The sequence below is a fragment of the Rattus norvegicus genome, assembly GCF_036323735.1.
Source record: "Rattus norvegicus strain BN/NHsdMcwi chromosome Y unlocalized genomic scaffold, GRCr8 chrY_unlocalized_5, whole genome shotgun sequence".
Taxonomy (NCBI): domain Eukaryota; kingdom Metazoa; phylum Chordata; class Mammalia; order Rodentia; family Muridae; genus Rattus; species Rattus norvegicus.
In genome coordinates this window covers 883685-1172042 of record NW_026947408.1, presented here as the reverse complement: position 1 = coordinate 1172042, position 288358 = coordinate 883685, and the positions used below count along the sequence as shown (strand labels likewise).

Genomic DNA, 288358 nt, shown 5'->3' with positions numbered 1-288358 from the left:
TGTCTTTATCCAAGCAAGTAAAAGATATGAGCATATGAGCAGAACCTCAAATCTCTGAACCAACTGAAGCATATTTCAGAAGATGGAAAGATGTCCCATGTCCATGGACTGGCAGGACTAATACAGTAAAAATGACCATTATACCAAAAGCAACCTACATATTCTTTCCAATCCCCATCAAAATTGCAATCCAATTCTTCATAGAATTAGACAGAAAAATTCATAAATTCATCTGGAATAACAAAAAACACAGAATAGCTAAAACTGTCCTCAAAAATAAAATTACTTCCCTGGGAATCACTATCCCTGAACTCAAGCAGTATTACAGAGCAACACTTATAAAAACTGTATCTCTTTGAGACAGGCACGCAAATAAACGAGTGGAATAAAATTGAAGACCCAAAAATCAACCCATACACCCATGGTCACTTAATTTGTGAGAAAGGAGCCAAACGATCAATAGAAAAAAAAAAGATAGCATGTAGAAGAATGCAGATCGATCCAGTGTTACTGCACTGTAGAAAGCTTAAGTCCACCTGGATCAAGGACATCCAGTTCATCACAGATACACTCAAACTAATAGAAGAAAAAGAGGGGAAGCGTCTCGAACACATGGGCACTGGAGAAAATTTCCTTAACAATTTCCTTAACACCAATGACTCATGCTCTAAGATCAAGAGCCAACAAATGTGATCTCATAAAACTGCAAAGCTTCTGTAAGGCAGAGGACACTGCTGTTAGGACAAAATGGCAACGAATAGATTGGAAAAAGATCTTTACCAATCCTAACAGATAGACTACTTACATCCAAAATATAAAAAGAAAGCATGAAGTTAGACTGTATGAGACAAATAACCCTATTGAAAAATGGGGTTCAGAGCAAAACAAAGAATAGACAGCTGAAGAATATCGAATGGCAGAGAAATACCTAGAGAAATGTTCAACATCTTTAGTCAAATCAAGGGAAATGCAAATCTAAACAACCCTGAGATTTCACCTCACACAGTCAGAATGGCTAAGATCAAAAATTCAGGTGACAGCAAATGCTGGCGAGGATGTGTAAAAAGATGAACACCCCTCCACTGTTGGTGGGATTGGAGACTGGAACAACAATTCTGGAAGTTTCCTCTGAAAATTGGACATTGAGTTATCTGAAGACCCAGCTACACCTCTCTTGGGCATATACCCAAAAGATGCCCCGACATATAACAAAGACACATGCTCTACTATGTTCATAGCAGCCTTATTTATAATAGCCAGAAGCTGGAAAGAACCCAAATGCTCTTCAACAGAGGAATGGATACAGGATATACGGTACATCTACACAATGGAATGTCATTCAAAGATAACAAGTTAATAAAAATGGAGAAAATAAAACTTTACTGGATCTTTATCTGACATATGGATCATATCTGTAAGACACAAATACCTTATTCTTCAGAAATAAAATAATGCAATTAAATATGCTATATATTTGAATAAATGCTTAAAATAGTGGCACAGTAATCATCAAAAATACATAAAGAATACTAAACCCACAAATTGTTGGTGATGTACAAATACCAATGGCAGTGTTTGTATAGTGTTGCTGGAACAAAGAATCCTGGGTCTAAAATTTAAAATAGCTACTAAAGAAATTAATGTAAAACTGAAAACATAGATTACTTGTGATCCAATAGTACCACTGATGGAATATCTTCCTGAAGGAACCTGTCTACTCCATTGATAACTCCACGAATGTCTTTACCTTCTCACTGTTCAAAACACCATGTTACAAAATTGGAAAAATAAAGTATATTGGCACTACACCTTTATTTAACCAACAAAAGAGCAAAATTACATCATTGGCATAGATATTGATGAAACTAGTTATCATTGTGCCAGGTGAAAATTCAGAAGTATGAAGACAATTATCTAAATCTTATGAAAATGGCCAACTGCTCTTTGTTTGACTTTGAAGCCTCTTCTATAGAAGGAAAGTCAGATGTCATGTTTTAAACATGGTCACATTTTTTCCCACGGTTCACATGGCCAGAGAGACGATCCTACTGTTCCTGTTTTGCTAAATAGCCATGTTGTCAAACTGCCTTCAAATTCTTATTGTTTTTTCCATACATTACTTCTTTTATGAGCTGTGGTCAGAGAAATGTACAGGTTTACAGTGCAGCAATTACTGTAGATCTGTGTAACTGGTATAAGTCCTAAGAAAGTGAGAAGAAGAAAGCTGAGCATAAGTCTGGGGAAACATTGCAGAAAAGGAGAAGGCAGAATTTGAGGAGCGATACGATGAAATTGTGACATCTAGACATGATACAATTATTGGACCTATGGACTCACTGCATCTATAGTCATATGAAAAAGTTCAGTACATAATTAAGACAAAGGGTTAGGGAAGATCCAAGCAGGCAGTACTCAGTGAACCAATGGATTATAAAGAAAATAAAACAGGAAAACATAAAGAACATGAAGCTGGAAAGGGAATATATCCAGAGAGAGTAGAACCAAGTTAAGGATCGGGGTGATCAAGATACATTGTATACATGTGTGAAGAATAAATAGAAATCCTAAAATAAGAGAAAAAGTTCTGAAAATAAAATAAGGATTTTTATAGCCTATGGAAGTCATTTTTTTCCCAAAAATATAATAGAGTATCCTAACTTTTTGTAAGTTGCAGAATATTCAGTGAAAAAATGTAGTTACATTAGTTCAGTGCATGCTGTCTGCATTATGGAAATATCAAACTGAGACTCATTAATCTGTACAGTTAACTTATATCACCTGTTCAAATAAAATAAAATGAAACACTGTGTAATGATCCACCAAAACCAAACTTCACACTAGAGATTGAAATGCAAACCGAAAAATGCCCTGTTCTTAACCTCAACCATTTTACTCTTTGAAACTCCAAATACTTATGAATATAAAAGTTCTAACCTGATACTCAGCATATATTATGGTGTCTCTGTGACTTGTACAGTAAGACTTTTAGGTTGCACATTGCCATCAATTATATCATTCATTTTTAAAATCCTAGGACAACAAGATCTAAAATCCATGGGCTTTGGTCCTGACAGCCAGGGATTGCACTCAGTACATGATCACTTTATATCAATTAGCTAAACTCTGAAAGACAATTTGCTGCCTCACAAAATTATATTGATTCATTGCAATGGTTATGATAAGGGTTTCTTTTGAGAATAGAAATAAATTTCTCATGACAAAATTTGCTTTCTCTTTTGGTGTTTATGGACTTTTGATGAGCTTAAACCTCTCCTTCCCAACATAGCACTGAAAATAGATTATTTCTCCCTGTCGATCCTAGACACACTAAAGAAAGGAAAAACACTGAAAATGGTATGGGCTTTGTTCTCTGTCCTAAAAGATCATTTTTGACCTCTTCTTCATCATCTTCACCAGCGCCACCACCACCACCACCACCACCACCACCACCACCACCACCACCATCATCATCAACATCATCATCACCTTCATCATTTAATTTACATGAAATTGAATTTGGAATTTTGATACACCAAAGAATGAAATGAGAAGTATTGTGCTTGAAGAAGAGATATTAATGAATACTAAGTCCTGTACAGTCATTTTCATGTTTTAAAGATATTGCAAAAGTTACTTCAGATGATTGATTGAAATGCTAGTGCCCTACACAAAAGGGTTTGGGAGTCCCTTAGTGAGAGAATGGTCTTTTACAGAAAGCCTTCATTATCAGACTTTGATTTAACCCATCTACCAACGAAGTGAAATTGTCCAAGAAACAGAATAGTGCCTCTCCAGAAACAGCTTTTATCCACTAATACGCATTTACTTCTATTTCATAAATGTCATGTTGATATGCGCTTAGGATACAATATGTTCTGATTTATAATGATATATTAGTATTACTTGGTTTAATTTTGAAAATTTCAAAGGAACATACCTATGCCATGATTGTATTCCATACAATTTTTAATTTGATCTTCAAGAGTTTCATGAAAACTGAAGTACCGAAAATGTATATCTTCCCATTCAAAACTTGTAACATCCATCATGTGAAACTCCCACTGAACCTCAGTGGATTGATGTCTTTGAAATCATTTAAAGACTCTCCTACTGGATTATTGCAACTCTACAGAAGCTTCAATCCCATAGTGGCAGTTCCAGTTTGGCTGTAAACAAATCATTTTCTGTGCTTTTCAAAGGGTTTAAAATATTTTCATTAACTTTTAATATGAAGCTAGTTAGGACTTTGAGAAAAGGGGCAGACAGGCCCTAGAAATTATGTTTTTAAAATTCTTTTCTTAAAATTAGACTTTCTCATGCAATATATTTGAATTATGATTTCCCTTCCCTCTATTAACCCATTCTTCTATCCCTCTCTAGTCTTCTGTATCTACATTCTTCTGACTCTCATTAGAAAACAGTCATCTAAGAGTTAAAAGTAAAATGAAAGTTAATGAACTGGAGTAGAACAAAACAAGCAGATAGAAAAGAGCCAATGCATGCTACAAAAATCAGATACAGATACAGAGACCCAGACTTCAATTCACACACTCAGGAATTCCATGGAAACATAAAACCAGGAAAAAATATACACACAAAACATACAGAGCAAAAATTAATAGATAAATAAATAACAAAAGGAAAAATATATTCTGAAGAAATAGTCCTAACAAGGATCTTCCAAAGATAATATTGCGTTCCCTTAGTGCTTTATATGCAGTCTACCCTTAAAACTACTTTGGTTACACAGTGAGATTGCCTTGGAGAAAACTCAGTTTTCATTTTCAAATGATAACCCATGGGAGATAACTTCCAGTTTAGAGGTAAGGTGAGATGTAGGGCTTGGCTTCTTTCAAGTGCTAATTAATACGTAAGGAGATCTGTGAGATGCTGTCCTCTGAGCATGATACATTTGTGTCACTCAGGAACTCACAATAGTTACATCTATCTGAACAGACTCTATACAAAATTGATCCTGACTATACAAAGGAACTAAGCGCAGTGCTGGAGAATAGAAAATGATGTAGCTACGGGTGTCTTCCCAGTTGTTATATGTATAGCTTCAAGCACATGTTCACAGAAGAGGCTCAGGTTATATCCAGGGGGTCATGAAGCAAAAATGATAAAAGACATGCACGTGCTATTGGGATTTGGTATTAAGAGGGTATGTTTTTTGGGAAAGATATTAGACTTAGAGTGTAGAGGGCTTCCAAAAATATGTTATGCATGTATGGAATTGTCAAAGAATAACTTGCTTTCTTAAAACTTCCAAATGTAACCACTAAGAACGGTTTGGCAGACATTCTTTCAAATCTGCTCTATTTGTTTTTAAAATTGGGTCTCAGTGTGTAGCTCAAATTGACCTAGAACTGCCAGTGTTCTGTCTACTGCCTCCCATGCTCTTGTAGCAGGTTTACTCTACATTGACAAAATTATAGAATATGTGTAAATCTTCTGTTTATGAAGTTTGATTACATAATGCTATATTCTGTCATGTGTTTTTCATTTAACAATATATCTTGATACATGTACATGGGAAATTTCTTCATGGAACATCATGCATTTAATAAATGGCAGTATACTCATTTGTTTAAATAATAACCTCATGATGGCTTCCATATTAATTTCATTTTCATTAACTAAAGTTAGCTACAGAAAATCAGCATGGACACTGACTCAGGCACTGTACTCAGTGGTGATTTTTTACATTATATTTTGTATAAATTACAAAACACGTTGTTGGAATGATGTCAAGGCTGTTAAGTAATGTAATATTTGTATAAATACTGCCAATTTCCATCTCAGAGATTATAATAAATACATATAGTCATCAATTTTATGTGAAAGAACCCATATTATACCATTCAAAATTAAATGAGACATATATTTTAAAATGGTATCAGTCTCTGACTTCTGTCATTTATTGAATAGGGGAAGGATTGGCGAAGTTGTAGCAGAGGGCAACCTCTATAGGAAGACCAGCAGTCTCAAATAAGCCAGACCTCTGAGATCTCCCAGACACTGAGCCACCAACCAGGCAGCATACACTAGTTGGTCTGATGCCCTGACACATGTATAGCAGAGGACTGATTGGTCTGGCCTAATCCTTGAGAGACTTGAGTCCACAGGGATTATGGTGTCTGGCATGATATGGGGATCATCCTCTTGGAGTCAGGGAAGGAAGAGGTGGAATGGGATAAGGAATTGTGGGAGGGGACCAGGAGAGTGTACAATGGAAAGAATGTAAATAAGTAAAATAATATATAAATAGGTTCACTTATAGATTCAAATGCTAGATTCTTTTTATCATTTACATTGGAATTCAATCATGAAGTTTAGCGATTTATGCTTACTGAACTGTGTAAGCATTAATCCTTAATTTAGTCTTCATACTATGTGCGAATTTTCTCCTTTCTTATTACATTGCATCAATTGTGATTGCATATGTAGAAGGCTTACTCTTTATAATTTTTGCAGAAAATATATTTATGAATCATTTTATTTTAATGATCTGTTATGTGTGAATGTCTATGTATAGATTTGTGCACACGAACACAGGTACCTGGGGAGACCAGGAGCTGCTTATACAGATGGTTGCAAGTGGCTTCATGGGTGTTGGAAACTGAACCTGTTTGCTCTTAAGAACAGTAAGTGCTCTTAACCACTAAGCTAATACTACAGTACTTACTCCATAATAAAATCAATCTATTTATAGTTTTCTGATGTATTTCAGGGTATCATTGAACTTGAGACAGCTTGCCACATTTTAAGTGCTATGACTATATTCAGGCATTATTTTTTCCAGCTTTCTTTTCTTTATCATCGTAAGATGTGTTCAATTAAATATGTTAAAATTATGCACTAAATCCTTCAAATGTTTACTTACATAACCTTGGGTTAGTGTCTGTTTCTTTCCTCTGCAATGACTATATTAATTTTACAGTTTGCAGTTCTCTCTTTCTTTACATAATCCATCTGATGTGTTTTTGCTTTCATATAGAATGAAGTAAGAGACTTATACTTTTTTTTGAGTAGTTAAAGTACTAAGAAAATGTGTTGAATTTTCTATTTTAAGGCCAATACATTATTTCTTTAAAATATTCCTAGAGTTTTTTTTTCTTTTTCTTAGTATTATTGTTCTCATTAGTCTCATTATTAATATTCTGTGTAAGCTTTTATGTGTTCTGGTCATGTAGTGAATATAGAAGTCTTCCAAACATATATGAGTAGGTATCAAATTTACGTTCTTGGTTACTCATGCCATGATATTTTATCTGCTAAACCACCTCACTGGTACACACTCTAACACTTTAAGGTGACATAGAGCTCCAGGCTGCTTTTATATATACAATGTTTTCATCATTTGGCTTTTAATAAATATTTTTGATTATTCTAAAGGAATTTATTTTCCATGTCCACTTGGTAACTCTAGTATGTTTATTTTGATATCTCATTACTATTTTAATCATAATTATTATGCATTTGATACCTAGATAATATGAAATTATCTTAGATACAATTGAATACATGCAATTAGTTACCTAAGCATGAAGCTTGGTACATAATTTTCTTCATTATTATTATGCATTTGCATAAAACAATATTTCATCATCACAATCCTGATGCCAATTTTACACAGTATGACAGCTAATAAATATCTGTGACTAAAAATCACTTAAAAGGATTAAGGATTATATTGTTAAATGATATTTCCCCAACATCAAGTAAATAGATTTTATTTTGCTTCAATTAATTAAACATGCTAGAGCAGGAAAATTTTAATTTCCTTATTTAGTTAAGACTAAATTTAACTTTTACATTCTCCTGCCTATCAGAAACTCAATGTTCTAATACAGGAAGATATGGCAGGCACAGGTCGAATTTCTAGTATAACCTGTAATTACAATCATCACTCTTGTCAGTTTTTACTGATTGTTCACATCATGCCTGGAAAACACAATGATAACATGGCAGAATATCCACGATGGCAGGGCAGTGGCATAAATAGCTTGGTGATAGCCAACAACTCTCTAATTTTGCTTAAGTTCTCTTCAATGAACATGGATGGACTGGTAAGTTACCCATGTGTAGAAGGCTTTTGAAGGTGTGGTTATTTGGGAGAATGTAAAGCCCCTTAGTTACTTAAGCAAGTATCTTACCTAACAACAATCAAAGCCATGTATCCTTATATACAGAATTAATTACAGTCTCTGCAACAAAGATCACAGTAAAAATCCCAGCCATTCAAACTGCAGGATAGCAATTTCAAATCCAGTCTCAATGGCTCTATCTACAAAATGTCACTTGATTCAAGGCTGAGATACATTACAGAAGAGGGTGCGAGAAGATTTTAAAAGACTAAAGTTTACAATGAGATGGTTTCTCAAAATAACACCAGAAATTACACTCATAATGTCTCACTAACATGACTACCTACACAACAGCTAAGGAAGACAGGGAATGGGGAAGAATTAAAGTTTAGTTTTTGCCCATAAGGAAGGGGAGGGGGGAGGGGGATGTTTGCCCGGAAACCGGGAAAGGGAATAACACTCGAAATGTATATAAGAAATACTCAAGTTAATAAAAAAAAAAGTTTAGTTTTCGTTCTGTTTCAATCTCTTCTTCTTCTTCTTCTTCTTCTTCTTCTTCTTCTTCTTCTTCTTCTTCTTCTTCTTCTTCTTCTTCTTCTTCTTCTTCTTCTTCTTCTTCTTCTTCTTCTCTGCCTCCTCCACCTCCTCCTCCTCCTTCTCTCTCTCTCTCAATCTCTCTCTCCTTCTCTCTCTCTCCTTCTCTCTCTCTCTCTCTCTCTCTCTCTCTCTCTCCCCCCTTCTCTCCCCCCTCTCTCTCTCCCCCCTCTCTCTCTTGTTGGACTTAAACTTTGTACATGGTCATAAGAATGGGATATTTTCACTTCTTCTACATGCTGGCTTCCAGTAGACCAAGCCCTATTTTTGAAAAATGATGTGTTTCTTCCTTTGGATGATTTTATCTCCTTTACCAAAGATCAACTGATAGGTGTTTAGGTTCATTTCTGAGTCTTCAGTTCTATTCCACTTCTTGATCTGTCTGTCTCTGTACCAACACTATGCAGTTTTTTTTCACTGTTGCTCTGTAATACTGATTGAATTCTGGGTTGATGATTCCCCCAGAAGTTCTTTTATTGCTGAAGATAGTTTCACTATCCTGGCTTTTTCTTAATCCAAATGAATTTTCACATCACTCTTTCTATCTCTATTAAAGAATTGAGTTGGATTTTTGATGGAGATTGCATTGAATGTGTAGTTTGGTTTTGGCAAAATGGTCACCTTTACTATATTACTACTGTCAATCCATGAGCATGGAAGCTCTTTCTATCTTCTGAGACCGTCTTCAAATTCTTTCTTCAGATACTTGAACTTCTTGCATACAGATCATTCACTTTTTTGGTTAAACTCACACCAAGATACTTTATATTATTTGGGACTATTGTGAAGTGTGTGAAATCACTATTTTATTTCTCAGTCTGTCTATGGATACATTGAGGAGAGGAAGGCTCCTGGTGTTTTGAGTTCATTTTATACCCTGACATTTTTCTGAAGTTGTTTATCAGGTAAAAAAGTTATCTGTTGGAACTTTTGGGATCACTTAATTACACAATCATATCATGTGCAAATAGTGATATTTTGATTTCTTCCCTTCCAATTTGCATCCCTTTGTCTTCCATTTGCTTTCTGATTGCTCTGGCTATGACATGAAGAACTGTTGAATAAGTAGGGACAGAGTGGGCAGCCTTGTATAGTCCTTGATTTTAGTGAGATTGCTTCAAGTTTCTCTCCATTTAGATTGATCTTAGCTAGAGGTTTTCTGTATATTACTTTCACTATGTTTAGACATGGACCTTCAATTCCTGATCTTTCCACGACTTTTATCCTGAATTGCTGTTGAATTTTGTCAAATGCTTTCTTAGCATCTAATGAAATGACCATATGTCCTTATCTTTGAGTTTGTTTACATGTTGGATCACATTGATGGTTTTCTGTATATTAAAACGTTGCTCCATCCCTGATCATGACGGATGAATATTTTGATGTTTTTTTTTTAGATTTGGTTTACAAGTATTTTATTGAGTATTTTTGCATAAATATTCATAATGGAAGTTGATCTGAAGTTCTCTTTCTTTGTTTGGTCTTTGTGTGGTTTAGGTATAAGACTAATTGTGGCTACATAGAAGCTATATGATAGTGCACTGTTTTAATTTTGTGGATTAGTTTGGATAGTATTTTTATGAGGTCTTCTATGAAGGCTTAATAAAATGCTGTACGGAACCCAACTGGAACTGGGATCTTTTTGTTTGGGAGACCTTTAATAACTGCTTTTATTACTTTAGGATTAATGGGGTTGTTTAGATGGTTTATTTTTTCCTGTTTTAACATTGGTACCTGGTATCTGTTTACCAAATTGTCCATTGCCTCCATATTTTCCAATTTTCTCGAATATAGGCTTTTATACTGGAGTCTCATGATTTTTGCAATTTCTTCAAATTCTGTTATTATGTCTCCCTTTCATTTCTCATTTTGTTACTGTGGATACAGTCTCTGTGACCACGGGTTAGTCTGGCTAAGGGTTTATATATCTTGTTGTTTTTCTCATAGAAACAGCTTCTGGTGTTGTTGATTATTTGTAAAGTTTTTTGTTTCTACTTGGTTCATTTCAGCTCTGAGTTTGATTATTTCCTGCCTTCTACACCTCTTGGGTTTACTTATTTCTTTTTGTTCTAGAGCTTTAAGTGTGCTGTCAAGCTGCTGATATATGCTCTCTACTGTTTCTTCTACCAAGCATTCCGAGCTATAAGTTTTCCTCTAATACTGCTTTCATTGTGTCACATATGTTTGGGAATGTTGTATCTTCATTTTCATTAAGTTCTAAGAACTCTTTAATTTCTGTCTTTTTTCTTCCTTGACCAAGTTGTCATAGAGTAGAGCATGGTTCAATTTCCATGTATACATGAGCTTTCTGTCATTATTGTTTTTGTCCAAGACCAGTCTTAGTGTGTGGTGATCTTATAGAATGCATGGGATAATTTCTATCTTCCTGTATATATTGAGACCTGTTTAGTGACCAATTACATGGTTAATTTTGGAGAAGGTTCATTGAGGTTCTGAAAATAATGTATATCCTTTTATTTTTAGGATGGAATGTTCTATAAATATCTGTTAAATAAATTTGGTTCATAACTTCTGTTACTTTCTCTACATCTCTGTCCAAATTCTGTTTCCATGATCTCTCCAGTGATGAGAGTGGGGTGTTGAAATCTCCTACTGTTATCTATTATGTGAAGTGCAATGTATGCTTTGTACTTTAGTAACGTTTTTATGAATGCAGGTGCCCTTTCATTTGGAGTATAGATACATAGGTTTGAGAGTTCATCTTGGTGGATATATCCTATGATGGCTATGAAGTCATCATCCTCCTTATCCTCCTTAGAAAGCCATTTCCTTCCTTATCTTTTGTTAAAGACTTTTATTTGAAATTCAATTTTATTTGATATTATATCCAACTTCAGCTTGCTTCTTCAGGCAATTTTCTTGGAATTTGTTTTCCAGCCATGTACTCTGAGGTAGTGTCCGTCTTCGTCTCTGAGGTGTGTTTCCTGCTACAGCAAAATGCTCGATACTCTTTATGTATCCATTCTGTGAGTCTGTGCCTTTTCATTGGGGAATTGAGTCCATTGATGTAAAGAGATATTCATTTTTCTAATTAGAGGTAGAATTATGTTTCTTTGTCTCTCTTTTCATTTCATTGCAAGGACATTATATTCTTGTTTTCGGTATGATGTATTTTCTCTCCTTGTGTTGGAGTTTTCCATGTATTTTCTTTTGTAGGCCTGGATTTGCTGTAAGAGATTTCATAAATTTGGTTTTGTCATGGAATATCTTGGTTTCTCTGTGTATGTTACTTGAACGTTTTACTGGATACAATTACCTGGTCTGGCAATTTTGCTCTCTTAGGGTCTTTTTGACATCTGTCCAGGATATTCTCACTTTCATAGTCTCTGGTGAGAAATCTGGTGTAATTCTTATAGGTCTGACTATATATGTCACTTGTACCTTTTTCCCTTACTACTTTTAATATTCTTTCTTTGTTTTGCACATTTGGTGTTTTGACGATTATGTGATGGGAGGAATTTCTTTCTCCTCAAATCTATTTGGAATTCTGTGTGCTTCTTGTTTGTTTATGGGCATCACTTTCTATAAGTCAGGGAAGTTTTCTTTTTTAATTTTGTTGAAGATATTTACCGGCCTATTAAGTTGGGAGTCATCTTTTTCTTCTATACCTATTAACCTCAGGTTTAAACTTTTCATTTTTTTCCTGGATTTCCTTTATGTTTTGGGCCAAGAACTTTTTGTTTTTACATTATCTTCATCAGTTGAATCAATGATTTCTATGGAAGGTCCTGCCTTGAGATTCCTCTTCTATCTCTTACATTCTGTTGGAGATTCTTGTATCTCCGGATCCTTGTTTCTTCCTTTGTTTTTCTATTTCCATCTTTGTAAACTTTTGCTTTCTTTATTATTTCTATTTCTATTTTCAAGTCGTCCACCTATTTGGTCATGTTTCCTGTAATTCTTTCATGGATGTTTGTGTTTCCTCTCAAAGGGCTTCTACTTTTTCACTTTTGTTTTCCTACCTTTTTCTAATAGATTTCTTTTGGTATCTCTCCATCACTATCAATAAATGTGATTTGAAATCTAAATCTTGCTTTTCTGGTGAGTTTAAATATCCAGTGTTTTCTTTGGTGGGATAACTGGGCTCTGCTGATGCCAAGTAGTATTGGTTTTGTTTCTTAGGTTTCTACGCTTGCCCCTAGGCATTGGGTTTTCTTTGGTGGTCTGTTCTCATGTGTGTAGGCAGCTCTCTCACCTATGGGATTTGGGTACAGGGAACAGTTTTGCCATTCAGCGAAGTCCTCATTGCAGACCAGAATTGTGTGTACCGGTGGCTGACTGTTCCTATATCCCAGTGTCCAGAAGCACTGTTCAATATCTCCTTGCATCAGGGATCTGGGCTGAGGTGCGCAGATGTGTCAATCTGTCCTGCAGCCTCCGGATTTCTCGCGAATCATTTTTATTGCACAAATTTAAATGTAAATATAACATTCTGGTTCTTGAGTTGATTTTCTGGAAATTTAACTGTAAGTGGAAAGGCCACACTCTCTACCTAAAGAGCTTCCTTTACAAATACAGAAAATACTAATGAAAAGGAAGTTTCTTTATAAATATTTCAAATTTAAAAAAGTATTCATTTTCTGTGTTAGCTGTAGGAAGTTTGTTTACTTGTTTTTGTTTGTTTTAATTTAATATTGAGAAATATTTACAGTACATCAAAATAAGTGTGAAATGCATCCCAATAGAATCCTCTGCATTCCAGCAATTTTTCTAAAGAGCAGAGTCCACTGAAATGTCAAGTATGTACAACAGACCTCCTGCTACATAATTGTCAGAGCTTTAAGTCTGTCTCATGTTCTCTACACTTAGATTTTTATAAATTTTGCATGAATGGATGCAGATCTAATCTAATAGATCTAATAAGCTAGTATAACTGATTGTGTCTCCTGCCCCCATGGAAAACTATGTATTGCTTTGATTTTGTTGTTGTTGTTGTTGGGGAGCTGTGTTTTTTTATTATCCCCATAAAAATTAATCTTGTGATGAATTAGTGAATAGAAATGAAAATTATGTACGATGATGAGAAATTCCCCAAAACAGAGTGTACACAAAGTTAAATCTGATATGTGTGTGAGTAGACATGCACACATTCTCATGACCCATGTAGCTGAGAAACATTCAACACCAGATCAACATAAGTGATTTGGGAAATTTACTTATTTCAAACACAATCAAACTCATTGGGAATACATTGTTTTCTCAGCCTTGTCTTTAAGTGACCAAATGGTAAAATGGATGTAAACAAATACTGTTACCCTGCATTGTTGTTTATACTAACATTTTAATTCATGTACAATCTCCATGTGCTCTTTTTGTATTCTGTTTCTCTGTGTCTGTGTTTCTGCATGAATATATAGGAACATATTTGTATGTGGCATACATGTGAGTGTGTGTGCATGTGTGTGTGTACGTGTGTGTGTGTGTGTGTGTGTGTCTTATATGGTATTTGTAAACATAGGTAACATGTGTATTTGTAATTTGGAAATACTGAAACTCACATTTGATTTGTGGATCAACCATGCAACCGATCTACTCACATATCTCTGAAATTCCATTATATCCAGTGAATAGAGAGAAAACCTAATAGGCTTGTGGTATCTCCTATTCTACCTTTATCAGGAAAAAGTATTTTTTGGCAAGAAAACCCAAACTTCAGCAAAGACATATACACCCTACAAAACAGGAAAGGTTATGTCATTTGAAGGGAAAAGATTTCAGACTGGGAGAAAAATGAGTTTGCCACATCTCCAATACTTGAGAGACATGAGATTGAACTTCAGAAGACATAATGGGAAGGGACAGGCAGAATCCCAAAGGAGCCAAAATAAGCTAAACACTGGAGCTTCTCATTACATGAGAACTCATGGATTGGTATGGTGGTAAACATAATGATAAGAATGTTGCAGTACATACTCAGTCTCCATATAAGGCTACAATGTGAACGAGATGAAAATAGTCGCCACCACAGTGCTAACAGCTACATTAAAAGATACACTGTTAAAAACAGAATGTAACTGTAGAAAGAAGAAAGATGTAACTGTAGAAAGAAGAAAGAGTGGTATCTGAAAACAGACAAGGCTGTGCTGGAATTGAACATGTTTCCATGTAAGTTACCAAGCAAGCACACAGCAGCTGCCATATGCAAAAGTGAACAAAGAGGAATGAACTGTATAGATACTATGTGTACGGAAATACAGGCAATTTGGTGGAATTCTAAGATGTTGAGATAAAAGGATAGGAAGAAATTTCTATCAAGTCGGGCACCATGTCTTGCTTTTTGAATACTCATATTCAAGAGACTGAGGGAGAGAAATAAGGAATTTCAGGTTACCCAGGAATACATATCAAGACAACACCTCTTTTTTCTCTTTTTTTTTAAATTTAAATCAATAGTCTGATTGATAGAATATCATGAACAATATTAAGAAAACAGAAATTTAATGCCTACGCAGTGATACTTTCATTAAGAAAACATGTTCTATGAAGAGACAAACTATTAAGTTACAGATAACAACTGCCATATTGAAGGCAGTTCAGAATGAAGGGTTATGGTCCTGTTTGGTTGATCCTTCTTCTCTTTCATGGCTCAGATGTGTCTCTGACCATGTCATTATTGTGCAGACATCTAGATGTTCCTTGGCTTTAAATTTATGTATGTAAACCAATAAACATTTTTTTAATCAAATGATTATTTGATTTTACATTACTTTCAAAAATAATGGGTCTTGAGGAAATTATACCTTTATCGTGTGGGTTTGAATATTCATAATAGCAACAGAGAATAATTGGGGTCCAACACACACACACAGTGGGTGGTTGGAGACTATACCTGTGGCAACACGAAAGCATAGAAATAAGTAGGCTGATCTATTTTTCTGCCTAACATTTTTAACTAATTAATGATTAGAATGGGTAAAAAATTGAGATACAGTCAACTTTTTCTTTTCCTTAATTTGAATGATTGTTTACACAGCATGTGAATCTGAACTCAGACCCATGGTAAACCTTCAGCCTGAACTTCATTAGTGCCAAGACTACAAGTATGCACCATCTATGTAAATATTTGGACACTTTGCTCAATGCTTAGCACACTTTGGAAAACACCCTGGTGTTAAGAAAGAAAGTATGAGATATGAAAATCTGTGAGAATAAATCACATCTAAGCTTTGATTTTTGTGAGTACAGAGAAAGACTTTGACTCCAATGTAAGTGAGTGTCTAAAAGTATTAAAAAATCAATATTTCTTTTCTGCAAGTATTCTTCTAATTGCTTACTGCTCTGTCTTCCAGGAGATGAGTGTCAATTGTGTCAATTGCTCTTTGTGGCAGGAAAAGGGCTTGTCTTTCGAATGGTTTGCAATTGCCAAGAACTTTGAGGTTCCTGGAGAATGCTTCATCCTGTTAACCCTCATTCTGCTCTCATAGCATTTGCTATCTACACAAATCCAACTCGACACACCCCCATGTACTTCTTTCTGGCAAACTTATGTATCCTGGAAATTGGTTACACTGGCTCTGTCATACCCAAGATATGGAGAGCCTTGTAAGTGAGATCTGAGGAATCGCTCAGGAGGGATGTGCCAAACAAATGTTTTTCTTCACACTTTTAGGTATAACTGAGTGCTGCCTTGGCAGCCATGGCCTTTGACCACTGTATGGCCCTACTTCACTATTCAACAGAAATGAGCAGTGAGGTATGTTCCCGTTTGGCAATTTTTTCCTGGGGAATAGGTAGCCTTGTAGGGTTGGGACAAAACTACTTGAGACCCAAATGTAACCACCCACAAGTAGTTGATAAATTCTTGGTCATCTTCCATACTACTGTGATATTCATGCTGAACCCCATCTTCTATAGCTTAATGAACCAAGAAGTCAAGGCAGCACAGAGAAGAACTCTGGGTCAGAAGAAAGGTCTGATAATAAATAGGTAATTAAGAGTCCTAAAGTGCTCTTTCAAAAAGGTGCAAATTCTGTGAAAGAAAGAAAACAAATCCACTATGCTCTTTCTTGCTGTCTTCAAATTTTAAGTAACATAACTTTGTTTTTTTTTTTTTATTAACTTGAGTATTTCTTATATACATTTCGAGTGTTATTCCCTTTCCCGGTTTCCGGGCAAACATCCCGCTCCCCCCCCCCTCCTTACGGTGTTCCCTTTATTCACCACCATGCTTAATTGCAAACAATTGTAAAGCATGCTTGCTACTAAATTACTTTAGTAGATTAGTCCAGTACTTAAACGTTTTCATCTGGTCAGAGTTTAAACCACATACTAATCTCTCAGGGGCCTTGAAAATTCCCTATATCCATTCTTAGCTTTTTGGAAATCTTCCAGAAATTGTTTGTAAATGATCTCAGCTCATTATGCTACAATTCCATATTCCTCAGTACATGTAAATTCATTGCATTGGACTGGAACTGGTAAGTAGTTTTCAGGACAGTGAATTGTTATCCTCTGCTTTGTGTACTATTTGGTCAGTCCATACTTCAGTTCTGGGCACCCAGGTCCTATGATTTTGGAACATGAGTCGTCTTTCCTCCCCTTTTTGATTTCTAATAAGGCAGTGGAAAAGAATTTCAGCTGGTTGATTCTCAACTTCAATATCATAGTTTCAGATAAACAAACACAGACACGCATACACACACACATGTACACACACACATGTACAAACACACATGTACAAACACACAGACACACACACATACACACACAGACACACACACACTCACAAACACAGACACATGCAAAACTGCTCTTTACTTAGTTTACTTACTTACTTACACACACACACACACACACACACACACACACACACACACACCTGCTTCTTACCTCAAGGTTACCTAGTTATTTTCATAGTTATTTGTTTATTTATTCACTTTACCTACTGCACACTCCCCCCCCCTCCAGTTCACCCTTCTCACAGTTTTTCTCCTAGCCCTTTCTCCTCTGATCAGGAGTGGACCCCACGGGTATCTCCTCACCTTGCATATCTAGTCTCTGTGTACACATCATCTGCTACAGAAGCCAGATGCAGCAGCCTAGATGGATATAGGTGTGGAGGTAGAGGTCATATCCAGAAAGAGGCAGAGAGCTGGGGTAAGAGATGCCCATGAATCAATGAGTGTTTCCTTAGCTGAGACTCACAGCCTCACTGATATGGACCTGAAGAAGCCATCTCCTGTAGCCAGAGAGCAAACCAAATGGAATGATAGAGACACCAACTTTTGACACAAAATTTATTGTGACCACAAGAAATGAATTTCCGTGAATAGAGCAGAGAGTGTGGAATGATTGACCAATGATTAGTGCAGATTAAGACTCACCCCATTGATGAGCACCGATCCCTGACACTATTAATGAAACTCTGTTATGCTTGGAGAAAGGAATCTAGGTTGACTTCCCTCTGAGATACTCCACTAAACTGCTGACTCAGACAGAAGCAGACATCAACTAGCCAAACTCTAGATAGAGCTTGGGACTCTGATGGAAGAATAGAATGAAAAGGATTATGACATCTAAGGACATAGGCACTCCAGAGTCTTCACGTGGGTACCAAAAAAATAGAATTGGGCTTTCACAAAATATGTTGTCCATAGATGGGACATCTGTGTCTTTAAAATACATTTATTTATTTATTCACATTACATCCCAATATCACAGATGTGCATTCTGATCTTTTAAAGCAGATATGACATATTTATACAGATGTTTAGATTTCTGTTTTTTTAAAGATTCTTATAAGAGTAATTATAAAGATAAATAATACAATACTTAACCATTTATTTCTCTGTAAATTCAAATTGCTTGCTTATGAAGTTGCGTTGGCCTTGGGAGTAATTTGTTTTCTTTATGTGTACTTTGTAATATTTGTTCTAATACAGTATTGGGTATCACTTTTTTCATCACTAAGCAAGAGAAGAAAACTAGAACATAATCACAATTGTGTAATACAATATTCAATAAATTAGTGGTCTATATGGAAAATACTGCCTGTTGGGAAAAAGAGAAAACATAGAATATTAAACTGTAAGTCACATGAATGAACCTGGGAATAAAAATATTATCTAGAAGAATCTCTTAAACTTTTGTTTCTAAATCATTTCTACCCATGCCAAGCCCCAGACTAACTTTCTCCATTCAGAACATGTAACCATTGATGAGGACAAAAGAAGTCTCTAGACTTAGAGAGATGGAGTACATAAAGGTTTACCCTGTGTCACAAGAGAGTCTCCTGGAAAAGGCACTCTAAACTGGTCAGAGTAAGGAAAGCTGTTCAGCAGGTAGGCCATGGCAGTTCTCAGTGACATTATCATTAGGCCCTCCCTGAAAAATCTCTTTTATCCTGGAGAGCCCTAGCTCCTTCTGTAATGTCACAAGTGTTGCTGTGACAGCAAATGCCTCTCAGATATTCTTTCAGTACCTCTAGGGCTTACTAATTGGCCTTTAATTAAGAGTAAACAGCCATTTGGGAGGGAGAACAAAGAGGATGAGGAGATCAGAGATGGGGAGAAAGAAGCTGCCCCTCTCTATTGGTATAAAAAAGGAAGAAATATGTGGTCCATTGCAGAGATCAGTTAGCACTGGGTAGGGGTTTAGTGGGTTCCCTGAAGAGACAGCCTTGATATGAGCCTTCCACATATGGGAATCCGGAGATGGAAGCATCTTAGAAGCATCTGGACTTCCCTGATCTTATGGTTCCTGAAAGTCAGAGAGTTTATATCATTCATTTCTTTATTCCAAAAGCCATGTTTTGGGAATGGCACAGTTGTTTCCTGAGAGCCCATGGCCATTATTCTTTTTGTCAAGAAGAAAAACATACTAAGGAAGAAGGGATGGACAAGTATTTTGTCCTAAGCTCAGAGTAAACTCCTCCAGGATTATGATCCCTGTAGTGCAGTTTGTGTATGACACTGATATCTGGGAGAGAGAAGTGCTTCTAGTTCAGTCTTCATCATCTCTGTCTTTCACTAGTATTACTCTGACTACCATTCCCTGACAGTGACTCTCTAGACTTCAGAGTCAATAGGTGTGATTAGCTGGCAGTTTCTTTTTTTCCTTTTTTTTTTTTGCTTTTTACCAAATATTATTACTTTTGTGATTGGATATTTCTATAATAACATTTCAAATATTTTTCCTTTCTCAATTTCCTGTACAAAAGTTCCCTAACAGGTCCCCCTCCCCTTCTTCTATAAACCCCTTGCATACCTTTGACATTCCCTTGAACAGGGTGTCAAAAAAGGAAAAACCAAGGAATTCTCTTTCCATTCGTGCCCACCAAAGCCATCCTCTGCTACATATCCTGTTTGAGCCACAGTTCTCTCCTTGCACATTCTTTGAATATGAGTTTAGTACCAGAAATCTCTGGTTCATTGGCTTTGTTTTTCTTATGGGGTTGAAAGTCCCTCCAGCACTTGTAACCCTATCTCAAAATCTACCAACAAGAGACCCTTTTCAAGTTTACTGGTTTGACAGTAGCTTTCATTTCTGTATTTGATATACTCTAGCTGTTTCTCTCAGGAAAGATCTATATCCAGTTCCTGGCATCAGGGACTTCTTAGCTTCATCAATCTTATCTAGTTTTGGTGGCTGAATATATATATATATAGTATATAATATATATATATATATATATATATATATATATATATATATATATATATATATATATATATATACTATATACTTTTGGTGGCTCCAACAGGTATGAGGCTAGGTGGAATTGTAACATGGATTCTGTGCAACTAGGCCAAGAATTTAAAATCCAGAAATGACAAAGCCAAATAGACTCCATCCTGTACTTATTAAACTATTGAAGTTGAGGTTTCCCTTGACTTCAAGACATTCCTCTCCCTGCCCATCTTCCTGACTCTTATGTTTGGCCAGAAGAAAGAATCATGGTAAAACATCCAAAACCCTCAACTCTGGCCCTAGGAACATAGGAAGGTAGATATTATAGAACTAATATCAAATGGGAATATAGAACTGCATTCTATAGTCCATGTTGTCTCTTGCTTTACAGATGTCTCGTAATTTTTGGATGAAATATGCATTTCAGAGTTCATCATTTGAAGTAAGCACACAATATTTTCACTGTTCTGTTCACTACATAGCTGTGCCCCCTTTGTTACCAAAATCATTGCAAAAATTGAAATGGAAAACAGAATTTTTGAATGCACATTCAGGAATATATATATATATATATATATATATATATATATATATTCCCCTATCAAGTAACGTACAATTAGAAAATGTAATACAATAGTCATTCAAGTAAAGGTCTGAAGGAAAATCCTGGCTTTTGGGAAACATAGGAAAGGTAGGAAATTGAACTGTAAGTCACAGGAACAGACCTGGTAATAGGATAATGATCCAGAAGAATCTCCTCGACTTCACGTTCTGAGATCATTTCGACACATGTCAAGCCCCTGAATAATTTTCTCAATTCAGAGCATGTAACCAATAATGAAGCAAAGAGAAGTCCCTAGCTTTAGAGAGATGTAGCACGTAAAGGTTTCCACTGTGTCACAGGAGACATCCTGGAAAGGGCACCCTCAATACTCTTCAATGTAAGGAAAGCTGTTTAGCAGGTAAGCCATTGCAGTACTCAGTGACATCATAAATAGGCCCTTCCTAAAAAAAAAATCTCTATCTTGCAGAGCCCTTGCTTCTTCTGTGATGTCACAATTGTTGCTGTGACATCATCTGTTTCTCAGATATTACTTCAGTCCCTCTAGAGTATACTAATTGATGTGTAATTCAGAGTAAACAGTCATTTGGGAGGGAGAAAAATGAAGATGAAGAGATAAGAAATGGGGACAAGTAACCTGGACTTCTGTCTTGGTATAAAAAAAGGAAGAAATACGTTGTCCATGGGAAACCTTTGTGAGACCTTTGAAAGGGTTGAGTTGGTTCGCTGAAGAGATAGCCTTGAACTGAGCCTTCCACATATGGGAATCAGGAGCTGGGAACCTCTCAGAAGCATCTGGACTTCCCTCCTTGTTATGGTTCCTGGAAGTCAGAGAGTTTCTATCATCAATATCTTTATCCCAAAATCCAAGTGATGGGAAGGGCACAATTTTCTTCCTGAGAGCTCATGGGTTATGTTATTTTTGACCAAAAGTAAAAGGACCTAAGGAAGAAGGGAAGGACAAATATTGTATCCCTAGCTCAGAGTAAACTCCTCCATGATTTCTATATCTATAGTGAAGTTTGAGTCTGACACTGATATCTGGGAGAGAGAAGTGCTTCTAATTGAGACTTCACCATCTCAGTCTTTCCAATATTATATCTGTGACTACCAATCCCTGACAGTGACCCATTAGATTCTGTGTCAATAGCTGTGATTAGCTGGCTGTTTTCATTTCTTATATTTCTTTTTTTTTTAATTTTCTACAAATTTTATTTGTTTTTCTAAATATGTATTTCTCTATTTAAAATTATAATATTTTTTCCTTTAAGAGTTTCCTCCCATAAGATCCCTAACCGGTCCCTATCCACTTCTTCTATAACCCTCTTATTGTCCCTTCAAATTTTCAATAACTCTGAATCAAACCAAGGGAGGACCAAGGGTTTCTTCTTCCATTGGTGCCCAACAAGGCCATTCTCTGCTACATATGCAGTTGGAGACATAGGTCTGTTCACGTTCAGTCTTTCAATATTAGTCTCATACCAGAAAATTTTGGTTCATTAACATTGCTGTTCTTATGGGGTTGAAAGTACCTTCAGCTCTTGTTAGCCTTTCTCAAAATCTACCAACATGAGGTCCATTTTCAGTTCACTGGTTTGCCACTAGCATACACTTTTGTATTTGACATGCTCTAGCTGTGTCTCTCAAATCATATCTATATCCATTTTCTGGCAGAATGCACTTCTTAGCTTCATCAATCTTACCTATTATTGGCAGCTGTATGTATATATATATATATATATATATATATATATATATATATATATATATATAAATATATATATATACACACTTTTGGTGCCTACAGGTGTTTGTTTAGGTGGAATGTTAACGTGGATTCTGTGCAACTAGTTCAAGAATGTAGAATTTACAAAGGACAATGTTAAATAGACTCCCTCCTGTACTTGAAGTTGAGGTTTCACTGTTCCTCAAGCTTTCCTAACCCTGCCCATCCTCCTGTTCCTTATATTTAGCTTTAAGAAAGAATCATGGTAAAATATTTAAAACCTTCAAGGCTGGCCATGGGAACACAGGAAGGTAGATAGTGTATTACAGATATCAAATATGAATAGAGAACTGAATTTATAGTCCATGAGGTCCTTTGTTTTATTGATGTCTGGTAATTTTTCGATAAAATAAGGATTTGGGAGTTGATCACTTGACTTATGTACACAATATCTCCACTGTTGTATTGACTCAATAGAGCCAAGTTTTTTTCCGAATTCATTGCAAAAAAAAAGAAATTGGAAATATGAAATTTTGAGTACACATGCAGGAATGTATATAATGTCCACTGTCAATGAATGTACAATCAAAAAATGTAAAAAATATTCACTCATTTTAAGGTCTGTAGGTAAAATACTGGCACATGGAAAACTGAGGAAACCTAGGGAATAGAATTGAATGTCACAGGATTGGACCTGGGAATAAAATTAATCTCCAGAAGAATCTCCTTCACTCCTTGCTCCTATATCTTTTCTACCCTTGCGATGCCCCTGAGGAACTTTCTCCATTCAGAGCCGTAATCACTAATGAAGCAGAGAGAATTCCCTAGAATAGAGAGATGTAAAATGTAAAGGTTTCCACTGTGTCACAGGAGATTCTCCAGGAAAGTGCACCTCCAAATCTGGTCAATGTAAGGAAATCTGTTCAGCAGGTAGGCTATGGCAGTTCTCAGTGACGTCATCATTAGGCCCTCCCTGAAAAATCTCTTGTATCCTGGAGAGCCCTTGCTTCTTCTGTGATGTCACAAGTGTTCTTGTGACTGCAAATGCCTCTCAGATATCCCTTCAGTACCTCTAGGGTTTACTAATTCGCCTGTAATTCAGAGTAAACAGCCAGTTGAGAGGGAGAAAAAAAGAGCATGAAGAGATCAGAGATGGGCGAAGGAAGCTGGCCTACTGTCTTGTATGAAGAAATGAAGGAAGATGTGGTATATGTGAAAGCTCAGTGAAACATGGGTAGGCATTGAGTGGCATCATTGAAGTGATAGCCTTGATCTGAGCCTTCCACATAGGGAATAAAGAGATTGGAGCCTCTCAGTAGAATCTGGACTTCCCTGCTTGTTATGGTTCCTGAAAGTCAGAGAGTTTATATCATTACTTTCTTTATTCCAAAGGACAGATTTTCATCTTGGCACATTTGTTTTCCTGACAGCTCATGGCTTTTACTCTTTTTGTCCAGAAAAAAACCCTCCTAAGGAAGAAAAGAAAGACAAGTATTGTGTCCTCAGTTCAGAGTAAACTCCTCCATTATTTGGATACATATAGTGAAGTTTGTGTCTGACACTGATATCTGGGAGAGAGAAGTGCTTCTAGTTGAGACCTCATCATCTCAATCTTTTGACTAGTATTACTCTGACTACTATTCCCTGACAGTGAATCTTTACATTTCTTAGACCATAGATGTGATTTGCTAGAAGTTCTCTTTTCTTTTATTTCTTTTATTTTTTTATTATTTTAAAAACTTAATTGTATTTTTAATTGCTTATTTCTATATTTACATTTCAAATGTTATTTCCTTTCCCACTTTTCTGTCCAAAAGATCTCTAACTAGTCCCACTCCCCTTCTCCTCTAATACCCCTTACTGTCCCTTGACATTTCCTTGAACTATCAGTCAAACCTAGGGAGGACTAAGGGCTTCTCCTTCCATTTGTGCAAGACCATCCTATGCTACATATGCATTTGGAGCCAGAGGTCTGTCCACAAACAGTTTTTGATTATTGTTTTAGTTCCAGAACGCTCTGGTTCATTGACTTTGTTGTTCTTATGTGATTGAAAGCACAATTAGCTCTTGTAATCCTTTCTCAAAATCTACCAACAAAAGGTCCATTTTCAGTTCACTGGTTTGGCACTAGCATTCACTTCGCTATTTGACATGCTCTAGTTTTGCCTGCCAGGAAAAAATCTATATCTGGTTCCTGGCAGCATGCACTACTTCTTAACTTCTTCAATCTTATCTTGTTTTGCGCTGCACATATATACTCTTGTGCTGCTCTGACTATTATTCACCTGACTATTACCCTTTAGATTTCTGAGTCAATAGATATGATTAAGTGGCAGTTCTCTATTCAGGTATATTATCATAGGCTAGATATGGAAGATGCTTTGATGAGGGACAAGCTCACCTACACATCTCCTCCCACCCCAGGTAAGAATATTTTTGTCCTTCAGTCAAATGAGGCCAACATTCTTTTCTGCCTACTGTCCTGATGCCTTTGCTGAAAAATCAAGAAATTGTCACTCCTGTGTGCTAAGCTGGACAGTCAATGACTGGTAAGAGAGTGATATATTCATGAATAAAGGGCCAAAGACATGTGACTGGTGGGCGCCATTACTTGCTGCCTTATCCCATGACGGACCCTGGCTAAAAGAGTCTCTTGGCCATGTGACAAATATCACTCCAACCTAAGACCGACAAAGTTCTGGAGGGGTTCATTCCAGGATAAGCATGGCCATTTGACACATATTCTCTTGACTATAGGAAGGGGGAGATGTTGGGAGTGATGTCATTGAAGACCTACGTTGTTGATGTTATTATTATGGTTAGAATTAAGTATGACTGGGTTCATGCAAAATCCCCAGCCAGGTGCAGGAGCCTATTACAAATCTGGTGGTTAAGAAAAATAATAATATGATAAAGTTGTCCTGATGACTAATAATATGACAATTCTGTGAACTTTCTGACATCCTGTCAACATTGCCCGATTTTCTGACAACATGAATATTTTGTCCTTGTCCTACATAAGTGTTTCTTATTTCCCCCTCCCTCTGTTACCCCTGTTACAGTATAAATTCAGCTATGGTGAAAAATAAAATTGACGTGTGGTTCAGACTCTTGTCTTGGTGTCCTTCTTCACGTTGCTTGTCCCCATTTCTCTACCAGGTACCCTCAGACCCCTAACTTACACAGCTCCTGTAATCCTTTCTCAAAATTTACTAACAAAAGGTGCATTTAAAGGTCACTGGTTTGCCACTATCACTCACTGCTGTATTTGACATGCTCTAGCTGTGTCTCTCAGGGAAGATCTGTATAAAGTTCCGGGCAGGATGCACTTCTTACCTTCATCAATCATACCTAGTTTTGGTAGCATACACACACATATTGGTGGAATATATACACATTTGGTGTCTCCTAAAGCTTGGAGGTAATGAGGAATTTTAACATGCATTCTGAGCAACTAGGTCAAGAATGTAGAATCCACAAATGACAGTGCCAAATAGACTTCCTCCTTTTCTGATGAAACTATTGATGTTGAGGTATCCCTGGACCTCAAGCCATTCCTCTCCCTGACCCTCCTCCTATATTTTATGTTTTTCCTGAAGAAAGAGTTATGGTAAAACATCTAAAACCCTCAAGTGTGGCCATGTGAACACATGAAGGTAGATATTAGAGAACTGATATCTAATGGAATTACACAACCACACTATGTAATCCATGTTGTTCTTTGCTTTACTGATGTCTGGTAATTGTTGGATAAAATAAGGATTAGGGAGTTTTTAATTTGGAGGAGGTCCACAATATTTACACTGTCATATTCACTCTATAGCTGAGCCCTCTTTGTTGCCAAAATCATTGCAAAAACTTGAATTGGAAAACAGAAATTTTTGAATACACATTCAGGAATACAAAGTCCCATATAAAGGAATGTACAATAAGAAAATGTAAAAAAAAATATTCACTCAATTAAAGGTCTGTAGTGAAAACACTAGACTTTGGGAAAAAGAGAAAACCTAAGAAATTGAATCATATGTTACAGGAATGGTTCACTGAATAAAATTATTATCCAGAAGAATTTCCTCCACACCACATTCCTAGAACATTTCTACCCATGCCAAGCCCCTGACTAAATTTCTCCATTCAGAACATGTAACCACTAATGAAGCAAATGAGGTCTCTAGCTGTAGAAAGATGTAGTACATAAAGGTTTCCTCTGTGTCACAGGAGACACTCCTGTAAAAGGCACCCTTGAATCTGGTCAATGTAAGGAAACCTTTTCAGCAGGTAGGCCATGGCAGTTCTCAATGACATCATCATTAGGCCCTCCCTGAAAAATCTCTTGCGTCCTAGAGAGCCCTAGCTTCTTCTGTGATGTCACAAGTGTTGTCATGTCTTCAACTGCACCTCGTATATTCCTTCAGTACCTCTAGGGTTTACAATTACCCTTCTATTCAAGGTAAACAGCTATTTGGGAGGGAGAACAAAGAGGATGAAGATATCAGAGATGGGGAACAGGAAGCTGGCCTTCTATCTTCATATAAAAAAGGAAGAAATACATGGTCCTTGGTAATACTCAGTTATTCCTGGGTAGAGGTTGAGTGGTTCCACTGAGGTGACAGCCTTTATCTGAGCCTTCCACATACGGGAATTGGGAGGTGTCATACTTTTCGAAGCATCTGCACTTTCCTCATTTTAATGGTTCCTGAAATTCAGAGACTTTAAATCATTAATTTCTTCATTCCAAAAAGCACGGTTTGGAATGGGCACAGTTGTTTACCTGAGAGCTCTTGGCTTTTATTATTTTTGCCCTGAAGAAAAAGTTGCTAAGGAAGAAGCCAAAGGCAAGTATTGTGTCCTCATCTCAGTGTAAAACACCTCCACGCTTTGGATATCTATTGTGCAATTTGTGTCTGACACTGACATCTGGGAGAGAGAAGTGCTTCTAGTTGAGACTTCATCATCTTAGTCTTTCCACTAGTATTACTCTGATTACCATTCCCTGACAGTGAGCCTTTGGATTTCTGAGTCAATATGTGTAATTAGCTGACAGATTTCTTTTCTTAATTTTCTTTCTTTTTTTAAATTTTTAGCAAATTTTATTATTTTTTTAATTGGATATTTCTATATTTGCATTTCAACTTTTATTTTTTTCCCAGGTCCCTGTCCATAAGAGACCTAACTAGTGCCCCTTCCCTTCTTCTATTACATCGCTTAGTGCACCTTGATATTCCCTTGAACTGAGAGTTAAACCTAGGTTGGACCAGGAAATTCTCCTTCCATTGGTTCCCAACAAGGCCATCCTCTGCTATATATGCAGTTGGAGCCATAGGTCTGTCCATGTACAGTCTTTGAATATTGGTCTAGTGTCAGAAAGCTCTTGTTCAATTTCATTGTTGTTCTTATAGGGTTGAAATCTCCTTCAGCTCTTGTAATCCTTTCTCAAACTATACCAAGAATATGTCCGTTTTCAGTTCACTTCTGTGCCACAAGCATTCACTTCTGTATTTGACAGATTCCAACTGTGTCTCTCAAGAAAGATCTATATCTGGTTACTTGCAGCATGCACTTCTTAGCTTCTTCAATCTTATCTGGTTTTCGTGATATGTATATATATATATATATATATAATATTTATTATAATATATATACATATATATATACATATATATATACATATATATATGCATATATATATATATATATATATATATATATATATATATATATATATATATATATATATATATATAAATGTATATTTTCCATGAGGATGTAATGCTCAGAATGGGATCCTTCAGTTTCTCCTCTAATTTCATAGATATTTTTGTTCCCCCTTTTAAAAAAGAGTGAAGCAAGCACATTTTGGGAGTCCTTCTTGGGCTTCCAGTGGTCTGTAGTCTGCATCTTCGGTAATTTGAGCTTTTGCGGCAATATCTATTTTTGGTGATTTCATACCATGTGTGTGTTTCTGTGGTTGTTACCTCAGTTAGTATTACATTTTCTATTTCAATCCATTTGTCTATGAATTTCTTGAAATCTTTGCTTTTAATAGCTGAATAGTACACCATTGTGTAGAAATACTATATTTTCTGTATCCATTCCTATGATTTGTGCAGTTAGGGTTCCTTCTAGCTCCTGGTATCATGAATAAGGCTGCTATGAACATAGTTGAACGTGTCTTTTTTGTTTGTTGGAGCATCCTTTGGTTATATGCCCAGCATAGGTATATCTGGGTCCTCAGGTAGTGAAATTTCCAATTTTTTGAGGAATCTCCAGACTCATTTCCAGAATGGTTGAATCAATTTGTAATCCCACCAATGAAGAAAGATCATTCCTCCTCTTGACAACTTTATCAATATCTGCTGTCTCCTGAGTTTTTTACTTCAGACATTCTTACATGTGTGAGATGGAATCTCAGGGTTGTTTTCATTTACATTTCCTTGATGACTAAGTACTTTGAACATTTCTTTAGATGCTTCTCAGTTATTTGATTTTCCTCGGTTGAGAAATCTTGGTTTAATTCTGGAACATAATTTTAATAGGGTTATTTGTCTCTCAGAAGTCTAACTTATGAGTTCTTTGTATATATTGGTAATAGCCCTCCATCAGATGGAGGATTGGTATAGACCTTTTCCAAATCTGTTCCTTGCTGTTTTGTCCTAACAGTGTCCTTTGGAAGGCAGTTTCCTACTACAGTGAAGAACTGTCAGTTAGTAAACTAGAACACGGAGTGGCTCCTTCCTGACTTCCTGACAGTAATTGGGAAAACTAAACAACCATGTTATACTCCCTACAAGCATCCCTATCTATAGTAGTGCGTCTAGAGAGACTTATCTGTGATTGTGGGCATCAGTCAAAGAAATGTAGGCTGGGGGAGATTGCAGTTTTCATCCTGACTTCTTTAACTACAGGCTATGGTGTTGTGAAGCCAAGATATACCATGTGCAGCTGTGAATAGGCCTGAGAAGGCTAACCTCTTGGATTTCTGAAGCATTGCTAAGGGATCCAGAGGAAATCAGCACCCCCTGCACAACAGAACTCTGGGAATGCTGACACCCTTGCTTCATCTCTATATGAAGCTAATTAAAAACATCACCTCTCAGGAATGTTCTTGAATATCCTTCAGTGTGCTAGCATTGGACTGCAATGAAATACTATGCAGGAGAGGTGTGGGAAACACCTGAAGTCTTCCATTCAGGATCAGAGAGATGAGCTGTATTCACATTCAATTGACTGTGTACGTTCCTGATCTTTTGCTTTGATCATGGAGATCTATTGTATCATACTTCATTGTTCATGTGGCCAAGTTGTGGGGGAAGCATGACACACAATTATTTCCCATTTTCTAACTCTTCATTTTAGGGTAATAGATTTTAGTGAAACCCTTCACATTTTATATTGTAAACCAACTGACCAACCTTTTCTTCAATAAACTCTTCTCTAATATCCGTACACCGTGTGTGTGTGTGTGTGTGTGTGTGTGTGTGTGTGTGTGTGTGTGTTTGTCTACTTATATTGTTAATTTTTATGCAAGTTTACAGAAATCTTGTCACTGAAAGGAGTCTATGTAAGAAATTTAGAAACTGTGGATGAGGAAGCATCCAAATATTCTCCCAAACATGACTTTCTAGAAATAGTAGCATAATCTACAATAAAATAATACACTTGAAAGTAAAACTTGGAGGAAATGCCCTGGCATGGCTACATTATCACTGTTAACTGTTACATATTTCTCTTGGCTTCTTTGGCCAGACATGAAGGCTCTGAAGCAAAGGTGCATCCTGTTGATCTGTGAATAACCTGTAGCAGACTATCAATTGGTCACATGAATCATATGAAAGGAGTGACAAGAGAGTATCAGGCCATTGTGACACTGCTCTACCAATGGAAACATCGAAGGGTTGACAATCACAGAATGAGGTCTCATGTTTGAACTTTGACACCCAGCTTGGCAAAGTGTAATCTGTCAGTTCACTTCCTGAGTACCATCCACAAGCCAAGGGTAGGCTCAGATGATGGACCGTTGAAAATCCTGCTATTCATTTTGAGCTACTTTTCAGGATAAGTGGAAGACCATTCATCCTCTTGTGATATGGGAGATCAGAGTAATGAGAGGGGACGGAGGGGACAAATCTGTGTTTTTTTTTTGGACCACCATAACTACATTTTCCAAGCTAAGGATTTGCTCAAGGAAGTCTAGTGTCTCACATTGGTATAGACCAATTTTGTATGATCTCAATAGCAGAACTGGCTCCAGGTATCTTTCTTAGTTACTGGGATTTACAGGCAGTCATTTATACTTTGTTTTCTAGATTGACAAATTATTTTCTGGCTTCTTATACAAAAGGCATAGTATTATCTCTCTCTCTCTCTCTCTCTCTCTCTCTCTCTCTTTCTCTCTCTCTCTCTGTATGTATGTGTCTTTGTCTCTTTGTCTCATCTCTCTTTCTCTGTCTGCCTCTCTGTCCTATTTTTCAGCTTTCCTACAACAGTCTTTACTAATGATAACATATTTCATGTCATTTTATGCACTTGCTTCTCTCATAAACCCCAGTGTGTTCTGTACTTGCTGTCCACTGGAGAACAACAATTGAAAATAGAATTTATGTCCAAATCTACTAGACTAGAACATTAACAACTGAGAAGAAGTAGAATATTCAACAACTCACAACAAGCCTAGGGGCCAAGGATCATGTATGGAAGGAATATTGTCAGAGATCCAAGAAATGCATGCCAGGCTGACCATGGACTGTCTTCTCTTTACAGGAACGGCCAGCATCAGGAGAAAGGTAACATGGGGTTTTAATAAACATGCATCCTGTAATAATACCTAGTCTCCTCCCTTACTTTACCCTTCCCTGTCTGTGTTTTCCTAATGGATGTTGTACATAAATGTAGTAGTGACTGCCTTTCAGGAGTACAGAAGTTGTCACATGTGGCACCCAAATGAAGAATTTGACTTTTCTTCCCTGGCTGAAACTCCATACCAATGATCTACATACAACATCTTTTTCCCAATGATTCCTGCTTTGTTTTGTGTGTGTGAGTGTGTGTGTGTTTTTTTTTGCGTGTGTCTTTCTGTCTTTCTTTCTGTCTTTCTGCCTTTATCTCTGTCTGTTTCTTCCCCATGATACCTCTCTGTACTTCAGTTTGACAACTTAATTGCTCATTCCAAGATTGACCCATCATGTTTTCTCTGAGTGTTTGCTTTTGATGACTCAAATTACACCTGTCTTAATCAATGCACCTGTAGCCAAAACTGTGTACCACTGATGTCATCAAAACCAGCCTCATGGCTAAAATAAGTAGTTTTCGAGGCTCTGAAGGAAGTTTTAACAGAATGTATGTTTTCTGTATTTTTTACCCCCTATCCAATCTGTTGTAGTCTGTGGATCTTCCCCAAGTCTTTGCTTAATTGTATTTATCTATGTACATGGCCTACTGGGAAGCCATCAACACAAACTACCAATATTACTTAGCAGGAGGAGTAGATGAAGAATTTGGATAAATTACTCATTGAGCTACAGAAGATGTCCCCTGAGTTGGATTAACTGTGTTGAATCATCGAATCACTGACAAACAGTCTGAACTATGTTTTCAGTTTACTTTCTTCTTTGTCATTTTGAGTGTGCTACCGAAGGTGAGGGCAAAAATTTGTCGGCTATGTTTGAAAATTGAGTCTTCTCTCTTCATGCATGAATGTGGTAAAAAATACAATAGATCAGTGATATCTCTGGGTAAGAAGGGACAGTGATAGAAAGTCTTCCCTTGTGTCTCAGGCAAAAATCTTTGAAAGGGCAACTTGGCTTGTTTATTTCGATAAGATCTAGTTAATGGGTAGTTTTGTGCTGTTGAAGGGGACTCTCATCTGGATACTCTAATGTATGCTGGAAATTCCACGATAGTCTCTGTGATGTCTCTAGTGTAATGGAAACAGAAACTGCCCTTCTGGCATTTAGTAAGTACTTATTGGTTTACCCACAAAAATGTTTTTCAGTATGATCAAGCTATTTACAGAGAAAACAGAGAGCATGGAGAGGCAAAAGAGAGAGGAAGAATAAATTAAGATACTTTCTTGTTATAGAACTGAACACATAAATTATCTGGTGGGAAAGGGAGAGGGAGAGCAGTGGACTGGTTCTTAGGAGCTTCCTAGAGGAGGTTTTCTTGCCTCAGGCCTTCTAGGAGTAGGACTTATGACCTGAAGTCTCTGGATTCCTAAAGAAGAGACACAGAGTCAGGAATACTTGATGATTTTTTGGCAGAGAGCCAGGAATTGTCAATCATGCAGCTGGTCTACTATGACTTCCTTAATTTCATTCTAAATGAGGAAGAATACCAATAAGATCTACAGGGATAAAAGCTTTGACTCTCAGGGTACAGTATTGAATTTTATCTTCAGAGGATTTCTGGACATGCCTTTGGAATATTATGGCAAGGGCTACTTCTCTGGACATGCATCAAGGTCTCTGACTCTTTTTCTTTAACATGCATGATTAAGTCTTGGTGGTTCTAATCACTATGGACTCCAGGACTTACCTGCATCCCATCAGATAAGAACTTAAAATGTCCTCAATTTCTTCATGTCTTGGACTGATTTTGTTGTTAGGTGCCAGGGGGACTACAGAAAGGAGTGAGTCATATGTCTATCGATCATGGTTGGGAGAAAGAAAATAGCTAGTAGGCCAGCTTGAAGAGAGCTTTCCTCCTCATTCAGCGCTTCAAGTGTCTGTAGATTTCCTCTTTCATCAGGCTTCATTGGGGGATTCAGCATATTCTATCCTTTGTGTGGGCCTTTGCTGTGCATGTTCCCTGTATTTATCTACACGATCTGCAGGAAAGCTATCATTCCAAACTTCCACCATCAATGAGCAAGTACAACATATTAAGAAGATGGAGAAACTGACTATTGAGATCCAAAAGATGAACTGTGAGTTGGAAAACTCCCATGTATACTGAACAATTGCACGAACAGCATTTGGATTTAAGTTAGTCATTATGCCCACTTCTTTGTATACAGTCCTGACACCTCCGTGTTAACCTCAGTTTTCTCACACAACAGGAAAATTCAACTGTAATGTCCTCATGTACAAACTAATTTTATTATGTGGCTCTCAGAGCCAGGACATGAAGAAAGGATAGGAGTGTGATAAGAAGCTATTTAATTTCTCATAAAAGCAGAAGCTGTGTTTTGAATAACAGCCTAGGAATATGGCAAGTAATGTGTGAGCTCTCATCATGGATTTTAATAGACATGGAACACATTTTCTGTCCTCAGTGGAATACAAAAAGCTGGTCAGCTAAAGAAGCACAGTACTTAAACTTAGATAAGTAAACTTTTATTTATTTCTTTTTAAAGATTTTTATTATTTGATTTTTGATTATTCTGTAACTTTCAGACACAACAGAAGTGGGCATCAGATGCCATTATACATTGTTGTATGCCATGATGTTTTTGCTGGAAATTAAACTCTGACCTATGGAAAAGCAGTCAGTTCTCTTAAATGCTGAATCATCTTACCAGTCTAAATTACTTTTGATGGTGATGGTGATTTTATTGATGATGCTGATGTTATTGATGATGATGATGGTGATGGTGATGATGATGATGATGATGATGATGATTAATATTATTATTATACTGCAACTCTAAATAGATCAAAACTTACCCTCCTCCCATGCTCTTCCCCCTATCCTGTCTCAAGAAGAACCTACAATAAGGAAGACACCATCAGAGCTGCCCATCCCCCCCAGCACTAAAGAAAGAAAAGATTTTCTTTGACTTGGTTATGGAGATTTTCTTGTTGACTGGGCTCATAACTTCAGACCTCAAGTCAGGTAACCTATGGAAATGGGAGCTCTTTTGGAGGAATCTGTTTATCTTGGAGTAACTGCAAAATAATGAGTAAGCATAAGATGTTGGTCCACCACCTTATCCCTTCCTGAGAATAAAGTCTCCTGAGAACTGGGTAAGTAGGGTAAGTACGCATGGTTAACAAGTCAATCCAGGTGGGTAAACGTTTGTCCAATAGGTATACAGGGGGAGCATTTCATTGACTAAACTCAATGTATCTCCTGTCCACTATGTCTAATCCCAAGAAAGGAAAGTATTGTTGATTTTGTCTATCCTGTGGCCCAGCAAGTGTTTTTCACATTCTGTGTGCAGTTTCTTCACTGATATGAACCTTGTGAGAATGGAGGGAGTCAAGGAAAGACACAGAAAACAACATTCTACATTCTAGAATGTCTAGGACTTCTCATACTTTCTTGTAGCTGTGAATTCACCAGGGAGGAAAATTACAACCACCCTCTGATCATGCTGCGTAAAAATTAGCATGAGATAGAAAAACGACTTAAAAATGAGTCAGATCTCTGATACATAGCAAGAAGTGGTCCCGGACAGTGTCACAAATAACATGAAGGTTATTTTGTTGATCAAGAGTTACTCTCCTGGAGTCCTCAAATGTTCATATGTGCTTGGAAATCTGTCATGGAAGATTGTATTGATATCATACTCTAATCCAGAGAGACCATACCCAAAATTATATTATTTGTTCTGCAGTACTGAGTTAAAATTAATTCACTTCACACATTTGTATGTGAGGCTGAAATTAATGTTCTACATAGATAAAAGCATTATCTCAATACTTGTCTTAGTAATTTGTTTTGTTTTGTTTTGGTTTGGTTTGGTTTGTTTTATTTTTTTTTTAATTTGGAAAACGACTGAGTATTCTTCAGTTCCACAACTGAACTGTAGTGACTGTCATAACCTTAGACGGTATACATAGAGGACATCTGAGTAGTAGCTGACATTTTTAGTCGGCACGTCTCCCCATGGATATATTTGGGCCTGAATAAGCATGCATAGACTTATTTCAGTTACGGGATTCATGTAGTATCCAAAACATTACAGAATCCGTCTGCTGTAAATATTTTCTTTTACACAGGTGAAGGAAGGTGTATCAAAGGCTGTGTATCAAGGGTTGTAGATATGACACCATCAATAGAAGATAATATATCAAGAAGAATTCTGTAGGGCTACACAGATTGATCTAAGTATCCCCACCCAATTCTAAGCCAGGATGGAGAGAAAACACTGCATGGAGAAACTTAAAATAATCTGATGCTATGGTATGTGGACTGTTAATAGACAAAGAAAAATTTAAATATTATCCGGAGGAATGCAAACTTCTAAAGCAACTTTAGAAATCAGTATGATGTTTCTTCATGAATGTAGAAATGGATACACCTAAAGATATACCTCGAGGACATATATCTAAATGTTGATTTATTCTAGTATAGAGACACTTGATAATTTGGAAATATTCAAGTTGTTCTTTAACTTATGAATGCATAAGGAAAATATAGTGCATTGACAGACTGGAAGAGGAAAGCATGTAATTTTCCGGACAGTGACTGGATCTTGTGAAAGTCATCATTGATGACTTAACCCAGATCAAAAAGGGAAAATGGGATACTTATTCACTTGAACCATAATGTTAATTCAGAAGACTCTGTATCTGTGTGATCAGTTTAGTGCCCGCTGTCCTCATTTTGGGAAGTACCAGTGTACTTATGTATTGCTGAGGGACACTGTAAGGAACACGAATATCAAATGTGAAGAGAGAGAAGAGGACGACAATGGAGGGAATATAGAGATGTACAACTAAAAGTGCGAGAAATTTGAGTCAGAGAATGGAAACCAAATTGAGTAGAAATACTTTTTTTTTACATTTTTATCAAGGTTAATAACAATTTATTATAGGTACAGGGACAGAGAATAAAATATTGATTGGTTTTATTTATGTAAATTTTCAATAATAAGTACATCTCAAAAATTATGGATTTCAGCTTTCAGTAAACCTGTAGTACAGATAATGACTGTACAGTCCTTAAGGAGTGAGATGTGAATGTCTCTGTTGGAAACATATATGTATTATATTATAAACACTATATGTGTACAATAAACTATTCATTTGTTTACATTTCAAATGTCATTTCCCCAATTTGTCTTTCTTTATTGAATCACCCAAGCCATTCTGATCCTCTCTGTTTTTAAGATGCTACTCCCCCATCTAATTGCCCACTTCCAATTTAGTCTTCTACCATCCCCCTTCTCTGGGATATGACGTCACCACAGGACCAATTGACTCCCTTCCCAGATATGGGAGATGAGGCAGTTGTCTTCTCCATACACTCTATGATCTATGTAGTAGAAGCCATGGACTGACCCAAGTATGCACTTGTCTGTGGTAAATTTCCTGAACCTCTGAATGGTAAACATAATTGATAGTGTTGTTCCTCATATTGGGCTCCAATCCCCTTCAGATCCTTCAGACAATCCCCTAACCATTCTTTTCTGGCTCTCAGTTTCTGTCAAATGGTTATCTGTATGTGAATCTGTCATTGTCAGTTGATGGCAGAGCCCCTCAGAGGACAGACATATTAGAGTCTTATCTGCAAGCACATCTTGATATCAGGAATAGTCTGAGGATTTGGAGTCTGTGGATGAAATTGTTTTTCTGGTTGGTTGGTCTCTGGATTGCCTTTCCTTCAGTCTCTGCCTCTTTTTTTTTGTCTTTGCAATTTTTTTTGGACTTTGAACATTTATAGGTTAAAGATTTTGAACTGTGTGGGCATCACCTGGTCTTCACAGGTGGGCATGTCTAGCGACCGGAGGCAGACTCTTGTGGTTCTATCTCTTTGCTGCTTATTATTTCAACTACCATCATCCCAATACATTTATGGGACCCTCTTGCATCCCTGGCATCTGTGACTTTCCTGGCAATACCCAAGTTCACCACCCACCACTGAAGCTTATTGTTATTTATTCCAATTTTCCTCCAGACTTCTCTCTTTTCTCTTTATATTGTTTCTACTCCCCCTATTTTGTCCATCCTTCTCTACTTCTAGCAAGGTCCCTCCATCCCTCTGTCTTCCATTACCATTTTGTTCTCACTTCTTAGTGGGTTGCAAGAATCCACAGTTTGGCCTTCTAACATTTTGCCCTCCATGTGATAAATGATTTGTGTATTGGGTATACTGATCTTTGGGGCTAACGTCTACTTCTTACTAAGTACATCCCATGTTATGTCCTTTTCGATCTCTGTTACTTCACTAATTTCCAGGTCCATCCCTTTGCTTAAAATTTCTTGATTTCCTCATTTTTAATACCCAAGTAGTATTTCATTCTTTAAATATAGCACACCTTCTGTATTTATTCCTCAATTGATTTGACATATATCACGATTTTTTCCAGTATTTGACTAAAAAAAGTAAGGCTGTCCTGAACATGTTCAACCCCATGTCACTGTTATATGTGGATCATGTTTGAGTATTTGCATTGAAGTGAGTGGTAAGGCCGGGTTTTCATGCAATGCTATTTGCAATATTCTCAGAACCTTCACACTGACATCCAAAGTGGCTGTATAGATACCAATCCCACCAGAAGTGGAGGAGTGTTCCACTTTCTCTACATCCTAGCCTACTCTGCTACTGCATTAGTTTTTGTCTTAGTCACACTGGTGTAATGTAGACTCTCAAGTTCATTTCTCTTTGCATTTTTCTGATAACTAAGGATGTTGAACATTTTATGATGTGTTTCTCAGCTACTGAGATACCTCAGTTGAGAATTCTAGGTTATCTCTCTAACCCATTTTAAGAGTTGGGTTACTTGGTTGTGTGGGAGTTTACCTTTCTGAATTATTTCTACATTTTTATTATGCCACACTACCAGATATAGGGTTGTTTAAAGTCTTTTCCAAATATGTAGATTTCTGTTTTGTCCTATTGGCAGTGTACTTTGCTTTAAAGAAAATGCTCAGATTGATGAGATTTCATATATTGACTGCTGATCTTAGAGCTTGAACCATTGGTATTTTTTCTGAATTTTTTCTCCTGTGCAAATGTGTTTTAGGCACTTTCTGACACTTTGCCTTCTGTTGGTTTCTGCATATATGGTTTTATATAGATTTCTTTGATGCACTTGGACTTAAACTTTTAAGAAAGAGATAGAAATGGATCAATTGGAACTCAGCTATATACAGAACAACAGCTAGGATAGCATCATTTCTTAAAATGCTTTCTGTTATGTTCAACATACTTAGTCATCAGGTAAATGCAAATCAAAACAACGCTGAGATTCCACCTTACATTAGTTAGAATGGCTAAGATAAAAACTCAGATGATAGCAGATGCAGGAGAGGATGTGGAGAAAGAGGAACATTCCTCCATTGTTGTTGGGATTGCAAACTGGTACAACCTCTCTGTAAATCTGTCCTGAGTTTCCTCAACAATTGGACATTGCACTGCCTGAGGACCAAGCTATAACTCCCCTGGGCATATACCCAAAAATGCTCCAACATATAACAAACAATCATGTTACACTATGTTCATATCAGTCTTATTCATAATATTCAGAAGGTGGAAAGAACCCAGATGACCTTCACCAGAGGAATAGATACAGAAAATGACATATATTTTCAGAAAGCACTACTACTCAGCTATTAAAAACAATGAGTGCATGTAATTCATTGTCAAATGGATGGACCTAGAAAATATCATCCTGAGTGAGGTTTCCCAATCACAGAAAAACACACAAGGCATGAACTCATTGATAGGTCGATATTACTCCCAATCCTCAAATTACCTGGCATACAATGCACAGACCAAATGAAACTCAAAGAGGTCCAAAATGGAGATGATTCACTCCTTCCTTAAAAGGGTAACTAAAATATCCATAATAGGTGTAGGGCGGCATTGTTTTAGGAGATTGAAGGAATGGCCACTCAGAGTCTGCTGGACATGTGCTGGATATATATATATATATGTATATATATATATATATATATATGTCAAAACTTGATAAGGTTGATGAAGCTAAGAAGTGCATGCTGGCAGGTAATGTTTATAGATCTCTCCTTAGAGACACAAGCAGAGCATTTGAAACACAGAAATGAATGTCAGCAGCAAATCACTGAACTAAGCATAAGACCCCCTTTGGAGGAATTAAAGGAAGGACTGAAGGAGCTAAGGGACTTGCAACCTCAAAGAAAAAAAAACTGCCAGCTAACCAGATATTCCAGGTACTAAACCACAACCCAAAGACTATACATGATCTGATCCGGGGCTCCAACTGCATATGTAGTCCTTTTGGGGCACCATTGTGAAGCCCTTGGTCCTATTAAGGTTGGACCCTTCATGTAGGGGAAAGTACAGATGGGTGATTTAAAGAAGGGAATGGATGTGGAGAGTACAACCACATTATAGAAGGGGAGGGGGAGAGGATAAGGCTGATGGCCTGGAACCACAGAAAAGGAATAAAATTTGAAATGTATATAGTAAATACCCAATTTAATAAAAATGGGAAAAAAAGGTGTAATCTTAAACGTCAAAAATCTTACTCTTAAATAAATATAGCTTTTGTGATTTTAACACATTTATTTCCTATGGAGATTAGTATTGTGTATGCACATGGAATACAAGTGTTTAGCACTATATTAGCTAGTTATATGGAGCCTGAGAGTTGAACTCGGATATTCTAGAAATAAATTTCAGAATAATTTTAAAAAGTTTTTTAATTATTTCTACATTTATCTGACACTTCTTTATTGACTGTATCCAATTGCTATTTAAAAGATACAGAAAAGTACTTATTCTTATTACAAACATTATTACACATATTCCAGCACTGACTCAATGTTAATTAGGGTCGATATTATAAGGTATTATTTACCTACTGTCTTCCTATAAAAGTAAATTCTGTAACTATTTATTCATTGGATCTTTGATTTTTTTATTGTATGAAATATCAAAATCTACATTTGCATGCCATTGTCATTTACAAAGAATATTAAATTAATTGATTGTAATATGGCCCACATGTAGTGGACTATGGGAGAAATGTAAGGATTGCTGAAGAGCATACAGTCTGTTCTTTGTTATGCTTGGTATGTATCAAAATCAGAAAAGTAAAGTGATTGATATTGATATGTAAAAACGAAGTAATTACATATGGTGTTTTATGCTGTTAAAATGATAAGCAAGCACAATATTCAAGATTTTTAATATTTAAAGGAAACAAAGTTGTGTTAGATTGCTTTTAATGGATATCCTTCTGAGGAGATAATGGGCATTAATAAGAAAGGCCCACAAATATGATACACTGCTATGTTATTATTTTAAATTAATAATACCTGGAGGAGGCAAATGCTATATGAAGTTTCATCCACTATAGCCCCGTTTAGAGGTTGGATATGTCAGAGATGAAAAGGGTTATCTTCGGTTCCTTATTGAATTTTATTTAATTAAATAAATGTACTTAAAAAGAAATATTAAATAATATAGTTTTCTCCCTTCGTGAATTTCACTATAGAGTCAAGAAATTTTGGGGGTTGGGGATTTAGCTCAGTGGTAGAGCGCTTGCCTAGGAAGCGCAAGGTCCTGGGTTCGGTCCCCAGCTCCGAAAAAAAAAAGAACCATAAAAAAAAAGAAATTTTGTTAGTATATATGAGTCATTCATCAAATTATTCATCCACTAACCTTCAGCATGTTGAAATTAACAACATCAATATTGAAACCTGTACCAACTTTAACTTTATTTCCTTTTCTGCCCTATTACTATTTGTTGCCATTTTTCTAGTATTTACCATGGATTTGTAAATAAACATATTTATGTAGTCCACTCAGAATCACTTGTAAATATTTTTCAACAACTTTCACTCTATATAAAAGTTCAGGTCTTTTACATTTTTTGTTTACAATTGCATGACGCACTTCCCTGCATGAGGTCTTCTACAAGCTCTGCTTTCCCTTCCGGAAGTGTTCTTCCTATTCTTCCTTTCACATGAAGCTATCTTCCACTCCACCCCCATTCTACCAGACCTCTCCACTCCCTGGGGTCTCAAGTCTCTTGACAGTTAAGTGCATGTTCTCTTGTTGTGTCCAGAACCAGCACCCCAGTTTTAGGGGCTTCATATTAGCTGGTGCATGATGCCGCATTGGTGTCTCAGTGTCTGAAAAATCACTGAGGTCCAGGTTAGTTAACACTGCTGGTCCTTCTACAGGGCTGCTCCCCTACTCAGCTTCGTCCAGTTTTTCCCTAGTTTGACCACAGGGCTTAGCAGCTTCTGTTCAATGGCTGAGTGCAATTGTCTGCATGTGACTCTTTCAGCTGCTTGTTGGGTCTTTCAGAAGGCAGTCATGACAGGTATGTTGTAGGAATATTGCAAAGCATGAGTAATAGTGTCAGGCCTTAGGGGCCTCTACTTAATCTGCTTCTCAGATATGGCCGGTCACTGGAATTTCTTTTATTCATGCTCTTCTCTGGTTTTGTCCCTGAAGTTCTTTCAGAGAGGAAGAAATATGGGTCAGAGTTTTGATTTGTGGATGGCAATCTTATCCCTCACTTGATGCTCTCTCTTCCTCATGGAGTTAGTCTCTACAAGTTCCCTCTCACCACTCCTGGACATTTCACTGAGTCCTGATAGTCTGTTACGTCTCAGGTCTCTGGAATATTCTAGAGATACCACCCACCCCCAACCTTTTAGTTCCTGAAGTTGCCTTTTTCCATTCATTCTGCTGGCACTCAAGGCTTCAGTCCTACTCCCCATCCATACCTGACCATGTTCTCCTCTTTCCCTTACTGTCTCCTTTCTCACCCAGGTCCCTCACTCTTCTCTCCTGGGGTTTATTTCTTCTCCCTCTCATGTGGGATTGAGATTCGTCACTTTGGCTCTTCAGCTTGTTAAACTATTATTTTTTCCTGTTATAAAAATTGGATATTTTTGTTTAATTTCAAATATTATTCACTTTCCCAGTTTTCCAGTCATAAGACTCCTATCCCTTCCCCCACCAGTTCCTCTATAAATGTGTTCCCCCTCACCAACTACTCCCTTTCCCAGCATCCCCTGACATTCCCCTACACTGGGGGTCCAGCTTTGGTAGGCCTAATTGCTTCTCTGCCCATTGATGTCCAAACAGGCCATTCTCAGCTACATATGCAGTTGGAGCCATAGAACTGTCCATGTACAGTGTTTGAATATTAGTTTAGTATCAGAAAGCTATAGGTCATTGTCATTGTGTTCCTATGGGCTTGAAAGCCCATTCAGCCCAGGTAATTCTTTCTCCAAATTTACTAACAAGAGGTCCGTTTGCATTCCAATGGTTTGCCAATAACCTTCACTTCTGTAATTGGCATGCTCTACCTGGGTCTCTCAGGAAAGATCTATATCCTTTTTCTGGCAGCATCCACTTCTTAGCGTCATCAATTTCATGTAGTTTTGTGGCAGATCTATCTATCTATCTATCTATCTATCTATCTATCTATCTATCTATCTATCTCTATATCAATTTCCAATTTCTATATCTTTATCTATATCTTTATCTATATCTATATCTATATCTTTATCTATATCTATATATGTATATATTTGGTGGGTCCTACAGCTATGTGGTTATGTGGAATTTTAAGATGGATTCTGTGCAAATAGGTAAAAATGTAGAATCAGCAAAGGCCAGTGCCAATGAGATTCCCTCCTGTTATTATGAACCTATTAAAGGTGAGGATTCTCTGGACATCAAGCCATTTCTCTTCCTGCTCATCCCCCTGAGACTTGTGTTTGGCCTGAAGAAAGAATCATGGTAAAACCTCCAAAATCTTTAAGTCTGGCCCTTTGAACATAGGAAGGTAGATATTATAGAACTGATATCTAATGAGACTAGAGACCTGCATTCTATAGTCCATGATGTCCTTTGCTTTACTTATGTCTCATAAATTTTGGGTAAAATAAGGATTTAAGAGTTTATCATTTGAATTAGGTATACAATATTTACACTGTTATATTCACTCTATTGCTAATTCATTTCAAAAAATGGAATTGCAAAACAGAATTTTTGAGTACATATTCAGGAAAAAAAATATATATATATATATATATATATATATATATATATATATATATATACACACATATAGTCTCCTATAAAGGAAAGGAAAATGCAAAAATGAAATACTATTCAATCAATTAAAGGTCTGTAGGGAAAACACTGGACTTTTGGAAAGAGAGAAAACCTAGGAAACTGAAGTGTATGTCACAGGAATGGACCAGGGAATAGAATTATTATCCAGAATAAACTCCTCCTCCCCATGTTCCTAGATCTTTTTTACCCATGGCAAGTGCCTGAATAACTTTCTCCATTCAGAGCATGAAACCACTAATGAAGCAAGAAGAAGTCTCTAGCTTTAGAGTGATGGAGTATGTAAAGTTTTCCCCTGTGTCACAGGAGACACTCCTGGAAAAGGCACTCTCAAAACTGGCCAATGTAAGGAAAGCTTTTAAGCAAGTAGGCCAAGGCAGTTCTCAGAGACATCATCATTAGGCCTTCCTGAAAAATCTCTTTTAACCTGGAGATCCCTAACTTCTGTGATGTCAGAAGTGTTGTCCTGACAGCAACTGCCTCTCAGATATTCCTTCAGAACCTCTAGGGTTTATTAATTAGTCTCTACTTCAGAGTAAACATCAATTTGGGAGGGTGAACAAAGAGGATGAAGAGATCAGAAATGGGGAGAATGAAGGAAGCTGGCCTTCTGTCTTGGTATAAAAAAAGGAAGAAATACCTGGTCCTTGGTACAGCTCAGTGAGTACTTGGTAGGGATTTAGTGGGATTGCTAAAGGGATAGCATTGAACTGAGCCTCCCACCTATGGGAATCAGGAACTTGGAGTCTCTCAGAAGCATCTAGACTTCCCTGTTCTTACGGTTTCTGGAAATCAGAGAGTTTATATCATTAATTTCTTTATTCCTAAAGCCAAGTGTTGGGAAGGACACAGTTATTTTCCTGAGAGCTCATGGCCGTTACACTTTTTGAGAAGAATAGAACGGTCCTAAGGAAAAAGGGAGAGACCAGTATTGTGTCCATAGCTCAGAGTAAACTCTGCCCTATTTTGGGTATCTATAGTACAATCTGGGAAGCAGCAGTATTATTAGTTGTGACTTCATCATTTCAGTCTTTCAACTAATATTTCCATTGACTAACACTTTACTTTTCTGAGTCAATAGGTATGATTAGTTGTCAGTTTCTCTTCTTTCATTTCTTTCATTTTTTATGTTTTAGCAATTTTTATTGCTTTTTTAACTTGAAGTTTCTATATTTACCTTTAATGTTATTTCATTTCCCATTTTATTACCATAGGATTCCTAACCGTATCCTTCTTCTTCTTCTCTAACCCCCCTGACTGTGCCTTCACATTCCCTAGAACTGGGAGACAAACCTAGAGAGGAACAATAGCTTCTTCTTCCATTTGAGATGAACAAGGTCATCCTGTGCTACATGCAGTTTGAGCCATAGCTCTGTCAGAGTACATTCATTGAATATTGGTCTAGTACCAGAAAGCATTGACATTATTTTTCTTATGGGTTTTAAAGCTCCTTTACCTCTTGAAATTCTTTCTCAAAATCTGCCAACAAGAGGTCTGTTTCAGTTCACTGGTTTGCCACTAGCATTAATTTCTGTAGTTGACATGATCTACCTGTGTCTCTCAGGAAATACCTATATCTGGTTGCTGGCAGAATGCACTTTTTAGCTACAAAAATCTTATCTAGTTTTGGTGGCTGATGTACATATATACTTCTGGTGGCTCCTACACCTATGTGATTAGGTAGAATGGTAACATGGATACTGAGCAACTAGGTCAAGAATGTGGAGTTCAGAAATGACTATGCCAAATAGACTCCCTCAAGTTCTTATGAACCTATTGAAGTTGAGGTTTCACTGCTCCGCAAGCCATTCTTCTTTCTGCTCGTCCTCCAGTATCTTATGTTTGTCCTTCAGAGAGAATCATGGTAAAACATCTGACCTTCAAGTCTAGCAATGGGAACCAGGAAGGTAGATAGTGTAGTACTGATACCAAATAGGACTAGAGAACTGAATTCTATAGTCATTTTGTCCTTTGCTTTGGTGAAAATGGAATTGGAAACAGAATTTTTGAGTACACATACAGGAATATTAATAAAGTCTCATATCATGGAATGTACAATGAGAAAGTGAAATACAATATTCATTCAGTTAAGGTCTGTAGGCAAAATACTGTCCTATGGGAAACAGAGAAAAACTGGGATATTGAACTGTATGTCACAGGAATGAACCTGGGAATAAAATGTTATCTAGAAGAATCTCCTCCACTCTATGTTCCTAAATCTTTTCCAGCCATGCTAAGCACCTGACTAACTTTGTCCATTCAGAGCATGTAACCACTAATGAAGCAAAGAGAAAACTCTAGCTTTAGAGAAACATAATATGTAAATGATTCCACTGTTTCACAGGAGACACTCCTGGAAAGGGCACCCTCAAATCTGGTCAATGTAAGGAAAGCTGGTTAGCAGTTAGGCCATGGAAGTTCTCAGTGACATCATCATTAGGCCTCTCTGAAAAATTTCTTGTATCTTGGAGAGCCCTAGCTTCTTCTGTGATGTCACAAGTGTTGTCCTGACTGCAACTGCCTTTAAGATATTCCTTCAGTACTTCTAGGATTTACTAATTGGCCTCTAATGCCGAGTAAACAGTCATTTGGGAGGGAGAACACAGAGGATGAAGTGATTAGACATGGGGTGTAGGAAGCTGGCCCTTTGTCTTGGTATAAAAATGAAGAAATTTGTGGTCAATGGGAAAGCTCCTTGAGTCTTGGGTAGGGGTTTAGTAGGTTCACTGAAGAGTTAGCCTTGATCTGAGTCTTCCACGTATGGGAATCAGGTATTGGGATCCTCTCAGAAACTTCTGGACTTCCCTGCTTATTATTTATCTTGGAAGTCAGATAGTCTATATAATTCATATCTTTATCCCAAAAGCCAGGTGTTGGGAAGGGCACTATAATTTTTTCTGAGAGCTCATAGCTTTTACCCTTTTGCCAAGAAGGAAAAGATCCTAAGGAAGAAAGGTAAGACAAGTAATGTGTCCTCAGCACAGAGTAAACTCATCCATGCATTGGATTCTAATAATGCAGTTCGTGTGTGGTACTGATATCGGAGACGGAGAAGTGCTTATAGATGAGACTTCATCATCTCAGTCTTTCCACAAGTAATACTCTGACTACCATTCCCTGACAGTGACCCCTTAAAATTCTGAGTCAATAGGTGTGGTTGGCTGGTAGATTTCTTTTCTTTTATTACTTTCATTTTTTAATTTTTAATAAATTTTATTGCTTTTTAATTGTATATTTCTAAATTTACATTTAAAATATTATTTACTTTTCCAGTTTCCTGATTATAAGATCCATTACCAGTCCCCTTATTCTTCTCTTATAAACCCCCTTACTGACCCTTGACATTCCCTTGAACTGGGAGTCAAACCTAGGCAGGACCAAGGGTTCTCCTTCCACTGTTGACCAACAAGGCCATCTTCTGCAACACATGCAATCGGTGCCATAGGTCTCTTCATGTACATTCTTTGAATATTGGTCTATTACCAGAAAGCTCTGTTTCATTGGCATTGTTGCTCTTATGGGGTTGAAATCACCTTCACCTCTTCTAATCATTTCTCAAAATCGACCAACAACAAGTTCGATTTCAGTTCACTGGTTTGCCACTAGGGTTCATGTTGTGATTTGCCCTGAAGTTATCTGTGTTTGATGCTAATTCCACTACCCCAAGGTCAGCTACATAGTTCTCTACTCAGAACTCAGGTGAATTCACCAGAACCACCTCCCTATTGAATTTGTAAAGTATATGTGAGTGGCAGGAATAGGATAGAAGGACGGTTATCATGGAGGAGAAGGAAGAATGGGCAGGAGAGATATTTGAAGGAAGAGGAAGAGACAAGAGGAAAAAAAGAGAGAAAGGAATGTGACAGAGTGAGAAGCCATGGCAGGTGAATTTAAGATTCTGCTCTGTGTATTTACAGGTCTTTATTAATGTTCCTAAGTGATGGATAGTACCCGACGTTGTATGTTTCAGTGGGCAACTATATTAATCAACTAAATCAAAGATTATTGTGCTGTGTGTTTTTTATGTGAGGGTTTGAGTATAGGAGAGTGTGTGACGGCATGAAACACTCGGTAGCCGAGGAGCAGGGTGGTGTTTCTCCCAAGATATCTAGCAGAGAATTTCAGACTCTTCAGTGCCAGAGTTAGCAGGGTAAAACAAAATTTTACTTTTTTTATTTTATTTTTATATTTTTAAAAGAACACATTCAGTTCTCTGTATAATATGCTCTAGCTGGGTCTCAGGAAATATCTATATCTGGTTCCTGGCAGAAAGCACTTCTTAGCTTCATCAATCTTATCTAGTTTTGGATATATATATATATATATATATATATATATATATATATATATATATATATATATTCTTCTGCTACTTGGGTAGGGGGAATTTTCACATGGATTCTGTGTAACTAATTCAAGAATATAGATTCCACAAAGAACAATGTCAAATCCCTCCTGTTCTTATGAACATATTGAAGTTGAGGTTTCACTGGACGTCAAGTCATTCCTCTCACTGTTCTTCGTCTTGTATCTTATTATTCCTCAAGAAGGAATCATTGTAAAACATCCACAAACCTCAAGTCTGGCCACGGGAACACAGTGAAGTTGATAATGCAGAACTGATATCAAATGGGACTAGAGAACCATTGAATTCCATAGTCCATGTTGTCCTTTGCTGTACTGATGTCTGGTAATTTTGGGATAAAAATAAGGATTTGGAAGTTTATCATTTCAAATAGGTACACAATATTTACACTGTTATACTCATTCTATAGCTGGGCCACATTTGTTGCCAAAATCATTACAGAAAATGGAATTGGATAACAGAATTTTTGAGTACACATTCAGCAATATTTATAAATTCCCATATCGATTAATGTACAATAAGGAAGTGAAATACAATATTCATTCAATTGACGGTCGGTAGGGAAAATACTGGCCTTTGGGAAATAGACAAACCTACAAAATTGTACTGTATTTTTCAGATTGTACCTGGGAATAAAATTAATATCCAGGAGAATTTCCTCCTCTCCATGTTACAAGATCTTTTCTACCCATTCCTAGCCTTGACTAACTTTTTCCATTCAAAGCATGTAACCATTAATAAAGCAAAGAAAAGTCTCTAGCTTTAGAGAGATGGAGTACATAAAGGTTTCCACTGAATCTCAGGAGACATACCAGGAAAGGGCACCCTCAAATCTGGTCAATGTAAGGAAAGTTGTTTAGCAAGTAGGCCATGGCAGTTCTCAGTTACATCATCATTAGGCCCTGCCTGAAAATCTCTTGTAACCTGGAGAGCTTTATCTTCTTCTTTAATGTCTCAAGTATTGACAAGTATGCATCTGCCTCTCAGATATTCCTTCAGTACCTCTAGGGTTTAGTAATTGACATCTAAGTCTGAGTATACCGCCATTTGGGAGTTAGAACAAAGAAGCTGAAGAGATCAGAAATTGGAAGAAGGAAGCTGCCCTTCTGTCTCGGTCTAAAAAATGGAAGAAATATGTGTGTGTGGGAAAGCCCAGTGAGTCCTTGGTAGGTGTTGACTGGTATTGATGGACAGATACCACTGATATGAGCCTCCCACATATGCAATCAGGAACTGGTGTCCTCTCAGAAGCATCTGGACTTCCCTGTTCTTATGGTTCCTGGAAAACAGAGAGTTAATATCATTATTTTTTTTTATTCCAAAGCCATGTAATGGGAAGGGCACTGTTGTTTTCCTTAGAGCACATGGCCTTTATTCTTTTTGACAAGAAGAAAAAGGACCTAAGCAAGAAAGGAAGGAAAAGTATTGTGTCCCTTGCTTAGAGTAATCTCCTCCAAGCTTTATATATCCTTTGGGCAGTTTGTGTCTGACACTGATATCTGGGAGGGAGAAGGACTTCTAGTAGAGACCTCACCATCTCACTCTTTCCACTATTATATCATTTATTTCTCATATTTTTTATTTTTTACAAATTTTATTTGTTTTCTTAAACATATAAATTTCTATATTTACATTTAAAATATTATTTCCTGTAAGAGTTTCCACACATAGGGGCCCTAACGGGTTCCTCTCCACTTCTTCTATAAACCACCTCACTCTCCCTTCACATTTCTTTTAACTGCGAGACAAACCAAGGGAAGACCAAGGCCTTCTACTTCCATTGGTGCCCAACAAGTCTATACTCTGCTACATATTCAGTTGGATGCAGAGGTCTGTCCAATAACAGTCTTTGAATATTGGTTTAGTGCCAGAAATCACTGGTTTTTGGCATTGTTGTTCTTATGGGGATCAAAGCTCCTTCAGCTCTCGTTATCCTTTCTCAGAATCTACCAACAAGAGGTACATTTCAAGTCACTGCTTTGCCACTAGCATTCACTTCTTTATTTGACATGCTCTAGCTGTGTCTCTCAGGACATATCTATATCTGTTTCCTGGCAGAATACACTTCTTATCTTCATCAGTCTTATCTAGTTTTGGTGGCTGATATATATGTATGTATGTATGTATGTATGTATGTATGTATGTATGTATATACTTTTGTTGCCTCCTACAGCTATTTGGTTAGGTGGTTAGGTGGAATGTTTACATGGATTCTGTGCAATGAGATCAAGAATTTAGAATTTACAAATGAAAATATCAAATAGAAATCCCTCCTGTACTTATGAAGGTATTGAAGTTGAGGTTTCACTGTTCCTCAAGCCTTTCTTCTCCCTGCTCATGCTCCTGTTTATTATATTTGGCCTTAAGAAAGAATCATGATAACACATCTAAAACCTTCAAGTGTGGCCACGGGAACACAGGAAGTAGATAGTGTAGTACAGATATCAAATGTGTCTAGAGATCCGAAATGTATAGTCCATGTGGTCATTTGCTTTATTGATGACTGGTAATCTTTGGATAAAATAAGGATTAGGAGTTTATTATTTGAGTAGGTACACAGAATTTACACTGTTATACTCACTCTGTACAACAGCCTATTTCATTGCCAAAATCATTGTGGAAAATGGAATAGAAAAACAGAATTTTTGAGTACACATTCAGGAATATTTATAAAGTCCCCTATCAACGAATGTACAATAAGAAAGTGAAATACAATATTCATTCACCTAAAGGTATATAGGGAATATACTGGCCTTTACAAAACAGAAAACCTAGAAAATTGAACTGTATATCACAGGAATGGACCTGGGAATAAAAATATTATCCAGAAGAATCTCCTTCACTCCAAGTTCCTAAACCATTTCTACCCATGCCAGGAACCTGACTAACTTTCTCCATTCAGAGCATGCAACCACTATTGAACCAAAGAGAAGTCTCTAGCTTTAGAGAGAAGGAGTACATAAAGGTTTCCCATGTGTCACAGGAGAAACTCCTGGAAAAGGCACTCACAAAACTGGTCAATGTTAGGAAAGCTGTTTGGAGGTAGGCCTTGGCAGTTCTCAGTTATATCATCATTTGGCCCTCCATGAAAAATCTCTTGTATCCTGGAGAGTCCTAGCTTCTTGTGATGTTACAAGTGTTGTCATGCCTGCAAATGGCTCTCAGATATTACTTCAGTACCTATAGTGTTAACTAATTGGCCTCTAGTTCACAGGACGCATCAATTTGGAAGTGAGATCAAAGAGGATGAAAGGCTCAGAGTTGGGGAGAATGAAAATGGCCTTCTGTCTTGGTATAAAAATAAGGAAGAAATATGTCGACCCTGGGAAATCTCACTGAGTCCTTGGTAGGAGCTGAGTAGTTACGTTGAAGAGATAGAATTGATATGCGCCTTCAACACATGATATAAGGAGCTCGGGGCCTGTCACAAGCATCTGGACTTCCAAGCTTCTAGTGGTTCCTGTAAGTCAGAGAGTTTATATCATTAATATCTTTATCCCCAAAGTCAAGTGTTTGGAAGGGCACTGTTCTTCCTTTAGAGCTCATGGCTTTTATTTTTTTTGCCCAGAAGAAAAAGGTCCTAAGGAAGAAGTGAAAGAAAAGTAATGTGTCCTCATCTAAGAATAAACTCCTTGATTATTTGGATACCTATATTGCAGTTTGTGTCTGATACTGGTTTTGGGAAAGAGACGTGTTTCTAATTCATCATATCAGTCTTTCCTCTAGTATTACTCTGACTCCAGTTGCCTGATAGTGACCCTTTATATATCTCAGTCAATGTGTGTTATTAGATGGCAGTTTTCTTAACTTTAACTTATTTTTTTATTATTTAGCAATTTTTTAGACCAAGGGCATCTCCTTCCACTGGTGCCGTACAAGGCCATTCTCTGCTACATATGCAGTTGGAGCCATAGGTCTATCCATGTACAATCGTTGAATATTCGAACAGTACCTGAAACCTCTGCTTGGTTGGCATTGTTTTTCTTATTGGATTGAAAGCTCTTTCAGCTGTTATAATCCTTTCTCAAAATCTACAGACAAGAGATCTTTTTTCAGTTCACTGGTTTGCCACTACCATTCACTTCTGTATTTGACATGCTCTAGCTGTGTCTCTCAAGAAAGAGCTATATCCGTTTCTTCTAATCATGGAAGTCTATGCTTCATCAATTTTATCTAGTTTTGGTGGCTGATATATATATATATATATATATATATATATATGTGTGTGTGTGTGTGTGTGTGTGTGTGTGTGTATTTACATATATCTATATATCTATATTTATATCTATCTATATATATACATATATATATGTATGCATATATATATGTGTGTGTGTGTGTATTTACATATATCTATATATCTATATTTATATCTATGTATATATATATACATATATATATATGTATGCATATATATATATATATATATCCTATAGATATGAGGTTAAGTGGAATTTTAGCATGGATTCTGGGAAATAAAGTAAAGAAAGTAGAATCCACAAATGACAGTGCCAAATAGACTCTCTCCTGTTCTTATGAACCTAATGAAGCTGAGGTTTCAGTGGACCTCAAGCCATTCCTCATACTGCACATCCTCATGAATCTTATGTTTGGGCTATAGAAAGTATCATGGTAAAACATCCAAAAACCTCAACTCTCTTCCTGGGAATACAGGAAGGTAGATATTAGAGAACTGATATCTAATGGGACTACAGAAACACATTCTATAGTTCATGCAGTCCTTTACTTTAATGATGTTTTGTAATTTTTGGATAAAATAAGAATTTTGGAGTTTATCATTTGAAGAAGGTACAAAAGATTTACACTTTAATTTTTGGTAGCCACCCATACCAGCTGTTGTCTGTTACTACAGGATACAGCTATTGTCCCCCCCGAAGGATGAAGTGCGCATGCGCAAAGGTTTGTTCACGCCAAGTCTTTGCCCACTCTGGGTCGTTCCAATGAGAATACGGCTATGCAGCCAATCAGGAAGGAACACGTTGCTTTGGGGGATAAAAACTAACACTCTCTGGGGCCGCGGTGCCGCTCCTCTTCAAGATGCAATAAATGCTTTCCTGCACAAGGATCCTTGTGGCCGCGTGCGTTCTTGCTGGCAAGACAATAGCGCGGGTCATTTAATATTCACTCTATAGCTGTTCCTCCTTTGTTGCCATAATCATTGCAAAAAGTCAATTGGAAAACAGAATTTTTGAGTACACATTCAGGAATATATGTAATGTCCCCTATCAAGGTATGTAGAAAAAATTTAAATCAATATTCATTCAACTGAAGGGCTGCAGGAAAAATAGTTGCCTTTGAGAAGCAGAGAAAACTTAGGAAATTTAAGAGTATGACACAGGAATGTATCTAGGAATAAAATTATTATCCAGAAGGTTCTCCTCCAATCCATGTTCCTAGATCTTTTGTACCCATGCCAGGACCCTGACTAAATTTCTCCATTCACAACATGTAACCACTAATGAAACAAAGAGAAGTACTTAACTTGAGAGAGATGGAGTATGTAAAGGTTTCCACTGTGACACAGGAGAAACTCCTTGTAAGGGAACCCTTGAAATTGGTCAATGTAAAGAAAGCTGTTCAGCAGGTAGGCCATGGCAGTTCTCAGTGACATCATCATTAGGCCCTGCCTGAAAATTTTTGTATCCTTGAGAGCCCTAGCTTCTTTTGTAATGTTACAAGTGTTGTCATGACAGCAACTGCCTTTCAAATATTCCTTCAGTACCTCTAGGGTTTACTACTTGGCCTCTAATTCAGAATAAACAGCCATATTGGAGGGAGAAGAAAGAGGGTAAAGAGAATAGTGATGGGGAGAAGGAAGCTGGCCTTCTTTATTTGTATAAAAGAGGAAGAAATACTTGGTCCATTGGAAAACTGAATGAGCCTGTTTAGGGTTTGAGTGGGTTAGCTGAAGAGTTATTCTTTATTTGAGCCTTCAACATATTGGAATCAGGAACTGAGAGCCTCCCAGAAACAGCTGGACATCCCTACTTGTTATGGTTCCTTGATGTCAGAAAGTTTATATCATTAATTTCTTTATACCAAAAGCCAGGTGTTGGAAAGGACCCAGTTGTTGTCTGAGAGCTCATGGCTTTTATAATTTTTCCTAGAAGAGAAAAGTCCCAAGGAAGAATGGAACGACATGTATTGTGTCCTCAGCTGTGTAAACTCCTCCATGATTTGGATTCCTATAGTGGAGTTTGTGTCTGACACTGATATCAGGGAGAGAGAAGTGCTTCTATTTGAGACTTCATCATCTCAGTCTTTCCACTAGTATTATTCAGACTATCTTTCCCTGACAGTTACCCTTTAGATTTCTGAGTCAATAGGTTTGATTGGCTGACAGTTAACTTTTCTTTTTTTTTCTCTCATTTTTTTAATTCTTAAGCAACTTTTATTGCTTTTTCTAATTGAATATATTTAAATTTACAATTCAAATGTTATTTCCTTTCCCAGGTTCCTGACCATGAGATCCCTAAACAGTCCCACTAACCTACTTCTATAAGCCCCCTTACTGCACCTTGACATTCCCATGAACTGGGGGGGCAAACCTAGGGAGGAGCAAGGGCTTCTCCATCCATTGGGGCCCAACAAGGCCATCATCTGTTACCTGTGCAGTTGGAGCCATAGGTCTGTCCATACACTGTCTTTGAATATTGGTTTAGTACCAGAAAGCTCTGCTTAGTTGAATTGTTGTTCTTATGGGGTTGAAAGTCCTTTCAGCTCTTGTAGTCATTTCTCAACATCTACAAACATGAGGTCCATTTTCAGTTCTCTGGTTTGCCACTAGCATTCACTTCTGTATTTGACATGCTCTAGCTATGTCTCTCAAGAAAAATCTATATTCAGTTCCTGGCAGCATGCATTTCTTAGCTTCAACAATAATATCTAGTTTTGGTGCCAGGTATATCAATATATATATACTTTTGGTGGCTCCTCCTACTATGAATTTTGATGGAATATTTATTGGAATCTGTCAAGAATTGAAACCAGGTCAAGTATATAGGATCCAAAAATGACAATTTCAAATAGACTACCTCCTGTTCTTATAACCTATTGAATTTGAGGTTTCACTGGACCTCAAGCCATTCTTCTTGCTGCCCACCACCCTGAAACTGATGTTTGTCCTGAAGAAAGAATCATGGTAAAACATCCAAAAACCTCAAGTCTTTCCCTGGGAACACAGGAAGGTCGATATTAGAGAACTGATGTCTAATTGAACTACAAAACCACATTCTATACTCCATGTTGTCCTTTGCTTAACTGATGTCTGGTAATTTATGGATAAAATAAAGATTTGGGAGTTCATCATTTGAAGGACCTAAACAATATTTACACTGTTATATTCACTCTATATCTGGTCCCCGTTTGTATCCAATTTTATTGCATAAAATGGAATTGGAAAAATGAAATTTTGAGTACACATGCAGGAATAAATTATATATATATATATATATATATATATATATATATATAGTCCCTTATCAATGAATGTACATTCAGAAAATGTAGCACAAAAGTCACTCAATTAAAGGTCTCTAGGGAAAATACTGACACTTGGAAAACGAGAACACCTAGGGAATTGAACATTATGTCACAGGATTGGACCTGGGAATAAAATTAATATCCAGAAGAATCTCCTTCTCTCCACATTCCTAGATATTTTTTACCCATGCCAAGCACCTGACTAACTTTCTTCTTTCAGAGCATGTAACCACTAATGAAGCAGAGAGGAAGTCTCTAGCTTTAGAGAGATGTAGCTTATAAAGGTTATCACTGTGTCTCAGGAGACATTCCCAGACAGGGAACCCTTGAATCTGGTCATTGTAAGGAGATCTGTTCAGCAGGTAGGCCATGGCAGTTCTCAGTGACCTCTTCATTAGGCAGTGCCTAAAAAAACCCTTGTATCCTGGAGAGCCCCAGCTTCTTCTGTGACATCACAAGTGTCATCTTGACAGCCACTGCCTCTCATATATTCCTTCCTTATATCTATGGTTTACTAATTGGCCTCTAATTCAGAGTAAATAGCCATTTGGGAGGGAGAACAAATAGGATAAAGACATCAGAGATACAGAGAAGGAAGCTGGGCCTCTTCTTGGTATAACATAAAAGAAGAAATATGTGGTTCTTTGGAAAATACCCTGGGAAGATGACTTTGGTTCATAAAAATCTAGGTGCACCGAGCTCTTGGAGAAGTTCCTGAATATCCTTAAGACTTTTGGGCAGAAGAAGACTTTTGGTAAAGTTTGTAGATACCCCTTTTTAGATTTCAATTGTCCTGGGGATTGTATGGCAAATGGTAAATGTTTCCCAGGAAGAGTGCTAGAGCCCGATTGATTTTTAGATGTTTTAGAAGACATGTGATTTTTCTAGTATACTTAGGCTAATGGCATAAAGTCCAAATGATTTTCTTTTCGATGTGGACATTCCTTCAGACCTTTGGAAATATAAAAATTTTTGTATTTTTGAAGTGTAATTTGCACAATGAAAAAATCACTTTGAGCATCATTGGACGACATGGGATGTCCAGCATTCCCTTGAATGGATTGGTAACTTTTCACATTTCCTTCGTCATTTTTTGAAAATCCAAAGGCCCTTTGGACAGATGGAGAAGGTGTGGGACTCACCTGAAGAGTAGTTGTAGCTTTTGGTGTCTCTTTTGCAGAAAAAGATGGCACAAGATTCCTTTTGGCAGAAGGGGGATGGTTGAAACTGTCTTCCTTAGAGGAGAAATTTTTCAAGACTCCATGAGAAGAATAAAATCTTAACCCTTTGTTTCTAGAAACTGGATGCCTGTGGTCCACTTTGGTTGAGGGAGGATGTCGACTATTTCTCCCCAGAGTGAACATGTGAAATAAATCTACTTGGGTAAATGGGGATAGTTGTAAAGAATGGTGTTCAGACTCAGTAGATCCTAAGACATCCTCCTCAGGTGAGGAAGGTCTTAATGTACTGTGTATATGTGGAGAAATCCTGACTGAAGTCAGAATGGGGGTTAGGTATTAGAGCTTCCTCTGAAGAGCTGACCTCTCCTAAAGCATCATGGACATATGTGAGAAGTCTGAGAGTCTCATGAGCAAATAAGGATGTTTCTATATATTGTTCTGAAATTGAGGAAGTTCCAAGAAAAATTACTTCTGCTGGAAAAGAGGAAACAGACTTTAGTATAAAAGAGTCAGTTTATCTAGCCTGATTGATAGGCAAAACAGGTTCCAAGGCCCCTTCAGGAGATTAGGTAAAATCCAGAGACTTTGAGGTATTTGGCAGATGTCCTGGGTCCCCTTGTGGGTATAAAGAAGGACAGGAAACCCTTTGTGCACATTTGGAAGAGTGTGTAGCATCTTCTGTAGTTGGGGAAGATGGCTGATCTTGAGGAGACAAGGAAGTTCCCATATCCTCCTGTGAAATTTGAAGAGGTCGTATGCATTCTTTTGCACAAATGGAATCCAAGGATTTGGTTTCCTCAGATGTCGAGGATGCTACAGACACGGGTGTTCGCATATTATGTTCCACCACTACTCTTTCACATATGGTTGGATCCATAATGTTCTCTACAGATGGAATATATCCAAGAAAATCTTTTGTATACGTGTCACATCCACAAGCCGTTTCTTAAGATGTGGCTGTAGGAAGAATGCCTTTAGTAGATGTTTCTTGTCCCACAATCTCTTTATGAGATAGAGTACTCCTCAGAGTATCCTGCTTAGTTTTGAGAAATTCTAGCATCTCTGATGTATATGTGGAAAATTTTGGAGCCTCTCCTTTTGGACAGAATGACCTAGAGTCCCCTGTGGAGAAAGGGGATATTTACTCTTCTCTATACATTGTGTAAATATGGAGTCTGCATGGCTCATTGACTGTGTGTTGTGATAAACTTGTCTCTTCCTGGTCTAATGACAAGTCAGGAGGGTCCTTTTGGGTGGTACAGGATATTTGAATGATTCTCTGATGTATAAGGATATAGGAAGCACTCGGGGAGATGGTGAGGGCAGTACATCCCATTTTTTTATAAGCACAAGGCACAAGAGACCCTTGGGTAGACTCAGAATTTTCTACCACATCTTGCGTGTTGTGGAAATCTAAAGAGCCCCTTCTAATTGGCAATGGTCTTTGATCTAATGGTGTACATGAAGAAAGGTTTCTCTCTTCTTGGGCTTGTATGTGTCTTATGAGGTTCACTTGGGGATTTGTGACTACATTTTGACCCCTTGGACCATAAGTGATGATTTAAACCCATTTTTAATAGTGTAGTACATTGAAAGTCCTCTTTGTTTAATAGGAAATTTCTGAAATTCCCTTTGTCAGCAGAATCAGGTTTCAAACTCATTTAACCTTAAGCTGATTGCTTAAGACACTGTGGTGGAGATGGGGAACATCTTAGACTGTCTTTCTGAGTGAACATAGCTCTGCCCTGCTTTGACAGGTGGCAAAGGTATTAAAGTCTCTTGTGGAGAGAGGCAGGAATTAATCCATTTGTGGAATATGAGAAATCACTGAAATTACCTTTAAGAGAAGAACTTTTGCAGGCGTCTTTGTCTGATGGGGCCTGTTGTACCTCCCCTTGATTAGAGGGGTCTTCTCCAACACACTATGGAGGAGAATTGGAAAGACTGGAGACCTGCAGGATAGGTAATGAACATTTCAACCTCCTTTGGAAACTCTGTGGGACAGAGAGCTGATCACCCAGAAGAGTGGGCAATATTGAGATCTCAGGGAAGGAGAGACTCCCACTTCTGTGCACCTGTGCCCACATCGCTAGCCCAAGAGGAAACTGCATAGTGCCTCTGGACAGATGAATATAGGAGCAGTCAAGCTGCAGGAGCCTTGCAGTCCAAACTGCTCCTGTATATGAACTGGTCCAAACAGTATTCTACACCCTAATCTCGTGTGGGGTGTGGAAGTCTTAGACCATGAGAGGGGAAGAAACTCCTGAGAACTCTGCTCACTTTCCTGAATCAAGAAAAAAAGACCTAGCTCAGTGTGGGCCTCCTGTGCATAGGGACCTAGGAGCAGTAGAGGCAGAACATTTCTGGTTTCAGCCTTCATGGAAAGCTGCAAGTCAGCCCAATGAGCGAATTCAGGCCTGCTCAAAGTGAGCTGACTCGTGCGCTCAGGACAAGCAAAAGAAAAACTACCTCGGGACCAGGCACTCCAGTTTCTAGCTGGCTCCTGAACCTCCGTGATCCCTGCCCAGAGCTCCCGATCCTAGATGCTGTGGAAGAGATAGCTGATCACCCAGGATTTTGGGCAATACCGAGCGTACAAGGCACAGAGACTGCCACTTCTGCCCACCATTGCCCACACCTCTAGCCCAAGACAAAACTGCCTAGTGCCTCTGGACACAGCAATGTAGGAGGAGTAAAGCTAAAGGAGCACCATGTTCCAGACTGTGCCTGGATATGAACTGAACTGGTCAAACAGCTCCCTGTACCAAATCCTGAGTGTGGGGGAACTAGACCTTCAGAGAAGTAGACACTCCTGGGAATCCAGAGAGGACTACACTCTGCCCAGATTCCTGACTAAAGAGGAAAGCATTTTGTGCCATCTGTGACCCCATCCTCTACAGAGGGACCTAGGAGAAGTATGGTAATTTCCTTCTGGTTCCTGCCCACAGGGACAGTTGAAAGCCAGTGGACAGGACCACCTACATGCCTGAGAGCAGAATAATCTGTTCCCATAACTAGGTTAAAAAAAAAAAACAGGAAAACAGGTCTACAGCAATCCTGACACATGAGCCTAAAGGGCAGTCAATTACTGTCAGAAAGACCAAGACATGCTAAATGTAGAGACAAACTGATGGCTAGTCAGGAACACAAGCAACAGAAATCAAGACTATTTAGGCACAACAGAACCAAATTCTCCCATCAAAACAAACACTGTATATCTAAACACACCAGAAAAGCAAGATCTAGATTTAAATTCACATTTTATTTTAACGATGGAGGATGTTAAGAAGGTCATAAATAACTCCCTTAAGAATATACAGGACAATAGAAAATTCAGAAGTAAACAAGTAGAATCCCTGAAAGAGAGTACTCAAAAATACTTTAAAGTACTTCTGGAAAAACAGCAAAACAGGAGAAGGAAATAAATAAAACCATCTAGCAGTTAAAAATAGAATTATAAACAATAAAGAAAGCACAAGGAAGACAACCATGGAAATGGAAAACCTAGGAAAGAGAACAGGAGTCACAGATGTGAAAATCACCAACAGGATAAAAGAGATAGAAGACATAATCTAAGGAGCAGAGGATTCCATTGAAATCATTGACACAACTGTCAAAGATAATGTAAAATGGAAAAGCAGCTAGCCCAATACATACAGGAAATCAAGGACACGATGAGAAGATCAAACCTAAGGATAACAGGTATAGAAGAGAGAGAAGACTGTCAACATCAAGGGACAGTAATATCTTCAACAAAATTATACAATAAAACTTCCCTAATCTAAAGAAAGAGATACCCATAAACATATACAAAGCCTACAGAACTCCAAATAGATTGGAACAGAAAAGGAAATCCTCCCATCACATAATAGTCAAAACAACAAAATCAAAAAAATAAATAAAAATATTAAAAGCAGTAAGGGAAGAGGTCAAGTAACATATAAAGGCAAACTTATCAGAATTAAACCAGAATTCTCACCTGATACTATGAAAGCCAGAAGATTCTGGACAGATGTCATACAGACACTAAGAGAACAAAAACGCCATTCCAAGCTACTGTATTCAGCAAAACTGTCAACTGGAGAAAGCAAGATATTCCATGACAAAACCAAATTTGCAGAATATCTTTCTACATATCCAGTCCTACACAGGACACTAATGGCATAACCCAAAAAAAAGAGGCAAGTAAAATTATAGATAAAGCAAGAAATTAATATTTTCAGAACAAAACAAAGATAAGAGAAGCACACAAACATTAACTAACCTCAAATTATGAAAATAAAAGAAAGTGACTGTCACTATTCCGTAATATCCCTCAACATCAATGGACTCAATTCCCCACTCAAAATACACAGATTGACCCACTGGATATGTAATGAGGAGCCAGCGTTTTGCACTACAGGAAACACACTTCGGAGACAAAGACAGACACTACCTCAGAGTAAAAGTCTGGAAAAAACTTTCAAAGGAAATGGTCTGAAGAAGAAGCTGAAGTAGCCATTCTAATATCATATAAAATTGACATTCAACCAAAAGTCATCAAAAAGCATAGGGAAGGACACTTCATATTCACCAAAGGAAAAATCCACCAAGAATAATTCGAAATCATAAATATATATGCTCCAAATACAAGGGCACCTGATTACATAAAAGAAACCTTACTAAAGTTCAAAGAACATATGGCACCGCAAATAATAAGAGTAAGAGATTTCAACACCACATTCTCACCACTGGACAGATCACAGAAAGAGAAATTAAACAGAGACATAGACAGACTACCAGAAGGTATAAACCCAACGGACTTAACAGATATTTAGAGAACAATCTATCCAAAACAAAGAATATACATTCTTCTCACCACCTCATGGCACTTTCTCCAACATTGATCATATAATCAGTCAAAAAGCAGTCCTCAAATGATACAGAAAGATAGAAATAGTTACATGCACTCTATCAGACAATAATGGGCTATCGCTGTTCTTCAATAAAAATTAGGAAGGAACACTTACACATACATGGAAGTTGAGCAATGCTCTACTGAATGATAACTTGGTCAAGGAAATTTTAAAGGAAGAAATTAAAGACTTCTTAGATTGTAATGAAAATGAAGGTACAGTATACCCAAACTCTTGGAACACAAAGAAAGCTGTGCAAAACGAAAACTCATAGCTCTGAGTGCCTGCAGAAAGAAACAAAATAGAGCATACATCAGCAGCTTGACAAGACACCTAAAACCTCTAGAACAAAAAGAAGCAGATATATGCAGGAGTAGTAGAAAGCAGGAAATAATCAAACACAGGGCTGAAATCAACCAAGTAGAAAAAAAGAGACTATACAAAGAATCAACAGAACCAATAACTGGCTCTCTGAGAAAATCAACAGGATACATTAACCCATAACCAGACTAGCCAGAGGATACAGAGAGTGTGTCCAAATTAAGAAAATCAAATATTAAAAAGGGAGACAAAACAGCAGAATCAGAGTAAATTTAAAAAAAAATATTATTGTACTACAGAAGCCTATGTTCAGTAAAACTTGAAAATCTGGAAAAAAAGGAAAATTTTCTGGACAAATACAATGTACCAATGGTAAATCAGGAAAAGATAAACCATTTAAACAACCCAAAACTCACAAAGGAAAACAAGAAATCATCAAAACTCTCCAAACCAAAAAGAGTCCAGTATCAGAAGGTTGTAGAGAAGAAATCCATCCAAAATTAACTGAAAATTTCATAACAATACTGTCCAAACTATTCCGTAAAATTGTAACAGATGGAGTACTACCAAATTGCTTTCATGAAGGCACAATTACTCTTATAACTAAAACACAGAAAGACCTAACAAAGAAAGAGAACTTCAGACCAATTTCTTTTATCAATATGGACGCAAAAATACTCAAAGAAATTCTTTCAAACCTAGTCCTACAACACATTAAACAATAATCCACTATGATTAAGTAGAATTCATCCCATGCTTGCAGGGATGCTTTAATATACAGAAAACCAACAACCTAATCCACTGCATAAAAAAACAAAAAGATGAAAACCACATGATCCTTTCATTAGATGCTGAGAAAGATTTTGACAAAATTCAACATCCCTTGATGATAAAAGTCCTGGAAAGGACAGGAATTTATGTCCCATACCTAAACATATACAGCAAATCCGTAACTAATATTAAACTAAGTGGAGACAAACTTGAAGCAATCACACTGAAATCAGGAACTAGACTAGACTGCCCACTCTCTCACAACTTATTCAATATAGTTCTAGACATCTTAGCCACAGCAAGCAGATACTGAAGGAGGTCAAAGGGAAATAGATCGGAAAGGAAGAAGTCAGAATAACACTTTTTGTAGTTGATATGATACTATACTTAGTGACCTTAAAAGTACCACCAGAGAATTAATAAGCCTGATAAAAAATTTCAGCAAAGTGGATGGGTATAAAAAAAAAAAAACAAACAAACAAACAAAAAAAACTCTGCAAAAAAGCTAAACAAGTGGAGAAAGAAACTAGGGATATGACACCCTTCATAATAGCCCCAAATAATATAAAATATCTCAGGTGACTTGATCCAAGTTAGTAAAAGATGTGTATGAGCAGAACCTCAAGTCTCTGAAGAAACTGAAGGAGAATTCAGAAGATGGAAAGATCTCCCATGCTCATGGACTGGCAAGATTAATACAGTAAAAATGGCCATTATACCAAAAGCGATCTACAGATTCTTTCCAATCCCCATCAAAATTCCAATCCAATTCTTCATGGAGTTAGACTGATCAATTTATAAATTCATCTGGAATAACAAAAAATACAGAATAGCTAACACTGTCCTCAACAATAAAAGACTTCCTTGGGAATCACTATCCCTGAACTCAAGCAGTATTACAGAGTAACAGTGATAAAGACTGTATGGCATTGAGACAGAGCCAGGCAGATAGACCAGATGAATAGAACTTGAGACCCAGAAATGAACCCATACACCCATGGTCACTTAATTTTTGAGAAAGGAGCCAAAGCCATCCAATGGAAAAAAAGATTGCATTTTCAGCAAATGGTGCTAGTCCAGCTGGGAGTCAGTATGTAGAACGCAAATTGATCCACACTTACTGCCCTGTAGAAAGCTTAAGTCCAATTGGATCAAGGACCACCCCATCAAACCAGATACACTCAAACTAACAGAAGAAAAAGTGGGGAAGCATCTCGAACACATGGGCACTGGAGAAAATTTCCTTAACAAAACACCAAAGGCTCATGCTCTAAGATCAAGAATAGACAAATGTGATCTCATAAAACTACAATGCTTCTGTGCGGAAGAGGACACTGTTGTTAGGACAAAATGGAAACCAACAGATTGGAAAAAGACCTTTACCAATCGTACAACAGAGAGAGGGCTAATATCCAAAATATACAAAGAAATCATGAAGTTAGACTAAAGGGAGTCAAAAAACCCTATTGAAAAATGCGATTCAGAGCAAAACAAAGAAATCACAGCTGAAGAATTTAGAATGGCAGTGAAACAGTTAAAGAAATCTTCACCATCTTTAGTCAAAAGGGAAATGCATATCAAAACAACCCTGAGAATCCACCTTATACCAGTCAGAATTGCTAAGATGAAAACCCAGGTGATATAAGATGCTGGTGAGGAAATAGAGAAAGAGGAACACCCATCCATTGTTGGTGGGATTGCAGACTGGTACAACCATTCTGCAAATCAATCTGGAGGTTCCTTAGAAAATTGGACATTGAACTATCTGAGGACTCAGCTATACCTCTCTTGGGCATATACCCAAAAGGTGTCCCAACATATAACGAAGACACGTGCTCCACTATGTTCATAGCAGCCTTATTTATAATAGACAGTGGCAAGAAAGAACCCAGATTCCTTCAACAAAGTAATGGATACAGAAAATGTGGTACATCTACACAATGGAATATTATTCAGCTATCAAAAACAATGACTCTTCTAAATTTATAGGCAAATGCATGGAACTGGAAAATACCATCCTGAGTGAGGTAACCCAATCACATAAAAACACACATGGTATGCACTCATTGGTAAGTGCTATTAGCTGAAATGGTCGAATTACCCTAGACGCACAGAACACATGAATGTCAAGAAGGATGACCAAAATGTGAATGTTTCACTCTTTCTTTAAAAATGAGACAAGAATACCCTTGTCAGGGAATAGGGTGGCACATTATAGAACAGAGGCAAAAGGAACATCCTCTCAGAGCCTGCCTCAAATGGGGCCCACACATATACAACCACCAAACGAGATAAGATGGATGAAGCAGGACAGAAGTGCAGGCTCACAGAAACCAGATGTATATCTCTACTGAGAGACAAATCCAGAATATGGGCAACACTTAGGCAAATGCCAGCAGCAAACCACTGAACTGAGAAAGGGATCCCAGGTGAAGGAATCAGAGAAAGGCCTGAAGGAGCTGAAGGGGCTTGAGACCCCATATAAACAAAAGTGCCATCCAAGCAGAACTTCCAGAAACTAAGTTAGTACCCAAAAACTATACATGAACTGACCCTGGACTACAAATTCATACGTATCAATCACTGCCTATTAGGGGCACCAGTGGAAGGGGAAGTGTTTGGTCCTCCCAAGACTGAACACCCCGTGAATGGCATTTTTGGGAGAAAGGCAGTAATGTGGGGAAGGATCGGGAGAGGAACACCCCTATAGAAGAGGAGGGGGAGGGACTAGAAAAATGTTAACGGGGAAACCTGGAAAGGGAAAAACATTTGAAATGTCCCAAGTAAATAATTCCCAAGTTAATAATGATTGAAAAAAAAAACACTCCTTCTGGAAGAGGAGAATATATGATTTTCCGTTCAGGATGTGTGGTTGGAATTTTGGACACCTTGACAAATGTGGAAAAAACCTATAGAACATTGGAAACATTTAGTTATTTCCGGAAAGTCTTGGGTGGGTAGGAACATCTTGGGGAAAAATGGGAGATCCAAGTTCTCCATGTCTAGATAGGGAAGGATGTTGGGAACCTGTAATGTGTGGGGAAATTACCTGTGCCAGTTTTTCAGTAGAAGAGTCAGCAGATGGTGGCCCAGGCACGGTGTGATCTTCTTTGAGACTTTCACTGCTCTCTCCACTACTGTGTTTTGTAGATGTTGCAGGCACTCTGGCTGCCAACTCGTCATAGTCCACATGTTCTTCAAACCCAGTAGACAATCTGCCATTTTTTTTTCATCTTCCCAAGAATGGGCACTAAAGATGAGGCCACTCTTTTTCTAGTAGCAGGATGTAAAGCAGATGTTCTGGTATCCCTGGCCAGTGGGTTACTCAGTGATGTGCTAACCTTGGTCAGTGGATTACTCATGCCCTCAGAAACCCTCAAAGGAAGTGGAACTGTCCATTTCTTGTACTCCGTCAGTTCCCTTCTGGGGTTTAGGGCCCTCTTATTGACTGAAGCCTTTATATGATCTTTGAGTTTCTGTAGCTTTTCTGTAACACGAGCATCAGGTTTTTTTAATCTCTGGTCTTCATAAGGTTTTGTGCATCTGAACTTGTGCCGAGTCCTTCTAAGATGTCCCGGAGGTGCAAAGTCCCTCGGGTTTCTGCTGTTCAAGTGTTTCCCCAGTTGGGATAGGATGTTGCAATCTGGTTGGTGGACACTGAAGGGGGTCCAGGCGGCGGTGGCTGGGAACCCTTCAAGTGCTTCCACCATTGGAGTCCTATGTTATAATCATCTTGGAGGGCACTGAAGGGGTTCACAGGCTGTGGAGGCTGGGATATAGGCGGTGCATGGTCTGAGGGTAAAGTCCGGTATGAGGCTCGCTGGTCCCTCTCCACACGTTTGCCCATTGAGTCATTAAGGAAATTGAACAAGAAATGTCAAATGGCCTACTACCCCGTGAAGGGGCAGTGAATGTGCTTTCCAATGGTGAGTCGTGGAGAACATCAGTTAAGCTGTACTCTTTGAGTATGGCTCTCTCTCCCAAGAACCATGGACACTTCCTGAACTGGAAGCAGGCCGAACTCGAATGTACATTGATCTCGAGAAACAAGCAAAGCTCGAGAGGGACTGTTCTCGAGACTGCACCGGCCGTCAGGAGCTGCCTCACTTGACAGTTCTGCTTATAGTAGCGGGGCGATCATCCAAGCTTTCTGAATAAGGGGGAACCCTGTCGACTATCTTCCTTTGAGTTCACCACAGGAGGGATACGGATCACCTCATTATTCTACAGCTGCCCTGGCAAGGGGACAAGCCTGTGCATGTGGGATAAACTGATTATTACCAGACAGGACTGGATGTGGGCACCATCTTTATTTTACCGAGCCGCTCCCTACCCTGAAGGGTGGTTGAATTTTTTCAAATGCTTTCTCAGCATCTAATGAAATGACCATGTGTCCTTATCTTTGAGTTTGTTTACATGTTAGATAACATTGATGGTTTTCTGTATATTAAAACATCCCTGCATTCCTGATCAAGATGGATGATTGTTTTTTAGATTCGGTTCGCAAGAATTATATTGAGTATTTTTGCGTCAATATTCATGAAGGAAATTGGTCTGAAGTTATCTTTGTTGGGTCTTTGTGTGGTTTAGGTATAAGAGTAATTGTGGCTTCATAGAAGCAATTTGGTAGCGCTCCGTTAACAATTGTGTGGACTAGTTTGCACAGTATTTGTATGAAGTCTTCTATGAATGTTTAATAAAATTCTGCCCGGAATCCTTCTGGAACTGGGTTTTTTTTTTTTTTTTTTTTTTTTTTTTTGTTTTTTTTTTTTTTTTTTTTTTTTTTTTTTTTTTTTTTTTTTGCTTGGGAGACCTTTAATAACTGCTTCTATTTCTTTAGGATTCATGGGGCGTTGAGATACTTTATTTGATCCTGATTTAACGTTGCTATCTGGTATCTGTCTAGAAAATTGTCCATTTCCTCCATATTTTTCAGTTTTCTTGTATATAGACTTTTATAGTGGAATCTCCTGATTTTGGGAATTTCTTCAGATTCTTTGTTCTGGATCCATTTGATTTCTGATTTAGTCAATTTGGATACATTCTCTGTGACCACGGGTTAGTCTGTCTAAGGGTTTATATATCTCAAAGAAACAGCTTCTGGTGTTGTTGATTCTTTTAAAGTCCTTTTTGTTTCTACTTGGTTCATTTCAGCTCTGAGTTTGATTATTTCCTGCCTTCTACACATCTTGGGTTTACTTTTTTCTTTTTGTTCTAGAGCTTTTAGGTGTGTAGTCAACCTGCTGATATAGGCTCTCTCCTATTTCTTCTCCCAAGCATTCAGAGCTATAAGTTTTCCTCTTAGCACTGCTTTCATTGTGTTACTTATGTTTGGGACTGTTGTATCTTCATTTTCATTAAGTTCTAAGAAGTCTTTATATTCTTTCTTTATTTCTTCCTTGACCAAGTTGTCATAAAGAAGAGCATTGTTCAATTTCCACATATACGTGAGTTTTCTGACATTATTGTTATTGTTGAAGACCAGTTTTTGTGTGTGGTGATCTGATAGAATACATGTGATTATTTCTGTCTTCCTGCATATGTTGAGGCCTGTTTAGTGACTGATTATATGGTAAATTTTGGAGAAGGTTCAATGAGGTTCTGAAAATAATGTATATCCTTTTATTTTTAGGATGGAATGTTCTATAAATATCTGATAAATAAATTTGGTTCATAACTTCTGTTAATTTCTCTACATCTCTGTCCAATTTCTGTTTTCATGATCTCTCCAGTTATAAGAGTGGAGTGTTGAAATCTCCTACTGTTATCTATCATGAGAAGTCCAATGTATGCTTTGTACTTCAGTAAGGTTTCTTTTATGAATGCAGGTCACCTTTCATTTGGAGTATAGATACATACGGTTGAGAGTTCATCTTGGTGGATTTTTCCTTTGATGACTATGATGTCATAATCCTCCTTTTCCTCCTTAGAAAGCCATGTCCTTCCTTATCTTTTTCTTAAAGACTTTTAGTTGAAAGTCAATTTTAATTGATATTATAATCTAACTTCAGTTTGCTTATTCAGGCAATTTTCTTGAAATTTGTTTTCCAGTCATGTACTCTGAGGTAGTATCCGTCTTTGTCTCTGAGGTGTGTTTCCTGTCTACAGCAAAATGCTCGCTACTCTTTATGTATCCATTCTGTGAGTCTGTGTCTTTTCATTGGCGAATTGAGTTCATTGATGTTGAGAGATAGTTATTTTCCTAGTCAGAGGTAGAATTATGTTTCTTTGTCTCTCTTTTCATTTCATTGCAAGGAAATTATATTCTTGTTTTTGGTATGATGTATTTTCTCTCCTTGTGTTGGAGTTTTCCATGTATTTTCTTTTGTAGGCCTAGATTTGCTGAAAGAGATTTCATAAATTTGGTTTTGTCATGGAATATCTAGGTTTCTCTGTCTATGATCCTTGAAAGTTTTACTGGATACAGTAACCTGGTCTGGCAATTGTGCTCTCTTAGGGTCTATTTGAAATCCGTCCAGCATATTCTCACTTTCATTGTCACTAGTGAGAAGTCTGGTGTAATTCTTATAGATCTGACTATATATTTCACTTGGACCTATTTCCCTTACTGCTTTTAATATTCTTTCTTTGCTTTGCACATTTGGAGTTTTGACTATTATGTGATATGAGTAATTTCTCTTCTGCTCCAATATATTTGGAGTTCTGTGGGCTTCTTGTTTGTTTATGGGCATCACTTTCTTTAGGTTAGGGAACTTTTCTTTTTTAATTTAGTTGAATATATTTACTGGCCCTTCAAGTTGGGAGTCTTCTCTTTCTTCTATACCTATTAACCTCAGGTTTGAACTTTCATTTTATCCTAGATATCCTGTATGTTTTGGGCCAGGAACATTTGTTTTCCATTATCTTCATCAGTTGTGTGGATGATTTCTATGGAATCACCTGTCCATGAAATTCTCTTTTCTATATCTTGCATTCTTCTGGTGATTCTTGTATCTACGGTCCTTTGTCTCCTCCTTTGTTTTCCTATCTCCATCTTTGTCAACATTTACTTTCTCTATTATTTCTATATCTATTTTCAAGTCATCTTCCTGTTTGGTGATGTTTCCTGTAATTCTTTCATGGATTTTTTTTTCCTCTTGAAGGGCTTCTACTTGTTCACTTGTGTTCTCCTGCATTTTTCTAAGGGGATTCTTTAGGTTCCCCTCAAAGTCCTCCATCATTGTCAACAAATGTGACTGTAAATCTAAGTCTTGCTTTTCTGGTGTGTTTAAATATCCAGTATTTTCTTAGGTGGGATAACTGGGCTCTGCTGATGCCAAGTAGTATTGGTTTTTGTTAGTTAGGTTTCTTCGCCTGCCCCTAGTTATTGGGTTGTCTTTGGTGTTCACTTGCCTTACTGTTTCTGTGAGTGACTTGACCCTGCTGTAGCCCTCTGTGTCAGCACTGTGGTAGAACTCTTTTCTTGTTTTCTTTCAGCCTTTCCTGCGAACAGGTGTTCTGTTCCCATATGTGTAGGCACTCCTGGAGACCTTCTTCCAGCTCTAGGAACAGGCAGGAATCAAATGATCATGACCCTGACTGTTCCTGTATGTACTTACCCTCCATGGGCAAAGTTGGCACTGTGCAAAACCCTCTTGGGTCTTTATGGTGGGAAGCTGGGTATTCTCCTCTGACATCTCAGGATTACCCACACTCCTGAGGGTCCAGCTCTCTCCACTAAGGGATTTGCGTACAGGGAACTGTTTGGCCATTCAGTGCAGGCCTTGGTACAGACCCGAATCGTGGGTACCGGTGGCTGACTGTTCCTGTATCCCAGTGTCCAGAAGTACTGTTCAATTTCTCCTTGCATCAGGGATGTGGGCTGAGGTTTGTTTTAATTTAATATTGAGAAATATTTACAGTACATCAAAATAGGTGTGAAATGCATCACAATAGAATCCTCTGCATTCCAGCAATTTTTATACAAGACCAGAGTTTACTGAGAGGTCTGTACAACAGACCTCCTGCTTTATAATTGTCAGAGCTTTAAGTCTGTCTCGTTCTCTACACTTAGATTTTTATAACTTTTGCATGAATGGGTGCAGATCTAATCTAATAGATGTAATAAGCTAGTATACATGACTAAGTCTCCAGCCCCCATGAGGGACTATGTATTGTTTTGCTTTTTTGTTGTTGTTGTTTGGAGAACTGTGTTTTTCAGTATCCCCAATAGAAAATTAATCTAGTGATGAATTAGTGAATAGAAACGAAAATTATGAATGATTATGAGGAATTCCCCAAAACAGAGTGAACACAAAGGTAAATCTGAAATGTGTGTGGGTAGACATGCACACATGCTCATGACCCATGTAGCTGACAAGCATTCAACACCAGACCAACTTGAGTGATTTGGGAAATTAACTTATTTCACACACAAGCAAACTCATTGGGAATACATTGTTTTCTCAGTCGCGTCTTTAAGTGACCAAATGGTGAAACAGTATGTAAACAAATACTGTTACCCTGCTTTGTTGTTTATACTAACATTTTAACTCATGTACAATCTTCATGTGCTCTTTCTCTATTGTGTTTCTCTGTGTCTGTGTTTCTGCATGAATATATAGGAACACATGTGTATGTGGCATACATGTGAGTGTTTGTGCATGTGTGTGTGTATATGTGTGTGCGTGTGTGTGTGTGTTTTATGGAATTTGTAAACATAGGTAACATGTGTATTTATAATTTGGAAATACTGAAACTCACATTTGATTTGTTGATCAACCATGCGACTGATCTACTCACATATCTCTGAAATTCCATTATATCAAGTGAATAGAGAGAGAACTTAATAGGCTTGTGGTATCTCCAATTCTACCCTTGTCAGGAAAAAAATATTTTTTGGCAACAAAACCCAAACTTCAACAAACACATATACACCCTACAAAACAGGAAAGGTTATGTCATTTAAAGGGAAAAGATATCAGACTGGGAGAAAAATGAGTAAGCCACATCTCCAATACTTGAGAGACATGAGATTGAACTTCAGAAGATATAACGGGAAGGGACAGGCAGAATCCCTAAGAAGCCAAAATAAGCTAAACACTGGAGCTTCTCATTACATGACAGCTCATGGGTTGGTAAGGATGGTAGACTATACTCAGTCTCCATATAAGACTACAATTTGAACAAGGTGAAAAGCCTACAAAGTGCTAACAGCTACTTTACAAGTTACAGTGTGAAAAACAGAATGTAACTGTAGACAGAAGAGAAGGATGATATCTGAAAACAGACCAGGCTGTGGTGGAATTGAACAGCTTTCCATGTAAGTAACCAAGCAACACAGCAGCTGCCCTATGCAAAAGTGAGCAAAGAGGAATGAACAGTATAGATACTATGTGTATATAAATACAGGCAATTTGGTAGATTTTTAAGATGCTGAGATGAAAGAATAGGAAGAAATTTCTATCAAGCTCGGCACAATGTCTTGCTCTTAGAATACTCACATTTAAGAGACTGAGGGAGAGGAATAAGGAATTTCAGGTTACCCTGGAATACATATCAAGACAACACCTCTTTTTTTCTCTTTTTTTAAATTCAAATCACTAGTGTGATTGATAGAATATCATGAACAATTTTAAGAAAACAGAAATGTAATGTCTATGCAGTGATACTCTCACTAAGAAAACATGTTCTATAAAGAGACAGGTATTATTAAGTTACAGATAACAGCTGCATTATTGAAGGATGTAGCATGAAGGGTTATGATCCTGTTTGGTTGATCCTTCTTCTCTTTCATGGCTCAGCATCTCTGACCACGTCATTGTTGTGCAGACATCTAGATGTTCCCTGGCTTTAAATTTATGTATGTAAACCAGTAATCATTTATATATCCAATGATTTTTTGATTTTACTTTATCTTCAAAAACGATGAGTCTTTAGGAAATGATACCTTTATTGTGTGGGTTTGAATATACATAATTGCAATCAGAGAATAATCTGGGCTACACACACACACACACACACACACACACACACACACACACAGGATGGTTGGAGATACTATACCTGTGGCATCAGGAAAGCATAGAGATGAGTGTTTTGATCAGGTTTTCTGTATAATATTGATGACAGGTTAATGATAAGACTGGGTAAAAAATTGAAATACAGTCAAGGTTTTTTTTCCTTCCTTTGATTGATAGCTTGTACAGCATGTGAAACTGAACTTAAACGCAAGGTAAATCTTGAGCCTGAGCTTCATTAGTGGCAGGACTCCATGTTTCCACCTTCTCTTGTAAATATATGGACACTTGGCTCAATGCTTAGCACACTTTAAAAAAATCCCCTGGTGTTAAGAGAGAAAGTATTAGATATGGAATTATGTGAGAAAAAATCTTTTCTAAGCTTTGATTTTTGTTACTGCAGAAGAAGACTTTGACTCTGATGTAAATGAGGCTCTAAAATACTAAAAAAATAATATCTCTCATCTGCAAGAATCCTACTGATTTCTTACTGCTCTGTGTTTCCGGAGATGAGTGTCAATTGTGTCAATTGTTCTTTGTGGCAGGAAAAGGTATTGTCTTTCAAATGCTTTGCAAGTGCCAAGTTCTCTGAGGTCCCTGGAGAATGTTTCCTCCTGTTCACCCTTATCCTGCTCTCATTGTCTTTGCTATCTGCACCAGTCCATCTCTACGCACCCCATGCACTTCTTTCTGCTCAACTTATGTAACCTGGAAATTGGCTACATGGGCTCTGTCATACCCAAGATATGGAGAGACTTGTCAGTGTGATCTGAGGGCTCTCTTAGGAGGGATGTACCACACAGATGTTTTTCTCCACACTTTTTAGTATAACTGAGTGTTGTCTATTGGCAGTCATGGCCTTTGGCTATGGTATTGGCAAGATTAACTATGCAATCCAAATGAGTCATGGGGTATGTGTCCATTTATCAATTATTTCATGGGAAATAGGTTCCATTGTAGGGTTTGGACAAAATTACTTGAGGCCCAAATATAACCACACATCAAGATTTGATAAACTCTTGGTCTATACAGCAGTGACATCCATGCTGAACCTCATCATCTATAGCATAAGGAACCAAGAAATCAAGGAAGCACTAGGAAGAAATCTGGGTTTGAAGAAAATTGTGATAATAATTATGTGCATAGTCTGTGAAAGAAAGAAAACAAAACACTGTGATCTTTCTGGCTGTTTTGAAAGAAACTTTAAGAAACATAACTTTGTTTTAGAGTGTTCTCTATATTCACCACCATTCTTAATTGTAAAAATATTAATGTTTGCTTGCTATTAAATAACTTTAGTAGATTAGTCCAGTACTTAAAGATTTTGATATGGGCAGAGTTTAAACCACATGCTAATGTCTCAGGGGCCTTGAAAGTCCTCTGTATCCTTTCTTACATATTTGGAAATCTTCCAAGAAAATACTTCAGCACATTATGTTTCAATTCCAAACTCTTCAGTACATGTAAATTCAGTGCATTCGACTGGAACTGCTAAGTAGTTCTTAGGTCAGTAAATTGTTAGTCTCTGCTTTTTGTACTATTAGGTGAGTCCACATATCAGATTTGGGCACGCAGGGCCTATTATTTTGGAACAGGAGTAATCTTTCCTCCCTTTTATGTTTTCTAAGAGGGCGGTGGAAAAGAATTTCAGCCAGGTGATTCTCAAAATCAACATCCGTGTTTCAGATAAACACACACACACACACACACACACAAACACGCACACACTCACACACACACACACACATACACATGCATTTATCTGCACATTATAAAGAAAATTAAGTGGGTTTACAAGTGACAGAAGACTAATATAAATGGTCAGCTTGTGTCAGATAATTAGATTCTGGTTGTTATTCCCAAATAAAATAAAATAAAATAAAATAAAATAAAATTAGAATAGTGTATAATGAAAGAAAAATAGAATTCTTTTCAAGTGTGCAGAAAATATAGAAGACTTTAAAATATAAATTACAATGACACTAAATCTAGAGTATTATTTTAGGCATGAGTCACCTATACAGAAAGACAATGATTAAATTCTCCTCAGAATCATTGTTCTCAGTCTACTTACACGCAGTAAGGACCATTAAGGCCAGAGAGTTGGAAAAAAATGAGGGAGAAGCTGAAAACAAAGCCTAAAGTTTTGAAGAGACACACAGTCTTTCCATAGTCTTCAAGTACTTCTCCTATAACTTCTATTACTTTAAAAGAAAATATAAAAGAAAAATACATTAAAATATTTTAAACTACAAAAGAAAAATAATTTAAAATAATTTCATTGCTCCTTAATTGGGTGTTATTAAGATGCCAGTCATCCACCTAATGCTGAACTGAGATAAACAAAGCAGGAAACACTTTTTGGCATCTCTGCCAAGTACATAGAATCTCGACCTAAAAGAGAAAAAACACTAGGCAAATCCAAATTCAGAGACATTCTAGCAAAGTAATTATTTCACTTCAAAGGTGTAGTCACAGAAGATAAAAATAGTAATGAATTATCACAGAATAGAATAAACAAAGATATGTAATGATTAAGGGTCAACTGGATTTCTGGATTTTATACGGGCATAGAACATGTACAGTAGTAGAACCACTGCTTTTATGATTTGCTCAAATCACTGTGGTACTTGTAATATGTTAATGTTTTTCAATTATCTGATTTTTGAGAATTACTCATTAGATGGATTATGGAATATAAAATTGAGGAATTAGATTACGATAAAAAAGGAGTACTGTTTCCTATCAATTACATTTGATTTTCCTGTACATTTTGACTTCAGCTTTATTTTTGGTATTTATTCATTTTTTTAATTTATATCTCAAATGTTGCCCTCCTTCCTGTCTTCCCCCACAGAGTCCTTTACCTCAACCCCCATCCCTTTCTGATTTCTTCTTCTAAAATGACAGAACAACAGTAGACATAAGGCATGATTAGTTCCTGAATAGCTGTTTTACATGTATTTGAAAATCTACAACACCGATAGTACAGACATCAGGAAATAGTTTCAAAAATGATCTTCAAAAATTAAATATTCTCAAGTTATCAGCTATAAGCTATCAGCTTGACAATACTGGAAAGATCCAAGAACATAAGTATCTTTGTCATATACATAGTTAAAAATGATCAGACAAGAAGAAAAACATATTGCAACCTTCCTAGATTCAACATAAGAGAGCCTCAACAGAGATTATGGGATAATACCTGGAAATGAACTCCTACAAAAACCAAGAACAAACTAACCACAAACTGCAATATTTATAAAAGCCAAACAAATAGGTGGAAAGTATTATTTTCAGCTCTATATGAGAATATTAATGTTTATTAATTTGTATATTAATAAAATTTTAATTTCATGACTGCAAATTTTTATTGCAAATTTTTAAATCAATAGATTTTAAGTGACTCGTGATCATTAACTTTAGTGGCTTTGATTGCATTATAGATTACTAAAGTGTTTATTTGACTGTGATTATCACTATGAATATTCACAAAAATCAAATTATGTCAATCAGGAACTGCTCTTCTGTTTTTATACTTTTTGTTCTACATATGTAAGAGTTTTACCTGCTTGTTCACGTGTGCAACTCATCCATGCCTAGTGTCCAGGAGGTTGAAGAGCGTGTGAGATTCTGTTATGCTGAAATTACAGCCACTTGTGAGCTGTCACTTGGTAGTGTATATCGGCACTGTGTTCTCTGGAAGAACAGATAATGCTATTAATCACCGAATCATACCTTCATCTTCAGCAACGCCATTTTTTTCTTAATATAGTGCCTAAACTGTCTTCTGCATAAACCACTATTTTCTCAATTGTGATAAGTTAATATTAAACACATAGCCACCTGCTTCTTGCCATCATATATATATATATATATATATATATATATATATATATATATATATATACATATATACACATATATATATGTATATATGTATATATATGTATATGTATATAATATATACACACAGACACATGCACAACTGCTCTTACTTTCAAGTTTACTTACTTACACACATACACAGACACATGCACAACTGCTCTTACCTTCAAGTTTACTTACTTACTTACATACACACACACACACACACACACACACACACACACACACACACACACTGCTTCTTACCTTCAAGTATACTTAGGTATTTTCAAAGCTATTTGTTTACTTATTCACTTTACATACTGCACACTGCCACCCTCCCGTTCACCCCTCTCACAATCCTTCCTCTAGCCCTCTCTCCTCTGAGCAGGAGGGGACCTCACAGATATCTCCTCTGCTTGCATATCTAGTCTCTGTGATCATATCCTCTGCTACAGAGGACAGACACAGCAGTCTACATGGATAAGGGTGGTAAGGTAGATGTCATATCCAGAAAGAGGCAAAGAGCTGGGGTAAGAGATGCCCTTGAATCAATGGGTGTTTCCTTAGCTGAGACTCACAGCCTCAGTGATATCTACATGAAGAAGACATCTCCTGTAGCCAGAGATCAAACCAAATGGAATGATAGAGACACCAACTTTTGACCCAAAATTTATTCTTACCACAAGAAATAAAAAGGCAGTGAATAGAGCAGAGAGAGTGGAATGATTAACCAATGGTTAGTGCAGATTGAAAACCACCCCATGGATGAGCCCCAATCCCTGATACTATTAATGACACTCTGTTATGCTTGAAGAAAGGAGTCTAGCATGGCTTCCCTCTGAGAGGCTCCACAAAGCTGCTGACTCAGTCAGTAGCAGACATCAACTAGCCAAACTATGGGTGGAGCTTGGAACTCTGATTGAAGAACAGAATGAAAAGGATTATGGCCTCTAAGGGTAGAGGCACTCCACAGGCTTTGTCTTCATGTGGGTACCGAACAACTAGAATTGGGCTTTCCCAAACAAGTTGTCTATAGATGAGACATCTGTGTCTTTAAAATTTATTTATTTATTTTCTCACTTTACGTCCCATCCTCAGGGTACACCAACACCCATTGTCGGGGGAACCCATAAAAAGAAAAAAAGCTACACATTTCCTTCCTATGTCCTAAGGGCTCAGGTTCAGTACAAGTTCACTCTCTGGTTGGTGGTTCAGTGTTTGGCAAACTACAAGAGTCCCTGTGAGTTGACTTTATTGGTCTTCCTGTGGAGTCCCTCATAATATCTGGGCCTCGATTCTTCACCTGTTTTTTTAAAGACTCCCCAAGCTCCAGCTAATGTTTGGTGGTGAATCTTTACACTTCTTTCTCTCAGCTGTTGGGTGGAGTCACTTAGAGGACAGTTATGCTAGGATTCTGTATGCAAGCATGATAGAGTATCTGTAATAGTGTCAGCAATCGGTGATTGCCCACGGGGTAGATATCAATCTGTGCTAACCATTGGTTGGAAGTACCTACCATGTCTGCTCTATCTATCTTTGTCTCTGAAGGTCTTGTAGGTTGTGTTCATTTTGGACTGAAGGTTTTTTGGTTGTTGTTGTTTATTTTTTTTTTCTTGTCACATTACTGGTAGTCATGTGTGGCAACAGAAGTGGCATTTTAAGAATCCTTATCCCCATTGCGAATGTCAACCCAATAGACACCCTGGGGATTTGCCTTTCCCAGGTCTCTGGCACTTCCTAGAGATGCACACCCCACACTTGTGATTTCCATTCCCTTTTCCCTTCATTCACAATACCTAGTTCCTCCAAACCCACTATATCCAATTCCTCCTACACATTCCCTTCTCTACCTCCCCTCCCATTCAGTTTCCTCCTTTCCTCCATCCGCCTCAATATCTATTCCGCTGAATGCATTTTAAAGTCAATATTTAGGAAAAATACTGAGTAAGTATAGGAAGAATTTCAGTAATTATGGTCGATGTTTAGGCAAGATATGAACATATTAAATTTTATAGAGGCCACAATTACTACATATATTGATATAAGAGTCACTGTCTTTATTACATTCAACTTGAAGGAAAACCATTTATATATTCTATTAAGTTATACAAGGGAATCTGTTAAAAGAGTTACATACATCACACAACTTTATTACTTTGAATGCTCTCTTTATTGCAAATATTTACGAAATGAAAAGTACAACGGTTTAAACTCATGTAAGTGTACTTTGTTGTAAAGTTAAAGTTTATATATACAGGTTGATGACTACAGTCATCTCAGATTCACAGGAGATAAATACATCAGGGAGTCATCTATTACCTTACCTGTCTTCTTTCCTTTATTCCTGATGAAGACTCATCTCATTTGCAGCCCCTCATGTGAGAGATGGATCAGAAAATGCTGAGTGTCTACAACCCAGTATACAACGATAGAAAAGATAAAAGACAACATCTCCAAATAGTATACACAAACGAAACTTTCTTGTAGATCTTGAAACAAAATGCAAAGAACAAACCCACATCTTAGGATATTACCACATATACGAAACGGTAGCTGGAGGAAACATTCTCAGGGTATTTTAAACATTTGCACCTAGGAATGAAACTGGCTCCGTGAACATGAAGATTTACTCTTTTGGCATGAAAGTCAGTCTGTCTCCTGATAGTCATGTCATCTGTCCATCACTAGAGCAACGGCCATGCTTTATGAATGTGTACAGATAAACACATACTGGTTTCCACGTTTTTCAAAGAATTACAAGAAGAACCTGAAAAAGAATACATAATTTTCCAGAGATGAAATATGGAATTTATATTAGTCATCATACATATGTTGTTAAATTTTTCAGCCTACTATTATTTAATAATTATGACTATTCCTGCTATGAATGAAGAGATGGTTATTTAATGTCTACCAATCCTCAAAGCCTGAAACATTGTGAAAAATTGTATTATTTCTCCCTACCTTGTGTCTTTGGTCACCAACCTTTCCATTGCTCGTCCAAATACTCTTTCTCAAATAGATCAGAGGACTACGTGAGGGTGTCAGTCTCATGAAGAAGACCAAGGAACTTTCTGTACTTGCATGTATTTGCTCTACGGAACATGTAAATAAAACTTTCAGTTTCAAGAACTAAAACATGGCCGTCCATTGGGGCCCACATGAACCATAATCTTCCTGGCATCAGTGAATATTAGCAAACTAGTAACAGCGCAGACAATAATATAATGGAATAATTCTGGGATAATAATAATAATAATAATAATAATAATAATAATAATAATGATATATAATGATGATGACAATAATAATAATAATAATAATAATAATAATAATAATAATAATAATGGAATATTCCCCTCAAGGGATCACAGACTAAGGAAAGTAAATGTAGAGACGTTTTTTTCAAGGGTTATTGTATCAATTAAAGTAATTCTCACTAGGACAGACTCCTCATACATGAAAATCACTCAACCTGTCATGTCTTCACAGAGAGTTGAGAACCAGGGTGGTCTTTTCTTAGGACAAGAGAAAGATTTGCCAACCTTCCAAAAAGAAAAGCAAACCAGACAGTCTGTGTGTAAGGATGGTTAGCTTGTGCATGACTAACACACACACACACACACACACACACACACACACACGCATGCACACACACACACAGGCACACACACTCACATGCACACAAACACAAACAGACACACACACGCATACACAAAGATACACAGAGAGACACAGACCGATAGACAGACAGAAACACACACACAGAGACACAGACACAGAGACAGACACACATACACACATATACAGACACACATAAACACAGAAAGACACACAAAGAAACACACACATACAAACTCTCCCACACATAAAAATACACACACAGACACACACACACAGACTCACAGAGAGACACACAGACACACAATCACACATAAACAATCACACACATAAAAATACACAGACACACACACACACACACACACACACACACACACACACACACACACCTCTGATGTATGCTTCCTAGAGTGTTTAGGTGCAAAAGGATGAAGTGGCCCCAGGAACTAGTCGGTCAACACAATCTTGGTCAGCCTGCAAGTGAGTTGGGGGTTGCTCCAAGGTATTCAGTGTCACAACTCTCTTAGAAGGTATTGAGGGACGTGCTGTGTGCATATATTTTACTCAGGTTGAACAAGGGCTACACAAATCTTGGAGAGGGGGAAGGGGTTTTCGGGTGCATTTACATCGATAAGAGGCTTAAGGTACCAGGAAGGCATCATTTGCTTGAGCTTTTATAATCTCTGTCCCAGCATCCGTCTGTTGTTCAGGGATCTCCATTTGACTTCCTCAGAAACGGACTCGACTGAATGTGACCATCCCCAATCCTGAAGTCCTACTCCCTTGATTTCAAAGGATTGAAGGTTCGGACTCTGCGTTCTCTATCAGATTACATCCTCAGGAGTTTGCCCTCTAGATGCCGTGAATAAACCAGTTCATCCATCAAGTTTCTGCACTAACCCGTATGTCCCCTAACTCTGGCCGGTTCTCTTTGCACCGCGCTATCTCTCCTTCTTCCCCTCTGACCTTCTGCTCATGTCCTCAGTCGCCCTCACTCATCCACAGAATCTGTTCCAGTTTTCCTTTCAGAGAGGTCAATGCTTTCCCCTCACCGGCCTTCACCTTTCCTGTGACCTCTCTCCATTTGTGGATTGTAGATAGAATAAGATTTATCTCACAGCTGATACTATCCATAGGTAAACGTGCGCCATGTTTGTCTCCCTAGGTCTCAGTTCACTCTCGGGGTGTTTTTTTTTTTCCTAATTTCAACTATTTTCCATGATGCTTCATGATATCATGCCCTCATCACGATGATATCATGCCCCCACCTCCATGATGTCATGTCCCACTCTCATGATGTCATGTCCCACCCACATGATGTCATGCCCAACACCCATGATTTCACGCCCCCATCCCAGTGATGTCATGCCTGCGCCCCTTGCTTGAATAGTTGCATATATTCAACAGGTAACATTCTGAATGCTGCCCTTTCACCACACTCCTCCAGGCTCCACCCATTTACAGCCCCTCCTTCTATTCACTCCCCTTCTTCTCTAACAGAGTGGAGGACCCCTCTTGGTGCAACCTCTCCCCTGGCACATCAAGTCTCTGCAGAACTAGATTCATTGTCTCCCATCAGGTACTGAAAACGCAGCCCGAGTAAGAGAACAGGATCCACAGACAGGCGACAGGTTTAGTGAACACACGTGAAGACCATTGTGCTCCTCTACTTTGTCAGTCCTTCCTTCAGCTCTTCAGTGAGAATCACTGAGCTCCGTCCGGTATTTGGCCGTGCACCTGTGCTTCTGTGTCTGTCGGCTGCTTGATGGAGCCTTGCTGAGGACATAACGCGACCCTCCCGTCTGCAAACACAAGAAAGGACCATTAATAATGTCAGTGTTTGTCGTTTGCCATTAGGATAAGGCTCACATCCGGGCACTTATCCTTTGGCCATTCCCTCATTTCCTTTTCTATTTCTGTCCATGTGTTTCTTATGGTGGAGGCAATTTCTGAGTCAAAATTTTGGGGGTGGCTTTGAGTCCTTATCCTTCCACCTTGGGTCCTCTCTGGCTGAAGAAAGTGAACATTTCAGTATCTGTATCCCCACTGTTAAGAGTCTCAGCTAAAGTCACTCTCATGGACGCAGGGGTAGTCTCACCCATCCCAGATTGCAGGGAAATCACAGAGATAGCACCCACCCTGCCCAGTCTTTGATTTCAGTTTATTCTCTTGGCCCTCTGTCCCACTTGCCCGTCTCTCCCAAGAAATGATTCTCAAACCCCATTTCCCTTCCCATCCCCTTAGGCACACAGTCTTTTTCTTCCATCTGCCTCTTCTCATTAGTTTATTCCTCCTTCTGAGTGAAATTAAAGAATTTTTCTTGGCCCTTTCTTCTTCTTTATCCTCTTTGGTTCTGTAGATCTTAGTGTGTGAATTCTGTAGTTTATGCCTAACACCCCCTTTAAGTGAATATGTACATGTTACTTTGGGTCTCAGTAACCTCATTCAGGATAATACTTTCTCATTCCATCTACTTGACTGCAGCTTCTCAATGTCCTTATTTTTAATATATGTGTAGTATTCCATTGTGTAAAGGAACCACATTATCTGTAGCCATTGTTTGGTTGAGGGGCATCTGGCTTATTTCTATTTTCTGTTCACTATGAAGAAATCCACTATGAACATAATGGAGTACATGTCCTTGCGGTATGGCAGAGGTCTTTTCAGATATAAGACAAGATGTAGTATAGCCGGTTCTTTAGGAAGAATATTCCCCATTTTATCAGAATCCACTGGATAGATATGGAAAGCATTATAAGTATTTGCTCTTCCCCTGGCAATAGTAATTTGTATCCTGATATTTATCTGCTTCCTCTAAGGAGGTTTCCCCCCGACTGGCCCTCTGTCATGGACTTAGGAGATGGCATATGAACCTTCTTCCCATTATAACCGGTCAGTAAATGCTAGAGCCTATTACTGAGAGCCAGAGGGGAAAGTTGGTACTGGAGGTTTGGCTGCGGGGTTAGGTAGAGAGGCAGAAGAGGGTAAGAGGGAAAGGCAGAGAACTGAAGAAAAAGAAGAGGAAGTAATGATGGAAAGAATCCATATGTCCTTGAGAAAGCACATGTAGCAACGTGTTTTCTGGTTGGGGAATACATTATGATAGCGTTAGATCTGCCCAATACACACGTATAGATTGTAATTATAATAACCAGATTGTGTGTTTTCTTATGGGTTCATTGGGTTCAGAAATTCCAACAAGCTTTCCTCAACAGTATTTCTGGATTAAATTTTCTGTTAATAGAGATCTCCCCTTGTAGGGTCTCTAACCATTGCTCCATAGTCCAGTAGACAAAGTTGTTCCTTCTTCGGTCATGTCTCTTGTAATTTCTATGGAATTCTGTGTCTTCAGTGACCCAGGCCCAGTGTTCCCTTTTCTCGAGGTCTTCAATGATCTCACTCAGAGGTTTCAGGTTTCTCAACTCGTTACATCTAGTTGACTGCAGCTTCACAATGTCCTTATTTTTCACAGCTGCATAGTATACCATTTCAAATATTTCCTGATAATAGTGAACCGTAGCAAGCAGCTAAAATTTCCCAAGAAAACATTAAACATTCAGTATCTAAATCTAGATCTCCTCATCCAATGATGCTTGGGCTGATTGAATGGTGTGGCATGAGCAGTTTGTTCTTACAGACGCCAAATCCATTTCCTTCTCCAGTAGTGGCTGCCATCCCTCTGTTAGAGATTTTTACCCTGGTTATTTTCGGTGACTTATGTGATTTAGAAATTGTGATACCATCTGCATGTTAGAAAGCTAGAGATGTTTCAGGTTGACCCTGCCTCCACAGCCAATGAGGTAACATGTGCTCATTGGGCAACCATGTCACACCCAAATAGCAAGATGTCGTCTTTGACTCCACACATGACTGCAAGATTGCGTCTTGTCGTGCATGCACTTTGGCAACCATGTCACACCTGACAGTGAGATAGCAACTTTGTATCTTCACCCAAAAGTAAGATGGCCTCTTTGAATCTCTTAATCCTACCTGTCCATGAGCATGGGAGGTCTTTTTGTCTTCTGCTACCTTCCTCAGTTTCTGTCTTCAGAGACTTGGAGTTCACACCAGACATGTTTCTGATGTGCTAGGTTAGAGTTATTTTATATTTCATATATATATATATATATATATGTATATATGTATATATGTATATATATATATATATATGCATATGCCCATTGTGAATGGCATTGCTTCCCTAATTTCTTCTCAGCCTCTCTGTTATTTGCATGACAGATAATTTTCATTTTATTTTTCATCCGTCCACTCGGCTGAAGGTGTTATTCATATGTAGGTCATTTCTGGTAAATCTTTGGGATCACATATGTTCACTATTATATGATGTGTGAATGGTGATACACTGAGTTCTGATTTTCCAATATCATCCCCTCGACTTCCTTTGGTTGTCTTATTGCTCTAGCTGGGAATTTAAGGACTTTTCTGAAAGGATGCTGCGAAATGAACAGTCTGTTCTCATTCTCCAATTTAGTCGAATTGCCTTTTGTTTCCCCCCCATATTTGGTATTAACTGATGGACTGCTTTATTTCATTTTATGTAATATTTTTGTATTTATTTTAGTATTTTATTGCATTATGTATGTGCCTGTCATCCCTGGTCTCCCTGAGACCAAAAATAGCGAAGGACGATTTATTCTGTCAAAGGCTTTTTCAGCATCTAAAGAGATAGTCTTGCATTTTTTTCTTTTTTTCTTCAATTCTGCTCCTTCACACCATTGTGTAATAGTGCATATTAAAAATTCATATTAAATATATTAATAATTAATATATTAATTTTGAAATATTAATGTAATATTTCATTTAATTTATTATATCACTATTTATTAATTTAATATTGTAACATAACATATCAATATTAATTATATTTACCATATTAATATAATTTAATGTATAATACAAAATGTTAATATTAATATAATATATTAATATTAGTTATATATTATAATATTAAGATGTAACAATTTAACATGTTACTATATATATATATATATATATTGCATGATATGCAACTACCAAAAAGTAAAATCAAAGGAGAGCTCCCACGTTAATGGAAAGTGCTGAGGGCAGAATTTTTTTTTCAGTTCAGTTTGTTAATATGGTGGATTTCTTTGATCAGTTTTCATCGATTGATCCACTCCTGCATCCTCAGGAGCAAGCCTACTAAATGTCGCTGGATGGCGGATTGAAATGTCCTTGGATTTTGTTTTCAAGCATTTTACCTAGTCTTTTTTCCACCAATGTTCGTCAGGGAATTCGTCTGAAATTCTTTCTTTGTTGAGTTGATTTGTGATTTTGGTGTCAGGGCGACAATGCTGTCATGGAATCAGTTTGGCTATTTTCCTTCTGTTTCTGTGTTTAGGCGTAGGTTGAGATATCTTTGAAAATCTGGTAGAAGTCTGTGCTCAATCAATCTGGCCCTGGGAATTTTACAGTGGGGAAACTTTTAATTACTGTTTAAAGGTTAAATTACTCTTTAAGTGTTGTAGAGCTATTCACATAGTTTATCTGACCTCAGTTTACCTGTGGTCAGTGTTATCCTTCGATACAATCATCCATTTAATTCAGAGATTCTAATTTTGCAGACAGCAGGTTTTTGACACCTAATGATTCTGTGACTTTCATCAGTGTCCATCTATGCGGCTCCCTATTCATTTCTGATTTTGTTATTTGGATGCTGTCTTACCTCCTATTACATTATTTGTTTAGGGCTTTGTATGTCTGCTTGATTTTCCCAAGGAACTAGCTCTACTTTTTGTTAATTTTTGTATTAACTTTGTTTCTGATCTCTCACCCCGAGTTTGATCATTTCTTTCTGTCCCCTACTTTAATATGTATTTGCTTATTTTTATTTTAGAGATTTAGGATATGCTGGGAAGTTGCTAGTGTGCGGTCACTCTGATTTCTTTATGAAAGCTCCCTGTGCTGCATATGCATGTTCCCCTTAACACTGCTTTCCTTACGTCCCTTAAGTTTGGGGAATCTGTGCCTTCATTTTCATTAAATTCTAGGAATGCTTTTTCTTTTTCTTGTCTTCTCTGAACTTGTGGTTCTTCAGTTTGGAGCTATTGAATTTCAATGAGTTTATATATATATATATATATATATATATATATATATATATATATATATATATATATATATTTTTTTTTTTTTTTCGGAGCTGGGGATCAAACCCAGGGCCTTGCACTTGCTAAGCAAGCGCTCTACCACTGAGCTAAATCCCCAACCCCTATATATTTTTTCTTATTGTTGAAGTCCAGTTTTAATCCCTGGCGATCTGAGAAGATCCAATGCTTAGCATAGTCTTTCTGTTTCCGTTGTGGCTTGTTTATAGTGGGAGAACAAGGTCAGTTTAGGATAAGGTTCCATGAGGTACTGAAAAGAGAGTGTATACTTTTGTGTTCATGTGAACTATTCTGTAGATATCAGTGTGGTCAATTTAATTGAACCCCGTGTTAGGGACATCATTTATTTATTTATTTATTTTTTTAGTTTCTGTTTCAATGGTCTGCCCTTAGTGAGAGTGGGACATTGATGGACCCCACTATTAATGTTGAGCTTCGATGTGATATTTAAACTTCAGCAATATTTCTCTCACCAATATTGCTGCTTTTGTCTTTGTCTTATAGACATCCAGAATTGAGATGCCATTTTGGTGGATATTTCCTCTGATGCATAATAAGTGTCCTTCCCAGTCTCTATTCATTACCTTTGGTAGAAAGTCTGATTTGCTGGATGTTAGAATGGTTACACCATCTTGTTTCTTGTGTCCATTTGCTTGGAAAAACTTTTCCAACCCCTTGGTCTGAGGTTGTGTCTAGCTCGGTACCTGGATTGTGTTTCTTGGGTGCAACAGAAGGATGTTTCCTCTTTTTAAATCCATTGTGTTATCCTGTGTCCTTTTACTGTTGAGTAGAGGACATTAATGCTTAAAGGTATTAATGAGATGTTGCGGAAGCATGGTTTTTTTGCTTGCATGTTTTTTGGTTTTTGTGTTTTCGATTGGGATGTTTGAGAAGGTATGTGAGTATTACTTCTCTTCAGTGGGGTGCATGTTTTTTTTGTTTGTATTTTTTGTTTTTGTTTTCTGGGGAGCTATTGGAGTATGCATGTAAATGTGAGATACTTTCTGTAGTTTATGCTGTGTAATTATTAATTTCTAGTGGGAGGCAGGTATGGTTCATTTTCTGAAAATCCATCAATATATTTCACTATAAAGTGAAACTGAAAGAGAAAAACCACATGATAATCTCATTATATACTGAAAAAGCTTGCAAAAATATTCCAACCCCCATTCATGTTTAAAGCATGAGACCAATCAGGGATATGATTCCTATGCAGAAACATAATAGATGCAATGGACAGCAGGCCAGTACCCAACATCAATCTAAAGGGAAAGAAACATAAAGCAATTTCATTAAATCAAGGGCAATGTAAGGCTGCCCACTATCCCTATTCTTTATAGTATTTGAAATTCTATCCAGGGTAAAAGCATAGTTCAAAACTGATTCTGACATGGAATATGGCCAAGGCCTGTGAAGGAGGCTTTACAAACAGCTTTAGAATTCCTGGGGTATGGCCCACTCTTCAGCACAGTCACCTTGGACCTTGGTGAGTCATGAACCCCACGAGAACTTCACACAGAGTGTCACTCAGTTATTGCAATCATTCTCTCTTAATCTAAGAAGAGCATGAAAATCCTCATGGAGCTTCCCACCACTCAGAGGGCAGAGCCATTGGCATTTGCAATAACCGTGGTCCAGGTCTTTTAGCAATTGCCCCTGGGTTAGATCAGTGCTTCTATCGTTGACCAAGGAAATGTAGAATTGTCACAACCCTTAAAAAGGACCACAACCCTTAAAAAGCATTTGGAAAAATAAAATTGATTGTGAAGCTGGCTAAGATCTTTTCCGTACTGACTCTGTTATAAAAAACAATGTATGGAACAATTGGTAGTTCAGAAAGGCTGGGATCTTTTAAGGTCAGGGATCAAGAACAATGGCGGCACAGACTTATGGTGTGACTGTCACAAATGCTGGACTGTTGATGACTGCTTTCTGAACCAGTTTTACCCTCTGCTTCCTGATAGGATTTAATAATGATTCCCAATCACAGATGTGCATTCTGATAATTTGAAGCAGATGACATTTTTATACAGATGTTTATATTACTGTTTTTTTTAAAGATTCTTATAAGAGTATTTTTGAAGATAAATAATAAAATACTTAACCATTTCTCTGTAAAATCAAATTGCTTACTAATGAAGTTATGTTGGCCTTGGGAATAATTTGTTTTCTTTAGGTTACTATGTAATATTTGTTCTAATACTGTATTGGGTATCACTTTTTCAACACTATGCAAGAGAAGAAAACTAAAACATGATCACATTTTTTGTAATACAATATTCAATAAATTAATGGTCTATAGGGAAATACTGCCCATTGGGAAACAGAGAAAACCTAGAAAATTTAACTGTATGTCACTGGAATGAACCTGGGAATAAAAATGTTATGTAGAAGAATCTCCTATACTTTATGTTCCTAAGTGATTTCTACCCATGTCAAGTCCCTGACTAACTATCTTCATTCAGAGCATGTAACCACTAATGAGGCCAAGAGAAATCTATAGATTTAGAGAGATGTAGTATGTAATGGTTTCAACTGTTTCGCAAGAGACTCTTCTGGAAAAAGCACTCTTGAACCTGGTCAATGTAAGGAAATCTGTTCAGCAGGTAGGCCATAGCAAGTCTCAGTGACATCATCATTAGGCCCTCCATTAAAAATCTCTTGTATCCTGGAGAGCCCTAGTTTCTTCTGTGATGTCACAAGTGTTGTGACATCATCTGCCTCTTAGATATTCCATCAGTACCTCTAGAGTTTACTAATTGATCTGTAATTCAGAATAAACAGCCATTTGAGAGAGAAAAAAAAGAGGATGAAGAGATCAGAGATGGGGAGAAGGAACCTGGCCTTCTGTCTTGGTATAAAAAAGAAGAAATGTGTGGTCCATGGTAAAGTTACATGAGACCTTTGTAGGGGTTGAGTGGGTTCTCTTAAGAGACAGCCTTGACCTGAGCCTTCCACATATGGGAATCAAGAGCTGGGAAACTCTCAGAAGCATCTGGACTTCCCTGAATATTATGGTTCCTTGAACTCAGAGAGTTTCTATCATTACTTTATTTCAAAAGTGTTGGGAAGGGCACAGTTTTCTTTCTGAGAGCTCATGGCTATTATTCTTTTTGACAAGAAGAAAAAGGACCTAAGGAAGAAGGGAAGAACAAGTATTTTGTCCCTAGCTCAAAGTAAACTCCTCCATGCTATTTATATCTATTGTTTAGTTTGTGTCTGACACTGATATCGGGAAAGAGAAGTGCTTCTAGTTGAGACTTCACCATCTCAGTCTTTCCAGTATTATTTCTCTGACTACCATTCCCTGAGAGTGACCCATTAGATTTCTGTGTCAATAGCTGTGTTTAGCTGTCAGTTTTCTTTTCTTTTATATCTTATTTTTTTTAATTTTTACAAATTTATTTGTCTTTTTAAATGTTTATTTCTCTATTTACAATTATAATATTATTCCCTTTAAGAGTTTCCTCCCATTAGATCCCTAACCGGTCCTTCTCAACTTCTTCTATAACCCCCCCCTTACTGTCCCTTCAAATTCTCTTTAACTGTGAATCAAACCAAGAGAGTACCAAGGGCTTCTTCTTCCACTGGTGCCCAACAAGGCCATTCTCTGGAGTTGGAGACATAGGTCTGTTCACGTAGAGTCTTTCAATATTAGTCTCGTACCAGAAAACTTTGTTTCATTAGCATTGTTGTTCTTATGGGGTTGAAGGTTCCTTCAGCTCATGTTAGTCTTTTTCAAATTCTACCAAAATGAGGTCCATTTTCAGTTCATTGGTTTGCCACTAGCATTCACTTCTTTATTTGACATGCTGTAGTTGTGTCTCTCAAAACATATCTAAATCCGTTTTCTGGCAGAATGCACTTCTTAGCTTCATAAATCTTATCTATTACTGGTGACTGATATACACACACATACACACACACACACACACACACACACACACACACACACTTTTGGTGCCTCCTCCAGCTATTTGGTTAGGTGGAATGTTAACATGGATTCTGCACAACTAGGTCAAGAATGTACCATTTACAAATGACAATGTTATATAGACTCTTTCCTGTACTTGAAGTTGAGGTTTCACTGTTCCTCTAGCTTTCTTCACCCTGCCATCTTCCTGTTTCTTATATTGGCCTTAAGAAAGAATCATGGTAAAATATCTAAAACCTTCAAGTCTGGCAATCAGAATACAGGAGGTAGATTTTGTAGTACAGATATCAAATGTGACTAGAGAACTGAATTGTATAGTCCATGTGGTCCTTTGCTTTATTGATGTCTGGTAATATTAGGATCAAATAAGGATTTGGGAGTTGATCATTTGACGTATGTACACAACATTTCCACTGTTTAGTCACTCTATAGTTGGGCCAAGTTTGTTATCGAATTCATTGCAAAAAAAATGGAATTGTAAAAATGAAATTTTTGAGTACACATGCAGGAATATATATGTCTCCTGTCAATTAATGTACAATCAGAAAATGTAAAACAATATTCACTCGGTTAAAGTTCTGTGGGGAAAATACTGGCATATGAAAACTGACGAAACCTAGGGAATTGAACTATATGTCAAAAGATTGGACCTGGGGAAATAATTAATCTCCAGAAGAATCTCCTTCACTCCTTGTTCCTAGATCTTTTCTACCCATGCCAAGCCCCTAACAAACTATCTCTATTCAGAGCATGTACCCACTAATGAAGCAGAGAGACATCTCTAGTTTTAGAGAGATGAATATGTAAAGGTTTCTACTGTGTCACAGGAGACACTCTTGGAAATGGCACCTCCAAATCTGGTCAATGTAAGGAAATCATTTAGCAGGTAGGCTATGGCAATTCTCAGTGACATCAACATTAAGCCCTCCATGTAAAATCTCTTGTATCCTGGAGAGCCCTAACTTCTTCTGTGATGTCACAAGTGTTGTGCTGACAGCAACAGACTCTTGGATATTCCTTCAGTACCCCCAGGGTTTCATAATTGGCCTTCAATTCAGAATAAAGAACCAATTGGGAGTGTATTTGTATAAAAAAATAAAAAAAAATACTTGGCCCAGAGGAAAGCTCAGTGAGCCCTGTTTATGGGTTGACTTGGTTTGCTGAAGAGATAGCCTTTATCTGAATCTTATCATAAGGGAACCAGGAACGAGGGCTTCCCAGAAGCATCTGGACATCCCTTCTTGTTATGTTTCCTTGATGTCAGAGAGTTTATATCATTCATTTCTTTATTCCAAAATCCAGGTGTTGGAAAGGGCCCAGTTGTTCTGTGAGAGCTCATGGCTTTTATAATTTTTCCCAGAAGAGAAAGGTCCTAAGGAAGAAGGGAAAGACAAGTATTGTGTCCTCAGCTCAGAGTACAGTCCTCCTTGCTTTGGATTCCTATAGTGAAGTTTGGGTCTGACACTGATAACTGGGAGAGAGAAGTGCTTCTATTTGAGATTTCTTCATCTCAATCTTTCCACTAGTATTACTCTGACTACCATTCCCTGACAGTTACCATTTAGATTTCTGAGTCAATAGGTATGATTAGCTGGCAGTTAACTTTTCTTTTTTTCTGTCATATTTTTTTTTTATTTTTTAAGCAATTTTTATTACTTTTCCTAATTGGATATTTTTATATTTACATTTCAAATGTTATTTTTATCCCAGTTTCCTGTCCATGAGATCCCTAAACAGTCCCACTAACATTCTTCTATAACCCCCCTTACTGTACCTTGACATTTCCTTGAATTGGGAGGCAAACCTAGGGAGGAGCAAGGGCTTCTCCTTCCATTGGGGCTCAACAAGACCATACTCTGATACCTATGCAGTTGGAGCCATAGTCTGTCTATGCCCAGTCTTTGAATATTGGTTTAGTACCAGAAATCTCTACTTAGTTGAATTGTTGTTCTTATGGGTTTGAAAGTCCATTCAGTTGTAATCCTTTCTTATCATCTTAAAACAAGAGGTCCATTTTCAGTTCTCTGGTTTGCCACTAACATTCACTTCTGTATTTGACATGCTCTAGCTGGTTCTCTCATGAATGATCTATATCCAGTTCCTGGCAGTATGATCTTCTTAGCTTCAATCATCCTATCTAGTTTTGGTGCCTGGTATATCTATATATCTATATCTATCTATATCTATCTATCTCTATCTCTATCTCTATCTCTATATCTTTATCTATATCTATATCATCTATATCTATACCTAAAATATATATCTATATCATCTATAACTATATCTATATCATCTATATCTATAACTATATCTATACCTATTTCTATATCTATCTATACCTATATCTATATCTATCTATCTATCATATATATATACTTTATATATACTTTTAAACTTATATATACTTTTGGTGGCTCCTACAACTACGATTTTTGATGGAATATTTACATGGATTGTGCCTAACTAGGTCAAGAATATATGATCCACAAATGACAATGCCAAATATACTCCCTCCTGTTCTCATAACCTACTGAAGTTGAGGTTTCACTGGACCTCAAGCCATTCCTCTTGCTGCCCATCACCCAGAAACTAATGTTTGGCCTGAAGGAAGAATCATGGTAAAACATCCAAAATCATCAAGTCTTTCCCTGGACAAACAGGAAGGTTGGTATTAGAGAAAAGATATATAATAGAACTACAGAACCAAATTCTATAGTCCATGCTGTCCTTTGCTTAACTGATGTCTGGTAATTTATAGATAAAATAAGGATTGGGGAGTTGATCATTTGAAGTAGGTACACTATATTTCCACTCTTATATTCACTCTATAAGTGGGCCCCATTAGTTGACAAATTCATTGCAAAAATGGAATTGGAAAAATGAAATTTTTGAATACACATGCAGGAACATAAATGATGCCCATGGTCCATGAATTTCCAGTCACAAAATGTAGCACAATATTCATTCAATTAAAGGTATGTAGGGAAAATAGTGGCAACTAGGAAACAGATTAAACCTAGGGAATTGAAATTTATGTCAGAAGGTTGGAAATTGGAGTAAATTAAATCTCGAGTAGAATCTCCTTCCTTCCTTGTTCCTAGATCTTTTCTACCCATGACAAACCCCTGAATAACTTTCTTCATTCAGAGCATGTGATCACTAATGAGGAAGAGAGAAGTCTCCAGCTTTAGAGAGATGTAGCATGTAAAGATTTCTACTGTGTCACAGGAAACACTCCTGGAGAGGGCACCTCCAAATCTGGTCAATGTAAGGAAAGCTGTTCAGCAGGTAGGCCATGGCACTTCTCAGTGACATCATCATTAGACCCTCCATGAAAAATCTCTTGCATCCTGGAGAACACTAGCTTCCTCTGTGACATCACAAGGTTTATCTTGACAGCAACTACCTCTCAGATATTCCTTCTATATATCTATGGTTTACTATTTGGCCTCTAATTCGGAGTAAAGAGCCATTTGGAAGGGAGTACAGATAGGATGAAGAGATCAGAGATGGGGAGAAGGAAGCTGGCCTTCTGTCTTGATATAAAATAAAAGAAGAAATATGTGGTTCTAGGGAAAATACCCTGGGAAGATGACTATAGTTATTTTGTTCTCTAGGTGCACCGAGCTCTTGGAGAAGTTGCTGAACATCCTAAAGACTTTTGGGCAGATGGTAAAGTTTCTAGATACCCCTTTTTAGATTTCAATTGTCCTGGGGATGTATGGCTGGTGGTCAATGTATTCCAGGAAGAGTACTAGAGCCAGATTGTTTTTAGATGCATGGGCTAATGGCATAAGGTCCAAATGATTTTTTTTTTGATGTGGACATTCCGTCAGACCTTTGGAAATATAAAAGGGTTTTGTATTTTTGAAGTCTAATTTGCACAATAAAAAAACACTTTGAGCATCTTTGGAGGACATGAGATGTCCAGCATTCCCTTGAAAGGATTGGTAACTTTCCACATTTCCTTCGTCATTTTTTGAAAATTCCACGGCCCTTTGGACAGATGGAGAATGTGTGGGACTCACCTGAGGAGTAGTTGTAGGTTTTGGTGTCTCTTTTGCAGAAGAAGATAGCACAAGATTTCTTTTGGCAGAAGGGGGAAGGTTGAAACTGTCTTCCTTAGAGGAGAAATATTTCAAGACTCCATCAGAAGGAACAAACCTTAAAACACTGTTTCTAGAAACTGGATGCCTGTGGTCCATTTTGGTAGAGGGAGAATATCGAGTATTTCTGCCCAGAGTGGACATGTGAAAGAAATCTATTTGGGTAGATGGGGATAGTTGTAAAGCATGCTGTTCAGATGCAGTAGATCCTAAGACATCCTTCTCAGATGAGGAAGGTCTTAATGTACCTTGTACATGTTTAGAAATCCTGACTGACATCAAAATGGGGTGTAGGTATTAGAGCTACCTCTGAAGATGAGACCTCTCCTACAGCATCATGGGCATATGTGAGAGGGCTGAGAGCCTCATGAGCAGATAAGGATGTTTCTACATATTGTTGACTAATTGAGGAAGTTCCAAGAAATATTTCTTTTGCTAGAGAAGAGGAAACAGACTTTCGTATAGAAGAGTCAGTTTCCCTAGCCTGCTTGACAGGAAAAACAGGTTCCAAGGCCCCTTCAGAAGGTAAGGAAAAGTGCAGAGCCATTGAAGTATTTTACAAATGTTCTGGGTCCGCTTGTGGGTATAAAGAAGGACAGGCAACCCTTTCTGCATATTTGGAAGAGTGTGTAGCATCTTCTGTAGTTGGGGAAGATGGCTAATCTTGAGGAGATAAGGAAGTTCTATAGACTCCTGTGAAGTTTGCGGAGGTCATATGCATTCTTTTGCACTAATGGAATCCAAGGAATCCCTTTCCTCAGATTTCGGGGATGCTACAGACACTGGTGTTTGCATATCATGTTCCCCTACTCCTGGTTCACATATGATTCGACCCATAACCTTCTCTACAGATGGAATATGTCCTAGAACATCTTTTGCACATGTGTCCAATCCACAAGCCAATCCTAAAGATGTGGCTGTGGGTAGAACTCTTTTGTAGATGTTTCTTGTCTCACAGAATCTTTATGAGATAGAGTACTACTCAGAGAATACTGCTCAGTTTTGGAAATTCTAGCATCTCTGATTTATATGTGGAAAATTTTGGAACCTCTCCGTTCAGGACAAAATGACCTAGAGTCCCCTGAGGATGTAGGAGATGTTTTATCTTCTCTGCACATTGTATAAATATGGAGCCTGCATGGCTCATTGACTGTGTGTTGTGATAAACCTGGCTCTTTTGAGCCTAATGACAAGTCACGTGGGTCCTTTTCAGTGGTAGAAGATATTTGAATAATTCTCTGTTGTATAGGGACATTTGCAGTACAAGGGGAAATGGTGAGGGTGCTAGAACATATTTTTTTATGTTTGGAAGGCGTAAGAGTTCCTTGGGTGGACTCAGAATTTTCTAACACATCTTACACGTGTTTGGAATTCTCAAGAGCCCCTTCTGAAACTGGCAGTGGTCCTTGAACTAATGGTGTAAATGCAGAAAATTTTGTCTCTGCTTGGGCTGGTATGTGTGTTATGAGGTTCACTTGGGGATTTTGTCCCCCTTGGACCATAAGTGATTATTTAAGCCCATTTTTAATAGTATAGGACATTGAAGGTCCTCTTGGTTTAATAGGGTACTTCTGAAATTCCCTTTGTCAGCAGAATCAGGTTTCAAACTCATTTTACCCGAAGCAGATTGCATAAGGCACTTTGGTGGAGATGGGAGGCATCTTTGTCTGTCTTTGTGAGTGGACATGGCTGTGATCCCTGCTTTGGCAGCAGGCCAAGGTAGTAAAGTCTCATGGGGAGACAGGGCAGGATTTAATCCATTTGTGGAATATGAGAAATCACAGAGATAACCTTTAAGAGAAGAACTTTTGCAGCCCTCTTTGTCTGATGGGATTTGTTGTACTCCCCTTGAACAGAAGGGTCTTTTCCAATACACTTTGGAGGAGAATTGGAAAGACTGGAGACCTGTAGGATAGGGAATGAACATTTGAAACTCCTTTGGAAACTCTGTGGGACAGAAACCTGATCACCCAGAAGAGTGGGCAATACTGAGACCACAGGGAAGGAGAGATTGCCACTTCTGATCACCGGTGCACACATTCCTAGCCCAAGAGGAAACTGCAGAGTGCCTCTGGACACATGAATATAGGAGTAGTCAAGCTTCAGGAGCCCTGCAGTACAAACTGCTCCTGGATCTGAACTGGTCCTAACATTATTCTACACCCTAATCTCATGTGGGTTGAGGAAGTCTTAGATTGTCAGAGGGGCAGAAACCCCTGAGAACTCTGCTCACTGTCCTGAGTCAAGAAAAAAACACCTAGCTCCATCTGGGCCTCCTGTTAATAGGGACCTAGGGGCAGTAGGGGCAGAACATTTTTGGTTGCAGCCTTCATGGAAATCTGCAAGTCAGCCCAACGAGTGACTTCAGGCCTGAGACAAGAGGTGAATCAAACTTTTCTGCTTGAAGTGAGCTGAGTGGTGGTCTCAGGACACACAAAGGCAGAACTGCCCTGGGACCAGTCAGTTCCAGTTTCTTGCAGGCTCCTGAACTTCTGTGGTCCTGGCCCAGAGCTCCCTGATTCTAGATGCTGTGGGAGAGAGAGCTGATCACCCAGGAGTGTGGGCAATACCAAGCGTACAAGGAACAGAGACTGCCACTTCTGCCCACCATTGCCCACACCTCTAGCCCAAGACAAAACTGCCTAGTGCTTCTGGACACAGGAATATAGGAGGAGTAAATCTAAAGGAGCACCATGTTCCAGACTGTGCCTGGATCTGAACTGAACTGGTCAAACAGCTCCTTGTACCAAAATCCTGAGTGTGGGGGAACTAGACCTTCAGAGAAGCACACACTCTTGGGAAACCAGAGAGGACTACACTCTGCCAAGATTCCTGACTCAAGAGGAAAACATTTTGTGCCATCAGTGTCCCCACCCTACAGTGGGACCTAGGAGAAGTATGGGAATTTCCTTCTCGTTCCCGCCCACAGGGAAAGATGAAAGGGAGTGGACAGGAGCAACTACATGCCTGAGAACAGAATACTTTGTTCCCATAACTGGGTAAAACAAAACAGGAAAACAGGTCTACAGCAATCCTGACACACAAGCCTACTGGGCGGTCAACCACCGACAGAAAGACCAAGAGAAGCTAGCTACAGAGACAACCTGATGGCTAGTCAGGAACACAAGCAACAGAAATCAAGACTACTTAGGCACAACAGAACCCAATTCTCCCATCAAAACAAACAGTGTATATCTAAACAAAAGCAAGATCTAGATTTAAATTCACATTTTATCATGATGGGGGAGTGTGTTAAGAAGGTCATAAATAACTCCTTTAAGAAGACAAAGGACAATAGAAAATACAGAAGTAAACAAGTAGAATCCCTGAAAGAGTGAACTCAAAAGTACCTTAAAGAACTACTGGAAAAACTGCAAAACAGGAGAAGGAAATATACAAAACCACCCTGGAGTTAAAAATAGAAATAGACACAATAAAGAAAGCACAAGGAAGACAACCCTGAAAATGGAAAACCTAGGAAAGAGACCAGGAGTCACAGGTGCGAGAATCACCAACAGGATAAAAGAGATTGAAGAGATAATCTAAGGAGCACAAGATTCCATAGAAATCATTGACACAACTGTCAAAGATAATTTAAATGGAAAAGCAGCTAGCCCAAAACATAAAGGATATGCGGGGCACAATGTGTAGATCAAACCTAAGCTTAACAGGTATAGAAGAGAGTGAAGACTGTCAACATCAAGGGACAGTAATATGTTCAACAAAATTATAGAAAGAAACTTCCCTAATCTAAAGAAAGAGATGCCCATAAACATACACAAAGCCGACAGAACTCCAAATAGATTGGACCAGAAAAGGAAATCGTCCCATCACATAATACTCAAAACACCAAAATCAAAAAACAAATAAAAATATTAAGAGCAGTAATGGAAGAGGTCAAGTAACATATAAAGACAGACCTATCAGAATCAAAACAGAATTCTCAGCAGATACTACGAAAGCCAGAAGATCCTGGACAGATGACATACAGACACTAAGAGAACAAAAACACCATCCCAGGATACTGTATCCAGCAAAACTCCTAATTAACATAGATGGAGAAACCAAAATATTCCATGACAAAACCAAATTACAGAATATCTTTCTACATATCCAGTCCTGCAAAGGACCCTAACTGGCAAGCCCCAAAACAAGGAGGCAAGTAACATCATAGATAAAGCAAGAAATTAATCTTTTCACAACAAATCGAAGAGAAGCACACAATCATTTTCTAACCTGCAATTATGAAAATAACAGAAAGCGACCATCACTATTCTTTAATATCTCTCATCATCAATGGACTCAATTACCCACTAAAAATACACAGATTGACACACTGGATATGTATTGAGGACACAGCGTGTTGCACTACAGGAAACACACTTCAGAGACAAAGACAGACACTACAGCAGAGGAAAAGACTGGAAAAAAACTTTCCAAAGAAATGGTCTGAAGAAGCAAGCTGGAGTATCCATTCTAATATCATACAAAATCAACTTTCAACCGAAAGTCCTTCAAAAGCATAAGGAAGGACACTTCATATTTATCAAAGGAAAAATCCACCGAGATGTACTCGAAATCATAAATATCTATGCTGCAAATACAAGGGCACCTATATACAAAGAAGAAACCTTACTAAAGTCAAAGAACATATGGCACCGCAAATAATAAGAGTATGAGATTTCAACACCCCTTTCTCACCACTGGACAGATCATGGAAAGAGAAATTAAACAGATACATAGAGAGACTAACAGAAGGTATAAACCAAATGGACTTAACAGATATTTAGAGAACATTCTATCCAAAACAAAAGGAAATACATTATTCTCACCACCTCATGGCCCTTTCTCCAACACTGATCATATAATCAGTCAAAAAGCAGGCCTCAAAGGATACAGAAATATAGCAATAATTCCATGCACTCTACCAGACTTCCATGGGCTAAGGCTGTTCTTCAAAAACAATCAGGAAAGAACACCAACATATACATGGAAGTTGAATAATGCACTACTCAATGATAACGTGGTCAAGGAAACATTAAAGGAAGAAATTAAAGACTTCTTCTAATTCAATGAAAATGAAGGTACAATACACCCAAACTCTTGGGACACAATGAAAGCTGTTCTAAGAGGAAAACCCATAGCTCTGAGTGCCTACAGAAAGAAACAGGAGAGAGGATACATCAGCAGCTTGACAGCACACCTAAAACCTCTAGATTAAAAAGAAGCAAATACACCCAGGATGAGTAGAAGTCAGGAAATAATCAAACACAGAGCTGATATCAACCAAGTAGAAAAAAAGGGACTATACAAAGAATCAACAGAACCAATACCTGGCTCTCTGAGAAAATCAACAGTATATATTAACCCACAGCCAGACTAAACAGAGGATACAGAGAGTGTCCAAATTAACAAAATCAAATATTAAAAAGGGAGACTTAACGGCAGTATCAGAGGAAATTTAAAAAAAAATCAATCTACTACAAAAGCCTATGTTCAACAAAACTTGAAAATCTGGAGAAAAAGAACAATTTCCTAGACAAATACTAGGTACCAAAGCTAAATCAGGAAAAGATAAACCATTTGAACAACTCATAACTCCCAAAGGAATACAAGCAATCATCAAAACTCTCTCAACCAAAAAGAGTCCAGGATCAGATAGGTTTAATGCAGAAATCCATCCAAAATTCACTGAAATTTTCATAACAATACTGTCCAAAGTATTCCATAAAATTGAAAAGATGTAGTACTACCGAATTGCTTTCATGAAGCCACAATTGCTGTAATAACTAAAACACAGAAAGACCCAACAAAGAAAGAGAACTTTAGACTAATTTCTCTTACCAATATCGACACAAAAATACTCAAAGAAATTCTTGCAAACCTAATCCTACATCACATTAAACAATAATACACTATGATTAAGAAGGATTCATTCCAGACTTGCAGGGATGTTTTAATACAGAAAACCAACAATCTAATCCATTGCATAAAGAAACTCAAATATGAAAATTTTCATTAGATGCTGAGAAAGATTTTGACAAAATTCAACATCCCTTGATGATAAAAGTCCTGGAAAGGACAGATATTTAAGGCCCATACCTAAATATATACAGCAAATACATAGCTAACATTAAACTAAGTGGAGAGAAATTTAAAGCAATCACACTGAAATCAGGGACTAGACAAGGCTGCCCACTCTCTCACAACTTATTCAATACAGTTCTAGACGTCTTAGCCAGAGCAAGCAGACACTAAAGTAGGTCAAAGGGATAAAGTTTGGAAAGGAAGAAGTCAAAATAGCACTCTTTGCAGATGATATGATAGTATACTTAGTGACCTCAAAAGTTCCACAAGAGAATTACTAAGCCTGGTAAACAATTTCAGCAAAGGGCCTGGGGATAAAAATAACTCTGCACAAAAGCTAAACAAGCGGAGAAAGAAACAAGGGATATGACACCCTTCAAAATAGCCTCAAATAATATAAAATATCTCAGGGTGACTTTATCCAAGCAAGTAAAAGATATAAGCACATGAGCAGAACATCATGTCTCCGAAGAAAGTGAAAAAGATTTCAGAAAATGGAAAGATCTCCAATGCTCATGGACTGGCAGGATTAATATAGTAAAAATGGCAATTATACCAAAAGCAACCTACAGATTCATTCCAATCCCCATCAAAATTTCAGTCCAATTCTTCATGGAGTTAGACAGAACAATTCATAAATTCTTCTGGAAAAAAAAAACCCAGGATAGCTAAAACTGTCTTCAACAATAAAAGGACTTCCCTGGGAATCACTATCCCTGAACTCAAGGAGTATTACAGAGCAATAGTGATAAAAACCATATGGCTTTAAGTCAGCGTCAGGCATATAAACCAGTGGAATAGAATTGAAGACCCAGAAATGAACCCATGGTCACTTAACTTTTGAGAATGGAGCCAAATCCATCCAATGGAAAAAAAGATAGCATTTTCTGCAAATGGTGTTGGTTCAACTGGAGGTCAGCATGTAGAAGAAGGCAAATTGATCCATACTTACTGCCCTGTAGAAACCTTTAGTCCAACTAGATCAAGGACCTCCACATCAAACCAGATACACTCAAACTAAGGGAAGAAAATTGGGTAAGTATCTCAAACACATGGGCACTGGAGAAAATTTCCTGAATAAAACAAAAATGGCTCATGCTCTAAGATCAAGAATTGACAAATGTGATCACATAAAATTGCAAAGCTTCTGTACGGCATAGGACATTGTTGTTAGGACAAAATGGCAACCAACAGATTGGAAAAAGATCTTTACTAATCCTATAACAGAGAGTGTATATCCAAAATATTCAAAGAACACATGAAGTTAGCCGGCAGGGAGACAAAGAACCCTATTGAAAAATGGGGTTCAGAGCAAAACAAAGAATTCACATCTGAAGAATATCGATTGGCAGGGAAATACCTAAAGAAATGTTCAACATCTTTAGTCATAAGGTAAATGCAAATCAAAACAACCCTGATATTTCACCTCGCACCAGTCAGAATGGCTTAGATCAAAAACTCAGCTGATAGCAAATCCTGGCGAGGATGTGGAAAAAAAGGAACACCCCCCATTTTTGTTGGGATTGGAGACTGGAACAACAATTCTGGAAATCAGTGTGGAGGTTCCTCAGAAAATTGGACATTGATTTATCTGAAGACCCAACTACACCTCTCTTTGGCATATATCCAAAGATGCCCCAACATGTATCAAAGACACGTGCTACACTATGTTCATAGCAGCCTTATTTATAATAGGAGAAGCTGGAAAGAACCTAGATGCTTATCAACAGAAGAATGGATACAGAAAATATGGCACATGTTCACAATGGAGTGTCATTAAGAGATACCAACTAAATAACGATGGAGAAACTTTACTGGCTCTTTATCTGATGTATGGATCATATCTATAAGACACAAAATACCTTATTCATCAGAAATAAAGTAATGCAATTAAATATGCAATATGGTTGATTAAATGCTTAAAATAATGGCACAGTAATTATCAAAAATTATATGAAAATTACTAAACCCACAAATCGTTGATGAAGTACAAATACAAATGACAGTGTTTGAATAGTGTTGCTGGAACAAAGAACCCTGGTATATGTTTGTTGGATCTAAAATTCAATATAGCTACTAAAGAAATTAATATAAAACTGAAAACTGAAATTATTTGTGATTCAATAGTAACACTGAAGGAATATGTACCTTGAGGAATATGTCTATTCCAGGTATAACTCCATGACTGTATTTACCTTCTCACTGTTCAAAATATCCATGTTACAAAATTGGAAAAATAATTTATATAGGCACCAGACCTTTTTTTTAACCATCAAAAGAGCAAAATTATATCATTGGCATGGATATTGATGAAACTAGATATCATTGTGCCAGTTGAAAATCCAGAAATATGAAGACAATTATATAAATTTTATGAAAATCGCCAACTGCTGTTTGTTTGACTTTGAAGCCTCTACTATAGAAGGAAAGTCAGATGTCATGTTGTAAACATGGTCACATTTTCCCCATGGCTCACATGGCCATAGAGAGGATCCTACTATTCCTGTTTTGCTAAATGGCCATGTTGTTAAACTGCCTTCCAATACTAACTGTTTTTATCCATACATTACTACTTTTATGATCTGTGGCCAGAGAAATGTATAGGTGTACTGTGCAGTAATTACTGTTGATCTGTGTAACTTATATAAGTGCTAAGACCATGAGAAGAAGAAAGCTGAGCATAAGGATGGGGAAACAGCAGAAAAGGAGAAGGCCAAATTGGGGAGTGAGAGGATCCAACCGTGACATCTAGAGATGAAACAGTTGTCGGACCAATGGACTCACTGCATCTACAGTCGTATGCACAACTCCTGTACACAGTTAAGACAATGAATTAGGGAAGATCCCAACAGGCAGTAATCAGTGAACCAATAGATTATAAAGAAAATAAAACAGGAAAATATAAAGAACATGAAGCTGGAAATGGAATGAATCCAGAGAGAGTAGAACCAAGTTAAGGATCGGTGTGATCAAGGTACATTGTATTCGTGTGTGAAGAATAAATAAAATTCTAAAATAAGGAAAAAGTTCTGAAAATATATTAAGGATTTTTATATCCTATGGAAGTCATTTTTTCCCAAAAATAGAATGGAGAATCCTAACTTTTTGTAAGTTGCAGAAAATTCAGTGAAAATATGTAGTTACATTAGTTCAGTGCATGCTGTCTGCATTATGGAAATATCAAACTGAGACTCATTAATCTGTACAGTTAACTTATATCACTTCTTCAAATAAAATAAAATAAAACACTGTGTAATGATCCACCAAAACCAAACTGCACAATAGAGATTGAAATGCAAACCTAAAAATGCCCAGTTCTTAACCTCAACAATTTTACTCTTTGAAACTCCAAATACTTATGAATATAAAAGTTCTAACCTGATAATCAGCATATCTTATGGTGTCTCTGTGACTTATATAGTAAGACTTTTAGAGTTGCACATTGCCATAAATTATGTCATTCACTTTTAAAATCCTAGGACAACAAGATCTAAAATTCATGGGCTTTGGTCCTGACAGCCAGGGAGTGCACTCTGTACATGATCACTTTATATTAATTAGCTAAACTCTGAAAGGCAATTTGCTGCCTCACATAATTAAATTGATTCATTGCTATGGTTATGGTAAGGGTTTCATGTGAGTATATATATATATATATATATATATATATATATATATATATATATATATATATTTCTCAGGACAAATTTGCTTTCTCTTGTAATGGATAGTGGGCTATTGATGAGCTTAAACCTCTTCCTTCCCAACATAGCACTTGCAATAGATTATTTTTCACTCTCGATCCTAGACACAATAAAGATAGGAAAAACACTGAATATATTATGGGCTTTGTTCTCTGTCCCAAAAGATCGTTTTTGACTTCATCATATTCACCACCACAAACAACACCACCACCAACACCACCACCCCCTCCACCACCATCATCAACATCAACATCATCATCTTCATCTAATTTACATGAAATTGAATTTGGAATCTTGTTACACCAAAGGATGAAATGAGAAGTATTTTGCTTGAAGAAGAGATGTTGATTAACACTAACTCCTGTACAGTCATTTTAATGTTATAAAGACATTATCAAGGTTTCTTCAGATGATTGATTGAAATGCTAGCATGCTGTACATCAGGGTTTGAAATTCCTGTTGAGAGAGAATGATCTTTTACAGCAAGGCCTTCATTATCAAACTTTAATTTAACCCATCTACCAACGAAGTGAAATTGTCCCAGAAATAAAATAGTGCCTCTCCAGAAACAGCTTTTATCCACTGATACACATCTACTTCTATTTCGTAATTGTCATGCTGATGTGGGCTTAGGATACAATATATTCTGAATTATTAATGGTATTTTAGTATTATTTGGGTTAATTGTGAAAATTTCAAAGGATCATACCTCTTCCTTGATTGTATCCCATACATTTAATTTGATCTTGAAGAGTTGCATGAAAACTGAAGTATCGAAAACGTATATCTTCCCATTGAAAATTTCTAACATCCATCATGTGAAACTCCCACTGGACTTCCGTGGATTAATATCTCTGAAAGCATTTAATGAATTTCCTATTGCAATATTGCAACTCTACAGAAGCTTCACTCCCATAGTTGCAGTTCCAGATTGGCTGTAAACAAATAATTTTCCTTGCCTTGGAAAGGGTTTAAAATATTTTTATTAACTTTTAATATAAAATTTGTTAAGCCTTTGAGAAAAGTGGGCAGACAGGCACTAGAAAGTATGTTTTTTAAAATTCTTTTCTTAAAATTTGACTTTTTCATGCAATGTATTTGAATTATGATTTCCCTTTCCTCTATTCCCTCCTTCTTCTATTCCTCTCCAGTCATCTGTATCTACATTCTTCTGACTCTCACTAGAAAACAAACAGTCATCTAAGGGATAAAAATAAAATGAAAGTTCATGAATTTGAATAGAACAAAACAACAGATAGAAAAGAGCCAATGCAGGCTACAAGAATCTGATACAGACACAGAGACACAGACTTCCATTCACACAATCAGGTATTTCATGGAAACAGAAAACCAAGAAAAAATATATACACAAAGCATACAGAGTAAAAATTAATAGATAAATAAATAAATAAATAAATAAATAACAAAAGGAAAAAGACATTCCGAATAAAAACTCCTGTCATATTATGAGACAAGGATCCCCCAAAGATGTTGTTCAGTTCCCTTATTTCTTTATACGAATTCTACCCTTAAAATTAGTTTGGTTACCCAGTGAGATTCCCTTGGAGAAAACTAAGTTTTCATTTTCAAATGATTATCCACCGGAGATAACTTCCAGTGTAGAGATAAGGTGATATGCAGGCCTTGGCCTCTTTCAAGGGCTAATTAATAGGTAAGGAAATCTGTGAGGTGCTGTCTTCTGAGCTTGATACAGTTGTGGCACTCAGGAACTCAGAATACTTACATCTATCTGAACAGACCCTATATAATATTGACCCTGCCTATTCAAAGGAACTAAGCTAAGTGTTGGAGAATAGAAAATGATGTAGCCACTGGTGTCTTACAAGTTGTTAAGTGTATAGCTTCATGGTCTTTTTCACAAAAGTGACTCAGGTTAAATCCAGGGGGTCATGAAGGAAAAATAAAAGATATGCATGTGCTGAGGGGATTTGGTCTAAAGAGGATATGTTGGTTGGGGAAGATAAGATATTGGGAGTGTAGTGGGCTTCCATACATGTGTTGTGCATGTATGGAATTGTCAAAGAATAACTTGCTTTCTTAAAACTTCCAAATGTAACCACTAAGATCGGTTTGGCAGATATTCTTTCAAATCAGATCTATTTGTTTTTAAAATTGGATCTCATTGTGTAGCTCAAAATGACCTAGAACTCCCAGTGTTCTGTCTACTGCCTCCCATGCTCTTGTATCAGGTTTACTCTACATTGACAAAATTATAGAATATATGTTAATCTTCTGTTTATAAAGTTTAATTACATAATGCAATAATCTCTCATTTGTTTTTCATTTAACAATATATCTTGAATACATGTGCATGAGGAATTTCTTCATGGAATATCATGCATTTAATAAATGGTAGATTACTCATTTGTTTAAATAATAACCTAATTGTGGCATTCAGATTATTTTCATTTTCATTAAGTAAAGTTCGCTACAGAAAATCAGCATGGACACTGACTTTGGCACTGTACTCAGTGGTGATTATTTACAATATATTTTGTTTAAATTACAAAACACATTGTTGGAATGATCTCAATGCTGTAAAGTAATGAAATACTTGTATAAATACTGCCAAATTTCCATCTCTGAAGACTATAATAAATACATAATGCTATCAATTTTTTGTGAAAGAACCCATAGTGTACCATTCAAAATTAAATGATACATATATTTTAAAACGGTAACAGTCTCTGATTTCTGTCAGTTGTTGGATTAGGGGAAGGATTGACGAAGTTCAAGTGGGGGGCAACCTCTATAGGAAGACCAGCAGTCTCAACTATTCTGGACTGTTGATATCTCCCAGACACTGAGCCAACAACCAGGCAGCATACACTATCTGCTCTGATGCCCTGACACATGTATAGCTGACGACTGCCTGGTCTGACCTAATCCTTGAGAGTTTTGAGGCCCCAGGGATTATGGGGCCTGGCAGAATCTGGGGAACATCGTCTTGGAGTCAGGGAAGGAAGAGGTGGAATGGGATGAGTAACTGTGTGAGGGGACAAGGAGATTGTACAATGGAAGGAATGTATTTAAATAAAATAATTTATAAAATAGTTTTACTCATAAATTCAAATGTTAGATTTTTTTAACATCCACATTGCAATTCAATAGTGAAGTTTAACATTTTATCCTTACTGAACTGTGTAAGCTTTAATCCTTAATTTACTCTTCATACTATTTGCGAATTGTCTTCTTTCTTATTATATTGTAGCAATTGTGTTTGCATATGTAGAATGTTTACTATTCATAATATGTGCAGAAAATACATTCATGAATCTTTTTTATTTGAGTGATCTGTTATGTGTGAATGCGTATGAATAGATTTGTGCACATGGACACAGGCACCTGGGGAGACCAGGAGATGTCAGATCCCCTGGAGCTGCTTTTACAGCTGGTTGCAAGTGGCTTCGTGGATGTTGGAAAAGGAATGTGTTTGCTCTTATGAGTATAAGTGCTCTTAACCACTAAGCTAATATTACAATACTTATTCCATAATAAAATCAACCTATTTATCATTTTCTCATGTATTTCTGGTGTCTTTGTATTTGAGACATCTTGGCACATTCTAGGTGCTGAGACTACACTCAGCCATCATTTTTTCCAGTTTTCTTTCCTTTATCATCGTAAGATGTGTTTGATTAAATATGTTAATATTATACTGTAGATCTTTCAAATTTTTCTTATAGAACCTTGGATAAGTGTCTGTTTCTGTCCTCTGCACAATCGATCTCATGTGTTTTTGCTTTCATATAGAATGAAGTAAAAGCCTGTTAGTTTTCCTTTGAATAGTTAGTGTACTAAGAAAAAGTGTTTAATTTCCTATTTTAAGACCAATACAATATATTATTTATTTAAAATGTTCCTATATTTTTGTTTTTTTTCTTTTTCTTATCATTATTGTTCTCATTAGTCTCATTATTAATATTCTGTGTAGCCTTTTATGTGTGCAGGTGTTGTGGTGAATATTGAAGTCTTCAAAACATATATGTGTAGGTATCAAATTTAGGTTCTTGGTTTTTCAAGGCATGAAATTTTATCTGCTGGGACACCTCACTGGAACACACTATAAAACTTTAAGGTGACATATAGCTCCAGGCTGCTTTTATGTAAACAATATTTTCATCATTTTGCTTTTAATAAATATTTTTGGTTATTCTAATATATTTTATTTTCCATTTATACTTGGTAACCCAAGTATGCTTATTTTAATATTTAATTAATAATTTAATCATGATTATTATGCACTTGAAACCTAGCTAATATGATATAATCTTATACAATTGAATAAATGCAATTATTTACCTAAATCCTGAAGCTTGGTACGTAATTTTGTTCATTATTCCTTTGTATTTGCATAAAGCAGAGAATATTTCATCGTTATAATCCTGATGCCAATTTTAGAAAGTATGACAGCTACCAACTACATGTGACTTTCAATCACTTAAAAGGTGTTTGGATTATACTATTAAATTATATTTCCCCAACATCAAGTAAATATTTATTTTGCTTCAATTAAAAAACGCTCTATAACAGGAAAAAGTTTAATTTCCTTTTGTTAGTTTAAGACTAAATGTAACTTTTACATTCTCCTGAGTATCAGAAAGTAACTATTAAAGAGAAAGATGTGCCAGGCACAGGTCTAATTTCTAGTATAGCATGTAATTACAATCACCAGTCTTGTCAGTTTCAAGTGATTGTTCACATCATGCCTGTAAAACACAATGATCAACATGACAGGATAAACATAAGGGCAGTGCAGTGGCAGAAATAGCTTGCTGATAGCCAACAGCTCTCTAATTTTGCTTAAGTCCTGTTCAATGAACATGGATGGTACTGGTAATTTAGCCACATAAATAAGGCTATTGCAGCTGTGACTATGGGGGAGTATATACAGTCCCTTACTTACTTAAGCCAGTATCATACCTAACATCAATCAAAGTCATGTGTCCTTATATACAGAATTAATTACAGTCTCTGCAACAAAGATCACAGTAAAAATCCCAGCCTTTCAAAATGCAGGATAGAAATTTCAGGTGCAGTCTCAATGCATCTATCTATAAAACGTCACTTGATTCAAGGCTGAGGAACATTACAGAAGAGGGGAAAGAAGATTGTAAGAGACTAAAGTATACTATGAGATGGTGTTCCAAAGTAACACCAGAAATTACACTTATAGCATCTCACTAACATGACTGCCTAAACAACAGCTGAGGAAGAGTGGGAATGGGGAAGAATGGAAGTTTATTTTTCTTTCTCTGTCAATTCCTTCTTCTTCTTCTTCTTCTTCTTCTTCTTCTTCTTCTTCTTCTTCTTCTTCTTCTTCTTCTTCTTCTTCTTCTTCTTCTTCTTCTTCTTCTGCTTCTTCTTGTTCTTGTTCTTGTTCTTGTTCTTGTTCTTGTTCTTGTTCTTGTTCCCGTTCCTCTTCCTCTTCCTCTTCCTCTTCCTCTTCCTCTTCTTCTTCTTCTTCTTCCTCTTATTCTTCCTCTTATTCTTCCTCTTATTCTTCCTCCTCTCTCTCTCTCTCTCTCTCTCTCTCACTCTTTCTCTCTCTCACTGTTGGATATTTCCTGTTTACATTTCGAATGTTATTCCCTTTTCCAGGTTTCCAGTCCACAAGCCCCTTAGCCCTTCCCCCTACCCTTCTATAAAGGAGTTCACCTCTCCACTCACAGCCTCCCTACACCTCCCCACATTCTCCTACACTGGGGGTACAACATTGTCCGAAAAAAATTGTTTCTCATTCCATTGTTTCTCAACAAGACCATCCTTTGCCACATGCAGTTGGAACCATGGGTCAGGCCATGTATAGTCTTGCTGTTGGAAATTTGGTCTCTGGAAGCTCTGTTTGGTTGAGATTGTTATTATTAACTTCAGTTCTTTCAATCCTTTCCCTAATTCCTCCAACTGGGGTCTGATTTGGTTCAGTGGTTTGCTGTTGCCATTTGCCTCTGTATTTGACATATTCTGGCTGTGTCTCTCAGGAGAGATAAATATCCAGTTATCGTCAGCCTGCACTTCTTAGCTTCATACATCTTATCTAGTTTTGGTGACTGTATATGTATGGGCTACATGTGAGCCAGGCTCTGAACGGCAGGTCCTTCAATCTCAGTTATAAACTTTGCCTCCTTATCCCCTCCCATGGGTATTTTGTTTCCCCTTTTAAAGAAGGAGTGAAGCATCTGCATTTTAACCATCCTTCTTGAGTTTCATGTGGTCTGTGTATTGCACGATGGGTAATTCAAGCTTTTTGGATAATATCTACTTACCAATGAATGCATACCAAGTATGTTTTTCTTTGATAGAATAACCTCATGTAGGATGATATTTTCTAGTTTATTCTATTTGCCTATGAATTTCATGAAGTCATTGTTTTGATAGCTGAGTAATATTCTACTGTGTAGATGTACCACATTTTCTGTATCCATTCCTCTCTTGAAGGACATCTGGGTTCTTTCCAGCTTCTGACTATTTTAAATAAGGCTGCTATGAACATATTCGACTATATTGCACTGTTGTATGTTGGAACATCTTTTGGTTATATGGCCAAGAGAGGTATTACTGGGTACTCAGGTAATGGAATGTCCAATTTTCTGAGGAAACTTCAGATGATTTTCAAAAGGGTTGTACCAGTCTGTAATCCCACCAACAATGGAGGAGTGTTCCTCTTTCTCCACATCCTTGCCAGCATCTGCTGTCACCTCAGATTTATATCTTACCCATTCTGACTGCTGTGAGGTGGAATCTCAGATTTGTTTTGATTGAATTTCCCTGATGACTAAGAATGTTGAAAATTTATTTAGGTGTTTTTTGACCAGTTGAAAACCTTCAGCTGAGAATGTCTTGTAACTCACTCTACCCCATTTTTAATAGGGTATTTTTGCTTTCTAGAGTCTAACTTCTTAAGTTCTTTGTATATTTTGGATATTATCCACTGTCAGATATAGGATTGGCAAAAATCTTTTCCAATCCGTTGGTTGCAGTTTTATCCTAATGACGGTGTCTTTTGCCTTACAGAAGCTTTGCTGTTTTATGATCTCCTATTTGTCAATTCTTGATATTAAAGCATAAGTCACTAGTGTTTTACTCAGGAAATGTTCTCCAATGCCCATGTGTCCAAGATTCTTCCCCACCTTTTCTTCCATTAGTTTGAGTGTATCTGGTTTTATGTGTATGTCCTTGATTAACTTGTACTTAAGCTTTGTACATGGTCATAAAATTGGGATTATTTTCATTCTTCTACATGCTGACTTCCAGTTGAACCAGCACTATTTCTGGAAAATGCTGTTTCTTCATTTGGATGGTTTTATCTCCTTTGCCAAATATCAAACGATAGGGTGTGTGGGTTCATTACTTGGTCTTCAATTCTATTCCACTGGTCTATCCATCTGTCTCTTTACCAATACCATGCAGTTTTTTTTAATCACTATTGCTCTGTAATACTGCTTGAGTTCAGGGGTGATGATTCCCCCAGAAGTTCTTTTTTTGTTGAGGATAGGTTTAGCTACATGGCTTTTTTCTTATTCGGAATGAATTTGCAAATTTCTCTTTCTAGCTTTATTAAAGAAGTGAGTAGGAATTTTGATGGAGATTACATTGAATCTGTACATTGCTTTTGGCAAAATAGTCAACTTTACTAAATTAATCCTGTCAATACATGAGCAAGGAATCTCTTTCTATGTTCTGAGATCTTCCTCAATTCCTTCCTTCAGATACTTGAACTTATTGTCATAGAGATCATTCATTTGCTTGTTTCAACTAACACCAAGTTATTTTATATTATTTGGGACTATTGTGGAGTGTGTGATTTCATTATTTTTCTCAGCGTGTTTATCCATTGAGGAGTGGAAGGATACTGGTATGTTTGACGTAATTTTATACCCTGACACTTTGCTGTAGTTATTTATCAGGTTGAGAAATTCTCTGGTGGAACTTTTGGGGTCACTTAAGTATATACAATCATATCATCTGCAAATAGTGATATTTTGATATCTTCTCTTCCAATTTGTATCTGGTTGAACCCCTTATGCTGTCTGATTTCTCTGACTATGGCATGGAGTCTTGTTTAGAATGAGTAGGGGAGAGTTGGACAGCCTTGTCTAGTTCCTGGTTTTAGTGTGAATGCTTCAAATTTCTTTCCATTTAGTTTGATGTTAGCAACAGGTATGCTGTATATTTCTTACAATATGTTTTTTTTTTTGGTTCTTTTTTTCAGAGCTGGGGAAAGAACCCCGGGCCTTGCACTTCCTAGGTAAGCGCTCTACCACTGAGCTAAATCCCCAGCCCCACACTATGTTTTGATATGAGCCTTCATTTCTTGATTTTTCCAGGATTTTTATCCTCAAGGATTGTTGAATTTTGTCAAATGCTTTCACACCATCTAATGAAATGTTCATGTGCTCTTTAATTTTGAGTTTGTTTACATGATGGATTACATTCATGGATTTTACTATATTAAACCATGCTTCCATCCCTGGGTTCAAGTCTACTTGATCATGATGGATGATTTTTTTGATGTGTTCTTAGATTCGGTTTGCAAGAATGTTATACGTATTTTTCATCAATATTCATAAGGGATATTGGTCTGAAGTTCTCTTTCTGTGCTGAGTCTTTGTGTGGGTTAAGTATAAGAGTAATTGTGGATTCATGTAAGGAATGTGGTAGTTCTCTGTCTGTTTCAATTTTGTGGAAGAGTTTGGATAATATTTGTATGAGGTCTTCTAAGAAGGTCTGATAAAATTCTGCACTGAACCATCTCTACTTGGGCTCTGTTTGGTTGGGAGACTTTCAATATCTGCTTCTATTTCTTTAGGAGTTATGGGGTTCTTTAGATAGTTTATTTGTTCCTGTTTTAACTTTGCTACCTGGTATCTGTCTACGAAATTGTCCATTCCTCCAGATTTTGTAGTTTTGTTGAATATAGGCTTTTATAGTAGAATCTGATGTTTTTTTTTTTTTTTTTTTTTTTTACTTTCTTCAGATTCCCTTGTTATGTCTCCCTTTTCTTTTCTGATTTTGTGAATTTCGATACAGTCTCTTTTACCTCTGGTTGGTTTAGCTAAGGGTTTAACTATCTTATTGTTTTTGTCAAAGAAACAGCTCCTGGTTTTTTGATTCTTTGTATGGTCCTTTTCATTTCTGCTTCATTGATTTCATCTCTGAGTTTTATTTCCTGCTTTCTACCCCCCTTGGGTTTACTTAGTTCTTTTTGTTCTAGAGCTTTTACATGTGCTATCAAGCTCCTGATATATGCTCTCTCCTGTTTCTTTTCGCAAGAACTCAGATCTATAAGTTTTTATTTTTAGCTCTGCTTTCATTGTGTCACTTATGTTTGGGAATGTTGTGTCTTCATTTTCATTAAGTCCTATGAAGTCTTTAATTTCTATCCTTATTTCTTCCTTGACCAATTTGTCATGGAGTAAAGCATTTTTCAACTTCCATGTATACGTGAGCATTCTGACATTATTGTTATTGTTGAAGACAAGTCTTAGTGTGTGGTGATCTTATAGAATGCATGGGATTATTTCTATCTTCCTGTATCAGTTGAGGTCTGCTGAGGGACCGATTGTGTGGTCAATTTTGAAGAATGTTCCATGACGTTATGAGAAGAATGTATATCCTTATATTTTAGGATGGAATGTTCTATAAATATCTGTTAAATCCATTTGTTTCATAACTTCTATTATGTTCTCTACATCTCTGTTTAATTTCTGTTTCCAAGATCTCTCCAGTGATGAGGATGGGGTGTTGAAATATCCTACTATTATCATGTCAGGTGCAATGTGTGCTTTTAGCTTTAGTAAGTTTTCTTTTATGAAACCTCAGGATTTCTCGTGAGTCATTTTTATTGCACAAATCCAAATGTAAATACAACATTCTAGTTCTTGAGTTAATATTCTGGAAATTTACCTGGGAGATGAAAGGCCTCACTCTCTAACTAGAGAGCTAACTATACAAATACAGAAATTACTAATGAAAAGTAAGTTGCTTTAAAAATATTTCATATTAAAAATATAGTCATTCTCTGTGTTCGCTGTGGGAAGGCTGTTTATTTGTTTTTGTTTTTTGTTTCTTTTATTTTAATATGGATAAATATTTACACTACATTAAAATAAGGGTGAAATGCATAACAATAGAATCCTATGCATTCCAGCATTTTTTTTCTACAAGAACAGAGTCCACTGAATGGTCAAGTATGTTCAACAGCACTCTCGCTTCATAACTGTCAGAGCTTTAAGTCTACCCTATGTTCTCTATACTTAGATTTTTATAACTTTTGTATGAATGGGTCAGATCAATCTAATAGATCTAATAAAGTATTATACCTGACTATGTCCCCTGCCCCCACAAGAAAATCGTGTATTGTTTTTCTTTTTTTGTTGTTTTTGTTGTTTTGGAGAGCTGTGTTTTTTCATTAACCCAAATAGAAAATTAATCTAGTGATCAATTATTGAACAGAAACGAAAATTATGTATTGTGGTGAGAAATTCCCCAAAATAGCGTGTACCCAAATGTAAATCTAAAATGTTTGTGGCTAGACATGCACACAAGCTCATGACCCATGTAGCTGACAAGCATTCCACACCTGATCAACTTAAGTGATTTGGGAAATTAACTTATTCATACAGAAGTAAACTCATGGGGAATGCTTTTTTTCTTAGCCGTGTTTATAAGTGATCAAATGGTGAAGCAGGATGTAAACAAATACTGTTATCCTTCATTGTTGCTTATACTAACGTTTTAATTCATTTACAACCTCTACGTGCTTTTTTCTATTGTGTTTTCGGTGTCTCTGTCTCTGCATGAATATATAGGCATACAAGTGTGTGTGTGAGTGTGTGTATGTGTGTGTGTGTGTGTGTGTGTGTGTCTTATATGGTATTTGTAAACATAGATAACATGTTTATTTATCTAAAATTTGGAAATACTGAAGATCACATTTGATTTGTGGATTAACCATGTGCTGATCTACTCACATACCTCTGACATTTCATTATATCAAGTGAATAGAGAGAGAACCTAAGAGGCTGGTGATATCTCCTACTCTACACTTGTCAGGAAAAAGTGGTATATTTTTTGTCAAGAAAACCCAAACATCAGCAAAGACATATACACTCCACAAAACAGGAAAGGACATCTCATTTGAAGGGAAAAGTTATCAGAGTGTGAGAAAAATGAGTTTGCCACATTCCAATATTTGAGGGACATGAGACTGAACTTAAGAAGATATAATGGGAAGGGACAGGCAGAATCCCCAAGGAACCAAAGTACGCTTAGCACTGGAGTTCCTCATTATATGAGAGCTCAGATATTGGTAAGGATGGTAAACATAATGATAAGAACTTTGCAGTCCATACTCAGTCTCAATATAAGGCAACGATGTGAACAAGATGAAAAGTAGTCACCACCACAGTGCTAACAGCTACTTTAGCAGTGACATTGTGAAAAACAGAGTGTAACTATAGAGAGAAGAAAAGGTAGATATTTGAAAACAGACTAGGCTCTGCTGGAACTGAACAATTTTCCATGAAAGTAACCAAGCAATCACACCACAGGTGCCATATGCAAAAATGAGCAAAGAGGGATGAACTGTATAAATACTATGTGTACAGAAATACAGGTAGTTTGTTGGAATTCCATGATGTTGAGATTAAAGAATAGGAAGGAATTTCTATCAAGTCAGGCACCATATCCTGTTCTTAGAATACTCACATTCAAGAGACTGAGACAGAGAAATTAGGAATTTCAGGTTAGCCCGGACTACATATCAAGACAATACATCTTTTATTCTTTTTTTTCTTTATTTAAATCAAAAGTCTGGTTGATAGAATATCACGAAAAATATTAAGAAAATAGAAATTTAACGCCTATGCAGTGATACTCCTGCTAAAAAACATGTTCTATAAAGAGACGTTAATTATTAAGTTACAAATACCATCTGTCATATTGAAGGTTGTGGCACGAAGGTGTATGGTGTTGTTTGGTTGATCATTCTTCACTTCCATGTCTCACTTTACACATCTTAAAAAGCTTCTCTGATGACCTCCTTACTGTGTAGATATCAATATGTGCCTTGCCTTTAATTCTATGTATTAAAACCAGTTATCATTTATTTATCAAATGATTATTTGATTTTGCATTATCTTCAAAAATAATGGGTCTTGAGGAATTTATACCTTTATTGTGTGGGTTTGAATATTCATAATAGCAATCAGAGAATAATCGGGGCCCAACACACACACAGGGTGGTTGGAGAGACTATACCTGTGGCAATACGAAAGCATAGAAATAAGTAGGTTGATCTATTTTTCTGCATAACACTTATAACTAGTTACTGATTAGAATGGTGAAAAAGTTGAGATACAGTCAAGGTTTTCTTTTCCTTAATTTCAATGATTGCTTATAGAGCATGTGAAACTGAACTCACCCATGGGAAAATTACTGCCTGAACAGCATTAGTGCAAAGACTACAAGTTTGCACCAGCTTTGTAAATATTTGGACACTTGACTCAATGCTTAACACACTTTGGAAAATCTCCTGGTGTTAAGAGAGAAAGTATTAGATATGAAAATCTGTGAGAATAAATCACTTCTAAGCTTTGATTTTTGTGACTACAGAGAAAGACTTTGACTCTGATGTAACTGAGTGTCTAAAAGTATTAAAAAATCAATATCTCTTATCTGCAAGAATCCTTCTAATGGCTTAATGCTCTGTCTTCCAGGAGATGAGTGTTAATTGTGTCAATTGCTCTTTGTGGCAGGAAAAGGACTTGTCTGTCAAATGCTTTTCAATCGCCAAGAAGTTTGAGGTACCTGGAGAATGCTTCCTCCTGTCAACCCTCATCCTGCTCTCATTGCCTTTGTTATCTGCACCAGTACATCTCTACACACCCCCATGTACATTTTTCTGATGAACTTATGTATCCTGAAAATTGGTTACACTAGTTCTGTCATACCCAATATATGGAGAGCCTTGAAAGTGAGATCTGAGGAATCTCTCAGGAGGGATGTGCCACACAGACGTTTTTCTTCACACTTTTTGTATAATTGAGTGCTGCCTATTGCCAGCCATGGCCTTTGTCCACTGTATGGCCCTGCTTCATTCTGCAGCCCAAATGAGTAGTGAGGTATGTTCCCACAAGGCAATTGTTTCATGGGGAATAGGTTGCCTTGTAGGGTTGGGAAAAAACTACTTGAGATCCAAATCTAACCACCCACAAGGAGTTGAAAAATTATTGGTCATCTTCCATACCACAGTGATATCCATGCTGAACCCATCAACTTTGCTTAAAGTACGAAGAAGTCAAGACAGGACTGAAAAGAACTCTGGGTCTGAAGAAAGTTCTGATAATAAATAGGTAATAAAGGATCCCAAAGTGCTCTTTCAAAAAGGTGCAAAGTCTGTGAAAGAAAGAAAAAAAATAATAACTGTGCTTTTTCTTGCTGTCTTGAAACAAACTTTAAGAAACATACCTTTTTTTAAAGTGTTCTCTTTATTCACCACCATGCTTAATTGCAAACAATTGTAAAGTATGCTTGCTACTAAATTACTTTAGTAGATTAATCCTGTACTTAAGTGGTTTCCTCTGGACAGAGTTTAAACCACATGTTAATGTCTCAGGGTCTTGAAAATTCTCTGTATCCATTCTTAGCTATTTGGAAATCTTTCAGAAATTGTTTGTACATGATCTCAGCTCGTTATGATACAATTCCATATTCCTCAGTACATGTAAATTCTTTGCATTGGACTGGAACTGCTAATTAGTTCTCAGGAGAGTGAATTGTTAACCTCTGCTTTGTGTACCATTTGATCAGTCCATACTTCAGTTTTGTTCACCCAGTGTCTATTATTTTGGAACAGGAGTAGTCTTTCCTCCACTTTTTGATTTCTAAAAGGGCTGTGGAAAAGAATTTCAGCCAGGTGATTCTCAACATCAATATCATAGTTTCAGATAAACACACACACGTACACACACACACACACACACACACACACACACACACATACACGCACACACACATACACACATGCACTTACACACACACATCCACACACACACAAATATGCATTCACATACAGGAACTGAAGTGGGTTTACAAGTGACCGAATACAAATATAAAAGTCAGCTAGAGTTATATAATTAGATTCAGGTTGCTATTCAACAGTAAAATAAAATAATATAAAATTAGAATCTTGAGTCTTTATGAGTATAATGAAACAAAAATAAAATTCCATTTAAGTGTGCTGAAAATATTGAAGACATTGACAAATTACCATGACACCAAAACTACAGTATTGTTTTAGGCATGAGTCACCCATACAGAAAGACAGTAATTATATTCTCCTCAGACTCATTGTTCTGAGTCTACTTACATGGAGTAAGGACCATTCAGGTCAAAATGTTGGTAAAAAAATGACGAGATGTTGAAAGCAATGCATAAAGTATTGAAGAGACACACAGTCTTTCCATAGGCATTAAGTAATTCTCTTTTAACTTCTATTACTTTAAAAGGAAATACAAAAGAAAATACATTAAAATATTTTAAATATGAAAGGAAAATAATTTAAAATAATTTCATTGCTCCATATTTGGTTCTTGTTAAGATGACAGATATCCTCCTAATGCTTAACTGCGATAAGCGAAGCAAGAAACACTTTGTGGTATCTGTGGCAAGTACATATAATCTCAACCTAAAAGAGGAAAACCACTGGGCAAATCCAAATTCAGAGACATTCTTGCAAGGTAAGTAGTTATCTTCAAAGGTGTGGTCACAGAAGATAAAAATATTAATGAATTATCACAAAACTGAATGACTTAAGATATGTAATAAGTAAATGTTAACTGGATTTCTGGATTGGATATGGTCATAGAAAGTGTACAGTTCTAGAAACATTGTTGTTATGATTTGGTAAACCTACTGTGTTACTTGTAACAATTTTTTTTCAATTTTCTGATTTTTGAGAATTAGTCATTAGATTGCTTAAAGTATAAAAATTCAGGAATTAGGACACGACATAAAACCATACTGTTTCCTAGCAATTAAATCGGTTTTTCCTGTATAGTTTGAATTCTTCTTTATTTTTTGTATTTATTTATTTTTTTAATTTATTTATGTCTCAAATGCTGTCCTCCTTCCTGTTTTCCCCCCAGAGTCCCTTAAAACAAACAGCATCCCTTTCCGATTACTTCTTTCAAAAAGACAAAGCAACACTAATTAAAAGTCATGTTTAGTCCCTTGATAGCTGTTCCTTTGGCCACACATTTGAAAATCTATATCATTGATAGTGCAGACATTAGGAAATATCTTCAAAAATGATCTTCAAAAATTAAATATTCTCCAGTAATCAGCTATCAGCTATCAGCTTGACAAAAGTGGAAGAATCCATGAACAAAAATATCCTTGTAATGTACGTAGAGAAAATTGATCAGACAAGAAGGAAAACATGTAGCAACCTTCCTGGATTCAACACAATAGAGCCTACGTTCCTGTAGTGTATTCTTCATGAGTTTATAGAGTTTATGGGCTAATACCTGGAAAAGAACTCCTACAAAAACCAGCAGCAAATTAACCACAAACTGCAATGTTTATACAAGCCAAAGAAATATGTGTAAAGTATTATTTTCAGCTCTATATGAGAATATTAATATTTTTTAATTCGTATATTAATAAAATTTTAATTTCATTTCTGCAAATTTTTATTGCAATTTTTTAAATAAATAGATTTTAAGTGACTTATGTGATCATTACCTTTTAGTGGTTTTGATTGCACTATAGCACAATAAAGTGTTTATTTGACTGTGATCATTACTATGAATATTCACGAAAATCAAATTATGTCAAGCAGGAACTGCTCTTCTGTTTTTATACTTTTAGTTGTACATATGCTTGTTCACATGTGCAACACATGCATGCCTACTGTCCAGGAGGTTGAAGAAGGTGTGAGGTTCCGTGATGCTGAAATTACAGCCACTTGTGAGCTGTCAACGGGTTCTCTGGAAGAACAGGTAATGCTATTAATCACCGAATCATTCATTCATCTGCAGCAAACACCATTTTTTGTAAATATAGTGACTAAATTGTCCTGTCTTCTGCATAGACTACTGTTTTCTCAAATGTGATAATTTAATATTAAACATACACCCACCTGTTCTTAACTTCATATATATATATATACATATATATATATATATGTATATATATATGTATATATATATATATGTATATATATATGTATGTATTTGTATATATGTATATATATATATATATATATATATATATATATATATATATATATCATACACACACAAATACATACACAGCCACACACACTCACACTCACACACACACACACACACTGCTCTTACATTCAAGTTTACTTACTTACACACACACACCTTCTTCTTACCTTCAAGTAGACTTAGTTATTTTCATAGTTATTTGTTTATTTATTCACTTTACATGCTGCACACTGCCCCCTCCAGTTCACCCCTCTCACAATCCTTCTCCCAGCCTTTTCTCCTCTGAGCAGGAGGGGAACCCTCGGGTATCTCCTCACCTTGCATATCTAGTCTCTGTGATCACACCATCTGCTAGTGAGGACAGACACAGCAGCCTAGATGAATGGGTTGAGGAGGTAGAGGTCATATCCAGAAAGAGGCAGAGAGCTGGGGTAAAAGATGCCCATGAATCAATGGGTGTTTCCTTAGTTGAGACTCACAGCCTCAGTGATATGGACCTGAAGAAGCAATCTCCGGTAGCCAGAGAGCAACCCAAATGGAGTGATATAGACACCTACTTTTGACCCAAAATTTATTCTGACCACAAGAAATGAAGGCGCCGTGCATAGAACAGAGAGTGAGGAAATATCAACCAATGGTTAGTGCAGATCGAGACCCATCCCATGGATGAGCACCAATCCCTGACACTATTACTGACACTCTGTTATGCTTGGAGAAAGGAGTCTAACATGGCTTCCCTCTGAGACACTCCACTAAGCTGCTGACTCAGACAGAAGCAGACATCCATTAGCCATACCAGGGGTGGTGCTTGGGGACACAGATGGAAGAACAGAATGAAAAGGATTATGGCCTCTAAGGATATAGGCAATCCACAGGCTTTGTCTTCATGTGGGTACCGAACAACTAGAATTGGGTTTCCCCAAAACATGTTGTATGTAGATGGGACATCTGTTTCTTTAAAATTCATTCATTTATTTACTCACTTTACATCCCAAGATCGGTGCTCCATCTTCAAGGTACGCCAACACCCATTGTCAGGGGAACCCATAAAAAGACAAAGCTATATATTTCCTACCTATGTCCTGGTGGCTCAGGCTCAGTCCATATTCACTCTCTGGTTAGTGGTTCAGTCTTTGACAAACCCCAAGAGTGCCCATGAGTTGATTCTATTGGTCTTTCTGTGAAGTCCCTCATATTATCTGGGCCTCGATTCTTCACCTGTTTTTTTAAAGACTCCCCAAGCTCCAGCTAATGTTTGGTGGTGAATCTTTACACTTGTTTCTCTCAGCTATAGGGTGGAGTCACAGAGAGGAAAGTTATACTAGGAATCTGTCTGCAAGCATGATAGAATATCTTTAATGTATCAGAGATAGGTGATTGCTCACGCGGTAGGTCTCAATCTGTAATAACCATTGGTTGGAAATTCCTTCCATGTCTACTGTTTCTATCTTTGTCTCTGAAGATCTTGTAGGCTGTGTTCACTTTTGATTGAAGGTTTAATGGGTGGGTTTTTTTCCTTGTCACATCACTGAGAGTCATTCCTGGCTACAGAATTGGCAAATTAAGGATCTGTACCCTCATTGCTACAGTCACCCCAATAGACATCCTGGGGACTCGCCTTTCCCAGTTCTCTGGATCTTCCTTGAGATGTGCACCCCACACTTGTGATTTCCATTCTCTTTTCCCTGCTTTCCCTATAACTAATTCCTCCAAAGCCCACTCCCTTCCCTACCTCCCCTCCCATTCAGTTTCCTCCCTCCCTCCATCCTCCTCAATATTTATTATGCTAAATGCATTTTAAAGTCAATATTTAGGAAAAAACACTGAAAAGTGTAGGAAGTATCCCACTCACATGTTGCTAACAGTGGACTGTGCTAGTGGAAATTTGTCTCTACAACCTCTCAGTACTAGAAGTCGTCTTAGGCTTCCTATGTGTATAGATATTTGGTCTTTCTCAGATTTCTGGCACGTTTGGAGACTGATTATAGTCTCATTGCTTATCAGGCCGTATAAATCTGGATATAGATATTTTTTGGATAGTTATCAGATAGTATACAAGCTAGCCAAGACATAATATAGATTTTAAGCCTTTCTCAAGCTGAAATGAAGAACTAAATATTATTTCTAACTGATATAGTAACAGACTGGGTGTTGAATATATCAAATGCTTTATAAATTGTTGAATGGTAATAATCTTACTCAATTGATATATAAATGAAAAGTCTGTTTAACTGGACAAAAAGGGGGAAACATTGTTTACACTGAAGTTATCTGTATTTTGATGCTAATCCACTGCTCTAAGGACAGCTGCCTTGTCCTGTACTCAGAACTCAGGTGAATTCTGCAAAACCACTTTACCATTAAATTTGTGAAGTACAGGTGAGGGGCAGGTCCAGTATAGAAGGAGGCCTATCATTGGAGGAAGGAATGATGGGCAGGAAAGAAGTTTGAAGGAAGTAGAAGAGACTAGAGGAAAAAGGAGAGACAGAAAGAGGAGAGGTGAGAAGCCATGGCAGGTGAAGTTAAGATTCTGCTCTGTGTATTTACTTGTTGTTATTAATATTCCAAAGGTATGGATGGTACCAGGCTTGGTATGCTTAAGTGGGCTATTATATCTTATCAATTGGGTCAAAGATTATTTTGTTGTGTGTTCTTTTATGTGAGGATTTGAGTGTAAGAATGTGTGTGGCAGTAAGAGACACTGGGCAGATGAGGTGTAGGACTGTATTCAACCAAGATATCTAGCAGAGGCTTGGGAAACTACAGTGACAGTGTTAGTGGGGTAAAAGACTACTTTTATTTTTATATTTTTGCAACAGCACATTCACTTCTGTATTTGACGTGCTCTAGGTGTGTCCCAAGGAAAGATCTACATCTGGTTCCAGACAGAATGTGCTTCTTAGGTTTATCAATCTTATCTAGTTTTGGTGGCTGATTTTATATATATATTTAACATGGATTCTGAGCAGCTACGTCAAGAATGTAGAATCCACAAATGCCAATGCCAAATAGAATCGCTCCTGTTTTTTGAGCCTATTAAAGTTGAAGTTTCACTGGACCTCAAGTTATTCCCTCCCTGTCAATCCTCCTTTATCTTATCTTTGGCCAGAAGAAGAATCATTTTAAAACATCCAAAATGCTGAAATATCACCCTTTGGAACACAGGAAGTTAGATATTACAGAAATGATATCTAATAGGACTACAGAAACATTTTCAATTGTCCCTGCTCTCCTTTTATTTACTCAGGCAGCTATGTATATCCATAAAATAAAAATTTGATAGTTTATCATTTTAAGTAGATACACAATATTTACACTTGCAAATTCACTTTATAGCTTGGCCACCTTTGTTGCCAAAATCATTGCAAAAATCTAGAATTGGTAAACAGAATGTTTGAATACACATACAGGAATATCTATAATGTCCCCTAACAAGGAATGAACAATTAGAAAATGAAATACAAAATTCACTCAGTTAAATGCCTGTAGAGAAAAAAAATGGCCTTTGAGAAAGAGGGAAAATCTAGAAAATTGAACAGTTTGTAACAGGAATGGACCCGGTAATAGAGTTATTATCCAGATGAATCTCCTACAACCCATGTTCCTAGATCTTTTCTACCCAATACAAGCCCCTAACGGACTTGGTCCATTAAGAGCCTGTAACCACTGATGAAGAAAAGAGAAGTTTCCAGCTGTAGAGAGATATAGTACAAAGGTTACCACTGTGTCACAGGAGACTCTCCTGGAATAGGCACCCTTGAATCTGGTCAATATAAGGAAAGCAGGTAGGCCATGGCAGTTCTCAGTGACATCATCATTTGGCCCTCCCTGAAAAATTTATTGTACCCTGGAGAGCAGTAGCTTTTGTGATGTCACAAGGAACTGCATCACAGATATTCCTGCAGTACAGCTAGGGAATACTAAATGGCCTCTATTTCAGTACAAACAGTCATTTGGGAGGGAGAACAAAGAGTATGTACATAACAGAAATGAGTAGAAGAATGTTGGCCTTCTGTTTAGTTTAAAAAAATGAAATATGTGGTACATGGGAAAGCACAGTGAGTGCTGTGTAGGGGTTGTGAGGGTTCACCGAACACATAGCCTTGATCTGAGCCTTCCATATATGGGATTCAGGAAGTGCGAACCTCTCAGTAGCATCTGGTTTTCCTTGCTTGTTATGGTTCCTGGGAATCAGAGATTTTTTATCATTAATTTTATTATTCCAAAAGTCAGGTGTTGGGACAGGTATAGTGTTTTTTTTTTTCTGAGAGCCCATGCCTTTTATTTTTTCCCCCAAAAGGAAAAAGACCTAAGGAGGAAGGGAAAGACAAGTATTGTATGCTCAGCTCAGAGTAATCTCCTCCAGCTTTGGATTCCTATAGTACAGTTTCTGTCTGACACTGACATCTGGGAGAGAGAAACGCTTCTATTTGAAACTTCATCACCTCATTCTTTCCACTAGTGTTATGCTGACTACCATTCCCTGACAGTGTCCCTCTAGATTTCTGAATCAATATGTCTGATTACCTTGCAGTTTTATTTACTTATATTTCTTTGATTTTTTTTTAATTTTTAAGTTAATTTTAATATTTTTTGGATATTTCTATATCTACATTTTAAATGTTTTTTTCCTCTCCCAGTATCCTCTCCATAAGAGACCTGAACGTTTCCCTTCCTTTACATCTAAACCCCCCTTACTGCCCCTCGACATTTCCTTGAACTGGGAGTCAAACCTAGGGAGAACCAAGGGCCTCTCCTTCCTTTAGTGTCCAACAATGCAATCCTCTGCTACATATGCAGTTGGACCCATAGGTCTGCCCATGTACAGTCTTTGAATACCTGTATAGTACCAGAATGTTCTTGTTCATTGTCATTGTTCTACTGATGGGGTAGAGCATCTTCAGCTCTAGTAAACCTTTCTCAAAATTTACCAAGAAGAGGTCCATTTACAAATCTCTGGTTTGCCACTGGCACTCACTTGTGTAAATAACATGCTCTGGCTGTGTCTCTCAGGAAATATATATAACCTGTCCCTGGAATCATGCACTTCTTAGCTTCATTAATCTTAATCATATCTAATTTTGGTGGCTGATCTATCTATCTATCTATCTATCTATCTATCTATCTATCTATCTATCTAGTTATCTATCTAGATATCTATCCTTGTCTCTGTCTCTGTCTCTGTCTCTGTCTCTACATATATATATATATATATATATATATATATATATATATATATATATATATATATATATATATTTGGTGGCTTCTACATCTATGAAATTATGTGAAATTTTAATATGGATTCTGTGCTCCTACTTGAAGAATGGAGTATCCACAAATGACAATACCAAATATACTCCCTCCTGTTCTTATGAGCCTATTGAGGTTGAGGTTTTACTGGAACTCAAGCCATTCTTCTCCCTTCTCATCATCCCGTATCTATTGTTTGGCTTGAAGAAAGTATCATGGTAAAACATCCAAAAGCCTGAAGTCTCACCCTTGGAACACAGGAAGGTAGATATTAAAGAAATAATATCTAATGTGACTACAGAACTGCATTCTATAGTCCATGCTGTCCTTTGATTCACTGATGTCAGGTAATTTCTGCATTAAATAAAAATTTGGGCGTTTATCATTTGAAGTAGGTACACAATATTTACACTATTAAATTCACTCTTTAGCTTGGCCAGCTTTGTTGCGAAAATCATTGCAAAAAACTAGATTTGGAAAACAGAATTATTGAGTACACATTCAGGAATATCTATAAAGTCCCCTATCAAGGAATTAACAATTAGAAAATTAAATACATAATCCACTCATTTTAATATCTGTAGGGAAACAATGCCCTTTGGGAAACAGATAGAACTTAGGAAATTGAACTGTTTGTCACAGGAATGGACCTGGTAATAAAATTATCCAGAAGGCTCTCCTACATCCCATGTTACTAGGTATTTTCTACACATGCCAAGACCCTGAATAACTTTGTCCATTCAGAGCAGGTAACCACTCATAAAGCAAAGGGAACTCTCTAGCATTAGAGAGATGTTCTGCATAAATGTTTCCACTGTGTCAAAGGAGACACTCCTGGAAAGGGCACCCTAGAATCTGGTCAATATTAAGAAAGATCTTTAGCAGGTAGGCCATGGCAATTCTCAGGGATAATGTCATTAGGACGTATCTAAAAAATCTCTTGCAACCTAGAGAGCCCTAGCTTTTTCTGTGATATCAAAAGTAATGTCGTGACTGCAGCTGCCTCTCAGACATTCCTTTAGTACCTCTAAGGTTTATTAATTGGCCTTTATTTTAGTTTAAACAGCTATTTAGGAGGGAGAACAAATAGGATGTAGATATCAGAGATGGGGGGAAGGAAGTTGGCCTAATGTTTTAGTTTAAAAAACGAAGAAATACATGGTACATGGGAAAGCTCTGGGTACTGTGTAGGGGTTGTGAGGGTACACTGAACACATCGCCTTGATCTGAACCTTCAACATATTGGATTCAGGAGGTGAGAGCCTCTCAGTTGCATCTGCATTTCCTTGCTGGTTATGGCTCCTGGAAGTCAGAGATTTTTTATTATTAATTTCTTTATTCCAAAAGGCAGGGATTCGGAAGGGTTCAGTTGTTTTTCTGAGAGCTCATGACTTTCATTATTTTTCTCCATGAGAAAAAGTTCCTAAGGAAGGAGTGATGACAAGTATTGTATCCTCTGCTCAGTGTAAATTCCTCCTTGCTTTGGATTCCTATAGTGCACTTTGTTTCTGACACTGATATCTGTGACAGAGATGTGCATCTAGCTGCGACATCATCATCTCAGTCTTTCCACTAGTATTACTCTGATTACAATTCCCTGACAGGTACCCTTTAAATTTCTTGGTCGATACGTATGATTCCTTGACAATTTTCTTTTCTTTTACTTATATCATTTTTAAGCAATTTATTGCTTTTTTAATTGGATACTTCTATATTTTCTTTACAAATATAATTTCCTTTCCCAGTTTCCTCTCCAAAAGAGCCCTGACCTGTCCAATTCCCCTTTTTCTATAACCCCCTTACTGCCTCTTGACATTCCGTTGAACTGGGAATCAAACCTAGGGTGGACCAAGGGCCTCTTCTTCCATTGTTGCTCACCAAGACCATCTTCTGATACATATGGAATTGGAGCCATTGGTCTGTAATGTGCAGTCTTGAATGTTGATTTAGTACCAGAAAGGTTTCGTTCATTGGCATTGTTCTTATGGGGATTAAAGCCCCATTCAGATCTTGTAATCCTTTCTCAACATTTACCAACAAGAAGTCCATTTTCATTTCAGGATTTGCCGTTATCATTTAACACTGTATTTCACATACTCTAGCTGTGTCTCTCGGGAAAGGTCTATATCTGTTCCTGGCATAATGCACTTCTTAGCTTCATCAATTTTATATCGTTTTGGTGGCAGATGTATATATATATATATATATATATATATATATATATATATATATATATATATATATATATATATATACTTTTGGTGGCTCCTAGAACTAGGTGGTTAGGTGGAATGTTAACATAGAATCTTCCCAACTAGGTAAAGAATGTAGAATTCAGAAATGACAATGTCAAATGGACTCCATCCTGTATTATGAACATATTGAATTTGAGGTTTGACTGGTGGTAATGCCATTCTTCTCCCTGCCTATCCTCCAGTATCTAAGGTTTTTACTTAAGAAAGAATAATATTAAAACATCCAAAACCCTCAAGTCTGGCCATGGGAACACAAGAAGATAGGTAGTACAGAATTAATATCAAATGGGACTAGAGAACCGAATTCTATAGTCCATGTGTTGCTGATGTCTGGTAATTTTTAGATGAAATAAGCATTTAGGAGTTTATCATTTGAAGTGAGTACACAGTATTTACACCATTATGCTCAGTCTATAGCTAGGCTCAGTTTGTTGCCAAATCATTGTCGAAAATGGAATTGGAAATCAATATATTTGAGTACACTTTCAGGAATATTTATGAAATGCCCTGTCAATGAAAGTACAATAAGAAAGTAAAATACAATATTCATTTAATTACAGGACTGTAGGGAAATTACTGGCCTTTGTGATACATAGATAACCAAGAAAATTGAACTCTATGTCACTGGAATGAACCTGGGAATAAAAATATTATCTAGAAGAGCCTCCTACACTAGATGTTCCTTAAACTTTTCTACCCATGCCAAGGCCCTTATTAACTTTTTCCATCCCAAGCATGTAACTGCTTAAAAAATCAAAGAGAAATCTCTAGCTTAAGAGAGATGGAGTATGTAAAGGTTTCCACTGTGTCACAGGAGACATACATGGAATGGGCACCCTCGAATCTGGTCTATGTAAGGAAAGCTGTTTAGCAGGTATACCATTGAACTTCTCAATGACATAATCATTAGGCCCTCCCTGAAACATCTCTTGTAACCTGGAAAGCCCTAGCTTCTGTGATGTCACAAGTATTGTTGTGACTGAAACTCCCTATCAGATATCACTTCAGTACCTCTAGTGTTTACTAATTGAATTCTAATTCAGAGTAAACAGCCATTTTGGAGTGAACGCAAAGAGGATGAAGAGATCAGAGATGGGGAGAAGGATGCTGGCCTTCTTTCTTGATATAAAAAAAGGAAGAAATACATGGTCCTTGGGAAAGCTCAGTGAGTCATTGGTACAGATTGAATGGGATGGCTGAAGAGACAGCCTTGATCTGAGCCTTCAATATAAGGGTAACAGAAGCTGGGAGCCTCCCAAAAACATCTGGACTTCCCTGTTATTATAGTTCTTGGAAGTCAGAGAATTTATATCATTTATTTCTTTATTTCAAAAGCCAAGTTTTGGGAAGGGCACAGTTGTTTTCCTGAGATCTCACAGCCTTTATTCTTTTTGTAAAAAAGAAAGTGTCCTAAGGAAGATAGGATTGACAAGTATTGTGTCCTCTTCTCAGAGTAAACTCCACCATGCTTTGGATACCTATGCTGCCATTTGTGTCTGACACTGATATCTGGGAGAGAGAAGTGCTTCTGTTTGAGACTTCATCATTTCAGTCTTTCCACTAGTTTTACTCTGAATACCACTTTGGATTTCCGAGTCAATATATGTGATTAATTGTCAGTTTTCTTTCTTATCTTTCATTATATTTACTCTTTAGCAAATTTTATTGTTTTTTTTAACTTGTTTCTATATTTAAATTTAAAATATTATTTCCTTTCCCAGATTCCTGCCCTTAAGATCCATATCTGTTCCCTTTCCTTCTTTTCAAACCCCCTTTTCTGCCAATTGACATTCCCTTGAACTAGGAGACAAAGCTAGGGAGGACAAAAGGCTTCTACTCCCATAGTGCCCAACAATGATGGGGAGAAGGAACCTGGCCTTCTGCCGTGGTATTAAAATAAGAGAAAAATACGTCATCCTTAGGAATGCTAAGTGCATACTTCATACCTGTTGACTGGAGTATCTAAAGAGATAGCCTTGATATGAGCCTTCACCATATGGGAATCAGGAGCTGAGAGCTCCTCAGAAGCATCTGTAATTCCAAGTTCTTATGGTTCCTGGAAGTCAGAGTGTTTATATCATTCATTGCTTTATTCCAAAAGCCAAGTTTTGGGAACAGTACAGTTGATTTGCTGTGACCTCATGGCCTTTATTTTTTTTTTGTCCAAAAGAAAGACGTCCTAAGGAAGAAGGGAAAGACAAGTATTGTGTCCCTAGCTCAGAGTAAACACCTCCATGCTTTGGATTCCTATAGTGCAGTTTTTATCTGACTCTGATATTTGGGAGAGAGATGTGCTTCTAGTTGAGACTTCATCATCTCTGTCTTTCCACTAGTATTACTCTGAATACCACTTTAGATTTTCGAGTCAATGGGTTTGATTAGATGACTGTTTTCTTATCTTTTATATCTTGAGTTTATTTATTTTTTAGCAAATTTAATTGCTTTTTTTTAAACTAGATGTTTCTCTATTTACCTGTAAAATATTATTTTCTTTCTAATTTTCCTTCTTATAAAATCCCTACCTATTCACTATCCCTTCTTTAATGACACTTTCTGCCCCTTGACAATCCCTTGAACTATAAGACAATTCTGGCTTGGATCAAGGGCTTCTCCTTCCATTGGTGTCCATTAAGATCATCATCTGCCACATATCCATTTAGAGAAATTGGTCTGTCCATGTAAAGTCTTTTAATATTGGTCTAGTACCAGGAAGTTCTGGTTCATTGGTACCGTTGTTGTTATGGTGTTGAAAGCACCTTCAACTCTTGTAATCCTTTCTCAAAATCTACCAACAAGAGGTCCGTTTTCAGTTCACTGGTTTGCCACTAGCATTCACTTCTGTAATTGACATTCTCTAGCTATGTCTCTCAGGAAATATCTACATCCAGGTCCTGGTACAATGCACTTCTTAGCTTCATCAATCTTATTTAATTTGGTGGCTGTTATATATACTTTTGGTGACTCCTACAATTATGAAGTTAGGTGGAATTTTAACATGGATTCTGCGCAAATAGGTCAAGAAGGTAGAATCCACAAATGGCATTGCCAAGTAGACTCTCTCCTGTTCTTATGAACCTATTGAAGTTGAGGTTTCACTGGTCCAGAAGCCATTCTTCTTTGTGATCATCCTCCTCTACCTTCTGCTTGGCCTTAAGAAAGAAACATGGTAAAACATCCTAAACCATTAAATCTGGGCCTGAGACACTAGAATGTAGATATTTTTGCAGATGATATCAAAAGTGACTAGAAAAGAAAATTCTATGCTCCATATGGTCCTTTTTTAACTGATATCTGGAAATTTTGGATAAAATATAATTTTGGAGTTTATCGTTTGATGTCGCTACACCATATTTACACTGTTATACTCAGTCTATTGCTGTGCGCCTTTGTTGAGAAATCATTGCAAAAAATGAGTTAGAAATTAGAATGTTTGAGTACACATTCAGGAACATTTATAAAATCACCTATCAAGGAATATACAGTAAGAAGTGAAATACAGTATTCATTAAAACTAAAGGTCTGTAGGGAAAATACTGGCCTTTGTGATACAGAGAAATCCTAGAATTTGAACTGTATTTCACAGTAATGTACCTAGGAATAAAATATTATCTAGAAGAATCTCCTACACTCCATGTTCCTAAATCTTTTCTACCCATGCCAGGTCCCTGACCAAATTTCACCATTTAGAGCATGTAACCACTAATGAAGCAAAGATAAGTTTGTAGATTTAGAGAGATGGAGTTCGTAAAGGTTTCCATTGTGAAACAAGAGACATACCAGGAAAGGGCACCCTTGTATCTGGTTCATGTAAGGAAGCTATTTAGCAGGTAGGCTTTTTCTGTGATGTCACAAGTGTTGTTGTGACTGCAACTCCCTTTCAAATATTCCTTCAGGACCTCTAGAGTTTACTAACTGGCCTGTAATTCAGAAAAACGAGCCATTGGGGAGTGAGAAGAAAGAGGATGAAGAGATCAGTGATGGGGAGAAGGAAGCTGGTCTTCTGACTTGGTGTCAAAAAAAGGAAGAAATATGTGGTCCTTGGGAAATCTCAGTGAATCCTTGGTAGGGGTTGAGGAGGATCACTGAAGAGATAGATTGAATCTTAGCCTTACACATATGGGAATCAAGAGCTGTGAGCCTCTCTGAAACATCTGGACTTCGCAGTTCTTATGCCGCTGGAAGTCAGAGATTTTATATCATTCATTTCCTTACTCCAAAAGCCAAGTATTTGGATGGTCACAGATGTTTTCCTGAGAGCTCATGGCATTAATTCTTTTCGTAAAATATAAAAAGGTCCTAAATAATAAGGGAGAGAAAAGTATTGTGTCCTCTGCTCAGAGCAAACTCCTCCATGCTTTGAATACCAATAGTGCAGTTTGTTTCTTACACTAATATCTGGGAGAGAGCAGTCCTTCTAGTTGAAACTTCATCATCTCAATCTTTCCACTAGTATTTCCACTGACTAACACTTAAGTTTTCTGAGTCAATTGGTGAAATAAGCTTGCATTTTTCCTTTCTTTTCTTTCTTTCTTTTTTTAAAATTTTTTAGCAAAACTCTCAAATATCATCCTGGGTGACGATGTAGATTAGACCCATCAGATGAAATGAAGAATTAAAAAACTCTCCTGGGGATGAAAATGGTAAGGAAATCACATTGATGTATCATAAATGCAGTGCCAAGAGCAATATTAATACTAGTCTGGGGAGATGCTGCCTTTATCAGAGACCACAGACCTTTAGTTTAGAATGATTCAGTACTAAACTGGGAATGGAAAATGATGGTTGATATGGTTCTAACAGATCTCATAACATTAAAAAGGGTCTCTTCCAGATCAGAGAATGATTATTGTAAAGCAACTTCCAGAATAAACTTATGAGACCCACCATCAGCCTGTGAAATAATGTGCGAAAGAAGAAATTAGTGTCTCTTCAGGGACAAACTGTTGCTTTCAAACAAACAGTAAAGTGTCCATTCTATGAATGATACATAGATATATACACATTATAGCAGGATGAATACAGAGTTTCTTCAGGTCCATGAAAGAGGTATTCAGCAGTTGACCTGGCTCAGCAATAAAGTTATTTTTTGCCAACTCATGAGACCTGAGCTCCTTCACTAGGAGATCCATGATTGAAGGAAAGAACAAACTTCAGACAACTTGTCTCAGATTTCTATGTAGTTCAGATTTCCTGGTCTTGGTCCTAAGAAGGAAGGACATCTTGTTTTTCAATTCTTGTTCATCCTATAATCCTTCTCTCTGATGCACTAATGCAAATAAATTAGGGTGCATTTCATTGATAGATTACAATTGATATTTTAATTCTGTTGCCAAGAACTATAGAAAATAAGAAGGGCTGTATCAAAGCATCCTTTGAAAGTCAGACTATGGGAATGTGTCCATTGGAAATTTGTAACTTAGCTGAAACTCTTACTAGAGACAAACTGCCATAAAAGGTCTTCTCTAGATACCTGGTGTAGTAGTTGGTGTTCCCAACAGATAGTAAAGGATGAATCTCTCTGTATAGAGGAATCTGATTGTTCAAAATGATCACAGACTACGGACCACATAATTTAACAATGGCTGACTATTTGTAAACTCCTAGAACCCATTAGATTATTAGTCCAAAAGGCTTGGTGTCTCATCTGGTCATAAGTATATGGATAAATTTTCAGTATGCAGGTTCTAATGTATGTGAGGGTTTGGTAGCATTGTGAGTGCAAACATGAAAAAGTAAAAGCTTCATTCTTCCATGTTTTCTATGGGGATTCAAATAAAAGGCATAGTTAAGAATAGACTGGGATTTCAATTCTCAAACAGACCAGTATCTTCAACTGAACATTCATTTCTGGGAAGCTGCACGCTGTCAGAATGGCTCAGGTGTATGTGAACTGCAAGATCTAGTCTGGGAAGGCATTCCTGTTCATCAATCACACCTGCCCCTACTACAGAAACACCCAAGACTTCCTCAATCAACTTTTTTGGACACATGGTCTTCTGGGATTCGAAGAGATTAGATCTACTAACAACAACAATGCGATTCAAGATTACTTACAACAGGTCACTGGAGTGAGAATAGTTCCTTGGATCTTTAAAGGTAGAGAAAGACTGCATAGGTAGTCACAGTGATCTAATCTCCCTGCAACAGAAAGAGAATATAATGATGTTGCTGAAGCAGTTTGGAGCTCTGCAGTTATAAAAGGGATGGCTGTAAAAGCCCATGCTGACAGCAGACATTCAACCATGCTGAGAGTTGAAGTGCGTCACAGATGACTTCAGTATTTTCATAGGACAGGGATTTAGAACAAATTGGCTTTTATTCTATTCCTCAGTGCAAAAAAAATCTGTTGCTGTTTGCCTCAAACCATGGGGTAGGGAAACTTAAGAGGCAACAGAGGTTTGATTTTCCAGTCTTCATGTTCTGACATGTCTCTACTTCTAAGTCCATGTTTCACAAGCCAGATCATTTAAATCTCCAGGGAATCAGTTACTGTTTGCCTACCATGCTGGTCTTCTGAAGTCATTTTACAGAAGTCCACTTCCTAGTAATTATTAAAGCAATGAATATTATGAAGTTGTTTATGATCTACACACAGGCCTTTCATGCCCCAAGCATGTACCATCCCACATCTGCCTTGGCAACTCTCAGCCAGTGTTTTAACCTATTCATACAATAACCCACAGAAGTCCACACTTGTATGAGGATGTTGTTTGAAAAACAGATGAATAGCTTTAGCATGGTTGTTCTTCACTGTAGCCATATTAACACAGACGACAGAGTATATGATGCATTCAGCTCTGTTTGTCGTGTTTAATTGCCCATAAAGTCCCAAACAGCTCTGAGTTGATTGTGTCAGAGTACGAGCAAAGTCAAATATAAAATGCAAAATTTCAGAACTCTCCTTCCAAGGCTGTTTGTGAAAGAAGTTGTTCGCAAAACACTGTCCTAATAAATTTATTCCATTCTCACTTTGATATTTTGATTTGATGTCTTGAAATGACATTTAATTATCATTGAAATGCAGGTTCTCTCTATGGTCTCTAGTGAGAAGGATTCATTTTTCAAAGGGATGTATCTGCAGATGCCTGAAAAAATAAATATAAAGAATAGATCTTGATAAAATTCTAGGGTAAAGATGCAACATCCTACTCCAAAGATCCATATAAGAAGCACATTTGACATTGACCTTATATTATTAAGAAATTCTTCACATATTCCCTCTATCATTGGGGATTAAATAATCTCAGATGAATAGTTGACAAACAAGAATAGCCTTTAGAATCATTTTACCCTCTTCACTAATAGTTTTTAGCAAATAGAACACTAAAAGATCACATAGAAGAAATGGTTATAATCAAAAGATACATGTGGGTCAGCTCTAACTCTCATGGTCAAGGTCAATTTGGACACGCTCATTGTGGTCATGGATTGCTCTCATAAGACTCTGCAGAAGGTTTTTCCTATTGCCTCAGTGTAAGCTCCAGGAAGACCAAGCTACCAGAGCTGATCAGGTTCCCTTAGAATGCACTTGAAAGCCACATACGCTGAGGAACTTTTGATGTGCTTTAGCTCTATTGTCAAGTTTTTTAAGCCTCTAACAAATAGCAAGCTGTCCTTTTTACTCCCTCCTCAACACCTCTAAATGAGCCCTAGCTCAATTGCTCAGTTTCATTGGTCATAGCTCAGCACCCCAATATGCCCTCATCTTACTGTGTTTCTAACATCCTGCCTGCTACACCAATGGCCACTCCATACTAGATCTCACATGACTGGTAGCTATTACTCCACCCTTAAATCCTTTCTTCACCCTTGTGTCTACTAGCCTGTTTGCAGGAATACTAGATATTCACACAACTGATTGGCCAAGAGCATCTTTATTGAACTATACAGAATCAATTTTGGAACAGGACCTTCAGTGTTTGCAGGAAGATTCCCGATCTAAGAATCAAAACGTGACCAAACAAGACTCAATCCATATCTCTGGTTTTGGGAGGGAGATAGAGCAAATAGAATTTCAGAGTTGAAATTCAAATAATTATAATATATTTATAGTATTAATTATGCCAAGATAAAAGGATCCAAAAAGTGGAAATGGGCAACATTAAAGGCAAGAGAAATTCCCTAGTACAGCAAACAATGTGGACGTGGTAGAAAGACTGGGTTCTTCCCAGCCATCTGAATTTGAACTTGAAATTCTTCTGATCACTTCTTGATCTCTGTATGTACAAATAACAAAAAGAAAAAGAAAACATAATTAAACAAAAAAACAAACAAAATGAAACAAAAAGCAAAAGCAAAACCGAATCAACCCCAATCCTAAAAGAAGAAGACCGAGTGAAGATTGTTTGAGGTCCTCATTTTTAACTACACTACAAACCACCAATAGCTTTCAATGCAAAAATTGTTCATTATTTTATTTGAAACTTCTCTTTGGGTCCAAGGAACAAGGTTTATAAGCTGCAAAAACAGGAAACAGAAACAAATAATACTGTAGAGCTCACCACTGGTATTACTATGGTGACTGTGGGCAATGCGGAAAATACTGCTGTTTGACAATGGGTCTTATGGTTTTCTATATGCTGGCAATATCTATGACTCTGAAATGAGTTAGAGTCATCACCAAATCATGAATAAATGAACTGTTCCTTTTGTTTGGATTACAAGATATGGCAATCAGTTGACTGACTATGATTTGTATTTTGTACCTAGCCTCTGTGGTAAAGCTAAGGCTTCTGATGGAAAATCCTCCACCAAATACTCGATGTTCAATGGTGCTGCCAGCCAAAATCCATTTCCTGAGGCTACTTTTCAATCTCCAGAAGAGGTTTCAAAATGTCAAACTTAACAATATTTTATTTGTAGCTTTGTCTTGTCACTTTTATTTTAAATAATGTGTGATTTCTGGCATAATTCCTTCTAATTTCTTCCTCACATAGAACTTCACTTTTGACCTCAAATTCCATTCATGAAGGGGTACTCTTACCTTGCATTGACTAAGTTTTCTATTTTCCTTTTATGGCTTACTGTGATTGCTTATTGTGGCTGTCTAAACAATGCATTATTGAGCAACTGACTCCATCAGAATGGCTTGTAGGCATCAGTGTATTGCATTTTCTTGATGGCTAGTTTATGTATGGGGACTTTTCCCACTGTGGATGGTACCAGAACTAGTAAGCTGAGGAGGTTATAGAGAAAATGTAGCTGAGCAGATTAATAAGCAGAGTTCCTCTTTCATTTCATGCTGCTGCCTTGTGTTCTTTTCTTGGATTCCATTGATTATGAACTGGAACTTGTGTTGTGAATAAAACCTTCAATTTCCCACATTGGCATTTTATATTTACTAAAACATAGTAGTACTAACTAGAACATTTGGCATTTTCTTGAGATCTGATCCGATAGTCCATCCTCCTGCTGGTATGTAACCTCACTTTTAAAACAATAAATCAATCCTGGACGCTCCAATCTTTTGAAATATTTACTCTGCCAACAACATCATATGTATGTAACTCTTACTTTTTTTAATCTCATGATATTTTTCCTCCCTCTTTATTTCTCTTTAAAATTATCACCCTAGACATGTTAGCACTTTGTATTTTAAAGTTGTCCTCTGTCCCATAGCAGAATAATTATAGTCAAATTCTTGAGTTTCGTAAAAGTAGGTGATTTATTGTAGTAAAATTTTCTAATCAATATTTATTGCATTAACTTTTTAATTAATCAAAAATTGACATTATTATATTATCTACTTATCCTTAAAACTATAAAAGATTTGATTTATTCAAGTCTTTAAGGTTCTTCAGAACATCAGCTGGAACGTTCTTATATATATTCTGGATGGATCATGGTTACTTCATATGTCTTCTAACTAATATTATGCTTTAAAACTATGCTAATCTACGGTATTTTGTTATATACTTTAAGAGTGTTTCAAGTGGAATATTTCCTTGATTTCCCTCCTATGGTTTGAAATTGGAAAACAGGAAAGATAACGTGTTTTCTGTGTTCACTTTGAATTCTACTATTTTATGAATGTATTTTCAGCTTTAAGAAACTTAATCTTTCAGAGAACAATTGTCTCTATTCAGGATCACTTCTAGGTAATTCATAGTGCTCTTTGCATTTTAAATATTTTATCCACAATATTTTATTTTATATTTTCAGATTATTGTGAGGGGAATTTTACCTATATTTTCTCACAGTATGGTTTGGATTGGCATAAATGAAGGCTCAGGAATTATGTGTGTTCGTATGATATTCTACTTTTATGACCATATTTTTCAGTCTTAAGAGACTGACACATTTTTAGAGTTTTTAAAATGGTATCATGACATCTGCAAATGAGACCAATTTGATTTCTTCATTTTTTCTTTTGTATTCCTGGATCTTCTTCAGTTGTCATATTGTTCTAGCTAAAATTACAAATACTGTAATATATAGGTATGAAACCAGTGTATATACTTGTCTTCTTCCTGTTTGTAGTAGAACTGCTTTGAATTTTTCTCTCTTTAGCACGATGCTTGTGGTGGGCTTCTTGTACCTTGCCTTTACTATGTTGAACTATATCCTCCATACTTATAGCTTCCCCAAGACTAATCAAACTTGTAAGTCTGGGAATTGGAGAAAGCTTACCTGGTTGAAGATTATTTTTTAATGTTGTCTTGAATCTGTTCACAAGTATTTTATTGAGAATATGTGTGTATAGGTGCAAATTAGTGTGTGATAACTTCCTCTCTTTCTGCCAGTCTTCTGTAACTCTTTTTTCCTGTCGCTTCCAACCCTGACCAGCAGGAAAGGTGTGACACAATGATGTTCTTCCCAAAGCAGTTTATTCAGGAACCCTTTTTCTGCAAGCCAGAACAATGTCTCCATCCAGCCCCCGAGCCCACTCCCTTATATGTGCCCTCAACCACCTCAACCGTCCAGTCTGCATAACCTCCATTCATAGGTCCATGTCACATGGCCTGATCAATCGTCATGGTGCACCGGTGCAGCTCTCATGATGGGGCGTGGCTTAATTTCACGTGCTGGTCGGGAGACAGGGTAGCAGTCCCAAGCACCATCTTGGGATTTCCGCTAAACTCGCTTCCCACAGTAAATCACGAATGCTTTAAAAATATTCTAGATTTGGGACTGTAAATATAAATAGTCTGAGTTTTCTCCATGTTTCCTATATTCTCTTTCATTTTACTAATTCAAACCTTTCATTACCTAACATGGTCAGAGGGTATGACGATCTTGTTAATACCTTCCAAGAGTGACCTCTTCCTTTCTTTCATTATATAGTTGTCTACATTTTATTGATTTCAGCCATAATGAGTTGGATACACATGTTATACCCCTTCCCCAAGGCTAAAAAGCCATCCTGAAACAAGGTGCAAAGAGAGTGTAGGTGCCCAAATTGTGGATGGGATCAGACATGAAGCGTCTTCTGGATACAAGAAGTGCTGCCCTCATGTCACATAGCAGCTGTGGCTTCCTACACAGCTTCAAGCCAGTCAACAGTCAAGAATCCAGTGAAAAGACCTGAAAGCTGCTATAACTACCTAACATACTATGGACAGTTAGTGTCTTCTGTTGGAGGGTTGAAAAAATATTAGTAAGGGTTTATCATAGAGTTATTAAACACTATTTTAATGAAGAACATATACACAGGTAGGATTCAAAGAAATAGAGTGATATGTGTAAAATAAATGGAAAAATATCAAAATTCATTGGTGGAAATTCTCAAAGAGTAAAATATATAAACTATATTCCTCAATATTATGTATATAGAAAATGTTTTATTATATAGGGATATTTAATGAAGCTACGTTATGGTTTCTGTTGGTTACAACAGATCTGCCAATTCTGTGAGTTTAATGAGTGCATTTTGTAATTTTATCTTAATAAGTTTAAAGTGGTTTTTTTCAAAAATAGTAAGCTTTATTTCCATGTACATGTTCAACAACGGGCTTCTATAAATCATATTATAAAAACCAAAACACTATATATCAAGAAAACATAATTATATTGGGCTACATATCCAAACAAAATATTCAAAAGTGAAGAAATTCAAGTGACTAAGAATCGAAAGTGAAATATTTATCATCCTTATACATTACTGAAATGCAAATCAAAATTATTCTGAGATTTTTTTTCCTCCCTTTCTGAAAATTTAGTTTTATAACACATGAGTCAACTTTTGTTTCTTGTGTTGTGGAGGGAGTGGAACATTCCTATTCTCCTGGTGGGGATGCAAACTTGTACAGCAACTTTGGAAATCAATATGATGTTTCTACAGGAATGCAGAAATGGAAATAACTCGAGGAAAATATATCCAAATGTTGATTCATCCTAGTATAGAAACCCTTGAATATTTGGTAATGTTCAAGTTGTTCCTTAACAAATGAATGCATAAAGAAAATGTGTTGCTTTTAACAGATTGGAATGGGAAAGCATGTAATTTTCAGGACAATGAATGTATTTTGTGAGAGTCATCATAGATGAGATAATCCAGATCAAAAAAGAAAAATGGGATACATTTACACTTTAATCTGAATGTTAAGTCTCCACACTGTATTGCTATGATTACTTTATTGTAAATGTCAAGGGATGTGGTCCAGACTGTCCTCACTTTGGCATTTACAAATGTACTTATGGATTGCAGAGGAACACTGTCAGGAACGGGAATGTCACATTTGAAGAAAGAGGGAAGAGGATGACAATGGAGGGAATATAGAGATGTACAGTTAAATTAGGAGACATTTGAGGCATTGAATGGAAACCTAATGAAACAGAAATAAAAAATATTTTTTTTATTTTTTTTTTGTCGAGGTAACTAAAGATTTATAGCCATAAGGACAGAAAATAAAACATTGATTGGGTATATCTATGTGAATTTTCAATAATAAGAAACTCACAAAAATTATGGATTTCAACTTTCAATAAACCTATAGTATAGATAATGAAATATATATTCCTTAATGAGACAGATGTGAATATCTCTGTTGTAAACATAAATGTATTATATTATATACATTATATGTGTAAAATAATCTATTTTTTATTTACATTTCCAATGTCATTTCCCAAATTGGTCTTCCTTTCTTGAAACCCCTAAGCTATTCTGATCCTCATTTTTCTAATATTGTGCTACCCCATCTACATGACCACATCCCCCTTCTCTGGGATATGAAGTCTCCACAGGACCAATTGCCTCCCTTCCCAGATATGGCAGATGAGGCAGTTGTATTCCACATATGCTCTGATATCTATGTAGCAGAAGTCTTGGACTGGACAAAGCATACTCTAGGAGATGGAAAATTTCCTGAACATCTAAAGAGAAAACTTAATGGATACTTTTGTTCTTCATATTGGGTTCCAATCCACTCCAGATCCATAATTCATTCCCCTAACTCTTCTTTTGTGGCTGTCAGGTGTTGTCAAATGCTTAGGTTTTTCTTCATCGGTCACAGTCAGGAGATGGCAGAGCCCCTCAGAGGGGAGACGTATTAGGGTCTTAATGCAAGCACATCTTGAAATCAGGAATAGTCTGAGGATTTGGAGTCTGTGGATGAAATTGATCTTCTGGTTGGGTGGTATCTGCATTGCCTTTCCTACAGTCTCTGCTAATTTTTGTATTTAGATTTTTTAGATTTGACATTTATAGATAAAAATTGTGAGCTGTGTGGGCAGCACCATCCCTTCACAGGTGGGCATGTCGAGCTATAGGAGGCAGTCTCTAGTTGTTCTATCTATTTTCCTGCTCGGTATTTAAACTACCACCATCACAGTAAGTTTCTGGGATATACTTACATCCCTGGCATCAGGGATTTTCCTGGGGATACCCAAGTTCACCACCAACAACTGATGCTTATTTTTATTTACTCCACGCTTCCTCTGAATTTCTCCACTGTCTCTTTTAATTGTTGCAACTCCCACCACTTTGTCCATCATTTTCCACCTCTAGCTACTCTCTCTTCCTGCACTCCTCTGCCTTCCATGTTTTATTTATTCTCCCTCCTAAGTGGATTGCAGGCATCCACAATTTGGCCTTCTAACATGTTACCCTTCATGTTATAAAGGATTTGTATAGCGGGTATTCTGTTAGCAGGGCTAAGATCTGCTTGTCATTGAGTGCATCTTATGTTTGGTCCTTTTCGATCTCTGTTACTTCACTATTTTCCAGTTCATCCTTTGTCTACAAAGTTCTTGGTGTCCTCATTTTTAATACCTGAATAATGTTCCATTGTTTAAATATAGCATATTTTCTGTATTTATTCCTGAGTGGAGATGAGGTATACCATGATTGTTTCCAGCATTCAAATATTATAAGTAAGACTGCTGTGAATATCTTCAATCACATGTCCGTGTTATGTGTGGATCAAGATTGAGTCTATTTGTTGAAGTGAGTGGTAAAGCTGGGTTTTCAAGTAAAGCTATGTGCAATTTTCTCTGAACCGCCACTTAGACATCCAAAGTGACTATCCAGCTACAAATCCCACGAGCATTGTAGGAGTGTTAAACTTTCTCTACATTCTAGCCCACTATGCTACTGCATTAATGTTTTGTTTTAGCCATCCTGATTGTTTTAACAAAGACTCTTGTGTTCATTTTGATTTGCCTTTTTGTGAACTAAGGATGTTAAACATTTCTCGATATTTTTTTCACTTACTGAGCTACCTCAGTTGAGAATTCTTTGTTAGCTCTGTAATCCAGTTTAAAAGTTGTGTTGCTTGATTGTCTGGGAGTTTACATTTCTGAGTTCTTTCTATATTTTTGGTTTTGGCCCTCTCTCAGATGTATGGTTCATAAAACTCTTTTCCAAATGTGTAGGTTGCTGTTTTCCTATTGTCAGTGTACTTGACTTTAAAGAAAGTTTTCACAATGATGGGATTTCGTAAATTGATTGGTGCTCTTAGAGTCTGAACCTTTGGTGTTCTGTTCTTAAAATTTTCTCCTGTGCAAATATGTTCTAGGCACTTTCTGACACTGTCCCTTCTATTGGCTTCTGCATATCTGATTTTGTGAGGATTTCATTGATGTTCTTGGCCTTTAACTTTGAAGGAGAGAGAAATGGATCACTTGGCACAGAGATATATCTAGACCACCAGTTAGGAGAATATCATTTCTTAGAACGCTTTGTGTTATGTATAACATACTTAGTCATCACTGAAATGCAAATAAAAACAACTGTGAGATACCTCCTCACATCAGTCAGAATGACTAATGTCAAAATTCAGGTTACACCATATGCTGTCAAGTATATGGAGAAAGAGGAACACTACTCCATTGTTGTTGGGATTGCAAACTGGTAAAACCTCTCTGTAAATTAGTCCTGAGTTTCCTCCAAAATTGCACTTGCTGAAGACACAGCTATACCTTACCTGGGCATATACCCAAAAGATGCTCCAACATACAACAAGGACACATGTTACACTATGTTCATAGCAGCCTTATTCATAATATCCAGAAGCTGGAAAGAGCCCAGATGTACTTCACCAGAAGAATGTATACAGAAAATGGCCTATATTCACACAATGGACTAGTACGCAGCTATCAAAAACAATGAGTGCATGAAATTCATAGGCAAATGGATGGACCTACAAAATATCATCCTGAGTGAGGTTACCCAATCACAGAAAAACAAACAAAGTATATAATCATTGATTATTTAATATCAGCCTAAATGTTGTAATTAGCTATGATACAAGGCACAGACCACATGAAACTCAAGAAGGAGGAAAAAATGCACATGATTCACGCCTTCCTTAAGGGTAAATAAAATATCCATAAGAGGGGTAGGGAGGCATTCTTCTTAAGAGACTGAAGAAATGGCCATTCAGAATCTGCTAGACTTTTGGCACACACACACACACACACGCACACACACACACACACGCACACACACACACACACACACACACACACATTATATATATATATATATATATGCAACAAACTATTTTGGATTAAATAAGGATTTGAGAGTTTATCATTTGAAGTAGGTCCACAATATTTACACTGTTATAGTTACTCTATAGCTGGGCCCCCCTTTGTTGCCAAAATCATTCCAAAAAATGAAATTGTAAACCAAAATATTTTTGAGTACATAATTAAGGAATATTTATAAAGTCCCCTATCAAGGAATATACAATAAGAAAGTGAAATACAATATTTATTCAATTAAATATCTGTACGGAGAATACTGGCCTTTAGGAAACAGAGAAAACCTAGAAAATTGAACTATATATCACAGGAATGAACATGGCAATTAATTATTATATAGAAGATTCTTCTCCACTCCATATTCCTAAATCATTTCTATCCATGCCAAACCCTGAGTACATTTCTCCATTCAGAGCATGTAACCACTAATGAAGCAAAGAGATTTCTCTAGCTTTAGAGAGATGGAGTACGTAAAGGTTTGCACTGTGTCACAGGAGACATACCTGGAGAGGGCACTCCAAATCTAATCAATGTAAGGAAAACTGTTTATCTATTAGGCCATGGCAGTTCTCAGTGAAATCATCATTAGACCCTGCTTCAAATATCTCTTGGAGCCTGGAGGCCCTTAGCTTCTTCTGTGATGTCTCAAGTATTGTCGTGGCTGCAACTGCCTCTCATATATTCCTTCAGTACCTTTAGGTTAAACTAATTGGTCTCTAATTCAACGTAAACAGCCATTTGGGAGGGAGAATAAAGAGGATGATGATATCAGTGATGGGGAGAAGAAAGTTGGCCTTCTGACTTGGTGTAACAAAAAAAGGAAGAAATATATGATACTTGGGATAGCTCACAGAGACTTTAGTAGGGGTTGAGTGGGATCTCTGAAGAGATAGCCTTGATCTGACCCTTCCACATATGGGAATAATGAGCTTGGAGTCTTTCAGAAACATATGGACTTCCATGTTCTTTTGGTTCCTGGAAGTTAGAGATTTTATATCATTAATTTCTTTATTCCAAATTCCAAGTGTTCAGCAGGGCACAGTTGTTTTCCTGAGAGCTCATGGCCTTTATTCTTTTTGTCAAGAAGAAAAAGGTCCTAAAGATGAAGAGAAAGACAAGTATTGTGTCCTCCCCTCACAGTTAACTCTTCCATTCTTTGGATTCCTATAGTGCAGTTTGTGTCTGACATTGATATCTCAGAGAGAGAATGATTCTAGTTGAGATTTCCTTATCTCAGTCTTTCCACTAGTATTACACTGACTACCATTCCCTGACAATGATCTTTTGATTTCTGAGTTAATAGCTGTGATTACCTGGCAGCTTTCTTTTCTCTTATTTCTTACATTTTTTAATTTTAAGCAAATTTTATTCCTGTTTTATTCGATATTTTTATATTTACATGTCAAATCTTATTTCCTTTCCCAATTTCTTGCCCAGAAGATCTCTATCTGGTCCCCCTCCTCTTATATAACCCCCCTTACTGTCCGTTTTCAGCTCATTGATGTGCCACTAGAATGCACTTCTGTATTTGATGTGCTCTAGCTGTGTCTCACATGGAAGATCTATATACAGTTGCTGTCAGCATGCACTTCTTAGCTTTATCAAACTTATCAATTTATCTATTCTAGTGAGTGATATATATATATATGTACATATATATATATATATATATATATATATATATATATATATATACATACATACATATTTCTGCCACATGTTTGGCATGATCTGAATGGGATTCCATCAGTCTCTGCTATTAATTCATAGATAGTATCGTTCCACCTTTTAAAAAGGAGTGAACCATGTACATTTTGTGTGTACTTTTCTTAAGCTTCCAGTTATCTGTGTACTGCATCTTGGGTAACTTGAGCTTTTATGCCAATATTCACTTTCAGTGATTTCAAACAATGTGTATTTTTCTGTGATTGCATTACCTCAATCAGTGTGATATTTTCTAGTTCATTCCATTTGTCTATGTCTTTTTTGAGATCATTGGTTTGATACCCTAGTAGTACACCATTGCGTAGATGTACCACATTTTCTGTATTCATTCCTCTGATGAATGCCATTAGGGTTCCTTCTAGGTCCTGGGTATTATAAATAAGGCTGCTATGACCATAGTTGAGGTTGTCTCTTTTTTGTATATTGGAGCATCTTTTGGTTATATGCCAAGAAGAAATATATCTGGGTCCTCAGGTCGTGCAATTTCTAATTTTCTGAGGAATCTCAGACTGATTTCTAGAGTGTTTGAACCAGTTTGTAATCCCACCAACAAAGAAGGAGCATTTCCCATTTTTGACATCCTTATCAACATCTGCTATCTCCTGAGTTTTTATTTCAGCCTATCTTACATGTGTGAGGTGGAATCTCAGGGTTGTTTTCATTGACATTTCCTAGATGACTAAAAATGATGCACATTTCTTTAGATGCTTCTCAAATATTTGATATTCCTCAGTTGAGAAATCTTTGTTTAGTTTGGACCACAATTTTAATAGGGTTATTTGTCTCTCTGAAGCATTACTTCTTGAGTTCTTTGTATGTATTAGGTAATAGCCCTCTGTCAGGTGTAGGATTGGTGTAGACCTTTCCCCAATTTGTTTCCTGTCATATATATATGACAAAGTTGTTCTGAACCTTGACACCCACTGGCAAGTAGTCCAATAAGGTGTACAACAACAAGGAGTTGGTGAGCAACATTCCTCTATTAGTGGCTTTAGCAAGCTGACTGAATCCTCCGGCCTCCGTATGTGCTGGGTCAGTAATCTATATGGATGTCACACTGTTATTTAGACAGACTACACCAAAAACATCATATTATTTACACAGTACAGTATTGAAGCCTCTCCACATCACATAAATGGGATACTGATGTTAATATTCTACAGAGATGACAGCAATCTCTCCCTACTCTTTTCAGGAATTTATTCTTCCATAAGGAAAATCAATGTGTATTGTTATGTTTCAAAGCCTGAACTAAAGGTCTGATCATGAAAAATCGTTTTTAAAGTTTTTAAAGTTCATCCTGGTTTCATTTGAGATTTTTGGATAGGCAGATGTTTCCCAATAGTGTTTGCGATATATAATAAGTACACAGTGAAATGTGTCGGCTGAAAGAATAACACCGTATACAACAGAGTACACGATGCCTGCTGTATAGGTTATTCTTTCTCACAGGAGAAAGTTTATGTATCAAAGGATGTGTGGATTAGTACAGCAGCTGCTGACAAGTTTTGAAGAAGCATTGCTGAGGGCTACAATGGATTTTCAACACCGTGATATGCCATGGCCAGTAGGGACTAGCAATTACTTGGTTTGGAAACATCAGATAATGTGTTGTTTGACAGCTAGGTTGGATGATTCTGGATTATTGTTAAATTAGCACAAAAGCATGTAAATACAAGATGGCATTCCAGAGCAATGAAGAGTCATTGTGGGGACCTTCACCCAGAACAAAGAAGTTGATTCCCAGATCCATAGATTGTGATCAGATCCAAATGACTATAAATAAATATGGGAATCACTTGTTCATCAAATTTGACACTTTATTAACTATTTCCGTTTTGTCCTACTGTTCTGTGCTAAACCTTAGCTCTTCATTACTTGTTCTTAAACAAGTGTTAATATGTGTTGATTACCACATGGTATTTAGCAGAAGGAATTCAGGAAAAATATTTATTCCTGCTTTCTCTGGCAAGTCAGCCAGGAGCCTCTCCCTGATTGGGGAGCTCCTTAACTGTTATTGAACCTCATATAAAAGGGAAAGAAAGACATCACTTCTACTGATATATATATATATATATATATATATATATATATATATATATATATATATATATATCAGATGAACCAAAAAAAAAAAAAGCTGCACAACCTTTTGTTTAGTGCTTTTACCTTTTCATAGATTTTAGACAATATTCTCTCTATGCAAAAAAGAATTCCATCTAGGTAAAATGTTCCAAAGGTTATTGTTAAATACTTTACATAGGATAATGTGCTTAGACTGGTGTACATTTTATATATAGTCATTCAGTCCAACAGCTGATTCATCCACAGGTGTTCTGCATACTTAAATGCATACAAATATACCTCCATGTATGTGGATATTAAACGTAGAGGACCTACCAATACATTTGGGTGGATCGATGGATCGATGCAAGGATTGATAGGGTAGAGAAAGAGTCCCCCAAAGCACCAAACTTATTTCTTTTCAATGGCATTTTTTTGTCTCCTTAAACAAATGATCTTAAAAATTACCTCAGATATAAAATATTACAAATCATGGGAGTTATAGAAGGATGTTGTTCAAAGGGTTGTTTCATTCTATATGTTCTTTATAATTTGAAAGAAACAGTGTCCTATGGCATTGCCTAAACTTCATGCACAGTGACTTAAGCCGTGGTCCTGAATATTTACCTTGAATACAAATTCGTCCCCAACTTATTTCTCTTTTTATGGTAATAATGAAATACTTTTGTATTTATCATTATATAGCCTTTATTTACTATTAAGTGGAATGGTCTCATTCTATCCTTTAGTTTTGCTTTATTACATCTTTCTAGCAAACAACTAAAATCATATCTTTAATCCTAATTTCTAAGATTATCTGAAGCAAATGAGGAAGTCTATAAAATCATTAATTCATCTAACCAACATTATTATATGAAAGCTTATCTTTATGTTGATCTGCAGGACAGATACTCAGTGGGGACTGTTGGGGGACAGGGCAATGCACAGCAATTCTTGTGCTTGTAAGTCTGAGAGGAAAGGCAAATTAGGTGCAAGAAGCAATCCCCAGATGAAGTCTCTTGACCCTTTGGAACTCTAGCTCATGCATCTTAGTCCACGCAAATGGTCAGAGAAATCAAGGAGGGTCACCTGTTAGCCTGAGCCTTTCCTAGATTGCTCCAGACAAAGGGCCACTTTTGTCTGTTTGTCTGTCTTTGTGTTTGTTTTGTTTTTTTAAACAGTGTTTTATTTGTATTGCCCTGGGTATCATGGTACTCACTACATAGACCAGGCTGGCATTTAGTTCACAGTTACACCCACCCATTATCAGGTACTGGAATTAAAGGCATGAACCAACACTATCAGGCATCTGAGGACTCTTAAAAATTTCTACACAACCATACAACTTGTATTTAAACAAATAGTATCTGAATTTATAACTAACATGTAGACTAAACCTAAGAAGCTTACAAAATTCAAATGTAATTTGTTCGGCTGATGTCATATTTTGTGATTTCATTGTCATGCAAATATGAGGACCTGAGTTTGAATTCCCAACATGTATGTAAAAAGCCACCAGTTGAGAACAGAAATACTTTTTTTTGATGATTGATAAACTCATCTAAGAGCGCTGTTTCAAATGAGTTATGAGTTCTCTTTTTATGTTCAAAGTTTGTTTGTGTTTTAACCATGTGAATGTGTGCATGCACACACCCACACACACACACACACACACACACACACACACACACACACACACACACACACATACACACACACAAACTCACAGGCAAATGCATATGCCCATGCACACACACAGGTATGTGGGATGTTTGAAGAAGCCAAAAGGGATCATTGGAAGACTTGAGGCTGAATTTACTGTCAGGGTGGGGGAGGAAGGCATATTAGACCCAGAAGAGAAAACAGAGTGAAAGAGGAGGAACATGTAATGGTTGATGTTTCAAAAAAGCATGGACATACCATCTGGTTAATTGGACTTAAGAGAAGGCCAGAGAAAACATACTAATAGTGTGGAATTATAGATAGACAATAGATTTTAATGAGATAAAGTGTAAATATCTGGCCAGTTCCATTCCTCATAATAGCTTATCTAAATAAAATTGTGTAGGTATGTTTGTTGTGTGTGTGTGTGTGTGAGTGTGTGTGTGTTGTGTGTGTGTCTTTTAACAGGGAATAAAATGGACAAAGACAGGGTAAAAACACTAGATTGGGATTAATTTTCTTTCTACAACAAATTACCTCTTTGCTGTTTTTTGTTTGTTTGTTTTTGTTTTTCTTGTTGATGGTGGTGGTGGTGGTGGTGGTGGTGGTGTTGGTGGTGGTGGTGTGTGTGTGTGTGTGTGTGTGTGTGTGTGTGTTTTGCGCTATGTCTTCCTATTGTCTCAGTGCTCCAAGGTCACTCCCCAGACACCTTATAGAGATCAGGATTAGTGTATAAAGAATTGTATGTCTCAGAGATCCTCTGTACAGTCAGGGTGCCGCAATTGTCATATACAGACAGGCTCCCACTGTGACATAAGAAGGAGCTCTAAATGGTGATGTGTAGTATGCATTAGTCAGACATACTTCCAAGACAATGGACTCTTACAAGGCTCTTTGGTTATTTCTTGCCTTCCTAACCATCCTTTCCCATGGTGGCCCTGTTGCATACAAACTAGATTACAATATCCTAGTACGCCAGGAAAGCACTCTTGCCTGTTTCTTCCCTGAGTTACCAGAAAGCAAGTAGAGGAACTCCACACAAAGCTTTCACTTAGGATTCAGAAGGCTTTCTCACCTACTCCCAACTTTGCATTTTCTCCCCTTAAAGGACTGAAGAAAATTTCTGTCATCCACAATTGGTCGAAATCACCTTCCATAAGTGTCCTAGAAGGTTGCTAGTTGGCGAAAATCAAAATATGAGAGGAGGTGTGTTCTACAGCTTGCCCTCTTCTCAGCAGACAATCAACAAATATTTCTCCAGGCTCTTCTGTGTGACAGCTCTGTGCCCATGTTTGAGGGGCCCACAGGTGTGTGAGACAAGGAACATAAGTTAGGGAAAGGAAGACTGCAACACAGTAAGGAAAACTGCGGGAGAGTTAGGTCATGTGGCCAGTAATTTCTTTGTTTTAATTCCCTTCATCTCTTCCCTTTGCATCTGGACTACAGCCTTTTCCAAGTCCTCTCATCCCATTCCCACTCTCACATGCTCCTCTTCAATTGCTCCCTATCCTTTGCCTTAGAGATGGAGGATTCCCACATGTGTTCCAATCTGCCATACTCTACACCCCCTTTTTTAGTTGGGAGACTTTTAATGATTCTATTTCCTTAGGGGCTTTACCTCCATTTAAGTTGTTTACCTTGATTTAAATTTGAAATTGACTATTTTGTTCTGATTTTTTAATGTTAAGGAATATATGCTTTTGTAGTAAACCTAAGGATTCTTTGAGTTATCTCATTGTTCCTCGTTATGTTTCCCTTCATTTCTCTATTTTGTTAGTTAGGATAGTGTCCCTCCATGTTTGAATTAGATTAGCTAACTTGTTAATTTTATCAACTCTTGGGATCCTTGATAATATTATTGTGTTCCTTTTTTCTAATTTACTGATTCCAGCCTTGAGTTTGATAACTTCCTTCTGTCTCCCTCCCTTTTTCTTTTTTTTTTTTTTCTTCTAGATGTTTCCCCTGTGTTTTTAAGTTGCTGGTACGTGATCTCTCTGATTGGACTGGAAAGGACCTTTTTGAAGTGAACTCTCCTCTTTGCAATTCTCTCATTGTTTCTCATGAGTTTCTGTATGCTACTCCTTCATTTTCACTGAATTTTAGAATGTTTTTAATTTCTGTATGTCCTCTCGAGGCTATCAGTCATTTGGTAAAGAGTTGTCTTGAAAGACCCCAGCTTAACAGCAGTAACGCCATTTTACAAGGCTGTACTTAAGATGACTGGTTCAGGGAAAGGTTAGAACAATGAGTACACAGCGGCTGCCAAGCAAGATATGTTTGGTTGAAGGCCTGGCAACAGGACGACTTCGGTTGAACACCTGACAATGAAGAAAAGCCCCGGGAGAGGTCCCACACCCTGGTGGGGGTGCCGAGTCAGTTGTTATGTTTCAAGAAGGTAGCTAGGAAACTTGCCCCCGGGCTAAACTCTTGGGGGGCCGAGTCAGCCATTATGTTCCAGAAAGGTAGCTAAGAAACTTGCCCCCGGGCTAAACCCTTGCCATATTAGAATCCACCAATTATATCCCTGTAACTATGCATCTGCTTCTGTATGCTTGCTTCTGCTCCCCAAAATCCTATAAAAGCCCATCCTTGGTTCCGTGGGGTGCGCCAGTCCCCCGAGTGACTGAAGCGCCCGCAGGTGCCTGTGCCTGTGTATCCCGACAATAAACCAAATCCTCTTGCTGATTGCATCCTGTGGTGTCTCGGTCTGGTCTTTGGAGTTGGAGGGTCTCCATCCCGAGGGAAAGTTCTCCCTGAGAACTTTTTATTTGGTGCATTGGCCGGGAAAGGAGATCCTCCACCCAGGGACCACCGACCACCCACTGGGAGGTAAGCTGGCCGGCGTCTGTCTGTCTGTCTGATTTTGTCTCGTTCTGTCTTATTCTGTCTGTTCTGTGAGCGCTCAGCCAGGTCTGTTCTGTGAGCGCTCAGCCAGGTCTGTTCTGTGAGTGCTCAGCCAGGTTCTGTGAGCGCTCAGCCAGGTCTGTTCTGTGAGCGCTCAGCCAGGTTGTTTGGAATTTGGGCGGGACGAAGAAGGAGCTGAAGAGCTCGGACTTCTCGCCCCGCAGCCCTGGAAGACGTTCCAAGGGTGTTGGGGCCCGACTTTTCGGGACCCAATCTGGGAGAGGAGAAAGATCCGGACTAACGGCACCTCTGTCTGTATTTTTGGCTTTCAGAGGGCCCCGGACCTTTGCCACCTCCATCTGACTTTTTGCTTTCAGTTTGGTACCAAAGCCGTGCAGCACGCCTGTCTGTTGTTTGTTTGACTGTTGGTGTTGTTTGTTTTCTCTGTGTTCTAATCTTCCTTAGAACTAACATGGGACAGTCCCTAACAATGCCCCTAAGTCTCACTCTTGATCATTGGAAAGACGTCCACGACCGGGCACACAACCAGTCCGTCGAGGTTAAAAAAAAAAAAAAAAGAAAATGACAGACTCTCTGCACATCCGAGTGGCCCACTTTCGGAGCGGGATGGCCAGTGAATGGCACATTTAATAAGATCATTATTTTACAGGTTAAAGATCGGGTCGTCCACGGACATCCTGACCAGGTTTCTTATATTATCACTTGAGAGAGTCTCGCCTTAACCCCCCCCCCCGGGCGGAACCCTTCGTGGACCCGAATTGGCCTCCCCTCAACCCCCAGCCTGTCCCCTCGGCCCCGCCCGGTCTGCCGGCCACGTCTTAAGAAACCTGTCCTCCCGGCAGACCCAAACTCCCCTCTCATAGATCTTCTCTCTGACAGGCCCGGCTAAAACGGAGGAGGCAGAGCCGCCGGCCAGATCAGTTGCCGGGCCACAGTCTGATAAGGGTTTCACCCCTGTCGCAGGGAGATTGCGCAATAAGCGCGAGGTGATGCCAGATTCAACCTCCCAGGCTTTCCCACTTAGACAGGGAACCGGTGGCCAGACCCAATACTGGCCGTTTTCAGCAGCTGACATTTACAATTGGAAACAACACAACCCTTCTTTCTCCAAAGATCCGGTGGCACTCACTGACCTAATAGAATCTGTTTTACTTACCCATCAGCCTACTTGGGATGACTGCCAACAGCTCTTACAGGCCCTCTTAACCTCAGAAAAAAAACAAAGAGTGTTCCTAGAGGCCAGAAAGCATGTTCTGGGAGATGATGGGCGTCCCATCCAGCTGCCTGAGGACCAAACTGGGATTTTAATACAGCTGAAGGTAAGGGACACCCACGCCTTTATCGCCAGTTGCTTCTAGCGGGTCTCCGAGGGGCTATATGACGCCCTACTAATTTGGCTCAGGAAAAACAGGTATTACAGGAAGCAGGGGAAACTCCCTCCGCCTTTCTAGAGAGACTTAAGGAGGCCTACCGTATGTACACTCCCTATGACCCAGATGACCCAGGACAAATGACGAGTGTCTCTATGTCCTTCATCTGGCAGGCTGCTCCAGATATCAGGACTAAGTTACAGAGGTTAGAAAATTTACAGGGCTATACATTACAAGATTTACTTAAAGAAGCTGAAAAGATTTTTAATAAGAGAGAGATAAAAAAAAAAAAAAAACAAAAAATTGAGTCGAATCTTGGCCGCCGTAGTTCAGGGCCAAGAAAGGAAGGGAGATAGGGGGGGAGCTCGAAAGGGGCTGAAGCTGGATAAATTTCAATGTGGCTATTACAAAGAGAAAGGGCACTGGGCCAGAGAGTGCCCCAAGAAGCCTGGCGGACCCCGAAAGCCTCGACCACGAACCTCCCTCTTGGCTCTAGATAAAGATTAGGGAGGTCAGGGCCAGGAGCCCCCCCCCCTGAGCCCAGGGTAACGCTTAAGTTGGGGGGCAGCCGGTTACTTTCCTGGTAGACACAGGAGCCCAGCATTCAGTCCTCACTCAAGCTTCAGGACAACTCAGCGACCGGACGGCCTGGGTACAAAGAGCTACTGGTGAGAAACAATACCGATGGACTACGGACCGCCGGGTTCAGCTGGCTACTGGTAAGGTGACCCATTCCTTCTTACATGTTCTGGACTGCCCGTACCCTCTGCTGGGCCGTGACCTGCTCACCAAACTAAATTCATTTTGAGGAAGGAGGGGCCCAAATAACTGGCCCCCACGGAACTCCCCTTCAAGTTCTAACCCTACAACTAGAGGATAAATATAGACTATATGAACCGGGACAGGACAAGCCACAATCCCTAGAAATAGACACTTGGGTCACGAATTTTCCACTGGCTTGGGCAGAGACTGGTGGGATGGGGTTGGCGCTCCAACAGCCCCCCTTAATTATATAGTTAAAGGCCACTACAACTCCAGTCTCCATAAAACAATACCCCCTGTCACATAAAGCTTATCAAGGTATAAGGCCTCACATTACGAGGCTTCTAGATCAAGGCATCCTAGTCCCCTGCCGGTCGCCTTGGAATACGCCTCTTCTGCCTGTTAAGAAACCCGGCACTGGAGATTATAGGCCAATACAAGACTTGAGAAAGGTCAACAAGAAGATAAAAGATATTCATCCGACTCTTCCAAACCCTTACATTTTGCTCAGTAACTGTTCACTGGATGCAGAACAGGTTCAGTTTGGACCCGTAGTCGCCCTCAATCCTGCCACCTTGCTTCCCCTACCAGAGGAGGCAGAACAGCATGACTGCCTACAAATCCTCACAGAAGTACATGGAACCAGGCCGGACCTATCGGACCAGCCTCTTCAGAATGCTGACCACACATGGTACACAGATGACAACAGCTTCTTGGCAGAGGGAGAGTGAAAGGCTGGAGCTGCGGTCACTACGGAGGACAAAGTGATTTGGGCGAAAGCCCTGCCTGCTGGTACCTCCGCACAATGGGCTGAACTCATCGCCTTGACTCAGGCGCTCAAGATGACAAAAGGTAAGAGGCTAAATATATATACAGACAGCCGTTATGCCTTTGCCACAGTACACATCCACGAGGAGATCTACCGGAGGTGGGGGCTGCTCACATCTAAAGATAAAGATATTAAAAATAAGGCTAAAATTCTGGCCCTCTTAGAAGCCCTATTCTTGCCCAAAAGACTGAGTATTATACATTGTCCAGGACACCAGAAAGGGCACAACCCAGAGGCACGAAGAAACCGGCTGGCCGATGCCACGGCTCTAGAAGCGGCCATGAACAAATAAATCTTGCCCTTAAATAGCCCAGACCAACCCACGCCCCCACCAATGGGACAAACCAGTTGGGTTTATGCCCATGAGGACATAGAGCTCCTAAAAAAAATGGGGGCCATCTACCACCCTCAACTAAAACAGTGGGTCTACAAAGGATGCCAATAAAAATGACTTTTAAATTGATCTCCTTTTTACATAAATTAACCCATTTGGGGTTTAAGAAGATGACTAGATCGAGAAGAGATAAATCTGTGTTTTTTAAATCGGGACAAAGCGATACAAAAGGTGACTGAGAGTTACAAAGCGTGCGCTCAGGTTAACCCGAGAAGGACCATGATTGGACAAGGAGTTCATCCTAGGGGACACCGTCCCGACATCCATTGAGAAATTGGTTTTACTAAAATTAAACCAGGTATATGGATACAAGTATCTCCTAGTGTTTGTAGACACCTTCTCAGGATGGGTCGAAGCCTTCCCCACAAAGCACGAGACTACAAAAATGGTCACCAAGAAGCTCCTCGAGGAAATCTTTCCCAGGTATGACATGCCTCAAGCGTTGGGGTCGGACAACGGGCCTGCTTTCGTCTCCCAAGTAAGTCAGTTGGTGGCCAAATTGCTGGGGATTGATTAGAAATTACATTGTGCCTATAGACCCCAGAGTTCAGGTCAGGTAGAACACATAAATAGAACAATTAAGGAGACTTTATCCAAACTTACGCTTACAACTGGCTCAAAGGATTGGGTGACCCTCCTTCCCCTGGTTCTATATCGGGCCCGGAATACCCCGGGCCCCCATGGTCTAACTCCTTTTGAAATAATGTATAGAACACCACCCCCATTTGTCCATTTCTTTGATTCAAACATTGCTGATTTTGCTGACAGCCCTTCTCTGAGGGCCCATTTACAAGCCCTACAGATTGTGCAGAGAGACGTCTGGAGACCTTTGGCCGCTGCTTACCAGGACAAGCTTGAACATCCGGCACACCCTTTCCAGATTGGAGACACCGTGTGGGTGCACAGACACCAGACCAAGAATCTCGAGCCACGGTGGAAAGGACCCTACACCGTCCTCCTGACTACCCCGACCGCCCTAAAGGTAGACGGAGTCGCGGCTTAGATCCACGCACCACACATCAAGACAGTTCGGTCTGAAGAATTGACTAATCACAACACTACACCCCAGACATGGAGAGTTCAGCACACTCCAAACCCCTTAAAGTTAAAACTCCTACGTGGCTCCTCCTAGCCCTTTTGTGGCCTAGAGTCAGTGGGGGAATAAGCCCCCACCAGACAGAAATTTCTTGACCAAGTCGAGTGAAAGATTTCACTCAAAGTTAGCAAAAAAAAAATGGGGGAATGAAAGACCCCAGCTTAACAGCAGTAACGCCATTTTACAAGGCTGTACTTAAGATGACTGGTTCAGGGAAAGGTTAGAACAATGAGTACACAGCGGCTGCCAAGCAAGATATGTTTGGTTGTAGGCCTGGCAACAGGACGACTTCGGTTGAACACCTGACAATGAAGAAAAGCCCCGGGAGAGGTCCCACACCCTGGTGGGGGTGCCGAGTCAGTTGTTATGTTTCAAGAAGGTAGCTAGGAAACTTGCCCCCGGGCTAAACTCTTGGGGGGCCGAGTCAGCCATTATGTTCCAGAAAGGTAGCTAAGAAACTTGCCCCCGGGCTAAACCCTTGCCATATTAGAATCCACCAATTATATCCCTGTAACTATGCATCTGCTTCTGTATGCTTGCTTCTGCTCCCCAAAATCCTATAAAAGCCCATCCTTGGTTCCGTGGGGTGCGCCAGTCCCCCGAGTGACTGAAGCGCCCGCAGGTGCCTGTGCCTGTGTATCCCGACAATAAACCAAATCCTCTTGCTGATTGCATCCTGTGGTGTCTCGGTCTGGTCTTTGGAGTTGGAGGGTCTCCATCCCGAGGGAAAGTTCTCCCTGAGAGCTTTTCAGTCTAATTTATATGAGTTTGTAGAGACTTTTCCTTGATTTTTAATCCTAGCTTTAATCCATGGTGATCTTTTCCTATATCTGTGTTCTCTTATAGTATGTAAGACATCTGGCTAGGCCTTTCTGGCTTTTAGACCTTCTGCTGAAAATTAATATAATTTTGTTAAGTTTGCCTATGTTTGTTTCTTGGGCTTTTTGCCTTGTACCGTTTAATATCCTTTTTCTGTAGATTAAGTGTTTTGATTATTATGTGGACACATTTGTTTGATTTCTTTTCTTTTAGTCAAACATATTTCTTGTTCTGTAAACTTCATGTACATTCATGGACATCTTTTCCCTTAGGTTAGGAGAGGTTTCTTCTATTACTTTGTGGAAAATAGTTCCTGGAATTTTGAACTGAGAATCTTCTCCAACTATTACTATTGCACTTAGGTTTGTTTGTTTGTTTTTTACTTTTTTCATAGTGTCCCATATTTCTCGGAGGTTTTAGATTTACTATTTTTCTTTACTGATAGATTAATTCCTTCTGTCTTCTATGGCTGCAATTGCCACTCCCATCTCTTATATTCCCTTGTTGATGTTTGCGTCTATAGTTTCTGTTCTCTTACCTAGGGTTTCTGTTTCCAGGGTTTCTTTATTTTATGTTTTTATCATTTCTTGTATTTTTCTTTTCAGGCCTTGTACAATCTTATTCATTTTCTTCACTCATTTGATCGTCTTTTCCTATATTTATTTACAGGTCTTATTCATTACTTTTTTAAAGTTCTCTACCATCTTCATAAGATTAGATTTAAGGTCATTTTCTGCTGCAGCTGTGATTTAATATTCATGACAGGCTGCTTTAGGATAGCTAGAACATGGTTTTACCAATTGCCCTGGAGTTATTGATTGTGATCTTATGTTGGCCTTTAGCTCTCTTGGTTTTGCAGTTATTATTGATTTACATGATGATTTCTGAGATTATCAGTGTTGGAAAAGTGCTTTTGGATGCCCCACACCATTGATTCCTGTTTTTTCTCTAACTTCTAGTCTGAGTGTCCCAGAGCACCAGTTACTTGCAAAAGTTCAAACCCAGTAGGAGTCTATCCACGGATGTTTAAGGCCTATGTGGCCTATTGGGTTTTGGGTGCTTAACTTGTTTCTATGGTACCTAGTATAAGTTTTGATTGGGGACCCTGTTACCAAATTAATCTAGAGCAAAGAGGTGGAAGTTGTTCTCTAGATAATGGACCCTAGGGATTGGGATGCTATTTAAGGCTCCTGGGTGTGCTTTAAGGGCTCCTGTTACACAAGGAATTGGGGCAGGACCTTATGTGGTTAGTCCTAGTCACAGCTGGTCTCCATGAAAGCAGTCAGAGTTGTGCATCAGAAAATGGAGTGCAAGATTGAGGGTGTAGTTTACTCCTGCAGAGTGTGCTTTAAGGGGATTTGACTGGCAAGTGCTTGAAGCAGTGTCTTCCCGGTTGTTCATTGTGCATGTAGGCCTCAGGGAAAAAAAAGTAGAGTTTTGAGCCGTGAAACATAGTGCTAAAGATGGAGTCTAAATGCATGAAGTTTAATTGAAACCAAAATTCTTTATTGGCATTCTTTATCTTTTTTCTTAAGATACCTATAAACTCTCGCACAGTTTTGTTTATGTCCTGTTTAACTGAATACTAATTATGGAGGAAGTTTGCTTCCACAGCAGTAACAGATATCTTGGATTGAGAAGAATTAAGCACCAAATCCCTGTGACTTGGTTGGAGGCACCTACTCTATCCTGGGTCTATACCAATTTGACACAACCTAACATTAATGTTTGTGTCTATTTATATGTCTAGGTATCTAGGTATCATGGTAGGTAGATGAACAGATAGAGAAGTATAGATCTGATATATATATATATATATATATATATATATATATATATATATATATGTGTGTGTGTGTGTGTGTGTGTGTGTGTGTGTGTGTGTGTGTGTGTGTGTGTGCCTGTATTGGTTTGTGGACATATGGGGTGAGGAGAGATTTATTTCAGTGACTTACAGTCTCTGGTCCAGTTAATCCAACAATGACTGGCTGTGAAAGTTAAGTTCAAGAATCTTATAGTTGCACCATCACCAAGAATGATGTCTTAAGTTGTCTTCTGTGGTTTTGGAATTCTTTTAAATTAAGATTTAATGCCAGTAATGAAATAAACTTTCTATCAAGACAGAACAAGCAGGATAAGAACAAACACCTCTTTCTTCCATGTCCTCATATAGGCTTCCAATAGAAGGAATTGCTCACTTTGTAGCAGAATTAAATATCTGGATTCAATGTGTTTTTTTGTATTTTACATATTCAGACTAGAAGTAGATCTTTTCACATTGAATGAAAGCAGAATTTCTTCAAAGATATGCCCATTATTTTATGGTTTTATATAATTCCAGTTGTAATCAAGTAGGCAACCAAATTAGCCATCACGAGTCTACTTCTTGTCAACTTGAGACAACATCATACTTCCTTATATTGTGAATAATTTGTAAATGAAATTAATGACCAGATTATAATGGTACCTTGATATAGTAGAATGATGCTACATACAAATCGAAACGAATTATATATTAAACCAGGTCATAGTTATACTGAATGCGATATAATTATCAATTCCACAATGTCAAACATGTTATAGATTTAGAATAGGTGAAATGGGATTTATGGCACTTTCTTTATTATCTCAAATTTGAAATGAATATGAAAATGATTGTATTGTCTTAATTGTTATTATATTGCATGGTACAGTAGTTGATGAAAGAAAACACAAAAATCTATAGAAACACTTTGTTAACAAAATACGAAGCAATTATTGATTTCAATTATTAATCATTTTCTACAACTAGTTATGGTTATTTAGACAACCATGTGTAAATACAACCTTAGGTTATATTTATAAATACCTTCTTCACTACCCTGTTTTATTTTCTTCACCCATTAGAAGCACCTCATTAGATACCAATCTCCATGCCTGGTGGTTTTGTACCCTTTGTCATTCTGCATTAGTTTGTCTGTTTTCTTTTCACATTGGCTATGAGGACAAAGATCCCTCCATCTTTTCTAAGCTCAAGCTGTTTCGCGATTCTACTCCCTGGCCTGATAAGTTTTATGGCAGAACACCCAACACTCTTTTAGAAACTGAGAAGATGACATAGCTAACCACATGTTCTTGACTCTTGTTAGACTGCTTTCTTGTTTCCCCCTTCAATAGCCAAACAGGATATGTGTCTTTAAAACTCAATCTGGCAATTTGCATTTGGAGTTAGTCTATTGAAAATGTTTCCCTCCAAGCTTTGGTCATTCTGAGGTGTCTGTCGATTTTACCCTGTAATATCGGGAAGCCTTAGATTTATCTTTTTGAAATTGTAACCAGTTTGAGCAACTTATACATTTCATCATGGACTATGACCCTGATATCTGAAGAATTCTTTCAAAGTGCAACCTGAGGCATTCAACAGGGAACCAAGACAAAGAAACTCAAAAGAGTTGTTCATTCACCTGTGATACCCTGGTCTAAATTGCCTATAGAAATTGTCATTTATCTTGCCACTTCACTACTCGATATAACACCTTCTGTTGAACATAGTGATGGCCATTTTTTTACTTCTGGTAACAGACATCAAGATTCTAGTGAGATGTCTCCAAATGACCCTTTTCGGAAGTGTATTATTGTGTTGTAGCCACCATTAATTGTCTCCTTATATACAATTGTTTATGTGTTGTCTATCTCTGTCTCTTCTGAACATTCTGTTGTTTGTCATTGTGAGTTGAGAATTTTGTATTAAAACTAATAAGCAGTTCTCTCCTTGGGCATAATATCTTTATTATTTCCTGAAGACTTATAAAGACAAGGATGTGTGTATGGATTCTTTGAGTTAGAATGGCCTTCCTTTAATGTTAAATGGCTGAGTTCAGTGAAAATAAAACACTGGAAATCTGGAGAAGTATGGCTGGGCATCATAAGAACTACTGGACATTCTAATTAGTTTCCTTCAATAGATGTGTGCTTATGTTTATAACAACATGTTCCTCTCTGCTTTGCACCGGTTTTCTTAAAATTATATCTGTGACAACTTTAAAAATATCCTTCCCCTAGGAAATAACAGGGACAAAACTACAATCCCAAGAGTACACAGGGATTTACCTATAACTCTAGCCATATATGTAGCAGAGGATGGACTTGGAAGGAGAGGTCCTTTGTCCTGTCAAGTCTCAATGTCCCAGAGTAGGGGAATGTCAGGGAATGGAGGTTGGAGGGAGTAGGTGGTAGGTGTATAAGGAGCTCCATCATAGAATCAGGGGAAGAGGGATGGGATAGTTTGTTCCTGGAGGTGAAACAGAGAAAGGGAATAACATTTAAAATGTAAATAAAAATAAATAAATTATGTCAATCTTTCCGTAACCATGCGTGGAGAGAAAAAACATTAAAAAAATTATACACATTTATTAAGATGAAGAAGAACTACACCAACCTTCTTTATTTTTAGTATTGATGACATCATGCTGTGCATCAGCCATGCCCAAGTGCCCTTTCCTCTTCTTCTCCCGAAGTATCTCATTGCATACCTAGGATTGATCCAATTAAGTTCCTTGTGTCCTCAACAGTCGAATATGGCTTCAGAATGTGCAGCTCCTGCAATTATTTTCCTACAGGTAACCTCTGATCTTTCTCCTTTGGGAAGAAAAGATCTGAGTAAAGAGCCTCTATCCAGAGTTATGATAAGCGTTTCCTTAAGATCCAGTGAACAATACAAATAGAGCACAAAGAAACCCTCTTCCTCTGAGAAAACTCAGACATTCATCTCTATTTTATAGAATGTTTTTAAAGTTAATCAACCCAAAGGCAATGCAGGCAAACTGTTACTGGCCACCCTGTTCATATCAAAAAAGACGGACTGAATAATTTTGGAAAATAAAAACCAAGTTCTGGGTCCATTTATGGATCTCTGACTGATAACAATAATAGTATTGAGAGTCAGTTTCCATTCCACACACCTTCCTTAGGATTCTGACCTTGACCAAGGTACTGTGGTTCTGGGCATCTAATTCCAGACTTTCTGGCTGGGCTACAAGCAGCAGCTCAGAAGCCAGAAAACCTATAAAAGTAAGTGACTTCACCCAGGGTACCTCAGATCATCCTTCTTTTCTAAAATAGTTTTTATGGACTTATCATATCTCTACTCCAATAGTCCTAGATGCCCTGGACCTAGACAGATGTTGAAGTGTGCTTTTGTCACTCAGTTCGCACAAGATATTTGATTTAAAAAGATTAGAGGGATGTGGAGGTATTGATGAGTCTCAGTGGTTAGTAGTAGTTTAAATTAGTGTGAAAATAGAAATCTGAATGAAAGCCAGGAGGACAGGAGATTTAAGAAGGCCATTAGTGGTAATCCGAAGAGTAAATCTGAATAATAATAATCAAGTCTGTTAAAACAAATATGAAAAGGGCTAGAAGAGAGCAAGCAACCGTTGGAGCAAGACAAATATGCCTCTTGAAAATGAAGTGAACATTGGAAAATTAGTATTGTAATTGGAAGTAAAAGGTACAGCAAGTCCTACAGTTAGAACAGTGATGGGGCCCAGGGTGCTGTACTCCAGGAGCCTATGGTAAAACTTAAACTTGTGACAGAGAAATTGATTTCATAATGGTCACTGTACCTACATATTCATTCCTCAATAATGTACTATGACAATTTTCTGATCAAAAGATAGCATTCACAGTAGCAAAAGTAAAACTTCCTAATGTCTCTAAAGCAGCAAACATGCCATTGACATAGTTTGGCGTGATGTTACACACTATGATCCTGGCACTTAGGCAGGAGAATTTCAAGTTAGAGGTCAGCCTGGGCTACATAGTGAGTTCTGTCTCAACCTATTCTCCTTAAGAGAATTGTTATAAGAATTGAGCTATACCATTCAATAAACTCTAAGGGAATATATTGCATGAGTTAGTTGCTTAAAAGATTTATCATTATATTCAGAATAGTGGTCAGATGTGATTTTTGTGGAAATTTTAAGGCGAACACAGTCATTACCATTTCATTAGTGAAATCAATATTATATAGTCTGTGGGTGCAGTCAAGTGGTAGAGTGCATACATCATGTGCATAAGACCCTGGGCTTGAAACCCAATGCTCTAAGAGTGTCATTTAGTTTAGAGAATGCAACAGGCCTTAGATGGTCACACTCCCTGCCTGTTTTTCTCTCCCTGATTTTCTGAGACAGGGTTTTTCTGTGCAGCTGTCCTACAACTCACATTGTAGACCAGGCTGGCCACCAATTCAGACATCTGCCTGCCTCTTCCTCCCTGTTTTGGGATTAGAGGCATGAGCCCCCACTGTCTGGCCCTTCATGTCTTTTATAGGCAAAGCAGAGATTTGTAGTCAACCAAGTGCTCCCCTGTCCAGAAAATGCTTTGTACCCTAACAACAGGTTGCCTATTGTGCTTCCATCACTTATTTTTTCTTGAAAGGGTCTTACTCCGTAGCACAGACTAGCCTCAAACTTGTTGCATTGCTGCCTCAGCCTTCTAAGTGAAGGCCTACAGGAACGAACCACTATGGCTAGCATATTCTCCCTCCCCTTCCTTCCTCCTTTCCTCAACAACAACCACACACTCATCCACTGTTTACCTTCCAATTTTGCATTCAACTCCTTCCTACTTTACTACTTTACCCACCCTCGTTGTCTGAGCTTTGTGTATCTGTGTGATTTATTGGTTTCCTTTTTACCAGCAGTCACTCTGAATGGTCAGCCTTGAACTAGAGAACTGTTTCTATGTTTTCTCATTTTTTTTTCCTTTCTTTTTCTCAGTATCCAGTATTTACTGCTCCCTTCCATTAGGTAGGCTTTGAAAATTTCTGGTTGGCTGATCAGATGATCAGCCTGTCAGTGATTCACATGGACCTGGAATATATGATCTGTTTTAACAATTAGAACTAAAATGGGATGAGAGGCGGGCCGGTTGCCAAATGATCCACAAGTTAGTGTATAATTTTGTATTCACACTAGTGAATTGCCAGCATAAACAAAGAACTATTGGGAATGATAACTATGACAGTAAAGGTCATGATGAAAACTCATCCAACAGCATTCCACATCTAATTAAATGTGTTTGTCACCCTGTTAGCAATCTCCTTATCTGAAATCATTTATTTGGCTTTTAGGTTGTGTTATGATTTTAGTCAACCACTTGCCAATATATCTAAAACTTACACTTAAAGAATTCAGCAGTAATCTCTCAACCTTCATATGTGTTGGGAGCTGTATCACAACGGCTAGAGTGCCAGCAACTTGTCCTCATAGAAATGCTCAGGATGCCATTGTAGGTGCCAGTGGTCCATGTACTGATTGCTTAGAATCATGTCAGATGCCGTGAGAAAGAACATCCTGGTCAATTCAGAAGTCTTGACCTTCTTCTGGCTCTTTACTCATGCTTAGGTGATGCCAAGTTCATTTAGTTAGGAATTCTGCATTAATAACAAAGATCTAATGGAGACAGATCTAGCTTGTACTCAGAAAAGATCATGATGAATTGGGTGTGGCAGGCCACCACGCCCCTGCAATCACTGCAAGGGAGGCTGAAGCCATAGGATGGTCGGTCATCCTGGGGTGCTAAATGTAATCCTGTCCCCAAAATAAAAATTACTGCAGAGCAGCAATAAAAAACAATAATGAGCCATAAGCATTCTATGATTATGAGGAGGCCATAGAGAGCGTGCTCTGGGTTTATGTTTATAGTAACTTGCCACTTACAAAGTTGTCTCAGTACCCGTGATATTTCTACATTTTCCTATGTTTAAAGTCATAGAACAAAGCATGTGTTTTTCTTCCTTTTATTAATAGACTCTTTTCCTATAATTTTATTCCAACTGAAAAAAGTACAAAATTGTTTGAATTGGTTCTAGGATATTCCGAAATCAAAAAAAACATTGCCCAGTAGTCACCTCAGCTTCTCCGGTTTCTCATCCACTAAAGAAGTCGAGCAAGTGGTGTCTGCATAGGAGAAAGTGACTGTGAACCCACGGGTTATGGTTTTACGGATATGTTGATGGTTACCTGTACTGTGAGACTAAATGGTATGAACAGTTAATTCATTTGAATTGTGATATTGTTTTCCTTCTTCTTTGAAATCTTCACAGAACCAGAATTTTGCCACAGGTATACATACGGAGTGCAAGCCACTGTTCAGTGCATTCCTGCTTGGCTTTATTTCATTCAGTGCCTGTGCTGGTACTGTGACACAAGAAGAGCCTTTTCTCATTCAGTAAATGCTGCCTGGCAAATACTCTACGACTTTCTTCATCGTGACATTTCCAGCCCTTTACAGCACCCACAAAGGTAGGCTGAGGTCTCCCATCTGAGCCCTTACTACTGCAATCTGTTGCCCTGGACTCTGCCATCCCTGCCGTTGGTTCTGCTGAGGCTCCAGACCCGGGTTATCTCAGTTTAGCCTTGAATACAGTTTTTATCTCATTTCAATTAGCAGTTATTATCAGTAAGACTTGCAGTCAGTTGGTAAGAATTGTGATGCTGTTTCACCCTGTCTGTTGCTCAGTGGCTGTAAACGTATAGCTGCCTGGGGTTTTAATTTAGTTCATTAGAGTGTTTTTTTGTTTTTTTTTTTGTTTTTGAGCACTTTTTTGTTAATTTTTTCTTGGGGGGTTTGGGGAGGTTGAAATTTCCTTGTTTATTAATGAGGTTAAGAAATGGTTAGGTGCATAAAAATCCCTCTCGCAACCAAGTTTATTTTTAATCATTTTCTTTGATGAACTTGTAAGAATTGTTTACAGTCCATTTAATTGCAAATTGAGTTCTCTGATCGCTCCTGTTTCTCATCTCCAAGGCATCCTGCTATGACTTGCTCCTGCTCTTCTTTTGGGAATAGAAAAAAAAAAAACTTTTAAGTTCAGAACCAAATGCAGAGGCTCCTTTTGAATTTTTAACCTTTTTCCAAGAACTGTCAATCAGTGATATCCCATCCTTGCACTAAAATGCATTCCTTCTTTGTCTGCTGAGTACAGGGCATCAGCCCACACCTTACACAGTGCAAAGAGCTGTGACTAATGCAGATTAGTAAAGTGCTTTTAAATACTCACGTAAATTGTTCTCAGTAACCTTTTCTGTGTGGCTCAATTGGGAGACATATTCAGAAGTACAAAACTACTGTTGCTCTAACATGTATCTGATGCTATGTCAGATGAGGGCACTGTTAGTACCATGATATTGGTGTCCCTGAACATTCATAGTATGAAATAGGGTCTATGCTAGAATAGTATTGAAAATGTATCCATTCTTGTTAAGTGATAGAATTTAATTTAGTACCTCAGTGAAGGAAACACATCCCCATGAATTCCATAATTTTAGTTCCTCCTAAGGAATGCCAGTAGTCAATACCAGTATGCACCTTGATTTATAGAATTGACAGTTGATTTGGTAAAAGATGCTATATGGCTTCTTTTACTAAATAATCAGAAACATCTTCCTCCTGTCTCAGATATAAATGAGTATTGGGATAAATTATACTAGTAATATATTCATTAGGAAGTTAAAATTGCTGGTAGGTGTTATTGACACAAAATACAGCACTCACCCCAAGAAATAAGAGATAGTTAATTCTTGAGGAAAACCTAAGTGCTCGTAGCCTGGGAGCACAGACTCAGGTTATAACCACTGGAGGTGATCACATAATATTTTATTTGATACAGAAAAAAAAACATAAATCAGTGCATTTATCACATTGGTGGTCACTGCAAATAAGCAGGCTGCAGCAAAACAAGGGGAACTCTGTGTAGATCTGTGATGTCTGGTCACATGTTTAGCTTTCAGATTGGTAAGGGCTGGTGCCCTGCTAAGCATACATTTTAGGGCTGTAGTGAATTTGGTCCCTAACACCCATGTAAAGGCTGTGGAAGGCAGCAAACACCTATAACTCCAACTCTGGGGAGGTAGACAGTGTGACTTGCTTTCCAGTCATATTATGGTGTCATTGCGCTGCAGGTTCAATCAGAGACCTTGTCTGAAAAAATAAGGTAGAAAACACCTGGGAAGACACTGATGCCAAGCTCCCCACACACAGAGAACACATTTGACAGATTTGGATAGTCACAGGCATGTTCAGACTCAGGCGTGAACAGTGAGTGACTTTCAAAGGGACAGCCTAAAGTAGTCGGCTTAGGGTCTTCACACCATTTACAATCACGAAGCTCAGCATTGAGACTCAGCCTTGAGGAACTTATGTTTACATAAAGAACTTTAACAACACAAAAGGATTACAAGTCAAAGGCCTGTCTTATTTACAGAGTGAGTTCAGAAAAACTTGGAAACATAATAAGATCCTGTCTCAAAAAAAATAATATAGCTTACCTGTCATTCATGGAGCTCTGTGGTCATTCCTTAGCACGATGTAAGAAGAAATACAATGAAGGTTGGGATGGGCCATCAAAATGGCTTCACAAGTAAAGGCACCTGAAGCAAAACTTGACAGCCTGAGTTCAGTCCCTGAGCACCCATGGTAGAGAAAAAAGACCTGCCTCCATCAGGTTGTTTTCTGACCTCTGTGTTTGAACAGTTGGCTTATGAGGAAATGGATGCTTTGTCCCCAGTATCACAGGGGGCTAGGGAATGTGAACAGAAGTTTGAGCCAGCAAATTTATTTATAAATGAAGCAGTTCTGTACTAATATATATATATATATTTCCTATTTAACTATAGTTTAATGTGGTAGAGTTTTACATTAATATATTTGATGCATTGATTACTTATCTACTGCATATGTATGTAAACTGATAGTAAATATATTCTTTTCTCAAAAACAAAACAATGTGAGATTACATTATTATTATTTCCTTATATCTGATTTAAAATAATAGAGCTTTGTTTAACTGTATATCCTAAGGAATGGTTAAAGTGGTAAATTTGTGGAGGTTTAAAACCAAATATTTTTGAAAGGCTTCTATTATACTATTTTTTGTGAGCAGTGATTAGGAAAACCCTTAGCACAAATCTCTCACACATCCTGCAAGACCACAGATAAAAGATGACATTCAGACGACATGCAGCTGAGAATGACCGTGAAGGTCTGGTCCTCCTGCCATAACCACTCAAGTTCTGGGTTTACAGAAGTGAGTAGCCCTGTCTCGCTCCTTATTTTTATTTTTAGATACCAGGCTCGTGCTCAGGATCCTGAGTGTGGTGTGCCATGTGGTCACTGAGCCACAGGGCTCATCCAGTCTCACCTGGCAGTGTAAGGGGTAATTCTGTTTCCTTCTTCTGTTTCCCTTGACCCCATTTGTCACGGCTGTTTTGTCTTACACATAGCTATATCTTTAAAGTGGAGATAATAATACCTATATCTATTTACTTCACAGAATCATTGTAAGAATCGTCCTGAAAACATGGTATAGACTTTATAGGTGTGCTTGCTGCATGAATGCCCTGGAGAGAAAAATGGAGTAGCCATTTATTAATTTTGTTGATCATATCAAAAAGTTTTTTTAAAAAATTGAATATTGCTGCATATCGGACACATAAATAATTTTTGTACCAAAAAGTCTAGAACTTGGCATGGCAAAATTTTGTCGTTGAATTGTGTTCAGGTTTCATTTCCTTCCTTCTTTTCTTCCTTCCATTCTTCCTTCCTTCCTTCCTTCCTTCCTTCCTTTCTTTCCTTTTTTCTTTCTTTAAGATTGGGTCTCATGTCAGGAGGTATCAGTACATACGTTTAATCCCAACAGAGGCAGGTAGATCTTTGAGTTTAAGGCCACCCTTGTCTATAGAGTGAATTCTGAGATAGCCAGAGTTACACAGAAAAGCACTGTCTTGAATGAGAAAACAAAAAACAGAACAGAACAGAACAAAACAAAACAAAAATTACAAGTCTCACATAAAAATTAAAAAAAGACAGGGCTAGGCCACACATAGGTCTGACTAGCTTCAAATTCATTATGTAGCAAACTTGACTTTGAACTTCCTACTCCTTTCTTTCTGTTTCCCTCTTAAGTGCTGGGATTACAGGAATGTGCAACAACAACAACCAGTATTATGTGGTGATGGACATCAAACTCAGGGCATCAGTTTGCTAGGCTGATGCCCTACCAGTTGAGCCATTGCCCCAGCCCTAGTTAGGTTATTTTATTGGATAGTGTCCTAAAAAACAAAGTCTTTAGAAATAATTACTGGGACAAAAGAAGGTAGACAAAATGACTAATTATGTAGATATTGTTCTATTGAGGCTTTTGCAAAAGAAAGATTCGTGAGGAAAGTAGAGTAAAAGACCATGACATGATCTTGTTTAGACTCTGATGTGATTCTTTAAAGAACTAGTCTGCCTGGGTTACCATAGTAACAGCACTGTATTAAGTGCACTTTCAAAATTGATACAGTGAAGTGGTTGTTTTTATTTTATGCTGCATGATTTGTTAAGATAGAGGTGGATGCATTAACTCTGCACTTAGAATCATTGTGGGTGAGCATTTAGGCACCCTATTTAGGAAGAGTAGTTATGATAATATTTATTTGGCCTCTTTTGTTATATTAAAAAATAAACATATTTGATATTAGTTATTTGCTATCATTGATATTTGGAGACAAAAGAATTCAGCTAGCAGCCAATCTCTGTGTTCAAAGATTCATATTTCATTCATGAACACATTTGAAACAAAATACCATTTGTGTGTGTGTGTATCTATACCCCCCCCCCTCTCTCTCTCTCTCTCTCTCTCTCTCTCTCTCTCTCTCTCTCCAGGTTCTTCTGGAACTGGAGCTGCACACAGCTGTGAGCTGCCATGTGAGTCCTAGGAATTAAACCCAGATCCTCTAGAGGAACAGCCAGTGCTCTTAACATCGAGCCATCTGTTCTGCCCCAATAAAATACATTTTAAAGGAAGTATTGAAAAAAATTAGGAAGTTGGCTATTATGCTAATAAATAAAACATGTCATATATATATATATATACATATATATATACATATATATATATATATATATATATATATATATATATATATATATCTTAAAATGTAGTGGACAAAAATGTGCACACATTGCACATACACATGTTGGGGATTTACAATAAAGCCTTGAGCATGATAAGCATATCCTTATACTCAGCTACACCTTGGCCTCCTCAGTGATACCCTGAATAGTATGCAGTATATGGTTTTCATTGAAATATGGAAAGAAAATTTGTTTCATACAGTAAAATATTGCTTCCTTTCTATTTAGTGGAAAGAAAAAGAAAAATCTAGTCATCACCTAATATTTCATCGAAACAGCATTTGCATTTGATTCAGGCAGGCTTCTCAGTGCTTGGTACATATTTTTTAATGGTTTTAAAGGAGATCAAAGAGCTTATCTTCTTTAAAGGCAAAAATTTTACGTGTTTACATAAGGGGAATCAACATTTACCAAATAAAGTGAAATATTATAACCTACTCAACATATCTCATTTCTGGTACAGAAAGACTAAAGCAAAGAAAACTGTACAAAGTGTAGAAACTGCTGGGTGGTCCTTCTTTTCCCTGACACTTACACAAACACTATTCTGTTTCCTATATCAAGAACTTCACAGCTGGGTGTGGGGGTATAGCCCAGTAATCCCAGCACTTGAGAGCCTGAGTCAGGAGGATTTTGAGTTTGAGGACAGCCAAAGTTATACAGTAAGACCCTGTATCAAAAACCTCCCCACCCAATTCTTCCTCTTCAAACAAACACTACTTAAAAGATTCTAATTGTTTTCTTATTAATCCCCCACATAATTTTTCATTGCCTACAGTAAGGTTTCATTACCTCCCTCTTTCAATTTAACCAAGTCCTCTGCCAGAAAGAATTTTAAAGAAACATTTGAGTGAAAAGCCTTGGTATGTCAAGAGCTGGAACATGGCCTTGGAAATATAGACAGAGTAGGACTGGCTTACTTTTCTACCATATGAACTGTGCTACACTGAAAGAGGCACTCATCTAAATTATAGGTTTATAAGTGTAAAATACAGTTCCTTTGTTACCTGTAAGGTTTACCTTCTGTGTAAGACTCCTGTGTCTGAGTTTGGTTGGTTGAGCTACATGGTGTGACAGAAACATGTAGAAAGCACAAGTGAAATACTAGAGAATGTCTCTCTCTTCCTCTTAATATTTTTATGAATGTGAACATTGAGCATGCATGTATGTCTGCACCATGTGTGAGCCTGATGTCCTTAGAAGTCAGAAGAGGGTATGGAAACTTCTGGAATTGGAGTTTTAGGTAGTTGTGAAGAAACATATGGATGCTGGGAATTAAACCTGGGTCCTCTGGAAGAACAGCCAGCCATCTCAAACACTGACCCAGTCCCAGAAAGGAGCTTTGTCTACTTTTTAGCACACTTCTGGAGAACTTCAGTATATCAGAGGTCACTTCAGTTTTCATCTGTCACTCTGTAGTGCAGCAATTTGCAAGCACATGTGCCACACTGCTAGATGATTAAATTGGAATGTAGTCGTTTCATTTGGAATTTCTTGTTTCTTGATGAATTATCAGTTTATGTTTTCAATCCACCCTTCGTTGAATTTCCTATTAGTTTTTTTTTTTAATTTGTTGAGTTCTTTACATATTAGGTAGAATTCATCTGGTAGTTTTTAAAATCTGGTAGTTTTTATAAGAAAATATTACCCCAGTCATGCAGTCGTGGCCCATCCTTTAATCCCTGCACTAGGGAAGTGGAGGCAGGTGTATCCCTGAGTTTCAAATCAGTTTGGTCTACAGAGAGTTCCAAGTTGGCAGGGCTACACAAAGAAGCACCTGCTGATGCTTTTCCTCCTAACATGGCCTTTAACAATCAAAGTTTAGTTTATCAATATTTCCTTGTATGAAGACTCTTTACCAAGGCCTTGGTCTGAAGTTTTCTTTTTTTTTTTTTCTTTTCTTTTTTTTATCTCGGTCTTCACGTTTTAATTGGTGTCCTATTTTCTTGTTTTACAGGTAAGTCCATGATCTATTTTGATTGAATTTCTATGTAAGTTTTGAAATAGTCAAATTTTTATTATATCTGGCTGTCAGGTTTGAGTAACACTAGTGTTATTGAAAAGAGCTGTCTCTGCTCTATTGAACGTCAGCTTTCAAGATCAATTAGGCATTTTGGGGGCTGTGGTGTCCATTCCTAGATTCTTCATTTGTGTTTTGTGTTTGCCAATACTGGAACTGCATATTACATCTCAATTTGGTAAACAGATTCCCCCTGCCTTACTATTCGTTTCCTGGATGTTTTGCCACTTTTAATTTCTTTTCCTAATTTTAGAATTATATTGAACCCACTTATCGGTTATATACTGCCTGCCTCTGCCTCCTAAGTGCTGGGATTAAAGATATGTGACACTATCACTTAGGGTTTTTTCCCCCTTTATTATTATTTTTTTTAACTTAATTCACTTTACATCCTGCCCACTGCCCCCTCCTCATCACTGACTCACACATTCCTTCTCCGCATTCCCCAATCCCTTCTCCTCTGACTAGGTAGGGTTCTTCCTGGATATCCCCCAACCCTTACACATCAAGTCTCTAAAAGACTAGGCATATCCACTGCTCCTGAAACCTGACATGCCAGCCCAGTTAGAACATATCCTACATGCAGGCAACAGCTTTTGGGAACACCCACCGCAAGATGTTCAGGACCGACATGAAGTCCAGGTTGCTTCTGTGCCGGGAGGCCTAGGTCTAACCTGGGTATGTTCTTTCATTGGTGATTCAGTCTCTGAGAGCCTAAAAGATCCAGATGAGTTGCTTCTGTTGGTCTTTGTATGGTGTTCCACTCCCCTCCTGGTCCCAAAATCCTTCCTTCTAATTCTTACATAAGAGTCCTCAAGTTCTGACAACTCTTTTCCTTTGGTTACCTACATCTGTCTGAGTCAGCTGCTTGGTGGAGACTCTCAGGGAACAGCCATGCTAGACTCCTGTATGTAAGCATAACAGAGACTCATTAATGCTGTTAGGGATTAGTGTTTGCCCATGTGATGCATCTATAGTTGGGCCAGTTATTGGTTGGCCATTCTCTAAGTCTTTGATCCATCCCCTGTCCCTGCATTTCTTGACGACAGGATAGATTTTGGGTCAAGTTTCATGGATGGGATGGTGTCTCTCTTGTTTCATCAAGGTTTCTGCCTTGGCTACAGGAAGTGTCATCTTTGGGTACCATATCCCCAGTGCTGTGAGTCACAGCTAAGGATGCTCCCATTGACCTTGGTCAACTCCCTTATCCCAGGTCTGTCTCACCTTGGAGTTGCCCACCCCTACCCCTGTCAGTTGCAGATTTACACTCATTCTCATGTCCATTTGGCCATCCCTCCTTTTCCTCCCCACACCTGTTAATGAATTCCACCCATTCCCCTTCTCATCCCCTCTTCCACCCAGTTCCCTCCCTCCATCTGACTCTAATGACATTTTTATTCCCCTTCTATGTGAGTTTGAAGTGTTCACAATTGTGCCTTCCTTCCTGTTTAGCTTCATTGGGTCTGTGGAATGTAACATGAGTATCCTGTGTTTTCTGGCTAATATCATTTATTAGTGAATACATACCAGGCATGTCCTTTTGGGATTGGGTTACATCACTCAGGATGATATTCTCCATCCACTTGTCTGCAAAATTCATGATGTATTTTTTTTAATAGTTGGATAGTAGTCCATTCTGTAGATGTACCAAGTCTTCTGTATCCATCCCTCAGCTGAGGGTCATCTAGGTTGTTTTCAATTCCTGACTATCGTGAATAAAATTGAGGAAGTGTTTGTGGGATGGTGGAGCATCTTTTGGGTATATGCTCAGGACTGGTATAGCTATGTCTTGGGTTAGTACTATTCCCAGTTTTCTGAGAAATCTCCAAATGTCACTCCCACCAGCAATGGAGTAATGTTCCCATTGCTCACATCCCCGCCAGCTGGGTTTTTTTTTTTTCTTTTTGATGTGAATGTCAAGTCCAGGTCTCACACAGGCAGAGTGTTGCTCTACCACAGAGCTGCTCCCTTAACCTCTATGTATGGTTTAAAACAATTTCCCTGCATTATCTTAGAAATAGTTTTAATCGTACTCCATACTTCTAGGACTTCCTTTTCACTTTAAATGTGAGAGGGGATCAGGGAAGCATGCTCTGAGGTACAAATTTTCAGAATAGAATTGCTATTTCATTTTTCCTCTTTTATTCTTAGGACTAGTTAGCCACATTCTACATCCAATTATGTAAGAGTACAAGTCTCCTGTAACCATAAGCTTGGAAAGTGATAGAGTCTGGCTTCCAACTCAGATCAAAACCAGTTATTTTTGTACCTCCCGTCTCTCGGATTGTCGTATCTTTAACTGTGAATGAAAATGAGAATGGCTGCTTTTCACACTCAAAGATGAAGGTGGTCATCATCTAAGGAGTACCATGTGGAATCATATGTGCACTAAAACTCACTGATGACCAGTGACTAGGCACCCATACTTCTGACGGATGAGAAAGTTGTGTCCTGTAATTAATGAGCATTGAGAATATGGTCAGTCTAAGTGGATTTCATGCATGTAGCCGACAACATATCAGAGCTTTTGCACTGGGGAGAACCAGTTGCTGAGAGTCATGAACTCATGACTGCTGGATCTGTGCCCACTGCTGCTGCCTGTCACTGTGAGGATGTCATGCAACATATAATTAGTCAGAATACAGGCTATAGTTTCTTCAGAAGTCATACAACTTTTACATTATTATATGTTGCAGATTTTCTGTCTATTAATTTCTCAGAGAACAGTAGTAATCTCAAAAATCAGTAGTTTGATCTGGGGGATTATAGGAATAAATGCAAATTTTCATACGCGCAAACCTCAGGCATAATTCAGCTTACTCCAAAGTTTGGACTTTGAAAACAATGTATGCCCCATTTAACTTTTTATCTAAATTTGTTTTCAAAGTGTTAATTATCAGAGTAGGAGACTTTTGAGAGGATAGACACCCTTCACATGCTGCCCCATTAAGCACCTTTCAAAAAGAGATGGGTTGCTGTTTGGTGCTCTGGTTTCCTACCTTTCACTCCTCTCCCTTCTTATTTCACTTTCATTCCTCTCATGGCTGTTGCTCAGCAACTGTTATGAAATTTATTTTTATTTTAAATTCAATAGATGTCAGTTCTATAAATTTGTTCCATATATTCTGCTTCAAATATGGCAGATGAGTAAGAGAGAGACTCCTCTGGCAGAATAGCAATGACTTGATTTTCTGTGATCCTTATTATTACTAAAGTGGACTAGCAGGGTAAGCCAAGAGAGATTACGGTGTAATTGCTGGACTAAAGTTGTGGTAGCATCCTTCCAGGACATCCTCTCAATACCAAAGAAGGAGGAGGACTTAAAGGAGGAATATTCTTTATTAGGGAAATAGGGAAGATAAAAAAATGAGACCCAAATGTAGCATGGGTGCATCATTGATATCTGACGTAAAATATAACCTACTCTGGAATAGTCTGTGAAGATATTTAAAAGCCAGTACAACTAAATGTGTTTCTCCTACAAGTTTCATAGAATAAATGGGCTTAGAAATAGGAAGCTGCTCACACCATCTTAACAATTGTATTATAAAGACAAGCCAAAAATGTAGAAATGCAGGGAGATTAGTATACTCTGTTTTGTTTCAGTATTAATACTTTCCTCTGACATTAATTTATATTTATTTCTTCACTAACTAATAAAGTAATAAGACTTGATACTACTTATGCTCACTTGACAAACACCAGCATATGACTTACTGGATATATGTCTTTTATTATGTGCAAGTCCTCACTTACTAGCAAGCTAGTTAATTTAGTACTATTACTATTATTATTATTATTATTAATATTATTATTATTACTATTATTAAAATGAAATAAAATTTGTAGATTACATGGCTTATCATAAACATTTCATTTTGAATGTTGCTAATTTATCATCAAATATCTTGTCTTTTAATCTCTCTGTTCATCTTATTTTTTTAAATATTGAAGACTGGATTTCATTCCATTCATGAATTTGCTTTATTTTTGTAAACATTGGTAGATAAGTTGTAAGTGTGTTTTAATTACCCGTGAAGCTGATAAGTCCTACTACTTAGCTGACCTCTGAAGAAATCCAAATATAACTAGATAACAAGTTTTTTGTTAGATACGTAGAATTCAAATTCAGTGTTCTAATGTAAATATTTAGAACAATATGCTTATGAAGAAAATTCTTATGACTTTCTCACTACTTTATTGCTGTGAATAGACAATATCATCACAGCAATTCTTATAAAGGAAAACATTTAATTATAGCTGTCTTACAAGTTTCAGAAGTTTAATCCATTTTCATGGTGTGAAGCATGACAAAGAACAGGCAGACTGATGCTGAGAAGGAACTTAGAGTTCTACATCTTGATCCAAAGGGAACATAAGGAAACTGTATATTACATTGGGCCTAGCATGAACATATTAGAACTAAAAGCTGTCTCTTCCTACAAGGCCACACCTCTTAATAATGCCACTCTCTTTGGACCCAGCCTTCAGTCTGTTTGGCCAAACCTATTCAAATAACCACAGTGAATTAAACCTGGAGATGGTTTCCTATCAAAACAGAGCCTTTCTGTTCTGTTCTGTTCTTTCTTTTCTTCCTCCTCCTCTTCATCCTTTTTTCTTCTTACTTCTCTTCCTCTATTTTCTTCTTTTTTTGATAGATCCAATTAGGATCACTTGCCTTTACCTCATACTAACTGTCTAAAGGAAGCTAAGTAAGTCATATGCTGGTGTATATTTATTTAATAAACCAGCTCTGAGGTGGGAGTACAGATTGGGAACACTCTGTTATAGTGTTTCTTGATTTCCATGATATAAATTTTCCCATCAGACCCAGTTTTATGCCACTTACTGTTGCATGTGGAGTTGAAAGAAGATGTACAGTAGACCAACAATGCACAGTGTTTCTATCATCCAGATAGAATATATGCAACCTGCGAAGGGTAGAGAAAAAGAGTTTACACCAGGAAGAAGTGATACATTTGAGTGTCTATTATTTTAACATATACCTAGCTGTAAGTTTATATGCCTTACCGTTTAATAATGACTGTGTCAGCAAACATTTATGTATCTTATGAGATAAGACATACTGACTCCAGTTGTTCTAGGCCTGCAAGGTATCAGCTCTTTCTGACTGTGCAATTCTTGTGTCAGTAAATGTCTGAGCATTTATTTGAATAAAATAATGACCCTAAGGTTCAAAAAGGCATTCAGAAATCAAAACCTATGTCTTTTCCAATGTTATTTCAAGTGGTTACAAACTATCTTGTGTGTTGTCTTATGTTTTATAAACCCTAGATATAAACAACAATTTTTTTAAACATAACACACTTTCATACCTAAAACCTAATTCAGAACCAGTTTATCGGTTATCTAGCCATATCTTGAAACTGGAGAACATCAAGGGGACAAATGAAATAACCAGAGGAGGATTTCCGAAAGCAAATGGCACTCAAAACCAAAAAGTTTAAAATGTATGACTATGTTTACAAATTGTTTTTATTCTGATTTGAATTTGATGTGCTTTATTGTGTTCTCAGAATAAAGCCAAAAGTTTCCAGCATAAAGACAGATTAGCCTTTGAATGGGTGATGCCTCAGTTGGGGGAGGCGTGGAGGGAATGTCATGTATCTCTGTAGCTTGCGGGAAGCTCAGCTCCATAAACATAAAGGGCAAGTAAGTGACTCATCATAACCTCTGTTGTGTTCTCAGCATTTTCTCTGGAGTCCTCTGTGCTCCTGAAGGGTAAGCATTGATGATCCAGTGTGTGAAGGATACTCTAAAGTTAAAAACACCCCAGATGCTCTTGGAGAGAAAGTGGTGCAGGCTCTTCCTGTGGTTTCTGCACTGTTTTTCTCCCCATCTTTTACCCTAAGCTGTCACCTAGTGGTAGAAGTTTAAATTTCATGTTTAGACATCAAAAGAGTACACTGAAATGCTACAGACCCCTAGTAAACATTTGTATAATTTTGTATACGGGTAGCTCAATGATTGTTGAGGCACATCAGAGAAGTCATATTTGTTATTAACCATTGTTTGACAATGATTCTTTTAAGGATGTTTGTTTTAACAGTTTGATTTCTTTATGGTGTTATGAAGAATCTACCTTCACTAAGGAACTGTAATTCAATCTAGTAACCTTTTCTTTCCTTTTCCTCTTCTCTCCTCTTTCTCCAGAACAAAGTCACTCTGACACCATGGTGTTCTTTTACCTGTGGTCATCCTTTGCATCATCAGCTCCTGCTATATCCTCATCTGGGATCTCAAGATGGACTGGGGTTTCTTTGATAAGAATGCAGGAGATAACAATTTCCTCTGTCAAGAAATTTTATACCCCCAAAAAGCATGTGTGGAACATTTACACTTATCTTAGATATATCTTTAGATAGGTCATACAGCAGTACTGACACAGGTCTAGTTAACTAATATGATTACAAAACAATTATCCCAGATACCAATATAGTCCACAAAACACCGTATCTGTTTCTTTTTTGTGTAGTAGAGCCAGTGGGACATTTGTTAGAATTGAGTGCCAACCCAATCAAAGTGGGAGAAAAAATATATATGTCCTATATTGTATATAATATATTTTATATTATATTATATTATTTATGGTTTTACTGGCATATTAGAGTTACAGGGCTAAGAGATGCTGAATTTTAAATTAAAAGAACAAGAATCCTTACACAGATGATTTAGTAAAGGTAAATGTGATTAGATATTGAAAACATTGAGCCATGAACTGGGAATCTAGCTGTCCTTATCCAATCGCAGCTGTACACCAACTAGGCCATTCAGACAGCGAAGTCTGCAGAAGATTATCAAAGTAAGAGTGTTAGACTTCATTAACTCTTGATAATTTTATTGGCCTAATGTTCTGCTGTGGATAGCATAGAGATTGAGTTAACAATTTTTAAGGATTTATATATTATTTCATGCATATGACTACCCTGTAGCTGTCTTCAGACACACCAGAAGAGGGCATCAGATTCCATAACAGATGGTTGTGAGCCACCATGTGGTTGCTGGGATTTGATCTCAGGACATCTTGAGAGTGTTTTTAACTGCTGAACCATCTTTCTAAGCCTGAGTTAATGTATTGACCTATATCAAAATGTCACCATTATGTCAAATTTGTGTTTTGAAAAGAATGTGATTGTGGGGTCCTGGGCAGAGAAAGTTGCCTGTGAAGACTGGAGCAGCATACGTAAGCAAATGCTGTGTGCATCAGGGCCTCGGGTGAGCCCTTGCAGGGAAGCAGTCATCCTCACATGAGAATTTAGGAAACATCACTGAGCATTGAACATACTTTTTTATAATTCTCAACTAAAGGGAAACAAGGGGCAGGGCCAGGTGTCTGCATGCAGGCACAAGCAGGCACAGGATGCAGATTTCAGTCTGTAGTACCATTTTAAAGAAAGAAAGAAAGCAGGGACAGGTAAAGCTGCTTCATTATCACCACACATGGGTTTTTTATGACTGTTGTTGTGTTTAGTAAACACTTGGACACATTTGTTTCCTGTGCTCACTGTGTAAGTTCAGTGGCTCTGTATCAATGCTAGTTTGTTTCCTGTCATACACTTCTCATTTGTAGAATTCCATACAGTGATATTGGCAAATAGATTCTGTCAGTCAGTTTCTTTATTATTATATATTTAGTTTTTTTTCTTTTTTCTTATTTTTTGGAACTGAGGACTGAACCCAGGGACTTTCACTTTGGTAGGCAAGCACCTACCGCATACCTAAATCCCCAAACCCTTATTATTTTATATTTCAATGCTCTAGAAAATAAAGTTATACTTTCTTGAAATATAATCGTAAATTTATAAGAAAAAAGTGAAGAAGCCATTGTGCAGTCCAGTTTACCTTCATTCTGAAATCCTGTTACAGTGTCATACAAATTCTGCCTGCCTCCTCTCTATGAGGAACCTAGGTTGGGTGTGTGTGAAATGAAACTAGAAACGGGACCATGAAAGGGTTAAAAAGAGCTATTAAGGCAGGAGGGGATGGTAGTGATCACCACATGTGACATGAAAATAGAAGAGGATACACTGTGTGGCAAGAAGAGGAGTTAGGGCAGGGGGTAGGAACAAATCTGAAGAATTCAGAATGAAGACTGAGGAGATGCCCTATGGAAACCTTTTGCTGATTTTTGCTGGCATTTTTTTTTATTTAAAAGCTAATTGTCAGCTCATTGCTAATGTTTAAAACTGACTAATCAAAACATTTACAATTATGGAGGCAAATGGGATGGATAATTACAAATGTTTGTCTATAGGGAGTGCAAAAAGAGAGCAGTACAAGGGGACTGATTGTAAGTTTTTGTTAACCTTCTAGTTTAATGAATACACTTGTTTAAAGTTTAAATAGGATTGGAGGAATGGCTCAGTACCTAAGGAAACCTGTTGATCTTGGAGAGGAACTTGCTCAGTTCCCAGTACCCCATGACAGCTCACAGCCATCTGCAATTCCAATGCCTGGGACTCATTTTCTTCTCCTCACTTCTGAAGGGACTAGGTACACACAAGGTAAACTTACATACATTCGGGCAAAGACACACATAAAAGAAGAATACTTTTAAACACTAAATTAAATAAATACTCCCACTTAGTACCTAGCAGTTCTAGTTACCAAAATGGCACAGTCTTGAAATACTCTTTGAAGTGCTAATTTTGCTTTGTAATAAGTAAATTGTGTGTTCTGGGATTTTATGGCAGTTGTGTATTTAAGAATCTTGGATAAACTGCATTAGCAGAATACTATGATCAATGATGCTTCTCAAATCCAAGCCTCGATTTATTTTTCAACATCAAAAATAAAAGGCTACAGTTATGTGAGGGATGAAGAAATTAGTGTGCACATTGTTTCTGACACTGACATCTTGGAGAGAGAAGTGCTTCTAGTTGAGACTTCATCATCTCAATCTTTCAACTAGTATTACTCTGACTACCATGCATTGTCCATGACTCTTTATGTTTCTGAGTCAATAAGGATGATTAGCAGGCAGTTCTCTTTTTTATAACTTCTATCATTTTCTCTAAATTAACAAGTTATTTGCTTCTTTAATAGGATATTTCTATATTTTCATTACAAATGTTATGTCCTTTTCCAGTTTCCTGTCCATAAGATCTATAAGCGGTCCCCTCCAATTCCTCTATAACCACCCTTACTGCCCCTTGATATTCCCATGAACTGGGAGTTAAACCTAGGCATTAAACCAAAGGAGTTCTCCTTCCTTTGGTGACCAAAAAGGCCATACTCCTCCACAGTTGGAGCACTAGGTCGGTCCTTATACATTCTTTTAATATTGGTTGAAAATGAAATTTCTGTTTTTTTGGCATTCTTGTTCTTATGGTGTTGACGCCCTTTCAGCTCTTGTAATCGTTTCTCAAAATCTAACAACAAGAGGTCCGTTCTCAGTTCACTGGTTTGACACGAGCTTTCACTTCTGAATTGGATGTCCTTGAGCTGTGTCTCTCAGGAAACATCTGCATCCTGTTCCTGGTAGCATGCCTTCTAAGATTCAACAGTCTTATCTAGTTTTGGTGGCTGGACACACACACACACACACACACACACACACACACACACACACACACACACATATATATATATATATATCATAATATAATGGATAATATTCATATATTTACATATATATTTGGTGGCTCCTACACACATGAGATTAGGTATGATATTTACATTGATTCTTTGTAGCAAGCTCAATTATAAAGAATCCACAAATGACAATGTCAAATAGAATCTCTCCTTTTCTTATGAAATTAGTAATGTTGAGGTGTCCCTGGACCTGAAGCCATTCCTCTCCCTTCCCATCCAAATGAATCTCATGTTTTGTCTGAAGAAAGAAGCATGATAAAATATCTAAAACCCCCCAGAGTGTCACTGGGAAAACAGCATGGTAGTTATTAGAGAACTGACATCTAATAGGACTACAGAACCTCATTCTATTGTCCATGTTGTCCTTTGCTTTACTGATGTCTCGTAATTTTTTTGGCAAATAAGGATTTGGGAGTTTATCATTTGAAAAAGGTACAGAGTATTTACACTGTTATATTCATTCTATAGCTGTGCCATCTTTGTTGCCAAAATCATTGCAAAAAAATTGAAAAGGAAAACATAAGTATTGATTACATATTCAGGAATATTAAAAGTCCCCTATCAAGGAATGTACAATAAAAAAATGTAATACAATATTCATTCAATTAAAGGTCTTGATGGAAAATATGTGTCCTTGGGAAACAGAGAAAAACTAGGAATTGAACTGTACGTCACAGGAATGGACATGGGAATAAAATTATTATCCAGAAGAATCTCCTCCACTCCATGTTCCTAAACCTTTTCTACCCATACCAAGACCCTGACTAACTTTGTCCATTCAGAGCATGTAACCAATAATGAAGCAAAGAGAATTCTCTAGCTTTAGAGAGATGTAGTATGTAAAGGTTTCTACTGTGTCACAGAAGAGTCTCCTGTGAAGTGCACCCTCGAATCTGCTCAATGTAAATAAAGGATTTCAGTAGGTAGGCCATGGCAGCTCTCAGTGACAACATCATTAGGCCCTCCCTGAAAAATCTCTTGTATCCTGCATTTACCTAGCTTCTTCGGTGACATCACGAGTGTTTTTCTGACTGCAATTGAATCGCAGATATTCCTTCAATACCTCTAGGGTTTACTAATTGGCTCCTAATTCAGAGTAAACAGCCATTTGGGAGGGAGAACAAAGAGGAAGAAGATATCAGAGATGGGCGGAAGGAAGCTGACCTTCTGTCTTTGTATAAAAAAAAATGGAAGATATACATTAGCTATGGGAAAGCTTGGTGAGTCCTGCGTTGGTTTTGAATGAATTCTCTGAAGAGATAGCCTTGATCTGACCCTTCTACATATGGGTATCAGGAGTTGGGAGCCTCTCAGAAGCATCTGGATTTCCCTGCTTGTTATGGGTCCTGGACTTCAGAGAGCTTATATCATTAATTTCTTACAAAATCCAAGAGTTAGAAAGGGCATAGTTGTTTACCTGAAAGCTCCTGACTCTTATTATTTTTTTTCACAGAAGAAAAAGTTTCTAAGGAAAAAGGAAAGACAGGTCTTTTGTCCGCAGCTCAGAGTAAGTTCCATGATTTGGATTCATTTAGTGAAGTTTGTGTCTGACCCTTTTCTCTTTGATAGAGAAGTGATCCTAGTAGACACTTCATCGTCTCCATCTTTTCACTAGTATTACTCTTACTTTTTAGACTTCTGAGTCAATAGGTGTGAATAGTTGGTCTTGCTCTTTAATTTCTTTCATTTTTTTTATTTTTACCATACTTTATTCCTTATTATTAATTGGATATTTCTATATTTATATTCAAATGTTATTTCCTTTTCCAATTTCCTCCCCATAAGATCCTTAACCAGACTCCTGCTCTTGTTCTATTATGCCACTTACTGGCCCTTTATGTTCCATTGAACTGTGAGTCTAACACAGGGAGAACAAATGGGTTGTCCTTCCATTGATGCTTAAGAAGGACATAACCAGCCATAGTTTTGTCTGTGTACCTACATTGAATATTGGTTTAGTACCAGAGAGCACTGACTTATTTGCATTGTTGTTCATATGCGGTTAAAGCCCCTTCACCTCTTGTAATACTTTCTCAAAATCTACCAACAAGACATCCATTTTAAGTTCACTGGTTTGCCACTAGCACCCACTTTCACATTTAATGTGCATGTCTCTAAGGAAAGATATATATCTGGTTCCTGGCAGAATGAACTTCTTAGCTTCATCAATCTTATCTATTTTTGGTGGCATACACACACACACACACACACACACACACACACACACACACACACACGTTGATGGTTCCTGCAGTGATGAAGTAAGGTGGAATTTAAACATGGATTCTGTGCAACTAGGTCAAGAATGTAGAATCTTCAAATTAAAATGCCAAATAGACTCCCTCCTGTTCTTATGAACCTACTGAAGTTCAGGGTTCCCTGGACTTCAGTAATTCCTCTCCCTGCCCATTCTCCTGAATCTTTTGTTTGGCCTGAAGAAAGAATCATGGTAAAGCATCCAAAACCCTGAAATCTGTCCCTGGGACACTGGAAGGTGATACTGTACTACTGATATCAAAAATCTAGAGAAAAAAAATTCGATACTCAATGTGGTCCTCTGCTTTACTGATGTCTGAAAATTTTTGAAAAAAATAAGGATTTGGGAGTTTATTATTTGACGTACGTACACAAAATTTACACTGTCATACTCACTGTGTACCCGGTCCCATTATTTGCCAAAATTATTGCAAAAAATTGAATTGGAAAACAATTTTTAATACATATTCAGGAATATATATATATATATATATATATATATATATATATATATATATATATAATATCCCCTCTCAAGGAATGTAGGAAAAAATTAATACAATATTTCATCAATTGAAGATCTGTAAGAAAAATACTTGTCTTTGAAAAACAGCGAAAACATAGGAAATTGAAGTGTATGTGACAAGAATGAACCTGGGAATATAATTATCCAGAAGAATCTCCTACAATCCATGTTCCTAAACCTTTTCAACCCATGCCAAGATCCTGACTAACTTTCTCCATTCAGAACATCTAGCAACTAATGAAGCAAAGAGATGACTCTAGCTTTAGAGAGATGGAGTACATAAAGGCTTCCACTGTGTCACAAGAGACACTCCTGGAAAAGGCACTCTTGAATCTGGTCAATGTAGGGAAAGCTGTTTATCAGGTAGGCCATAGCAGCTCTCAGTGACATCATCATTAGGCCCATCCTGAAAAATCTCTTGTATCCTGGAGAGTCCTAGCTTCTTCTGTGATGTCACAAGTGTTTTTCTGACTGCAACTGCCTTTCAGATAATCCTTCAGTACCTCTAAGGTTTACTAATTGTCTCTAATTTAGAGTAAACAGCCATTTGGGAATGAGAAGAAAGAGGGTAAAGAGAAGAGTGTTGGGGCGAAAGAAGCTGGCCTTCTCTATTTGTATAAAAAAGAAAGAAATACTTGGTCCATTGGAAAGCTCAGTGAGACCTGGTTAGGGGTTGAGTGGGTTTGCTGAAGAGATAGCCTTTATCTGAGCCTTCAACATATGGGAATCAGGAGCTGAGGGCCTCTCAGAAGCATCTGGACTTCCTTGCTTGTTATGGTTCCTTGTAGTCAGAGAGTTTGTATCATTAATTTTGTTATTCCAAAAGCCAGGTGTTGGAAAGGGCCCAGTTGTTTCCTGAGAGCTCATGGCTTTTATATTTTTAACTGAAGGGAAAGGTCCCAAGGAAGAAGGAAAAGAAAAGTACTGTGTCCTCAGCTCGGAGTAAACCCCTCCTTGCTTTGTATTCCTACAGTGCAGTTTGTGTCAGTCCCTGACATCTGGGAGAGGGCAGAGCATCTATTTGAGACTTCATCATCTCAGTCTTTCCACAAGTACTACTCTGACTACCATTCCCTGACAGTTACCCTTTAGATTTCTGTGTGAATAGGTGCGATTAGCTGGCAGTTAACTTTTCTTTTTTTCTCTCTTTTTTTATTTTTTAGCAATTTTTATTGCTTTTTCTAATTGGATATTTTTATATTTACATTTTAAATATTATTTCCTTTTCCAGTTTCCTGTCCATGAGATCCCTAAACAGTCCCACTAACCTTATTCTATAGCCCCCCTTACTGCACCACGACATTCTCTTGAACTGGGAGGCAAACCTAGGGAGGACCAAGGGCTTCTCCTTCCATTGGGGCCCAACAAGTCCATCCTCTGCTACCTATGCAGTTGGAACCATAGGTCTGTCCAGACACAGTCTCTGAATATTGGTTTAGCACCAGAAATCTCTGGTTAGTTGAAATTGTTGTTGTTGTGGGGTTGAAAGCCCATTCAGCTCGAGTAATCATTTCTCAACATCCATAAAAAAGAGGTCGATTTTGAGTTCTCTTGTTTGCCACTAGCATTCACTTCTGTATTTGATATGCTCTAGTTGTGTCTCTCATGAAAGATCTATATCAAGTTCCTGGCAGCATGCTCTTCTTAGCTTCAACAATCCTATCTAGTGACTGGTTTATCAATATATCAATCAATGTATCTATATCTATATCTATATCTATATCTATATCTATATCTATATCTATATCTATATCTATATCTATCTATCTATATATATATATATATATATATATATATATTTATTTGGTGGCTCCTACTATTATGAGATTTGATGAAATATTTACATGGATTCTGCGTAATTAGGTCAAGAATCCAGGATCCACAAATGACAATGCCAAATAGACTCCCTCGCATTCTTACAACCTATTGAAGTTGAGGTTTCACTGGACCTCAAGCCACTCTTCTTGCCGCCCATCACCCAAAAACTGATGGTTAGCCTGAAGAATGAATCATGGTCAAACATCCAAAACCCTGTGGACCTGTCTTGCCATGGAACCACAGGAAGGTCGATATTAGAGAACTGATATCTAATAGAACCACAGAACCATATTCTGTACTCCATGTTGTCCTTTGCTTAACTGATGTCTGCTACCTAATGGATAAAATGAGGTTTTGGGAGTTTATCATTTGAAGGAGGTACACAATATTTACACTGTTATATTCGCTCTATATCTGGGCCCCATTTGTAGCCATATTCATTGCAAAAAAATGTAATTGGAAAAATGAAATTTTTTAGTACACATGCAGGAAAATATAAATTGTCCCATGTGAATGAATGTATAATCAGAAAATGTAGCACAATATTCACTCAATTAAAGGTCTATAGGGAAAATACTGGCACCTGGGAAACAGAGAAAACCTAGGGAATTGCACTTTATGTCACAGAATTGGACCTGGGAATAACATTAATTTTCAGAAGAGTCTCCTTATCTCCGTGTTCCTAGATCTTTTCTACCCATGCCAAGCCCCTGATTAACTTTCTCCATTCAGAGCATTTAACCAGTAATGAAGCAGAGAGAAGTCTCTAGCTTTATAGTGATGGAGTACGTCAAGTTTTCCACAGTGTCACAGGAGACATCCTGGAAAGGGCACCCTTGAATCTGGTCAAAATAAGGAAATCTGTTCAGCAGTCGGACTATGGCAGTTCTCAGTGACCTCACCATTAGGCCCTCCATGAAAAATCTCTTGTATCCTGGAGAGCCCTAGCTTCTTCTGTGACATCACAAGTGTTGTTTGACAGCAACTGCCTCTCAGATATTCCCTCTGCGTAACTATGGTTTAATAATTGGCCTCTAATTCAGAGTAAAGAGGTATTTTAGAGGGAGCACATATAGGATGAAGAGATCAGAGATGGGGAGAAGGAAGCTGGACATCTGTCTTGGCATAAAATAAAAGAAGAAATGTGTGGGTCTTGGGAAAATACCCTGGGAAGATGGCTTTAGTTCTTTTGTTCTCTAGATTCACCGACCTCTTGGAGAAGTTGCTGAACCTCCTAAATAGCTTTGGTCAGACGGTAAATTTTCTAGATACCCCTTTTTAGATTTCGATTGTCCTGAGGTTTGTATTGCTGATGGTAAATATTTGCCTGGAAGAGTGCTAGAGCCAGATTGATTTTTAGATGCTTTGGAAGATATGGAAATTTTCTGATATACTTTTGCTAATGGCACAAGGTCTAAATGATGTTTTTCCGATGTGGACTATCCCTCAGACCTTTGGAAATATAAAACAAAAATAGGGTGTTTTTAAAGTCTAATTTTCACAATGACAAATCACTTTGAGCATGGAGAACACTTTCTGGAGCCCTAGAGTGGGGTGAAGAAATTCCCTGAAACCCTAGGACAGATGGTGAACCTGCCTTTTTGATAGAAGGAGGAGTTACTTGAGCATCTGGGACAATATGGAATGTCCAGCATGCCCCTGTAAGGATTGGCAACTTTCCACAATACCTTCTTCATTTTTGGAAAATCCAAAGACCTTTGGACAGATGGAGAAGGTGGGAGACTCTCGTGAGGTAATTGTAGCTTTTGGTGTCTCTTTGGCAGGTGAAGATGGCACAAGATCCCTTTTGGGAGAAGGGGTAAGTTTGAAACTGTCCTTTTTAGAGGAGAATTTTCTCAAGACTACATCAGAAGGATCAAATCTTAACATTTTGTTTCTATAAACTGGATGCCTGTGGTCCATTTTGGTAGAGGGAGAATGTCAACTATATATCCCCTGAGTGGATTTGTGAAATAAATCCATGTGGGTAGCTGGGGATAGTTGTAAAGCATGCTGTTCAGATGCAGTAGGTCCTTAGCCATCCTTCTCTGAAGAGGAAGGTCTTAATGTACCATGTATATATGTAGAAATCCTGACTGTGACATGAGAATCAGGGGAAGGTATTAGAGCTTCCTCTGAAGATGTCCAACTCCTAGAGCATCATGGACATATGTGAGAGATCTGAGAGCCTCATGAGCAGATAAGGATGTTTCTGGGTATTGTTGTGGAATTGTGGAAGTTCCAGGAAAAATATCTTCTGCTTGAGAAGTGGAAAAAGAATTTAGTATGGAAATGTCAGGTTCCCTTGCCTGCCTGATAGGCAAAACAGGTTCCAAAGCCCCTTCAGAAGATAAGGTAAAATCCAGAGCATGTGTTGTAATTGGCAGATGTTCTTGGTCCATTTGTGGATATAAAGAAGGGGCAACCTTTGGCATATTTGGAAGAGTGTGTAGCTTCTTCTGCAGTTGGGGAAGATGGCTGATCTTGAGGAGATAAGGAAGTTGCTATAGCCTCCTGTGAAGTTTGCGGAGGTCATAAGCATTCTTTTGCAAAACGGGCATCCTAGAAATCCCTTTCCTGAGATGTCGAGGATGGTACAAACACTGAAGTTTGCATATCATGTTCCCCTACTCCTCGTTTGCATATGGTTGGATCCATAACCTTCTATACAGATGGAATATATCCTAGAACATCTTTTGTATATGTGTCATATCCACTAGCCATTTCTAAAGATGAGGCTGTGGGTAGGACTCCTTTTGTAGATGTTTCTTGTCCCACAGTCTCTTTATGAGATAGAATACTACCCAGAATCCTGCTCAGTTTTGGGAAATTCTAGCATCTCTGATGTATATGTGGAAAATTTTCTAGCCTCTACTTTCAGGACAGAACGCCCTAGAGTCCCCTGAGGTGGTAGTTGATGTTTTATCATCTCTGTACATTGTATAAATATGGAGACTCCATGGCTCATAGACTGTGTGCTGTGATAAACTTGTCTCTTTTGGGCCTGATGACAAGTCAGGAGTATCCTTTTCAATGGTAGAGGATATTTGAATAATTCTCTGTTGTTTAGGAACACTGGAAGTACTGGGGGAGATGGTGAGTGTGCTAGATCACATTTTTTATGTGCAGAATGCACAAGCGTCCCAAGGGTGGACTCACAATTTTCTACCACATCTTGCATGGGTGTGGAACACTCAAGATCACCTTCTGAAACTGGCAATGATCCTTGATCTATTGGTGTACATGTAGAAAATTTTGTCTCTGCTTGGGCTGGTATGTGTGTTATGAGGTTCACTTGGGGATTTGTGAATGTATTTTGTCCCCCTTGGACCATAAGTGATGATTTAAGCCCATTTTTAAGAGTGGAGGACTCTTGAACGTCCTCTTGGTTTAATAGAGAAGTTCTGAAATCCCCTTTGTCAGCAGAATCAGGTTTCAAACGCATTTACATGAAGCAGATTGTATAAGGCACATTGTTGGAGATGGGGGACGTCTTTGATGTCTTTCTGAGTTGACATAGTTCTCTGCACTGCTTTGAAAGCTGGAGAAGGTAGTAAAGTCTCATGTGGAGAGTGGGTAGGACTTAACCCATTTGTGGAATATGAGAAATCACTGAGATTACCTTTAAGAGAATAACTTTTGAAGTCCTCTTTGTCTGATGGGGCCTGTTGTACCTCCCTTGACCAGAGGGGTCTTTTTCAACACACTTTGGAGAGAATTGGAAAGACTGCAGACAGGTAGGATAGGGAATGAACATTTGAAACTCCTTTGGAAACTCTGTGGGATAGTGAGTTGATCACCCAGAAGAGTGGGCAATACTGAAAAATAAGGGAAGGAGAGATTACCACTTCTGCCCACCTTTATCCACATCCCTAGTCCAAGAGGAAACTGCATAGTGCCTCTGGACACATGAATATAGGAGCAGTCAAGCTGCAGGAGACCTGCAGTCCAAACTGCACCTGGATATGAACTGGTGCAAACAGTATTCAACACCCAAATCTCATGTGGTGTGGGGAAGTCTTAGACCATCAGAGGGGCAAAAAACCCTGAGAACTCTGCTCATATTATTGACTCAGGAAAAAAAAAAACACCCAGCTCCATCTGGGCCTCCTGGGCAAAGGGACCCAGGAGCAGTAGGGGCAAGACGTTTCTAGTTGCAGCCCTCATTGAAAGCTGAAAGTCAGTCCAATGAGCGAGTTCAGGCCTAAGACCAGAGGTGAGTCCAACTTTTCTCCTCTAACTGACCTGACTGATGGACTCGGACATGCAAAGGCAGAACTCCTCTAGTACAAGGGACTTCCAGTTTCTAGCTGGCTCCTGAACCTCGCTGATCCCATCCCAGATCTCCCTGCTCCTAGACACTGTGGGAGAGCTAACCACCCAGGAATGTTGGCAGTAGTGGGCCTACAAGGAACAGAGACTGCCACTTCTGCCCACCATTACCCACATTTCTGGCCCAAGACAAAACAGCATAGTGCCTCTGGACACAGGAATATAGGAGGAGTAAAACTGCAGGAGCACCATGTTCCAGACTATGCCTGGATCTGAGCAGAACAGGACAAAGTGCTCTCTGCACAAAAATCCTGATGATGGGGGAACTAGACCTTCAGAGGAGCAGACACTCCTGGGAAAATAGAGGAGACTATTCTCTGCCCAGATTCCTGACTCAAGAGGAAAACACCTTGTGCCTTCTGTATGGCCTCCCATCACAGAAGTACCTAGGTGAAGTATGGGAAATTCCTTCTGGGTCCTGCCCACAGAGACAGATGAAAGCCAATGGACAGGAGCAACTGCATGCATGAGAGCAAAATACTCTCTTCCATTAACTGAGAAAAAAAAAACAGGAAAACAGGTCTAGAGCAGTCCTGACACCTTAGCCTACAGGATGGTCCAGCCACTGTCTGAAAGAGGAAGACAAGCTAAATTCAGATTCTACCTGAAGGCTAGAGGCGATCATAGTAATGCAAACAACAGAAATGAAGACTACTTGGGCTCATCAGAGCCCAAATCTCCGATCAAAGCAAACACTGGATATCTATACATACCAGAAAAGAAAGAACTAGATTAAAATTCACGTTTTATAATGACGATGGATGATGTTAAGAAGGTCATAAATAACTCCCTTAAGAAAGTACAGAACAAGAGAAAATACAGAAGTAAACAAGTAGAATCCCTGAAAGAGGGAACTCAAAACTACCTTAAAGTACTACTGGAAAAACAACAAAACAGGAGAAGGAAATGAACAAAACCAACCAGTAGTTAAAAATGGAAATAGAAAAAATAAAGAAAGCACAAGGAAGAAAACCCTGTAAATAGAAAACCTAGGAAAGAGACGAGGAGTTACAGAAGTGAGAATCAACAACAGGATAAAAGTGATAGAAGACATAATCTATTGAGCAGAAGATTCCATAGAAAACGTTGACACAACTGTCAAAGATAATGTAAAATGGAAAAGCAGCTAGCCCAAAACATACAGTAAATCCAGGACACAATCAGAAGATCAAACCTAAGGATAACAGGTATAGAAGAGAGTGAAGACTGTCAACATCAAGGGACAGTAATATCTTCAACAAAATTATAGAAGAAAACTTCTCAAATCTAAAGAAAGAGATGCCCATAAACATACACAAAGCCTACAAAACTCCAAATAGATTGGACCAGAAAAGGATATCCTCCCATTACTTCATAGACAAAACAACAAATGGGGAAAAGAAATAAAAATATTAAAAGCCGTAAGGGAAAATGTCAAGTAACATATAAAAGCAAACCTATCAGAATTACACCAGAATTCTCACCAGATACCATGAAAGCCAGATGATCCTGGATAGATGTTGTACAGACACTAAGAGAACAAAAACGCCATCTCAGGCTACTGTATCCAGCCAAACTGTCAATTAACATAGATGGAGAAACAAAGATATTCAATGACAAAATCAAATTTACACAATATCTTTCTACATATCCAGTCCTACAAAGGACACTAACTAGAAAACCCCAAAACAAGGAGGCAAGTAAAATGATAGATAAAGCAAGAAATTAATCTTTTTACAACAAAACAAAGAGAAGAGAAGCACACAAACATAAACTAACCTCAATTATGAAAATAACAGAAAGGGACCATCACTATTCCTTAATATCTCTCAACGTTAATGGATTCAATTTGCTACTGAAAATACTCAGAATGATCATTGGATACATAATTCGGACCCAGGGTATTGCTCTAAACGAAAAACACTTCACGGACAGAGAAAGACACTACCTTTTAGTAAAAGTCTGGAAAACAATTTTCCATGCAAATTGTCTGAAGAAGCAAGCTGGAATAGGCATTCTAATATCATAGAAAATTGACTTTCAACGAAAAGTCATCAAAAAGCATAAGGGAGGACACTTCATTATCATCAAAGGAAAAATTAGCTTTTACAAATGCCTCCTGCCTTTTACAGACATATCTACAATCACCCTTGCTTGGAGAAAGTAGTTAAGATTTATTCCTTCTTTGAATGAAGAGGAAGATCTAAGGCTACACTCCTCAGAGAAACAAGATGTCAGGTACTGTAGGAAGAAATATGCATCTAGGCAAAAATAAATGTTCCAAGCTAACCTGTGCAGTAAGGTAATGTATGGAAAATACCACTCCTTTATTAGTAGTATTATTAAGCATTGTATTTGTTTATATTTCAAATATTATCCCCTTTCCATGAACCACACCTCCACATATTCCTCCTCTTTGTCTCTAAGAGGGAGACTACGCAAGCCCCATTCATTCTTTCTTCACCCCTCTAGAATCACTCTTTTCTGGGACATCAAGCATCCAAAGGACCAAGTGGTTCCCCTACCACTGATGTGAGATGAGGCAGTTCTCTGCTACATATGTAGGGTACCAAACCATGTATATTCTAAGGTTGGTGGTTAGGGCCATGGGAGCTCTAAGGTGTCTGCTTAATTGATATTGTTGTTCTACCTCTAATTACAGTCTCCTTCATCAACATCAGCCCTTCCCCTTCATCTTCCATTGGGATATGTAGTCTCAGTTCAATGGTTGGCTGTGAATATCTGCATCTGTATCAGTCAGGTTCTGGCAGAGCTTCTCAGAGGACAGCCATACCAGACTCCTGTTTGCAAGCACAGCTCAGCATCAGCAACAGTGTCTATTTTGGTGTCTGCAGATTGCTGGATGGTCTTTCTTTCAGCCTCTGCTCCATATTTGCCCCTGCATTTCCATTAGACAGGACTAACTCTGATTTAATAAGAAATGGGTGACTGGTCCCATCCTTGCACTGGGGGCCATGTCTATCTACTGCAGGTGTTGTCTTCAGGTTTAATTTCATTGTTGTTGTGTATGTTGGCTAATGTCATCACTTTTGGGTTCAGGAACCTGTCACATACTTAGTATATGGGACATTCTAGAGGTTACCCAAATCCTCCATTGTTCCTTCTTTCTATTCTCATTGTCTTGGTCCTCTGTGCTTCTCTCCTGTCTCTTCCCACATCTGATCCTGCTCTCCTGTTTTTCTATTTCACTCCCCTCTCCCACACAGGGTCCTTTCTCCATCTGCCTCCCATGATAATTTTCTTCCCCCTTCTGATTGGGATTGAAGCAGTCCCAATTTGGCCATTCTTGTTAAGCTTCAGAGTGTATATGAGTTTATATTGGATATTCTGAGCTCTTCGGCTAATTTCCTCTTACCAGTGAGTGCATGCTATGAGCATTTATTTGTGACTTTGTTACTTCACTCAGGATGATATTTTCTAGTTTCATCCATTTGCCTATGAATTTCATGAAGTCATTCTATTTAATAGCTGAGTACCACACCATTGTGTAAATGGACCACATTATATGAATCTGTTTCTCATTTGAGAGACATCTGGGTTATTTCCAGCTTCTGTCTTTTACAAATAAGGCTGGTATGAACATAGTGGAGCATGTGTCCTTGTAGGTAGGAGCAAGTTTTGGATATATGCCATCGAATGGTAGAGCTGGGTCCTCAGTTACTAAATATTATGTTCAATTTTCTGAAGAACCTCCAGCCTGGTTTCCAGAGTGGTTTTAAGAGCTTGTAATGTGAACAGTGACAGAGTGTTCCTTTCTCTCCACACCCTTGCCAGAGTCTGTTGTCACCTGACTTTTTAACTTAGGCATTCTGAGTTATATGAAGTAGAATCTAGGACTGTTTTGATTTGCATTTCCACAAGGACTATGGATGTTGAACATTTCCTTATGTGCTTCTCATCCATTCAATATTCATCAGTTGAGAATTTATTTGTTTAGAACTGTACCCCACTAATAAATAGGGTATTTGATTCTCTGGAGTAAATCTTATTGAATTTTTTTTTTAATATTGGATATTAGCTCTCTATTGGATTTAGGATTGGGAAAAATCTTTTCCCAATCTGTTAGTTGCTGTATGAAACGAATGATAGTGCCTTTGCCTTACAGAAACTTTGAAATTTTATGATGTTCCATTTGTTGATTCTTGATCTTAGAACAAAAGCCTTTGGTGTTCTATTCAGGAAAATTTCCCCAGTACCAATGTGTTGAAGGCTTTTCCCTGCTATTTCATTAATTAGTTTCAGTTTATCTGGTTTCATGTGGAGGTCTTTATTCCACTTTTACTTGTGCTTTGTACAAGGAGATAGGAATTGATTGATTTGCATTCTTCTACATTCTGTCCTTCAGTTGAAACAGCACAGTTTAAAAAAAATACTATCTTTTTATTTACTGGATGGTTTTAGATCCTTTGTCAATTTTCAAGTGGCGATAGCTGTGTGGGTTCATTTCTGGGCTTCACTTCTATTTCATTTATGTACCTGCCTGTCTTCATGCCAATACAATACAGTTTTCCATCATACATTGCTCTGTAATACAACTTGTGCTCAGGGATGGTGATTTCCCCAAAATATTTTTATTTTTCAGAATAGTTTTCCATATCCTGGGATTTATTTTATTCCAAATACATATGCAAGCTGCCATTTCTATGTCTGTGAAGAATTGATTGGAATATTGATGGGAATTGCGTTGAATCTGTAGTTTGCGTTTGGCAAAATGGCCATTTTTACAATATTAATCCTGTCAATACACAACATGGAAGATCTTTCTAATTTCTGAGATCTTCAATTTTTTTTTCTTCAGAGACATGTGTTCTTTTACATATCTTTCACTTGCTTGGTAAGAGTCACACTGAGGTATTTTACATGCTTTTTGACTATTGTCAAGTGTGTCATTTCTGTAATTTCTTTCTCAGCCTGTTTCTCTTTTGAGTAGAGGAAGGCTACTTATTTGTTTGAATCAATTTTATACTCTGCCACTCTGCCAAGGTTGTTTATCAGTTTTAAAAATTCACTGGTGGAATTTCTGGGGTCACATCATCTGCATATAGTGACATTTTGAATACTTCCTTAGCAATATTATCCATTTACCTCCAATTGTTTCTAATTACTCTGTCTAGGACTTCGAATACTATATTGAAAAAGTAGGGAGAGAGTGGGTATCCTTATCTAGTTCCTGATTTTAGTGGGATTGCATTAAGTTTCTCTCCATTTAGTCTGATGTGGCTACTGATTTGCTGTATATTGTTCTTAGTGAGTACAGTATGGTCCTTGAATTTATGGTATTTTCAAGACTTTTAACATGAAGGGGTAGGTTCTGGACAATGCTTTCTCAGCATCTAATGAGATGATTGTTTGTTTTGTTTTCTTTGAGTTTGTTTTTATAGTGGGATTAGTTTGATTAGTGATCAGGTTCTGTATATTAAACCATCCCTGTATCTCCACGATGAAGCCTACTTGTTCATGGTGGATCATTGCTTTGATGTGTTATTGGATTTGCCTTGCTAGAAATTTACTGAGAATTTTTGCAGGGATATTCATGAAAAAATTGACTGAAATTCTCTTTCTTTGTTGGGTCTTTGTTTGCTTTAGTTATAAGCATAACTGTGGTGTCAGGGAAGGAATTGTGTAGTGTTCCTTCTATGTCTAGTTTGTGGAATAGTTTGGAGAATATTGGTATTAGGTATTCTATGAACGTCTGAGAGAATCTGTACTAAACCTTTCTGGTCCTGGGATCATTTGGTTCAGAGACATTTAATGATTGTTTCTACTTCTTTAGGAGTTATGGGAGTATTTAGATGGATTATCTGATCGTGATTCAACTTTGGTACCTTGTATCTGTCCAGAAAATTATCCATTTAATCCTTACTTTCCCATTTTGTTAAGTATAGACTTTTATAGTATGATCTGATAATTTTTTGAGTTTCATCATTTTCTAAGGGTAGATCTCTATTTCACTTCTGATTTTGTTATTTTTAATTTGAATACTAAGGATTTACCTATCTTCTGGAGTTTTCAAAGAACCAGCTCCTGGTTTTGTTGATTCTTTATATAATTCCTTTTGTTTCTACCTGGTTGATTTCAGTTCAGAGTTTGATTTTTTCCTGCTGTCTAGTCCTCTTGGTGTATTTGGAATTTTATTGATTCTGAGTTTTCAGGTGTTCTGTCAAACTGCTAGACTATATTAGCTACTGTTTCTTTGTGGAGCCTCTCAGAGCTATGAGTTTTCCTCTTGGCATTGCATTTTTGTGTTCCAAGTTACACTGTCCTTTTCTTTATTCAAAATGTCTTCAATTTTTTTTATTTATTTCTTCCTTGAACAAGTTCTCCTTTAGTAAATCATTCCTCGGATACCATGTACATGTGGATCTTGTTGTTATTGAAGTCCATTCTTAGTCTGTAGTGATCTCATCGGAAGCATGGGATAAATTCCATCTTCTTGTATATGTTGAGGCCTGTTTTGTGATGGATCATATTGTCAGTTTTGGAGAAGGTACCATGTGGGACTGAGAAGAAAGTGTCAGGAGCCATAACAGGACAAGCTAATAACTAGCAGGTGATCATCCTCATATGGATAGCCTTGGATTATTTTATAATCCACAACTGGTTTGCCCTTAAAAGTAAGGCAGTAAGGGATTCATTTTGGGAAAGCTTCCTGCTATTGAAATGCTATTCATGTTGTTATTATTAGACATATATAACAATCATTGAGGAAGAGCACACCCCTTTGGAGCAGATCTCTACAGGTCTATGAAGTTGTACTGTCCTGTAGTGATGCTATACAGACAAATAGATGAATTATTTAGTCTTAATAATGATTCTACAATAATTCCTAAAATTATATCAATGGATATTAAGCTCTTTTATAGTGGGACTGCTATAAGTCTCTTTGTAATAATCAAAATTGCAGTGAGAACTCTGCCAGTCTCCCAGGTGTCACCAGTTAATTGTTCTGAGATAATAAACAGACTTTCTCCTACTCAGAACACATTCCAAGAGGTTGCAAAACAGTTATCAAGAGTCACAAAAAGAGAACAAACGGTTTGTTACAGGTGCAAGGACAGAGGATAAGATATTTACTGGGTTTGTCTGGAAATAATTTCTCTATAAACTATGGTTTTAGATATTCAGTGAACCTGTAGAGCTCACCCTAGTGATGAATGTTTAGCCAGATAATTATAATTGATGGATATTCATATAAAAATTCTCGGTTGTAAATTGTATTACAATTTATGGTTTGATCTTTCATATGAACTAGTGATGAACTTGGTAACACGTGATCATGTATTCTGAAATATGTTTATGTATTGAGGAGAAAGAAAAGACACACAGAAGGACTGAGAGAGAAGGACTGAACTGGAAGGACAGAGACAGATGGACTGAGCTGGAGAGGGGCTGAGCTGAAAAGTCAGCTTTGAGCTAAGGAGAACTGAGCTTAGTAGAACTGAGTCAAAAATATCTGGTCTAAGAAGAAATGTAGAGAAGAATAACATAGAGACTATAGGTAACATAAGAGAGTAATATGCAGAATGCAGAGAAGAAGAGGAAAAGAGAAGACGCTGGAAAGAACAGAAGGTGCAGGCATATTTCTCCTTATAGTAGGACAGAAAAGGTTATTTCATAATAGCAACTCAGGCTCACTCTTATTAAAAGGAACAAGCCTTTTCTCTTACAAACTTGGGTTTAATTCACTTAGCATTAAAAGGATAGAAGCGATTTCTTTCTCTATGTAATAAAGATTGGAACTCATTTTTCTGCACTGGTGCTTGGTCTTTTGGTCCATATGCATATGGAAGTAAGTATGTCTGTGTAAGTATGTAATTACAAGAATGTACGAATGTGTGTGTGTGCGTAATAGTGTAATTGTGAGAATGCGTGTAAGTTGGACCCAGGTGATTTGAGTGGAAATGTATCAATGTACGTTTATGGAATCCAGGTGTAAAATTACATGTTTATGCATATTTGGCTATGTAAAATACTGACATCATTTGTGATTCAAAGATACTAACAATTTGACTATACTTACCTTTATTAATAGTTATACTACGCCTTGAAAAATTTTAATGGTTAATATCAAAATATTTTTATAGGAATGGTACATCAAATACTTCTGTTAATAGTTAAAATTACAAAATGTTTATGATATTTATGCATTTTGGTATTTGACTATGGAAGAAGCTGGATGATCTTAGAATTTGTAATAATGTTTATAAATCCTTTATTCCTAATGTTTGTTGACAGAAGGAAATTATCAACGAATACCTATATACAATATGCCACACATTTCTAATATAAATAGAGCAAATTAAATATATAATTTATGAACTAAAGGTGAGCAATCATGTACAAAAGCAAGATATATCATTGAGTCTACCTATATTTGGAGTAAAGAGATGATTCATGCTTCCGTTTATTTCTTTCTTGACATCTAATGAGATAAAATTAGTGTGGAAAAAGCTAAAACTGAAATTAGTATGCTTGATCTAGTATACATATTTGATCATTGCACTTGGAGAAACATACAGTACATATTTTCAAGGTTATATACACAGCATATACAAAAAGTCACTGTGTCCATAAATTATTAATAACACTCAAGCAACTTTCTCTCGTCAAATTAGATTTAAACTATCACATATACATATGTATGTACATACACACACACACACACAACAATATAATACTTCTAAAAGTCTAAAACAAATTAGTAAATAATAAAGTCATTCAGAAACAACTAATGAAAAGGGATGAACTAAATTTCCATTAAAATGTCCTCCCAAATGCATATCAAAACAACCCTGAGATTTCACCTCACACCAGTGAGAATGGCTAAGATCAAAAACTCAGGTGACAGAACATGCTGGCGAGGATGTGGAGAAAGAGGAACACTCCTCCAAGGTTGGTGGGATTGCAGACTGGTACAATCATTCTGGAAATCAGTCTGGAGGTTCCTCAGAATATTGGACATTTAACTGCCTAAGGATCCAGCCCTACCTCTCTTAGGCTTATACCCAAAAGATGCCCCAACATATAAAAAAGACACGTGGTCCACTATGTTCGTCGCAGCCTTATTTATAATAGCCAGAAGCTGGAAAGAACCCAGATGCCCTTCAACAAAGGAATGGATACAGAAACTGTGGTACATCTACACAATGGAATATTACTCAGCTATCAAAAACAATGACCTTATGAAATTCGTAGGCAAAAGGTCGGAACTGGAAAATATCATCCTGAGTGAGGTAACTCAATCACAGAAAAACACACATGGTATGCACTAATTGATAAGTGGCTATTAGCCCAAATGCTTGAATTATCCTAGATGCCTAGAACAAATGAAACTCAAGACGGATTATCAAAATGTGAATGCTTCACGCCTTCTTGAAAAGGGGAACAAGAATACACCTGGCAGGGAATAGACAGGCAAAGATTAAAACAGACACAGAAGGAACACCCTTTCAGATCATGCCCCACATGTGGCCCATGCATATACAGCCATCCAATTAGACAAGATGGATGAAGCAAAGAAGTGCAAGCTGACAGGAGCCGGATGTAGGTCACTCCTGAGAGACACAGCCAGAATACAGCAAATACAGAGGCGAATGCCAACAGCAAACCACTGAACTGAGAATAGGACCCCCGTTGAAGGAATCAGAGAAAGAGTTGGAAGAGCTCAAAGGGGCTCGAGACCTCATATGTACAACAATGCCAAGCAACCAGAGCTTCCAGTTACTAAACCACTACCTACAGACTATGCATGGACTCTGACCTCATAGGTAGCAATGAATATCCTAGTAAGAGCACCAGAGGAAGGGGAAGACCTGGGTCCTGCTTAGACTGAACCCCCAGTGAACTCGATTGTTGGGGGGAGTGCGATAAGGGGGGGAGGATGGGGAGGTGAAAACCCATAAACAACAAGAGGGGGGAGGGGGATGTTTCCCTGGAAACTGGAAAAGGGAATAACACTCGAAGTGTATATAAGAAATACTCAAGTTAATAAAAAAAATATCCTCCCAAAGTATACTTTCTAGCATATAAAACTTTGCTTCATGATTTTAAGGAAAATAAGTATGGGGCCAATATATGTATTCAGATTCCAGTTAGACTTATCATTCAGAATTACAGTAGAAATTGAAATGGAGTGGGAAAATATTAAATAACAAGCTTTATCTATACTGTTTCAATTATACAAAAAATCTGAGAAACAGTGAAATGACACAACATGGAAAATTGCTCTCTATTAATATCTATTGATATCTAAATTTAGTGTTCATAGGCTATGGAATAGACAGAACTAAATCTCACAAGTTGTTTCCTGATTTAAATACAATTTTATTGGCTTGCAAATATACCCAGAACCAATCAATACAATGAAAATGTATAGACGCTGTGTTACAACAAGTAAAAGACATTCTGTTTCTTTGTTAGGCATGAATTTATTTTTGTAGCATTTCTTCCCAGTTTTTTGTTGGGTATTTTATAAATCCTCACTTTGGTGTGCTAGGTGGTTAAATTTAAATGAACATGGCTGATTATGACAATATAATATAAATGGATCCTTGGGGCAGAGAATACCTTTTGGTTCAACCTGGTTATAATGAAATGGCAGTCATAGTGTGCACAACCAAACACAAGGTAAGAAACTGTGGCTTCAGGTACAGGGATTTTTATGAGATTTCACTTTGTAATGTTGGAAGAATTGTTCCATGATATCATGAGATTGTGCAGTGAGAAGGCCTTTTCTTTATTCCTGTAATGAAAGCAATTATTTGTTGTTTTCAGTTCCCTCAGAGAGCTTGTTAGATGACTAGATCAATCAGTAACTCAGGATGATGGATTTAGGTGTGCAAAATATGATGTTGTTATTGGATTTCTTATAGGTACTTCTAGGGAACTGACTTAATAAGATTAGGAATATAATCAGACAAGAGCTTGTTAAAGATGTAGAAAGCACTGGGTGTGGTGGCACAGGCCTTTAATCTTAGCACTGGGGAGGTAGAAGCAGGCAGAAGAACTCAAATTCAATGCCAGCTTGGTCTACAGAGAAAGGGAAAGAGAGGGTTCTGGTAATGCCAGGGATACAAAAGAAACACTGTCTCGAAAAAAGTTCAATTATAAGTTCTGTATTATACAAAGAAAAAAATTTTCATTTTATTTTAGTAAGATGTTAACAATTTTATCTTGAGTCTAATGCAATATTTTAGCTATAAAATAATGTGAAGGCACTGAAAATGCATGAAAAGATGTTTCCATCACTATTATGCTTAAACTACAAGCTGAATTTTTATTAAATAAACCCAAATAAATATACTTTGAAGGCTTTTCTGTGATTAGCTAAAGGGCTTTTACATTGTTAATTAAGGGTGGATTTCAGACCAATCTTGAAAGGACATCATTGAGGTGTAGATGTCTATTAAGCATACAAAATCTAATCTAAAACGGTGCACAATAAAGAATGAGAACCTTTAATTGGTTTTCCTCTAAAGTATACAGCTTCTTTTTGTTGGAGTGAAGATCAGATGATTTGAACAAATTTTGTGAGAAATACAACCTGCTCTGAGAAGATAAGAAACAGAGAAAGATAAGAAAAAAGTGAGCTAAGGGATAATGAACTGGGACAGATAATTCTATGGAATATATAGGACAATAAATTTGACCCCTCTGGTATTGGTTAGCTGGGGACTTCATTATGCATGTCTATGTACGTAGAACATTTTTCTTTTTCATCTTAAGATTCTATTGTTGCTCTGAAACCTCTGGCTTTTGTATTAAAATCTTAGCATGTTTACATGATAGTTTTGAAATATTAGTGTTATTATCAAAAGCCGTAGTTTGTACATACTTTTTAAGCAACAAAATAGATACATGTCTGCTTGAGTTTATGAAGAAAGTTACAATGTTAATTATGAATAAATATTTCTCATATATACATTCTCTTCATGTACCATGTGTGTGATGAAACCTTAGCAGATAGGAATGCATTGTAACCATCTTGCTAGAGTTTCAGGATTTTATTGTATCTTGTTCAACATGTGTATTTCAATTAAAATGCTAACTCCTTTCTAAGTCTCTTAATTTAACTGGAGAGGTTTTCAATAATTCCTAGTCTGCTGTTTATTCATATAACAGGTCTTTGGATTTCTTATTGATTTTTATTCCAGTAACTTTTTAATGTGCTTTATTTTGCAGGTAAATTAAATATGTATATATACATATATCAAAATATTTTATAAAAAGATTAAATTTTTAGTAGAAATATCACTTAATGATGGACAATTTTACAAACCTTCTCTAAATTATTAAATATTCTCCATTTTTAATTAGTATAAAATAGTATGGATACTACGTTATCAACATACACATCTCTAGTTAATATAAACACAAAGATGTTATTATATTTATCTTTCAAAATTTTTGTCTTAGTTTGTCAGTAATAAATCTTGACTTATGTATCTGAGATTTCTCATCGTTATTCATAAAGAAATCTATTGTTTTTTTATTGAGAATAGTAAGGAATATTCATTGATAGGTAGATAGGCAAGATTGACACTATATACACAATGGTATTTCATTCACCTCTAGGAAAACTAAACTATGATGGTTTCAGGAAAATAGATACAACTAGAAAATATACCAAGTAAGGTAACAAAGACTCAGAAAGGCAAATACCATGTGTTCTTTCCAATGTAGATAATAGAATCTCATTTTCTTATACTTGTATTTATGTGAAGCTGTTAGTGGTTTGAGTTCATTAAACTGGAATGGATCTCAAGAAATTAGAGAGTAGGGTTTTAAACAGTATGGGTTGGATGTTATTGAACATGTGGAATATGAATGTAAAAGTAAGAATAATACAGACAGAATAGTGCAAGTGTTAGGGACATAGTGGGCATGGGGAAAAATTAGGAAGGAAGGAAGAAGTTGAATGTCTACAAACATGACATAAGGCAACCTGTTACTTTAGAGGTTTGGTTAAAATAAATATTAAAATTTAAAACTGATATCGTAATTTTTTTCTTTTTTTTTCGGAGGTAGGATAATACCTTAACGTTTAATGCAATATACATCATGTTTGAGAAAAAATGCCAGTAAGTGATATCAAAACAATATATTTATCTTATTTGATCTTAGTCAAAAAAACCATAATTATTTGGTAAAAAAATCACTTACCTGCCAATTTTGGTATCATTTAAAAAATCGCCTGAGAGGTAACAATTACTTATGGTGGTAGAGTATTATTATTATAAGAATATCAACTGGTAAATTATGTGATTTGATCGATGTTTAAGTTGCTTTTTGCTTAATTTTTGCCCCTCCTGACATTCACTCTTACTGAACTATAATTTCAATGTTGATATACTACTATAAAAATATGATTCAGCAGGCTTGTTGAAATTGCTCAATTATAAGTTCATAATATCCATAAACTACAGAATACCCTCCATAAAGCTCATAGATCCAAAGAAGAAAGGCTCAAGTGCAGATGCTTGAATCTCATTTAGAATGGGGAATAAAATAGTCATGGAGGGAGATTGAGGGAAGGAACTGGATGGGAGAAGGAAGGGAGAAAAGAATGGATTATGTGTGGGAAGGGACAGGAGATATGGCCAGATAGTTATGAGAAGGAAAGGAAATCTTGAACTTATGGGGATGAGGACATAGGGGAAATCTCCATGGTGAGAAAGAGTCCTGGGATAAGGGAGGTATCCACGAATCTATGGGGGTTCCTAAGCTGTGACTCACATTGGTGATATGGAACATGAAGTGGTCAACTCCTGTAGCCAGGAAAGATCACCAGTGGAGGGTTAAAGATACAAGTACACCCACAAAGCAATCTATGCAAAATTTGTCAAATCTAAAAGAAAATCAGCGACTGTGTGAATTGCCAGTGCAAATTGAGATCCATCCCATGGCCAAGCACCAATTCATGGCATTATTAATGTTGTTGTGTTACACTTGCACATAGGAGCATGTTGTACTGAGAGACTCCACCCAGGAGCTGACTCAGAGAGATACAGACACCTACAGCCAAACAATGGATGGAGCTTGTGGACAGTTTGATGGCCCAAAAGGCAATAGGAACTGCACACGAATACCAACAGTGTCAACTATCCTAGACCACGGGGAACTCTTAGAGCCTGAGCCCCCAACCGAAGATCATGTACAGGGTGGACCTAGGCCCCTGGTGCATATGTGGCAGACAGGTAGATCAATCTTCATGCGGCTTCTGCAAAAAACTTGAGTGGGGGAAGTCCTGAAAGTTGTAGCCTGACTGAGGAATCTGTTCCCAGACAGGTTTCCGTTGTCGGGCTACAGTTGGAGAGAATGTGCCTAATTCTGTAGAGACTTGATGTTTCAGAGTTGGGGCCATAACAAGCCGTGTCATCATCTTTGGAGAGAAGAGGATTGGGACAGAACTCTGAGGAAGTGACAAGGGAGTGACAGCGTTTGGTATGGAAATTAAAAAAAATATTACACAATTTGCTATTTCTTTAACAGTAATCTCCTAGATTATAGTCTCACTGTAGATAAATACTGTGCTCTGAATCCAATCTCAATTTGTGGACTTCCTCTTGGATAGCTGTTTAGCTTCTCTCTCCTTACCACCAGAGGTCATAAATAGAGGTCTGGGAATGCAATTTTCTTCAGAAGGCACACATAGCTATGCCAAACGAGGACAGTGGGCAAAAGAAATATAACTGAGTATTGAGGATTGAGCTAGAGTCGTTAACATAAAACTTATTTCCCATTAAATAACATGCTTTTTATCATGAACAAATACATGAACTGAAGATTCCATATATATATATATATATATATATATATATATATATATATATATATATATATATAGCATTTAACATATTTTTGGTCTTACATTTTCCTCTCCTTCACCTTCCCATAGATATTTCTAGTTTATATATATATGCATGAACAGCACTTAAAACTCAGCAGAAGAATCAGTGCAATGATGATGCAATTTACCTTATCATAAAAGAAGGTGTTTTCCAAGTCTTTATCTGACATAGGGATCATATCCATAGCATAAGGCCCAATATACCTTATTCTTCAGAAATATATTACACACTAGAACAAATGCTTAAAATAATTGCACAATAATTATCAAAATGTACATGAAAAATACTAAACCCACAAATCATTGGTTAAGTATAAATACAAATGACAATGATTATACTGTGTTGCTTGAAAATGTACCCTGGTATACAGTTGCTCAGACTAAATTTTAATATAACTATTATAGAAAAAGATAGAAACTAAAAACTGAAATCATTTGTGATTCAGTAGTACCACTAATGAAATATGTACCTGTAGGAATCTACCTGTATATTTCTGTGATACCTACATTAAATGAGTTTATCTTCTCACAGTTCACAATATCCATGTTACAAAATTGGATAAATAACATATATAGGCAATAGACCTTTATGTAACCATAAAATGAGCACAATTACATCATTGGCACGGATATTGATGAAGCTAGATATCATTGTCCCAATTGAAAGAAACAGAACTGTGAGGACAAATGCCTTAATCTTATGAAAGTAGGCAACTACTGTTTGTGTGACTTTGAAGCCTCTTCTATAGAAGGAAAGTCAGATGTCATGTTATAAACACGGTCAAAGTTTTCCCATGTCTCAGATGGCTGTAGAGAAGATTCTACTACTCCTGTTTTGCTAAATGGCCATGTTGTAAAACTGCCCTACAATTCTTATTGTTTTTGTCCATAGATTACAGCTTTCATGAGCCGTGGTCAGAGAAAAGTATACGTGTACTGTGCTGCAATTAGTACAGATATGTGTAACGTATATACGTGCTAAGAGCGTGAGAAGAAGAATGCTGAGCATAAGGCTGGGGAAACATTGCCTAAAAGGAGAAGGCAGAACGTGATGGGAGGGAGGATGCAATTGTGACTTCTGGACATGACACAATTATTGGACCGATGGTCTCACTTCAGCTACACTCTTTCTTTTTTTCTTTTTTTTTTTTTCGGAGCTGGGGACCAAACCCAGGGCCATGCGCTGGCTGGGCAAGTGCTCTACCACTGAGCTAAATCCCCGACCCCCTCAGCTACACTCTTATGCACATGTTCTGCACATGATTAAGACAACAAGATTAGAGAACATCCCAGTAGTGAGTACTCACTGAACAAATGGATTTCAAAGAAAAGAAAAATGGAAAATACAAAGAAGATGAAACTGGAAAGGAAATGTATCTGGGGGGAGTAGAACCATACTAATGATAGGTGTGAGCATGGTACATTGTACATACATGTATGAAGAATAAATAAAATTTCTAAAATGAGAAAAAATTCTGAAAATCTATTAAGGATTTTGATATCCTATGGAACTCAATTTTCCCCCTAAAAGTAGAGTACAGTATCTTAACTTTTGGTGAGTTGCAGGAAAGTCAGTGAAAAAAAAAAGTAGTTACATTAATTCAGTGCATGGTGTCTGCATTATGGAAATATAGAACTGAGGCTCATTAATCTGTACGGTTACCTTATATTACCTGTTCAAATAAGATGAAATGAAACACTGTGTAATGATCCACCAAAACCAAACTGCACACTAGAGATTTAAATGCAAACCGAAAAATGCCCTGTTCTTAACCTCAACCATTTTACTCTTTGAAACTCTGAATACATATGAATGAAAAAAGTCTAACCTGATACACAGCATATAATATGGTGTCTTTGTCACTTATATGGTAAGAATTTCAGGGTAGTACATTGCCATCAATTATGTCATTCATTTTTAAAATCCTAGGACAACAAGACATTAAATCCATGGGCTTTGGTCTGAGAGCCATGGATTTCACTCTGTACATGATCACTTTATATTAATTACTTAAACTATGAAAGGCAATTTGCTAATTCACACAATTATATTGATTCATTGCTATAATTATGGTAAGGGTTTCATGTGAGAATACATATAAATTTCTCTTGCCAAAATTTGCTTTCTCTTCTGGTTTGTGGACTATTGATGAGATTAAACCTCTTCCTTTCCAAGATAGCACTTACAATAGATTATTTTTCACTGTCGATCTTATACACACTAAAGATACGAAAAACATCGAAAATAGTTAGGGCTTTGTTTTCTGTCCAAAAAGTTCTTTCTTGACCTCTTCAACGTCATCTTCATAATCACCTCCACCACCACCACCACTACCACCCCCAGTCCCCCGAACACCATTATCAACGCCATCATCACCAACATCATCTAATTTAAATGAAATTGAATTTAGAATTTTGTTACACTGAAGAATGAAATGAGAAGTATTCTGCTTGAAGAATAGATGTTGATGAACACTAGTAATAATAATGTTATAAGTAATTATAATGTTATAAATTAATTATAATGTTATAAAGTCATTGCCAAATTTGCTTCAGATGATTGATTGAACTGCTAGCGCTCTATACAAAAGGGTTTGAGAGTCCCTTAGTGAGAGAATGGACTTTTACAGCAAGACTTTCATTATCAGACTTTGATTTAACCCATCTACCAACAAAGTGAAATTGTCCCAGAAATACTATAGTGCCTCTCCAGAAACAGCTTTTATCCACTAATACGCATCTACTTCTATTTCTTAATTGTCATGTTGATATGGGCTTAGGATACAATATGTTCTGATTTATTAATGATATTTTAGTATTATTTGGGTTAATTTTGAAAATTTCAAAGGAACATACATATTCCATGATTGTATCCCATACAACTTTTAATTTAATCTTGAAATGTTTCATGAAAACTGAAGTATCAAAAATATATATCTTCCAATTCATAATTTGTAACATCCATCATGTGAAACTCCCACTGAACCTCAGTGGATTAATGTCTCTGAAAATATTTAAAGACTCACCTACTGCATTATGGCAACTCTATAGAAGCTTCACTCCCATAGTTGCAGTTCCAGATCGGCTCTAATAAAATCAATTTCTGTGATTTGGAAAGGGTTTAAAATATTTTCATTAACTTTTGATATGAAACTAGTTAAGACTTTGAGAAACGGGGGCAGACAGGCACTAAAAAGTATGTTTTTAAAATTCTTTTCTTAAAATTAGACTTTCTGTTGCAATATATTTGAATTATGATTTCCCTTCCCTCTATTACCCCCTTTCTTCTATTCCTCTCCTGTCATCTGTATCTACATTGTTCTGACACTCACTAGAAAACAAACAGTTATTTAAGGGATAAAAATAAAATAAAAGTTAATGAACTGGAGTAGAACAAAACAAGCAGATAGAAAAGAGCCAATACAAGGTAAAATATCAGATACAGACACAGAGACCCAGACTTCCATTCACACACTCAGGAATTCCATGGAAACATAAAACCAGGAAAAAATATACACACAAAACATACAGAGTAACAATTAATAGATAAATAAACAAGTAACAAAAGGAAAAAGACATTTTGAAGAAAAAGTCCTAACCCATTATGAGACAAGGATCCTCCAAAGATGATGTTCAGTTCCGTTAGTGCTTTATATGAAGTCTACGTTTAAAATTAGTTCATGTACCCAGTTAGATTCCCTTGGAGAAAACTAAGTTTTCATATTCAAATGATTACCCATTGGAGATAACTTCCAGTTTAGAGATAAGGTGATATGCAGGGCTTGGCTTCTTTCAAGGGCTAATTAATAGGTAAGGAGATCAGTGAGGATCTGTCCTCTGAGCATGATACAGTTGTGGCACTCAGTAACAAATAATAGTTACATCTATCAGAATAGACTCTATATAATATTGATCCTGCCTATTTAAAGAACTAAGCGCAGTGCTGGAGAATAGAAAATGATGTAGCCAGGGGTGTCTTACCGGTTCTTACGTGCATAGCTTCATGCCCATGCTCACAGAAGAGGCTCAGGTTATATCCAGGGAGTCATGAAGCAAAAAAAGATAAAAGACATGCACGTGCTATGGGGATTTGTTCTAAAAAGGTATGTTGGTTGGGGCACATAGGAGATTGGGAGTTTAGAGGGCTTCCATACATGTGTTGTGCATGTATGGTGTTGTCAAAGAATAACTTGCTTTCTTAAAACTTCCAAATGTAACCACTAAGAACACTTTGACAGTCATTCTTTCAAATCTGATATATTTGTTTTTAAAATTATGTCTCAGTGTGTAGTTCAAATTGACCTAGAACTCCCAGTGTTCTGTCTACTTCCTCCCCTGCTGTTGAGGTAGGTTTACTCTACATTAACAAAATTATAGAATATGTGTAAATCTTATGTTTATGAAGTTTGATTACATAATTCTGTCATTTGTTTTTCATTTAAAAATATATATTGAATACATGTTCATGGGGAATTTCTTCATGGAACATCATGCATTTAATAAATGGTAGTATACTCATTTGCTTAAATAATAACCTAATGGTGGCATTCAGATAATTTTCATTTTCATTAACTAAAGTTTACTACAGAAAATCAGCATGGACACTGACTCAGGCACTGTTCTCAATGGTGATTATTTACATTATATTTTGTACAAATTACAAAACACGTTGTTGGAATGATGTCAAGGCTGTTAATAAATGCAATACTTGTATAAATACTGCTAAATTTCCATCTATTTTATATTAAAACCCATACTATACCATTAAAAATTAAATAGGACATATATTTTAAAAAGTTATCAGTCTCTGTCAGTTCTTTAATTAGGTGAAGGATTGAGGAAGTTGAAGGAGAGGGCAACCTCTGTAGGAAGACCAGCAGTCTCAACTAATCTGGACCGCTGAGATTTCCCAGACACTGTGCCACCAACCAGGAAGGATACACAAAGTGACTTGAGTTCCTGACACATGTACAGCAGAGGACTGGCTGGTCTGGCCTAACCCTTGAGTGACTTGAGTCGACAGGGATTATGGTGCCTGGTAGGATCTGGGGAATATCCTCTTGGAGTCAGGGAAGGAAGAGGTGGAATGGGATGAGGAACTGTGGGAAGGGACCAGGAGAGTGTACAATGGAAATAATGTAAATAAATAATATAATTTATAAAATAGTTTACTCAAAAATTAAAATGCTAGTTTCTTTTTAACATCCACATTGCAATTCACTCGTGAAGTTTAGAATTGTATGCTTACTGAACTGTGTTAGCATTAATCCTTAGTTTACGCTAAGTACTATTTGCGAATTGTCTCCTTTCTTATTACATTGCATCAATTGTGTTTGCATATGTAGAAGGCTTACTATTTATAATTTTGGCAGAAAATACATTCATTAATCTTTTTATTTTAATTATCTGTTATGTGTGAATGTCTATGTATAGATTTGTGCATATGAACACAGGCACCTGGGGAGACCAGGAGCTGTCAGATCCCCTGGAGCTGCATTTACAGCTGGTTGCAAGTGGCTTCCTGGGTGTTGGAAACTGAACATGTTTGCTCTTTGAGCAGTAAGTGCTCTTAACTACTAAGCTAACACTACAATACTTATTCCATAATAAAATCAAACTATTTATAATGTTCTCATGTATTTCACGGTATCTTTGAATTTGAGACATCTTGCCACATTTTAGGTGCTATGACTACATTCAGGCATTATATTTTCCAGCTTTCTTTTCTTTTTCATCGTAAGATGTGTTGGATTAAATATGTTAATATTATGCAGTAAATCCTCTAAATGTTTACTTATCGAACCTTGGGATAGTTTCTGTTTCTTTCCCTGCAATGACTATATTAATTTTACAGTTTGCAGTCCTCTCTTTCTTTATACAATCCATCTGATGGGATTTTTATTCCATATAGAATGAAGTAAAAGTTGAATAGTAAATGTACAAAGAAAATGTGTTGAATTTCCTATTTTAAGGCCAATACATTATTTCTTTAAAATGTTCCTAGAGTTTTGTTTTTTCTTTTTCTTATTATTATTGTTCTCATAAGTCTCATTATTAATATTCTGTGTAAGCTATTATGTGTTATGGTCATGTGGTGAATATAGAAGTCTTTCAAACATATATGTGTAGGTATCAAATTTAGGTTCTTGGTTTTTTATGGCATGAAATTTTATCTGCTAAACTACCTCACTGGAACACACTATGACACTTTAAGGTGACATATAACTCCAGGCTGCTTTTATATATACAATTTTTTCATCATTTGGATTTTAATAAATATTTTTGACTATTCTAATATATTGTATTTTCCCTGTCTACTTGGTAACTCTTGTATGCTTATTTTAATATTTAATTAATAATTTAATCATAATTATAAAGCACTTGATACCTAGCTAATATGAAATTATCTTAGATACAATTGAATGCATGCAATTAGTTACCTAAAGCATGAAGCTTGGTACATAATTTTGTTTATTATTATTATGCATTTGCATAAAACAGAGAATATTTCCTTGTCACTATCCTGATGCCAATTTTACAGAGTATGACAGCTTCCAACTATCTGTGACTTTTTATAACTTAAAAGGAGATGGATTATACTGTTAAATGATGTTTCCCCAACATTAAGTAAATAGATTTTATTTTGCTTCAGTTAATTAAAGATGCTGTAGCAGGAAAAAGTTAATTTACTTTTTTTAGTTAAGACCAAATTTAACTTTTACATCCTCCTGCCTATCAGAAAGTCACTATTCTTATAAAGCAAGATGTGCCAGGCACAGGTCGAATTTCTAGTATAACCTGTAATTACAATCATCAGTCTTGCCAGCTTCAAGTGATTGTTCACATCAAGCCTGGAAAACACAATGATCAACATGGCAGGATAACCAAAAGGGCAGGGCAGTGGCATAAATAGCTTGGTGACAGCCAACAGCACTCTAATTTTGCTTAAGTCCCGTTCAATGAACATGGATGGTACTGGTAATTTAGACATGTATATAAGGCTATTGAAGCTGTGGTTAAGGGGGAGAATGAACAGTCCCTTACTTACTTAAGCCAGTATCATACCTAACAACAATCAAAGCTTTGTGTAAAGAATTAATTACAGTCTCTGCAACAAAGATCACAGTAAAAATCCCAGCCTCTAGATTTCTCATGAATCATTTTTATTGCACAAATTCAAATGTAAATAAAACATGCTAGTTCTTGAGTTGATATTTTGAAAATTTTACTGGGAGTGGCAAGGCCTCACTCTCTAGAAAGCTACCAATAAAAATACAGAAACTACTAAGGAAAAGGAAGTTGCTTTAAACATATTTCAAATAAAAATGTAGTCTATTTCTGTGTTGGCTGTGGGAAGGTTATTTATTTGTTTTTGTTTGTTTTAATTTAATATGGAGAAATACTTACAGTACATCAAAATAAGTGTGAAATGCATCACAATAAAATCCTATGGATTCAAGCATTTTTTCTACAAGAGCAGAGTCCACTAAATTGTCAGTTATATACAAGAGCACTCCTGCTTCATAATTGTCTGAGCTTTAAGTCTACTCTATGTTCTCTACACTTAGATTTTCATAACTTTGCATGAATGGGCAGATCTAATCTAATAGATCTAATAAGCTATTATACCTGACTATTTCCCCTGCCCCCATAAGAAAACTATGTATTGTTTTTCTTTTTTTGTTGTTGTTGTTGTTTTGGGGAGCTGTGTTTTTCATTATCCCCAGTATAAAATTTATCTAGTTATCAATTAGTGAATAGAAACAAAAATTATGTAACATGGTGAGAAATTCTCCAAAACAGAGTGTATAAAATGTAAATCTGAAATGTTTGTGGGTAGACGTGCACACATGCTCATGACACACGTAGATGACAAGCATTCCACACACAATCAACTTAAGTGATTTGGGAAATTAACGTATTTACAGAAAAGAAAACTCATGGGGAATACATTTTTTTCTTAGCCCTGTTTATAAGTGACCAAATGGTGAAGCAGGATGTAAACAAATATTGTTATCCTTCATTGTTATTTATACTAACATTTTAGTTCATGTAAAATCTCTACGTGCACTTTCCCTATTGTGTTTCTCTGTGTCTCTCTCTCTGCATGAATATATAGGCACAAATGTGGATGTGGCATAAAAGTGTGTGTTTTTCTCTCTCTCTCTGTGTGTGTGTGTGTGTGTGTGTGTGTGTGTGTTTGTGTATGTGTGCATGTGGTTGTGTTTCTTATATGGTATTTATGAACATATGTAACATGTTTATTTATTTATAATTTGAAAATACTGAAACCCACATTTGATTTGTTGATCATCCATTTGCTGATCTACTCACATACCTCTGACGTTTCATGATATCAAGTGAATAGAAAGAGAGCCTAAGAGGCTGGTGATATCTCCTACTATACTCTTGTCAGGAAAGAGTGGAGTATTTTTTGGCAAAAAACCCAAACTTCAGAAAAGACATATTCACTACTCAAGACAGGAGAGGCCATCTCATTTGAAGGGAAAAGTTATCAGAGTGTGAGAATAATGAGTTTGCCACATTCCAATATTTGAGGGATATGAGGACATTATATCTTCAAAAGATATAATGGGAAGGGAAAGGCAGAATCCCCAAGGAACCAAACTAAGCTAAATACTGGAGCTTCTCATTACACAAGAGCTCAGAGATTATTAAGGATGGTAAACATAATGATAAGAACTTTGCAGTCCATACTCAGTTTCCATATAAGGCTACAATGTGAACAAAATGAAAAGTAGTCACCACCACAGCGCTAACAGCTACCTTATCAGTTACATTGTGAAAAACAGAGTGTAACTATAGACAGAAGAGAAGGATGGTATTTGAACACATACAAGGCTGTGCTGGAAGTGAACAGTTTTCCAAGTAAGTAACCAAGCAAGCACACAGCAGGTGCCATATGCAAAAATGAACAAAGAGGAATGAACTGTAAAGATACTGTGTGTAAAGAAATACAGGTAGTTTGTTGGAATTCTATGATGTTCAGATGAAAGAATAGGAAGGAAATTCTATCAAGCCAGGCACAATGTCTTGCTCTTAGAATACTGACATTCAAGAGAATGAGGGAGAGAAATTAGGAATTTCAGGTTAGCCTGGACTACATATCCAGATAATACATCTTTTATTCTAGTTTTCTTTATTTAAATCAATAGTCTGGTTGATAGAATATCATTAACAATATTAAGAAAACAGAAATTTAATGCCTACGCAGTGATACTCCTGGTAAGAAAACATGTTCTATAAAGAGACAGGAACTATTAAGTTACAAATACAAGCTTTCATATTGAAGGTTGTGGGGTATGGTGTTGTGTGGATGATCCTTCTTCACTTTCATGGCTCACTTTACACATCTTAAAAAGCTTCTCTGATGACCTCGTTACTGTGCAGACATCGATATGTGCCTTGCATTAATTCTATGTATTAAAACCAGTAATAATTTATTTATCAAATGATTATTTTATTTTCCTTTATCTTCAAAAATAATGAGTTGTGAGGAAATGATACCTTTATTGTGTGGGTTTGAATATTCATAATAGCAATCAGAGAATAATCGGGGCCCAACACACACACAGGGTGGTTGGAAAGACTATAACTATGGCAACATGAAAACATAAAAATGTGTGGGTTGATCAGTTTTTCAGCATAACATTGATAACTCGTGAATGATAAGAATGGGTAAAAAATTGAGATACATTCAAGGTTTTCTTTTCCTTAATTTGAATGATTGCTTATACAGCTTGTGAAACTGGACTCAGACCCATGATAAACCTTCTGCCTGAGGTTCACTAATGCCAGGATTCAAGCTTGCACTATCTTTGTAAATATTTGGACACTTGGCTCAATGCTTAGCACACTTTGGAAAATACCCAGGTGTTAAGAGAGAAAGTATTAGATATGAAAATCTGTGAGAAAAATCACTTCTAAGCTTTGATTTTTTGTCTACAGAGAAAGACTTTGACTCTGATGTAACTGATTTTCTAAAAGTATTAAAACATCAATATCTCTCATCTTCAAGAATCCTTCTAATGGCTTACTGCTGTCTTCCTGGAGATGAGTGTGAATTGTGTCAATTGCTCTTTGTGGCAGGAAAAAGTCTTGTCTGTCAAATACTTTGCAATTGCCAAGAACTTTGAGGTTCCTGGAGAATGCTTCCTCCTGTTCTCCCTCATTCTACTCTCATAGCCTTTGCTATCTACACTAGTCCATCTCTACACACCCCCATGTATTTCTTTTTGGTGAAGTTATGTATCCTGTTAATTGGTTACACTGGCTCTGTCATACCCAAGATATTTAGAGCCTTGTAAGTGAGATCTGAGGAATGTCTCAGGATGGATGTGCCACACATGTTTTTCTTCACACTTTTTGGTACAACTGAGTGCTGCCTATTGGCAACCATGGTCTTTTACCAGTATATGGCCCAGCTTTACTATGCAATCAAATGAGTTTTGAGGTATGTGCCCCTTTGGCAATTGTTTCATGTGGATTAGGTTGCCTTGTAGGGTTGGGACAAAACTACTTGAAGCCCAAATCTTACCACCCACAAGGAGTTGATATATTCTAGGACATCTTCCATACCACAGTGATATCCATGCTGAACCTCATCATCTATAGCTTAAGGAACCGAGAAGTCAAAACAGCACTGAGAAGAACTCTGAGTCTGAAGAAAGTTCTGATAATAAATAGGTATTTAAGGATCCCAAAATACACTTTCAAAAAGGTGCAAAGTCTGTGAAAGAAAGAAAACAAAACCACTGTGCTCTTTCTGGCTGTCTTGAAACAAACTTAAAAAAAAACATTACTTTGTTTTAGAGTGTTCTCTTTATTCACCACCATGCTTAATTGCAAACAATTGTAAACTACATGCTATGTTTCAGGGGCCTTGAAAATTCTCTGTATCCATTCACAGCTCTTTGGAAATCTTCCAGAAATTGTTTGTAAATGATCTCAGCTCATTATTCTACAATTCCATATTCCTCAGTACATGTAAATTCATTGCATTGGACTGGAACTGCTAAGTAGTTCTCAGGACAGTGAATTGTTAGCCTCTGCTTTGTGTACCATTTGGACAGTTCATACTTCAGTTCTGGGCACCTAGGTCCTATGATTTTGGAAGAGGGGTAGGCTTTCCTCCACTTTTTGATTTCTAATAGGGCGGTGGAAAAGAATTTCAGCCAGGTGATTCTCAACATTAATATCATAGTTTCAGATAAACACACACACATGCACATACACACACGTACAAATACACGTACAAACACACAAGCACACACACACGCACAAAATCATGCATGCACACATTATACAGGAATTGAAGTGGGTTTACAAGTGACAGAATACAAATATAAAACTCAGCTAGTGTCAGATCATTAGGTTCAGGTTGCTATTCAACAAGAAAATAAAATAACATAAAATTAGAATCTTGAGTCTTTATGACTATAATGAAACAAAAATAAAATTCCATTTAAGTGTGCTGAAAATATGGAAGACATTAAAAAAATTACCATGACACTAAAACTACAGTATTGTCTTAGGCATCAGTCACCCAAAAGAAAGACAATTATTATATTCTTCTCGGACTCATTGTTCTGAGTCTACTTACATGCAGTAAGGACCATTCAGGTCAAAATGTTGGTAAAAAAATGACTGAGATGCTGAAAACAAATCCTAAAATTTTGAAGAGACACAAAGTCTTTCCATAGGCTTTAAGTAATTCTCCTATTACTTCTACTATTTTAAAAGGAAATACAAAAGAAAAATACATTAAAATATTTTAACTACAAAAGGAAAATAATTTAAAATAATTTCATTGCTCCATAATTGGGTGTTGTTAAGATGACAGTCATTTTCCTAATGATTAACTGTGATAAGCTAAGCAAAAAACACTTTTTGGTATCTGTGTCTAGTACATATAATCTCAACCTAAAAGAGAAAAAACACTGAGTAAATCAGAATTTAAAAACATTCTAGCTAAGTAATTATTTATCTTCAAAGGTGTTGTCACAGAAGATAAAAATTGTAATGAATTATAACAGAATAGAATGTCATAAGATATGTAATAACTAAATATCAACTGGATTTCTGGATTGGATATGGGAATAGAAAGTGTACAGTTCTAGAAACATTGCTATTATGATTTGGTCAACGTTCTGATTTATGAGTATTAGTCATTAGATTGATTAAATTAAATAAAATCCAGGAAGTAGGTTACGATACAAAACCATACTGTTTCCTATCAATTAAATTTGATATTCCTGTATAGTTTGACTTCTGCTTTATATTTTGTATTTATTTATTTTATTAATTTATTTATATCTCAAATGCTGTCCTCCTTCCTGTTTTCCCCCTCAGAGTCCTTTATATTAAACACCACCCCTTTTTGACTTCTTCTTTAAAAAGACAAAGGAACAGTAGTTATAAGGCATGTTTAGTCCATGAATAGCTGTTCATTTGGCCACGCATTGGAAAATCTACAACATTGTAAGTGCACACATCAGGATATAGCTTCAAAAAATGATCTTCAAAAATTAAATATTCTCCACTTATCATCTATCATCTGTCAGCTTCACAAACGTGGAAGAATCCAAGAACAAATATAACCTTGCAATGTACATAGAGAAAATTGATCAGACAAGAAGGAAAACAGATAGCAACCTTCCTGGATTCAACACAAGAGAGCCTAAGTTCCTGTAGTGTATTCTGCATGAGTTTATACAGTTTATGGTCTAATACCTGGAAATGAACTCCTCCAAAAACCAAGAAAAAACTAACCACAAACTGCAATATTTATAAAAGCCAAACACATAGGTGGAAAGTATTATTTTCAGCTCTATATGAGAATATTTATGTTTATTAATTTGTATATTGATAAAATTTTAATTTCATTACTGCAAATTATTATTGTAATTTTTTAAATAAATAGATTTTATGTGACTCGTGATCATTAAATTTTAGTGGCTTTGATTGCACTATAGATAAATACAGTGTTTGTTTGACTGTGATCATCACCATGAATATTCACGAAAAACAAATTATGCGAAACAGGAACTGCTCTTCCGTTTTTAAACTTTTTGTTGAACATATGTAAGAGTTTGACGTGCTTGTTCACGTGTGCAGCACATGCATGCCTAGTATCCAGGAGGTTGAAGAGGGTGTGAGATTCTGTGATGCTGAAATTACAGCCACTTGTGAGCTGTCACTCGGGAGCTAGGGATCGTCCCAGGGTTCTCTGGAAGAGGAGATAATGCTATTGATCATCGAATCATTTCTTCATCTTCAGCAAACACCATTTTTTTGTAAATATAGTGCCTAAGCTTTCCTGTCTTCTGCATAGATCACTGTTTTCTCAAATGTGATAATTTAATATTAAACACACACCCACCTGCTTATTTTCATATATATATATATATATATACATATATATATATATATATATATATATATATATATATATATGTATGTATATATATATATTCACACAGAAACACATACATATACACAGACACACACACTCACACACACAGACGCATGCACACCTGATCTTTACTTCAAATTTACTTACTTACTTACAACCCACACACATACACACACACACACACACACACACACACACACACACACACACACACACCTGCTTCTTACCTTCATGTAGACTTAGTTATATTCATAGTTATTTGTTTATTTATTCACTTTACCTGCTGCACACTGCCCCCCTCCAGTTCACCCCTCTCACAAGCCTTCCCCCAGTCCTTTCTCCTCTGAGTAGGAGAGGACCCCACAGGTATTTCCTCACCTTGCCTATGTAGTCTCTGTGATCACATCCTCTGCTACTGAGGCCAGACACAACAGCCTAGATGGATAGGAGTGTGGAGGTAGAGGTCATATCCAGAAAGAGGCAGAGAGCTGGGGTAAGAGATGCCCATTAATCAGTGGGTGTTTCCTTAGCTGAGACTCACAGCCTCAGTGAAATGGACCTGAAGAAGCCATTTCCTGTAGCCAGAGAGCAAACCAAATGGAGTGAGAGAGACACCAACTTTTGACCCAATATTTATTCTGACCACAAGAAATGAAAGGGCCGTGCATAGAGCAGAGAGTGAGGAATGATCAACCAATGGTTAGTGCAGATTAAGACCCACCCCATGGATGAGCACTGATCCCTGACACTATTATCTGTTATGCTTGGAGAAAAGAGTCTATCATGGCTTCCCTCTTGGAGACTCCATTAAGCTGCTGACTCAGACAGAAGCAGACATCCACTAGCCAAACCACTGGTGGAGCCAGGGGACTCTGATGGAAGAAGAGAATGAAAAGGATTATGGCCTCAAAGGGCATAGGCACTCCACAGCCTTTGTCTTCATGTGGGTACTGAACAACTAGAATTGGGTTTTCCCAAAACATGTTGTCTGTAGATGGGACATCTGTGTCTTTAAAATTCATTTATTTATTTACTCACTTTACATGCCAAAATCAGTGCTCCAACTTCATGGGATGCCATCACCCATTGCCGGGGGAACCCATAAGAAGACAAAGCTACACATTTCCTACCTATGTCCTGGGGGCTCAGGTTCAGTCCACGATCACTCTCTTGTTGGCGCTTCAGTCTTTGACATACGCCAATAGTCTCTGTGAGTTGACTCTATTGGACTTCCTGTGGAGTCCTTCATATCATCAGAGCCTCGATGCTTCACAATTTTTTTTTTCAAAAGACTCTCCAAGCTCCAGTTAGTGTTTGGTGTTGAATCTTTACACTTGTTTCTCTCAGCTGTTGGGTGGAGTCACTCAGAGGACAGTTATGCTAGGATTCTGTCTGCAAGCACAATAGAGTATCTTTAGTAGTTCAGAGATTGGTGCTTGCCCGTGGGGTAGGTCTCAATCTGCACTAACCATTGGTTGGATGTTCCTTCCATGTCTGCTCTATCTATCTTTGTCTCTGAAGGTCTTGTAGGCTGTGTTGATTTTAGATTGAATGTTTTGTGTGTGGATTTTGGTCTTTGTCACATCACTGGGAGTCATGCCTGGCTACAGAAGTGGCAAATTAAGGATCTGTATCCCCACTGCTAAAGTCACCCCAATAGACACCCTGGAGCCTCGCCTTTCTCAGATCTCTGGCACTTCCTAGAGATGCGCAACCCACACTTGTGACTTCAATTCTCTTTTCCCTGCTTTCCCTATACCTAATTCCTCCAAAGCCCACTCCCTTCTCTACCTCCCCTCCCATTCAGTCTCCTCCCTCCCTCCATCCTCCTCAATATTTATTTTACTAAATGCATCTTAAAGTCAATATTAAGAAAAAACACTGAGTAAGTAAAGGAAGTATTTCAAAAGTAATTGTGGTTGATGTTTTGGCAAGGTATGAACATATTAAATTTTATAGAGGCCAATATTACTACATATCTTGTTAGAAAAGACACTGTCTTCATTACATACATGAAGGAAAACCATTTCTGTATTCTATTAAGTTATACAAGGGAATCTGTTAAAAGTGTTACACACATCACAGAACTTTATCACTTTGAAAACTCACTTTATTGCAAATATTTACACAATGAAAGTACAAAGGTTTAAACTGATGTGAGTGTACTTTGTTGTAAAGCTAAAGTTTATATATACAGGTTGATGACAACAGTCATCTCAGATTCACAGGGGATTAATACATCAGGGGGTCCTCTATTACCTTACCTGTCTTCTTTCCTTTATTCCTGATGAAGACTCATCTCATTTGCAGCCCCTGCTGTGAGGGATGGATTGCAAAATGCCTGAGAGTCTATGCCCCGGAAAACATCGATAGAAAAGAAAAAAAAAAAAAAAAACCAAAAACAACATCTCCACATGCAGTCGAAACTTTCTTGTAAATCTTGAAACAAAATTCAAAGAACAAACCCACATCGTAGGATATTACCACATATAGGAAACGGTAGCTGTAGGAAGCATTGTCAGGGGATTTTAAACATCTGCACCTAAGACCAAATCTGCCTCCATGAACATGAAGATTTAATCCTTTGGAAAGAAAGTCAGTCTGTCTCTTGACAGTCGTGCCTTCTGTCCATCACTAGAGCAACAGCCATGCTTTATGAATGTGTACAGATAAACACATACCGGTTTTCACATCTTCAAAGAATTTCAAGAAGAACCAGAAAGATAATACATAATGTTCCAGAGACGAAATAAGGAATTTAAATTAGGTAGCATACATATGTCGTTACAATTTTCTGCCTACTATTATTTAATAATTTTGATTATTCCTGCTATGAATGAAAAGATGGTTATGTAATGTTTACTAATCCCAAAAGCCTGAAAAATTGTGAAAAACTGTCTTATTTCTCACTAACTTGGGTCTTTGGTCACAAACCTTTTCATTGCTCGTCTAAATTCTGTCTCTCAAATAGATCAGAGGACTATGTGAGGGTGTCACTCTCATGTAGAAGACCAAGGAACTTTCTGTACTTGCATGTATTTGCTCTTGGGAACATGTAAATATAACTTTCAGTTCCAAGAACCAAAACCTGGCTGTCCAATGGGACCCATGTAAACCAAAACCTGGCTGCCATCAGTGAACATTAGCACACTGGTAACAGCGCAGACAATAATATAATGGAATTACCCTGGAATAATAATAATAATAATAATAATAATAATAATAATAATAATATATAATGATGATGATTATGACAACAATAATAATATATATTGATGATGATGATGATGATGATGATGATGATGATGATGATGATGATGATGATGATAATAATAATAATAATAATAATAATAATAATAATAATAATGGAATAATCCCCTCAAGGGGTCACAGACTAAGGAAAGTAAATTTTGAGACATGTTTTTCAAGAGTAATTGTATCCATGAAAGCAATTTTCACTAGGATAGACTCCTCATACATGAAAATCACTCAACCTGTCATGGCTTCTCAGAGAGAGTTGAGAACCAGGGTGTTGTTTTCTTAGGACAAGAGAAAGATTTGCCAACCTTCCAAAAAGAAAAGCAATCCAGTCAGTCTGTGTGTGAGGATGGTTAGATTGTGGGTGACTAACACACACACACACACACACACACACACACATACACACACACATACACACACATATGCACACAAACACACACAGACACACACACGTACAAAAAGACACACACAGAGAGACATAGACAGATAGACAGACAGACACACACACAGAGACCCACACACACAGAGACACACATATACACACATATACACAAACACATACACACAGAGAGACACACACAGACACACACACATACAAACATTGACACACATAAAAATACACACACAGAGAAACACACAGGGACACACACACATACACTTATAGAGACACACACAGAAACACACACATAGAAACACACACATAAAAATATACACACACAAACACACACACACACACACACACACACACACACACATCTCTGTTGTATGCTTCCTAGAGTGTCCAGGTGCAAAAGTGTGAAGAGGCCCCAGGAACTAGTCAGTCAACAGAACATTGGTCAGCCTGCAAGTGAGTTGGTGGTTGCTCCAAGATATTCAGTGTCACAACTCTGTTAGAAGGTATTCAGGGACGCGCTGTGTGCATATATTTTACTCGGGTTGAACAAAGGCTACACAAACCTTGGAGAGCGGGAAGGGGTTTTCGGGTGCATTGATATCGATGGAGGCTTAAGGTACCACGAAGGCCTCGTTTGCTTGAGCCTTTATAATCTCTGTCCCAGCATCGGTCTGTTGTTCAGAGATCTCCATTTGACCTTCTCAGAAACAGGCTCTACTGAATGTGCCCCGTCCCAACCCTGAGGTCGCACTTGCTTGATTTCAAAGGATTGAAGTTTCGACTCTGCGTTCTCAGTCAAATTAAATCCTCTGGAGTTTGCCCTTTAGATTCCATGAATTAACCAGTGCATCCATCGAGTTTCTGCATTAACCTGTATGTCCCCTAATTCTGTCCCGTTCTCTCTGTACCGTGCTATCCCTCCATCTTCCCCACCAACATTCCGCTCCTGTCCTCAGTCGTCCGCACTCACCCACAGAATCTGTTCCAGTTTTCCTTTCAGAGAGGTCGATGCTTTCCCCCTCACCGGCCTTCTCCTTTCCTGTGTCCTCTCTGCATTTGTAGATTGTAGATAGAATAACATTTATCTCACAGCTGATACCAATCATAGGTAAATGCCCGCCATGTTTGTGTCTCTAGGTCTCAGTTCACTCTTGGGATGGCTTTTTTTTTTTTCTAGTTTCATCTATTTTCCCTGAAGCTTCATGATATCATGATATCATGCCCCTATCCCTATGATATCATGCCCCCACCTCCATTAGGTCATGTCCCACTCTCATAATGTCATGTCCCACCCACACCATGTCATGACCAACACCCATGATGTCACACCCCGTCCCAGTGATGTCATGCCTGTGCCCCCTTGCAAGAATAGTTGCATCTATTCAACAGGTAACATTCTGAATGCTGCCCTGTCACCACACTCCTCCAGGGTCCCACCATTTACAGTCCCTCCTACTAGCCTCTCCCCTTTTTTCTCTGAGAGAGTGGAGGACCCCTCTGGGTACACCCAATCCCCTGGCACATCAAGTCTCTGCAGAACTAGATTCATCGTTTCCCACCAGGTCCTGGAAACGCCCGTGTGGGAAAACAGGATCCACAGACAGGCGACGGGTATAGTGAACCCACGTGAAGACCATTGTGCTCCTCTGCCTCTCTCAGTCCTTCCTTCAGCTCTTTGCTGAGAATCACTGTGCTCCGTCCGATATTTGTCCGTGCGCCTCTGCTTCTGTGTCAGTCGGCTGCTTGGTGGAGCCTTGCAGAGGACAATAACGCTACCATCCCGTCTGCAAACACAAGAAAGGACTATTAATGTCAGTGTTTGTCGTTTGCCATTAGGATAAGGCTCACATCCGGCCACTTATCCTTTGGCCATTCCCTCTTTTCCTGTTCCATTTCTGTCCCTGTGTTTCTTATGGTGGAGGCAATTTCTGGGTCAAAATTTTGGGGGTGGGTTTGGGTCCTTATCCTTCCACCTTGGTTCCTCTCTGGCTACAGAAAGTGACCATTTCAGTATCTGTATCCTCACTTTTAACAGTCTCAGCTAAAGTCACCCTCATGGACGCTGGGGTAGCCTCACACTTTCCAGATTGCAGGAAAATCATAGAGATAGCACCCATTCTGCACAGTCTTTGATTTCAGTTTATTCTCTTGGCCCTCTGTCCCTCTTGCCCGTCTCTCCCAAGAAATGATTCTCAAACCCCATTTCTCTTCCCATCCCCTTAGGCAGACAATCTTTTCCTGCCATCTGCCTCCTCTCATTAGTTTATTCCTCCTTCTGAGTGAAATTCAAGACTTTTTCTTGGCCCTTTCTACTTGTTTATCCTCTTTGGTTCCGTAGATCTTAGTGTGTGAGATCTGTACTTTATGGCTAATACCCTCTTTTAAGTGAATATCTACATGTTACTTTGGGTCTCAGTAACCTCATTAGGACAATACTTTCTTATTCCATCTACTTGACCGCAGCTTCTCAATGTCCTTATTTTTCATATGTGTGTAGTATTCCATTGTGTAAATGAACCACATTATCTGTAGCCATTGTTTATTTGAGAGGCATCTGGCTTATTTCTATTTTCTGTTCATTGTGAAGAAATCCACTAGTAACATAATGGAGTATATGTCCTTGCCGTATGGCAGAGGTCTTTTCAGATATAAGACCAGGTGTAGTATAGCTGGGTCTTAAGGAAGAATATTCCCCATTTTCTCAGAATCCACTGGATAGATATGGAAAGCATTATAAGGATTTGTTCTTCCCCCAGCAAATGCAATTTGTATCCTGATATTTATCCGCTTCCTCAAAGGACGTTTCCCCCTGACTGGCCCTCTATCAAGAACTCAGGTGATTGTGCTCGCATATGAACCTTCTTCCCATTTTAACTGGTCAGTAGATGCTAGAGCCTATTACTGATAGCCGGAGGGGAAAGATGGTACTGGAGGTTTGACTGTGGGTTTAGGTAGAGAGGCAGAAGAGGGTAAGAGGGGAAGGGAGAGGAGTGAGGAAAAAGAGGATGAAGTAATGATGGAAAGAATCCATATTGCCTGGAGAAAGCACATGTAGCAAGGGGTTTTATGGTTGGGGAATTCATTATGATAGGATTTGATATACCCAATACACATTTATAGATTATAATCATACTAACCAGATTGTGTGTTTTCTTTATGGACACATTGGGTTCAGAAATTTCAACAAGCTTTCCTCAACAGTATTTCTGGATCAAATTTTCTGTTAATAGAGATCTCCCCTTGTAGTGGCTCTAACCATTTCTCAATAGTCCAGTAGACACAGCTGTTTCTTCCTCAGTCATGTCTGCTGTATTTTCTATGGATATCTGTCTTCAGTGACCAAGGCCCAGTGTTGCTTTTTCTCGAGGTCTTCAATGATCTCACCCAGAGGAGTTTCAGGTTTCTCAACTCGTTCATTCTAGTTGACCGCAGCTTCAGAATGTCCTTATTTTTCATACCTGCATAGTATTCCACTTCAAATATTTCCTGATAACAGTGAACTGTCGCGAGCAGGCTAAAATTTCCCAAGAAAGCATTAAACATTCAGTCTCTAAATCTAGATCTCCTCATCCCATGATACTTGGGCTGACTGGAAGGCGTGGCATGAGCAGTTTGTTCTTACAGATATCAAAGCCATTTCCTTCTCCAGTAATGCCTGCCATCCCTCTGTCAGAGATTTTTACCCTGGTTATTTTCGGTGACTTATGTGATTTAGAAATTGTGACACAATCTGCATGCTAGAAAGCCGGAGATGTTTCAGGTTGACCCTGCTTCCTCAGCCAATGATGTCACATGTGCCCATTGGGCAACCATGTCACACCCAAACAGCAAGATGTCTTCTTTGACTCCACACAAGACTGTAAGATTGCCTTTAGTCCTGCATGCACCTTGGCAACCATGTCACACCTGACTGCAAGATAGCAACTTTGTATCTTCACCCAAAAGTAAGATTGCCTCTTTGATTCTCTTAATTCTACCCATCCATGAGCAAGGGAGGTCTTTCTGTCTTCTGCTACCTTCCTCAGTTTCTCTCTTCAGAGACTTGGAGTTCACAACAGACATGTTTCTGATGTGCTAGGTTAGAGTTGTTTTATATTTCATATTTTATATTTTATATAAATAAAATATACCCATTGTGATTGGTGTTGCTTCCATAATTTCTTCTCAGCCTCTATGTCATTTGCATGACAGATTATTTTCATTTAATCTGTCCACTTGGCTGAAGGTGTTTTTCGTATATAGGTCATTTCTGGTAAAACTTTGGGATCAAATGTGTTCACTATTATATGATGTGTGAATGGCGATACACTGAGTTCTCTATTTCCGATATCATCCCCTCGACTTCCTTTGATTGTCTTTTTGCTCTAGCTGGGAATTTAAGGAATTTACTGAAAGGATGCTGCGAGATTAGAAGTCTGTTCTCATTCTCCAATTTAGTTGAATTGCCTTTTGCTTTCCCCCCCTTATTTTGATATGAACAGTTGCCATGCTATATTGCATTTTGTGTAATATATTTTGGATTTATTTTAGTATTTTATTGCATTAGGTATGTGCCTGACATCCCTGGTCTCCCTGAGACCATAAATAGGGAAGGACGATGGATTCTTTCAAAGGCTTTTCAGCATCTAAAGAGATAGTCTTGCAATTTTTTCCTTGTTTCTTCATTCAGCTCCTTCACACCATTTTGTAATAGTGGATATTAATAATTCATATTAATATATTAATACTTACTATATTAATTTTGACATATTAATGTAATATATCAGTTACAATATTATATCACTATGTATTAATTTAATATAGTAACAATATAATAATATTAATTATATTTAACATATGAATATAATAATTTATGTATAAATACAATATGTTAATATTAATATAATATATTAATATTTGTTATAAATTATGTTAGGATATAACAATTTAATATGTTACTTTACTAAAATATATATGTACAAATTTATATATATACTTGTCATGATAAGCAACTACCACAAAGTTAAATTCAAGGGGAGCTCCCACATCAATGTGAAATGCTGCGGGCAGAATATTTTTTTCAGTTCAGTTTGTTAATATGGTGGATCACTTTGATGGGTTTTCATAGATTGATCCACTCCTGCATCCTCAGGAAAAAGCCTAGTAGATGGCGCTGGATGGCACATTGATATGTCCTTGGATTTTGTTTTGGTGCATTTTACCTAGTATTTTTTCCACCGATGTTTGTAAGGGAAATTCGTCTGAAATTCTTTCTTTGTTGAGTCGTTTTGTGATATTGGTGTCCGGGCAACTGTGCTGTCATGGAATCAGTTTGGCGATTTTCCTTCTGTTTCTGTGTTTTGGAGTAGGTTGAGAATTCTTTGAAAATCTGGTAGGAGTCTGCACTCAATCAATCTGGTCCTGGGGATTTTTCAGTGAGGAAACTTTTAATTACTGTTTGTGTCTCTCTAGGGGTTGTAGAGCTATTTACATAGTTCATCTTACCTCAGATTACTTGTGGTCAGTGGTATTCATCTACACAATCATCCATTTAGTTCAGAGATTTTAATTTTGTAGACAGCAGGTTTTTGAGACCTAATGATTCTGTGCCTTCCATCAGTGTCAATAGGTTGACTCCCTGTTCATTTCTGATTTTGTTATTTGGATGCTGTCTTACCTTCTATTACATTATCTGTTTAAGGGTTTGTCTGTCTGGTTGATTTTCCCAAGGAATCAGTTATTGTTTTTGTTGATATTTGTATTCTCTTTGTTTCTGATGGATCACTCTCACCCCAAGTCTGATCATTTCTCTCTGTCCCCTCCTTTAATATGTATTTGATTCTTTTTATTCTAGAGCTTTCAGGTGTGCTGGGAAGTTGCTAGTATGGGGTCACTCCGGTTTCTTTATGAAAGTGCTCTCTGCTGCATGTGAACGTTCCTCTTAGCACTGCTTTCCTTATTTGCCTTAAGTTTGGAGACGTTATGCCATCATTTTCACTGAATTCTAAGAACACTTTTTTTTCAAGTCTTCTCTGAACTGGTGGTGCTTCAGTTTCCAGCTATTGAATTTCCATGAGTTCATTGACTTTTTGTTATTGTTTTAATCCATGGTGTTCTGAGATGATTCAATGGTTAGCACAGTCTTTCTGTATCTGCTGTTGCTTGTTCTGTGAGGGAGAACATGTTCAGTTTAGGATAAGGTTCCGTGCAGTACTGAAAAGAAAGTGTGTACTTTTGTGTTCATGTGAAAAAATCTGTAGAAATCGGTGAGGTCAGATTAATTTAAACTCGTGTCAGTTATATCTTTATTTTTATTGTTTTCTTTTTTAGTTTCTGTCTCAATGACCTGCCCTTGTTGAGATGTCACATTGATGTCCCCCACTATTAATGTGTGAGGTTCGACGTGATATTCAGCTTCAGCAATATTTCTCTCACTAATGTTGCTACTTTTGTCTTTGGGATATAGACACCCAGATTTGAGATGACATTTTGGTGGATTATTCCTCTGATGAATATGAAGTGTCCTTCCCCTTCTCTTTTGATTACTTTTGGTTGAAAGACTGATTTGCTGGATGTTAGAATGGCTACACCATCTTGTTTCTTGTTTCAATTTCTTGGAAAACCTTTTCCAACACCTTAGTCTGAGGCTTTGTCTATCACAATTGCTGGAGTGTTTCTTGAATGCAACAGAATGACAGATCCTGTTTTTAAATCCATTGTGTTATCCTCTGTCCTTTTATTGTTTAATAGAGGACATTAATGGTTAAAGGTATTAGTGACCAGTGATATTTACTTCATGCTATTTTGATGTTGGGGGTGTGGGGTTTTCTTGCTTGCATGTATTTTTGTTTTTGTTTTTGTTTTTGTTTTTGTTTTTTTGTGGGATGCTTGAGTGTGTATGTTAGTATAAAATCTGTTCTGTAGGGTGCATGTTTTTTTTTTGTTTACATGCTGTTTTTGCTTTTTTGGGGGGGAGTGGTTTTAGAGTATGCAGGCGAGTATGTGCTCCCTTTCATAGGTTATGCTGTGTAATTTTTAATTTCTAGTGGGATGGTTCAATTTCTGAAAATCCATCAATATAATCTACTATAAAATGAAACTGAAAAAAAATCACATGGTAATCTCACTAGATGCTGAAAAAGCAATTGCAATCCCTCTTTATGCTTAAAGCTTGAAAGTGATAAGGGAGACCAGTCCTATGGAGAAACATAGTAGAAGCAATGGACAGCAAGCCAGTAATGAACATCAAGCTAAATATAAAGAAACTTAAAGTAATTCCATTAAAGTGAAGGACAAGTTAAAGCTGCCCACTCTCCCTATTCAGTATATTATTTCAAATTCTATCCATGGTGAAAGCATTGTTTAAATTTGGTTCTGGCATGGAGTATGGCCAAGGCCTTTGAAGGAGGAATGGCACAGTGTTTTAGAAATCCTGGAGTATGGCCCACTGTTTAGCACTGACTCATTGCACCTTGGTGAGTCATAGAACCAAGGACCAAGTGTACTGAGAACTTCATGAAGTGTTTCATTCGGTTTTTCCCCTCATATCTCTCTAATTCTAAGAAGTACATAAAAATCGTCCCGTAGCTTCCCACCACTCAGGGAGCAAAATCATTGGCATTTGCAATAATAGTGGTGGAGGTCTTTTAGGAGTTTCCTCTGTGGAAGAGCAATGCTTCCACCATCACCCAAGGAAATGTAGAATAATGAGCAATGGCCATCACCCATAAAAAATTTGGAAAAATAAAATTGTTCGTTAAGCTGGCTAACATGATTTAACTACTGGCTCTGATGTAAAAAATAAAAAAAAGAAAAGAAAAAAAAAAGAAAAAAAACAATTTAGGGGACAATTTGAAGTTCGGAAAAGCTGGGACTTTTTAAGATCTGGCATCAAGTACAATGGTGGCACCGGCTAATGGTGTGACTGTCACAGAGGCTGGACTGCTGAGGACTGATTTCTGTCCCAGTTGTACCCTCAACTTCCTGATAGGACTTAATAAGGTTTGACATTCACAGGTGTGCATTCTGATCATTTAAAGTAGATATGACATTTTTATAAAGATATTTAGATTTGTGCTTTTTAAAAGATTCTTATTAGAGTATATTTAAAGATAAATAATACAATATTAAACCATTTCTCTCTAAATTCAAATTGCTTACTTATGAAGTTACGCTGGCCTTGGGAGTAATTTGTTTTCTTTACGTGTACTATGTAATATTTGTTCTCATACACTATTGGGTATCACTTTTCTCAGCATCAAGGACAAGAAGAAACTAGAACCTGATCACATTTGCAATTTTACATGGATTTAAAGATATCTCTAGGATATCAAAGCTACTTGTTGTGGTTTGCCATGAAGTTATCTGTATTTTGATGCTAATTCCACTACCCTAATGACAGCTGCCTACTCATGTACTCAGAACTCAGGTGACTTCTCCAGAACCACCTCCCATTGAATTTGTAAAGTACAGGTGAAGGTCAGGTACAGGATAGAAGGAGGCCTGCCATTGAAGGAGAAGGAAGGATGGGTGAGAGAGATGTTTGAAGGAGGAGGAGGAGACTAGAGGAAAAAGGAGATATAGGAAGAGAGGGTGAGAAGCCATGGCAGGTGAGGTTACTATTATGCTCTGTGTATTTACAGGTTGTTATTAATATTCCTAAGGGATGGATGGTAAAGTGCTTTGTATATTTAAGTGGGCAATTATATCTTATCAATTGGGTCAAAATGATTGTGTTATGTGTTCTTCTATGTGAGAGTTTGAATATAGAAAAGTGTGTGGCGGCAAGGGAAACTGGACGGACAGGGAGTAGGGATGTGTTTTCACCAAGATATGTACCAGATATATTGGGACACTCCGGTGCTAGTGATAGCAGGGTAAAAAAAACAAGTTTTCTTTTTTCTTTTTTCTTTTTACAACAACAGATGGCAAACCAAGGTGATGGGCAAGAATCCACTAGTAATCATAAAAATAAAATTTTTATTTTCTAAGTAAGAGGACTCTGGTGCCCTATTAATTCTTGATAACTTAAGAGCAGAAAATCAAACAAAGAAATGGGGAAACATCCTGGGCTGACAGGATGTTGGTACGATTCTGTGTAATAAGTAATGGCAGCTCAGAGAGTTAAGATATTAAAGCTGCTTTTTAAATAAAGTTGTTTAGAATGTCTTTCAGGATACTCATTTTCTTTTTAACATGGGCTCCACATGGGAATTTTGGGTGGAAATCCTAGTTACACAAGGTATTTCTTCTTTTCAGGTATTATTAACAAGTGATTAAGTTTGTTTTTAGAAAGAAGAGAGTAGAGAGATTACCTGAATTAGGTGGGGATTTTCATCTACTGCTCAGAACTTAGGGAAAAAATTAGGCACTACCAAGTAGAGAGTTGTGATGAAATGTCTGTGACACCAGGGAAAGTGAATGCAGACATATATTGTAGAAGTTATTAAGGGTAAAGAAAAATCTGTGGCTTCCAGTTAGAGAGCTTAACAGATTGAGATATTTTGGGCAAAAGTCCTGGTTTAAAGTGTTCCTTATTGATATTAGAATTGATAGAAGGTATGAATTACCCCACTATATGGCTCGTTGATGAAGTCTAGCGATGGTTTTCGGTTACTTTTGATATTTACGACAATAGCAAGCTCAAATTCTCTTAACATGGGCTCCATGGGAATTTTGGGTTTATTTCCTGATATCACCAAGAACGGATTTATATCAGAATCATTTTTACATAAATTCCTTTTTTAAAAATTGTTTAATCTTTATGATGGGTGTGAATTTGAGTTTTATGCTTATATTATTACTCTGGGAGGGAGTGTAAGATACAAGCTTCTCTTGTTTCAGATTAAGTAACAGATTATTTTGGGAGAAAGATTTTGTCCTTCTGTTTTTAAAATTTTTGCTTAGGATTCTGGAAACCTCACAGAGTCATACTGATCAGGTTTGATAGTGGTAGACCGCCTGAAAAATATATTCAGGAGAATCAAACAAAAAGATATCTCGATTCTAAACCTTTGTCTTGAGAGTTGTGTTTTGCAGACTGTGACTACTTGGAATCCTGGTCTCAATGACTTTCAGCTGGGACCAGTCAGGACATATCGGCTATTGCATTTGCTTCATTCTTCCTACCCCCTACCCCTAAGGATATCTCAACGCCCATGTACAACTCATTTCCCTGGAATATTTGGGGTGGGGCTGGAAGTGTTTATTCTAAAGTTGTTTTTTTATGAAGAATTGAAAAATTGGTTGAAATTTAGCAAGGAGTAATAAGCTAGATTGAGTTATACAGTCATAATCGCCTTTGGTAACTAAGCTTAATCTTTTCTTTGTTTAGGTATAGAAATTATTGGACAGAAAAATTTAAAATTACAAGAGACAGTCCTATTATTGTTTTCATTACAGACTTCTGAGGTGCTTACACCTGTGAGTTAAGATTCAAATAGCGAAGTCATGGCTCTGACTTTGTAAGAGTACTATCAAAACAAAATTAATATATAAAGACAACAGTCCAGATTGTCTTAGATAGATAGATGCTTTTCAAAAATGTCAGAAATCCACAAAATTTGAGATTTAAAGTTATTACTTATCTTTTGTTATTACTTATCTTCTCCTAACTGTTCCACTTTGGCAGATTTAATGATGAATTTGAACATCTCTACCTCCAAGTGAGGCAATACTTTGTGGCTAGGCAGTCACTGGAAAAAAATGCCTGTTTCATCTGCAGATTAATACTATCCAGAAAAGGACAAATTATCCAGAGGATTTGACTGATAAACCCTGCCAATACAGGATAGTGAGCCCTTCTGAGTCTACATTTCAGTAGGCTGTCAGTTGATCTTGTGTCAGAAGGCTGAAGACTTAAACTCACCTGTTGTTAACAGGGGATTGTGCTAGTGGAGATTTGTCTCTACAACCTCTCAGTTCTAGAAGTCCTCTTAGGCTTCCTATGTGTATAGATATTTGGTCATTCTCAGATTTCTGACAGGGTTGGATACTGATTATAGTCTCATTGTTTATCAGGCTGTATAACTCTGACTATACATATTTTATTGGATAGTTACCAGATAGTATACAAGCTAGCCAAGACATAATATAGATTTTAAGCCTTGATGAAGCTGGAATGAAAAACTAAATGTACTTTCTAACTGGTATAGTTTTGGACTGGGTGTTGAGTATATCAAATGCTTTATAAATTGCAGAACGGTAATTATCTTACTCAATTGATATATAAATGACAAGTCTGTTTAACTGGACAAAAAGGGAGAAACGTTGTTTACAGTGAAGTTATCTGTATTTTGATCCTGATCCACTGCTTCAAGGACAGCTGCCTTGTCCTGTACTCAGAACTCAGGTGAATTCCCCAGAACCACTTTCCCATTAAATTTGTGAAGTACAGGTGAGGGGCAGGTACAGGATAGAAGGAGGCCTATCATTGGAGGAAAAGGAAGGATGGGCAGGAAAGAAGTTTGAAGGAAATAGAAGAGACTAGAGGAAAAAGGAGAGACAGGAGGAGAGGTGAGAAGCCATGGCAGGTGAGGTTAGGATTCTGCTCTGGGTATTTACTGGTTGGAATTAATGTTCCTAAGGTATGGATGGTACCAGGTTTTGTATGCTTAAGTAAGGTATTAAATCTTATCAATTGGATCAAAGTTTATTGTGTTGTGTGTTCTTTCATGTGAGGTTTTGAGTGTAAGATCATGTGTGGGACTATGAGACACTGGGCAGCTGAGGAGTGGGGATGTATTCAACCAAGATATTTAGCAGAGACTTGGGAAACTACAGTGCCAGAGATAGCGGAATATAAGACAATTTTTTTTATTTTTATATTTTTGCAACAACACATTCACTTCTGTATTTGACATGCTCTTGGTGTGTCCCTTAGGAAAGATCTATATCTGGTTCCTGACAGAATGTGCTTCTTAAGATCATCAATCTTATCTAGTTTTGGTGGCTGATTATGTCTAGCTACAGGAGGCAGACTCTAGTGGTTCTATCTCTTTGCTGCTTGGTATTTCAACTACCATCATCCCATTAGGTTTATCAGAACTTCTTGCATACCTGGCACCTGTGACTTTTCTGGGGATACCCAAGTTCACCCCCAACCACTTATGTTTATTGTCATTTATTCCACTTTTCCTACAGCTATGAGATTAGATGGAATTTAACATGGACTCTGAGCAGGTATATCAAGAATGTAGAATCCACAAATGGCAATGCCAAATAGACTCGCTCCTGTTCTTATGATACTAATAAAGTTGAGGATTCATTGGAATTCAAATTCTTCCCTCCCTGGCAATCCTCCTGTATCTTATCTTTGGCCTGAAGAAAGAATCATCTTAAAACATCCAAAATCCTGAAATCTCACCCTTGGAACAAGGGAAGGTAGATTTTACAGAAATGATATCTAATGGGACTACATAGTCCACGCTGTCCTTTGATTTACTCAGGCAGTTATTTTTTTTGCATAAAATAAAAATTTGGGAGTTTATCATTTTATGTAGGTACACAATATTTACACTGTTAAATTCACTTCATAGTTTGGCCATGTTTGTTTCCAAAATCATTGCCAAAAAACTGGAATTTGAAAACAGTATATTTGAGTACACATTCAGGAAAATCTATAAAGTCCCCTTTCAAGGAATGAACAATTAGAAAATGAAATAAAAAATTCACTCAATTAAACATCTGTAGAGAAAAAATAGCCTGTGGGAAACAGGGAAAACCTAGGAAATTGAACTGTTTGTCACAGGAATGGACCTGGGAATAGAATTATTATCCAGAAGAATCTCCTACATCCCATGTTTCTAGACCTTTTCTACTCAATACAAGCCCGTAACTGACTTTCTCCATGTAGATCCTGTAACCACTGATGAAGCAAGAGAAGTTTCCAGCTGTAGAGAGGTGTAGTACATAAATGTTACCACTGTGTCACAGTAGACATTCCTGGAAAAGGCAAACTCGAACCTGGTGAATGTAAAGAAAGCTGTTTAGCAGGTAGGTCATGGCAGTTCTAAGTGACATCGTCATTTGGCCCTCCCTGAAAAATATCTTGTACCCTGGAGAGCCCTAGCTTTTGTGATGTCACAAAAAAAATGCATAACATATATTCCCGCAGTACCTCTAGGGATTACTAAATGGCCTCTATTTCAGTGCAAACAGCCATTTGGGAAAGAGAACAAAGACGATGTACATAACAAAATGAGTAGAAGAATGTTGGCCTTCTGTTTCAGTTTAAAAAAATGAAGAAATATGTGGAAATATTTAGGAAATACATGGGAAAGCTCAGTGAGTGCTGAGCAGGGTTTGTGAGGGTTCACTGAACACACAACCTTGATTTGAGCCTTTCACATATGGGATTGAGGAAGTGGTAGCCTTTTAGTAGAATCTGGATTTCCTTGTTTGTTATGGTTCCTGGAAGTCAGAGATTTTATTATCATTAATTTCATTATTACAAAAGCCAGGTGTTGGGACGGGTACAGTTTTTTTTTTGTTTGTTTGTTTTTTTTTTTTTGTTTTTGTTTTTGTTTTTTTTTTCTTTCTGAGAGTGCATGGGTTTTATTTTTTCTCCCAGAAGGAAAAAGTCCCAAGGAAAGAGGGAAAGACAAGTATTGTATCCTCAGCTCATAGTAAACTCCTCCATGTTTTTGATTCCTACATCGCAGTTTGTGTCTGACACAGATATCTGGGAGAGAGAAATACTTCTAGTTGAGAGTTCATCATCTCAGTCTTTCCACTAGTGTTATGCTGACTACCATTCCCTGACAGTGTCCCTCTAGATTTATGAATCAATATGTCTGATTACCTTGCAGTTTTATTTACTTTTATTTCTTTCATTTTTTTTAAATTTTAAGTTAATTTTAATACTTTTTGGATATTTCTATATCTATATTTAAATGTTATTTCCATTCCCAGTTTCCTCTCCGTAAGAGACCTAAATGTTTCCTTTCCTTTACACTTAAACCACCCTTACTACCCGTTGAAATTTCCTTGAACTGGGAGTCAAACCTATGGAGAACCAAGGGCCTCTCCTTCCTTTGGTGTCCAACCATGCCATCCTCTGCCACACATGCAGTTGGAGCAATAGGTCTGTCCATGTACAGTCTTTGAGTATCTTTATAGTACCAGAAGGTTCTTGTTCATTTGCATTATTCTTCTGATGGGGTTGATAATGTCTTCAGCTCTTGTAATCCTTTCTAAAAATTTAACAACAAGAGGTCCGTTACACTTCTCTGGTTTGCCACTAGCATTCACTTCTGTAATTGACATGCTCTAGCTGTGACTCTCAGGGAAGATATATAACCTGTTACTGGCAGCATGCACTTCTTAGCTTTATTAACCTTAATCGTATCTAGTTTTGGTGTCTGATCTATCTATCTATCTATCTATCTATCTATCTATCTATCTATCTCTGTCTCTGTCTCTGTCTCTAGCTCTATCTCTTCTCTATCTCTATATCGATTTATCTATATTATATATAGATAAATATATATATATATATATAAATATATATATATATATATATATATATATATATATATATATTTGGTGGCTTATACATCTATGAATTTAGTTGAAATTTTAACATGGATTCTGAGGTCCTAGGTCAAGAATGGAGAATCCACAAATGACAATATCAATCCTGGTCTTATGTACCTATTGAAGTTTAGCTTTTACTGGACCTCAAGCCATTCCTCTCCCTTCCCATCATCCTGTATCTTTAGTATGGCTTGAAGAAAGAATCATGGTAAAACATCCAAAAGCTTGAAGTCTCACACTTGGAACACAGGAAGGTAGATATTACTGAAATGATATCTAATGGGACTACATAACCGCATTGTATAGTCCATGCTGCCCTTTGATTTACTGATATCAGGTAATTTTTGCATAAAATAAAAATTTGGGAGTTTATTATTTGAAGTAGGTACACAATATTTACACTATTACATTCACTTTTTAGCTTGGCCAGCTTTTTTGCAAAAATCATTGCAAAAAACTAGAATTGCAAAACGGAATTTTTGAGGACACATTCAGGAATATCTATAAAGTCCGCTATCAAGGAATGAACAATTAGAAAATGAAATTCAAAATCCACTCAATTAAATATCTGTAGGGAAACAAAGGCCTTTGGGAAACAGATAGAACTTAGGAAATTGAACTGTTTGTCACAGGAATGGAAATGGGAATAAAATTATAATACAGAAGAATCTCCTACGTCCCATGTTCCTAGATATTTTCTACACATGCCATACCCTTTATAGCTTTCTTCATTCAGAGCATGTAACCACTAATAAAGCAAAGAGAACTCTCTAGCTTTAGAGAGATGTTCTACATAAAGTTTTCCACTGTGTCAAAGGACACACCTGGAACATCACCCTAGAATCTGGTCGATATAAAGAAAGCTCTTTAGGAGGTAGGCCATGCCAGTTCTCAGTGACATGATCATTAGGCCATCCCTGAATAATCTCTTGTATACTGGAGAGCCCTAGCTTCTCCTGTGATGTCACTAGTGTTTTCCTGACTGCAACTTCCTCTCAGACATTCATTCAGTACCTCTAGATTTTATTAATAGGCCTTTATTTCAGTGTAAACAGCTATTTGGGAGGGAGAACAAATAGAATGTAGATATCAGAAATGGGGAGAAGGAAGTTGGCCTAGGGTTTTAGTTTAAAAAACGAAAAATATATGGTACATGGAAAAGCACAGTGAGTGCTGTGTAGGGGTTGTGAGGGTTCACTGAACACATAGACTTGATCTGAGCCTTCCACATATGGGATTCAGAAGGTGGGACCCTCTCAGTAACATCTGGATTTCCTTGCTTGTTATGGTTCCTGGAAGTCAGAGATTTTTTATCATTAATTTCTTTATTCCAAAAGTCAGGTATTAGGAAGTGTACAGTTGTTTTTCTGATAGCTCATGGCTTTCATTCTTTTTGCCCAGGAAAAAAAGGTCCTAAGGAAGGAGGGATGACAAGTATTGTATCCTCAGCTCAATGTAAACTCCGCCTTGATTTGGATTCCTATACTGCACTTTGTTTCTGACACTGATATTTGGGACAGAGATGTGCATCTAGTTAATACATCGTCATCTCAGTCTTTCCACCTGTATTACTCTGATTACCATTCCCTGATACATACCCTTTAGATTTCTGCATCAATATGTATGATTCATTGATAGTTTTCTTTTCTTTTACTTCTATCATTTTTTTAGGAATTTTTAATGCTTTTTTAATTGGATACTTCTTTAATTACATTTCAAATGTAATTTCCTTACCCAGTTTCCTGTCCATAAGAGCCCTAACCTGTCCCCTTCCCCTTTTTCTATAACCCATCTTACTGTCTCTTTACATTCCGTTGAACTGGGAATCAAACCTAGGGAGGATCAAGGGCCTCTTCTTTCATTGGTGCTCACGAAGGCCATCTTCCGCTTCATATGCAGTTGAAGCCATTGGTCTGTCCATGTGCAGTCTTTGAATATTGATTTAGTACCAGAAAGGTTTCATTCATTGGCATTGTCCTTGTGGGGATTAAAGCCCCATTCAGATCTTGTAATCATTTCCCAACATTTACCACAAGAAGTCCATTTTCATTCAGTTCATGGGTTTGTCACTATCATTTACCTCTGTATTTCACATATTCTAGCTGTGTCTCTCAGGAAATGTCTATATCCGGTTCCTGGCAGAATGCACTTCTTAGCTTCATCAATTTTATATCATTTTGGTGGCAGATGTATATATATACTTTTTGTGGCTCCTACAGCCAGGTGGTTAGTTGGAATGTTAACATAGAATCTGCCCAACTAGGTCAAGAATGTAGAATTCAGAAATGACAATGTCAAATAGACTCCCTCCTGTATTATGAACATATTGAATTTGAGGTTTGACTGATAACCATGCCGTTTTTCTCCCTGCCTATCCTCCGGTATCTAAGGTTTCTACTTAAGAAAGAATAATGATAAAACATCCAAAACCCTTAAGTCTGGCCATAGGGACACAGGAAGATAGGTAGTGCAGAATTGATATCAAATGGGACTATAGAACCGAATTCTGTACCCCATCTTGCCCTTTGCTTTGCTGATGCCTTGTAATTATTACATAAAAGAAGCATTTAGGAGTTTAATATTAGAAGTGAGTACACAGTATTCATACCGTTATGCTCACTCTAAAGATGGGCACACTTTGTTGTCAAAATCATTGCAGAAAATGGAATTGGAAAACAGAATTTTTGAGTACACCTTCAGGAATAATTATGAATTCCCCTGTCAAGGAATGTACAATAAGAAAGTGAAATACAATATTCATTTAATTAAAGGTCTGCACGGAAAATACTGGTCTTTGTGATACATAGATAACGAAGAAAATTGAACTCTATGTCTCAGGAATGAACCTGGGAATAAAAATATTATCTAGAATTATCTCCTACACTACATGTTCCTAAATCTTCTACCCATGGCAAGACCCTGACATACTTTCTCCATCTCAAGTAACAGCTAATAAAGCAAAGAGAAGTCTCTACCTTTAGAGAGAGGGAGTACATAAAGGTTTCCCCTGTGTCACAGGAGACATATGTGGAATGGGCACCTTTGAATCTGGTCAATGTAAGGAAAGCTTTTTAACAGGTAACATCTCAATGACATAATCATGAGGCCCTCCCTGAAACATCTATTGTAACCTGGAGAGGACTAGCTTCTTCAGTGATGTCACAAGTGTTGTTGTTACTGCAACTCCATCCAGATATCCCTTCCGTACCTCTAGTATTTACTAATTAAACTCTAATTCAGAGTATCCATTGTGGAGTGAGAAGAAAGAGGATGAAGAGACCAGAGATGGGAAGGAGGAAGCTGGTCTTCTGACTTGGTATAAAAAAAGGAAGAAATACACGGTCCTTGGGAAAGCTCAGTGAGTCCTTGGTAGGAGTTCAGTAGGATCACTGAAGAGATAGACTTGTTCTGAGCCTTCCACATATGGGGATCAAAAGCTGTGAGCCTCTCACAAACATCTGGACTTCGCAGTTCTTATGGCTCCTGGAAGTGAGAGATTTTATATCATTCATTTCTTTATTCCAAAGTTTTTGGAAAGTCACAGATGTTTTCCTGAGAGCTCATTGCATTTATTCTTTTTGTCAATTATAAAAATGTCCTAAGTAAGAAATGAAAGACAAGTATTGTGTTGTCTGCTCAGAGTAAACTCCTCCATTCTTTGGATACCAATAGTGCAGTTTCACTCTTACACTAATATCCTGGAGAGAGAAGTGCTTCTAGTTGAAACATCATCATCTCAGACTTTCCACAATTATTTCCACTGAATAAAACTTTAGATTTCTGAGTCAATTGGTGAGATAAGCTTGCAGTTTTCCTTTATTTCTTTTCTTTCCTATTATTTCTTTCTTTTTTTAAATTTTTTAGCAAAACTCTCAAAACTCATCCTTGGTGATGATGTACATTAGACCCATCAGATGAAATGAATTGAAAAACTCTCTAGGGAATGAGAGTGGTAAGGAAATCACATTGATGTATCATAAATGCAGTGCTAAGAGCAATATTCAGACTAGTCTGTGGAGATGCTGCCTTCATCAGAGACCACAGACCTTTAGTGGAGAATGATTCAGAATTAAACTGGGAAGGGAAAATGATGGTTGATATTGTTCTAGTAGATCTCACAACATTAAATAAGTGTTTCTTCCAGATCACTGAATGATTACTGTAAAGCAAATACCGGAATGAACTTATGAGACCCACCATCAGAAATAATTTGTGAAAGAAGAAATCTGTGTCTCTCCAGGGACAAACTGTTGCTTTCAAACCAACAGTAAAGTGTCCATTCTATGAATGATACATAGATATATACATATTATAGCAGGATGGATACAGAGTTTCTTCAGATCCATGAATGAAGTATTCAGCAATTGTCCTGGCTCAGCAATAAAGGTAATTTTTGCCAACTCTTGAGAACTGAGCTCCTTCACTAGGAGCTCCATGATTGAAGGAAAGAACAAACTTCAGACAACTTGTTTCAGATTTTTATGTAGTTCAGGTTTCCTGGTCTTGGTCCTCAGAAGGAAGGACATCTTGCTTTCCAATTCTTGTTTATCCTATAATCCTTCTCTCTGCTGCACTCATGCAAATAAATTACTGTGCATTTCTTTAATAGGATACAATGCTCTTTTAATTCGGTTGACAAGAACTATAGAATATAAGTAGGACTGTATCAAAGCAGCGTATGAATATCAGACTAAGGGTATGTGGCCATTGGAAATTTGTAACTGAGCTGAAACTCTTGCTAGACTCAAACTGCAGTAAAAGGTCTTCTCTAGATACCTGGTGTAGTAGTTCGTGTTCCCTAAGAGATAGTAAAGGATGAATCTCTCTGTACAGAGCTATCGAACTAGTCACAATTATCACACACTATGGACCACATACTTTAACACTGGCTGACTATTTTTAAAGTCCTAGAATCCATTATTTTATTAGTTCAAAAGGCTAGATGTCACATCTGGTCATTTGTATATGGATACATCTTCAGTATGCAGGTTCTAATGTCTGTGAGTGTTTGGTAGCATTGTTAGTGCAAAAATGAAAAAGTAAATGCTTCTTTCTTCCATGTTTTCTATAGGGATTCTACTAGAATGCATGGTTTAGAATACATTGGGTATGCCACTCTCAAACAGACCAGTATCTTCAACTGAACATTCTATTCTGGGAAGCTGCACCCTGTCAGCATGGCTCATGTGTATGTGAACTGCAAGATCAAGTCTGAGAAAGCGGTCCTGTTCATCGATCCCACCTGCCCCTATGAAAGAAATACCCAAGACTTCCTCAATCAACTCCTTTGCAAACATGGTCTTCTGGGATTTGAAGACATTACATCTACTAACAACACCAATGCGATTCAAAATTACTTTCAACAGCTGCCTGGAGTGAGATTTGTTCCTTGGGTCTTTATATGTAGAGAAAGACTGCATAGGCAGACACAGTGATCTAATCTACCTGCAACAGAATTAAGAGATGATGATGTGGCTGAAGCAGATTGGAGCTCTGCAGTTATAAAAGGGATGTCAGTAAAAGCCCATGCTGACAGCAGACATTCAGACATCCTGAAACCATGCTGAGAGTTGATGTTTGTCACAGATGATTTCAGTATTTTCTTATGATTGGGATTTTCAACAAATTGGCTTTTATTCTATTCCTCAGTGCAAAAAATCTGTTGCTGTTGGCCTCAAACCATGGGTTAGGGAAACTTAAGAGACAACAGTGTTTTCATTATCCAGTCTTCATGTGCTGACATGTCTCTACCTCTAAGTCCATGTTTCACAATCCAGTGGATTTAAATCTCCAGGGAATCAGTTACTGTTTTTCTACCATGCTGGTCTGCTGAAGTCATTTTACAGAAGTCTACTTCCTAGTAATTATTAAAGTATTGAATATTGTGAAGTTGTTTATGATTTACACACAGGCCTTTCATGATCCAATCATGTACCATCCCACTTCTGCATTTGCAGCTCTCAGCCAGTGTTCTCAACCTATCCATCCAACGACCCACAGAAGTCCACAGTTGCATGAGGATGCTGTTTGAAAAACAGATGAATAGCTTTAGCATAGTTGTTCTTCACTGTAGCCATATTAACACATACCGCAGAGCACTGATTCATAACAGCTCTGTTTGTAGTATTTTATTGCCCATAAAGCCCCAAACAGTTGTGAGTTGATTTTTTTCAGAGTACCAGCAAAGTCAAATATGAAATGCAAAATTTCAGAATTCTCCTTCCAAGGCTGTTTGTGAAAGAAGTTGTTTGCAAAACACTGTACTAATAAATTTATTCCATTCTCACTTTGATATTTTGATTTGATATCTTGAAGTGCCATTTAATTATCATTGAAGTGCAGGTTCCGTCTATTGTCTCCTGAGAAGGATTCATTCCTCAAAAGGTAGTATCTGCAGATGCCTGAAAAAATAAATATAAAGACGAGATATTGATGAAGTTCTAGGTTAAAGAAGCAACATCCCACCCCAAAGATCCATATAAGAAATACATTTTACATTGACCTTATATTATGCAGAAATTATTCACATATTCCCTCTATCTCTGGGGTTTAATTAATCTCAGATGAATAGTTGACAACCAAGAGTAGCCTTTAGTATCATTTTACCCTCTTCACTAATAATTTTGAGCAAATGGAACACTAAAAGATCACAAAGAAGAAATGGTTATATCAAAAGATACATGTGGGTCAGCTTTAACTCTCATGGTCAAGGTGACTTTGGACACGGTCGTTATGGTCATGGATTGCTCTCATAAGACTCTGCAGAAATTGTTCCTACTGCCTCACTTTAAGCTCAAGGAAGTCCAAGCTCCCAGAGCTGATCAGGTTCCCTTATAATGCACTTGAAAGCCACATACGCTTAAGAACATTTGATGTGCTTTAGCTCTATTTTCAGGATTTTTAAGCCTCTACCAAATAGCAAACTGTCCTTTTTACTCCCTTCTCAACACCTCTAAATCTGCCCTATCTCAATTGCTCAGTTGTCATTAGTCATAGCGCAGCACCCCAAATATGAGCTTATCTTACTGTGTTTCTAACATCCTGCCTGCTACACCAATGGCCACTCCATACTAGATCTCACATGACTGGTAGCTCTTACTCCACCCTTAAATCCTTTCTCCACCCTTGTGTCTACTAGCCTGTTTGCAGGAATACTAGATATCCTCACAACTGGTTGGCCAAGAGCATCTTTATTGAACTATAGAGAATCAATTTGGGAACAGGACCTTCAGTGTTTGCAGGAAGATTCCCGATCTAAGAATCAAAACGTGACCAAACAAGACTCAATCCATGTCTCTGGTTTTGTGTGGGAGATAGAGGAGTTAGAATTTCAGAGTTGAAATTCAAATAATTGTAATATACATGTAGTATTAATTATGCCAGGATAAAAGGATCCAAAAAGTGGAAATGGGCAATATGAAAGGCAAGAGAAAAATCCCTAGTACAGCAAACAATGTGGACCTGCTAGAGAGACTGGGCTCTTTCCAGCCATCTGAATTTGTACTTGAAATTCTTCTGACCACTTCTTGATCTCTGCATGTAGAAAAGAACAAAAAGAAAAAGAAAACATAATAAAACAAAAAAAAATCACCAAAATGAAACTAAAAGCAAAAGCAAAAGCGAATCAACCCCAATCCTAAAAGAAGAGGACCAAGTGAAGATTGCTTGAGGTCCTCATTTTTAACTACAACTACAAGCGACCAATAGCTTTCAATTCAAATTTTTTTTCATTATTTTATTTGAAACTTCTCTGTGGGTCAAAGAAACAAGGTTTATAAGCTGCAAAAACAGGAAACAGAAACAAACCATACTATAGAGCTCACCACTGGTATTACTATGGTGACTGTGGGCAATGCGGAGAATACTGCTGTTTGACAATGGGTCTTTTGGTTTTATATATGCTGGCAATATCTATGATTCTGAAATGAATTAGAGTCATCACCGAATCATGACTAAATCAACTGTTCCTTTTCTTTGGATAACAAGATATGGCAAACTATTGACTGACTATCATTTGTATTTTGGACCTAGCCTCTGTGGTAAAGCTAAGGTTTTTGATGGAAAATCCTCCACCAAAACACTGTTTTGTCAATGGTGCTGCCAGCCAAAAACCATTTCCTGAGGCTAATCTGCAATCTCCAGAAGAGGAGATTTTATTTCTAATAATAATCTTCTACCAGAGAAGCTTTCTTCAAATCCCAGACATACAAGAGAGAAAAATTTAAAGCAGGTCCACTACAAGCAGCAAGAAGACAAGAATATACACTGGTTTCACAACTATGTATTACAGTATTTGGAATTTTAGCTAGAGGAATATGACAACCGAAGATGATCCAGGGAATACAAATGAAAAATTAAGAAATCAAAATGTTCTCGTTTGCAGATGTCATGACACCATTTTAAAAACTCTAAAAATGTATCAGTCTCTTAAGACTGAAAAAATACGGTCATAAAATCAGAATATCATACGAACACACAAAATTCCTTAGCCTTCCTTTATTAATTAATCAAAAATTGACATTATTATGCTATCTACTTATTCTTAAAACTATAAAAGTTTGATTTATTCAAGTCTTTAAGGTCCTTCAGAACATCAGCTGGAATGTTCTTATATGTTTTCTGGATGGATCATGGTTACTTCGTATGTCTTCTCATAGTATGCTTTATATCTATGCGAATTCAGGGTATTTTGTTATATATTTTAAGAGTGTTTCAAGTGGAATACTTCCCTTGTTTCTCTCCCATGGTTTGAAATTGGAAAACAGAAACGATAACGTGTTTTGAGTTTTCACTTTGAATTGTGAATATATTTTCAGCTTTAAGAAACTTAAACTTTTAAAGAACAATTGTCTCTATTCAGGATCACGTCTAGCTAATTCATAGTGGTCTTTGCATTTTTAATATTTTCATCCACAATATTTTATTTTATATATTCAGATTATTGTGCGGGGAATTTGACCCATATTTCCTCAAAGTATGGTTTGGATTGGCATAAAGGAAGGCTAAGGAATTTTGTGTGTTCGTATGATATTCTGCTTTTATGACCGTATTTTTCAGTCTTAAGAGACTGATACATTTTTAGAGTTTTTAAAATGGTGTCATGACATCTGCAAATGAGAACATTTTGATTTCTTAATTTTTCATTTGTATTCCCTGGATCTTCTTCGGTTGTCATATTCCTCCAGCTAAAATTCCAAATACTGTAATACATAGTTGTGAAACCAGTGTATATTCTTGTCTTCTTGCTGCTTGTAGTGGACCTGCTTTAAATTTTTCTCTCTTGTATGTCTGGGATTTGAAGAAAGCTTATCTGGTAGAAGATTATTTTTAATGTTGACTTGAATCTGTTCACAAGTATTTTATTGAGAATATGTGTGTATAGGTTTAAATTAGTGTGTAAAATACTCCCTCTTCCTCTCTTTGTGTCAGTGGTCCGTACCTCTTTCTCCCTCTCTCATTACCTTCCCTTTTGCCAGATTGTCCCCCTGTCTCACTCTCTCTCCTTATTTTCTCTATCATTGTTAGATAATACCAGATTCAAAATAGAATTTTAATGTATTAAATCCTTTTGTCTACTTTATGAATTAGTCCTAAAAACTTTAAATGCTATTTAAATGTATATTCATTTCTTTTCAACTGAATACATGTGAATCTATGATATTTGAGGTGGGAGAAATTAAATACCTGATTCTATGTAATTATTTAGTATAGAGCTGTTTTAATTATGCAAAGTGAGCTGATTTAATATTGCTATACCCAATACATCTAGTATATACTCTCACTTCCAACCCCGACCAGCAGGAAAGGAGCAACACCACACGTTCTTCTCAAAGCAGTTTATTCAGGAACCCTTTTGTCTGCAAGCAGGAACAATGCCTCCATCCAGCCCCCGAGGCCACTCCCTTATATCCTCCCTCAACCACCTCACCAGTCTGTGTAACCTCTGTTCATAGGTCCACGTCATATAATGTTATGGTGCTTCTGCGCAGTTCTCACAATGGGGCATGGGCTTAATTTCAGGTGCTATTCGTGAGACGTGGCAGCAGTCCCGGAATCCATCTTGGGATTGCCACTACGCCAGCTCCCCACAGTAAATCACGAATGCTTTAAAAAATATTCTAGATTTGGGACTGTAAATCTAAATAATCTGTGTTTTCTCCATGTTTCCTATATTCTCTATCATTTTATTAATTCAACCCTTTCATTACCTAACATGGCCAGAGGTTATGACGATCTTGTTAATACTTTCCAAGAGTGACCCCTTCCTTTCATTCATTATATAGTTGTCTACATTTTACTGATTTCAGCCATGATGAGTTGGATATACATGTTATACACCTTCCACAAGGCCAAAAAGTCATTCTGAAACAAGGTGAAAAGAGACTTTAGGTGTAGAAAATTGTGGGAGGGATCAGACATAAAGTGTGTCTTCTGGATACAAGAAGTATTGCCCTCATGTCACATAGCAGCTGTTGTTTCCTGCACAGCTTCAAACCAGTCAACAGGGAAGAATGCAGGGAAAAGGCCTGAAAACTGCTATACCTATCTGACATACTATGGACAGTTAGTATCTTCAGTTGGAGGATTGAAAATTATTTGTAAGGGTTTATCATAGAGTTATTAAACAGTACTTTAATGTAGAAGATATACACAGGAAGGATTCAAAGAAATAGAGTGATGTGGAAAAAATAAATGGAAAATTATCATCAACATTCATTGGTGGAAATTCTCAAAGAGTAAAATATATAAACTATATTCCTCAGTATAATGTATGTAGAAAATGTTTTATTATATAGGGATATTTCATGAAGCGACCTTATGATTTCAGTTGGTTAAAACAGATCTGCCAATTCTGTGAGTTTAATGAGTGCATTATGTAATTTGATCTTAATGATTTTAAAGTGGCTATTTTCAAAAATAGTAAGCATTATTTCCATGTACATGTTCAAAAACGTGCTTCTATAAATAATATTAGAAAAACTAAAACACTATATATCAAGAAACTAAATTAAATTAGGCTACATATCTAAACAAAATATTCAAAAGTGAAGAAACTCAAGTGACTAAGAATCGAAAGTGAAATATTTATCATCCTTATACAATACAGAAATGCAAAACAAAATTATTCTGAGAATTTTTTCCTCCCTTTCAGAAATTTTAGTTTTATAACACATGAGTCAACTTATGTTTGCTGTGTTATGGAGAGAGGGGAACATTACTATTCTCCTGGTTGGAATGCAAACTTCTACAGCACCTTTTGAAATCAGTATGATGTTTCTTCAGGAATCCGGAAATGGATGCGCTTAAAGATATAACTCGAGGAAAATATATCCAAATTTTGATTCATCCTAGTATAGAGACCCTTGAATAATTAGAAATATTCAAGTTGTTCCTTTACAAATGAATGCATAAAGAAAATGTGGGTCTTTTACAGATTGAAAAAGGAAAGCATGTAATTTTCAGGACAATGAATGGATCTTGTGAAAGTCATCATAGATGAGATAATCCAGATCAAAAAAGAAAAATGGGAGACATTTTCACTTTAATCTGAATGTTAATTCTCCACACTATTTCGGTTTGATTAGTTTAGTGTAAATTCAAGGGATGCGGTCCAGACTGTCCTCACTTTGGGACGTACAAATGAACTTATGGATTGCAGAGGAACACTGTCAAGAACAGGAATGTCAAACGTGAAGAAAGAGGGAAGAGGATGACAATGGAGGGAATATAGAGATGTACAGTTAAGTTGGGAAACATTTGAGGCATGGAAAGGAATCCCAATGCAACAGAAATAAAAAATATTTTTTTTTGCAGTGGTAACTAAAGATTTATAGCTATAAGGACAGGAGATAAAACATTGATTGGGTGTATCTATGTGATTTTCAATAGTAAGAAACTCACGAAAATTATGGATTTCAACTCTCAACAAACCTATAGTACAGAAAATGAAATATATAGTCCTTAAGGAGACAGATGTGAATATCTCTGTTGTAAACATAAATGTGTTATATTGTACACATTATATGTATAAAATAATATATTTATTTGTTTACATTTCAAATGTCATTTCCCAAACTGGTTTTTCTTTCTTAAATTCCCTAAGCTATTCCGATCCTCATTTTTCTAATATGGTGCTCCCCACTTCGACTTTTGCCCTCTAACATCCCCCTTCTCCTTGATATGACATCTCCACAGGACCAATTGCTTCCCTTCCCAGATATGGCAGTTGAGGCAGTTGTCTTCCCCATATGCTCTGGTATCTATGTAGCAGAAGTCTTGGACTGGCCAAAGCATATACTAGAAGGTGGAAAATTTCCTGAACCTCTGAAGGGTAAGCTTAATTGATACTGTTGTTCTTCATATTGGGTTCCAAATCCCTCCAGATCCTTAAGTCATTCCCCTATCTCTTCCTTTGTGGCTGTCAGGTGCTGTCAAATGCTTAGGTGTTTCTGCATCTGTCACGGTCAGGTGATGGCAGAGCCCCACGGAGGACAGACGTATTAGGCTCTTATCTGCGAGCACATCTTGACCTCAGGAATAGTCTGAGGATTTGGAGTCTCTGGATGAAATTGTTCTTCTGGTCGGGTGGTCTCTGGATTGCCTTTCCTTCAGTCTCTGCTCCATTTTTGTATTTACATTTTTTAGATTGGAGATTTATAGGTAAAAAAAAATGTGAGCTGTGTGGGCAGCACCACCCCTTCACTGGGGGGCATGTCTAGCTACAGGAGGAAGTCTCTAGTTGTTCTATCTATTTTCCTGCTCGGTATTTAAACTACCACCATCACAGTAAGTTTCTGGGATACACTTGCATCTCCGGCATCTGGGATTTTCCTGGGGATACCCAAGTTCACCACCCACCACTGACGCTTATTGTTATTTACTCCACGTTTCCTCTGAATTTCTCTCCTGTCTCTTTTAATTGGTGCAACTCCCACCACTTTATCCATCATTTTCCACATCTAGCTAGATTCTTCCACTCCACTGCATTCCATGACTATTTTGTTCTCCCTTCTAAGTGGGTTCCAAGTATCCGCCATTTGGCCTTCTCACATGTTACCCTTCATGTTATAAAAGATTTGTATAGTGGGTATTCTGTTAGCAGGGCTAACATCTACTAGTCACTAAGTCCATCCCATGTTATGTCCTTTTCGATTTCTGTTACTTCACTATTTTCATGTTCCATCATTTGTCTACAGAGTTCTTGGTGTCCTCATATTTAATACCTAAGTAATGTTCCATTGTTTACATATAGCACACTTTCTGTATTTATTCCTGAGTGGAGATGAGGTATATCATGGTTCTTTCCAGCATTCGACTGTTATAAGTAAGACTGCTGTGAATATCTTCAACCACATGTCCACGTTATGTATGGATCAAGTTTGAGTATATGTGTTGAAGTGAGTGGTAAAGCTGGGTTTTCAAGTAAAGCTGTTTGCAATTTTCTCTGGACCTCCACACTGATGATATCCAAAGTGGCTATCAGCTACTAATCCCGCAAGCAGTGGAGGAGTATTCCAATTTCCCTACATCCTAGCCCACTCTGCTACTGCATTAGTTTTTTTGTCTTAGCCAATCTGATTGTTTTAAGGAAGACTCTTATGTTGATTTTGATTTGCCTTTATGTGAACTAAGGATGTTAAACATTTCTCGATATGTTTTTCACCTATTGAGATACCTCAGTTGAGAATTCTTGGTTAGCTCTCTAATCCAGTTTAAAAGTTGGGTTCTTTGTTGTGTGGGAGTTTACCTTTCTGAGTTCTTATATTTTTAATTTTGGCACTCTCTCAAATGTAGGGTTCGTAAAACTCTTTTCCAAATGTGTAGGTTGTTGTTTTCCTATTGGTAGTGTACTTGGCTTTAAAGAAAGTTTTCAGAATGATGGGATTTTGTAAATTGACTGGTGATCTTAGAGCCTTTGGTGTACTGTTCTGAAAATTTTCTCCTGTGCAAATGTGTTCTAGGCACTTTCTGACACTGCCCATTCTATTGGCTTCTGCATATGTGATTGTGTGTGGATTTCCTTGATGTGATTTGACTTGAACTTTGAAGAAGGAGATAGAAATTGTTCAATTGGCACACAGCTATATACAGAACAACAGTTAGGGTAACATCATATCTTAGAACGATTTGGTTTATGTATAACCTACTTAGTCATAAAGGAAATGCAAATCAAAACAACCCTGTGATTCTATCTCACATCAGTCAGAATGGCTAAGATCAAAGACTCAGGTGACAGCAGAGGCTGGAAAGGATGTGGAGAAAGAGGAACACTCCTCCATTGTTGTTGGGATTGCAAACTGGTACAACCTCCCTGAAAATCAGACCTGAGTTTCCTCAAAAATTGGTCATTGCACTTGCTGAAGACCCAACTATACCTCCCCTGGGCATATACCCAAAAGATGCTCCAACATACAACAAAGACAAATGTTAAACTATGTTCATAGCAGCCTTATTCATAATATCCAGAAGCTGGAATTAACCCAGATGTGCTACACGAGAAGAATGGATACAGAAAATGGCCTATATTTACACAATGGACTAGTACTCATTTATCAAAAATAATGAGTTCATGAAATTCATAGGCAAATGGATGCACCTAGAAAATATCATCCAGAGGGTGGTTACTCAATTACAGAAAAACAAAGTATGCACTCATTTTTAATTGGTTATCAGTGCAAATGCTCAAGTTAACTATGATACAAGGCACACACCACATGAAACTCAAGAAGGAGGACCAAAATGCAGATGATTTACTCCTTCCTTGAAAGAGTAAATTAAATATCCATAAGAGGGGTAGGGAGATATTGTTCTTTGGAGACTGAAGGAATGACCATTCAGAGTCTGCTGGACATGTGACACACACACACACACACACACACACACACACACACACACACACATATGCACCACAACTATTTTGGATAAAATAAGGCTTTCAGAGTTTATCATTTGAAGGAGGTACACAATATTTACACAGGGAACTAGGAGAATTCAGCTGAAGGACTTTTTTGTTTTCTGGCTGTACTGAGAGCTGAAAACCAGTTGGTAAGAGTGCCTACACACTTGAAGGCAGAGATAAGACCACCTTTTCTGCTCCAAGTTACCTGTTGTTTGGACTCAAGGACACAATGAGAAGATTGAGTGTTAGAATAAGAAGTATAAAAGAGAGTGAAGAATCCCAACTTATAGGGCCAGTAAATATCTTCAAAAAAATTTGAAGAAATCTTCCCCAACCTAAAGACAGAGATGCCGAAAAACATGCCAGAAGCCAAAAGAGCTCTAAGTAGATCTTACCAGAAAAGAAATTCCTCACATCGCATGATAGTCAAAATACTAAATGCACAAAATAAAGAAAGAAGTTTAAAGGCAATAAGGGAAAAAGGTCAAGTAACATATAAAGTCAGACCTATGAGAATTACACAATGTTTCTCACCAGATACTATGAAAGTCAGAAGATCCTGCAATGATATACTCTAGACCATAAAAGAACACAAAAGCCATTCCAGTCTACTATTGCCAGGAAAATTCTCAATTAACACATATGGAATAACGAAGATATTCCATGACAGAACGAAATTTATACAGTATCTTTCTACAAATCCAGCCCTACGAAAGATAATAGGTAGAAAACTCTAACACAAGGAGGGAGACTACACACTATAAAAAGCAACAAACTAATCTTGCTATGAAACCAAAAGAAAAGAGACACACAAACATGATTCTACCTCTAACAACAAAAATGACAGAAGCAACAATCACTATTCCTTAATATATTTTAACAACAATGGAGTGAATTCCCCAATAGAAAGACGTAGACTAAATGAATGGATACATAAAGAGTACCCAGCATTTTGTTGCATGTAAAAAGCACAACTTAGAGACAAAGACAGACACTACATGAGAGTATTAGGCTAGAAAACAAATTTTGAAGCAAATGGTCTGATAGACGGAAGCTGGATTTGCCATTCTACTATGGAATATAATTGATTATCAACCAAAAGTTTTCCAAACAGGTGAGGAAGGAAATTTCATATTTATCAAAAGATTATCACAGCAATAGGAACTCTCACTCCTAAATATTTTTGCTCCAAATACATGGGCAACTGCATTCCTAAAGGATACCTTACTAAAGCTCAAAGCACCCAATGTTCCTCACATAATAAGAGTGGGAGATTTCAACACCACGTTCTCTTCAATGGACAGATCATGGAAATAGAAATTAAACAAAGATCTAGACAAACTAACAGAAGTTGTGAACAAAATGGACATTACAGATATTTATAGAATATTTCATCCTAAAACAAAATAATATGCCTTCTTCCCAGCATCTCATAGTATTTTTTCCAAAACTAATCATATAACAAGTCACAAAACAGGCCTCAACAGATCTAAGAAAACTGAAATATGTCCATTTATCCAATCAAACCGTGACAAACAAAGGCTGATCTTCAATATCCACAAAACATCAGCGAGCCCACACATACCTGTAAGTTGAACAGTGCTCCACTCAAAGATAACTTGTCAAGCAAGAAATAAAGAAAGATTAAAGACTTTTTAGAATTTAATAAAAGTGATGGCACAACATACATATGCTGTACTCAACAATAAAAGAACCTCTGGGAGAATCACCATTCCTTACCTCAAGCAGTATTACAGGGCAATAGTGATTTAAAAAAATCAATGACAAAAAAAAGTTGTATTTGTACAGATCTAGGAATGTTGATAAGTGGAATAGAATTGAAGACCCCAAGACAAACACACACATCAATGGTCACTTGATATTTGACAAAGAGGCCAAAACCATCCAATGAAAAAAAAAAATTAGGATTTTCAACAAGTGGAGGGCAACATGTAGAAGTATGCAAATAGATTCATTTTTATTGGTCTAATCAAACCTTAAGTCTGAGTGGATCAAAAACCTCTACATCAAACCCAATAAACTGAAACTATAAGTAGAGAAGAATCTTGATCACATGGGCACTGGGAAAAATTTCCTGAACTAAACACCACTGGTTTGTACTGTAAGATCAAGAATCAGAAATGAGACTTCATAAAACTGCAAAGATTCTGTAAGTCAAAGGACACTGTTATTAGGAGAAAACAGCAAACAAATGATTGGGAAAAGATCTTTATCAATCCTACACCTGATACAGATCTAATATCCAAAATATACAAATAACTCAAGAAGTTAGACACCAGAGAGCCAAATAATCCTATGAAAAATGGGGTGCAGAGCTAAACAGAGAATTCTCAACTAAGGAATAACAAATAGCTGAGAAGTGTGTCAAGAAATGTTCAACATCCTTAGTCATCAAGGAAATAAAAATAAAAATAGTCCCGAGGTTCCACCTCACGGCAGTCAGAATGGCTAAGATCAAAAACTCAGGTGAAAACAGATGTTGGTGAGGTTATGGAGAAAGAGGAACACTGCTCCATTATTGGAGGGATTGCAAACCTGTATGATAACTCTGGAAATCATTCTGAAGTTTCCTGAGAAAATTGGATAATGCCCTAACTGAGGACCCAGCTGTACCTGTACTCTGCATACACACAAAAGATGGTGCAACATACAACAAAGACACATGCTCCACTATGCTCACAGCAGTATTATTTATAATAGCCAGGAACTGGAAAGAATCAAGATGCTCTTCAACTGATGAATGGATACATAAAATGTGATACATCTGTACAATGTTCTACTACTCCACATTAAAATCAATGAATTCATGAAACTCATAAGAAAATGGATTGACCTAGAAAGCGTCACCCTTAGTGAGGTAACCCAATCACAGAAAAGGACACATAGTATGCACTCTCTGATACGTGCATTTTAGTCCAAATGTTCGAATTCGGCAAGATATAATCCACAGACCACATGATGTTCAAGAAGAATGATCAAATTATGCAAGCTTCACTCCTTCTTAAACGGCGGAACAAAAAACATTCACGGGAGTTTATGTGGAGGCAAAGGTAGAAGTAGAGACTGAAGGAATTCATGCCCCACCTGTGGGTCATATACATATATACATTCACGAAAAGTATATAAGATTATTGACGCTAAGAAGTGCATGCTGACTGGAACTGGATATAGATGTCCCTGAGAGACACAGCGAGAGCAGGTCAAATTCATAGTTGAATGCTAGCAGCAAAACATTAATCTGAAAATGGAACACCAGTTGCAGGAATTAGAGAAGCGGTTGAAAGACCTGAAGGGGCTTGCAACCTCATAGGACAACAATGCCCAACAACGAAAGGCCCCAGGGAGTAAAGCATCACCCAAAGTATATACATGGATTGACTCATGGCTGTAGATGTATATGTAGCACAAGATGGCCTTTTTGGGCAACAAGGGGAGGAAAAGCTCTTAATCCTTCCAAATGTGGACTCTTAATATAAGGAAGGTGAGAAAGATTAGACGGGTGGATGATGTGGATGGGAACACCATTATCGAAGAAGGAGTGAGAGCAGATAGATGACGTATGAACAGGAAACCAGGAAATGGTATACTTGAAACTTAAATTAAAAAATCATATAAATGAAAAGAGGATCCTCAGATTCCTTTGAATAGGTGGAGGAATATCTAATTTCCCTGTGTGCAGAAGAGGAATTTTTGCTGTCCCTCCAGGAAAAGGTGATAGATTTTTGATGTTTTAAAGTATAAGGGTGAAATAGGATCTCCCCTGGACTGTATGGAATGTGCATAGCTTCTCTTCCTCTTATGTCTGGAGTACTATTGAGCAGAAGTTGAAGGTTGATTGATACCTTGGAAATTATAGAACATTCCAGCCACACACTACTTCAGCAACTCCAAACTGAAAATCACAGTAAAGAATACACACCTGAATATCCATGGTAGGCAGTCAACAGTCTTAGAAGTCTTGTACGAGGCTCTAATGCAGTAGTCTTAGGTTCAGTATCTTATTCAAATATATGTCCATCTACACATTCCTCTGCATGTGAAAGGACACCTCTGTGTAAGGGAACACAATGAAGATAGTAGTCTGATTTGTGCTGGCTTTTAGACTCTTGTTTGAGAACTCAGTCCAGATTTCTCTGAGATCTATTCGTCAGAAAAGTGTTTCTCAGGACAATAAACTTAGAAATTTTAGAGAGGAAATGGATTTGGCATATGGGGAATGTGTCGTAATTCCTTGGCCTTCTGGAGTCCTCTTAATTGTATAAGTCTAAATCTTACTCAGTAAGATGGTGGAGGTAGGGAACTTGCACAGAAGTAGGACTGTTGTGTCAGTCATCAAAAAGGTAATATACCAGACTTCATGGGAAAAAGTTGTTATTGCACCGTGGACATCACCGGGATTTCTGAGAAAATGTGCAAAGGAGATATTGTATACCGGTTTGTTAGAAGTTTAAAATCTCTGGCTACTTCTAAAATTATAAAAAAAAAACATTTTATTCTGGAGAAAATGTTAGTACCTCGTGGAGCAGAGGAAGATCCAGTATTGCTTGATCAGCTTCCTATTCTTTATCAGTATTTAGAATGTCCATATATTTTCATGGCATTTGAAAGTCCAGGTAGCAATTCTTCCATCAGTCCTATAGGTTGCATTTCATTCCAGCAGTTGTCTTTGGGCTTTGAAGACTTTTGTCAGACAAGAAAAGATCAACACCCCTTCCTTCCATGGAGGAATGTCTCAGAATACATGTAGCAGAAATAAGTTTGTATGTAATCCTAAACAGTTGGGATATAGCAGGCTCACAAAATCAAGAGAAGAAGTGCTAATGATGGCCACAAGAGAGTGCAGGCATGAGTACGCCTTGGGCAAAAGAAGATATTTCAGGCCAATGTGGGCCTTTGGTGAAAGTGCTCTTGTCCACTATACAGAGAAAAAAGGTGAAATACTTGTGAGTAGATGTGGAGTGTTGATGCTCCCATAGGGAAAGGAGAGACACTGAAGTTCTTCTATGAAATGGTGACATTACAGATCCCATGGACAGAAGATGTGAATTTGAGAACAACTGGAGCAAAAGGTATCATTCTGATGTCCCTCCTAGAGGAAGTTTTGAATGTGAGACACAGTTAAGTGTTAATTTTGTGACATCTTTCATCAAAAGTAGCATGGTTCAGAATCATTCTTTGTCAAATAGGTTAGCTGCTGAGGACCTTTTTGAGTGGAAGTGGAGTTTGAGACCTGGGTGCCAGAGATGACTTCAGGAATTGTAAGTCTTATAAGACAGATATCGGACACTCTTATATACAGAATGTACATTTGATATATACTGGACATAAATCGATGATCTAAAGTAATGACGTTTAAGAGTAGAATATTAAAGAAACGTAGAATCTGCTTAAAGTGACAAAACTATTTAAGGATAATGGAGTGTTCAAGCCTACCTTGAGCAGGCAAGCTAGGGCTACTTCACATATCGTATCTTCAGTTACACCATGGGAGGCCTGTCAGGGATCCAAGCATTAGTGTTATTCAGCAGTCATGATTTTCAGTCTCTAAATCCTCTTGAAGCTAATCATCGACGACGGTTATAAGCATGAAGGATGGTATATAGGACAAATAATGAAAGTTTCACGATTTACTAACATAGATCATAATTAAGTGAAGTGCCTTTGGTCACATCTGTATTTTCTTAGTGGCCATAATTAGATGGACATGATCTAAAACTCCCTATTAGAGGGTTACATTTGATCTAAACATCCGTATTAGAAGGTTGAGTATGCTCTAAGGACTCTTTAATCTTGGTCCTCTTGGGCAAAAAAAAAAAAATTCTGAGATCTCAATAGTAAACTATAGTCATTCTTATAACAGATCTTGGACAGAAGGGGATGGTGTAAGGTATTATTTGTCAAAGAATAAAAACCTGAAGGCTACCAATCAAAGTGAAGTGCTGATTTCCCTTCATCTAAAGTGGATGGTGTTGAGATGGCTTGGAAATAGGTGCAGTTTGAGTAACCTGTGTTCATAACTGCAACTTATGGGGTCATACTGAACTGTTTTGCTAAACAAGAAAGTGCCTGGCCATTTTTAACCAATTACCAAGATCCAGTCACCTAACTGTGAAGAATGAAAAATTCTAGCTCACCTTTGGTGGTGGGAAAACATATGGTATTGCATAATTTTCTTCCAATTATTCTTTCCAGCTTCCATTAGTCAGCATGCTCTTCTATCAGGGTGATTGTCTGAACTGTGATGCTCCATTGATACACACACACACACACACACACACACACACACACACACACACACACATACACACACACATATGTGTGTGTGTGTATGTGTATCTGTACGTGTACGTATATGCATATGTATATGTATATGTATATATAAGATGTATACATGTGTATATATATATCATATATGTATGTATATGTGATGTATATATGTATACCTATGATGTATATATATATAATGTATATATACATATATACATATATGTGATGTATATATGTATATATGATGTATATATTTATAAGTGTACATGTGTACACATCCATAAATGAGAGATGGAAAAATTGCATTTCTGAGAACCTTCTGTAGTAAGGTTGCATATATTTTAATTTTAGCTATCTGTACTCTGCCCTCTGATCTACACCAAGAATCTTATGATGTCCCACTGGGAAATTGGAATTATGATTGCCTGGCAATCTTGGTCAAGTTTGGCAATTAAGAAAAATGAAGTTAAATCAGGTATAAGATGTCCTTGTAATTAAGTGATGCTCTTGGGGCATCCAGAGCTAGAGGCTACAACTGAAACTCCTCACAAATATAGATGGAATCAATGAGACTTGTCCATAGGAGCCAAACCTGAGATTTCTCTGTGAGCATCAATCCATACCAATACTCCCTTGGCCAGGAACTGGATGTCTATAGTTTTTGTGGATGAAGATCCCATTTTGTACTACATTGAACTGCATGTTATTGAATCTGATTCTGGCTTCTACAGAGGTATGCCATGAGACCATGGGGCCTCTTTCGTCAGAAGTGAAGTGAATTGAGCCCACTTTCAAATAATCAAAGTTTGGGGGTCTTTCCTTTATATGAGTACTTGAGAGGACATAAGGCAACCAGGGAATGTGTAGAGTAGGCTCAGTTGTAGGAGGGAGGTCTGACATTCTGTTCAATGACTTAGGTAATTGATGGAAAAAGGAAGATCTTGACGCCTTTAAGAAAGAGAAAACTTTGAGATCTGATTGTGCAAAGGTATGTGTTAGAAAACCCTTGGAGTTGGAGTTGGTAATATGAAACATCCTGTGAAACATGAATGTCATTATTACCTGATTTGGTAAAGGATTTTCCCCAACAATGCCGTTCAATTTCTATACTTCTTTAGTTGGTAGGAATTTTACATCTTGTATTTAATATGGGGAAGTGCAGGTAACATCCCAGGCCTTTTTTAAACAGCCTGCATGACTGTCTCTGGATCTTTTGCTCATTCAGTTTGTCTTAATATGTCCATATATTGGCAGCAACAAAGGGTGCTCTTGATTTCTAGTGATTGGATTGATTCCATCAATCAATGATTCTATATATAGGAACTGGGACCTCAAACCCGAGTGGAAGAACATATTTCTCTACCCACCATGGTAAAAGGTAAAAGCCTTGAATTTCTATTATTTAGAGTATATCCATGTGAGGTAATTCAAATTCGTGAGGGACTGCTTTAGAATACAAGGTATGGCATACTATTTTTTGGAAAAGCATGTCTCATGTCACCTTGTGAATAAAGGAATGTGTGAATTTCCTTTGGTCAAAGGAAGTGTACTCCATCAAGAGGTGAGAAAGATCCAAGGCCACACTGATGGGGAAGGAGTCACATCATCATTCATGGTGGTTCTCATGGCCTCGTCAAAGAGGAATGAGTCTAGGACGTATATCAGAACAGTAGAGTTCTGAGAAGAGATTCACAGAATGGGAAGTTCTGAGAAGATCTTTAGCAAAAGTGAAGTCCTGAATGTATTGGTTCAGAATGTGGAGGTCCCTAGTCATATTTTGAAGAAAAGAAGTATCCACTTCACCCATGGTCAGCAGGGGAAGGTTATCGGCTACACTGGGTCTTGGAGAAATGTTCTGCCTCTATCTCAGTAACTTCTAAGTATGTTCTCTATATGTATACCCTATATATCTTTTAGTCCAGGCAATGGTCACAACAACAGTATAAGTGGTTCAGGAAGCGGTGATGTTTCTTCATGGATGTGTTCAGCTACTCACATATGTGAATAAAATATAGGAATGGTGTATATTTTGATGACCTACTTTAAGGCACATAATATAAGAGTCAATTTAGCTTTGTGTCTTCTGAACTAGGATTTAGAAGCAGAGAAATATAAGATACCATTGTTTGCATATGTGTTGTATGAATACCTTGAATAAAGAGGTTAGTTTTAAGCAAACTTTCTTAATAGCTGTGTTCTGTGGCATAGGACGAAGGGCAGCTCTAGTGATTCTTTAGTTCCACAGGTACTCCAAAATTCCCATAGTACACAGGGAGGAGGTCTGAGACAATTGATGTGCACTGGGAATAATTTTTAGAGCCCTTTCAATAGAATTTGATTTCCCAAGCTCCCATTTGCAGAAGCTGAGGGTCTAAAATCTACTGGGTGGATTGAAGTAGAAAATTGACCCACAATCCTACTGGAAAGACAGGGAATGTTAGATGATCATTCATGTAGGATGCGTGGTATAACACTCCCTTGGTCTGGCAGCTCTTTAAGGAGAAAAGACAACACCACTTGATGGGAATAGGAATATAAAAGGGCCATGTAAGTCTTCAAGCAGGTTTTAAGCCTCTTTACCATAAAGGATCTAGGGCAATGCTGTACTTTGGCGAGTACTGACATGCTCTACAATATAAGAAGAAGGAGTAAGTTAACACTGGGTAAAGTGAACCCCATGTAAGAGAGGAAAACTCTAAAGCACTATTGAAAATGAAGAGAAATTTCTTCAGGCATAGTGTATATAGGTGCCATACACACTTCTGTCAACAGAAAAGTTCCCTGGTACCTTATACCAGGATAAAGTTTCCAGCAGTAATCATAAGTTTCAAATTCTCATTCAGAGTTTTATATATTCATAATTTCTGTTAATGCAAGAGAAAAGACAGGAACATATTTCTTCTGCCAAAGGCTTTGGATAATTGTTTCTGGCTAGGTTAATCCTTCTGGTTCGTTCAGCTGTTAAGATCTAAGCAGAAATGTTGAAATTATTACATTTCTATTGATTTGCCTGATTGCAGTTTGCAAGGGTTATATACTCTGATTCCAAACTTCGACTCTGGGACTTCAAACCGGAGTAGAGTCGAGTCCCTGGATTATAGAAGGAGTCACTTTTGAAAATATGTCTGATCAGTTAGGTATACAACTACTTTGTTGGAAATTCAAGGGCCCAATATTCAGAGAGAACATTTAGGAGGACTGGAAAGAGCGAAATGGTCACAGAATCCTTCAGGCAAAGGATTACCTTGGGTACTGGAAGAAGAGAGTCAAGTGCAACTGTTTTTACAGTCCAGAATAACCATGTGTCTGGGGACTATGAGGCGTGCTTGCCAGAAATTAGGGAATTTGCTCTTACATATTGGGTGGTAATCTCTGGATTTATCTTTTCCTCAAGCTGTTAAGCAGCAGGATAATCATGGACAACAAAGATGAAACTGCTCCATTTTATGTTACAAACCTTAAAGGCAGAACGTAGGTTAGGGCACAGATTTGCACTGACATGTCTGAGGACATCATGTCCATGTGGTCTGCCATTCCTTCAATCATTTATGTATGCCTGGCCACCCAGGTCAGAAGGAAACATTAAGACCTCTTAGAAGAATAGAACTGAGATTCTCTGGATAGAGGTGGATTCTCGGAAGAAACCATTGTCAGGGGATATTAATTTAAAGTTTCCTTAAGAAAAAATAAACATCTGTATGAGAATTCATTTCATTTGCTTCTCTGTATGTTCTTTATCAGAAGAATTTGTATTAAGCCACGTTCAACTTTAAGGGTATGTCTAGATTTTCTTATTCAAAGAAAGGGGAATATATTCATCTTACTTTGAAGAATATGCTTGTCAGGGGCTCTTCATTGCATCCCAAGTGAACCTCCAGTTTACCTTGAACTGACAGAGAAACCAGGGAAAAATTAGGAAACATATCTGTGGCACAGTCCATAATATCAAGAAATAGTGTGGGTTTCCTCACCCTAAATTAATATCTAAACTTCCTTTGGACAAACTAGAATGATATGAAGTAACCTTTCTTTCAGGGATAACATATGACACCTCCTTAATCAAAGAAAGAATAGATGAGTACCCCCGAGTAAAGAAGAGTTGCTGATGTCCCTGTGACAGGAAATTGTTTTGAGTATTCAAATTCCCCTAGTATTTGAGAAAAAATTAAATTGCTTACAATAGCTCAAGAGGTCCTACATTGCTTCATCTTCTAATGGTACTTCACAGTCTAGCATATACACATCTTTAGCTGAATCTGCAAGAGACTGAATATAGATTCCATGATTCAAGAAAAGTTGGGGGTGTCCTAAGCCTGATTGCCTCCTAAAAACTATATTCAACCAAAAAGAAATGAGCACCAGACTGATGACTTCACAACATATCATGTGACCTTACACAGGGAAGTAGCATGAGATTCCAGGATTTGCTCCCTCCTTTTGGATTTCAGTGAACCTTCAACAGAGGGATCAATGCTCCATGGTCTGAGGTAAAATATTCCATGGGCCCCAAGCAAAAGGGATGGTTCTGAGAGACCATTTGGTCAAATGAGTAACTCTAAGGCCTAATCATCCTGAGCAGAAAAAAATACCAATGTTTTTGAAAGGAGAAAGGTCTTAAACCAGTTTGAAAGTAAGGGACTATTCCTGATTACCTTCTATAGAAGACTATGGTCCCAGCACTCCAGGGCTCCATATTTTCAGAGAACTCAAGAAAATTCTTATCTCCAAGGCCTCCACTACAGACTTGACAGCAATCTGAGTTTTATTCTGAAATCTTGTGTCAAAGTCACTGGATCTAAACCCTATTTAAACTTACTATAAGCCGCACAGATATGGGTGTGAGGGATATTGGCCTTTCTGGTGAGAATCTTAGATAAGTGGCCTTGGATCCAGGCTGGAAGTTTTATTCATTGGCCAAGGGATCTCAATCCATTGTTCTTGGAGATTTTTTGGTGGTCAGAGTTGTATTGGCTATGCAATAAGGTTTGAGGAACAAGTTCTGGTCAGCCACAAACAAAGTGAGAATCTTCTATGGATTCTTGTTCACAAGGATTCAGTTTCAGGTACACTACAGCAGAGGCTGAATGTTTGAGACACTCCTCAGTCACAAGGTCAATTCTAGATTTTGGTCCATCAGATGGCCATGTCTCTGACCCCTCCATTGCAGACAGAGGAAGAATAAAGTGTTTTTATTCCAGGGCAGTTGACTTCTAGTGTTTGTCGTTTTATAGGTATTTGAGTCCTTTGATGTTTAATGATATCGGACAAATGATTGGTTTTGTCTATTATTTTTCTTGTTAAATGTCGAATTATGTTTCTGTGGCTACCTACTTTATCTCTTTTTTGTGTTTTTTAAAAGTAGATTGTGTTCTTTCTTTTTCTGGGTGTAGTTTCCTGCCTTGTACTGGAATTTTCCATCTATCATCTTTTGTAGGACTGGATTTGTGGAAAGATATTGTGTAAATTTGCTCATGACATGGCATATCTTGGAATCTCCATCTATGGTAGTTGAGAGGTTTTACAGTAGCCTGGGCTGACATTTTTTTTCATTTAGGATCTGTGTGATATATGCCCAGGATTGCTAGCTTTCACAGTCTATTTTAAGAAATGTGGAATACTGATTGGTCTCCCTTTTTATGTTACTCGACCTTTTTCCCTTACTGCGTTTAACATTTTTTTCTTTGTTTTGTGCACTTTATATTTTAACTATTATGTGATGGAAGGAATTTCTTTTCTGCTCCAATTTTTTTGGAATTCTTTTTGCTTTTTGTACGTGCAAGGTTGTCTCTTTCTTTAGGTTAGGGAAGATTTCTAGTATAATTTTGTAGAAGATATTTACTGACCCTTCAAAGTGGGAGTTTCATTCTCTTCTATACCTATTATCCTTAGGTTTTATCTTCTCATTTTGTCTATGATTTCCTGGATGTTTTGGGTTAGGAGTTTTTTGTTTTGTATTTTTGGACAATTGTGTAACTGTTTTCTATGGTATCTTCTGCCCCTGAGATTCTTTTCTATATTTTATATTCTGTTGGTTGATGCTTGCGTTTATGACTTCTAATATCTTTCCCAGGTTTTCTATATTCAGAGTGTTCATCTTTGTGTGGTTTGCTGCTGTTGTTGTTGTTTTTGTTGTTGTTGTTGTTGTTGTTGTTGTTGTTGTTGTTTTCTGTTTCCATTTTTACTTCCTGATGGATTTTTCAATTCCTCCAGCAGCTTGTTATGTTGTAATGTAATTCGTTAAGGGATTTTTGGGTTTCCTCTATGAGGTCTTCTATCTCTTTACATCTGTTGTCTTGTATTTCTTTGATGGAGTTATTTATGTCCTTCTTAAAATCCTTTAACCTCATCATGTTCAGTGATTTGAACTACAAACTTTTCTATCTCTTTTCTGGTGTGTCAGGGGTATACTAGGCTAGCTTTGGTGGGAGAACTGGTTTCTGATGATGTCTAGTAACATCAGTTTATGTTCCTTAGGGAATTATACTTGCCCCTCACCATCTGGAGTTAGCTGGTTTTGCTGTCTCTGAAAGTGGCTTGAATTCTCTCTTAGCCTGTGTGTCAACAGTAATGGGACCGTTGTTCTCTCTTGAATTATCTTGTGTGCCAAGAACTGTGGATAAATTTCAGCTATATGGAATAGATAGAAACAAAAGTATGCTGTAACAGACTGCACCTCTTTTCGTGGGTTCTGAGCACTCCAGGAAGTTACCTCTGAGAAGAAAAAGTCTTTCCTGTGCTCTTGAGTGTGTCAGCACTCCTGGAAGTCCATCTATTTCCTCATTGGATCTGGGGACAGAGAGCTGAGGTACAGGTTCAGCTCTGGGAACACAGCTCTGGGTCCTCTTGGTTTTTAAACTTTCACTGGAACAGCTCACAAAAGAAATTTGACTCCCTGATAAGTAAGTGCCTAGGAATCATCATCTCTCTGTCTCTTCAGAGATGGGACCACAAACATATGGCAGCTGGCATTTTCACATGGATGCTGTGAATTAAACTTAGGAATCTCATTCTTTCATGTCAAATATATTCCCAGCTGAGATAATTGTTCAGTGAACAAAGTATTGTTTTGAATATGACAGAGACTATCTGTGACAAATTAAAATGTTTAGGCAATGTCAACTAGGTCATTGAATTGAAGAACTCACATAATTACTACATGATGGTCTAACCAATGCACGGGATGCATATTCATTAAAATGAAGAATAGTATAAAGTTTATTTATGCAACTTACTGAATCATGTAATAAATAATAAGTCTCCACTAATGTACCATGTCCATAATAGTGTATAGATTAGGAATGAATAGAAAGTATTATGAACTTTCTTCTATAAAGATTGCATTATAGTACAAGAAAAAAGAAAAAAATGAATGCATAAATCAGTGTGTTGGAGTTGATAGTATGCAAGTAGTTGAAGAATCTATTTTAGAAATAAGGTCATGGAGATTGTCATGAGGAAGTGACATTTAAGTTAAATTAGATGAAAAATAATTGATCTATATTTTGGGCAAAATTACAGTAAATATAAGGATGATAAGAGGACAAAGACCTTGACATATCCAAAAAAGTAAATATGAGAGTAGTTTGCATTGATTAAGAGATAGAAGAACGGTCCAAATAAAGCTGAATCTCAGGCAATGTCTCATATGGGAATATAGAAACAATGTTAGACATATAATTTTTATTTACTGAAAATGTCTTAGAAATCATTGAATAGTTTTAAATAAGTTTGTTTAACTCACAATGTATATAGTAAGGGACTGTGGTTACTTATGAATTATGATATGATACAGAGAATGATTTTAAGGATGTTTTTGAAGTCTATCTGGAAGTAGTGTCAATGATAATGAAAAAGAGTCATATCAGAGAGCTATGATGGAAATTGTTGTGTTTGGTAGTAGAATGAGGGTGGGTTGAGTAGGAAGAAAAGAAACCCAATGACTTTTTTTGAGAAAATGAAAAGATGTTGGTGTTATTTACTCTGATGTGGAATGTTTCATGATAAGTGGATTTAGGAGAATTATAAAGGAATTTATTTTAGACCCTTGAAGATGCTTGAAAGAACCTCTAACTCACTAGACATTCCTACTTACTGTTCATGGTTTGTTGATTTAAACCATTACTCAGACCATTATTAGCTGTTATATAAAAAAAAACTTACATTACTATCTGTATTTTTTCAAGGTGTATCTGGGAGTACTTATTTAATTAAGAGCAAACCTATGATTATACTACATGCTTATTTAGTATATTCAGACAAATTATTTGCCCATTTACTTACTACAAACATTTTGTATTGCAATTAGAATTTAATCCAAGTTTATTGGTGCTGACACACTGTTTGATTAGAATATAATAGCTCATGAATGTGAATTTCACAGAAAGAAATCATTTGCTCAGATTTTGTAAACTTACAAACCCTAGAAGAGTAAAAACGTAATAAATTCTATCTCTTCTACTTTTAATCTTTAGTATTTTAGTGTGTTATGATATACATGCAAAAATTCCTAACCCAGATGATTTTAACTATAATATCCAGTACTATTAAACATATCAATAGTATTTTACAAATATGAATAATCTATGCTTTCAGAAAATTTTCATCAAAGGAGCAAGAAATTCTTCATAACTTCAACACAACATGGCCTTTGGGAACAGAATAAAACACAAATAAGGAAAGGCGGAAAATGATTGACACATGCACTGTTCTTGGTTTGAAATTTAACAATCATGCTAGTTATAGGATACAGCTTTGAAATTCGAGTCAATGAGAGGATGAAAAATACTGAGGAAGAGTAGGTAAATTGAATTCTTGCTACATGAACAAAAACACTGGATCTGAAGGTAAGGTACATTTTATATAATGACCCTCGTCTTCTGACACTATTTATTCAATGCTTTGGTATTTGTTCATATATTATGTTCCAAAAACATATCAATGATTCTGGTTATTCTTAATTAATGAACATGCATTTCAGCTGATTTAATATTCCACATTATCTTAATATTCTTCTGTATTTTTCAGTATGAAAATATAGATAATTATTTTGATTAGAGTAAAATTTTATTTTTTTATCTTATGAGAGAAGAAATTATTAATCAAGAATGGATATTTGATATTTTCTAAAAGATGTTAATAGAGGTTGAAACCGTATATATAAGATCAACCATTTATACCTTTTTCAAATGAAAGTCATTGAAATGTCAGTACACATGTAGTACATAAATGGAATGATACATAGGAATAAAAACATCCCCTATGTATCCAGAATCATCTATTATCACCATGATGAAAGCCAATATTAGGAAGAGAAGATGGTACAGCCACTTTGCAGGAAAATCAGCTTCATTCAAAATGAAGATTGAGCTGGGAAGTGATTTGACTAAGTGTAGTTAAGAATAATGTAAATGCCCAAAAATTGCAATCTCACTAAGTGGTATTTCCTCGTTGCAGGAGGTATGTTGTTAGGGGTAGGCTTTGAGGTTTCAAAAGACTGAAGCTATTTCAATCTAGTTTTCTCCACCTTCTGCTTATGGTCTGAGATGTAATCTTTCAGCAACCTCTGCCTGTTTATCTTTACTCTGATATCATCCATCACTGACTCTGATATTCTGGATTATAAGCCCAAATAAAGTATTTCTTTTTAAAGGAAAGAATAATATAAATGAGTTTAATGTTATGAGAAGCAGACCTTGTTTACCTGATATGGTTGCCTTTTCCTTTCTTAGCTTGGGCCATCAAACTTCTGCTATGTTGAATGAGAAATCTCCATATTCTCTACTCTCACATATTGCAGTTTGTCACTTGGCCCTCAGGACCCCCTTATACCTGGGGCTGTATTTTTGTTCTTGGAAGTTAGAAAGTTTGGACTTCCTGACTTTGGAGGCAGGGTTAGAAGTAAATGGGAAGTGAGTGATATACATACCACAACTCTTCTATTTTAGTATGTAAATGGGGGTTATTAGAGGATGGGATTACTGAGGTGAGCATAAAGGAAAGGTGCTGCTTTATTTGAAATGTTTTCTTACCTCATTCTGTGCCCTTGTAAAGGACCAGTCTTATCTCTCAGGCCTGGCCATGTTCCTGTCACTCCTCACCTGCCTATCTCTTGCAGCTCTTAATTCTAGTTCCTACTTCTCACTCTAGGTTTCATCTTGACCAGATTTAGTTCATTTTTCAGTGCTCCTGCTCTGAAACGTACACAAGTTCTTTTTCTTTTGTTTTATTTTCAAACTTTCAATGTTTATATTCGTTTTTGTTTTACCTCTTTTATGGAAGCCTTAGAGGAGAATCATTCATGGATGTCTCTTTTGATTGGAATGAGAAAATAATGAAAAAAATCTTTTTTTTAAATTACAGGACATTTTCATGTCTAAGTTTTTCTCTTACATACACCTGCCATGCTAGTTTATCTCCCTGTCTTGTCCTTAGTCCTTTCCTCCCCTTGCTACTTGGATACTGCCTCTTAGGACTTACTGCAGAACCATAAATGCTGGCATACACAAGGGAGGTGTTGATTCTTCATCACTTTTCTAACTTTTTTTCTCCCTTCTCTCTTGATCTGTTTGAATAAATTTTGATCTCTGTACTCAATAGTATATTGCTATAGTGCTTGGGCCATGAAAATATCTGTTATTGTTGCGTTGTCATAGTTTTACAGCTCAGGTTTGGCCTAGTTACACTTTGGGATCTAAGTCCAAGAAGTTTGAGGACTTTAATAAAAACTTGTCAGGAGCTAAAAATACTTTTAAATGATTTCTTAATACATGACGCCTAGAAAACCCTTTCATAAATCATGGATAAAGCAATCTGAGATTCTTGTTTCTGTAAAGTACTTAAAAATATGAAAGGGAGAAAGGCCATGGCTTGCTCACTCTTGTCATTAGATAGGGCGCTCAGATATGAGTTTTCCTGCGATTTCTGCTTAGAACATAAAGATGTCTTTGGTAGTTTGCATTACCAGATTGCTTATATTAATTCCCCCTTTTGCTATTGTTTTGGTTTTCTGTCTTCATTGTTTCCAATAGGACCATAGCTCCCCACTCTGTGTAGATAAAAGGTGGGTCCAGTACAGCTGTTATTGTTCTGGCACACAAACTACTTTTTGGGAACAAATGTTCACCATTGTATAGTTGACAGTGGTTTGAAATTCTTTCCTTGTCCTCAGTTTCTTGTAACAACATATTCTTTACATCTTCTTTAATTAATTGTATTGACCTCCCTGTAATCGTATTATGTATCTGTGTGTATGGAAGAAAGATTTTCTTTAAATATTCTGTGGTTTGTGGGTTTATTCTTCCATAAAGTATTTCCCAACACCACATGACCTCAGGCCATTACTAGGAATTACTGTATGCTGGGAACATTGGGGGAGGATAGTGTGAAATTAATCACTGTCCTTTGTTTCAGAGATTTTTATTTTTTAATAAGTAACCAATACTATACAAATAGCTAACTAACTCTTGTGTTCCCCTTCCTGTATGGCTGCTGGTGTAAATAAAATGCATTTTTTCATTGATAAACAATAATAAAATCTCATAAAGGCACAAACATACTTAAAGACAGAAAATATTCACAAAGGAAAATCCATTTAAAATGGAGATAAAATATAAACAAAATGAGATCAAAAGACCCATTCAGAAACATGGTATTAAAAATGTCATTGTCAAGTTACAAATTTTTAAGATGAGATAATAATAATATATACTTAAGAAGAGAAGAAAACCATTAAATGCACTGTGTGCCCAAAATGTTCACTCAAAATATAGTATATACCAAACAATGGAATGGAGCTCTCATTCTTGCTACTATAGAGGCAAAATGGAAGAATTACTATTAGGCTAAACCCAACCTAGATTTCATAGTGCCAAACTATCAAGAAAGCTAGTGTTTCAAAAAATACCACATTAAGCAAATATCGATAATAAAAACAAATATAAAAATAAGAAAGTATTGAAGACCAGCACTAGTCCATGATAATCTGATAGGGTGCATGGGATTATTTCAATATTCTGGTATCTATATGGACCTGTTTAGTGACACAGTATATGGTAAGTTTGGAGAAGTTACTTTTAGGTGCAAAGAAAAAAGGTATATTCTCTAGTTTTAGGATGAAATGTTATTTAAATATCTGCTAAATCCATTTGGATGATTATTTCTGTTATTTTTAATGTATCAGTTTAGTTTCAGTTGCCACAAACGGTCAATTGATGAACTTGGGTATTGAAATCTCCTACTATTATCGTGTTGGCGCCAATATATTCTTTGAGGCTTAGTGATTTTCTTTTGGTGAATTTAGGTGCCCTAGCATTTGAAACATAGTTGTTCATAATTGATAGTTCATCTTACTATTATTTTTTCTTTGACAATTATTTTGTCCTTCCTTATCATTTTTGATATCTTTGGTTGAAAGTCAATTTTATTCAATGTAAGAAAGGCTATTTCTGTTTTATTTCTTGGGACCATTTGCTTGGAATTTCTCTCCAGCCTTTTACCTTGAGATAGTGACTGTCTATATAATTAAGGTATATTTCCTGTATGCAGCAAAATGTTCGGTCCACTTTATTTATTCAATCCCTTAGTTTATATATTCTTATTGGAGAATTAAGTCCATTGATGATAAGAGATATTAAATAAAATTTATTGTTCTTTCCTGCTATTTTTATTGTTAGAAATGGAATAACTTTTGTGTGGCTATCATCTTTTGGGTTTGTTGAAAGATTAATTCCCAAATTTTTCCTAGGGTGTAGTTCCTTTCTTGTGTTGGAAGTGTCCATCTACTATCCCATGTAGGGCTAGATTTGTTGAAAGATGTTTTGTAAATTTGGCTTTGTCATGGAGTATCTTGGTTTCTGCATTCATGGTAAGTGAAAATTTTACCAGATATCCAAGCCTGGAGATCCAGAAATAAATGCAAACACCTATGGTCACTTTATCTTTGACAAATGTTCTAAAACCATTTAATGGAAAAAAGACAGAATTTTCAAAAAATGGTGATGGTTCAACGTGAGGTCAGCATATAGAAAAATCAATTATTTAAACAAACTCACAGGGTGGGGGAACAAATGATCACATTGTTAGATGGTGACAAAAAATGAAAACAATCAATACCTCTTCATGTTAAAAGATTTGGTACATATTATAAATTCAAGGTCCATACATAAACTTAGTAAAAACAATATTACAAAAAGAGTACCCAACATCAACATAAATGGAGAGAACCTTGAAGCAATTCAATAAATATCTGGGAATAGAAAAGGTTGCCCAATCTCCACTTACTTCTTTAATATAGCACTAGAAATCTTATTCACAGAAATTAGACAACCAAAGGAGATAAAGGGAATTCAAGAAGTCAAAATATCATGATTTGTATATGATATGATAGTATATTTTAGTGACCCCAAAAATTCAACCAGAGAACTCCTTCAGCCAATAAACAACTTCTGTAAAATGGCTGGATATAAAATTAACTCAAACAAATCATTACGCTTCCTCTACTTCAAGGATAAACAGGTTGAGAAGAAATTAGGGATATGACAATTTTCACATTAGTCACAAATAATAAAAAATACCTCAGTGTGACTCTAACCAAGCAAGTAAAAGGTCTTTATGACAAGAACTTCAACTCTGTGAAGAAAAAAAAATGAAGAAAATCTCAGATGGAAAGATTTTCCATGCTTATGGATTGGTAGAGTTAATATTGCAAAAATGGCAAACTTGGCAAAAGCAATCAACATATTCAAGGCAATCGCTATCACAATTCCAACTCACTGCTTCATAGAGTTAGAAAGAGCAATTTGAAAATTCATTTGAAATAACAAAAACCCCATGACAGAGAAAACTCTCCTCAACAAGAAAAGAACTTCTTTACTTTTTCTTTTTTTTCTGCTTGTAAAGTTTATTCACCACAAGGGCACCCCTAAAGGAAGAAGCAGGAGCTGATATCTGATCTGTGTTCCTCTTGAAAGCCTTGCATCGTAACACAGCATAAGGTTAGCAAAAGGATGGGAAGGTTTGCTTTTCATTTGTGGAACATTCCGTACATGTAATACAATGTGCTCTGATCAAGTGCACCCACAATCCCTCCTGCTCCTCCTAGACCTGCCCGCATCTCATCTCCCTTCCAAATTTCTGTAGTCTTTCGCTTAATTTTTTTTGCATATTTCTAACACTGGATCCTTTCATTTCTTTTTTTAATTAACTTGAGTATTTCTTATTTACATTTTGAGTATTATTCCCTTTCCCGGTTTCCAGGCCAACATACCCCAACCCCTCCACCTCCCCTTCTTTATGGGTATTCCCCTCCCCATCCTCCCCCCATTGCCGCCCTCCCCCCAACAAACATGTTCACTAGGGGTTCAGTCTTAGCAGGACCAAAGACTTCCCCTTAAATGAGTGATCTTACTAGCATGTTCAATGCTACTATGAGGTCAGAGTTCAGGGTCAGTCCATGCATAGTCTTTAGGTACTGGGTTAGTCACTGGAAGCTCTGGTTGCTTGATATTGTTGTTCATATGGGGTCTAGAGCCCCTGCAAGTTCTTCCAGTTATTTCTCTGATTCCTTCAACGGGTTTCCTGTTCTCAGTTCAGTGCTTTGCTGCTGGCATTTGCCTCAGTATTTGCCATATTCTGGCTGTGTCTCTCAGCAGATATCTACAACTGACTCCTGTCTGCCTGATCTTCTTTGCTTCATCCATCTTGTCTAATTGGGTGGCTGTATATGTATGGGACACACGTAGGGTAGGCTCTGAATGGATGTTCCTTCTGTCTCTGTTTTAATCTTAGCCTCTCTATTCCGTGCCAAGGGTATTCTTATTCCCCTTTTAAAGAAGGAGTGAAGCATTCACATTTTGATCATCCATCTTGAATTTCATGTGTTCTAGGCATTTAGGGTAATTCAAGCATTTGGGTTAATAGCAACATATTAATGAGTGCATACCATATGTGTTTTTCTGGGATTGGGTTACATCACTCAGGTTGATATTTTCCAGTTCCATCAATTTGCCTATGAATTTCATAAAGGCATTATTTTTGATAGCTGAGTAACATTCCATTGTGTAGATGTACCACATTTTATGTATCCATTCCTCTGTTGAAGGGCATCTGGGTTCTTTCCAGCTTCTGGCTATTAAAATAAGGCTGCTATAAACATACTGGAGCATGTGTCTTTTTTATATGCTGGGGCATCTTTTGGGTATATGCCTAAGAGAGGTATAGCTGGATCCTCAGGCAGTTCAATGTCCAATTTTCTGAGGAACCTCCAAACTGATTTCGAGAATGGTTGTACATTCCCACCAACAATGGAGGAGTGATCCTCTTTCTCCACATCCTCGCCAGCATTTGCTGTCACCTGAGTTTTTGGTCTTAGCCATTCTCACTGGTGTGAAGTGAAATCTCAGGGTTGTTTTGATTGGCATTTCCCTTATGACTAAAGATGTTGAACATTTCTTTAGGTGTTTCTTAGTCATTTGGCATTCCTCAGCTGTGAATTCTTTGTTTAGCTCTGAACCTCACTTTTAATAGGGTTATTTGTCTCCCTGCGGTCTAACTTCTTGAGTTATTAGTACATTTTGGATATAAGGCCTCTATCTGTTGCATGATTGGTAAAGATCTTTTCCTTCTTTGGGAATCACTATCCCTTACCTCAAACTGTATAACAGAAAAATAATGATAAAAATTTAATGGTTATGGTACAGAGACAGATACTCACATCAATGGAATAGAATTGAAGACCCAGAAATGAAGGCACATCCCAGGCACTTGATATTTGACAAAGGAGCCAAAACCATCCAATGGAATAAACATAGCATTTTCAACAAATAATGCCGGTTTGACTGGAAATTAGCATGCAGAAGAAGGGAAATCAATCAATTCTTATCACCGCATGCAAAGCTCAAGTCAAAGTGGATCAAGGGTCTCCACATAAAATCATATAACCTAACACTAATAGAAGAAAAAATGTGAAAGAATCTTGGACACTTGGGCACTGGGGAAATTTCCTGAATATAAAACCAATGGCTTATGCTCTAAGATCAAGATTTGACAAATGGAACTTCATAAAATTGTAAAGCTTTTGTAAGGAAAAAGGCACTGTCATTAGGAAAAAGGAGCAACCAATCGATTAAGAAAAGATCTTTACCAATCCTACATATGATAGAGGGCTAAATTCAATCTAAACAAAAACTCAAGGAATTATGTTACAGGGAATCAAATAGTCCTTTCAAAATGGTGTATAGAGCTAAACAATGAATTCTTAACTAAGGTATATCAACATCCTTACCCATCGGGTAAATGTAAACCAAAAAAAAAAAAAAAAAAAAAAAAAAAACCTGAGGGGTTCCACAGCACACCAATCAGAATGGCTAAGATAAAAACAAATTCAGATGACAAATGATAATTAAAAGGAGGTAGAGAAAGAGGAACACTCCTCCAATGTTGGTGGGATTGCAAGCTGGTATAACCACTCTGGAAATCAGTCTGGAATTTTCTAACACAATTGGTAATACATGAGGATCCTGCAATACCACTTCTTGGTTATTTACCCAAAAGATGCTCCAACATGTAACAAGGACACATGATGCTATATGTGTATAGCAACAATATATATATATAATTATATGTGCATACATACATATATATTGTATTATAAACAGACACACACACACAAACATATTCATAAGAAAGAATCCACAGGTCATATGAAGCCCAAGCATAAAGAAGACCAAAATGTGGATGCTACATTGTTTCTAAGAAAAAGGAACTAAATATTCATGGGAGGAAATACAATGATAAAGAGTCAAGCAGGGACTGAAGAAGGGTTAACCAGAGACTGCCCCACGTGGGGATCCATCCACTATGCCGCCACCCAATCCAGACTTTATTGCTGATGCCAACAAATCCTTACTGATAGAAATCAGATATGGATGTCTCATGAGAGGCTCTGACAGATCCCTACTGATATAAATGAGGATGGTTGCAGCTAACCATTGGATTAAACAAGGGGGTTTCAATGGAAGTTTTAGAGAAAATACTTAATGATCTGAAGGGATTTGCAAAACCCCAGGAAAAACAACACCACCAACCAACAAGATCCCACTATAAATTCGGGGGATTAAACAACCCACTAGTGAGTACAGATTGAGGAACCCACGATACCAGCCACATGTGTGGCAGAGAAATGCACTGTCGAGCATGATTGGAAGGAAAAGCCTTTAATACTGTGAAGACTTATATCCCCAGTGTAGGGTAATGCCAGAGGATTGAGGTTGAGGTGGGTTGGTTGGGAATGGGAACATCCTCAAAGAAGCTGAAGTGGGGGTTTATGGGAAAGGTAGGAAAGGATATACCATTTGAACTGAAAATACATAAAATATTCAGGAAAAATTATTAAATAAAAATGACACTATGTCTCATTAAATTAATAGTAAAATATCATTTCCCATTTCTGATATTGGCTCAAATATTAGAGTTTAGCATTAATTTCTTTGGTCTCTTTTGCTGTCTATAGCCAATATGTCCCTTTTTTCTATGCCTTATTTTAAAAGAACTGTATTTTACAATTTAAATAAATATAGAATGGAAAAATACTGACATCATTTGTGACTCAAAGATAATAACAATTTTACTATATTTCCCTTTAGTAAAAGTTAGACATCTCCGTGAAGACACTTTGATGGATAATATCAAAATATGTTTATAGGAATGGTACATCAAGTACTTTTTGTTAATAGCGTCAGTCAGGAAATGGTTCTAATATTTATGCATTATGGTAGCTGATTATGGAAGAAACTAAATGTTCTTAGATTTTGTAATAATGCATATAAATAATTAATTCTTAATGTTTGTTGACAGAAGGAAGTTATCAATGAATATATATATATATATATATATATATATATATATATATATATATATATGGCACACGTTTCTAATATAAATAGAGCAAATTAAATATATAATTTATGAACTAAAGGTGAGTAAAAGTAAGATCTATCATTGATTCTACCTACAGTTGGAGTTAAGACATGATTCATGGATCCATGTATTTCTTTCTAGACATCCAATGAGATAAAATTAGTGTGGAAAAAGATAAAAATGCAATTAGCATGTGTGATCTAGTGTACATATTTAAAAATTGCTTTTGAAAAATACTCAGAAAATATTTTCAAGGTTATATATACATCATATACAAAAATTAACTATGTCCATAAATTGTCAATATCACTCAAGCTACTTTCTCTGGTCTTATTTTATTTGAATTATCAAATGAACATGTATATGTATGTATGTATACTCAAACAGGCACACTCACACACACACATACACACACACACACAAAATACTTCTAAAAATTTAAAACAAATTAGTAAATAATAGTCTTTCAGAGAAAATAATGAAAAAGGATGAACTAAATTCCAGTACTCCCAAAAGTGTACATTTTAGCATATAAAACTTTGCCTTATAAGTTTTAGAAAAATACATATGTGGCCAATATATGTAATCAGATCCCATTTGGACTTATTACTCAGAGTTAAAGTAGATAATAAAATGGAGTGGGAAAAATATTAAATAACAAGATTTAGCTATACTTTTTCAATTATACAAAAAAATCTGAGAAACAGTTAAATGACACAACATTTAAAATTGCTTTCTATTAAGCATTGATATCTACGTTTAGTCTTCATAGTCTAAATAATAGAGAGAACTAAGTCTCACAAGTTGTTTCCTGGCTTAAATACAATTTTCTTTGCTTGTGAATGTACACAGAATCAATTAATATAATAAAAATGGATAGATGTTGTGTTACAAAAAGTAAAAGACCTTTTGTTTATTTATTCGGTATGAATTTATTTTTGTAGAATGTCTTCCCATGTTTCTGTTGGATATTTTATAAATCCTTACTTTGGTGCGGTTGGTGCTTAAATTTAACTGAACATGGCTGCATATGTCAATATAGTAGAAATGGATTCTTGGGGCAGAGATTACCTTTGTGTTAAACCTGATTAAAATGAATGGTGGTCACAGTGTGCACAACCAAATAGAAGGTAATAAACTGTGGCTTCGGGTACCCATCTTTTTATGAGATTTCACTTTGTAGTGTTGGAAGAATTGTTCTGTGATATCATGAGATTGTGCAGTAAACAGTCCTTTTCTTTATTCCTGTAATGAAAGCAAACATTTATTGTTTTCAGTTCCTTCAGAGAGCTTGCTAGGAGACTAGATCAAGGAGGAACTTGGGAAGAGGGACTTAGATATGCAAAATATATTTTTGGTATTGGATTTCTTCTAGGTACTTTAGGGAACTAACTTCATAAGATTTGGAATATAATCAGAAAAGAGCTTGTTAAAGATGTAGAAAAGCACGTGGTGTGGTTGCACAGGCCTTTAATCTTAGTACTAGGGAGCAGAAGCAGGCAGAACTCTAAGTTCAAGGCCAGCTTGGTCTACAGAGAGAGAAAGAGAGAAAAGGTGAGAGAGAGAGAGAGAGAGTTTTCTGGTACTGCCAGGGATATAAAAGAAACACTGTCAAAAAAATGTTCAAGAATAAGTTCCGTATTATACAGAGAAAAAAATTCTCATTTTATTTTAGTAAGATGTTAATAATTTTTTCTTCATTCTAATGAAATGACTTAGCTATAAAATAATCTGAAGGCACCGAAAATGTAAGAAAAGGTGCTTTACATCACTATTCCCTTAAACTATAAGTTGAATTTTTATTAAATAAACCTATGTAAATACACTTTGAAGGCTTTTCTGTGATTAGCTAAAGGGCTTTACATTGTGAATTAAGAATGGTGAATTTCAGGCCAATCTTGAAAGGTCATCACTAAGGTGTAGAAGCATATTAAGCATACAAAATCAAATATAAAATTTTGCACAATAAAGAATGAGAACCTTTAATTGGTTTTCCTCTAATGTAAACACTTTCTTTTTGTTGAGTGAAGATTTTATGATTTGAACTAATTTTATGAGAAATACCACCTGCTTTCAGAAGATAAGAAACAGAGAGAGATGAGGAAAAACATATGCTAAGGAACAATGAACTGGGATAGAGTATTCTAGGTAATATATAGATCAATAAATTTGACCCGTCTGTTACTGGTAAGGTGGGGACTTCATTACGCATATTTATGTACTTAAAAATGTTTTCTTTTCTTCTTAAGTTGTATGGTTGCTCTGAAAACACTGGGTTTTGTGTTAAGATCTTTGCATATTTAATGATAGTTTTGAAATATTATGTTATAATCAAAAGCCGTGCTTTGTACAAACTTTTTAAGCAACAAAAAAGAGAATTGTCCGCTTGAGTTTTATGAAGAAAGTTAGTATGTTAAACATGAATAAATTTTTCTGATATATGCCTTCTCTTCATATACCATGCTTATTGATGAATCCTTAGCACATAGGAATGAATAGTAACCATCTTAGTATAGTTTCAGGATTTTATAGTATATTGTTTGACACGTGCATTTCTATTAAAATGCTATCACTTTTCTAATTCTCTTAATTTAACTGAAGAGGTTTTCCATAACTTCTAGTCCGTTTTTAATTAATTTAACAGGTCTTTGGTGTTATTATTGAATTTTATGACAGTATCTTCTTAATGTTCTTTATTTTTAAGGTAAATAGGTAAATATATATATATATATATATAACAAAAATATTTTATAAAATATTAAATTATTAGTGGAAAATCACTTAGTGATGGACAATTTTATAAACATTCTCTAAAGTATGAATATTCTACAATTATAATTAGTATTAAAACATTATATATACCACAACCTTTATTAACCTTAGCATACACTGATCTAGTTAACATAACCACAAATTTTTATCTGTAAAATTTTTTTCTTAGTTTGTCAGTAATTAATCTTGACTTCTCTATCTGAGCTTTCTCATCATTATTCACAAAAAAATCTATTGTTGTTTTATTGAGAATAGTAAGGAATGTTCATTGATATGTAGATACATAAGAATATGACAATATACGAAATGGTATTTCATTAAGCCCTAGGAAAACTAAACTATCATGGTTTCAGGAAAATAAACGTAACTAGAAAATATACCGAGTAAGGTAGCAAAGACTCAGAAAGGCAAATACCATGTGTTCTTCCTCATATAGATCATAGAATCTCCTTCTAATATACTTGTATTTATGTGAAGCTGTGGATGGTTTGAGTTTATTTAACTGATATAGGTCGCAGACATTAGAAAGTTGGGTTTTAAACAGTGTGCCATGGAAGATATTGAACATGTGGGATATGGATGTAGATGTAAGAATAATGAAGTGAGACTAGTATAAGTGGTGAGGGACATAGGACAGGAAGGAATAAAGAACTGAAAAAGCGAGGATGAGGTTGAATGTCAACAAGAATAAAATAAGACAACCTGTTACTTTATAGGTTAGGTTAAAATAAATATTAAAATTTAAATCTAATACCATTATGTTTAATGCTATATACATCATGTTTGAGGAAAAGTGCCAGCAAGTGATATCAAAATGGAAATAATATATTTATCTTATTTGATCTTAGTCAAATTATCCATAATTATTTGGTAAAAACATCATTTGTCTGCCAAATTTATTGTACCACTTAAAAAATTGCCTGTGATATAATCAAACTTTATGATAGTAGACAATTTTATTATTAGGTCAACTTTTAAAATCTGTGATTTGATCTATGTTTTAAGTTTTTTTTTTACTTAAATTTGTTCCTCCAGACATTCACACATATTAAATTATCATTTTCAAAGTTGAATACTAATATAAAAATATGATCCAGCAGGGTTTTTGAAATTGCTCAATTATAAGTAATATTATCCGTAAACTACAGGACATTCTCCACTAAGCTCATAGATACAAAGAAGATACACAAGAAGAATGCCCCAAGTGAATATGATTGAGTCTCATGTAGAATGGGCATAAAATTGTCTAGGAGGCCGATTGAGGGAAGGAACTAGATGGGAGATGGAAGGAAGAGGAAAATGGATCCTGTGTTGGAAGGGAGAGGAGATATGACCCGATAGTCAGGAGAAGGAAAGGATATCTTGAACTTTTAGAGATGAGGAGGTAGGGGAAATCTCCAGGAAGAGAAAGAGTCCGGGATAATGAAGGTACGCACGAATCAATGGGGTTTACCGAAGCTGTGACTTACATTGGTGATATGGAACATTAAGAGGCCAACTCCTGTAGCCCGGAAGGACACCAGTGGAGGGATAAAGACACAAATACAACTACAAAACTTTCTAGGCAAAATTTTTCAAGCCTAAAAGAAATTTAGAACCGTATTCTAGGGTCTATGTTCTCCTTTGCTTTATTGATGGCTGGTAATTTTTGTATAAAATAAGGATTTGGGACATTATCATTAGAAGTAGGTATACAATATTTATATTGTTATATTCATGCTTTAGCTGGGCCCACTTTGTTGCCAATATCATTACAAAAATATAAAATTATAATTAATAATTTTTATAATTTTAATTTTATAATTATAATTATAAAATTAGAAAACAGAATTTTTGAGTACACATTCAGGAATATATATAAAGTCCTCTTTCAAAGAATGTACAATAAGAAAATGTAATACAATATTCATTCAATTTAACGTCTGGAGGGAAAATATTGGACTTTAGGAAACAGAGAAAACCTAGGAACTTGAATTGTATGTCACAAAAATGGACGTGGAAGTGAAATTATTATCCAGAATATTCTCCTCCACACCATGTTCCTAGATCTTTTTTACCCATGCCAAGCCCCTGACCAACATTCTCTATTCCGAACATGTAAGTACTAATGAAGCAAAGAGAAGTCTCTAGCTTTAAAGATATATAATATGTAAAGGTTTCCAGTATGTCACAGGAGACACTCTTGGAAAGGGCACCCTCAAATCTGGTCCATGGGAAAGTTCAGTGAGTCTTGGGTAGGTATTGATTGGGATTGCAGAAGTAGTAGCCTTTATCTGAGCCTTCCACACATGGGAATCAGGTGCTGCGATCTTCTTAGAATCATCTGGACTTCCCTGCTTGATATGGTTCCTGGAAGTCAGAGCGTTTATGTAATCAATTTCTTCAATACAAAAGCCAGTTGTTGGGAAGGGCACATTTGTTCTTCTCAGAGCTCGTGGCTTTTACTCATTTTGCTCTGAAGAAAAAGGTTCAAAGAATCAAAGGAAAGAAAAGTATGGTCTCCTCAGCAGTGTAAACACCTCCATGCTTTGGATTCCTATTGTGTAATTTGTTTATAACACTGATATCTGGAGGAGAAGAGCTTCTAGTTGAGACTTCATCATCTCAGTCTTTCCACTTGTATTACTCTGAATACCATTCTCTGACAGTGACTCTTTAGATTTCTGAGTCAATAGGTTTGATTAGCTGGCAGATTTCTTTTCTTTCTTTCATTGTTTTTATTTTTTATAAAATTTTATTGCTTTTTTAGCTGGATATTTCTACATTTGAATTTCAAATGTTATTTCCTTTCCCAGTTTCTTTTCCATAATTAGCCTATACAATTCTGCTCCCCTTCTTCTATAACCCACCTTACTGCCCCCTGACATTGCCTTGAACTTGGAGTCAAACCCAATGACTTCTCCTTCCATTGGTGACCCCAAGGCCATCCTTTGCAACATATGCAGTTGGAGCCATAGTTCTATCAATGTACAGTCTTTGAATATTGGTTTATTACCAGAAATCTCTGTTGCATTTGCATTGTTGTTCTTATGGTGTTGAAAGCACCTTTAGCTCTTTTAATCCTTTTTCAAACCCTACCAACAAGATGTCAATTTTCAGTTCACTGGCAGCATAGACTCCTTAGCTTCATCACTCTTATCTACATCTGGTTGCTGAATGTGTGTGTGTGTGCGTGTGTGTGTGTGTGTGTTTCTGTGTCTGTAGAGCTAAACAATGAATTCTCAAATGAGGAATATCAACATCCTTTGCCATCAGGTAAATGGAAATAAAGAAAAAAAATCCTGAGTTTCCACAGCACACCAATCAGAATGACGAGGATATATTTGGTCCCTTGTACAGCTATGGTGTTTGGTGGATTTTTAACATGGATTCTGCACTACTAGGTTAAGATTTTAGAATCCACAAATGACAAAGCCATATAGACTCCTTCCTATTCTTATGAACCTACTGAAGTAGAAGATTCACTGGACTTCAAGCCACTCCTCTCCCAGCCCATGTCATGAACTTTATGTTTGGACTGAATAAAGAATCATGGTAAAACATCCAAAACCCTCAAATCTGGCCATGGAAACACTGGAAGGTAGATATTAGAGAACTGCTATCTAATGCCACTGCAGAACCACATTATATAGTCTATGTTGTCCTTTCCTTTACTAATGTCAGGTAATTTTTGGATAAAATAAGGATTTAGGAGTTTATCATTTAAGTAGATACAGAATATTTACACTATTATATTCACTTTAGAACTGGGCCCCCTTTTTTCTAAAATCAGAGCAAAAAAATGGAATAGGATAATAGAACATTGGAGTACACATTCAGCAATATATATAAAGTCCACTATCAAGGAATGTACAATAAGAAAATGTAATAAAATATTCACTCAATTAAAGGTCTGTTGGGAGAATACTGCCCTTTAGAAAAGAGAGATATCTGAGGAAATTGAACTATAGGCCAGAGGAATGGAACTGGGAATAAAATTATTATCCAGTAGAATCTCCTGCACTCCATATTCCTAGATCTTAGAGACCCAAGCCATGCCTCTGGCTAACTTTCCTCATTCAGAGCATGTGGCCATTAGTGGAGCAGAGATAAGTCTCTACCTTAAGAGAGATTGAGTACATAAAGGTTTCCAGTGTGTCACAGGAGACATACCTGGAAAGGACACCTTCGAATCTGGTAAATGTAAGGAAAGCTGTTTAGCATGTAGGAGATGGCCGTTCTCAGTGACATCATAAATAGGACCTCCATGACAAATTTGTTGTAACTAGGAGAGCCCTAGCTTCTTCTGTGATGTAACAATTACTGTCCTGACAGGAACTGCCTCTCACATATTCCCTCAGTAACTCTCCGGTTTGCTAATTGGCCACTTATTCAGAGTAAACAGCCATTTGGGAGTGAGAACAAAAAGGATAAAGAGATCAGAGATGGGGAGAAAGAAGCTGACCTTCTGTCTTTGTATGAAAAAAAAGGAAAAATAAGTGGTACTTTGAAAAGTACAGGGAGCCCTTGGAAGGGTTGGAGTGGTATCGCTGAAGAGATAGACTTGATCTGAGACTTACACATATGGGAATCAAGAGCTGGAAGCTTCACAGAAGCATCTGGACTTCCCTGTTCTTATGGTACCTGGATGTCAAAGGTTTTATATCATTCATTTCCTAATTACAAAGCAAAATTTTGAGAGGGCACAGTTGTTTTTCTGAGATCTATGGCCTTTTTTTATTTTTGCCCAGAAGAAAAAGGTCCTAAGGAAGGAGGTAAAGACAAGTATTGGGTCCTCAGGTCAAAGTAAACTCCTCCAAGCTTTGGATACCTATAGTGCATTTTGTGTCTGACACGGATATCTCGGAGAAAGAAGTGCTTCTAGTTGAGACTTCATCATCTTTGTCTTACTACAAGTATTACTCTGAATACCAATTTAGATTTCTGAGTAAATAACTGTGATTAGTTGGAAGTTTTCTTTACTTTTATTTCTTTCTTTTTTTAATTTTTTATCAATTTAAGTGATTTTTAAACTGGATGAGTCTATATTTACGTTTAAAATATTATTTCCTTTCTCAGTTTCCTGCCCATTAAAGCACAACCTGTTCACAATCCCTTCTTCTCTAACCATAATTCTGCCCTTTGACATTCCCTTAAACTGGGAGACAAACCAAGGTAGAACCAAGGGCTTCTCCTTCCATTGGTGCCAAAAAAGCAATCCTCTGCCACATATGCATTTGGAGCCATATTTCTGTCTATGTTCATTCTTTGAATATTGGTCTAGTACCAGAAAGCTCTGGGTCATTGAGAATGTTGTTCTTTTGTAGTTAACAGCACCTTCAACAATTGAAATACTGTCTCAAAATCTACCAACAAGATGTCCGTTTTCAGTTCACTGGTTTGCCACTAACATTCACTTCTGTATTAGACATTCTCTAACTGTGTCTCTCAGGAAATATCTATATCCAGTTCCTGGTAGAATGCACTTCTTAGCTTCATAAATCTTATCTAATTTTGGTGGCTGATCACCATATATATATATATATATATATATATATATATATATATATATATATATATATATATATGTGTGTGTGTGTGTGTGTGTGTGATATACGTATGATATATATATAATGATATATATGTATATATATATACATATATATATATATATATATATATAATGATATATATGAATATACTTTTGGTGGCTCCAACAGTTATGAAGTTAGGGGGAATTTTAACATGGATTCAGTGCAACTAGGTCAAGAATGTAGAATCCACAAATTGCATTGGCAAATAGATTCCCTCCTGTTCTTATGAAACTATTGAAGATGAGGTCTCCCTGGTCCTGAAGCCATTCTTATCACTTCCTATCCTTCTCTATCTTATGTTTGGCCTCAAGAAAGAATCATGGTAAAACATCCAAAAACCTCAAATCTAGCCCTGAGACACTGGAACAGAAGAACCGAGATCAAAACGGACCTGAGAACCAAATTCTATACTACATGTGGTCTTATGCTTTACTTATATGAGGAAATGTTAGGATTTAATAGTAATTTGGTGTTTACCACTTGAAGTAGGTACACCCAATTTACAGTGTTATAATCACTCTAGAGCTGGGAGCCTTTGTTGCGAAAATCATTGAAGAAAATAGAAGTGGAAAAAAGAATTTTCAGTACACATTCAGGAATAAGTATAAAGTCACCTATCAAGGAATATACAATAAAAATTGAAATACACATGCATTCAATTAAATGTCTGTAGGGAATAACTGGCCTTTGGGAAAATAGAAAACGAAGAAAATTGAACTGTGTCACAGGAATGAACCTGAGAATGAAAATATTATCTAGAAGAATCTTCTACACTCCTGTTCCTAAATCTCATCGACCCATGCCAAGACCCTGAATAACTTTGTCCATTCAGAGCATGTAACCACTAATGAAGCAAAGAGAAGTCACTAGCTTTAGAGAGATGGAGTATGTAAACATTTCCACTGTGTCACAGAAGACATACCTGGAAAGGGCACCCTCAAATCTAGTCAATGTAAGGAAAGCTCTTTAGCATATAGGCCATGGCAGGTCTTAGAGACATCATCATTAGTTCATTCATGAAAAATCTCTGGTATCCTTGAGAGCCAAAGCTTCTTCTGTGATGTCACAAGTATTGCTGTGACTGCAACTGATCTTCAGATGTTCCTTCATTACCTCTAGGGTTTACTAATTGGCCTCTAATTCAGAGTAAACAGTTATTTGGCCGTGAGAAAAAAGAAGATGAAGAGATATGAGAAGGGGAATAAGCTGGCTTTCTGTCTTGTTTTTTTTTTAAAAAAGAAAGGCATATGTGGTCCTTGGAAAGCTTAGTGAGTCCAAGGTAGGATTTGTGTGGGATCGCTAAAGAGATAGCCTTTTTTGAACCTTCCACATATGGGAATCATGAGCTGCAAGTCTCTTAGAAGCATCTGAACTTCCCTGTTCTTATGGTTCCTAAAATTCAAATAGTTTATATCATTCATTTCTTTATTACAAAACCCAAGTATTGTGAAGAGCACAATTGTTTTCCAGAGCTCATGACCTTTACTGTTTTTGTCAAGAAGAAAGGTACTAACGAAGAAGGGAAGTACAAATATTGTGTTGCTATCTCGAAGTAAACAACATGCTTTGGACACCAATAGTGATTTTTTTGTCTGCCACTAATATTAACGTGACAGAAGTGCTTCTAGTTGAGACTTCATCATCTCAGTCTTTCCACTAGTATTACTCTGCCACTTCACATTTACGAGTCAATATGTGTGATTACTTGACAGCTTTTACTTTCTTTTATATCTTTCTTTTTTATTTTTAGCAAATTTTATTGTTTTTTTTAACGGGATGTTTCTATATTTAAATTTCAAATATTATTTCCTTTCTGAGGTTCCTGAGCATAAGATCCCTACACATTCCCATTTCCTTTTTCTCTAACCAGCCTTTCTCCCGCATGACATTCCCTTGAACTGAAAGATATACAAGGGAGGACAAGGGCTTCTCTTTCCAATGTTGATCAAAAATTACATCCATTGCCATATATGAATTTGGAGCCATTCCTCAGTCCATGTACTTTCTTTGTGTATTCGTACAGTAAGAGAAAGCCCTGGTTCATTGGCATTGTTGTTCTTATGGGGTTGAAAGAACCTTAAGCTCTTCTAATCCTTTTTTTAAGTTTACCAAGAGCAGGTCCGTTTTTAGTTCACTGGTTTTTTACTAGCATTCACTTCTGTATTTGACATGCTGTATCATTGTCTCTCAGGAAAAATCTTTTTCCGATTCCTGGCAGAATGCAATTCTTACCTTCACCTATCTTATCTAGTTAGGTTGGCTGATATATATATATATATATATATATATATATATATATATATATATATATATATATATATATATATATATATATATATATATGCTATGATTTTGGTGGCTCCTACACCTATGTGGTTAAAGGGAAAGTTAACATGGGTTCTGCCCAACTATGTCAAGAATCTAGAATTCACAAATGACAGTTTCAAATAGTCCTCTTGTGTTTACCTATTGAAGTAGATAATTTACTGTTCCTCAAGCCATGTTTCTCACTTCACATCATCCAATATATTAGGATTGGCCTGAAGAAAGAATCATGGTGAAACATCCTAAATCCTCAAGTCTGCCCATGGGAAAACTGGAAGCTATGTAGTCTAGTACTGATATCAAATGGGAGTAGAGAACTGAATTCAACAGTGAAAAATGTCCTTTGCTTTCCTGATGTCTGGAAATTTTTTGATAAAATAAGGATATGGAAGTTTATCATTTGTAATAGGTTCACAGTATTTACACTTTTATAATCACTCTATAGCTGGAGTCACTTGTGACCAAATTCATTGAAGAAAATGGAATTGGCCAACAAAATTTTTGAGTACACATTGAAGAATATTTACAAAGTCCCTTATCAAACAATATACAGTAAGAAATTGAAATACAATATTCATTCTATTCAAGGTCTGTAGGTAAATGCTGACCTTTGAGAAACGGAGAAACCCTCAAATATTGAACTGTATGTCACAAGAATGAACCTATGATATATAGAATAAAAATATTATCTAGAAGAATCTCCTACACTCCATTTTCCTAAAACTTTTTTACCCATGCCATGCCCCTTAATAACTTTCTGCATTCAGAACATGTAACCACTAGTGAAGCAGAGAGAAGTCTCTCCTTTAGATAGATGGAGTACATAAAGGTTTCCTCCGTGTCAAAGGAGACACACGAGGAAAGGGCACCCTCGAATCTTGTCAATGTAAAGAAAGATGTTCAGGAAGTAGGACATGGCATTTCTCAGTGACATGACCATTAGGCCCTCCCTGAAAACTCTCTTGTAACCTGGAGAGCCCTGGCTTATTCTGTGATGTCATAACTGTTGCCATGACTGCAACTGTCTCTCAGATATCCTTCAATACCTCTAGGGTTTACTAATTGGCCTCTAATTCAGAGAAAATTGGAGAGTGATAACAAAGTGGATGATGAGATAGGATGGGGGGAAGGAAGCTGGCCTTCTGTCTTGGTATAAAAAACAAGGAAGAAATATGTGGTCCTTTGGAAAGCTCAGTGAGTCCTTGGTAGGAATTGAGTGGGGTCTCTGAAGAGATAGCCTTGATGTGAGCCTTCCACATAAGGGAAATAGGAGTTGGGAGACTGTCAGAAGC

General features: G+C 37.2%; 3 long non-coding RNA genes across 15 annotated transcripts; 2 read left to right on the top strand and 1 right to left on the bottom strand.

The window, feature by feature from the left end:
• Window positions 1–92637: 92637 nt before the first annotated feature.
• LOC134484763 (uncharacterized) lies at window positions 92638–120211 on the top strand. Of its 2 annotated transcripts, XR_010062528.1 has the most exons (4): window positions 92638–92822; window positions 93776–93830; window positions 118679–118817; window positions 119950–120211. It is a non-coding gene; the product is annotated as an uncharacterized LOC134484763 (long non-coding RNA). The 2 variants fall into 2 exon arrangements; XR_010062529.1 differs by lacking the exons at window positions 92638–92822; window positions 93776–93830 and adding an exon at window positions 116599–117431.
• Window positions 119913–285713, bottom strand: LOC134484762 (uncharacterized). Of its 12 annotated transcripts, none has more exons than XR_010062517.1 (6): window positions 283321–283513; window positions 262308–262372; window positions 257650–257709; window positions 256731–257305; window positions 256136–256266; window positions 243410–243697 (listed from the first exon to the last, which is right to left on the bottom strand). It is a non-coding gene; the product is annotated as an uncharacterized LOC134484762 (long non-coding RNA). The 12 variants fall into 12 exon arrangements; XR_010062519.1 differs by having other exon boundaries at window positions 256731–256896; window positions 283321–283498; XR_010062522.1 differs by lacking the exons at window positions 243410–243697; window positions 256136–256266; window positions 256731–257305 and adding exons at window positions 119913–120068; window positions 133877–133960 and having other exon boundaries at window positions 283321–283495.
• LOC134484764 (uncharacterized) lies at window positions 257262–267454 on the top strand. Its single transcript, XR_010062530.1, has 3 exons — window positions 257262–257474; window positions 259401–259471; window positions 267076–267454. It is a non-coding gene; the product is annotated as an uncharacterized LOC134484764 (long non-coding RNA).
• Window positions 285714–288358: the final 2645 nt, after the last annotated feature.